This window comes from Macaca thibetana, chromosome 11, assembly GCF_024542745.1.
Source record: "Macaca thibetana thibetana isolate TM-01 chromosome 11, ASM2454274v1, whole genome shotgun sequence".
NCBI classification, from domain to species: Eukaryota; Metazoa; Chordata; class Mammalia; order Primates; family Cercopithecidae; genus Macaca; species Macaca thibetana.
This window is the reverse complement of record NC_065588.1, coordinates 36,161,418-36,405,210: the sequence shown is the minus strand read 5'-3', so window position 1 is coordinate 36,405,210 and position 243,793 is coordinate 36,161,418. Positions and strand designations below refer to the sequence as shown.

The following is a 243,793-nucleotide window of genomic DNA, read 5'->3' as shown; positions in this document are numbered from 1 at the left end:
AAATAGTTCACACATAATCGATAGAGTGAATTAGAGTCAGAGAGGCGCCCTTTTTTGAATTCAAAATTTTCCCAAAAGAATATTTTCTGTTATGATAATGTTTGTATTTTGATCATAATTAGCAGGTTATTTTAGGCTTCTAATCAGAAAACACTTGAAGTGACTGTGCCTATTTTTTGTATATATCATTTGCTCTAAAGTCTTATATTTTGTTTCAGTACTCAAGAGCAAACAAATTTACTCACAAAAAATTTTTAAGAGAACTTGAAAATAGAATGTTTCATACCCATCAGACTTTGTCCTGGGATCCTGGCAACCATACGTATTATAGAAAAGTAAATTTAAATATTCTGTAAGTTCTCAGGAAAAAACTTTAGTTGCACTTTCTTATCGTGGAATGTTCCATATACAAATTAATATACAAAGTTTCCTTTGAGGTGGATAACAGACCTATATGTGAAAAGCAAAACACTATCACAAAGTTTAAAAATTCATAAACACGCTTTTAAAAATTTTATTATTCCATGTAAATACAGTATTCTATTTTTGTGTTTGTCTTTGGTAAAAAAATTTGCAAATACATACAAAGTGACAATGAAAGAGATAACACTGGAACAAAGAGCTCTACTGTATTTTTTTTTTGTTGTCGTTAATTACGTAGCAAGTTAAAGCATGGGTTCCTTTAAAATACAGAAAATCTTTCATGTTTAAGAATTTGATCACCCTGAATATAAATAAATTTAAAGTTTTCATATAGTCAAATGCCATAAGTTCTGAGAATATTAAATAGACTAGTTGTCCTATCACAGGGAATTGTCTGAAATAATGAATACTGGTCAGGGCCAAAGAATTTACCAAAAGTACTTTTCCTAAAGCAGAAATGACCTCAAATTGTTACATAGGTATTTGGCCCTGATACTCCTACTGTGGTAAGCTATGTAAACAATTTAAGTATAATTTGGAAGCCTAGGGTGGCAGATATTTTTATCCATCATAACTAAAGCTCTTTTCTCCTTCAGCAACTGAAAAGTGTTAGATATTTGTCCTCATGGTCTTGGTAGGAGCTGTGGAATTCTATAATTCTGAAAAAAAAAAAAGTTTCTATCTGAATGATGTAGGATCGGCAGCATCACAAATTTAGGGAAAAGATGAATATAAGCATTAGGGTGAAGCAGATTAGAAAACAAGTAGCTAATGGTATGAATAAAAAAATAAAAATATCACTTGAAGGACTGAACACTGTATTTACACTAATTATACAAAATTCAGGGTATCCATACTCAAAGATAGAGTTGAAAAGATAGAGACAACTCTATCATGTCTAGGAAAGACACAGAAAGACACAGAAACTCTCCTCATATCCTAGATATGAGGACTTTGACAGTATGTCATGTTTTTTCATTAGTACTTTTAATGGAGTTTTCTTTTGGATTGAGTGAAGTTGTGTAAGATGCACTGTCTGCAACAGCAACAAAGAGAATTCACATACCAACAAAGGAATTTATTAGTGCAAATTCATTTGAATATTTGCAAGCATATATGATAGTGCATTTCAAAGCAATCTAAGAGGGAATACATTACACGGGAAACTGTCTTAATATTTTCATTCTACCTTGCAGATTTCTAGAAAAATCAACAAGCAATAGTCTTGTCTTAAGCATAGAATTTAAAATAAAGTTTATCTTCATTACAGACAAGAAAACAAAAAATTATCGGCCTTATAAATTTTAGTATGAGTACTTAAATTAGGTATTTCACAGATTTATTTTCATTAATTAATGCACAAAAGTAACTGGTATTCATAAGAAATACAACATTGTGTTTTAAATAGTTCTTTAAAATATATGTTTACTGGTAAGTATTTTTACATATATTTAAATTAAAAATATAACATTCCTTCATATACACATGAGCTATTTCAAAAAATGTGAGTACCCTTTTCATGTGAACATTTTTAAATAAATATTTACAAGAGAATAATTTTCCTATCCAAAGACAATTCCTGTTTCTCTCTTATTCAATAGATGTTCCTCTCATTTTTTCAGCTAATTCTTTTCTCACTTCAATGTGTTTTTCTAAATTTTGCACTTCATGTGGAAGATTGATGTCCCAAACAGTCAAGCAAGATTGTATCTCTAGAAAAAGAAAAAAATGAAATCAAGTTTCAAAGATCCACCATAAAACATTCTTATTTTATTTCAGTTTGGCTTATGTATTTTTAGTTGACTTAGATAAATGTATATATAAACACAGCTATAACTAATGCACTAAATAATTATTTATAAAAAACTGTACTTGGACAATTTTTATAATACATTAGAGAAACTACTAAATTTCAAGAAGAGTGTGGACATTTAATAAATTAACATTTCATAATCTAAAAGAAATAAAGCTTTTCAAACACTGTTGAAAATTAAACATTATGTAGATACAGGTAAGTTGTAAAAAAATTCACATTTAGTTTAAGGTTGAGCTAGTGATTGACACCTCTACTTCATCTGAAAATATAAATATTTAACACTTCATATCACTTGTAATTTTGAAAGTTTATGCCTAAGTTCTTTATACTATAAACTACCAATTAAAATTCCTGATTATACCATATGTAATATTTTCTACAAATTTATAAAACACATAATATGTTACTATCATTCATGTCATTGCACTGTTTGGAATACAGTATCCTTTTAAATGTTACCTTTCTGCTGTTGTGTACCTTCAGTACTTTTCCGGTTATAGCCCAATACCAGCATGACATTTTTAAGGCTCCCTTTACAAAAACAAAATATGGAAGTTTTCCGTTAAAACTATATATTAAGCTGGTCTGAAAAAAATTAAAGTTGTTCATAGTCTAAGACACAAATACCTTGGAACTGAATTCACAGTTCTATTTTCTAGGTGACCCTTAAATTATATTGAATAAAGGCCAGCATTAAAAAAAAGTAACAGAATCTGTGATCCACTCCTTGCTGCAACTCTTAATTATGTGAGTCTGAGAAAACAGCTTAACCTTTCTATAAAATAGGCTTAGTATTTATACATTACCCTCCCCAAAGTTACAATGTTAAATGAGGTAATGTGTGTGAAAAGTTCTTTGGATATGGTAAGGTACAAATATGAGTATTTAGATGGACACTTAGATGGATGGATATACTGATGTCAAAATATCATATTTTCTTCTCAAATCATTCACTAATTTATTCAACAAATTTGCATCAAAAGTCTTCTATGTAAGTCCTAGGCTAGATCCTGGGAATAAAGGGGTAAACCAAAACACACTAACCCAACCTGCTTGGTGTTTATATTCTAGTGAAGAGACTAGTATTAATGAAAAAAAATATATATGACTATGATCACAACTATGCAAGAAAGCTGTTATGGGAACCCAAAGTGGGAACTTTGACCTAATCAGTGTTTGCTTCTCAGAGGTTTTGACACAGGAGCTAACATTTCAAAGCGTATGAGTTAACTAAGCATAAAAAAACTACTTTAAGCAAAGAAATAAACAGCATGTGCAAATCCCTGAGGCAAAATATAGCACAGTAATTAAGAAGAACTGGATGTTCATCTAGACGAGGAAGATCTGGTAGGAATGTGGTAGATGATGGAGGCAGGAGAGGTACAGTGAAGCCAGCTCACGCAGCACCTTGTAGGCTATGTTCAAATTGATCTTTATTTTAAAATCAAACTGTAACCCATTGAAATTCCACTATAACTTCAGTTATAAGCAAGCTATTTGGGTCCCAAAGGACATACAATTCAACTAGTGAATGCAACAACTTTGGTAGAATAAGACTACGGAGACAACCCATTGAGATACCTACTGTTCTGCTTGTGTGGACATGTATCTTAATAGTTCACAGTCATTAAGAGCATCTAATTCTAACTCCTTCTGTGCAACTCTAACGTCTATAAATGAAAAATAGGTGAAGGTGCTAGAGAAACACATGTTCCTCTTTCACACATACTTGTAATGAATCTATTTTCTTCACCACGTTCAAAACATTCATTAATTATTTGCTAAAGTTACATAAATTCTAGTTTTTTTCGGAATTAAACCCCATAGTGTTGTTTTTGTAAACTTTTGTATATGTGCTTTTATTGTTATTTTCTAAATCAAATTATTATCAAAGGAAGACACAAATATATTTATGCAGAAAATATATTTTATGTGCTATCACGATTTCATCATATTTAAATAGAAAAATAGAAGCAAAAAAGACAAAGTTTCAGTAAAACATGATTTGTCAATATATGTAGGTTGTGTGGTTCAGCATGTATTGCTGCAAGAATAAAGATTTGTTATAGAATGAAAAACTAAATGAGATTCTTTAACAAGCGTGGGAGGCTAGACTATGATTAAAATAAACATTTTCTTTATTTTCTTTGCTCAAAAAGTGAAATATATTCAACACTATGTATTTCCCATTTTTGCCTTAGGTAAAAAGGAAAAAAGCAAGTAAGACCCAAACTGAGTGTTCAGCTGCAGTAATCTGCTTCTCTTATGGGACTGAGAGCATTTACTCCCACCATTTCTGTAATGACCCTATTCACAATTTACACCAGTCTTATGTTTCATTGTGTGAACCTCCAAGACCATCCAAATGACACTGGAAAGTGCAGAGAAAAAGTAAATGTAAAATAAAGGCATATTTTATAAGACTTAGAGAATATGAAAAATATCTAAAGGAAAGAAACTTGCCTAGCTGTGCTGTCATCATGACTCTGACCGAATCACAAAAGTTGTAAATTATACGTATAACTCGACGAGTTGAAAGATCCAGGAGTAAAATATGGCCTCCTCCAGTTCCTATCCAAAGAGCAGTGTTCTTCTGAAGGCAGAGAGCTTTCACTCTCCCAGAATAAGACATTTTGTGTTTTGATTCCTTGTTTACTTTTACCATTACCTCCCTAGAACCATAAAGTATACATTAATAATTTTACCACCAGCTAAGACATAAATGCTATTTATATATGAAAACATAAATAACATTTTAAATTATGAAAACATGACACCACACATTATGCATCATTAAAATTATACAAAGCAAATTTTGCTAAACACAGAATGCCAAAGAGCCACATTTCTTTACTTGAAGCATAAATTATCAAAGACAACAATAGCCCTTCATTTTCAGGAAATTATGAATAAGAGGGATACAATTTTTATAAATACCAAAGCTATCTAATTCAGTAAAAATAGCATGCATGTGCCCAGGATAAAGAAAAAAAAGTTAGACTCAAAAGCTTTACATGATGTCTCAGTGTTACAAAGGAACATAAAATTATAGTCATTCACATGTAAGAGATATCCATACAAACCACTGGATTTTTTCCCAGAACCAGTGAATAGTCTAATTCACGACCAAAATGAAGTGTCCAGAAATAAAAGAATCCTAATCGTTTTGGTACTCCAGGAAGTAAGGAATCCTTTATCAAGGAGACCTGTTGGTTCTTCTGAACATAAACTGTGAGCCCTTCTCACAATCGAGAGAAAAACTGTCAGATGAATCTAAGAAAGGAAACTTTGAAGTCTCCTTTTACAGATACAGTGTGTAATCTCAAATGTTCTTAAGAGTATCATAGATCTATAAGGTAAAACCAAAATAAAATAAAAATATAAAGTGGCTAGCAAATAAGCTTGAAAATGGTCCTGTTTCTTAGCACCAGTACAGAAAGAATGTGCTTGCTATGGATTTGTCACTCACTGGCTGCATCAGACTAAGCACTATGCTCTCATTCTGGGGTCTTGATCCCAACTCCTTAGTTAGTGCCTTGCTGAGTCCATTGTGTTTCCCCCCATATTCGTCTATTATTTTGTGACTCTTTTTCTTTGAGCAGATAATCCTGGGGCCCATAATTTAATTATAAATAGTATATTTGACACTGTGACACAACTACATCAAAGCTAGCAGAGACTCCAGTATGCTCATTTTCAATAATATACTATTTTCATTCGAGAGCATTCTTTATAATACCGTGAAAAAACTATGCATATTATGCTCCTATTTTTTTATTTTCCCAAGACAAAATGTTCCTGATTTGAAGAGCTGGTGCTGAGAAGCATTACAAATTTTTTTCTGCATTTTTAAAAAATTCTCTATTCAGAGGCAGAAAGGAAGACAAATCCTTCCTCTGCGACACATGAAGTGCAAAGATAATTCTTTTGGAAATAAACTTAAAAGCCAATGAATTAACCTTAAAAAGTGCACACAGTCTATTAGTTCGCAGAGTTTTTCAGTTTTCTTATCCCACACTTCCACAACAGGGCTATTTTTCTTAGCAATATAGAGAACAGTGTCTACCACCACTGTTACGATGTTGGAATCACTGAAAGCTGCGTAAGAAAACCTACAGAGAAAAAAAAATAGAAAGTCATCACTATTTGTTTTCTTCTTAAAATTTCTACGTGTAATACAACCTTAGTTCTTAATGCATGTAAAAACACTATTTTGAAAACTAAACAAGCTAGACTATTGCAATTATTTCATATTCTTCCCTAACAATTCTGAATTGAATATATAACATGCTTTGGTATTTTACATACTTTTGGTTACTTTATACTAATTTCTCTTGATAATAAAATAAAGATTATGTCCAATGTTGACTTTGGTCTTACTTTTAGTTTCAATTTATGTAGCTCTTTGTAGAATTTTATACTATATCTAAATTTCTGAAGGAAATATTATAGTATCTGTAACTTTTGAATGTCGTTGCAAAACTTTGTTTCATGAATGCTCAGAAAACTAAGCATTAGCCTTTTATATCTAGAGTTATAAAATATAAAATGTTGAAAAAAAATTTAGTTGCAGTGTCTTCAAATTTTAAAGCAAGGTGTATCTTTGCAGTTGAGCCAGTCAAATTATAGGAAACAAAAATCCACATCATTCAAACATAAACAGAAAGTAAAATATTTGCCATTTTCCCCTTTTAAACATAAAGAAAAATTACAAACACCTTAAAATATTTCCCTTTCAACCTAAGGCATCTGACATTGTACATATTTCACAAACAGATTGGCTACCATGGGCCACATCAACACGGCAAACTCCTACTTGGCCTTTGAGGATTAACTTAAATGTCAGCTCCTCTGGATTTCTTCCCTGACCTATCAAAATAAACTAACCAGTCCCTTTTCCCCACTGGTGTCACTGTCATATTATAGACCTTATTAAATATAAAATTGTCTTTATTAGGGCATCCCTCACACTAGATTATGAGTGTAATTTCGTAAGGATGAGGACGATGTATTTTCTACATAACCCTCGTCCAGTAAAGAGTTGCACAGATAAGCACCTCTGATATACCAAGCAGTCTGTGAAGTGGGGGATAGACGGCACTCCAGTATGAATGAACAACCAGGAATAAGTAAAAATAGTCAAAATTGCATTTAAATCAGATAGATAACATGAAAATACCATAATGATTCAACAATCATTAGTACATCCTAGAGCAGGAAGATTTTTTTTTCTCCCCCTTTTTTTTCTATTCTGGAAAAGGAGATAAAAATATGATGTGTTGTCAGAGAGCCACTATGTTTTAGGTAATGCCTTCCTGGATGTTTGCTGTATTTAATAGAAAATAGTTCCAATTAGGATAAAGTTTTGCAGGGAATTTTCGTATTTTATAAAATACTTTTGTGTGTTATCTTGTTTGACCCTTAATTAAAAAAACATAAAATATGACAAATCTCAATGTTTTTAATTGTAGAAAGAAACATGTACAAATGCTAAATAATTTGCTCAGGGTTCCATGACTACTGACGTCATGCTTGCTGACCTAGGACTAAAAACATGTTGCAGACCTAGAACTCCAAAAGTTGTGCAGTCTTCTGGCTTCAAAGGCAGTCATCTTTCATTACTCAATATGCCTCTCAGTCGGTGTGTATTGATGATGATGAGGGTACTGATAATGAGGCAACCTCTGATTCGTGATGTGATGTCTGTTGCGTGGGGTAGAGATCAAGGCCACAGGAGATACTTGTTCAGAAGAGAGCAAATATTTCTCTCTAAGTGTTTATGCAACTAAGTCCCAATCTCTTTTGGGAGATGAACATCTTTGAGAGCTTGATCTTTATGGATGCTCTCTAGTAAAGCATCTGTGCTCCAAATCTTATATGGAACTTTAAGGACTTAATTGATATCCATGAGCCCATAAAATGTCTTATGAAATAAAAAAATAAACTGGAGGCCCTTTCTTTTTAAAGGTTTTCAGGCTTGTATAATTAGGTTAAAAGTGGAAATTACAGGAAGGGGAAAAAGGATGAAAAACTACCTATCGAGTACTATGCTCACTTGCTGGGTTGTGAGTTGAGTTGTATTCCAAACTTCAGCATCACTCACTATACCTTTGTTAACAAACCTGCACATGTACCCTTGGAGTCTAAAATAAAATTTGAAAGATAAAAATAATAAAATACATTTTTACGTTCATTTTTTAAAAAGTGGGTGTTACAGAATGAAAATGAGTTGATCTAAATGTTAACCACATACTAGTAAACAAATATGTACACACAGAAATAAAAATCCTCATTCATGGGAACTTACAATACATTGCAGTCTGCAGTATATCTTAACCTCGAATATACTTTAGAATCACTTGAGAACCTGAAAAAAAAAACAAGTCTGATCCCCATCCCAGGCTTAACTGATCTAATTTAATTGGTCTGAGGTAGGGCCCAGGTATCATTATTTTCAGCTACCTAGTGGTTTCTAATTGCACAGCCAATGTTGAAAACTAGTAGATTTAGTGGTATTAAGAAACTACTTTAAAAAATACAATTATAAAAATAAAATGGCTATTGTGATGGAAAACAATAGATGCAATGGAAGCACAAAGTTACCTAACCTGCCACTCAGAGCAACTGGCATTTGGACCGAAATAGGCAGGGTGCATAATAGTTATCCAGGTAAAGAGAATACTACATTCAAAGGCTGGGGGTGAAAGGTAACAGGTTATCTTAGAGATCTGAGTCAATTTCAGTTTGGGTAAAGCACAGATGACAAGAAGGTTGCAAAATATGAATCTAGACAGCTAAGCAAGCACTGAATTATGAAGGGCCCAGTAGGCTATCTTAAGGAATCTGGACTTCATATAAAGGACAATGGGATGCCACCGAAGGGTTTTAAGCAGGAGAATTGCATCAGATTGATGTACATTGTAGAAAGGTCCCTCTGTCTGCAATGCTGAAAATAGGTGGAAGAGAGTGTAATCAGAGGATGAGAACTGGATGCTCTTGTTAATGTGGCCACAGATGATGGATGGCAGTCTGGCCTATGGTAGCAGCACTGAGAACAGTGAGAAGTACAAAGATTCGAATGACAATTAGGAGGGTCAAGTGGATAAAGGGAGCAAAAACAAAGGAGTCAAAGATTACTCCCAAGTGCCAATCTTGGGCAATTAGATGGATATTCGGAAACTAGGATATTCTCTAAAGTAGGGATTTGTGACTCAAAGCTAATAATAATAATAACAACAATAGCTAATGTTTATTGACAGCTTACCAGGTGCTGGTCGTTAACGTTAATTAAGTTCCATATATTAATGTTCTTATTTACTCCTCCAAATATCCCTTTGAGATAGAGAATATTACAATCCTCAGGTAAGAGATGACTGAAGATGTGAAAGGTTATTGCCCAAGTTCACAAAACCAATAGATGGCAAAGCAATACGTGAACTATGGTTTATGCTCTTATCCACAATCCTACACTGCTTATCACTGAGGAATGTGATAAATAAGGACCAATGGCAAAGATTTGATTAAAATACAACTGAAAAAAACAAACTTGAAAGAGGTTTATATTAATATTTTATTTTACTCTTGTTTGAAACTGGTATCACTAACTTGGTTGTTAGTAGACATCTGTATAATTATCAAATCTAGAAACAACTTGAGACAAGCAAGAATACTTGCTGTCTATCTTTCCTACAATCAATACTTAATGGAAATTACCCAAATTGCATATGTAAAGTCTATGAATTTGCTAAAATACAGAGTTGATTGTCTTCCAATTTCATGTCTAATTTGAAACACAGATAATAAAAATTGTTTAAAAATTTAGATTGATAAATACTACTAAGATTACAATGGGTTTACATATTTTATCCCTAAAAGTATGTTTAGGCTATATATTAGGCTATATATTACTATATATTAGGCTGAGTGACTTTTTAAAAATACCCTTCTGCTTTTTGAAATTTTTAAAATTTTTTATAATGAATGTTTAATTTTATGATAGAAATAAATTATGCACTTTAAAAGATCTTCCTTATGAATTATCAACAGTATTATTAATGATTATAAGGAATAAACATAAAGATAATGACAAATTACTTGTACAGATAAAAAATAACTTACAGTTGGCTTGTTCTTGTCTCAATGAGTTTCTGAATGGTGAAATCATTAGAAAAGGAGAAAATCTTTGTGCCACATCCTCCCCACATTACATTTCTTTCTGTTGAATTTGTGGATTCACTCAAACACATCAATGGAGTACTGACATTTCCTATATTTAGTATCTTCAAAGGAGCAGCTCCTTCAAGCTTTGCCAAAAAAAAAGAAAACACACTCAGCAAATTGAGTATCCACAGAATAAAACACTAAAAATCTGTGCTTTCAAAAAATGACTTTCCATCTTAAATGATTAGAGATATTAAAATTAAAACTCAAAAACCTAAAGATTCCATCAAAAAAAAAACCCTTAGTTCTGATAAATAAGGACAATAAAGGATTCAAAACCAACATACAGAAATTAGTAGCATATCTACACAAGAACAAAGTAGCTGAAAAATCAAGAAAGCAATCCCATTTAAAGTAGCTACAAAAAATTAATAAAACACCTAGGAATAAATTTAACCAAGATGATGAACAATCTCTATAAGGAAACCTGAAAAACATGAAAGAAATTGAAGAGGACACAAACACATGGAAAGATATTCATGCTCACAGACTGGAAGAATTAATATTGTTAAAATGACCATACTACCCAAAGCAATCTACAGACTCAATGAAATTCCCATGAAAGCTCCAAAGATATTCTCACAGAAATAGAAAAAAAAATTATAAAACCAAAAAAGAGCCAAAATAGCCAAAACAATCCTGAGCAAAAAGAACAAAGCTGGAGGCATCACACTACCTGACTTGAAAATATATTACAAGGCTAGAGTAACCAAAACAGCACAGTGTTGGCAAAAACACAGATACATAGACCAATGTAGAGGACCCAGAAATAAACCCACATATTTAGAGCCAACTGATTTTCAACAAAGGCACCAAAAGCATACATGAGAGAAAGAAAACTACCTTCAAAAAATTGTGCTGGAAAAGCTGGATATCAGTCTGCAGAAGGATGAAACTAGACCCCACTCTCTCACCATTTACAAAAATCAACTCAAGATGGATTAAAGACTTAAATGTAAGACCAGAAGCTATGAAACTGTTAGAAGGAAACAGGGGAAACATTTCAGAACGTTGATCTAGACAAAGAGTTTATGGTTAAGATCCCAAAAGCACAGGCAACAAAAACAAAAATAGACAAATGGGACAATAATAAACTAAAAAGCTTTGCACAGCAAAGGAAACTATCAACAATATAGAGACGATCTGTTGAATGGGAGGAAATATTTGCAAACTATTCATCCAGGATACACAAGAAACTTGAAAAAGCAACTCAACAGAAAAAAAAAAAAAAAAAAAAAAAAAGAACCCCATTGAAAAGTAGACAAAGGGCAGGGTGCGGTGGCTCATGCCTGTAATCCCAGCACTTTGAGAAGATGAAGCAGGAGGATTGCTTGAGCCCAGGAGTTTGAGATCAGTCTGGACAACATAGTGGGGTCCCATCTCCACAAAAAATAAAAATAAATAGCCAGGTATGGTGGCACATGCCTGTAGTGCCAGCTACTCGTGAAGCTGATGTTAGAGGATCACTTGAGTGCAGAAGGTCAAGGCTGCAGTGAGCTATGATCATGCCACTGTGCTCCAGCCTGGATGAGAGAGCGAGACCCTGTCTTAAAACAAAACAAAACGTTTGCAAAGGATCTAAATAAACATTTCCAAAAGAAGACATAGTAATGGCCAATGGATATATGAAAAAAAATGCTCAACATTAACTAATCATCAGTAAAAATGCAAATGAAAACCACACTGAGATCTTCTTCACCCGGTTAGAATGACTATTGTAAAAAAGACAAAAAATAACATGCTGGCAAGGATGTGGAAAAAACGGAATGCCCATATGCTGTTGGTGGGTATGTAAATTACTATAGCCACTACGGAAAACAGAACGGTGATTTCTCCAAAAAACTACAAATAGAACTACCATACAATCCAACAATGTCACTACTGATACTAATCTAAAGGAAAGGGAACCAGTATATCAAAGAGATTCCTATATACCCATGTTTATTGCAGCACTATTCACAATAGCTAAAAAATGGAATCAACCTAAGTGCCCATGAATGAATGAATGCATAAAGAAAATGTGTGTGTTTACATAATGGAATACCATTTGACCATAAAAAGGAAAGAAATCATGTCATATACAGCAACATGGATGGAACTGGAGGTCATTATGTTAAGTGAAATAAGCCAAGCACAGAAAGACAAATATCACGTGTACTCACTCATATGTGGGAGCTAAAAAAGTTGATCTCATGGAGGTAGAGAGTAGAATGATAGTTATCAGAGGCTTGGAAGGATATGGGTGTGTGGGAGAAGGGGAGGATGAAGAGAGGCTGGTTAATGGGTACAAACACAGAGTTAGATAGGAGGAATAAGTTCTAATGTTCAATAGTACAATAAAGTGACTACAGTTAAAAACATTTCAAAATAACTAGAAGAGAAGACTTGAAATGTTCTCAACACATAGAAATAAATGCTCATGGTGATGGATATCCTAAACACCCTGAGTTGACCATTAGACATTCTATGCATGTAACAGCATATCACATGTACCCCATAAATATGTACAAATACTATATATTAAAAAATTTAAGTCATATTCAAAATATTATTGTTACATTCAATCTATTCTTTTTCCCCATGTAAAAATTACATAAGAAATAACCTAAGGGTTATTATACTCTACTTCCATGTCTCTCCTCAGATAATAAGCTTTTTGGTAATAGGAGAATGAACGGGTAGGAAGTAGAGTGAATAGATGGAACCAAAGATGAATAGATGGATAGAGGAATAAATGCTTTAATGACTAAATAAGAATCTGAAGAACACAAAATTAAATGATTTCTTCAATGCTTAAGAAAAAGTTAATGGCAAGTCATATTTAAAACTTAAGTATCTTTTTGGGTTTTTTTTCCCACAATATATTTATAAGGAATTATCTTATCTGCCTCAGATACAAATCTGTACAAATTGAATTATTTCCATTCCTAACATTATCAATCAGATGTCATTTATCATCTTATTCTTAGTTCATTCATATAAAATATACAGTCAATCAGCAAGTATTTTCAGAGGATCTACTGTGTGCAAGACTTTATGAAGCAATACAAATATAAGCATAATTTATGATTCTTGCTCTCAGGGAGTTTATAATCCCATAAGAGGGCGGTGAGATATATATAAAACAAAAGACTTAAAATAAATTTAGATGTAGAATGCATTCAACATTTACCTTAACAGTTTTATCTTCAAAAATTGCTAAATTGCCATCAGCGGTTCCAACCAAAAGAAAATTTTTTTGTTTGCTAAAAGGAAAAATGTTGAAATTGTTACAAAAAGAACATGTACATTGGCTAAAATGGCCTTAATGTTCTCCTCCGCTTTATTAAACTTTAGATAGACTTCTCAACTATAAACTCCTAACCTCCCTTTTCTTAGAGTATTTACTTTAGAAGACTTGCAATTATAAATTCTTTCTCTGCCCCTTTTCCCAGACTCTTTCCAGTTTTATACCCCAGGAATGTCTTTTCCAAGGACTTGGGAGCCATTCCTTTGAAATGTAATTATCAAGAAAGAGGCCTGGTGCGGTGGCTCACACCTGTAATCCCAGCACTTTGGGAGGCCGAGGTGGGCAGATCCCCTGAGGTCAGGAGTTTGAGACCAGTCTGGCTGACACGGTGAAACCCCATTTCTACTAAAAACACAAAAAATTTGCTGGGTTTGGTGTTGCATGCCTGTAATCCCATCTACTCGGGAGGCTGAGGCTACAGAATCGCTTGAACTCAGGAGGTGGAAGTTGCAGTGAGCCGAGATCCTGCCATTGCACTACAACTTGGGCAACAAGAGCAAAACTCATTCAAAAAAAAAGGAAGGAAGGAAAGAAGGAAGGAAGGAAAGAAGGAAGGAAGGAAGGAAGGAAGGAAGGAAGGAAGGAAGGAAGGAAGGAAGGAAGGAAGGAAGGAAGGAAGGACACTATTCTCTAGTGTCTGTAGGAGAATAGGAGCCTACCTTCAAGAAGGGACAATTAGCAAGCACAGATGGCCTAATCACATTGACAACTGCTCCCACTTTCCCACAACACATCCTCAGGTACTTTTCCATTAGCTCACCCCTGCACTTAAAACTCTCCCACCTTTTATTTCAGTGGAGTTTAGTTCAATCAGATCTCTCTCCCCTGTTGTGATAGGCTTGAATAAAGTCTTCCTGGCCCAATCCCATCCATTGAAATTTTTCTTTGACCATATTCAAATAATTTCAACTCCAAAACTGCCAGTGGAGCTGATATTTCAGGTTCCAAAAACAGGCTTCACATTTTTCTAATACTTTTTTTCCAATACTAACTTAAACCAGAGAAATATATGGGGTATATAATCTTAATGCCTCCTGGAAATCATCCTGCCCCATTACAGACACCAACCTACAACTCACACCTGAAATTTTGCTATGTAGATATATTTCTTTGGGACAAGAACCCTGCAACTGATAAAAGCTAAGTCATTTTCACCAATTCAGAATTTATTAATTCATTTATTTAATTTTTTTCTTAATTTCATAGATAGTTGGTATGTTTAAGCCTGGCACACAATGGGCTTTTTTATACACACACACACACACACACACACACACACACATATTCAAAGAATGAATGAATGAGAATTTATCCTTGAAAAGGCCCTACAAAGATGCATTGATCTGAGGAGAAGTAAAGAGAGAGAGCCACAGTTGAGGTAATACCAGGAGCAGGGCTGGTAGGCCTGAAGAAATGGTTGACTTACTTTATAACTGTCTCAGCTAGGTCTGTATTCAGAAAAATAACAAATATCTCTGTGACCTTCCACAATTCCCTTTAATATATGCAAACCAATGCAAATGGGTTAAAAATGAACAATCTTTACTGATGCAATAACAATTCTGCACACAATTAAGTCATTTAAAAGGTCTGTAATTTCCCCCAATGATCAAATTCACTACCATACCTTTGCTTGGAAAAGGAATTGCAATACAAACAAGTGATGGAATCAGTCATCTTTTCTAGGGTATGTCTCTTTTTCCCATCTTCGGTATTGATGACCAGGAGAGTACCAGACTGTGTCCCGGACACAATCCAGCTTTCTTTTTGAACAGGAAGATGCACCAAGGCTAAGCACAATATTCTACTATCAGCAACCTCCTGTTAAGAAAAGAAAATATTCTTACAAGGCTTTGATTTAAGCTTAAGCAACTAGAACTTGTACAAAATAAAGGATTCTGTTATCAACATACTTAACTCTTTTTGCTTTCTTGCATTTACTTTTAAAAACAATGCCAATTTTATTTAATTTTCAATAACAATTGAGTTAATTGGCAAACAAGTTTTGTCTATCAAGATAACATCTGAAAGTAAAATTAAAAATTATTGTTCAGTGTGAATTCTCATTCCTTCAAACCATATAAGAATATTATTTAACTTCAGAACTAATGTCAAGGCACAATATTTATTTCCAGGCAGCAGTCAAAATATTAGGTTGTCTTTTAAGTCTAGAAATTTATCTTATATTTGCCAGTACAATGTATTGATCCACTTGTAGAGCCATGCCCGGATCTCCTTTATTAATCAGGTACGCCACCCCTGGCTACCATGAGTGTTGGCTACTATAGTTCAGAGCTGTGCTCTTTACCCCAGAATGCCCTCAGATGACAAGAGGCAGCTTTCCCAGAAATGCCTTGTAAGTTACACTACCCCCACCTCCCAGCAGATTGCAGCCAATGAGTGACCAGTATGTGAGAATAAAAGACTAGCCCCCTTGCCTGGCGGTGGGAAAATTCTGTGCTACTGTTCATACTCCAGAGCTCCTTGTGGGCAGAGACTGAGGCTAGACCTCCTGAGAAACCACATTTCTGCTGAGCTTCTTCCTCTGCCCTTTCTGGCTTCCTTTACTTCCCTCTAAGATTCTCTTTCTTTAAATCACTTGTACAACATCTCAGGGTGTTTCTGGGGACGCTGAACTAAGACATATACTGTTATCCTAAAGCAAAACACACTAGCTCTTGAATACTCTTCTTCTTTTTTTTATTATTATTATACTTTAAGTTCTAGGGTACATGTGCATAACGTGCAGGTTTGTTACATATGTATACTTGTGCCATGTTGGTGTGCTGCACCCATCAACTCGTCAGCACCCATCAACTCATCATTTACATCAGGTATAACTCCCAGTGCAATCCCTCCCCCGTCCCCCCTCAACATTGATAGGCCCCGGTGTTTGATGTTCCCCTTCCCGAGTCCAAGTGATCTCATTGTTCAGTTCCCACGTATGAGTGAGAACATGCGGTGTTTGGTTTTCTGTTCTTGCGATAGTTTGCTGAGAATGATGGTTTCCAGCTGCATCCATGTCCCTACAAAGGACACAAACTCATCTTTTTTTATGGCTGCATAGTATTCCATGGTGTATATGTGCCACATTTTCTTAATCCAGTCTGTCACTGATTGACATTTGGGTTGATTCCAAGTCTTTGCTATTGTGAATAGTGCCGCAATAAACATATGTGTGCATGTGTCTTTATAGCAGCATGATTTATAATCCTTTAGGCATATACCCAGTAATGGGAGGGCCGGGTCAAATGGTATTTTTAGTTCTAGATCCTTGAGGAATCGCCATACTGTTTTCCACAATGGTTGACCTAGTTTACAATCCCACCAACAGTGTAAAAGTGTTCCTATTTCTCCACATCCTCTCCAGCACCTGTTGTTTCCTGACTTTTTAATGATTGCCATTCTAACTGGTGTAAGATGGTATCTCATTGTGGTTTTGATTTGCATTTCTCTGATGGCCAGTGATGATGAGCATTTTTTCATGTGTCTGTTGGCTGTATGAATGTCTTCTTTGGAAAAATGTCTGTTCATATCCTTTGCCCACTTTTTGATGGGGTTGTTTGTTTTCTTCTTGTAAATTTGTTTGAGTTCTTTGTAGGTTCTGGATATTAGCCCTTTGTCAGATGAGTAGATTGCAAAAATTTTCTCCCATTCTGTAGGTTGCCTGTTCACTCTGATGGTAGTTTCTTTTGCTGTGCAGAAGCTCTTTAGTTTAATTAGATCCCATTTGTCAATTTTGGCTTTTGTTGCTGTTGCTTTTGGTGTTTTAGACATGAAGTCCTTGCCCATGCCTATGTCCTGAATGGTATTACCTAGGTTTTCTTCCAGGGTTTTTATGGTATTAGGTCTAATATTTAAGTCTCTAATCCATCTTGAATTAATTTTTGTATAAGGAGTAAGGAAAGGATCCAGTTTCAGCTTTCTACTTATGGCTACCCAATTTTCCCAGCACCATTTATTCAATAGGGAATCCTTTCCCCATTTCTTGTTTTTCTCAGGTTTGTCAAAGATCAGATGGCTGTAGATGTGTGGTATTATTTCTGAGGGCTCTGTTCTGTTCCATTGGTCTATATCTCTGTTTTGGTACCAGTACCATGCTGTTTTGGTTACTGTAGCCTTGTAGTATAGTTTGAAGTCAGGTAGCATGATGCCTCCAGCTTTGTTCCTTTGACTTAGGATTGTCTTGGAGATGCGGGCTCTTTTTTGGTTCCATATGAACTTTAAAGCAGTTTTTTCCAATTCTGTGAAGAGACTCATTGGTAGCTTGATGGGGATGGCATTGAATCTATAAATTACCTTGGGCACTATGGCCATTTTCACGATATTGGTTCTTTCTATCCACGAGCATGGTATGTTCTTCCATTTGTTTGTGTCCTGTTTTATTTCACTGAGCAGTGGTTTGTAGTTCTCCTTGAAGAGGTCCTTTACATCCCTAGTAAGTTGGATTCCTAGGTATTTCATTCTCTTTGAAGCAATTGTGAATGGAAGTTCGTTCATGATTTGGCTTTCTGTTTGTCTTTTACTGGTGTATAAGAATGCTTGTGATTTTTGCACATTAATTTTGTATCCTGAGACTTTGCTAAAGTTTCTTATCATCTTAAGGAGATTTTGGGCTGAGACAATGGGGCTTTCTAAATATACAATCATGTCATCTGCAAACAGGGACAATTTGACTTCTTCTTTTCCTAACTGAATACCCTTTATTTCTTTCTCTTGCCTGATTGCCCTAGCCAGAACTTCTAACACTACGTTGAATAGGGGTGGTGAGAGAGGCCATCCTTGTCCTGTGCCAGTTTTCAAAGGGAATTTTTTCAGTTTTTGCCCATTCAGTATGATATTGGCTGTGGGTTTGTCATAAATAGCTCTTATTATTTTGAGATAGGTCCCATCAATACCGAATTTATTGAGCGTTTTTAGCATGAAGGGCTGTTGAATTTTGTCAAAAGCCTTTTCTGCATCTATTGAGATAATCATGTGGTTTTTGTCTTTGGTTCTGTTTATATGCTGGATTACGTTTATTGATTTGCGTATGTTGAAGCAGCCTTGCATCCCAGGGGTGAAGCCCACTTGATCATGGTGGAAAAGCTTTTTGATGTGCTGCTGGATCCGGTTTGCCAGTATTTTATTGAAGATTTTTGCATCAATGTTCATCAAGGATATTGGTCTAAAATTCTCTTTTTTTGTTGTGTCTCTGCCAGCCTTTGGTATCAGGATGATGTTGGCCTCATAAAATGAGTTAGGGAGGATTCCCTCTTTTTCTATTGATTGGAATCGTTTCAGAAGGAATGGTACCAGCTCCTCCTTGTACCTTGTACCTCTGGTAGAATTCAGCTGTGAATCCATCTGGTCCTGGACTTTTTTTGGTTGGTAGGCTATTAATTATTGCAATTTCAGAGCCTGTTTGGTCATTCAAGGATTCATTCTTCCTGGTTTAGTCTAAGAGTGTAAGTTCTTATCTTTTTTAGGTTTTCCAGTTTATTTGTGTTGTGTCTCTGCCAGGCTTTGGTATCAGGCGTCTATGATGTTGGCCAATCATAAAATGAGTTTTTTGCAGGGAGGATTCCCTCTTTTTCTATTGTTATTGGAATAGTTTTGCAGAAGTGAATGGTACCAGGTCTTTCCAGCTTTCTCCTATAAATTTCCCTCTATACCTCTGGTAGAATTCAGAACATCTGTGAATCCATCTGGTCCTGGACTTTTTTTTCTTAGTCCTGTTGGTAGGCTGAAAGACAGTTTGTTATTAATTATTGCCTCAATTTCAGAGCCTGATGGGTCTTGATACTTTATCCAATTTGCCAGTCTGTGTCTTTTAATTGGAGCATTTAGTCCATTTACATTTAAGTTAATATGGTTATATGTGAACTTGATCCTGCCATTATGATATTAACCGGTTACTTTGCTCGTTAGTTGATGCATTTTGTTGAGATGGGTCCCTAGCCTTGATGGTCTTTACACTTTGGAATGTTTTTTTACATTTAAGCAATGGCTGGTACCTGCGGTTGTTCCTTTCCATGTTTTTAGTGCTTCCTTCGGGGCTTCCTTCAGGGTCTCTTGTAAGGCAGGCCTGGTGGTGACAAAATCTCTAAACATTTGCTTGTCTGTAAAGGATTTTATTTCTCCTTCACTTATGAAACTTAGTTTGGCTGGATATGAAATTCTGGGTTGAAAATTCTTTTCTTTAAGAATGTTGAATATTGGCCCCCACTCTCTTCTGGCTTGTAGAGTTTCTGCTGAGAGATCTGCTGTTAGTTTGATGGGCTTTCCTTTGTGGTTAACCCGACCTTTCTCTCTGGTTGCCCTTAAGATTTTTTCCTTCATTTCAACTTTGGTGAATCTGGCAATTATGTGTCTTGGAGTTGCTCTTCTTGAGGAGTATCTTTGTGGCGTTCTCTGTATTTCCTGAATTTGAATGTTGGCCTGCCCTACTAGGTTGGGGAAGTTCTCCGGGTTGATATCCTGCAGAGTGTTTTCCAACTTGGTTCCATTTTCCCCCTCACTTTCAGGCACCCCAATCAGACGTAGATTTGGTCTTTTTACATAATCCCATACTTCTTGCAGGCTTTGTTCATTTCTTTTTCTTCTTTTTTCTTTAGATTTCTCTTCTCACTTCATTTCATTCATTTGATCCTCAATCGCTGATACTCTTTCTTCCAGTTGGTTGAATTGGTTACTGAAGCTTGTGCATTTGTCATGTATTTCTCGTGTCATGGTTTTCATCTCTGTCAGTTTGTTTATGGCCTTCTCTGCATTAATCATTCTAGTTATCAATTCTTCCACTCCTTTTTTCAAGATTTTTAGTTTCTTTGCGCTGGGTACGTAGTTCTTCCTTTAGCTCTGAGAAGTTTGATCGACTGAAGCCTTCTTCTCTCAACTCGTCAAAGTTATTCTCCATCCAGCTTTGATCTGTTGCTGGTGATGAGCTGCGTTCCTTTGCCGGGGGAGATGCGCTCTTATTTTTTGAATTTCCAGCTTTTCTGCCCTGCTTTTTCCCCATCCATGTGGTTTTATCTGCCTCTGGTCTTTGATGATGGTGACGTACTGATTGGGTTTTGGTGTAGGTGTCCTTCCTGTTTGTTAGTTTTCCTTCTAACAGTCAGGACCCTTAGCTGTAGGTCTGCTGGAGATTGCTTGAGGTCCACTCCAGACCCTGTTTGCCTGGGTATCAGCAGCAGAGGCTGCAGAAGATAGAATATTGCTGAACAGTGTGTGTACCCGTCTGATTCTTGCTTTGGAAGCTTCCTCTCAGGGGTGTACTCCACCGTGTGAGGTGTAGGGTGTCGGTCTGCCCCTAGTGGGGATGTCTCCCAGTTAGGCTACTCAGGGGTCAGGGACCCACTTGAGCAGGCAGTCTGTCCGTTCTCAGATCTCAACCTCCGTATTGGGAGATCCACTGCTCTCTTCAAAGCTGTCAGACAGAGTCGTTTGTGTCTGCAGAGGTTTCTGCTGCTTTGTTGTTGTTGTTGTTGTTGTTTAGCTGTACCCTGTCCCCAGAGGTGGAGTCTACAGAGACAGGCAGGCCTCCCTGAGCTGCTGTGAGCTCTACCCAGTTCGAGCTTCCCAGCGGCTTTGTTTACGTACTTAAGCCTCAGCAATGGCAGGTGCCCCTCCCCCAGCCTCACTGCTGCCTTGCCGTTAGATTGCAGACTGCTGTGCTAGCAATGAGGGAGGCTCCGTGGGCATGGGACCCTCCCGTCCAGGTGTGGGATATAATCTCCTGGTGTGCCCGTTTGCTAAGACCCTTGGTAAAGCGCAGTATTGGGGTGGGAGTTACCCGATTTTCCAGGTGTTGTGTGTCTCAGTTCCCCTGACTAGGAAAAGGGATTCCCTTCCCCCTTGAGCTTCCCAGGTGAGGCGATGCCTCGCCCTGCTTCAGCACTCACTGGTCGGGCTGCAGCAGCTGACCAGCACCGATTGTCCGGCACTCCCTAGTGAGATGAACCCAGTACCTCAGTTGAAAATGCAGAAATCACCGGTCTTCTGTGTCGCTCGCGCTGGGAAGCTGGACACTGGAACTTTTCCTATTCGGCCATCTTGCTCCGTCCCCCTGAATACTCTTGTTCTAACAGAAGGCTAATTGAATAATATTCCTACATTGGCTCTTATTTTCTTTGTAAAAAATTTATACTTTTGTTTTTACTTTGTAAAAGTAAAATTTGTAAATTTTTACTTTGTACAAAATAAATTTTAAAAATTATCCCTAAGTACAAAATAAATTTTAAAAATTATCCCTAAGTAAATTTATACCTGATGTAAATGACGAGTTGATGGGTGCAGCACACCAACATGGCACAAGTATACATATGTAACAAACCTTCACGTTATGCACATGTACCCTACAACTTAAAGTATAATAATAATAAATAAATAAAAAAAAAAAATTATCCCTAAGTAACTTTCTAACTGGTATATGCTTTAAATTACAAAAGATTTAAAGAGCATTGGATTTACCTCAGAAGTGTATCCTTCAGTATTTAAGTCAAGAAATGAGAGCTGTCCTCTGTTGGTGTGCCCACAGCCCAGCCAAATGCTTGCATTCCTGCTGTTGTGATGTGTAGCAACCATGCAGTCAACAATTACGTTTTTAGGTAATAAAATGTGTCTCGTCAGACAGACTAATTCAGCTGAATTCAAAATGTCAAAGACCTGAGAAAGTTCAAAGACAACAAAACAGTACTTATCAAGTTAACTCATTTCCCTTGAAAAATCAAACATAGACTTAAATGTTATAGCTCTGTCAAGCAAAACCGAAAACTGTTAAACTGGAACCCAACTAGCTCATCACGATTAGTGTCTAAACTACAGATACAATTACATGAAAAGGCAGATCTGTATTTTTAAACTGTACTTGATACTTTTTGGTATGTGTAGTATTTTTTTTTCACTTGAAAATCTCAAGGGTCAATTAAATAGGATTTTAGCAGAGTCAGGAGGTACTCTTCATGCAATTCTACATTGCAGAGCCATCGTAAGTGAGAGAAAAACCCTTGGGACAACAATTTAGTTGAGCTTCTAGTAGTTGAAAGGAACAGGAATTTCAGTCTTTGGTAACAAAATTTAGAAGTCACCTCTAGATTATGTTTTTATGTTTGTCCTTCAAACACTAATGATCTGGAAAGACAGTGTGAAGGCACTGTAAGAAAACAGAACCATAAGTCAGGAAACTGGGATTAGAGGTGTGACATGGCCACTTACCCACCACTCAGGAGACACCAAGAAAGCCCATTACTCTCTCTGTGCCTCATCCCATAAAAGTGATGAGTTTTCCTGTCTTGCCTAGTATATGTTATATTTTAAAGATAAAATAAGTATGTCTAAGCTTTTTAATATTGTCATATATATATATATATATATATACTTGTTATATATTCTGTTAAGTATAAGTGAAATACAGTTGAAAATGAAAAAAGAAAATAGTAAAACAACAAGTTATGAAAAATGTTTACTGTGGACATAAATATAAAAGTTCATGTGACTAACATTGGTGGTAACCTAAATTTAAAAACAAGTAAGCCATGTAGAAAAGAAAGCATGTAATGTTTGATAAAGTCAACATAGTTGTACTTGACTATTTTTGATCAGAAAATTTAAAGTTAAAACTTTTCCAATTAATTATAACACAAAATCAAGAGCTCCCAACCTAAAGATAATCCACATTTATTAAAATGTGTGTAAGTATAAAACATCACAAGAGTTCTCTTTCAGATAATATGGTGGATGAGGTTACTTGGGCAAATCTTCCAACTAAAAACAATTTAAAATGCTAAATGATTTTTTTTAAAAAAAATGTATTAAAAACATTGAAGATCTGACACCATAAGGCATTATCAGGCCAAAATCACAGTGAGAGACAGAAACCAGAGGGGTCAGTTGACCCTAAAGCCAGACTTGCCCTGAAGACATTTGTCTGCCAAGACAAAGTGAGACAAAATAAATGTATACTCTTGGATGCTTTGTGGGGCCCATGGGAAAGAAGTTAGAGTCTACGGCCTTCCCAAGATAAGACAGTCTTAGTAAAGGGACTGTACCCAAAAAGCTGGGACCCTAAGGGACTGCATATTCAGCATAAACAAGAAGCAGAAATCAACCTGTCCACATTTCCACCTTCACTGGTATATAAGGAAAGTTGCTTTGGGACTGTGCAGGGAAAGGGGGAGAGGGAGCAAAAGGTTGCTGAAAAATTGCTATTCACAAGCTTGTTGTCAGTACAATTCATAGACCAGATTTACATCAACTAGGCAGTTAAAAAACAAATCTCAAGCCATGAATTGCATTTGAGCAATTTGCAGCAAGAAAATCCAGCCAAAGATATGCAAGACCTATACGTAGCATTACAAAACTTTATTGAAAGACACTTGAGAAGACCTAAGTAAACAGAGAGAATTTATGCCATTCCAGAATAGGAAGACTTGGCCAGGTACAAGTGGCTCATGCCTATAATCCCGGCACTTTGGGAGGCCTAGGCTGGAGGATTGCTTGAGGCCAGGAGTTCAAGACCAGCCTAGGCAACATAGTGAGACTCATTCTCTACAAAAAAAAATTAAAGGAAAAGTTAACCAGGCCTGGTGGCACACAATTGGCTGATGGAGACTGAGGTGACAGGATAGCTTGAGCCCAGGAAGTCAAAGCTGCATTGAGCTGTGACCCTGCCACTGCACTCCAGCCTAGGTAACAGAGCGAGACCCTCTCTCTCAAAAAAAAAAAAAAAAAAGGATTCCAAAGACTTAATACCATAAGGATATCCTCTCCAGATTGTTTCCATATTAATCTAAGACCAATCCAAAGGACAATAGGGTTTTTCATAAGATTTGACAGCATGCATCTAAATTTTATGTAGAAAAGCTAAGCCTAAGACTGGTTAAAATATTCCTGGATGAGAAAAGTAAATAGGGAGAGAGCATTATAAAGCTACAGGAATTAAGACAGGTTAGTACTGGAGGAAAAATAAGCGAGTTGATCAGTGGAAGACAGTGTACATGTGGATATGTGCATTATCTTTAATAAATTACAAAAGGGACACATCAGATCAATGGGACAAAAGGGGAGAAACCATTTAGTAAATCAAGCTGAAAAAACTAGTTTTCCACATTAAAAAAAGGAGTTGGATACAGATAAAAATGTCAATTCCAATGGATTAAAAAATTGTCAAAACCAAACTTTTAAAACGCTTGAAGAAATCATAGGTAAATATTTTTGTGGCTCTAAAAGAAAGACGGACTCTACAACAGGACCGAACAGGAATAACTAGAAAAAGAAGGAAAAAGAAGAATTGTTAAATTTATATATATTAAAATTAAGAAATTATGTTCATTAGTGGGCACCCTACAGCAAATTTAAAAATCAAGCCACGAACTCGAAAAAGAAATTTGCAACATATAAAACCAACAAAGGATTAGTAGGTTATATATGAAAATTTTTTTCTCGTTTGATTTGTAGGCAAAAGAGTCAACAGAAAAATGGGCAAAATAATGGGCAGGCATTTCGAAGAAGAGGAGAGGAGACAGGCATATGGGAGCACATGGAGTTTTGGCAATGTCCTTTTTCTGTGCCTCGGATGGTGAAAATTATAGGAGGTTTGCCTTATAAGTATTTTTAATTCTGTCTGTGTGTGTTTATGTGTTTAAGTATATATATATATTTGAAGATTTTATATATATATGCATATATGCACATGATGTTCTGTACAAAATATTAACAAAATTTTATTATAAGAATACCTGGGCAGAAGTAGGCCTTTCTTGAGGATTTTCTTTCAAACACTTTGTAATTAATTTCTCAACCATAGGCCATGGGGCACAACCATATTCTTTAACTGGATCTAAAACATTAAAACACATCATGCTAGCATACTAAATAAGTAAGAACACTTATATTTCCCCTCAATGTTTATAAAAGGTCCAGATATTGCAAAGAAAAATATTATCTCCATAATCCTATATTTATGTAAATTTACTTATCACAAAATAAAAGCTAATTTTGTTAAATTGATCTCCACTAAGAGCTGTGGAAAAAGACGTTTTTTTATGGAATCAAAAGAGACCCAAATAACAATTTAATAAAATAATAGATTTTCATTCTCTACCTGCATTTCAAATAGACTTTGGAAACACTTTTACTCATATAATAATTAAGCTTCTACTTTTAATTTTAATACTCAAAGTAGGCAAGCATTTAATCCTTATGTCCTCACAGATGGTTTGTGCACATTTGTTTTTTATAAGATGTTGCTTATTCTTCCGGTTGATGCAGAATGCAGAACTGATTTTTTTTTTTTTTTTTTTTTTTTTTTTTTTTTTTTAAGATAGAGTCTCACTGTTGCTTAGGGTGGAGTGCAGTGGTGCGATCTTGGCTCACTGCAACCTCCACCTCCCAGGTTCAAGCTATTCTCATGCCTCAGCCTCCTTGGTAGCTGGGACTACAGGCACGTACCACCACGCCCAGCTAATTTTTGTATTTTTAGTAGAGACAGGGTTTCACCATGTTGGCCCGGCTGGTCTCCAGCTCCTGGCCTCAAGTGATGCGCCTGCCTGGGCCTCCCAAAGTGCTGGGATTACAGGTGTGAGCCACTGTACCCAGCAGAGACCTGAATATTTTCACTAGAAAACTAGTAAGATAAAGGAAATACCTAGATTATATCTAAGGTTTATCCAATTAATAATAAGTTGTGTTTTGCCACAATCTTGAAGTTACACTCAAAAAAGATAAAGTTCTATTTCCTGTACGTGGCACGTCGTGTACACTCAAAAGTATTTTTTAAATGAAAGGGAAAGCAGAAAATATGAGAAGAGCTAAACAAATTTAAAAGGGTATTTTGGGGTGAGAACCAAAGTAACGGCTAAGGAATGAATTACAAAGTCCTCTAATTTCTTGAAAGCCTGAGACAACCATTCCAAATGAGCTTTGATAACATTAAATATGCATTTACCGATTCTTACTAAAAATTATTATTATAGATCATTCAGTCTTCCATTCCTGCATGTAAATTATTTCACTCCAAGAAAATGAAAACATTCCAGGATAATGAGTACATAGTAATTATTTATGAAAATTAAAAATCACCAAATGTGGAGTTCTAACAGCAATTTCCTTTTCTGAGTATATTTCTAAATATAATACTAAATACACCAATATTAATTTAGAATTCTTTTAAAAAGCCTAAAATTGCTACCTTTTTCAGGTGATTTTTATTAATATGCCATAGGATTTAAGAATATTTATGCTTTAAACAAAAAATGATCATCTGTTTAAGGAATTAAGCATACAATTACAATTACATAAAAATAAGGCTGCTGATATTAAGAAAAAATAATCTTCATTGTAGAGGAAACAGAGCTTACCAGGTAATTTTCCTTGTATTGCTAATTCATCAAACTCATTTGGAAACTTCAAACCCTCTACTATTCTACCTCCAGTTGTCAAAATGTCATAGAGTAGCAAACCAAATGAATAAACATCAGCTTGTTGATTATAAATGACATTTCCTCTGGCAACTTCAGGTGCACGAAACCCTGAAAGCAAGCAGATAAAATAAATATGCCCAACATCAGGGCTCATACATCCAAGGAGGCATACACTTAGGCTCTATGCCAAACAAGAGAGTCAGGAAGAGACGTTCTAAACCAGGCTGTGTTATTTTTATAACCAGGTACTTTGATCAAGTCAATTAATTGTCCTGTCTCATAACATCTCACCCCCCGAGATTGACCTCAAAGGACAATAAAATCCTTTCAATCTTTATTATAAGTATCTTCAATCTTCAATAAAATTACCTTGAAGGATAATAAGGATAAACATTCAATGGTAAGTTATTAAGTAGTATTTCATAATTAAGAAATAAAGCTTACTAGGAAAACCTATATCATTTTTCTCATTCCTAATATTAACTATTTCCAGGACAGTGTTTTAAAAACAGGAGAGATGAGCAGAAAGATTTCTAAACTTCACTCCAACTCACTTTAACCTGACCAAAATTCTAACACTCTCATTATTTCCTGAACTTGTCACTTTGCTCCTTCTACCCAAAAAAAAAAAATAAAAATAAAAACAACAACTAAAACAAAAAATGCCTTCTCTGTTGGGTTCATGCCTGAAATTCTTTTAAGGGGAAATAAATCTTTTATTCCACAAGAGAGATAAATTACTTTTAAATTCTTCAGAAAAAAAGAGTGATTTCAACATTTGTGATAATAATAAAAATATAAACAACCTAAAGAAATCCAATCACAAAGGGAAATGGTTAAACAATTAAACAATGTATACCATGCAGTAACTTAAGGATCACTTTCTAAGATGATATGCTATGACATAAATTAAAAGAAAATGTAGGATAGAATCCTGGATAGACAGAGTGTTATCAAATATGTGGAAAAAATCAACTGAATTATTTTCTTAGCTGTGATAATGGTATTATGATCATGTAAGTAAACATCCTTATTCTTTTTTTTTTATTATTATTATACTTTAAGTTCTAGGGTACATGTGGATAATGTGCAGGTTTGTTACATATGTATACCTGTGCCATGTTGGCGTGCTGCACCCATCAACTCGTCAGCACCCATCAATTCGTCATTTACATCAGGTATAACTCTCAATGCTATCCCTCCCTCCTCCCCACTCCCCGTGATAGGCCCCGGTGTGTGATGTTCCCCTTCCCGAGTCCAAGTGATCTCATTGTTCAGTTCCCACCTATGAGTGAGAACATGCAGTGTTTGGTTTTCTGTTCTTGCGATAGTTTGCTGAGAATGATGGTTTCCAGCTGCATCCATGTCCCTACAAAGGACACAAACTCATCCCCTTTTATGGCTGCATAGTATTCCATGGTGTATGGGTATATACACAAAGGATTATAAATCATGCTGCTATAAAGACATATGCACACGTATGTTTATTGCGGCACTATTCACAATAGCAAAGACTTGGAATCAACCCAAATGTCCATCAGTGACAGACTGGATTAAACATCCTTATTCTAAAGAAATACACACACACTGTTCAGAGATTACATGGCATGATGTCTACAACTTAATTTCAGCGATTCATTCATATGCAAACAGAGCAAGAAAGAACAAGTAGGGCAAAAAGTAAATAATCAATGAATTTATGTGTAGGGTATATGAGTGTATACTGCACTATTCTTTCTTTTTTTTTTTTTTTTTTTTGAGATGGAGATCTCATTCTCTTGCCCAGGCTGGAGTGCAGTGGTGTGATCTCGGCTCTCTGCAACCTCCGCCTCCTGGTTTCAAGCGATTCACCTGCCTCAGCCTCCCGAGTAGCAGGGATTACAGGTGCCCACCACCATGCCCAGCTAATTTTTGTATTTTTAGTAGACACGGGGTTTCACCATGTTGGCCAGGCTGGTCTTGAACTCCCGACCTCAAGTGATCCACCCACCTCAGCCTCCCAAAGTGCTGGGATTACAGGCAGGAGCCACTGCACTTGGCCTGTACTGTTCTTTCAACTGTTCTGTAGGCTTAAACATTTTCAAAATAAAAAGTTGATGGGAATGTACATAATTAAAATCTAAGAAGAAAACATCCCAATATAATTATTATTTCATTTGCTAAAATTATCTGTACATTTTATCTTCCTTTTTATTTCGAAAATTTTTACAATGAACTTATATGATTGTAAGAGTAATTTAAATATGCAGCCAGAAAAATATAACAAAGTATGAATTCATAGCCTTCAAGGATTAAATGACTGAATTTGGAAACAGTTCTATTTGACAGAGAGACTACCAGCAAAAGATGGAGCTCAGCAGTCCTCACTATGCTAGAAAAGCATGAAGAGTTGGAAGGGTGGAGATATCGAATTTGAGCATGATAACTCCTACTACAATAACCGAGGATAACATTCCCCCACATACATGCATGTAAATAGATTGTATACATAGTAACATAGTAATATAATTACATATAATTATCATGTAAATTAGCATAATTTATATACTATATTAAGTTACAGATACAATGTTTCAGACATAAATATACATTTCCTTAGAATAAGGGTATTTTCCTATATAACCATAATATCATTCTCACAATCTAAGTTAAAGAATTACGTAATTAAGACAGCTCTAAAACATATCCCTAATAAAGTGCACCTGTGACATAATGTAAACGAATCACAATAGCTCCTAATTCATCTCTCTCTACTATTTTACAGATGCCTTATTGAATATTTCTTTTGATATGCACAAGAATCATCTGTGGTAGACAGATAAGGACTTTCTATTTTACAAATGACATAATCCTTTCAGAAATATATGTATTTTCCTAAGGCCACACAGATAATGAACAGCAAAGTCAAGAGTACTTAAAAATAATGAGCTACCCACACAGTCACTAGTTCATTAACAACCTTTATGCTTCCCTTCTTAGAATGTGAAAGAGATTTGGGAGGTTTATTTAAATCTTAATCAGTTATTTATTATTCATTGAGCACATTTATTAGGTATCTATTTTATTCAGGTACTATTCAAAAACTACTAAAATGTTCAGCATATTTTTTTCTTGATAAATGCACTGTTAGAATTTGGAATCACAGGCTCTTAAAGCAGGAAAAGACTCTAGGGGTCATTTCATCTAATTCTAAATTCTCATCCAGTGCACACCTCCTTTTAGAATAGATTTTACCCCTCTAGGCAACAATCTGAAGATCGTAGAGCTGTGCAGAAGGTTGGAATTTTTTTTCACAATGAGTCAGAGAACTCTGAGAAGATAACTGTGAAGATATGGAAATGAATATTTACTTCAATATGGAAATGCTTTTAAACTTCTCATCTTCCCCTTTTCAAAGTAAATATCTTCATTGGCACGATCTCTAGCATGAAAACATAGTATTATTTATAGATTCATCGAGTGCCTCAATTCTAATATAATATCCTTCTAAAAGCTTATTTAAATTCTCCCAGTGAATCTCTAGTGTTCTTGATTGCACTAACAATTTCCTGATGAACGTCATGCCACTATTAAGTGGTAGAGCCAGTTTGGTGCTTGGTAAATGTTCAATATATTGTTGCCAAATGAATGAATAAATGAATAAAAAATAAGTATAATTTCCCCTTGGAGAATTATCATAATGATTATAATGTTAAAATACTTGAGAAAATATGATTGTCTAAAAACTATTTTTAGAAATAATTTTTCAGAGAAGCTTGTATTTTAACAAATGCAATAAGTAAATAAATAAAGGATCCATAGATGAAGAATAAGAGAAATTTATGAATTAAGTCTGAGTATATATCACATTGTGTACTGAAACATATACTTTATTTTTTACTTTCAGAGAAGTATGAGTAGAGTATGTTCCATAATCTCCATCAGATATTCGTGTATGTCCAGCCAGTAACATTTTATTTACCCAAAGACTGTAGTATTTATGTGGGTGTGTTAAATAATATCACATTAGTTAAATGTTAAAGCCATCAGTCAGCATTCATCTCAGTCAAAAGTGCAATTGCCACAGGACCCAGAATTAACTGTCACTCCCAACCAGATATGATATAAATATATCCATTTGACTGAGTTAATGTTGAAACTCTCCAAGTTATTTAAAGGTGAAAATATCCATACCATAATTATTTTCAAAATATGGACAGACATGGCACCACGGCCCTTGTCAATAATTGCATTGTTTCTGTTTCTGCGTCCCCAGCTATCACAGTGCTGGACAGGAGCTCTGCTCTCAAGCTGCTTGGGTATGCATTTTGTCTTACAGTTTTGTCCTATAGGACCTTGTAAATGTTTTTGATACTCTCTAAACTTTAGTCTCTGCATCTATAGACTAGAAATAGTAATAGCACATATATCAGAGGGTCCTAAGGATTGAGATGCTCAACTCATGGACAGAGCTAAGCACAAGCCCAGCACATCGCTCATGCTCTGGAAGGTTCTGCTCCTATTACAGCTGTAATGGACCCACACTCATAATGCACACACTTCGGTAAGAGTTCGTATAAAACTGCACCCAAAAAGTTTAACAAATCCATCGTCTTTTGTTTCTCTAGAAGTTTCCATGTTAAAAGATGTAACATTAACAGGAAGATTCATGAAACAGAAAAGACAAGAAGATAACTGAAATTGTATGAGAGGGAACTGTTTTCTTCCCAAACAGAACTGCTTTGGGGAAGAAAAAGTTTGGTGACAGTAGTACTAGTAGCAGTATTAGTAGGAGTGAGAATTATTGTTATTTAAAATTGGAGGCAGAGTTTAGGGCTAAGATAATTAGAAGTGCTCTAACAATAATAGAGTAATGATAAAGGGAAAATCTAGGTTACAGCCAGAAAAAAAAAAAAAAAAAAAAAAAAGCTTCCAAAGTATTAAGAAGCCTGTGAGAAGAGTGGGCACAAAAGATTAGGCCCTGGGTTTCTGTCATGATCTGTCTCCATATTTATGTTACCACCATTCAATATTGGAGATTAAAAGGGATCAGGAGCAATTGTGTCGCTTGGTATGAAGAATCAGATGGGTATTACATTTTAGACAGGTATTGAGCAAAACCAGAAATCAGATACTGAAAATGAAAGGCCATGAGTCTGAACCAAGGTGAACTGAGTGGCTGCTAGCTGACCCAGACCACAGAGCAGAGAAGCAGAGCCCAAGTACAAGAACACAGCCCATAGAGACCCGAGAGTTCCACTGTCCAATTAAGTAGACAAGGCTTCAACAACAGATTTTCACCCCATGAACAGAAAGACTGGGTTGGGAGATGCAGAAAGAAGAAACTGAGTGGTCCAGTCCACCTTCATGTCCCATGACAAAAATGAGCAGATCTTCCAAAAGAAAATCATTGTCCTGTGCCCACTTTTTTCAGGTAGGAATATATGAGGTCTATGGAATTTCATCTTTTAAGATTGTTTTTCCAAACCTCTCATTGACAATATTTGCTATTCATGGCTCTGTTGTTTTGTTTTGACTTTTTTAATAGGGAAAATTAAATAAGCTTCTTCATGTTAGAGTCACATATGGTTTAGAAGAGACTATAGAATTTAAAGCCAAATATCTCTGGATCTGGTTCTCATTCAGACCGAATTCTTATCTCGGCCAATTACTGAGTGATATTCTGCAAGTTATATAATCTCCCTGAGCCTCAGTTTTCTCATTTGGCAAATGAGAAAATAGCAGCTAACTTTCAGCCCTGGCATGAGGATAAGAGATCTTGTTTCTAATATACCTGGCACTGGGCCTGACGCACAGCACGGTACTGAAAAAAATTATAATTAATTTCATTGAACTACACAAAGACACTCTCAGCCAGAACATACACTTTGAAGTGTTTATGAGAATACACAGTCTACTTCTAAAATGTACCTATGCAAAACAAAAGAGTATATATGTATTTGGAGCAAAAATAAAACCAGGCATTGGAATCTGGAGCCATTTGTTTATCTAAATACAAAAGTTGAGTGGGCAAGAATTGAACTGGAACCTTTTCCCTAGTGAGATATCCTCTAGCATATTTTCTTCTGTGTCAGGCATGGTGATTTAATTGAGTTGCAATCATCAAGATGACGTATAGCCACCTGTAATTTTACTTACAAATAACTAACTATATAAAGTTTCCCTAAAGATAGAGTGATCCCCCCCTCCAAACAAATGCCAACCCCTAAATGTTGTATTTCCTGCTCAAACTGATGTCTGAGACAACATGTCTGTACAGATCACTGGCCCCATAACTGCTTTTTAGGAATCTGAGCTTGAAATTCTGATGAATTTGAGTTGAAGAAGTGGAGTGGGAACTGAGAAAGGGAGGGAATATTCCATGGGGTAGTTAGTGATGTGCACAGAAACCCTTTGAAGGGTCAGGGCCGGCGCCCTGTACTCAAACATGTATATATTTCTGCAGCAAAATGTACGCATATTCACACTGGGCATGAGAAATAAAGACTGTAATAAGCATCAAGTCAGTTTGCTTAGGTTTTGACACCAAATTAGTTATTAAAAAAAAAAAAAACTTGGGGTTTTCAGAGTTATGAAAAAGAATTTGTGGATTTCAGAGTTATGAAAAAGAATCTGTGGACCTGAATTTGATTTGCCTCACAAGTGTCAACAGTACCTAGACTGAAGTTTTTGCTGTTACTTTTTACAACCTCTAGAGTATCTAAAGAATCTAAAAATCTAACTTATAAAAATATAACTTGATATCAAATGTTCTCTTCTTTTTTATTCAGTTTTTGCCCTGAAAAATTACATCAATTGTCTTTTTTCCTACAAAATACAATGATAAAAATCACAATGTAATGCTTGCAATTTTTCACACAGTAAACCTCTGTTCCCAATGTGATAGACTCTGGTTTCCTTTTGACTCTTCTGAACTCACATCTGAGGTCAGTGGTTATCCATCCTGAAGACAGAATTATGAGACAAACCTGATCACCTACCTGGTGTGCCCTCTGACGTTTTTATCCCCATTCTACAGCAGTACTGAGCAATGCCGTAGTCAGCAATCTTTGCAATGATGGCAGCATTGGGATACAGTGTGAAAAGCAGCACATTGTGGGGCTTCAAGTCTCGGTATATAATCATGGCTGAATGGAGGTATCTGCCAGAAAATGCACAGGAAATCTTATTCAAATGTGATTACATTATAATAATTTCTCTCCTAATTTCCTTAAATATACATGTCCATTATGCCAAGCATCAAAAATTCTGTGCTCACTTTGACCCTTAAAGTTAAGTGGTATTATAGAAGAAAATCAAAACATACAAGTCTAATATTACAAAGTAAAGTTACACTTTAAAAAACGGTCAAATCTGATAAGCGAATGATTTCAATTTTAAGACAAATCTATCTCAGGCAAAGACCGAATTTTTGGAGACTTTTCTTTAGTATATATGAACAATTACTTAAAGGCAATTCTGAATACCCTCAATGATCATGTGAATATTTTAGCTGTTTCAAATAAGTTAAATAAGAATTGATGGGATTTTGTTGTACTTGCCATTTATTTAATAGTTTTGATTTTCTTAAAACCATATAGAGGTTTAGCTCAGATTTAAAATTTTTCTCTATCCTATTTACCATTGATATTTATTTTTCTGACTAAAATGTTTCCCAATGTTTGGAAAATATTTTCTACTTTTTGGATGAAAACAAATGAAAATATAAGACTTTTGCTTGCTATTAGTCTCTTCTTCTGTTTGAGTATATAATTTACCATAAACCTAATCATGTTAGATATTAAGGTTAAAAAAGAGTATTTTGGGCTGAGTTAGAATGAATAAAACATTGTCTTGGAAAAGATGATAGGTAACATTAAATTCCATCCTTTTGGAGACTAACCCACGCAATCATGAGCAACTAGAGTTGAACATTTCAGGCAAAGAGTAAAAGCTAGTTAATATAAAAAAAACAACATAAAGTTTTCGTCTCAACCAGGTCTTATCCATTCTGGAAACATGGTCAGTGAGCTTACCGTGTCTCAGCTACTAATGCTATTATCACATTATATGTCTATAAAATTCTGATTTCCAACTCTGTCTTCTCTGCCCCATGATGTCAAATTGACTACAGCATTTCATGTGATGTCACAGCTATGTGACAACCTAGGTTGAAAATAATTTTTCACAAGACTTAATGGAGTTAAATTTAAATTCTTTGCTTATTCGTGACTGTTAGTTTTGGCTCACATTATATCAATTAATAGTTACTCCATTACCTAGTACCAATCGCTTCTGGAAGGATTAGAAGAGAACGGCAATGATACCCTGAACTTTGAATTGTATGATGGCCTGGAGAGTACATATTATTTAATTGCATCAACTAATACAGCAGAAGATTCTCTCTCTTCCAGGATGTAGTTGGGACATTTGACATTAGGCCCATTCATTTCAATATACCTATTTTGGGCTGAAAAAAATAAGATAAATACACTAATGAAGTTGACCTTCACAGTAAGTAATGGGCTTGAAAGAAAAATTTACTAAGGGCTTACTGAAAGGCCATTAGGTACTCTTGCCATGCTGAAGAGAAAAGCTGAGAGATTAAGAATAGAAAAACTAAAGCCAAGTCATACATCACTGAACAGTATCCAAATCCTTTATAAGACATGCCTCTCTAAGTATATTTATAGAACACAGACTCAGAATACTTTCCAAAGGCTAAAAAGGAATAGTTAAGCTTAATTTGAAATAATGTCAGTGGGAAAGAGATAATATCTTGGTTAGTTAAAATGTTCAATTATAGAATTTAATCTTAAGAAGTGCAGTTTTAATAGCTTTTAATAGACTAGCAAAATAGCTTTTGAAATAATAAGTAAAGATCTTTCCTTCCTGACAATAATTTAGTCATAATTTATGCATTGTGTAACCATGACTATTGTCAAATATTTTATTAAAACAAACTGGTTTATATTAAGTTAAACAGTCATTCTTTGTGATTATTTTAAGAGTTGCTAAGAAACTTCTTTCTTCATAGCTTAAAGTAAACTTTATCTCATTCTGAATAGAATTATTCCAAAAATAGAATGCATTCATTCATTTGACAAATATGTACTAGGTATCTATGAGGGCCAGTCATTTAGTATACAAAGCCATCTTTGTATATCTGCTCTCTTGAGGGTGTCACAATCCAGAAGGATTGTGCTCAAACAGTCCTCAAACAGGTGTTCAAACAAGGTTCCAGAAATATGTAACTACCACATGCTAGGGAAGCACAGAGGAAGAAAAACATTGAGGTAAAGACAGCAAAGTTGAGTCTCCCACTAGACTGTAAGCTTTCAACCTCAAGAACAATATAATATCTAGCTTTCTCTCTTTAGCACCTAAGACAATGTCTTGCACAGAGCGTGTGCAAGAAACACAAGTTGGAGAAGCTAACACTTCATGACACATTTGAGCTTCACAGTAGAGATGATATGTGAGGAAATTCTTAAGAAAAATTAGTTTTCTAGTAAGACAACTTGGTGGAAAGAGAGGAATAACAAATACAATGACGGAGAGACATGAGCATAACTGAAAATTCAAGACTGTCATCATGGCTAGAATGCAGTGTGGGCAGTAGGGTGGCAGGGGCTGTAAAGGGAAGCAAGAGGCATACAGAAAGAGCTTTGATGCTATGCCAAGAGTTTGGATGCACTTTGCAGATAATTGAGAACTGCCACGGAATTGCAAGCATAAATTGATTTTTATTTTAGAAAAGAAATTCTGATAATTCCCTGGACATGCTGAACCAAGGCAGCAGTAAGCAGCATAAAAGTAAATGAATTGAATAAAAAGATAATGTAAAATAGAGTCAAGGACCTGGTGGACAAATGCATAGTTGCTTTTTGGGAATGGTGTTTGGCCTGGATGGGGCAACAAGTATCCTGGCCTGGCAAGTGTGGGATATAGCAGAAATAATAGATTTATAGTGGGTGATGTACCAAGGCAGTACATTCCATTTTGAAGATACTGAAACACAGAAACATATAGAAAATGCAGGTGATTATATTTTCATAAGTTTTATAGAATTATGATAAAGCGTTCAAAGGAAGTGGATTGGATTGGAGAGGTAAGCTAACAGGTAAAAGCAAGATGGAGGGAGAGCATGTAACGTGAAGAAAGTTCTTGTATGTCACTCTAAACAGCTCCAGCGTTCAAGGGACTCCAAAGGAGCATGATTTTATTTTCTGTGCTAAAACATACTTGGGAAAATAAACCTTAATGCTGAGTTTTAAAAATTACTTAGTGCTGGTAGAAGATTGATAGATACTGAAATCTACTAGCCTTTTGTGATACAAAATCCAGAAATCTTTTCTGGCATTAAGCTAAGAACAAATTAGGCAAATTATTTTAAATATGCTGACATTTCATTTACTTCATCAGAAACTGCTGGATTTGTTGTTTAAAGTAAGGTTTCACAGAACTAGAATAAGTCATTTTAGAGACAAGGTGTTTCGAACAGTGTTAAGCAAAAAAAAAAAAAATAGCAATTCTTCACTTTATAAATAAACACTTTGCGGATTTGTGGAAGAATTAGGGAAAAACTGAACCTAGAGTTAGTTAAATGAAGGAAAGAGGGCATTGAAATACAGGAGACTAAGCTGCACTTTACCTACATTAATTTAACCCAAGGTTCCCCCTGGTGTTCAAAAGCAGAAATATCAACTCAAATGCAAATCCCTGCACCCTGTTTCATTTCATAATCTGGACAGTTTTCAGTAGTTTCTGGACCCTTTCAGGAAGGGACATTTCTGGATACTACCTAAAAGGCATATTCATAGCATTTCAGAAGAGAAGGAAAGTTACATACACTGCTTTGCTACTATGCACCAGGCACTGTTTTCCTTCTTTCCTCCTTTCTCCCTCTTCCCCTACTGTCAACACAGTAATTCTGAAGGCTTACTATTTTAGGAGCTAGAGATACAATGGTGAATAGGATGAAAAGTCCCTCCTTTAATGGTACTTAGATTCTGATGGCAAGACAGACAATAAATAAATTTTTAAAAAATGAAAACCTAAAAAATCCTAGGCAGGAATACTCCTATAGAGGCTGGAGAGACAAAGGGTCGTCGGGGACATCCTCTGTGCTGAGAGTCCTGAATGAAAGGATTCAAATAATCCTTTATAATAAGTAGAGAACATATCTGGGAGTCAGACACTCCTGAGTGAAATCAATAGCCAATATAAAGCCTCTGGTATCTGCAAGGAACCTCAGGGATAGGAGTGGCTGAGCACCCTGCCCAAGAAATAAGGCAGGGGAGGGTTGATAACAGGAACAAGGCCTGATCCAACTTTCATGTTAGAAAAATCACCCCAGTAGCTGTGTGAAGAACGGGATGTATCATGAGACAGAGATAGAAGCAGGGGACCGAAAGGCAATGAGGGATGATACTGGCTCAGACATTAGTGAGAGAAATTGTTAGAAGCATTAAGATATATTTTGCTGGCAGAGCTGAAAGATTTGCTAAAGGATTAGCTATGAGATGAGAGAGAAAGAAAAGAATGAAAGGTGACTCTCAGGTGTAAAGAGGTGACTGGGGTTGGGGAGCAATGGCAGAGCGGACATCAAGAGTTTCATCTGGAATGTCTTCCATTATTACAGAGGTCATCACAATTTTATGCATTAAATATAAGTCATGGTTCACACACTATTTAAAAAATGGGAATCAGAGATATAAAATCACAGTTACTAAGTGTGTGGAACAGTGATTAATCCCAGGCGTTTTGCCTTCAAAGACAACAGGCTTTCCACTCCAGTGTGCTCCCTCTCCAAAGCTTGCTCTGGCTGCGTGGATAGGTGTACCTCTGAGACATGTGAGATGGTCATACCGAAGAATCCAACGTGAATCACTCTAGTCCCCTTGAGAAGTATGGACTCATCTTTCCTCACTGGAATCATGTAATTGACACTCAATTTGATACTGTGAAGCCTAACTTATACATTTGTACAGAAGGCAGATCAGTACAGGGTTAAAATTATGGGTTCCACAGCTGAACTTGTGGGTTCAAAGTCTATTACTACTTGCTATGAGGTTCTACATGGTTTTCATACTCTTATTTTCTGAAATTAACCAAATTTGATCAGGGAAATGGTAGTTTTCATCCAAATTGTTTGTAAATTGTTACTGGGGCACGGTGTTACTGGGAAGTGTTCTCGGAACCTGAGAGTAAGTCTGGGGTCACACTTGTCATGCACTGAATATTAAACAACAAGACCTACTTACCTCAAACCATCAGCCACATGGAGTGCAATCCTGTGCTGTAGGGTTCTAGTGAGGCTGGCTTTGTCCTGCTGAAGCAGGCGATCCAAGGAACCCTTGGAGGCTAACTCCATCACCAACATCCGGGGACGAATACCAGCTGCCAGCAAAGATATCAAACTGGGGTGGTGGAGGTGGCAAAGCACCACCAGCTCCTGCAAAAGTCCAAAATCATATAAGAGTAATTCACCATCAGGTCTTACCCACGTATCTCCCTCTTTAAAGTGCATCAACAGGGTGACCATGGATTTCTCTGGATGACTGGATCATAGCAAACTTTCCATTTCTTCTCTGAGTTTTTTTAACATATTTTCCGAAATAAAAAGCTGGTTTTGAAACTACAGTTGACCCTTGGACAACATAGGTTTGAAGTGCCTGAGTCCACATATACATACATTTTCTTCCACCTCTGCCACTTTTGAGACACCAAGATCCACCTTTTCTCTATCTCCCCCTCCTCAGCCCACTCAATGTGAAGATGATGAGGATGAAGACCTTTATAATAACACACTTCTACTTAATGAAGAGTAAATATATTTCTCTTCCTTATGATTTTTTAAATAAAATATTCTTTTCTCTAGCTTGCTTTATGGTAAGAATGGAGTATATAATACAGATAACATCCAAAACATGTGTTAATCAAGTGTTTGTGTTATCAGCAAAGCTTCCAGTCAACAGCGGGCTATCAGTGGTTCAGATTTTGGGGAGGTCAAAAGTTATATGCAAATTTTTGACTGCACAAGGGGTCAGCACCCCAACCTTTATGTATTTCAAGGGTCAACTGTATTGTCAGAATTAAATTGTTAAGTTCTATTTTTCCTTTGGCTCTGCTTTTGTCAGACATTTAATGCAGAAACAGTGCACACAGTACAGTCATACTAATGGGCCATGTCAAACTCGTCTACTGAATTCTGGTTAGCCACAGAATCCTTCTCAGCCCAGTATTCTCTATAGCCACTACTAATCAGCTGCAACTGGCATATGAGGGAAAATCTGTCTATAATCTCTGGTTTAATGACTACAAAATTTACCGAGGATAACGCTCAACTTCAAAGAAATATATATCATCCCCTCCTGAAAACTCTCTGAAGACTTCTTATTTTTCTTAGATGAAAATCCCATCTACTTCCATGGCCTCACCGCCTGATCTGATCATGCCCAGGCCTCCCAGACCTTCTTCTTTTCCCCTCCCCTTCATTCACCACCCTTCAGCCACAATGGCATTCATTCAATCCCAAGCTGTGCTCAGCTTCTTCCCGTCAGAGGGTCTTCGCCTGTGCTGACCCCTCTCCCCAGAAATCCCTCCACCCTTCACATGGCTGAAGTCTTCTTGGCATTCAGATCTTAGCTCAAATATTACTACATCTTCGGAGTGGCCCACCATGGGCCACCCTTACTAATGCAATCCCTGGCTGCAACAATCTCTCTGCAATTCAAAAAAAGTCTGAGATATCATTTTGGCTTGAACAGAGGGATTGGCTTAGTAAGGGTGGCCCCTGGCGGGCCACTCCAAGGATGTGGTAGTATTTGAGCTAAGATCTGAATGGCAACAATCCTCTCTGTGGCCCACATCATGTGAGACTTCACAGCCTCTTTTATGACATTGTTGGGCTTGAATTCCAGATTCACTTTATACTGTATATTGCACTTTACTCTGAAACTGTAACTCCGTTGAAATTTATAGCTTATGTGATGTTAAATTGATTCATGCTTTAAACTGTGATCGCTGTAGAAGTGCTGCTTCTTAACAACCAGCTTCAAAGATGTGGAGTAGCAGCACCCACTGATTTATCAGGAAACTGAAACGTGGAGAATTCTGCAAACTGAAGAAGAAAGGCTGAACACCCTGAGAGGGGATTTTCCAAGAACAAAGTTTCAGACTGTGATCATATTTGCTTAGTAGATAAAATCTTTTTTTAATGCCCATGTCTGATTAGCTCAGTTGGTTAAAACTGATGAGAACAAGTTAAGTTAGCTCTACTTATTTTCACAGGCACAGACAGAGGCCTAATCCAAATTTTCTATCCTGGAAAAGCAACTCACTGATTGCAAAGAAAAAAGAGCATAATAGTACAGTGTAACATAGATCTGCCCCATGACTACTGGCAGAATGACCATCAAATGTCATTTTTATTTCTTTATGTTGTTGTCTTTTTTTTTTTTTTTACGAGAAGTAGTACATTATGCACATCGGTTATTTTTTTTTTTTCCAATTTCTTCCACCATTCCCTTAGTTTGCCTCCCTGCCTATACACTAATTGGCCCTGTAGACATTTTTAATGCACTGACTTCCATCAGAGTTCCCCAAACACATTGTGTAAAATTTGAAATGCATGCTGACAACTAACAAACAAAGCTAAAAAATCAATTTATATAACAAATTACCTACACATTAAAAGAGATTGTGCCAGATTTGTTTCACAGATAAGCTTCTATATGCAAAATGTTTAATTTGGTTCTAGAACTACACTGTGACTGTATTTACTAATAATTAAAATGCCCCCAGGATATTTTGTACACACATGAAATTTTCTATTACTCAGAGTAACTGAAGTAGTGTAACTATGTATTTTTTAAAGGTTACAAAATTTTTAGTGTAGCCACTAAGAATTTTTTTGTAATAAATCAAAGGAAAAGTAAGGATACATAGATTCCAGAAATACAGTTGAGTTCTGGTATAAGATGGAAAAATTAGCATTGATTTTACTTCCTCTCTCACCCTATTTCTATCTCTCATTCCTAACGTCAATAAAGACTCAGAAAAAGAAATAAATACCCAGTAGTATCCAAACAAGAGAGAGTACAGGAGTAACCACTGTTAACTAACAGTGTATATTCCCCTTCCTTTCCATGATATTTGCTGAGGTACTCAACCTTTACCCATGCAGCCCATGGACTTTAGTTCAGGTGGAACTGACCCCAACATCAGCCTCTCAGAAAAGGTGAGAATATTCTAAGTAACAGCACCCTCAGGGCCACAGTGATCAGTTCGGTAACAGAGACCTAAAGCCAATTAACACAGAGCATTGCCCTGAACATAGTGCTTGTTGAGAAAAGCACAAGTGACTCAACTGGGGCTGAGAGACATTTATTTATTTAATGGGTTATTATGTAGGCCATTTGATTCCTTTGAAATGCAAGTCCTCAAAAGAGGTGCCCTCTTTTCTCCTGTACTTGGAATAAGTAATTGTGAAGCCTAGAACCAGTTTACCACAATGGGAAAAGTCATTCTGAAGAAATTAAACCAATATAACAAGGTTAAAGGAATTTTAAAGAAAATTGGCCAGAGTCACTGGAATAAACCAATCCTATAGTGAGTACCTCCCATGACTTTTTTTATGGATGAAAAGAAGATAATTTCTCTGATAAGCTCATTGCAGCAAGTTATTGATCTATGAAGAGATGTAGAACAGAGTCTGAAGTATCTAGAACAAGCTTGTCCAACTTGTGGCCCGCAGGCCACATGTGGCCCAGGATGCCTTTGAATGTGGCCCAACACAAATTCATAAACTTTCTTAAAACATTATGAGATTTTTTGTTTACTTTTTTTTTTTTTTTTTTTTTTTTAGCTCATCAACTATCGTTAGCCTGCCTTCCTTTGCTAGGTATGGTCTCAGCAGTCCTGGTGATCCCTGCCCATGTAACCTAAAAACAGAGTATCCCTAAGCAGTACACAGCCCTTAAAAGTCTATGGTCTACCTTCTTGTTCAGAAAGTGGTAACTTGAACAAGCAAACCTACATAAATGTGAAGAATGCCCATTCTAGTTATCTTTGATAATCAATATAGTACTCACTTCATAGATATGAAGTCATCCAAAACTACTCAATTTGGAAAACCAACAATATAAAAGAGAAAAATCAAGGTGAACCCATAGAGCAAATGACCTCAGAGAAAACAGCAATAATGCAAGTAATACAAAAAATTAAATTCCAATTGATGTGAACAGAAACACTTGAGGGTATTTCATCCAAAAATATGGCTACAAAAGAACAAGGAGAGGCGATGGAAAGAATTGCTGGAAGTGAAAAATATGATTATCAAAACAAAATTCAGCAGAAAACTAAATAATAGATGAGGCAATTCTGAAAAACAAACTAGAAACCTGCAAGAGATAGTCAAGTAAGTAACACAAATTATAGATAACACTTGAAGAGGGAACTCAAACATGGATGAGATAGACCCAGAAGGCTTGTCATCTAATATATACTCTTGGAGCAATGGCAAGCAATAATGAATCATAAGTAACTAGATATAGGCTCCAGAGAAGGAGAGGCTTGACTGGGTTTAGCTTAGTACTATATGTATATTATGTATCCTATCACCTAACCTGGTACATAGTAGCTGTCAATAAAAATGATTAATAAAGGTTAGGGAGGAAATAATAAATAATAGAAGAGAATACACAGAAGATAATTTTTCACAAAAAAATGAATTAGATGGAATGAAAAACAACCTACACACAAACATATACTTGTGAAGGTTCAGAACAATGAAAACAAATGAAATTCAAAAGATCAAATTTTCAGTTTTTAAAATGAAATTAAAGGTAGCTTAGATAGGAGCAAACATGACTGACTGCAGACTTCTCATTAGCAACAGTGGGCACTAAAAATCAGTGGAATTTTCTTCAAATTTTGAAGAAAAATTATTTCAAACCTAGATTCCTAAAATATAAAGTGTGATAACATATCCACCACATGGGAGGCAAAATTAAGATATTTTTAACATGTAAGGACTGAAAACATTTACCTTACAAACACCTTTTCTTAAAAAAAATTATTCAAAGATATTCTTCAACAAAAACTAAGGACAATTCAACCAAGAGAAGGCATGGAATCCAAGAAACATTGAGAATAATCAAAGAGGGCAAGGAAACTAACTCATAGATTAATCAGTGCGCAAGCAGCCTAGAAATCCATCTCTCCTGTTTAGAGCAGTAAGTCATGTGCTGAATGATGAATGTCTTCAAGAAGAAAGTAGATTCTGTTATACAAACTGTATGATTAAGAACTTAGAAACACTTGAAGGCATGATGAAAATATCTTTTCCTGAAGTTTTTTTTTTATAATATATATATATATATAATCAGAAAACCTCAAAAAGCTACATAAAATAAATCACCACTGGTACTCAGAAGGTTAAGGTGGGAGGATCACTTGAGGCCAGGAGTTCCAGACCAGCCTGGTCAACCTAGTGAGACTGCGTCTCTAAAAACAATTTTTTTAAAATCAGGGTAAAAATGTGGCCTGAATTAAAATATGCCCTTATTTTTATAGACTGATGATAAATACATAACAACAGAGGATCCGTTTGACTTTGTTATTTGGACTGTTACTATTCTATTAGGAAAAGAAGTTAGTGACAGAAGGTTGCATTTCTTTGTCTAAAAGTAGAAATATTTTGGTTCTGTACAAATAAAAATATATATAAATGGCATTTATTGGTTTTGTCCTCAGAACCAAACTATAGACAAAATGTGAACAATTTAATTATGAGCACAGAACAGAATATAGACGTTATAAACTTTCACTACATAAAAATAATAGAACAAATTAGGGAACGTGAGAAGGTGATGGGAAGAGGAGAAAGAATGGCAGTAATTTTCCTCATCTCACATAGCAAGGAGTCAGTCCATGCTGTCTAGAATTGGTGTACTAAAAAATCAAAAGTTTTGTAAATCATTCCAAGTTATAATTGTTATATATGAGGAAAACTAATTTAACCAATTTTAAATTTTAGGAAGTGGGCAGGGACAGGAAGTAGGAAATAGGATAAGCGTGCTGACTTTTCCATCTTTGTAGCATGTAATCAATAGCGGTTCTTTTTTTTTTTTTTTTTTCTGAGACGGAGTCTCGCTTTGTTGCCCAGGCTGGAGTGCAGTGGCCGGATCTCAGCTCACTGCAAGCTCCGCCTCCCGGGTTTACGCCATTCTCCTGCCTCAGCCTCCCGAGTAGCTGGGACTACAGGCGCCCACCACCTCACCCGGCTAGTTTTTTGTATTTTTAGTAGAGACGGGGTTTCACCATATTAGCCAGGATGGTCTCGATCTCCTGACCTCGTGATCCGCCCGTCTCGGCCTCCCAAAGTGCTGGGATTACAGGCTTGAGCCACCGCGCCCGGCCTAGCGGTTCTTATTGAAGTGGATAAATCCAGAAAAGAAAGGTGCAAGCTTATCAGTGAGAGTTTTGGTTTAAGATTTCTCACCTTCAATCAAATTAGCAATGTGAGGTCATGCATTAAACTTCTTCTTTCACTCTGAACACACGGAAGTCATGTTCAATAAAAATAAAAATCATACTCTCCCTAGACCAGAAATGTAAAAGATAAACACTCTGAAGAAAATAGAAGGTGAAGTCAGGAGCTTGCTAGGCTTCAAGGTCTGGAAGCAAGTGGAGGCAGCTAGGAGTCTGACTACTGTGGAGCACCGGGGACAAAAACATGGCGCTGAAAAATCCCAAGTTTCTACATTTCTAACAATCTCCTGGATAATGCCTGGCTACTTATCCATGGAACACATTTTGAACAGTAAGGTTCTAAAGTAAAAAGAGGAGGGTATGTGAGTCTTACAAAAGTTTTTACAACATACTATGCATCACAATTATAAGGATTCTCAGAATATAGTGCTTTGTTTCTCAACAGGAGAAATAACACAAAACTTTCTATTCTACAAAGAAAAGACAAACTAGAATTGCATAATTAAACTCAAGTAGAAATGTGGTCATTATTTTGCATTTTCACAACTGTATGCAAAATAAGAATTCCAGCAGATTAATAATGTGTAATTTAATATAATTATATTACTGAATTTCTTACTTGTCTTAACAGCCTAAGTGATGTGTGTTTATTAAAAATCTTCACAGCCACTTCTTCTCCTTCATAGGCTGCTCGATAAACTGATCCAAAACTGCCATCACCTGTTGAAAATAAAATACAAAGCACTTAAATTAATCTGTCCAAGCAAAAAAAAAAAAAAAAAAACTAAATAAATTATATCTGTTTTAATTATATCTGTTGTATATTTGAATAGAAATCTGATCTACTTGTTTCATTGAATCAAATCTCCTTTAACATTTCCTCTTCCTTCTACTCCGAGAAAGATACATCTAAAGATTTTGTCCTCAACCTTCCCATCTTTCCTCTACATATAACCTGCTCAATTATGTCATCCACTTCTGTGACTTCATCTATCCCTCTAACGTAGATAATTTTCACATTTTCACTTATAGCCACCTCCTAAGTGCTCTTCTACACTTCTAACTTTGTGTTGGATATTTCACTGGTATGCCCTTCCAACTCAATCACAGCCTATCAAAAGCCACATTTATTATCTTTTCTCCTAACAAGTTTTTATTCTACCTTCCATATAGCTGATGATAACAAGACAAAAGCTCTTTTTGAGGTCTTTCTGGAGTTAAAACTGACGAACCATTTTAAGTCTTGCTCCGGTCTAACCCCACGGCTAACACTGGCAGTTCACTGTGCAGCCTCATTCACATTCTCTTCCTCTCCATTTCCACTACCACCACACCCATTTGGTGGCCTCAGAGCCTTCTGCTGAGTCCCAAGAGGCCTCCTGAGTTCCTTACTTCCAACTCATTCTCTCTCTCTCGTAAAATTACTTTTCCTATCATTCCACTTTGATTGTGTCATTCTCCTGCTCACACACAAATTATTCCATGTTGCCTACGAAACCAAATCTAAATTCAGCTCCATAGTCATATTGTGGCCCCTAAATCCTTTTAAAGTTCTCTTCTTGTTCTTCTCATTCTCAAGGCTTGATGAGTTCAGTAGCTTTCCCTGCCCCAGTCCTGGCTGAACAATACATCTGAGGAGCTTTTTAAAACACTAATGTCTGGGTTCAAAGATTTTGATCTAATTAGTCCCAGGAGAAAATAGTTATCAGATTTTTTCTTCTTTTAATTCTATATTTAGTAGAATTAGTAACGAGCAGGTAAGGTTGAGAACAAGTGCTCTAGACAAACCGGAATAGCCAAAATTTCCTGAGCATGCTTTGTACCTTCAAGCCTCCATACCCTTGATGAGCTCTGCTACTCCATCATCTCCACCTCCAGGGAGTTTATCAAGCCTACAGGGACCAATACATACCCAGAAATAGAGGCCTGCCTCAGAAACTGATCACAATCAGCCCCATGGACTGTTACTCTCCAATGACATTCAGCAAATCCTGTTTGTACAATATTTATGGTTCTCATGTAGTGCCTTGAAATGTAATCACTTGATGGATATAAGTGAATACACGCAAAACAGTCTATAACAACTTGTAATTTCCAAGTGGTGAAATTACACATCTATGGAAAGCTTCTACCTATTTGTTTATTTTTTATACATCTATAATGAGCATATATAATTATATTTTATGCTCAGAGACAGAGTATATTAAAATAATTAACTCATTTGAGCATGTCTTTCTACTAGATTGTAAATATGTTAAAAGTATTATTTGCATCTTATCAGTCTTGGTATTCTCTCATTCTATCCCTCCAGTACTTAATAAGTATTTGACTTTTAAAAACCATTAGTTAGGATTGTTGGTATTGAGAGAGTTTCAGGGGAAACTGTTATATATTGGAATCAGAAATAGAATCGGGTAAACAGAAGAGGGAAAAGAGAAAGAAAGCAAGTAGAGGGGAAAGGGAGAGAATGGGTCGGAGAGATGGAAACATATAATAGATGCATCTTGCTCTGCTTCCCCTCAATCTGGACAGCTATCAACAATAAAGAGAAATTGTAATGGAGCATAGAGAAGTAACATACTCTAGGGAGATACATCAAAATTTCAAGATGGAGTAGGGATTTCTAATTTTTAAAGCCCTTCTCTATTTGAGAATCACTGCTGCATTAATATAGAGTATGGATTGTCATGTCTTTCAGGTGACTGAGAACAAAAATAAAGTTGAGGACTACTATTGTGTATTTGTGATATCCAGGTTGGAAGGAAAATTGAAGGCAAGGAAATTTTCCTAACCCCTCAAATTACACCACAGAAGTAGAAGTACCTGTCTTGGCTCTCCAGAAAAATAAATAGCTCCACCAAGAGGAAATGTACCTTGTAGCTTCTTAGATGCATGAACAAAATCCCATACATTTATATTTTAAAATATATTCACAAAACAAGTCTATTCATATCTATTAAGGTGGGTCGTATTAGTCACTGCATAATAGTTACTGCTATCTGGGAAAAAGAGTTTTCAAAAAGCCTGAATGCACTGCTGCCCTACAATAAAAATGGGAAGAGGGAAAACGGAGAGAGGCAAGACCTTCTCCAGATTACCCTAATATAAAGATGCTGGAGTCTCTACCTGTAAAATGTTTTTAGAAGGATACACCTAATTTGTTAAATCACGGATACTCAACCCCGCCCCTTATCTTTGGCAACATCCGGAGACATTTTGATTGTCACACCTGAGGGAAGAAGGGGAGATACTACTGACATCTAGTGGGTAGAGGCCAGAGATGCTGCCAAACATCCTACGATGCACCTCGATAACAGTCATCCCAGCCAAAATGGCAACAGCTCAAAGACTGAGAAACTCCTATCTAGACTGCTTTCTGTAAGTGAACATGGGATTTATGGATTTATGGGACATAGGTCTAGAGAAGGGAGAGTAATCACAAACATTTTCTTATCTGTGTAACTAAACAGACTTTGTTTATTTGTTTCTGTTTTGTTTTTGTTTTTGTTTTTTGAGACGGAGTCTCACTCTGTCGCCTAGGCTGGAGTGCAGTGGCACAATCTCGGCTCACCGCAACCTTCACCTCCCAGGTTCAAGCAATTATCTGCCTCAGCCTCCCAAGTAGCTGAGAGTACAGGCACCCGCCACCACACCCGCCTAATTTTTTTTGTATTTTTAGTAGAGACGAGGTTTCACCATCTTGGTCAGGTTGGTCTTGAACTCCTGACTTCGTGATCCACCTGCCTTGGTCTCCCAAAGTGCTGGGATTACAGGAGTAAGCTACTACGCCCGGCCAACTAAACAGACTTTGTAAATGACGTTTCCACATACACTACTCAAAACGTGTCCATTCATCTGAAACACATTTTAATGCAGGACAAAGAAATATTTTAGGAATCTGTGTCTGACAGTTTGGGATTTCTTCAGAGGAAGGATGCAGTATGTCTGGTACTTTCCTGTATACCTTGAAGTTTGGGGTTGATTAAAATGTAGGATTCAGCATTGACGATTCAGCATTTTGTGTTAATCCTCTATTACTAATACATTAACTTCCTCAGTTCCAAAGCATTTAAATTCATCCTAAACTTCCCAATGAATGCCAATATGAAAAGTATAAAGGTGTTTATTTAGCTTTAAATATCATGTCCCAAATTTTGGACAGTTTTTTGCTAAGAATATTATGTCCTGACTGACAGATTTTAGGCATTATCTCTGGGGTAATTTGATTAAAATTAAACTAAACAACAACAAAAACTAAACAAAGTAAGGTCAAAATTGTCTTTAAATGCTTTACATTAAATCAGTCTAATGCATTTCGTAGTTGCCTCAATGACTCTCTGGAATGTTTAAAACTTGAGTACATCAGCCTACTGTTAATAATAACATACTGTATACTTGTAAATTGCTATTAGAGTAGATTTTAAAACTTCTCACCACAAAAATATGTATTTGAGATAATGTATATGTTAAATAGCTAAACTTCTCCATTCCACAACATATACATATATCAAAACATCATGTTGTACACCATAAATATATACAATTTTTACTTGTCAATTAAAAATATAAATTTGTATAAAATATATTAAAAAAAAACAAACAAACAATAACCGAGGAGTCAGATAGATCATGGCATCACAGGCCTTGTAAAGACATTAGCTTTTATTCTGAGAGACATGAGAAGCCACACATGTAATCTACTGAATGACATACAGTGACATATCTTATGTTGACTGCTTCTTTCCCAAAGTAGTTATAATGCATACATTTTTCATCTTCTGAAGTGTATGAGCATTTTTTAAAAACATCTTTTAGGCCTAAAAATCCATGTACAATGATAGGACAGGTCCAGGAAGTCAAGATACAAATGAGAATATTGGAACATGGTTACCATGACTTCACCTTTTCTCAATGAACACCTAAACATGCTACATGAATTCAATGATTTCCATCATCCTCTATTGAAAATAACTGATTGAATTCATGGAACCAATAAATGTAAATTGTTCAGCATACCAAAAAAAAAAAAAAAGAATTTGAGTATATCACCATGTGACACTTCTGACTTCTTAATTTCAAGGCTTTTTATGAATATTTCTATGAGAATTCAGCATTGTCACACTCAGTCATAAAACCCCTGCTATGACTACACTGAGGTGTGCTTCCTTTACCTATTCTGTCATTTTAAATATAAAATATGGCTGCTTCACTTAACTCACCTGAAAACCTTCTTATTTGCCTCCCACATCCCTGGCAATTAAGGCAAATACAAAGATATATTTCATAAATATTTGTGCTTCCATGATAATCTCATCCTCATCTTGATCCTAGTCTACATGATTATATGCAAAGCAAATTCCAGATGTGTAACATGATATTCCTTTAAAATATATCATTCAAAATAAAAAACATTATAACAAATATATGAAGACAGTAAAAATCTGTGACAATATAATTATGAGATCTATTTTCTAAATTATAAGGAGAAAAATACATCCTAATTTTTATTCTCAAATTAACAAAAAGAATTACCTAGGAGAAACTCTGGAGCTTGTTCAAATTCCAGCTCATCATTATTCAACATAATATTTCTAGGCAGGTCAGCCAAAATCAAGTCAGGGGCAATCTGAGATATTGGAATGGTGAGCCTTGGTTGATCTGGATTTACTAAGAGATCTCCTGAAAAGTAATAAAACATTTTTTAAATAAAAACAACATTTAAGGAGATACATAAATCTGTGGTTTTGATATGAAAAAATAATGGAATATTTTCTATAATTTCTAACCCCTCCCTTTCTAACCAATCCTAGATTTCTCTAGAAAATTTGAGAACATTTTAAAGATTCACTTAATATCTATCTACTTGGAATTTCAAAAATTTATTCCTACGTTCACTTGTAGAATTCTGAACTGCTGCAGACTACCAGACATCTGACTAGAAAGTTATTTATTCTCTGCTTTTGCCACATTCATGAAGCTGAAGCTGTTATTATATGGCAGACCTGTTAGTAAATTACATCCATGTATTGTCCATTTGAATCTTTATAACAATTCTATGAGATAGATGTGGTTGGTATTCCTGTTTCACAGATGAGGATATGTTGTTCAATGAGCCAGCATTCAAACCCTCAAAAACATTTTCTGAATCTAGAATACAAGATTTTATTGATAATAAATATAATCCAGTTTTCTGAACAGTCCCTATAATTGAATATACTATTTTTCAACTCATCCGTTATGAATAAGAATATTTACATTTAATAAAAGTCATTTTGTAAGTATTGAAGGATCACTTAAACGCATTTGTAAGTTGTTTCAAAACATACCTTCCTCTGCTTTCTTCATCAAGTCATCAAGTAAGATTTTTTGATGCTCTTCACCATCATTAAAACTATATAATGCCCATTTCTTCAACAGAGTTTCTCCTTCACCACAAATATCAATCTCCAGCAACCCAGGAAACCATTCCTCCATGAGAGAATCAATGTGGTCCACAACTTGGCCCAAAAGAATACAGCCTACATGATTGAAAACACAGCTCAACGTCTTGTCTAAACCTCATACTGTCACAAAGCTTTAAAGTAAAGGTTTTTTGTTTATATACATATATGTTTTTCAGTTTAGATTTCTTTAGTGTTACAATTGAAGCATTTAAATTGATTTCCTTACCTTTTCTACAAGAAGGAACTGTAATTTTTAAGAAACTCTCTGGGTGATTGTCTAAGACTTCAGATCCTACCAGACAATAAGCTTCAGGAGACCAATTTAAGTAGATGCCTTGTCGCCAATACATTCTGTTTGGGCGAAGTGCTCGTTCTAAAAGAAATTTAAATGGATCCAAATGGAGCTGTTTATTAACTGCTTCCTAAATTAAAGGGAAAAAATCTACTGCACACACCACAAGTGATTGTAATACAGATCTACTCATTTTGAAAGAAAGTATTGGGTTGTTAATGATATGAGTCCTCATCCATATCTATTAAATATTTTATCCATAACTTTACAATAAAACCAGTTAAATCCCCTGTAGATTAAGATCCATTTCAGGTTGATGCTGTTAAGCAGTTTAATAGGCTCAACCGATGACGAAAGAGAATCACAAATCAATCCTCATAATTTTCAAAAAGAAATTGATTGTGCTAAACCCAAAACTTTCTGAACTTTTTAATGCAATGTAACTACCTATATGTTGATTAATTCCAATCAAGATAAGGTTTATTTTGGAAACCTGTAACACCTGTGTAAAGCTAATTTTAATCCCCAAAATGGTATTTTCCCTTTGCAGTACCAAAATGTCTCTATTTATTTTAGAAGAAAGAGTTAGCATTATAAACACCGGATTTGCTCTTTTCTTTGTAAATGGCTTAGTGGCTGTGCAACAGAAAAGAGATAATCACACTCCCTACAATGTAATCACGGCCAAGAGCTGAGTGAGCACCTAAGGAGTTTTCTTCCTGACAAATTGGATGAGGTTATATGTGCTTGTGTATCTTTACATTGCCTACTCCAAGGTTTTATGAGCTTATTTTCTAATTCTTCAGCTGCCTTCCAAACAAGTAAACTCTGAGAAAATGGCATATTACTTTTCATATGCCATCTCCCTAATTTCTCTAAATATTAAGTCTTCATTAAACACTCACCTCTCCCTGAAAGCATGTAAGGTGAAATCTCAAGTAATCGATTGATTAACCTCGACCAAAATCCCATTGGAAAATAAGGCATTTCATATAGTCGGATGATAATTTCAGAGTTCTCACAATGGGGAAGCTCTATCACAGGCCTGTGGTCAGACAAACTAAAGGCAAAAGGACACTATGGTTATACAGCCTCACAGCATACCCAAAAATGTTGAGCAAATGATTTTACTGCTTAAAATCAATGAAGGTAACCACTCCAAGCAACTGTAGTCTTTTTGTAACATTGTTTCACATGTTTTTCCTACCCCAAAAATTCAGAGGTCATTAATCAATTCAAATGCATGCTCAGATGTAGATGCATGAAATATTTTTGGTAATCCCTGTGCACTAATACATAAATTATTATAATTAGTTATGAATAGACAAATGTAATCTTACATAAATCCTGAAAAATACATGTCCTAGAAAAAAAGTGTATATTTATTTTTACAATTGGCTGCATCCATCAATGTAATTTGCACATTTCAACATCATATTACTTTATAACATTTCCCACTTGCTTATAAAGCAGTAGGACAGCCAAAGTATAGGCTAAAACTTAGGCATCCACTATGATGCCATAAATGCTTTTAAAATTCTGTTGAAAACTCACTATCTTCTCAGAACTTGCTTAATAAACTCTCTCAGTGTTGTTTAAGAACACACACGTACATAAACAGGGACGCACACACCCACACATACACACACACACACTTATCTCTAATATTTACCTTTCTTAAATAATTTAAACAGTGATAAGTCAACTAGTAACTATATATATAAAATAAGTTTTACTATATCTTTAAAGTGTCAGATGCAATGTTTCATTCCAAAATAAATATGTCAGCAGGAAGTTTACACTGGAAGCAAAATATATTTATTTATTTATTTAATACATCTATTATAGACTACAGTTACTTTGACAATTAAAAGAATAGATAGTGAATTTCCATGTAGTAATTATTTTTTAAGGTTTTTTTTACCTGCTTGGAACCAGCAAATATTCTTCTCCTATTGGCAAAGCAATCTGGAATTTTTCTAGGAGCTTAAAATACTGTGACATGTAGTTCTTTGGAAATCTCCTTTTCTTCGAAAGAAATTTTTCCACATCTCTACGTGAGATAATTCCCTTAGGGTGTTTTGGACAACCTTCCACTTTCACTGTCAAAATCTGAAAGATTGAGTCATAAATAATCACTAGAATTTATTTTCTGAAAGGTTGCAAATTTAAAGCATTTTAGGTCTCTTTGCTCAGTGAAAGTAGTCAGAAAGATTTTAATGTTTTCAAGTACAACAAAGTACCTAATTTCTCTAGCAACTATGTGGCCTAGAAGCCCAGAGGGACATTCACTCTCAAAAAAAAAAAAAAAAAAAAAAAAAAAAAAAATTGTTAAATTAAAGGAGTTAATTCAGATTGGAAATCATTGAACTTCTCTGGAACCAATGAACATCAATATTTCCCTAGCTTCAGTGAAAAGATCAATCCAATACCTTACTTCTGTTTTGCAGTCTCATCAATAATATATTCCCAGGAAAATGATCTTCCAGAGAATTATCAATACAGGTTTGAAATAGAAATATTCTTCACATTTATATACTAGGAGAGGGTTTCCATGAATAGGAAGACAGACGGTGTAGTAGAGTTTCATGATTCTCAAAGTAACTACTGCATTTTGATGGATTCTACTTGCAGTGCCTGGGTCAGTAGGTCTGGGATGAGGTTTGAGAATCGGCTTTTTTAGCGAGCAACCCTGATAATTCTAACACAGAGATCATACTTTGAGCTTTGATCATTGTCATGGCAGTTAAAAATCAGAACCCAGATTCAAATCCAGGCTCTGCTACTAGCTGTGTGACCCTGGGAAAGGTATTTGATTTCTTTAATGCACAGCTTTCTTCTCTGTAAAATGAGACAGTAAAAGTAATCGTCTTAGATTGCCCTGAGAATGAAATAACACATGCAAAGCCCACAAAGTACATATGACAAATTTTAGCATATTTATCTATATATTCCAATTTATTTTGCTTTTCAAATTCACTTTAAAAAGAGGTTTGTATTTAATTTTCTTTGGTAGATCTATAATGTTCAAGGAATACTTAAACAGAAGCAAACATTATTTATGCTATCATGTAGTTGGGTGAAATACCAGGTTATAAAGTCCTTAGGCCCAAGGACTTGTCTTACCCATCTCTGTATTTCTAGTTTGTTTGCACAGTATTTATTAAATCAATGAATGCATGATTGATTGTACATACTGGTATTTAATGACAGCGTGCAATGGGCCTATAAATAATAAAAACTGTTGTTTAAGACTTCTCCCATGTTGTGTACTTTATAGCAATTCCAGATTGCTGTTACAATTCAGGTGGTAAAGAGAATTGTTTGCTCTTTCAGTGTTTTTTAAGTGCTAAGACCTTTTTTTGACAACTCATCTCCAACTACACTTCATATTTTCTTCGTAGCACCCACTCAACATATTATATGTTTATTTATTACTTCTTTTCTCTCATTTGAATATTAGCCCTCTGAACGTAACTCATAGGCCCTGGAGTCAAACGACTTGGTTTGAAATTCTAACTCTACCTCTTCCTGAATGTGTACCATTGGGTAAATTATTCAACCTCTCTGTCAATCAGTTTCTTCATCTGTATCACAGGGGTTAATAAAATACCATTTGGAAGTGTTGCTGTGAGAATTACATGAGATAATCTTTGAAAAGCACATATTAACCTCATGTGTGTTAGCCATTATTATCTAGTTATTCTAATTTATTTTACTAAGATACATTTATTTTTTGAAGAGTTTGTGCTTGATTTTCCTAGTGGATCTATAGCATGCTACCACTACTTGCAGCAGAAGTTTCCAAAGATGGACACATCATTTCTATCGCTATACACAGGTGCTATTCATATGGAGTCTATTTCCCTTCCCCTTTATTCTGAGGTAGGTTTGTGGTTACTCTGGTTACTAGAATGTAGCAGAATTAATACTTTTGCCAGTCCTCGGCCTAGCCTTTAAGAGGACAGAAAAATTCTGCTTCATTTCTCTTGGTAACCAGCCACCATGAAAGATGTCCAATTACTCTGTAATCACCACGCCACGAGGAAGCCCAACCTAGCCATACGATAGGCCACATGGAGAAGCACCAATACTCTAAAAACGTGCACGTACCTTTCTTGCACTTTCCAGCTCAGTTTACTGAATGAAGCCAAGTGAATGACCCTTGCCAATACCATGTGGAGCAGAACCATGCAGCTGAGCCCAGTCAAGCCACAGAACAATGAGAAATGATAAATTGTTCACATTTTAAGCCTCCAAGTTTTGAGGGGTTTGTTACGTAAGAATAAAATCTGCAACATTATCTTGACTTTATCACCTTTAAAAGAGCTCCTAACATTCCTTCAACCTAATAACCTGAATAGCTAACTGATGCCTTATTCAAGGAAAGAGAATTTTCCAAATTCCTTTTTATTTCTCCCATGTATTTTTATCAAGGTTAAATTGCCATATAAGCTTTTTAATGTTCCACCTGATTAATTCAATAGGTCCCTTTCATATCTCTTTTATCATACAGTTAAATGAGTCTTGTAAGCTTCTACCTGCCTTAATGGTACCTTTTTAAAATTAGTTTAGTGACCTTACAGCTCGGGGCACATAGAGTGGGTGGGCTCATTAGAGCTTCTGCACCATGAAATTATTCGTGCCCTTGCCTTGATTCATGAAGGTGAATACTCTTATTTATTTTTGCTAATAGCTGTCAGACAAGTTGCTCTTGGTTTCACTTGATTATTTAGAGCTTTCATTTCCTTTAAACCTTAGTGAGAAAATGACATTATATTTCAATTTATTGGCATAAATAAAAATGATGGTACTTCTTTTTTAGGTTAACAAGAAATTTAAATTATCATTTTATTGACATTTTAAATCTGTCTTTCAAAGTAACTTTGAGTGGCTCAAATTAACTTAATTTTTACTTAAGTTATCATATTTATAACTATGTTAATGAGAAGAACTTTCATGGATTTTCAACTTAATTACTCCACAAAATCTTTAGGAATTTTATTGCAGTCATAGTGAAAATCTGCATTTTTTTAAAAGGGGGATTCTGATGCAAACCTCTTCCTTATTCTACTGTACAAGATATGCCCACCCTAATGTTCATATGTGTGCGGTTTCAAGTGTTCCATAGTGACATGGAAACACATCACTTTAGGGAGCAACTATAGCGTTTCCTTGACTATATGGAGTTGAGTTACCTCCTGATAGCTACCATGCGCCAACTAGGACAACAAAATTGCTGGATATATTTAAAACTTCCTTTGCTGTACAGGATGCAGCTACCTACACATCTTTTTTATTTGTGCCCATAAATGACACACTTTCCAAAACTACGTGAGTACCTCTTTATAGTTCTGAATTTTTTAAAATTTCCTAATTAACATTCTTTAAATTGCCAAGTAGATCCAATATAAAATTAGCTAACATTTACCCCTCACTTACACTGAACTAGGGAGGCAATATAGAGGACAACTGTTATTTTCCTTATTTAAAAAATAAGTAAACAAAGGCTTAATGCATTAAGAAATTTCACAGAATAATCAATTACCTCAAGTAAGTGCAGTGGGTCACATTACTGTCTCCATTATCGTTTAATAATTGAGTAAAATCACACGATCCATGACAATATGTGTAGAAGGTTGAAAGTCTAATTTAAAAATACCTCCCAAAATAGCAATAACTAGCATACTGCAAATAATCACTGACTGCAATGTTTCAATATGCTCTCGAGTTCCATGGTACTGGATTTAGCCTCGACTAAGTTCTCTCTTCACAATACCTTCCTTTTTTTTCTTAGATGGAATTTAGGAACAATTATTCAAGACTGTCTGAGTGAATTTAATTACCTTTATGGTTTAATTGGAAGAGATATCTCTAATATAAAAATATATAATAATTTTAAGGACTCGGGCAGCCACATGCAAAACTATAAATTTTACTCATCAACAAATCAGAAGCTTAATGTTTCTCAACTAGGGTCATTTTCACATTCTCCAAGCAATATTTAGCAATGTCTGGATACATTTTTGCTTGTCACAGCTAAAGGATATTACTTACATCTAGAATATAAAGGCCAAAAATGCTGCCAACATGCTACAATGTGCAACAAAGAATTATCTGGCCCAAAATGTCATCATGCTGGGGTTGAAAAGCCCTGAGGTAGTATGCTTTGCTCAAATGGTCTTTTATGTCAAAGCTACAGAGATGGTTTATTGTAACTAATTAAACTCACTGGTAATGGATTATCATTCGGAGAAAAAAACATTTTCCATGTGAAATATAAGAAAAAAACAGCTATAACCAACGCCATCCAAAGTTTTCAAAATCATAAGCATTTAAAGTTCAGATCATTTCACTTAAGTCAAAACTCCCCTCCATGTTATCTAGATAGAGGTTTCACAGGCTCAGCAACCCAATTTTCTTCTATGTGTTTACCCCAAGGATTTCCACAAAGCCTTCGTTCAATTGACTAATTCAGTAACCAAATCGATGACATCATCAGGATCTAGTAAAGCAGCATGGGACAGAGTGTTACAAACATCTGTATGTGGCTGGAAAACCAAGTCATGGAAGTGAACTCAAGACATCTTTCCTTCTTCCATGAAGTTCTTCAAGTAGTCTTCTATGTGAAATGTTCCACAGTCTTCTAAATTCACAAAAGTTTCTGCCTTAACTAAACCCAAACTCTAAAATGCTCAATGCTCTGGGCGCCATCTGTTCTATGCTTTGACCATAACCCCGTGCCACAAAAATAAAAGACACCAACCTGTGCCATGATTTTACAAAGCCACTTGGGTTCCACAAAATACAAGTCACTTAACTGCAGTGCTGGGTCTTGAAAATGAAGAAGGACTCCTGTAGTAAAAATTCATCAAACAGTGAAACATGGAATGTAGAACAAATATCAAGGGGCTTTAGAAAGAATCTAGTCCAACTTCCTCATTTTACAGGTAAAGAAATTTCAGCATACCTAGTGGCAGAGCTGGGACTAGAAGCTGTGCATCCTATGGTCTAAAGTCCCAATATTATAATGGAGTATTTTTAAACTACATAAAACAATCATATATAAACATATTTGAGACACTGACATGCATTACAAAGCATATTTCATGCATACATAGAAATTCATAATTTTCTGTTTTGCTTGCTGAATAAACACTACAAAGACATGTTTTATTTTCAAATACAGATAAGAAACACAGCATATTTCAGCATACCTTAAGAACAATGGGGAAAAGGAACAGATCATAAACCACAGGAAGCTATTTTTCACACAACAGAATCTAGGGATCAAAAGCAGCTTCCCAGTCACTTACTCTAGTACTATCAAACAACTCACACATTTCTGGCAAAGTAATATGATCAAGTACACAATTAGCACTGAAGTTGGTTTGAGAATTTTCATCTTTGAGACCAATATTTGATGAAAGAGAGCTAGATCTTCCACTCAGCAGCTGCATCATCTCAGGGAGCCATTGATTCTCAAAGCGTCCCAGTTAGACCATTCCAACAATAATTCCCCTTTGCAATATAAAAATAAGTTTCACATGCACTAAACTCATTTGACATTATGGAAGGATATGGTTGTGCTTGGGGTTCCACAGCTCCTGAATAGTACAAGTAAGTTCTAGAACCCAAGTATTTTAACTCCCACTCAGGGAATCTTTCCACTACTTTACTCCTAGGTGATTTCTAAATTTGTTTTCTTACAACATGATACATGATTTATCATCCACACACATGATGATCCTCCAAAAAGAAAAAAATCAGTGCCCTATTAAAGAACTGTATGGATATTCTCTCAGCTTTGAATGTAAATTCTATACAAGATTCAGAAACACTTTTATAAGTTATTACAGCTGAGCTTTGAAAGTAAGGAAAGAAACACACAAACCTGATTCATTTAGAAAGTGAACTGCGTGAGGAAGCTCATTTTCATCTAACTGCAACTGATTTTCTCTCACTAGTTGTAATAATCGTTTCTGGTCAATTACAGGAAATTCAATTGGCACATTTTTACGCTCCGATAAAATGATTTTCTCAAGTTCTACATAGCAGTCTGGAATCAGCTGTCCAACAACAGGCTGATCTCGGATCTATGAAATTACAAATGACAAGCCGTAAAAATCTATTTTATTCGTGTATGTGTCAAATGGTTGGCAAATTCAGTGCTAACAGTTTTTACAGAAACAGATATGTTATTCAGAAGTACATTTTAAATAAAATCAAAATATAATAAAAAGCTATTTAGATTGTAAGGAATAAGTACAATGAAATTAAAATAGGAAAACTGTTGATCCAGAGGCAAATTAGGAAATATCAAATAAAATGGTATGGAAATGTTTATCTTGCTACACAGAAATTCCATGGCAAAAATCAAGATAAATCACTAACCATAAGAAAGATTTTTTATATCTTAAGACATTAAACTTAATGTGAAACAGACACGCTAGCATAAGATATCAGTACAAATTACAAGAGCTTTTGGATATTATATTTTAAATATTCAAGGTAAAACATTAAATTTTGTGCTTGTTATTTGTAAAATGTTATATTGATGGGATGCATATATCAACAGTGAAATCTGGAGACATAAGATCCCACTCAAGCTATGTTGTTCATGGAACCTTGAATTTGGGAAAATGAGAAATCATCTAAACACCAGTGATTCTGCTAGGAGAGGATGATCATTGTTCTGTTGCTTTTAGAATCTAATCACTGTCTACAAAATGAGAAATGTATAAAAGAAGATTTTTTAAAGAATGGGCTTAAGAGGATAGTTTCTATAATAAAAGTATCTTCCAAACATTTTTTAAAATATAATTTTAAATAGAAAAGCAACTCTTAATAACATCCGCAATGCCTTTAAGAACCACCAGATGGCAAACTCTCCCTATTTCTGGACCTATGGAAATTACATATTCTTTTCACCTGAAAATAAGAAACAGCATTTCTGCTTAAATTCTTACACTTACTACAAACAGAAATTCAGCACACAGAGACAAAAAATTAACTTGGTCTTTTTCATTTGTGACTAAAACCTTAAGGAGACAACCATAACCATTACTTCTGTATTTACCTGTAAATGGTTACTCAAGAGACTGTTTTCGTGTATCTTTTGACCCAGAGAATTGGAGATAATTTCACTAATCTCCACTTTTCATGTTCCCTCTCAGAGTTGTTCATAAATTAAGATGAAATGGAACTTCAGATTGAGGTTTATGTTTTAATCCAAGGAGGGAAACCTCCATATAAAAGTAAACAAGAGTTCTCAAAGAAAGCAAATCAAGTAGAAACGGGATGAGTTTTAGGGGACTAGGTCTCAAAGCCTAAAGGGATGCCTGCTCTGCTAATGGGCTGAACAAGATTAAAAGGAGTATTGTCGGCATTCAACTCTGTATTGTCCTGCTTCTCCTTTCAGCATGATAATCAGTTCACTGACAGGCTGAGTCAAAAAAATAAAACTTAAAGTGTCTGCACAGACACATGTTAATAAGGTTGAGACAGAAAAAGATTAGAGAAGAGCTAAGATCAAAGGGAAAGATGAAAAATAAATGAGAGGACAAAAAAAGATCTCTAATAGATTAAAAGCTGCTCTTTGAATTCAGGTTGAAGCACCTCAGGGAAGAAAGAATTTTCAAGTTCTGGCAGGCCCACAGGCCCTGGGTCCTCCGAAAGAGTCACTCTTCTACAAAGCAATCAAATGAGTTTTCAAACCATTATGCCAGAATGCTGCATCCATTAGCAATATATACTTTTCTTTCACTAATACTGGTATTTCTCAAAGCATTTGTTTTACTTCCTTGTAAAAAGTTGTCTTCAAAGTTGATTTACAAGTGCCAAAAGGAAATCTGGTCTGATTTATTGGTAATGATATCTATTAGACAAAAGCAGTATTAATACAGCTTAATGAGCCATCTTATCTGTGACTTTGCATCAACTAAATTCAGGCCTTTTCAAAACAAACTCGTCCTCCAACAAGTCTTTTTAAAGATATGATACATTATCTGACAGCAATGACGAAAAGGGAAATTATCAAAATATTCTCAGTAACAACAAAGTTTTTGAAGTATGGGTATAGTCTCAGAAAAAAAAAACCTCGATTAAGAGATTAACTGGATGAATAAATTTTGTGTATTTGTTTTTCTTTAAGTCATATTACTTTCTAATTACATGTCCAACAAGAGAATAGGAAAATCTACAAATAAATAATGTCATTTTTACATGACATTACTGTCTATCATCAATAAAACCTTTTAATAACTATAATAAATGTGTGCTGAAGGACACGAACATACAAATTCTCTCCCCGGACACCGCAAAATCCATCACTTTTACAAATGGCTCATTAGGTTTTGCAGAGAAGCACACATAATCTATATAAATGGATTATGTAAGCTAACTGGCCAACACGGAGTTATAACCAAGGTGACTATATAATTTATCATCCAAATTGGAATGCTTTTGAGAATATAGTGGGACACTATTAATAATTACGCTGGTACTGCCCAGGCGAAATAGGACTCTATTTATCAGCCAGGATCTTGATCATTAGTGCTAATGAGCTAAGCCAAGAGGGACTAAGTGAAATTCATCATTATATTTGTCATATGGAACTATCAAGGGTATTTTTCAGTACAGTTTACACCACACTCCTGTAGATCCCAGTGAATATTTCTTTTTCCTGCAAGTATTAAAAAAAGAGGGTTGTCTCTGATAACTGATTTATTTATGCTTTATAAAGATTTGGCTTACCAGAAGAGAATTTTAAACATTTAAAACATAATTCCTAAAATAAAAAGTCCATTTTGTATGAACTAAGTAATTAGTGAGATACTACCGAAAACCAAGTCAGTGGTCTTCATGACTAAATAAAACAGCTGCCTCACAATACAGAGGGGAAAAAAAATTGGAATGGGAATCACCGTGACAAAATACATGAAGGAGTGGCACAAAGGATCAAGATGTCCATAAAATAGGAATTCCAAATGAAAGGAGCAAATGGAAAAATAACAGTCAAAGAATAATAGAAGAAAGATGATCCCAAGACCTCAGTATTCACCTTTACCCTTGGACTGAACCACCACTACAAGAAGTTGGATGAGAAAAGACATCAAAAACATTTTCTCAGATTCTCTCTCAGAAACATTTTCTCAGTATCCCAGAAATGTTCTCTTAGTTTCTCTCAGGGTCCTCTAATTATTTTTTTATTCCCATTTCTATGAATTAGAAATGAAGTCTGGTATAAATAATTTTAAAATGGAAAAGACTTTAACAATGCTAACAGCATTGGGGAAAGAAACCCCACAATTTTAAGTGAGTTGCTCACTTCTCAAAATTTCTGACATTTCTAGGCAGTTGTATAACATGAGAATTAATAAATTACATTTCTCTACCAGCCTACCATGTTACCTTGAAATTAAGGCTCTCGTTTATGATGGTTTTCCGAAGTTTTGCCAAAGCATCAGATTCCTCGGTGGCATTCACAAAGTGGTAATCTCGTATAGCAGGGAACCCTCGCTTATTCAGGAGTTCCTTGGTGATTTTACCTATGCAGGCTTTGCGCTGCCTCTCATCAGAAACATCCAAATGTGTGCCAACGAGAATCACAGGGGAAGAAGAAGCGCGAGCCTGGAGGGAAAGACACAAAACCCTCTTGTGTTTGCTTTCAAATTGGGCCTGCTCACATTCCTGTTGATATTTGCTTTCCGTGACATTCACTTGAGTGGAAAAGAGAAACTAACAGACTTCAGAAGAAGAAAAGAACAACTGTCCTTTTTTCCTTAAACCTAAGAAAACAACGTAACCTCGACATTTTAAAAAATCATTTTTAGGCTTTCCTTAATCCAATTTTTATCCCTTTTAGGTAGCCTATATAATGGTAGTAGCATAGTTTTCCTTTCTCATCTTCATGCCTTAAGATGAGTTATCCACTCCTAAATAAAACAAGCATTTCATAAACCCACAAATTATATCAAATTAACGTCATATCATGTATATTTTCTCTTCCTTATCTGTGAATTTAATCTTCTAAATTCATTTTAAAGTCATTCAATTTGGAGTCTACAATGAAAGAATAAAAGCCATTCAAGCAAGTATGACTGCCACTGTAATATTTGCTCATGTTGGCTAGCTGTAAAAAAGTTAATAAAAGAAACATTAAAAAACACCCAAATTACAAAACAAGCATGTATGCAGCCAAATGACATGGTTAAATATCCTGACACAAGCCTTTTTAAGGACTTTGCTCACAGAAGAGCTCATTGCAGCATCATGCAAGCAGCATTTTAGTCTCAATTCTTAAAAGCCACAGTGTTTGAAGGCATAGCTGACAACAAGACAACAAAGGAAAAGATACAAAAGCAACAAAAGGGAGATTCCAGACATAACAGCATAATAATCTGGGACCACTTAAAGGATACAATCTGAAGGATTTCACACTAAATGGCCCCTGAGTACGAAGTTGATGATATATATAGATTGCTTTTCTTTAATATAGCTTATTTTAAATTAGAAAAATTTAGATTTCATTTAAGAAATAATATGATTAAAAAAACAGTTGAACATATATATTTTCAAGTTTCACAGCATAAAAGAATTTCGGGTTATCAATAACATTCACCAATATGGAACATACCATTTTCATGTTATGATTTAATTACTCTGAAAGTTTCCCAAGTCAAAACTTTAGTGCTTCTTTTAAGAAAGTATTTAAAGAGACTGAAGCAACTGTTTGCCCAAAATAAATTAACGTGTACACACACACACACACACACACACACACACACACTATTTTCTATTTTCAAAAGATCAGAATAAATCACCTTTATATTGAAGAGCCAAGGCTTCATGGCATCAACTTCAGCCTGTCCTTTGCTAAGGTCATAGACAGCAAGGTACAATGCTCGCTGCGTCATAAAATGAGGATGAGTGCTATAGAATTCCTCACGACCTAAATAAAGATTAGAGACAAATTTTTTAAATCTTTCAAACAACAGGCAAGAACTCTTTTTAAAAAAATATCTGGGGGAATAATACTATTTTTTATTTAGCATACTAATAAGAGAAAAACAACAGATAATGTTTAGAGAACTATTCTGGGTTTTTACAAGGGATTGACCACTTTTAGCATATATGGCACCAACCGATCAAAATACCTAGCACCGTATTGTTACCAACATATCCCTCCATGTTCTCCTCCATTCTGGAGGCAAGGGTAAAATTAGGAGAAGTAAAGGGCTTTGGAATAATTCTATACAGTATACCAGGTTTCTGGATATTAGAACAGAAAGTTCAGTTTTTGAATCCCTGTTCAAAACAAATGGTAAAAGTGAATTTTAAAATTCTATAGAAAGAAATACCTGCAAAATCCCACACATTCAGAACAAGATCTCTCTTTCTTTTGCCTCTTATTTGGATAGGCCAGTCTTTCACATCTATGCCAACTGTGGCACTTTGCATTCCAAGATCTGATTTCTTGGTTTTCATTAATTGCTGCAACAAGGTGGTTTTACCACTCCCAGTATTTCCAACAACCATAAGTTTCATTCGGTTATAGGGCACAGCCTTTTTTAACCGCTGCTGAAGAAACCTAGTATTTGAAATATAAAAATAAAATAATAAACTGTTGAAAAGTACACTTAAGATTTAGGTGAGTTCTTTTGCATGTCACACTAGTCTAAAATATAATATCCAAAAGACTGTATAGCTCATATAACTAATAATGTACATGTCTTTCAGAGTACTGTTAATGCATATATTTTGCTAGAGATTTTAGTGTGGTTGATAATATTTGGTAAAATCACCAAAGAAAAAATGTTACACTATCGCCAGAAATAATCAAAAGGCCAAAATACATTTGCAATACTAATTAGAATACGATATGCAATATATATACATCTAAATATACACACATATACATACATACATGTATACATATTTGAATTTCTTTAAATAGTATGAAAAGCCCTGTAAATTACAGGCCAGGTGTGGTAGCTCATGTCTGTCATCCCAGCACTTTGGGAGGCTGAGGCGGGTGGATCACGAGGTCAGTAGCTCAAGACCAGCCTGGCCAATATAGTGAAACCCCATCTCTATTAAAAATACACAAAATAAGCAGGGCATGGTGACAGGCGCCTATAATTCCAGCAACTTGGGAGACTGAGGCAGGAGAATCGCTTGAAGCCAAGAGGCAGAGGTTGCACTGAGCCGAGATCAGTCCATTGCACTCCAGCCTGGGCAATAACAGTGAAACTCAATCTCAAAAAGAAAAGTAAAGAAGAAAAGAAAAACCCTATAAATTATAAAGTATAAAATTTCACAAAGTCCATATGACATAGAAACAAGGTATACATATATGTATACTGTTATAATAAAGCTTGATAAGGTCATATTAGTTACATTATATATGTGTGTATATATACACATATATGGTATATATGATGTATAGATATGTATTCATATATATCACATATGCATATAATAGTATATATGTATAGTGAGATCACCTTACTTCATAAATAAATAAATATAAACTATTATACTATCAGCAACTGTTAACAAGCTTTCATCCCTAATGATCTTAATGCAAAAACTGAACTAAATAGAAGTGTTTAGGTAGCTTAAAAACTACCTTTAAACTAATAGATTTAAAGTGTTATCAAAAATATAATGGATAAAGATACATTTTGAAATATGTTAAAATGTTGCCACAGTCTCAAATTAGAGAAAAAGACTAAATCATAAGTCACTACATCGGAGTAGTGACCAATTCATTCCTATTACTAATAAGAATCTCACCAACATTCCTGATGATATGACCAAAAAAGATTACTTTTCTTGATTTATTTATTTCTTAAGAATGCACCACTATTCGAAAAATGGCTTTCTTCAAAAAGCAAATGATGCTTACAATTTCTAACTTGCTCCAGGTCTTTCTGTCTTCTCTGAAAATGTTAAACATGTTTAAAAATATTTAGATATATATTTTGATAATACAGTATAATACACTGAAAGCTAGTTCTACTAAATGTTTAGTAAGAATTGAACCAATTTTTATATAACCATCTTTTCCAGTTTCAAGAGAGAAAAATAATTGTGTAGGATGAAGGGTAGTCACAATTAGCACAAAAGTTAACAAATTCTTTCCTTTAAAATGAAATCAAGCTCAGGAGGAGTTCAGAAAACAAAATCCTTCCTCATAAAAAGAGATGAAGTTAAATACAAATTTAAGAGATTTTAGGCAGAAGAGAATGAGTAAGTATAAATCACTGGTAATTAAACAATTACTAATTGTATGCCAGGCACTGTGTTGGGTGCCAAGATTTGAATAGTGACTGAACACAGCTATAGTCTCTGCCTTGGGGGATATTACAGTCAAGTTGAGAGGTGATGACAGAAATGAGGTCTGCAATGTTCATACAGTAACTGTGGAAAAGGGAGCAAAGGATTTTATGAGAAAGTAATAAGACCAATGTGCTGAAAGGGAATAAAAAGGGGGATAAAATCCATTATCAAAGATACTTAAAGTGCTTAGAGTGTAAAGACCAGAAACAGTGATACTTGAGAAGTTTTGGTGCTTTCAAAACTGATCAAGGTGAGTAGATTACTCATCCTAATGGGCAAAATAGAAGTTAGTAATTTCATATGATGTCAGTAATGATAATACTTTAAGATGTAAGAGGCATATGTTACCTAGTTGCTATATGAAATTCAGTGTGAGAAGTTATTAAACTGTGCTATATTTCTTTAGATTGTGTAATCGAGAGACCAAATCACAATACTTATTTTCTTTTAGAGTCTACTCCAGTGAAAAGAAACAGAGGGAGGAGAAGCTGCTCTCAACATTAGCCTGGCTAAGAAGAATGAAAAGTCTCTACAATGGCGCCAGAAACGCATTCATTAAATGAAAGGCAAATGACACAGCATATTAATGCCAAATATTACTATTCATTTTTCCCTAAATTGTAACAATGTACATCCATCAAAGTCACAGAAAGTAGAAAATCTGAAATAAATTTAATAAAAACAAATAGAAAAAAAAAATCTAACCTTATGATGTCTTTGGCTTTACATCCTATATGTTTAAAATCAAAGTTAAGACGCAGTTCATCCAAAGGAAGATCCCATATTTTGCTTAATTTCCCCATTTCATTGGGAAAGGATCTTAGTTCCAAGTTGTAACTGACATCCAGAGATGTCAGATTTTCAAGACAGCCAATCTCAGGAGGAATCTTAATGGAAAAAAAGGGGCAAAAGCTGTCGGTGGGAAGGAAGAAATGTATTCTGCCAAAAAACAAGATGATAAGAAACAAGAAAGGCTCACAGATTCCATCAGCAGCTTGCACAATCTTTCAACAGAGTTCTAAAACTTTCCAAAGGTTTGTCATAAGTTGTCAGTATGTGTTTAAAAACATGAAAACTTACATATAAAAACTTACTCCCAAACAATCTATGTCACTCATCTGTAATCTTAAAAAACCCCATCTCCTTTGGTAACATACTTCATCTCTTCAAGACATTGAAAGTAAGGAAGTTCTTACCACAAAATGGATTTGGTTATCCAAATCCATTATCTGTGGCTTCATTCTGCTCCTTCAGTAAAGGAAAGAAGACCTAGAGTCACTACAAACCTGCACGCAATTTAGTATTCTCAAAGTAAAGCAACATGCTTATATTTTAGGCGGCATCCTAATTGGAGTGATTTCTCTTCTGTTCCAAATTTTTAAGTAATATATACTGTATTTATAATAGAAAACACTCATTTGCTGGCAAAAAATCAGGTAGCAAAATATATGCACAGTTTTTCTGAACCTCACAGTGTCAGACACTTACTTCTTTTGGTTTTGTAGGCAACACGCTAGAACTTGAAAAAAATATATTTTCTGAGACAAATAGATTATCAATTTCAGATTTATAACAGAGAGAATGGAGCAAAACAAAAAAGATTGATCCATTAGGGTGATAGGTAGCATGGTGCAGGAATGCAGAAATTTAAGAATGTACCGAAGAAAGCTGAAAAACAAGTAATATAGTACACAGGCCAGCAACAACTTGAGAAAAATGGAGCATCTAAGAGTCTGTTAACAGATTGGACAGAGATTTAGTGATACAATGACACACAGCATAACATTAATCTATAATTATGTATAATTCATATAATCCTTAAAAAATATAGCACAAAAGTATTTTTTAAGGAAATTACGCTGTGTTACCATATCCATTTACCATAGGGTAGGCTTAGAACTTATTTAAAAACCAAAAAAATTGAATAGTATTGATATTTACAATGCTTATTTTGAATTTATAATTATTAAATGACATCAACTACTATTCCATAGAACACTCTTTATGAGCTAGTACTATAAAGAACTGTGTATTAGTAAAGCATTCTAAGTTTTTTTGTCATAGTTAAGTAACAGTTAAGAGTAACTTGAGTTAATCTATAATATGTTATATGATAACATCACACATAATTTGAAATGAATATTCTAATAATTTTTACTTTGTACAAATGTTGGGTAGACAAATTTATATCTAGCTGTTTAGCTTTCAGATTGAAAGGTTCTGATAAGTATTGTATATTGTTTTATTGTTTAGTGGAAATATTACAGCTACTACTTTTAAATATTTTCAAAAGCAGATTTTTTTAAATTGTCAGTGTGAGAATAGAAATTAAATTAAGTGACACACCATTAGTAGTTGTTCTTATTTTTGAATTTAATGGAAATCTGAATTTATAGTTGACAGGAATTTATAGTTAACAGGAAGCTTCTAGTTTCACGAAATTGGTATTTAGAAGCTAAATATCACTTAAAATGATAATTTGTGATGATGCAAATCATAAAGTATATTTTTTAAGTGGCAATAATTTTAAAAGTGACATCTTACCTCTTTCAGTTTATTGTGAGAAAGATGCAGTTTCTCTACTCTAGACCATAAATACGCTTTTTCACTCAAGTCCAAGATGCTGATCTGATTATGGCTAAATAAGAGTTCCCTTAAGTTCAAAGATTTCCAGTGTGCAGGACCTGGTAGATACTGAATATCATTGCTGCTCATATCTAAAGACCGCAAGCTAAAACAATACAATGGAAAGATGTAAATCATATGAGTATTTCCAAAATACATGAAATAACATCACAAATAATTTTCCTCAGGGTGAGAATAAGGTGTAATGTCAAAACTAGCATTATTGACATATGAGTATGCATGTGATTTGAGAGCCTGAAGTTGAACCACCAGAGTTTAAGAACCATGAGCTGGGCAAGTTACTTCATCTCTTATGAAGTGGAGATAATAACAGTGGCTATTGTAGGGGATTATTAGGAAGATTAAAGAGGCGAACCGCTGTAGAGTAGTTAGACTAGTTCGACACATTCTAAAGCTAGATGTAAGTTAGCTATTATAGGTTTGTGTAACACTCTCTATGGCTAAATTATAATTATTATTTCCCTAAATATGAGCTCACAGAAGAGTTCATTGCAGCATCATGCAAGTAGCATTTTAGTCTTAATTCTAAAAAGCCACAGTGTTTGAAGGAATAGCTGACAGCAAGAAAACAAAGGAAAAGATAGATTTACACATATATTTTATGAATTTGGTTTATCATGTATGATATAATTAGAATAGAATTTAAGATTACAACACAATCAAGATCGAATTAATGCCTCAATTTAAAGTTAACAGGAAACTTCTGGTTTCATGAAATTAACCAAAATACCTCAAAAACCTGGAACTACATAAACTTGCCTAATCTTCACCCAAAATTTCACTCAAACACAACTTAAGCATAATGTCAAAGTTAAGGGTATTCTGGCAACATATCAAGTTCCACTAACATTTTAAAAGTTAAAGTGATAGCCAGTATAATCTCATTTCATTATACTAATACAGCAATTAATTAAACAATCCTAAGTTGTTTTTACACAATGATCCACTAAATTAATATAAAAGTTTCCATTTTAAGTAATGAGTTGGGTCTTTTATCAAGTGAAAATCATTCATACATACAAAAACATTAAGCTAAGTAGGTTTAGAAAGCAATTACCTCCATATGACTGAATCGAAATCATGTTTCTAAAGGTTCTGTTCCAGCTGATGTGCTTTTAAAATTAAAAAAACAATAAACTTACTGTGGAAGATTTAAAATTGCTTCTGGAATACATGTAAATTTGTTTTGAGATAATTTTAGGCTTGTCATGGAAGGAGGCAAGAAAGGCATAGCAGCTAAAAGAAAAAAAATGAGATAAACATTTTAATCATTTTAACCAGATTTCCATTAAATTCAAAAATAAGAACAGCTACCAATGGTGTTTAATTTAATTTCCATTCTCACACTGACAATTTTTAAAAATCCACTTTTAAAAATAAAGTAATAGCCTTAATACTTCCACTAAACACTAAAACAAAATGCCATACTTACCAGAATCTTTTAACCTGGAAGCTAAACAGCTATTTAAATATAAATTTAACTACCCAACATTTGTACAAAGTAAAAATTATTAGAATATTCATTTCAAATTATGTGTGATGTTATTATATATCATATAGATTAACTAAAATTACTCTTAAATAACTATAGCAAAACAACTTTGAACACTTTACTAATATACAGCATATTATAAGGACAAAAATTATTTATAGTACTAGCTCATAAAGAGTGTTCTATGGAATAATAATGGGTGTTATTTAATGAAAGTATTCTTTGACCATATAATCTTAAGAGATTGGGAAACATTCGGTAAAATAAAGTAAAATATCTGAGTTCTCAAAACTCTGGTGTATTTTATGATTTTTTTTTATTTTTTACTTTTTTATTTTTTACATCATTATTATTATTATTATTATTATTATTATTATTTGAGACAGAGTCTCTCTCTGTTGCCCAGGCTGGAGTGCAGTGGCACGATCTCAGCTTAATGCAATCTCTGCCTCCCAGGTTCAAGAGATTCTCCTGCCTCAGCATCCTGAGTAGCTGGGATTACAGGTGCGGGCCACCATGTCCAGCTAATTTTTTGTATTTTTAGTAGAGATGGGTTTTCACCATGTTAGTCAGGATGGTCTTGATCTTCTGACCTCGTGAACCGCCCGCCTCGGCCTCCCAAAGTGCTAGGATTACAGGCGTGAGCCACTGCGCCCGGCCTATTTTGTGAATTCTTAAGAAGGAAATGCAGTATGAGGTACCTCCAAGGAATAAAATTCTGTGAAACACAATTTGGGAAACAGAAAATCACACAGCCTGTTTTCTTATCTGTAAAAGAGTGCAGCTAGATCAGATGAACGCTGAGATACGTGAAATATCTACAAATCTACGGTTCTGTGAAAATGGCTTGAGGAATTAGTTATTAGCATTTTCAAGGTTAAAAAATACGGGTTATGATTTATCTAGACAATCTTCAAGGGTCAAAATGTTCCAGGACACTCCCAGAAGCTGTCTTCCTGAGAAGCAGAATGATACATATTATACCTCACCTATTGGCAAAATAAATGAGTAGAAATGATTCTCCACTTAAGACTTCAGAGTCTTGAGTTTCATATGCTGTATGGAAAACATTCATAAGGCCACAAAACTAAAACTATATTTTACATGGGATTTATTTATTTATTTATTTATCTATTTATTTATTTATTTATTTTTTTTTTTTTTTACAGAGTCTTGCTCTGTCGCCAGGCTGGAGTGCAGTGGCATGATCTCCACTCACTGCAACTTCCGACTCCCTGGTTCAAGCGATTCTCCTGCCTCAGCCTCTCTAGTAGCTGGGATTAGAGTCACATGCCACCACGCTTACTAAAAAAAACTAAAAATTTTTGTGTTTTTAGTAGAGACAAGGTTTCACCATTTACATGGGATTATTTTTTAATGGTTAGTGGTCTTGCTCAGATGTCACCTCCGTGGGGCATCTTCTCAAATGTAAGACCACTTTTCAAACTATTAAGCTTGTGTAGTGCAAAGCAAACAGATTTTGAACTGGGGCCCATTCAAACTTTCACAAGATAATTAATTACATGCACCTGTAAACATCACACAAAAAAATCTCGCTGCTTCAATTTCCTCAACTGGGCAGAGGTCATACCTGTCCTAGGTATGACGACCATTAGGATCATTGTGAGATTCAGCTGAGATGACACACTGACCATACACAAGCTTCAGGGTCATTTTGGATGCTCCTCTTTCCAGACCCAACTTAAATGTCACAGGAACAGAAAGGCTTCCCTGACTCCACAGTCTGAATCAGATTCCCCTGAGGTACCACAGAGCATCCTGAAACTTTTCCACAGAAGGTACCACAATATAAAATTACATTTATCTGTGCCATCATTACTTAATGTTTGTCTGTCCTCTGAACTTAATCACAAGTTCCTTAAGGACAGAGACCAAGTTTGCTTTGCTTACTAGTGAGTGAGTGAATCACTCTATCTCCAGTTTCAGGATCATAGTTAGAATGTGGCCAATATTCATGAGAGTAGGAGGAAGGGAGGGAGGGATAAATGAGGAAAATACTATCCAAATTAAGATGGCTTTGATCATTATTAGTTTCTGAAAGCTCTGACAAATTAAAATACCATTAATAAGCAGTCAAGCCATATTCTGCTATTAAATAGAATTAAAAATTATTTTACTGAGTCAGGTATAGAATAATCACATGGGTGGCAAGAAGTGAGTATTCTCTATGAAGGAAGATAAAATATGGGGAATTCCTGTTTATTATCATAAAAGTATTTTGTTCCTTAATATTAAAATGTTCATTTAGGATACAAATGAACATAATTTCCTCTATTATTTCATAAGCTAAGAGAATGCAGGGGATTCTACAACTTTTAATAAAAGTGATGATAATAATTTGCATTATTGTAATGTCTTGCAAAGCACAAGGGCTGACTGAATATACATTAACTTCACTAAATTGAAAACTATTAAATGATTAATTTTGTTTCTAACAACAGCAATAAGAGTAATCATATTTATCATACAAAAAATTGCTGAAGAAACTTCAGTATGAAAAACAGTATTTCAGTATAAGGATGCCTTACCCAGCTCAGGCAGTCATGTTTAGTTGAAGACTAAAAGGAACCACAGTGCACTACACAGTAGGCCAAGTAACTATCATTTTAACCTCTGACAATAAAAATGTGATAACTTTGTTTAAATTATAGACTATTTTTAGAGCAGCTTTAGATACACAGAAAAATTGAGCAGACAGTCCAAAGACTTTCAATATATCCCTTCTCTCACCACCACTACCCCACATATATTTTCCCCTGTTATTAACAATTTGCATTAGTTTGGCACAGTTGTTCCAATCGATGAGCCAATATTTGACACTTCATTATCACTCAAAGTCCATAGTTTACATCAGGGTTCATTCTTTGTACTGTACATTCTATGGGTTTTGACAAGTGTACAATGGCACGTATCCCCCACTGTAGTATACAAAACAGTTTCACTGCCCTAAAAATCCTCTGTGCTTTACCTATTCATCTCTCCCTCCCCTAACCCCTGACAACCATTGATCTTTTTAATGTCCTCATAATTGTGTCTCTTCCAGAATGTCTTATAGTTGGGAAGGAATAGTATGTAGCCTTTTCAGATTGGCTTCTTTCACTTAGCATATGCATTTACATTTCTTTCATTTATTTTCATAGTTTGATAGCATTTTCTTTTATTGCCAACCTGCTAACTTTATTTTTTAAATCCAGCATAATATTTAAACTGAAATGCCACCTTTCAATCCCCACCTAAAGGGTCCATATGTGACTCATCTTGTACAACTTAGAGGGCCTGGTAAGGAGGAGACCAACACAGAACACTTACCAAGAAAATTCATTCTGGCACTGAAACTCTCCACTTTAGGACAAGCCTCAAGAAAGTTCTCTGATAGGGATGAAATGTGGTTTTTACTAAGGTTTAAAATCTTCAGTTCCTTCAGTCTCAAGGGGGAGCATATCCCTGATATTTTATTTCTAGTCACAAGAGACAAGATAATGATTAAACTGCATAAATTCATATGCTTTAAAGAAAAAATACCAAAAACAATTTGCTTTCGAAGAATAGCATCGAAGAGGACTCATTAATTTAAAAATTAGTTGTGAAAATGTAAGTCATTGATAAAAGTTGTAATATTCATTGTCTCAGTTTTTTATTATATATAATAATACTTATACATTATAATAAATATATATATTATATATATATATATTTTTTTTTTTTGAGACAGAGTCTCGCCTCTGTCACCCAGGCTGGAGTGCAATGGCGCGATCTCGGCTCACTGCGACCTCCGCCTCTTGGGTTCAAGCGATTCTCATGCCTCAGCCTCTGAGTAGGTGGGATTACAGGCGCGCACCACCAACCCCGGATAATTTTTGTATTTTTAGTAGAGATGGAGTTTCACCATGTTGTCAAAACTCATGACTATACAAATGTCAGCGTATTTTGTTAACATCAGCATATTTAGGCAGTCCTTTTATTTTTAATGAGCTCTTTCTTACCCTTCTAAAATGAGCTGCTCCAGTTTCTCTATCACATCAGCAAGGTTCTCAGGAACAGAAGACAGCTGGTTATATGACAGGTTAAACTGTTTCAGAGTTGGACATTTCACTGCAGGATCTAAAACCACTGAGGGTCCAATGTCATTTCGAGAGACATCAAGGTTAGCAACACAACTCATTTTCAACAAGTAAGAAGGAAATGATGTAAATTTATTACTGTGCAAGTCCAAATGTGTCAAACTCTTCAGAGTCTGAAAAGACAAGAGTTTAAAATTCTAAAGTGAACCATCTGAGGAACTTAAGTCTAGCTAATATTTCTGCCTTACACACCTCTGGTAACTAGAACCATCAAGAATTTTCAAAAAGTTGAAAACACAATCCACAACAGAATTTCAGTATACTGATTAGCCCAATCACCTCTGCTTATAGCATGGGTAAAACCAGCAAAATTACAACGGTAGACTGTAAAAAGCAGGTTCATGAAAATAGAGTTGAAAGCTTCCTTCAGCTTTTTTGTAAATTATTTCCAGAAAGAGCAAAATGGAAGCAGAATAGGCCTCAGCAAATATTTGAATTAATGATTTAAGAAAAAGCACAACATAATCCTGGGAATATGTTTTAAATGCTGTCAGAAATTGTTACATATTTTGATATATATAAGATTTAACCATAAAAATAGTTACATACAATATGTGTTTCATTTTAGAACCTCCTCTTTTTTATGAAACTTTTTGTTTCAAATTTCTACTTTCCATTTTTAAGCAGTTTGTAATTTTACAATGATAACAGCAAACCCCTACTTACATATTACGTCGACTTTTTACAACTTTGTTATGTAATACTCTTAAAGAGCTCAAATGCCAAAAACAATCACTTCTCTATGTTCTTCTTTATATATCAGTATATTTATCCACACAAGAAATTCTAGACTTTGATATGATTATAGAGGCTTATTAATGACTCTTTGCCTCAGAAGTTGTTTCAAAATTCCTGCCTTTGTTTCAGACCCTTATTAACTTATTCCAAAGTAAAAATTTTAAAATTATTCCCAGGGTTTAATCAGAAAATTTTCTTATAAAAAGGAACATAGTTGAGACTCTTTGACAATAACAAACAAACAAACAAAGTACCATCTAATGGTGTCATTTTGAAATTTCCCTAAGAGAAGGTTCTGAGCTTGTCCAGTCATTGAATGCCAGCATGTCTCACCTTATCACCATCTCTTCCAATTCTCTTTTTTTTTTTTTTTTTTTTTTTTTTTTGAGACGGAGTCTCGCTCTGTCGCCCAGGCTGGAGTGCAGTGGCGCGATCTCGGCTCACTGCAAGCTCTGCCTCCCGGGTTCACGCCATTCTCCTGCCTCAGCCTCCCGAGTTGCTGGGACTACAGGCGCCCACCACCTCGCCCGGCTAGTTTTTTCTATTTTTTAGTAGAGACGGGGTTTCACCATGTTAGCCAGGATGGTCTCGATCTCCTGACCTTGTGATCCACCCGTCTCGGCCTCCCAAAGTGCTGGGATTACAGGCTTGAGCCACCGTGCCCAGCCTTCCAATTCTCTTTGTTTTAACTAGACTAAATCTCAGAATTATTTCACTTGCTCATTTAACAAATATTAATTGAAGTATTACCAAGTTTCAGGCATTAATGCCTCCACAAATCAATTCAGTAAGTATCTACTAAACTTCTACCATATGTCAGGTCTCACTAGGCACTGGGAATAGACAGAAACAAGCCTGAAACAAGTCCTGTCCTCAAGGAGTTCACAGTTTAGTGAGGGCAAAGGTACTTTAAATCAAATTGGATGACTGAATGAGAATTAGAGGGAAAGCATCATGTGTTATGGAAATGGAGGTTAGGTGGCCAGGTTGGCTGGAGGGTAGAAGGAAAAAGGAAGAGAAGCAGAGAGTGATGAAGTGACATTTAAATTGAGCCCTGGGTGACTTGAAGTATTTAGCAAGGCAAAGAGGTGAAGAGAGAAAGACACATTTTAGACATTACAGCATGGCTGGAGGAGTGGGTCACCTTTCTTTCTTCTCTCTGTCTCCAGATATAAAAACTTTACAGAGAAAAACACCCCTTAAATATACTTAAAATTTATGTAATATTGCCTTTAAAACATCTCAAAATTATGATAATTTTTTAGACTTAAAAAGGGGGAAATGCATTTGCAACAAGACTTTTTTTGTTTTTTTTTTTTTTTTTTTTGAGATAGGGTCTCACTCTGTTGCCCAGGCTGGAGTACAGTGGTGCAATCTTGGCTCACTGCAACCTCTGCCTCCCAGGATCAGGCAATTCTCCTACCTCAGCACCCAGTAGCTGGGACCACAGGTGCACCCCACCACACATGGCTAATTTTTTGTATTTTTGGTAGAGACAAGATTTGCTGTTGTTTACGCTGGTCTTGAACTCTTGAACTCAGACAAATCCGCCTGCCTCAGCCTCCAAAGTGCTGGGATTATAGGCATGAGTCACCATGCCCAGCCTTGAGAATTTAATTTAACAATTTAAACATTTGCATTAAAATAATTTTAATTTTCATATCTTCTTTGGCTTTCAAAACTATTTTGATCTGTAGTACATACAAATGTTGAGCAAAGTCAATTTTCAGAGAGCTATCCTATCAACAAACTATATTATAGTTTAATTCTTATAAGACAGGAACTTTGACCAAAAATGAAAATCTTTTAAGTTACACATTATTTTAAACTGGAAAAAAAAATAAGCCACAATAATCATTTAGTTGAATCTCTATTTTACAGATGAGAAAATGAAAGATTAGAGCAGGAGGAGTGACATGTTCGTATTGTCACACAGTTGTAGCTGAGTCAGAGCCAGTACTACCAAACCAGGTCTAATTCTAGTTTACCTAATCTAATTTAAATAGTTGACGTTGTCTTACTTGAATTAAATGATTAAAGTTTAATCAATATACACTTGATAGACTTTAACATGTACTCTGTACAAAACCTAGAATTTCTTTCTAATCAGATCTGTTTCCACGGCCTGCCCTCAAAGATGCTCCTGAACATCACACAGACTAAGATATGTGTGCAAAAACCAGAAGAACGGGGGACTTATTGCCCAGTGACACAAAAGCAGAATGTTCTTTTAAAAGACTTAATCAGGCAAACTAGATATAAATACAAAAGCTCTTCAAACGTCTTAAAAGTTACAAGGATAAATTAAATTTACTTCACATAGCTGTTGTGGAAAGCTCGTGAGTGCATTCTGGTGAAGCTCCAGCTTTTCAAGATGCTCCAAATGACCACTTATACAGGATTTCTGGCTTAGGGCATCAATATCTCTTAGTTCATTTGCTGAAAGGTCTAGTGATGTAATATATTCTCTCTCAGAAGCCAGAGAAGAAATGCTGTCTGAATGCCTCATATGGGATTGAAGTTTTGATGACCCTTTTGTCAAAAACAGACAGACAATGGAAATATAAGCAAATAATTTAAATTCATGTAGTGAAAGTTTACTGAGCACCTCCTAGCAATCAGGCTTTCTTCAGGGCACTGAAGACTCAGTAGAAAACCAAACTATGGAGTTTACATTCCAGTGGCAGAGATGAACAGTAGATAAAAAGCGTTTAATCAGGTGGTATAAATGGTGTGGGAAAAAGAAAAAGAAAACTGGAAGAGAGGATGAAGAGTGGCACTGGTGGGAGGTGTTATTTACATTTCAGAAAACTTGTAAAAATAAAGACTAACGTGTTCTATAATATTCAAGAAAGGTAAATTTTAAATGTATACTTCATTTTTCTATAGCTTATGGGAAATTATGTAAGATGAAACTGGCCCCAAGAATATTTGAATAATTGGAGGAAATTCAACCAAACACTGTATTCTGCCCAAAGTATCTATTTACTTATGATTACATCCAAATACTTACTGAGTGAATCATCTGAAGATAATATTTTTCTTTTTCTTCTCAGTAAATCTTCATGATCAAAAATGGGCCCCTATTAAAAAAAATGATATTTATAATAAAATTGCTGTCATTTGTTGGACAAGAGGACATTTTTATAAGGAAAGAACCATGAAATTTTAATAGGGTTAAATGGTATTTATAATTATGGGAAAAAATAGGCAAGTAAAAACTAAGAACCCAATTATGAAGATAAAAGAAAACAATTCAGTTTTGTGCTCAAATGGCCTTAGTATCTACTCTTTCTCTTTTGTTTTAAATATAAGGAAACTGAAAAACAGAAAGGTTGAGTCAAAAAGCTATATCTATACAATTTCTCTCATTAACCAAACTACTTTTTATAACTAAATTTATATATAAATTCGAAAGAGCATATATAAAGCTGAGAGCTAATTTAACCGATTCAACTATAGTCATTCATTTCACCCATCTTAAGGTCTAGAATTAACATATAAAAACACTGATATTTTTAGTACTCAGCTATAATCAAAATTAGAGCATAGGTTAGAATAGATCCTTCAAAGTGAACCTGAGAATAAGGTGGCTCCCAATTTCCTCAACTAGAATGATCAAACTCCTCATGCAAATATGCAATAGTCCTTCTATAGTTCCAAAACAGACAGGAGGTTGAAATAATAATAATGGTGTCTAAAAAATTAAATAACTTTCAATACACCTATAGATATAGATATAGATATAGATATAGATATAGACATAGACAAAGATAAGCAATGAATTATATTATGCTACTCCATCTTGTTCAGTGTCCTTCAGACTTCTGTCTGGTTTCTTAGAAATCACTATAAGATTTCTAGCTAAAGTGTTCATGGGACCATGAGGTACAGGTCTAGCCTGGGCTCTTTTCAGACATGAAGTTCTGAAAAGAAAGAAGAAGAAAACCATCTTGAAGTGTACTGCAAGTATACATATATATGCCCCAAACAAATTCATACCCTGCATACTCAAAAGACTACAAATGTGAATTTAGCATAATTTACATCTACTGTGTTTTCATATATATACATATAGAAAACATCTCAAAATTATAGTTTTCATACATCAGGGAAATCCCTACCAATTGTTCCTAGCTTTGGCATAAATTTTAGTTATCAAGAGAATGTCAGTAGCAAAACACAACATAATCACAATTCAACTTACCAAGGAACTGGAATGCCTTTGCAAATTTGGTGAGCAACGTTGTAATACGGCATCTCGGTAAAATTCTCCTACACTAATTGAATTTGATTTCTTTTTCACAAGAAATGAGCCTTCACTTCCTATTTTGAAAATGATAAAGTAACATGAAAGTGAGTATGAAAAGCTTACTCAATCATAAGATCCTTGTTCAGTCATGGAAGATTAAACCTATTTTTATTAATGGAAATTTCACAGCCCATTTCCTTTGTAAAATCTTTAAAATAGAAATGATAAGCCATGTTGGTTTTTCACTTTAAAAATTCAACAACATTTTTCTTCACCCATAAATATTTATGGAATGGCTGTTACAGACTAGACACTGGGTAAGCACTGGATAATGATATGCAGGAAAAAAATAAATCTATCCCTCAGAGGAGCTCATAGTCCAGCAGAAAAAAGCAAAATCAATCAATGGTTACATAAGCTATAACAAATACGTGTGTGTGCAGAAAGTTTGTATGCAATCTGATCAATGTTACTGCTTTCTGTTTCTCTGAATTTTTTTTATAGAGACCACTGGAATAGGATCTAGCAGCAAAGGAAAGAGAGTGGATTAACTCCCTGAATTTTTCTTATAAATTTTTCAAATCTTGCTTTAAATGTTGTAATCACACAAATTATTTAACAGCAATTTTTAATATATTCCTATCTGAATTTCATGTTTCATGGTTTCTTTTATGGAATGGTATTAAAATAAACACAATAAATTTGGCTGGCAATAATTATTTTATAAAATAAGGAAAAGGCAGTACTTTCAAAATAATAAATTTATAAAAAAGATCAATAAATAAATCATATTAAAGATAAATAATGTGAATGCATTTGTGAAAATTATGATTTTAAATTCCCCTACTCTTTATCTTACAAAAACAAAGAATTCATTTTACTTCAAAACCAAATTATAAAATCTGTATATCCAAATATCCCCTTTATAATATTCAGTATAAATCCTGATATAAACAGTTCCTACCTGGTTCATTACTGAAGTTCAATTAATTCTATAATTTAAATTATTTTAATGCTTAAGAATTTTAATAAAATAGAATTTATAATTTAGTAACAATTACATAATTATAAAGATTATTAAATTATCATAATTATTCCCACTTTATATGTTTGTGAAATGTCTATTAGCACATTATTTGTACAAGCAGCATAGTGCATTTTATAATTATTTTATGTTAAAATTTCTAATGTTTTCTTTAAAAATACCTGAAGAGAGTTCTTTCAGGCATGATAGAGCAACAAATGTGAATGAACTTAACCTACTTAGATAAACAACAAGAAAACTGGACAAATACATTAAATGACTGGATATAGACACTGGGCGACAGACAGCACAGGACTATGTAATACCTGAAAGAAGGGTAACAAATTATGTGAGCCCTATGATCACTCTGGTCTTCTGCTTGGAGACAAATTAAGGGGCATACACATAAGAAGAAATTTAAACAGTCTCACGGCTTTCCTGAGATGAGGAGATAGACATCAACATTTATGGAGACTACAATAGCTGGGAGTTCTGGGGCAGTTACAGAAAAATAGCTCCAGTAATCTGCACATGGGTTTCTGGAAGATCTGCACTAGAAATGTAAAAGGGAATTCTTCCAGAAGAAGAAAATGATACTAACTGCAAACTTAGATTAACATAAAGTGGTTACTTCACTTAAAAAATTATTTTTTATATATAATCCTTAACGTTTGCACAACAAACAGCATAGCTTCAAAATATACAAAGCATAAACAGATAAAACTGAAAAGACGACCAACAAATCCTCAATTACAACTTCAATAGTTCTCTTTCAAATACAATAAATAGAAAGAAAAATCAGTAAAGTCACAGAAAACTTGAGAAATTTTACCAAACAATTTGGCCTATTGATTTGACCCAATAACAGATGAATATACTTTCTTTTCAGTTGCACATGGCACACCACCAAGACAGATCATATAATAATCCATAAAGCATGTTTCAATAAATATAAAAGGATAGAAATCATCAGAGTAGGTTGTCTGACCACAACAAAATTAAATTGAAACCAATAACCAAAAAGTTATCCAGAAAAATCTCCAAATATTTGGAAAATAAACGACAGCCTTCTAAATAACTCATGAATCAAAGAAGTCACAAAGGAAATTAAAATTTTTTTAAATGAATGGAAAGATGACACATCAAAATACTGGGATGCAGTGAAAGTGATATTTATAAGGACATATATAGCCTTAAATAAATGTTTCTGTTACAAAATAAGAAGGTTGTAAAAACCAGAGTTCTAAGCTTCCAAATTAAGAATCTATTAAAAAAAAGTCAATTAAAATGAAAATAAGTAAGGAAAGGGAACAATAAAGATAAGAACAAAAGTCAGTGAGAAAGTAACACAAACAATAGAGAAAATCAATAAAACAAATATCTGATTCTTTGAAGAGATTATTAATAGGATAATTAAATCACTAACAGGATAATTAAATAATTACTATAAGTAACATTAAACAAATAAATTTGGCAACTTATATGAAATGGACATATTCCTTGAAAGTTACAAATTACTAAAACTGACTTAAGAAGTAAAAGAAAATTAAAATAATCATACATCTATCAAAGTTATTAAATTCATAAGTTTAAATCTCCTCCCCACAAAAATTGAAAACCTAGATGGCCTTTGCTGGTGAAGTCTATCATACATTTAAGAAGAAAACACCTTTACACAAACTCTTCTAGAAAATTGTGGAATGGGAAACACTTCCCAATTCATTTCAAGAGGCCAGCATTACTCCCATAATTACAAGGAAGTATAAAACTACAGACTAATATCTCTCACAGATGCAAAATTCCTTTTTTTTTTTTTTTCTTGAGACGGAGTCTCGCACTGTGGCCCAGGCTGGAGTGCAGTAGCATGACCTCGGCTCACTGCAAGCTCCACCTCCGGGTTCACGCCATTCCCCTGACTCAGCCTCCAGAGTAGCTGCGTCTACAGGCGCCCGCCACCATGCCCAGCTAATTTTTTGTATTTTTAGTAGAGATGGGGTTTCACAGTTAGCCAGGATGGTCTTGATCTCCTGACCTCATGATCTGCCTGCCTCGGCCGCCCAAAGTGCTGGGATTACAGACGTGAGTCACTGTGCCCAGCCAGATGCAAAAATCTTAACAAAATTTTAGAAAATAAAATTTAATACTATATAAAAAGGATAATGTACCATAACCAAGTGAGATTTACTCCAGGAATGCAAATTGGTTTAACATTAGAAAATCAGTCGGTGTATTTGACTATATTAACAAAATATAGGTGAAAAATATGAATACCTCAGCAGATGCTGAACAGCATTTTTCAACACCTATTAATGATTAAAAAAAAAAAAGGCTCTCCAAAAATGACTAGGAAGAAGCTCCTTCAATTTGATGAAGGGCATCTATGAAAAATAACAAATAATGTCATAATTAGTGATTAGAGACTGAATGTTTTTCCTCTAAGTTTGGAAACCAGGGAATGGTGCCAGTCTGACCGATTCTATTCAACATAGTACTGGAGGTCCTAGCCAGTGCAATATGACAAGAAAAAAAAAAGGAGCCATAAATATTAGAAAAGAAAAAGCAAATCTGTCTTTATTACTAAATGGTATAATTACGAACAAAGAAAATCCTGTGGAATCTATAATAAGGTACTGGAAAACTCATAAGTGAGCTTAGCAAGTTTACAGGATAAAAAATTCATGTACTAATAAATGAATTGTATTTCTATGTATCAGCAGTGAACTCCTGGAAATTAGAATTCAAATACAATACCATCTATAACAGCATCAGAAAACATCCAATACAACACACTGTTAGAAATTTTAAAAGACTAATTGAACTACATATCACATTAATATGTCAAAAGACTCATTATTAATGTATTAGTTCCCTCAAATTGATTTACAGATATAATCTATAGAAATTATTTATGTATTAATTATATGGTATAGATTATATTAACATTACAGGTAATATGATTTAATTTATAAATTAATTCAATATAAAATCCAAATATGGACTTAATTACAATAAAAATCCCAGCATAAAGTTAGTTGATTCAAAATTTATATGGAAATGCAAATAATCTAGATTAATAAGAACAATTTTTTTAAAAGAACACCAGAGGACTTGGACTACCTGATTTCAAGACCTGCTAGTAAGCCAGAGTAATCAAGACAGTGTGGTTTTGGCATAAGAATAAGGTATAAATCAGTGGCACAGAATAAATAATGCTAAAGTAGAACCATACCTAAATAGTCAATTAAAGAGAACAAAGCTTCCATTAATTCAATGAGGAATTATATAGTATTTTCAACAAGTAATGTTGGAACAACTGGATATCCACACAGAAAGAAATAAGTGTCAACCCTTCATTGACACATCACATGCAAAAATCAGCTTAAAATGTTTTAGACCTAAATGTTAAAGCTGAGATTTTAACACTTCTAAGAGAAAATATAGGAGAAAATATTCACAAATTTAGGCTAAGAAAAGGTTTCTTAAGTGGGGTAGAAAAAGGACAAACCATAAAAGAAAAAAACTGGAAAACTGCATTTCACCAAAATTTAAAACTTCTGTTTTTTAAAAATAATAGAATTAGTAAAATGAGAAGACAAGCTATGACTGGGAAAAAAATATATGCAATATATACACCTGTCACAACTTCTATCTAGAATATACAAAGAACTTTTATGTAATTGTAGGACAACCCAATTAAAAGCAAAATACTTCAACACTTCACACAAAAATAAGAATGGCCAATAAGAACATGAAAATGTCCTCTATGTAATTAGTCATTAGGGAAATGAAAATTACATCCAAATGAATTAAATCTCCACTAGAAGAGCTAAAATTAACTTGAAAATACCAAGTACTGACAAGGATGTAGAGGAACCAGAATGCTCATGTATCGCTGGTGGAGGTAGAACATAGTACAACCACTTTGGAAAATAGACACAAAAGAGTACTTACTGTATGATTCTATGTACATAAAACTAGAGAAAACATTAATCTACAGTGTCAGGAAGCAAATGATTGCTAAGGGGCAGGGGCAGGGGAAGGGGACGGTTCCAGTGAAGAGGCATGAAGAAACTTTTTTGGATGATGAAAATATTGCATAACTTAATAGCGATGATGACTACATGAATATGTTAATTTTCAAAGCACATGAAAATATACACTTAAAGTGAATGCATTTTATTTTATATAAATTATATATGTATATAAATCACTACACTTGATTTTTAAAAATGGTTTGACTTGAGACACAATATCTTGGAACAACTCTCATTTTTTGCCCTCTCAAATATCCTTATTCTATCACCCAATGTTTTCAATCATACTATATTAACTAAAAAGTCCCTCACTCCATTTTTACCAAACATCTTATTAACATTACTACCTTTAACAAAGTTAAGGAGCTTACACAAGCCACAAAAGGATTTAGTCAGTGTCAGAGTGTGGAATCTCGTTCCAGTCTAGTCAGAGTTTATTTCCTGGAATATTAACCATTAACCAATTAGTCAGAATAACATTTAGAAGCACAGAGACACACTTCCTTGAAACATCACTTTGACCAAAATTAGTAAACCTAACCGTTTGTGATAATAAACACATTTCTACTTAAGTTTTTCCAAATGATTTAAGTCAGGTTTTTGTCTCGGGTCCTATTGTTCAATGTCAGTGTGTAAATATAAAACATAAAGGGATTTCTTTTTATAATAAATACCTTCACTATCTAGATCATCACTTTGAGCAAAGACACTGTCCATAGAAGAGTCAGGAATAAAGGTCCATTCATCAAATTTAGACAGCACATCTTCAGAAAAATTTCCATCACTGCCTGAGGCTGCTCCTTCTTCCATGGCACTTTTCATCTGATATCTGATCACCATTCTTGCTAGTGTAGATGCTATATCTGAAAATAAAGAGATGCACCAGGAACTTAGAAATCAACAATTATGCAAAAATAAACATATATAGGACCAAAATTCTTATGTATTCCTATGCTTCTAGAGAAAATTTCTATTTTTCCTTCCAAAGTCACCTTACATTAGTGATCCTAAATAACTAGCAGGTGGCAGATCATATTTTTTAAAAAAAAACATAACCATGTATACAATGCTTTGGTGTAGATAGCAAAATTGAATCTCTATGGAACTTTATTCAGGAAAAGGCCTAGGCTTTGAAGCCAGACAGGCCTGTGTTCAAGTCATAGAAATGCCATTTGTGAGTTATATAAGCTCCATGGGTGTCAGTGTCCTCACCTGGAAAATGAAGATGATAACATACACAGCATATGGTAATGGAAAAGAGTAAATGAAACCATGTATATAAAATGTTTAGCACAATGCATAGAACACATAAAATACTAAATAAAGGATGTTGTTATTTTTATAAAGTTTGCTGAGTGATTCATTATGACTATTGGGAAATTTGATGGAATTTCAAAATTAACATTCTTCTCACAACTTCATTACATTATATATCAGCTCTACTATGAAGAATAAGTTGACAGAGTCCTCATTGTTCTACATACAGCCAGGAAGATTTCTTCAAATATTACTACTGTAATTACTTCAAATATTACTACATGATACAGTGGTAATTTTCAAAGCACATGAAAATATACACTTAATTTTATATAAATTATATATAAAATTTATATATATGCATTTTATTTTATATAAATTATATATGTATATAAGTCACTACACTTGATTTTTAAAAATGGTTTGACTTGAGACACAATATCTTGGAACAACTCTCATTTTTTGCCCTCTCAAATATCCTTATTCTATCAACCAATGTTTTCAATCATACTATATTAACAAAAAAGTCCCTCACTCCATTTTTACCAAACATCTTATTAACATTACTACCTTTAACAAAGTTAAGGATACCACTGTATCATGTAGTACAATATCCAGTGATGAGTTGGTTAATGCAATGCTGGTTAGGCCTCCTACTGTAAAAAGGAAAATAAACCCTGGGGCTCAGAGCGTGGTGGGGGATCATTTGATATTACCGCCGTGAAGTGTAGCTCATCAGCTAAAAGACATTGACGCCAGTAGGAATAGCAATCATTATAGTAGCAGAGGTGAAGTATGCTCATGTATCTACATCTATTCCTACTGTAAATATGTGGTGAGCCCATATGATAAACCCCAAGAAGACATTTGATACTGTGGCTTACACTATACCCATATACCAAATAGTTCTTTTTTTCCAGAGTAATATGTTACAATATGGGAAATTATCCCGAAGCCCAGCAGGATGAGTTCACACACATATATGTCACTCAGGCAAATACTACCTGAAAAATGTTTGAAAGCTATGACCCAAAGTGTTCTTTACTCAGACCAGCTGCCAATGAAATCATGGTTATACCCTCCAATTAATCAAATGACATTACTGTGCTCTTTTAATTGGGTAAGATGTGTCAATGGTAAAAACTTCATACACAGCAAAGGGAATATAGTGAATGATAAATCTCCTCCATCCTTCTCCAATGGGCCCACAATTCCTCTCTATCAGACAGCGAAGATTAAAGTAAGCAGATTTTTGGCATGAGACTAGTTTAAGTAATGAAACATGGGATCTAACCATGTCTCAGTAATTTCCAAAGACCCCAGAGACAATCAGGGACCCCATTTCTGGAGGGTTTTATTTCATATTCAAACTTTTGTAACTATCATATTCCAATTGCATTTCCATCAACATTAGCACAGTAAAAACACTGTCCTGTGCCTGTTTTTTGCCATGGAGTAATGTAATCTTTATCAAGGCATTAAATTTGCTATATGTTTTTTTTTTCCTCAATGATTGCAAAGCATTCCACTACATGAATGTACCATTATTTATTTGAATAGTTCCTTTTGGGGAATACTTAGGTTTTTCCCTACTCTTTTGCTATTATAAACAATGTTTTAATGTGCATTTTTGTACATAATTTTTTGTGCACATTGAGAATGTCTGTATCATAGATTCCTAACAGTACACTGCTAGGTCAAAAAAGTATGTTTGTATATTAAAAAATATTAGTGGATATTGCCAAATTGTCCTCAAAAGAGGACAATTTAAATTCATATCAATGTATGAAGCATGTTTCCACATATGCTTAGCAACATAATGTATTACATAATTTTATTTTTGCCAATATTAAATGTTTAATTCTAAATGATAATCTACTATGTGCAAAGCACTCGTATCAATGGTAAGGTTACAACCATGAACAAAACTGACATTGACTTCATGGTACTAACAATCTACCAAAAAGTAGATAATAAAAATGAAAAATTAAATTATATAATGTGGTGAATGGTAGTATAGGTGAGAAATAAGGTGCTATAGGGTCATGTAAGAGGACCTTCCAGACTGATGATGGTGCTGAGACAGGAAGAATGAAGAGACAGCCAGGTGAAGAGAGAATTTAGAGTTAGGTAGAGAGAGTAACAATGGAAAAAGACTGGAAGTAAGGGTACATGAAGTGTTTGAGAAACCGAGGAAAATTCAGCCTGACTGGAACTTTTGGAGCCTACTGAAAGGTTGGAAACCTTGATGTATAAAGGCACCAAATTGCATGGACGGGTACTTTTCTCTAGCAGCACTCAGTTATCTTGGTGAAAGTGAGGGAAAAAGTAGACTGGTAGACTGACCAAAACTGGTGTTTTGCTATTGAGTGCATCATAAAAATGAGAGAAGCAAACATGCTATTTGCAAGAAGGTCTTAAAGGTGTTGAGTCATGGAGTATCATGACCATGGGGAAGGAGATGGGCATGAGACTAAATTAACATAGGAAAAGCTGGGAGCTCACACGCTAAAAACACATTTAGTGTGAACAAATGAAAGAGCTCAAAAGACAAAAACAGTGTCAGAGGATGGCAACTTACCATCAATACACATAATATGTACAAAATACATATGAGCTTGAATGTATAAAGAAAATGCATTATCAATTGAAATATATATATGCTAAGTTAAAAATGCCAAGTGAATATGTGTGTATGCTTTTACATACATTTGAATGCATAGGTACATGTAAGCATACAAAAAGTTAGGAAAAATATCTGTTTTAATTACTTAAAAGGGAAAAAATAAGTTATTTTTATTTTCTTTTTTATAATTTTATATTTTTTTAAAAAAACAAGGATGCTTTACTTTAAAAATAAAAAAGGACTATATTAAAAAGTAGCTCTTCAAAAAGCTTCCGCTATTTTGCTCTAATTTTATAAGTACCTATTTGCTATCTCATAAAGAACTTAAATACATCATTTTGAAGTATTTCATAGCCAAAAAAATCCAAACCTTTGCAATATTTTTGGCTTAAGGTCCTTCAAACTGGCATGAATAACCACTAAAAGACTAGTGACTTAAAAAAATACTATTAAAAATAAGAACTGTCAAAAATATTCTCCTTGTTACTTACTTGTTTGTTTCCTTAAATTAGAAGTCTTATCTGGAAATAAAGGACCAAGCCAAGAAGGTTCAACTTTTCCTATACAAAACCCTCCAAGGCAAATGCTATTGTTGGCCATGTCCAGGGCCAGCCTCCTTAAGAGCAAGCTGATGATCTGGCTGTCGCCTTTCCCAATGCTTATTGTCAGCGCTTTTCGTACATCTTGTTCACGAGATCCACTATTCAATAAGAGTTCCACCAATTTGGGACTGCTCTCTTTCTCACATACCTGTTAAAGAAAAAAAAAATTAAGTATATTAAAAATCTATAGTTTTCTTCTTTTTAGGAGACTGGCAAATCAAACGTCATGTGATTTTTCTCTACATCTCCAATTTGGAATTAAACAAAATAAAATAAGACAAAACTGATCCTTGAATAGATTGGGAAAATAAGATGATATTAAAGCCATAACTGTCAGAATAGCGTGAATAATCTGCCACATGGCAGTCAGTTATCCATGAAAGAGACAATATTATATGGAGACAAAGTTCCATAGGCTTGGCATCAAGATCTCTGTTTACATCCAGACTCCAACAAGTATGCACATTGCTTATACTTTCTGAGCTTCTGTCTTCTCACTGTAAGATATCTGGGAAACCAGTACCTTAACACAGTAAATACTACTGTCCTGTCTTTATCTGTGACATAGAATCACTAAATGAGGACTTAGCTATTGTAAAATTTATTAATGCCACACGCAAACGACAATCATTACTCGTGTCTGGTTTTCCTCATCTCCTCAGTACAAGCATCTGAATTTCCTCAAAGATATACCTTGTCTCTCAGTCCTCAACCTTCCTCTGAATGTTATGTTTTCAGAGCATGTGCTCAGGGTGGGTTAGCACGCAAGGTGCTACAAAAACTAGAACAACTCAGCAAGCCAGGAGAAGCCTTAGCAACCTGCAGCACTACACACTGGCCCTACTCAGGAAGAGCTTTGGAAAGGAGCTAGACGTTAGCAAGGAGCTATCAACTAGAAGACAAAAATAACAGGTAATAGAAATAATATCCATCAGTTACTGTGCTAAATTCTGTACACATGTGATTTCTAATCTTTAAAAAAAAAAAAAAATCTTATGCCATAGCAATTATTTCTCCCACCTAATAGATGAGTATTTAGAAAAGATATATAATTTGTCCCGTAAAGCTGGCAAGCAACTGAAACTTGGATTTGAAGCCAAATCTGCTGGCTTCAAAACCTGTGCGACTTTCATTACCCAAAATTAAACATTAAAAAAGGAAAGAAAAGAAGACCCTAAGATCCAGGGTACCAACTCAGAGGAAAAAGATGTTGGGGACAATTCTTGAATTTTCTAGGATCAAAGTGCTTCCAAGGGATTTAAGGGGACATTCATTCATACGGTTGGAAGGCACCAATTAAATGCCCACCAGTCTCCAAGTACACTCACCTTCAACCCATACTCAAAGCACTACAGAGCTCTGATCAAGTCACTGTCCTCTTTAAAAACCTAAAATGCCACTGCTCCGGACATTCTTCCAAACACAGCATGTAATTTTTCAAACCTCATTATCTTTTGTGCTATTTCTATTACCCCAAATGCCTTCCTCTACTCTTCACCCAGCAAAAAGGTGTTCATTCTTGAAGAATTGGGTTCAAAATTTCTTGTGGAGAAGTCCTTGCTACTAACCTCTCAGGCCAAACACACTATTTCCCCTCCTGGCTCCCATCCATTTCATTTAATGTAGCACTGAGCAAACAAACATACACACCCATCTGTTTTCTTGCTAGAATGCAAAGGCCTGTACATTACTGCAATTCAACTTGTATTCCTGAAGCCTAGCACAACACCTAGGACGTATATTTAATTTAAGTAGTAAATTACTAAAATCCTCCTTAAGGGCTCACAGGAAAATTAAAAGGAAGGGAGGTGAAAGATGAAGGAGGGAAGGAAGGAGGGAGGGAGGGAGGGAGGGAGGGAGGGAGGGAGGGAAGGAAGGAAGGAAGGAAGGAAGGAAGGAAGGAAGGAAGGAAGGAAGGAAGGAAGGAAGGAAGGAAGGAAGGAAGGAAGGAAGGAAGGAAGGAAGGAAGGAAGGAAGGAAGGAAGGAAGGAAGGAAGGAAAGAAGGAAGGAAGGAAGGAAAGAAGGAAGGAGGGTGGGGAGGGGAGGGAAGGGAAAAACTCACAAATGCCTTCTCCTGTAGCCCAGTAACTTTTTTTCTCTAGGATAAGCCACTCACTCCTTACTTTGTACTAAGGTGATTTATGTTTTATTCTCTTGTCAATGTCCCAACACATACAGACCTATAAACTTCTTGAAACAGGAAACCCCTTATATATTCTCTATTAATTATCTAGCACTGTGCTCTGCACATGTTTGTGGAAGGAATTTTCCTTGGAGGATCCAAACTATCCAAGCTGACTTTAGGCATATGGGTGCCATGAAGAGAGAGATATATAAGAAAGGGAATCTGAGAAAAGAAATAAATGTCAGCAAAAATAAGAATTAATTTCTTTAAATCCTACAGAGTCATTCTCTTTAGAATATTCACACATATTTATGAAAGTAATTTCAACTTCATGACAGGAAAATACTACTGCTTACAGATATTTATTTTCACATTTAAATAATGAAGAAAATTCAGAATATAATAACTAAAGATTATCAAAAGCATAATTTCTTATCCCTGCAATCTTTCTCTGATCATCTAATTTATAATAAATGCAGCACATTATCAAAATCAAATTATTTAAACTGTTATTTTAGAGTAAATGAACACCACTACCACCACTACCATGAATCTGCTGTGTAGCCAAGAAATCAAAGCAGGCACTGTGGAGGCAGATTTTGCACTATTTACCAGGAGCTTGTTCTTAGGCAAGTTATTTAATCCCTCAGTGCCTCAACTTCTCACTTGTACAATGGGAATAACATTAGAACCTACTGGACCTATTCATAGGTTGTCGTTAGGATTAAATTGTGTAAAGTATTTGGAGCAGTGCCCAGCTGGTAATGCATATGATGGAGGTGTTTGGTTTTATTGTTTTTTTGTTTGTTGGTTAGTTGGTTGCTTTTGTCATCAAGGTTGGAGTACAGCGGTGCAATCATAGCTCACTGCAGCCTTGACCTCCTAGGCTCAAGTGATCCTCCCGCCTCAGCATTCTTATGTTATGTTATGTTATGTTATGTTATGTTACGTTATGTTATGTTGAGACAGGGTCTGACTCTGTTGCCTAGGCTGGAGTGCAGTGGTGCAATCTCAGCTAACTGTAACCTCAACCTCCCAGGCTCAAGTCATCCTCCCACCTCAGACTCCCAAGTAGCTGGGACAATAGGCAGGTACCACCATACCCAGATAATTTTTTGACTTTTTGTAGACATGGGAGTGTAACTATGTTGCCCAGGCTGGTCTTAAACTCCTGGGCTCAAATGATCCTCCCACCTTGACTTCCCAAAGCACTGGGATTACAGGCATGAGCCACTCTGCATGAAGCTAGGACTACATGTGTGTGCCATCATACATGGGTTTTTGCTTGTTGTTTTGTTTTGTAGAAATGGAGTCTCACTATGTTTCCCAAGCTGGTCTCTAACTCCTGGCTCAAGTGATCCTCCCACCTCAACATCCCAAAGTGTTGGGATTACAGATGTGAGCCACCATGCCCAGCCTCTTATTATTTTTATTCAGACTTCACTATACTTTTTCCACTGTGATTTGATGAGTTTTACCTTGAGGTTTTTATCCATGCATTTGCATATCCAGTATTAACCTTTCATATTATTCTCCACCAGTCATGTACATTCCATTATTAAATTTTCTGCAGAAAGCCTAACACAACTCCACCCGTGCACTAGATACTCCTTCTACATGCAACCTCTTGTTAAATGAATAGTCTTCATTACCTTATTTTGCTCTGGCACAAATAAGGTACATACAATAAATTCATCCACAAGATTTAATCAGCAGTTATTATTTGCTAGGTATAAATAACTTCTGACAACTGGGATAAATTCTTTAAGTCTAATACATAATCCTTGGATTTAAGATTTTGTTTTGAAAAGAAAAGATAAAAATAAGCATATGAAGGCCAAAAGAATATGGAAAGAGAAATAAAGTAAAAATCCTGTTGTATAGGAAGATTTGGATAAATGGAAAGAAGAGCAGAAATGATTTCCTGTGGGGAATGCAGTAAAGTTGTATCAGGAGCTTTTAGGTATGTTGTTTCCTTAATGTGGACTTAGAAGGGGAAGTTTCTTTTTAGTTCTTTGGTATTTTCAATTAACATTAATGCAATAATCTGCATGCAAAAGATGCACCATAAAAATGTATTAAATTATTGATGGAAAAATTTAATTATCTTTAATAAAGTAGAACTACTATTTTAATTTTTGCTTGCTTAAAAGAAATTTGACTAAATTTAAATAATTAGATTGTTTATGTGATTTTAATGCATAAACATAATGGTGCATGAAAATGGGTTCCACGTTCTGTTTCTTTTTATGTTGATTACTAATTAGTATTAACTTAATCTTAACAGTCAACAAATTGACTTCAATTCATAGGCAAGTGGGATATTAAATACAGTAAAGCTTAAAAAGTAAATTATTGGCAAACGTAGTACTTTACTGATTATTTACTGATAATAATACTGATTATTAAATACTGAAATTTAATATTTGTTAGAAATGTTAAATTTCTAGAAAATAGACATAGTGCTACCTGAATGCTAGTATAAACTCTAACACTTATACAAATAATACAAATCTGAAATACAAGCAATGAACTTAGTATTTATTAGAATACACACTATATGTAAAGCAATGAGCTAGATATTCTGAATCATACAAAGACGAACACTATACATGGTTATTTTCACACAACTCACCAAGTACACAAGAGATATGTATATATTTTCATGAACTGACAGAAGAAGCAAATCTTAATTTTGTTTGGAGGTATGGGGAGGGCTTTATTAAAGAAAGGCAATTTGAATTATATTTTGAAGGAAGAGCAAAACAATCAGACAGATATATGTTTGCATGGTTCAGGAGGGAAGAGAGAAGGAAAGAAAGACCACACTACTACACAACTTTGGCCAATAGCAACTCATGTCAGTGTGAATGGCACCCACAAAAGTGTGACATTCACAGCCTGCATAGCCATGTGTGGTAGCCCTCAGAGGAGAACTTTGTAGGCAAAGAAACTAAAACCATGGAAAAAAAATGGTTAAAAAATTATCAAAATATTAGAACTATGTGTTATGTGGAGTGTATCTGGAGAACAAGTTGTAGAGATGCCTACTAAGGGACACATTTGAAAAGTTATTTATCAACTTAACAAGATAAGCCAACAGATGAAATGAAAGATTAGACTGGATAACACCTAAAGGACCCTATTACTTCTGGAATTCTATAAATCTAAATCCCTACTACAAGATACAAGCAATTACAATAAACTGGTAAATTTCCGTAGTGAAGAATAATATGATGTAAGTAAGAGATACTCAGCGGCAGGGCTCTTACATTTGATAAGAATAATGAGCAAAGAAACAAGTGAGGCCTTTAATATTTACCTGACAAATTAAAGAAGTTCCCTCCTTTGCTTGATTGGCATCTGCTCCTAATAGAAGCAAGCATTCAACCATGATGCTGTTATTCTGATCACACGCTCTCTCTAGCATCATATTTTTTAAGTCATCATCCATAGCTACTTTTGCAAAACACTTGCAACAGAGGTTTAGAAACTAAAAAGAGTGGAAATGAGAATTAGAGTCAGATAAATACATAACATTTAGGATGCAAGTGGAAAACACTGTACCTGTTGATCCTTTTGTTCCATGATACTGGAAGACATTTGATGGAATATTACTAAGTCAAACGAATGATGCACCAGCAGCTTAGAAAAAGATGCTGACAATTTGAGGATTGCTAAGATTGTCTGAAATCCCTAAAAGTATAAGAAAAAAATAATAAACTAAGCAATTATAGGCAAAAAGAATAAACAGTATAAAGCAGAGAGTTTGTATATGAAACAATACCTAGGATGTTCATTTAACTATAGATATACTGGGTTGGTGCTTGAAAGTATTTATCCTGTAAATAAATACTCCCTCTCTCTCTCATGACTAAGAAATATAGCAGGTACAAAGAATAAAATGCTAGTTAACCATCCAGTAGCAAAGCAGAAAAAAGAACTAATCCCCTCAAATTTGGTTTTCAAAGATGCTTGTCTAAAGCCATAGTTGTAGGATGAAACCCAGATATTAAACAGGATTAAAACAGTTGGATCAGCAGAGCTACACATCCAAATAGGAAAATAGAGTAAAAATTTTTATTATAATATGAATAGTAGGTTCTCTAGAGAGCCTAGCATATCCCCCAACTTTCTGTGCTGTCTTCTGAAATGTTTACCTCAAAAAGGCTAGCGTGGACTCTTAGGTTTCATTTATGTTGAGTGTAATAGAGAAGCACTGAGGGCACTCTGAGGATTACATTATAATAATAAGTTATTTATAAAGATCACCATTACTTTTTTAGAACCACCTTAAGCACATCCCCAGAGTCTGTCCTCTTCACCCATGTGATGTTTTAATGAAAGACTGGGATTTGACTTTAGTATTATTTAGCTTGGGTAAACCCAAAGATCATCTTAACTTTTTAACATTTTATTACCTCTAAAATTACATATTAATAAAATTGGCCAGGCACCGTGGCTAACACCTATAATCCCAGCGCTCTGGGATTGCTTGAGCCCAGGAATTTGAGACCAGCCTGCACAACATGGCAAAATCTTGTCTCTATGAAAAATATTTAAAAATTAGCCGTGCGTGCACCTGTAGTCCCAGCTACTCAGGAGAATGAGATGGATCACTTGAGCCCACCCAGGAGGGTGGGCCCAGGAGGCAGAGGTTGCAGTGAACCGAGATTGTGCCACTACACTCTAGCCTGGGCCACAGAGACCCCATCTCAAAAAAAATTTAAATTAAGTTAAATCATCTAAATATTAAAATTATTACTTCAAACTCTTATGATACTGAGTTTCTACAAATACTAATATTTGATAAGCAAAGTAGCCTTAATTTATGTATGTCTGAGGGACAGGTGGTCTACCTGCCTCTAGAGCCAGAGGTCCCTGAAAACTAGTGAATGCTGCAGCAGAGCAGGTCATGCAAATGTGCAGAAAGTACATCAATCGAATTAAAAACTTTTAAACACTGAACTGAAGGCTGGGTGCAGTGGCTCATGCCTGTAATCCCAACACTTTGGGAGGCCGAGGTGGGCGAACCACTTGAGGTCAGGAGTTTGAGACCAGCCTGGTCAGCACGGCAAAACCCCTCTCAGCTAAAAATACAAGCATCAGCCGAGCATGTTGGTGCATACTTGTAGTCCTAGCTACTAGAGAGGCTGAGGCAGGAGAATTGCTTGAACCCAGGAGGCGGATGGCGCTGTGCACTGAGATTGTACCACTGCACTACAGCCTGGGCAACAGAGTGAGACCCTGTCTCAAAAAATAAAATAAAACACTGAACTGGACAAATAAAATATGTTGGCAGGACAGATTTAGTTCATAACCTCTACTGTAGAGATTCTAAAATTAATGCCTAGATGAATTACTCCAGAGTGACTGAGAGTTCCATACCCGCATAAAATCCTTTCCTTTCCTTAAGATTACTTTTAATCAATCCTATCTTGCTCTAATCAGCCTATCCTGAGGCACATTATGAAAAGCAGTTATAAAACACATTGTTGTTATTAATGTAAGAATTTTGTATGTTCTTAACTTCATAATTTTTTAAAACACTTTACACACATTCTCTCATTTACTGATGGTGTCTGTGCAAAGATTAGAGACCAAGTATTTTTATTCCTGGTCAATGCTGCCAGTTACAAAAAATATTTCCTGAGTCGGCTAGGCACCTTGGCTCACACCTATAATCCCAGCACTTTGGGAGGCTGAGCAGGACAGATTGCTTGAGACTGGGGAGTTTGAGACCAGCCTGGGAAATATGGTGAAACCCCATCTCTACAAAAAATACAAAAGTTAGCCAGGAATGGGAGTGCATGCCTGTAGTCCAAGCTACTCAGGAGGCTGAAGCACAAGAATCACTTGAGCTCAGGAGGCAGAGGTTGTAGTGAGCTGAAATCTGCCACTGCACTCCAGCCTGGGTGACAGAGTGAGATCCTGTCTCCAAAAAAAAAAAAAAAAAAAAAAAAAAAAAAAAATTCCTTAGTGTAGTTTATGAAAGTTGCAAACTCCACAACTAAGACAGAAACTCTTGAAGAAAAGCTATTTGTTTTGCTACAATTAAAAAAAAATTATTTCTTAATCTCCCCTGAACTCACTCTAGGCCAATATCTTGAATTCCTTATAAAGATAGTTATTATATATCATGTTTTAAATTTTGCTTGATGAAAAATGTTAAAAACATTTTTTTCACTGCAAGGAAAAAAATTAACAAGTCAAATTATTAGAGGTAAGCAACCTACAATAAAACCCAGAGAGTGACAAACTTTGGAATATTTATAAATTCTATTTATCTAAAATCTAAGTGAATAAATTCAGCTCTAGCTGAGATTTCTAAGCACAGTCTCTGAACTTTTATGGGCAAGATAAATGGTGAATAAACATGCTGACTTTAGAGATTTAATAATGAAACACTGGATCTTTAGAGATTCAATCCAATTTTCTTTGCTTGTATAATTAAAATAACTACAAAATGATAAATGGTTTTCCATTAACTAGAATACCCCATTCATGCAAAGTGGGAATTACACGAACTGCTCCAAAAGTGAAATTTGCACAAGTTCCCAAGTTCTTTCCAAGATAATGCACATACTTCAGTCTGTACTTCAGCAACATCCTTAAATCGGTATAAGCTGGAAGCCAGAATTTTTGCCAGCAGATGTCCAGTTCCTATGCATAAATTCTTCTTTGTAATCAAGCATCCTATAAGACTTAAACCCAGACACTGAATTTCTAGAAGAAAAAAAAAAAAAAGAATTGTTTTAAATCTCAAAACTGAAGAAAAATATTTACAGACATCCAGTCGCCAGCTAATGGCCTACAAAAATCTATTCTAAATCCAGAATTCAAATTGTACTGACCTTGGTCATCTGGATACATCTGCAGTGTGTGAAGCACTGAATCCACAGCACCTTCCAGGGATAACACCCCTAATGCATCAGTAAAATGTGCAATAAAAGAAATTACTTTTAATCCACATTTCTGAATCCCAGGATTTCCAATGAACTGAAATCAAAAGAATACTTGCTCTTAAAAATGAGATCTTAATACTTACCTTAGTTAAGACCAGTTATAGACTGACGAAATATAAATCAATTAATCCAAACACAAATTAGTATCCTTGATTTTGTTTTCTATAATATTAATTATGTTTATGCATTATGAAGAATAAGAGTTAGCATTTTTACAATTAATGAGAGCTTGCTCTGTGCCAGGCATTGTAATAAATACTTTGTAGGCATTTTCTTTTCATAATCTCATGAAATCCATACTGATATCATTCCCATTAGAAGAAGAATTCACTGAGGGTTAGAATGGTTGAGAACTATTCTCAAAGTCCACACTAACTTAATAGTTAGTAAAATGTAATGACCAGTAAAACGCAATGCTGCCTCTCAACAAAGAAAATATTGATAATTACTCTTCACTGCAAGTTCTTTGCATGCCTTATTTCATTTATCTCCTCGACAGCTTCATGTAATAGGTTTGCCAAACTTTGAAGATGCAGAAGTAAGAGCTCAAGTCACAGAACTAATACGCACTGGGCCTGGGACTTGAATATAAATGTTTCCACCTTAAAAGCCCAGGATCTTAATTACAACATCATCCAACCTCTTTAATCTGAATTTCCTCCAGATGCTTTGACATTATAAAGGTATTTTAATACAGGTCACTTCTTTGTCCAGACCATCCTACTCATCAACCAAGAAGAAAATGCAACATACATCTAACTCTTATTCTGGTCATCTCTGCCTTTTCACACACAAGCAATACGCTCCAAACATCTACCTTGGTGTGAATGCTCAACTCATAGCTTTTCTTTCAAAAATTATAATGCCATCCTTCCCAGGAATTTTGCTTTCATTTAGATGATGTTTTGCAGACACTCGTTTCATGGTACCTCCACTCCAAAGACGTGATGGCCTCCACCACAGATAATCCAAAGAGCTGAAATAGCTTCAAGCCGGATGTCTTTGACCGAAATCTTCTGCCTTCCAACCTCATTTCTGTACTCTCAGTGAACAGATTTCTATCCCTTTCTCAGTCTAGTCCCCTAATGCCTCTCAATTATCTTTACTCATTATCTTCTTTACAGAGGCTGAGAAGTATCAGTTTCTCACCCTGTGTCCTTCTACTTCACACTTTAATTGCTCAGCTTGGACATCATTTCATGTATCATCTTAATAAGACATTGTCTCCCGTGACGTTTTTGTTTCCTGTCACTGTTTCCATAAGCACATCAGCTTGGAGGCCAATTAAATTTGGGTTTAAATTCTGTGAATCTGAGAACCATTAAATAAATCTGAGAACCATTAAATGAATGAAGTAACAATTACTCAGACAATGACTACTAAGAAGTGGTAAGTAAAAAGTGAAACTTCTATTCAAGAAATATAAAGAAATTCAGAGTCGTGCGAAGTGAAATTGGAAGGCTGGTTTGCTGTGTCTCAGCTCCCTCATCCTTAAAACAATTCTCCTAATGCAGGCTGTGATGGGGAGGAGATGAGATGGCTCTGTCCATGGAACAGACCTGGAGAGAGCAATCATCACAGGTCAGGCCTGGGGCTAAGCGCTGTCCTCAGAGATGAAAAACTTCAGAGTTAATGAGAGACTTTCCCTTAATTGGTCCTCTCTTTCCTCAAGTTACCACTTTTTCTTTATTTCTAAACTTATCAATAGAAAAGTCGACTCCCACTACCTCCACATTCGCCTTACCCTTTAATTTCCTATAATCAGACTTCTTTCCTAGCCATTCTGAACATAAACCAAAGAAAAAAGTCTAATAACAACTTAATTGGTGCTTTTCACCCCTTAATTTCCATGACACAGTACCCCCCTAATTATTCTCAATCTTTAAAACCATTCCTTTACCCATCTTCTTTACGATCTCTTCTTTCACCTCCAAACCTTGCCCAAAGTTCTTTCTATTTTCTATTCATATGTGGGATTTCATACACTAAGATGACTTCAGGTCGTAATAACAATAGCAATGACCACAATAACAATGCCAAAACCTATGTAGCACTCGCTCTGTGCCAGACATTCTTTTAAGTACTTCATATGTATTCACCTTCTTAATCCTCCCAAAACCTTTGTGATGTAGACACACTATTGTTGTCCTGATGTACGGATGAAAAAAATTGTGACACAGAGACATGTGAGCACACAAGTCAAAGCACAAGTTTAAACTCTCTAAAGTTCTAAGCCCAAATTTATTTTTGCTTGATACCAGTATCTTAACTCAAATATTCAAGGCCAAAACTTAGTATCTTCTACAAAACAAAGTCAGATTGTCATTCTGAACTTTCTGTTCGATTAATAGGACCAACATTCCTGTTTGACAGGCAAGGCCAGCTTCACAGGTGTGTATTTGTACAATCATATACGGCTTCATGCTCAGAGAGCACTTGCTTCAATGCTCTGTCATCACCCTTGTAAAATCCTCAATAATTTTCAAACAAGGAGAGTGCATTTCCATTTTATTACACAATTACATATCCACTTCTGCTCCCAAGCTCAAAGTGTATCATAAGCTTCTTTTTATGTTAAAATTATATCAAATTGATATTTATAAAGCACCTACCTTTGTCCTTAATAGCTCTACATCTAACGAGTTTCTACTCATTTACTGGTCCTTTTACCTGGAACTCCCCTAGGCTCTAACCATTTCAGTCCAGGTCAATGATGACTAATGACTTGTAACAGATAATCTCTGATTTGTCTATGCAAAAAGAGAATTCAGAGTATAAACTCATAATTTTAAATATGAGCATTTGATTTTTAATAGCTAAGTAAATGTTTAAAAATTAATATTTATATATACATATATGTATTATATAGGTATGACTATCGTGATATTTACAAACCCACAAAAGAATTTCCTTCAGTTATCTAATGCTCCATCTTGCAATAGTAACGTATTGCACTGGTGCTCAAATAGGGATTAAAATCAATTTACTAGTGTCTACTTAGGAGGTGTTTTTCAAGTGAAACTCTGGAGATGCCAACAGAAGGATGGCAGCATCCTACCACCTATGCTTTACTACTCTCCGAGTTTTTTTCAGAGAATCCATAAATATTGAAATGGTTTCTCTAATGAGTGAGCTTGCCAGCTCAATGGAAAAATACTCACGCTGGCCTCTTTCCTAGCTACTAGGTAAGTAGATTAGCCAAAGAAAGGAAAACAGACTCACGTTCCCAGATAATTTGTGTTTTGTTTTCTCCCTTTATCCTTTTTTTCTTATAAATCCCATCTCTGATTTTGATAAATAAGCTAAATGTTTGGAATCATCTCCCTTGTCTACAAGTAAGTGGCATGGTGATAGTGTCGCTGGATTAGTCTTTGAAAAATTAAAAGATTAAGGCAAAAGAGATCCAACATCATATGACTGATAGCCTCAAAGAAGAGAGCTAAAATAATGAAAGAGAAAAATACAGATATTTAGGCTGGTCACGGTGGCTCACACTTGTAATCTCAGCACTTTGGGAGGTCGAGGCAGGATTGCTTGAGTCAAGGAGTTTGAGACCAGCCTGGGCAACATAGTGAGACCCTGTCTCCACTTTTGTATTAAAAATAATAATAAGTAAGTATATCCAGTTCTACTTCCAAACTCAAAATGCACCACAGGCTTATTTTCACGCCAAAATTATATCGAATTGATATTTATAAAGCATCTATCTTTATCCTTAATATCTTTACCATGTATATGTATATGTATATGTAATATACATGTATATAAAGATGCAATTCAATAAAACTTTCCAGGAAAAAAAGTTGAATGTATAGCTAGAATGAGAATACCATATCCCAGGACTAACATTGAGATATATCCTACTAAAGTGGATAGATTTCAAGAGAAAAAATTCTTTCAGCGCCAGGCAAAGAATCCAAGCACTTAACAGTAAGAAACAAATGAAGCTGGTCTCAGACTTCTCCACTAAAACATTCAGTACTAGAACACAGTGAAATGCCTACAAACACTTCAGGGAAAAAAAAACACAATATTTTACAACCAACATAACTTTTTTTAAGAGTGCAAAATTTATAAAGGCAAAAACAGCAACAATGAAATATAAACATTAGATATTCAAGGAATTAAACTTTTCTAAAGAAATTCAGACAACTAAAAGATGAATGGAAAAACAATAACAAAAGGACTTGAGATGAAGACTGCTTCCAAATAACTGTAGGAATAAGGTAAACACAAACTTAGAAAGCATAATTAGAAAGCTGAATATAAATATTATCTACTCTGCCAATGTGGAGTTAGTTTATTGAAAAAAAGTAGGTGGGAAAACAGGAGATATCAGAAGTGCAAATACTCTCATCTTATATAGCCAGGAGTCAAAAGATACTTTTAAATCTAATAGCAATAACATTAACATTTATTGAGTGCGTACTATGTGCCAATCATTATACTGACACTTCTGCATGAATTATCTTATAAAATCTTCAACAACTCTAACTGAAAAATCAGTTATTATCTCCATTTTATACATAATAAAACCAAGACATTAAGTACTTGTCCAGGGTGCAGAGTCTGTAGGTAGTGGTGTCAGACTTAAATTCAGATATCTTAATTCCAGAAACCACAAACTTAGCTATTAGAAAATTTTACATAGCTAAAGCTATAAAAGCGAACATATAATTTGCTACAATTGGGTGATAAAAGCGAGGGAGAGGACATAAAGCAGTGGAAATATATTAATTTCAGCCAAAAGTGTGCATAAGGTGTCAACACACAGGAAGGAAAAAACGAATACCTGGGGAATACATTCATACACATAGAAAATTGAAGATTTTTCCAAAGCAGCACATTAGGAATCTCACCTCATTGTTTTTTAATATTTACGTAGGATGATATAATTTGGAAATGGTATAATTTATCTGATTAGTCTCTATTGATGGGTACTGCATTGTCAGGAAAGATTAAATTAAGCTGCAGTAACAATTCTCAAAATTTTATGGGGTGCAAAAATAATAAGCTCCATTATTGCTCATGCTACATATGTGTTGCAGGTCAGGAGGGGACTCTGCTTGTTGTAGTCCCTCAGGGACCTCCACTGACAGAGCAACTACTATCTTAAACACTGCAGGTCAACATACCTGAGACAGTGCTCCCTCCATTTACAACTCCCTGACCAAACTTAGTCACATGCTTCAACCTAACTACTAAATCCTATGCCAGAATCACCAGAAGGTGGAGAACTAAAAATATTTGGCGAACAGCATGAATGATTACCATGTAAGCTTTTAGTTTGTTGCCACATTTTTAATTACAAATCATGCCACAGTGAACATTCATGTCTAATAATATTTCTGTACATGAGCAAGTATATCTACATTAAAAATTCTTAGAATGAAATTGCTGATCAGAAAATATGGCATTTTAATTTTGATAAATATTACCAAATTTCTCTCCAACAAGCTATTTCGTTATCATTTACGTTAATAACAATTATAGTTGAAACTTTTAATGTGTACATATACCAACTTCATTATAGACCATAATCTCATCCATCTGTAATTTGTTTTGGCAAAAGGAGTAAGATATTCAGCTTCCTTTGCTTTTCCCAAATGGCTGAAGAGTTAGTTGTTCCAACACAAGTAACTGAGTAATCTATTTTCCTCCCAGCAGTCGAGGAATATCATAACATTACAAATTTTTATTTAAGTCTATTTCCTGAGCCACCCTTATGTGGCACTGATCTGTCTCCTCTAGTGCCAGTATCACACCATTATAGTTACTAAAATTGTATAATACATTTGATTATCTTTTGGAGTTAGGCCATATGAATTAACACTCTTGTTTAAAATTCTCCTGATTGCTCATATGTATTAATTTTTTCATGCAAATTTTACACTAGCTTACTTAGTTCCAGAAAATACTATTGTTATTTTTACTAAGGGTTCATAAACATAGATCAATTTTCATTTTTAAAAATTTAGTCCTTTTATCAAAATAGAAGATGTATCTTTTCATATATTCAGCTACTCCTCTCTACCCCTAAGCTTCGTAGTTTTCTGTATATCCATCCTGTAAACCTTTTATAAATTTTACTTATATGCAATTTGTTGTTATTGTTATTGGTGTTGCTTTTGCAGATAAGCTCTTTTTTTGACTACTGAAATAAATATATTCAATATTTAAGCTGAGTATATTTTGCTTCAAGGTTTTTGTGAAGCTCACAAGTTCTCTGATTTGTGCCCATTTCATCTGAAGATTTGTTTTACTTTACTGGATTTCCTCACTGAAGAACACAGGAATGTCACCACATATAAAACACAGATGCAGCCAAAATGTGTAGAGTCTATTTTCTGCTTTGCTCTCTGGAAACAATAATGGACAAATATATCTCTCTGGAACAGGTGACAAAGTCTTCATCTGTGGAAAAGCTAAAAGGATCAGGCATAAATGGAACATCGCTGTTCTAGACAGAGATTTTAACTTCAGCTTGAATTTTATTGCATTTTTATGTATCCAAACATGGATTCACTTTCATAAATACTCTTCTTAGTCTGCTTTATAAATCAGAGTTGAATCTCAAGTTCTACCTTATTTGGAACTCTGCTCTCCAAGTTTAGATGTATTAAAATGTAATTCATTTTATCGTGTCTGCAATATTTGGACCTAAAACCTCTGATGCTTTGTAATTACTATTCAGAGTAAGACATGCAATCACAGAATTTTGGAGCTACAGTAATCACTCTCATCTCTTAGAGCCATTTTTCTCAACCATGGTGAAGGATTAGGGGAATTACACTGGAGAGGTCTTTGAAATAAAATATTGTTACTTGTGTTTCTCCATGACCTTAACTCGCCACCTCTAACGATAATCAGTGCTGAGTGAAAGGCTGTGCGTCATTACTGAAGTACTGGCATGGGGGGAAAAGCAGTGTTCAACCATTTCTTCTCAGATGGAACAAAGCGATTTTCTCCACATCACAGCACTTACCTGCTCTCTTGGCTCCCGACTGCTGAGGTTACATCTCACTTAGGCTTCTCTAATAACTTTAGAGAATATTGGCTAACTGGAACCAGTTATATATATGGCTTTTTTGGTACCTCTTCCACTTTTCACCAACACTCACCATGAATAAAATTAACTGTTCCCTCCTCTATGTACTTAGACTATGTTCACAATGCTGGTATCCCTCCTAAGTGCTCGTGTAGAACAACTGATTTTATGCACAGTTGTTATTCCTCTAACAATGAGGCAGGATAGGTATTAAAAGGAAGTAACCATGTCTTCAGGACGCGGCAACTGTGGCAATCTTACTGTCAACATAATAAGTTTCAGCATTCGCATTGTAGTCCAGCTCATTCAAGCAAAGCTATCTCCAGTAGGGAATTGCCCCTGTAGGGAGCATGCACATTTTGATTTTCCTGTCCTCAGACTGACCCTTTGCTCATTATAATAGTAAAACACACACCGCTGGGTGGAGATTTCAGAGAGTTATGAGACATGGGATATATGAACAAACATGTACAGCTACTGCACATGTGCACCCAGAGGACAACCTAGAATATGCTTACTAGTAACACGTCTTCCCACCTGCTTATGAAAAGTCATGTATGACTCCCACAAATGGAGTCTTCCTAGTGCCAGTCTATGCAGTCTCCTCCTTACTAGCAAGCCCGCCCTGAATTCTGTCAGGGTAAGTGTCTATTCCTCACTTAACCTGCAAAATATTCTTTCTTTTGCAATAAATTACTCGATGCTGCATCTCCTCTGCTGTGTGTCTCTTGTTTACAGAAAAGAACCAAGGTTTCACAACAGACATCAATAACCAGATTATGAGATTCAGGAGAGAAGGGTACAAAGCATTTTTATTTATCTTCTAAATGCCTAACCGCTTCCTTCCATATACTTATTTTCAACAAATATTTCTCAAGTTAAATTTAACCCATTACAACATAAATTCTTGCCATACTCAAGGACTGTATTAAAGTTTGAGTATAAATGACTCAAACATATTATAGGCAGTGAGTGACATTATAAAGTTCACTTTAAAATGAATTTTTAAGGGAGATCTCTTTGGAAGCTACTTTAATTAATTTATGACATTTATCAAAGTATATCAAACACATGGAATCATTTCCATTAATTACTTTAAATTGGCTCCTCCTTTTATAAAAACGTTCACACTAATCATGTCTTTATTCTTAACATCTTTAATAAAGAACCAATGCATTTTATGCAAAATTTCCAAAACTTAATTCCACCAAAACTTTTTGCATTACACAATTTAAATTTAATTCCCTTTTTCTCTTTTTCATATTCAGTATGATTTATTGATACTTTAATTATAACGTAGGAACATAGATATATAAATGCTAATAAATGGAAACAATGTATACCAAATCATTTCAGAGGTTATCTCTTAGGAGAGCAATGAAAAGGAGCACAGGGAATCAAAGAAGACTTTACTGTTTTTGTTTGTTTGTTTTTGTTTCTGTTTTTGTTTTGGTTTTGAGACAAAGTCTCACTCTGTCGCCCAAGCTGGAGTGCAGTGGCACCATCTCAGCTCACAGCAACCTCTGCCTCCTGGGTTCAAGCGATTCTCCTGCTTCAGCCTCCCGAGTAGCTGGGATTACAGGCGTGCATCACCATGCCCAGTTAATTTCTGTATTTTTAGTAGAGACAGGGTTTCACCATGTTGGCCAGGTAGGTCTCGAACTCCTGACCTCGTGATCCACCCGCCTCAGCCTCGCCATAGTGCTAGCATTACAGACCTGAGCCACCGTGCCCAGCGAAGACTTTACTTTTAACCCTGGTATGTCTTCATGGGCTAAATCATATACCATGAGACCAGAAAAGAAAGATAAGTAGCCGGAGAGGACAGACAGAGAAAACAGCAGCCATAGCACCCAGCATGACTCATAAGGTCTAGCTGCATATCTGGCTCTTTGGTTCTCTTTTTGGTTGAGCAAACTAGAGTGGATTTATATTACTGGCAATCAAAAGAATCTTGCCTACATTTGCAATTGATAATACACTTAGCTGGACTTAGCTTAGTACGTATCTTTTCACTTCCCACATCTTATGTCTCTAACCACATGACTTCCTGCTATCATAGTAAATGGAGAATAGAAAACTTCGACTGAAAAAGCCCCCTAGTTCTCCAAATTTAATACTTTAGTTAACAGTGTAAAGACAGAAAACTCATATTCAACATACCCTGTTCAAAGCTGCTAGGACCAGTTTGTGAATATCATTCTTGAAACACTGTTTTTTAACCATATTTAGCTTACGATGAGATTCTGCATCCTCTCTGGATTCTTCTGGCATGCCTAAATGCACAGATAAATAAATAAAGAAAGACTTTTCTTATAAACATTTGAGTTGAACAGACTGTTACTTTCTAGAAATTGTCATAATTAATCTTACAATATATGTGTCGTACTTTTTTCTACTACATATTTCCTTATCAAAGAAATAACCCGAAATTTTAAGGAATCTATAAAGATAGTTCATCACTGAATATAAAATAAATATAATGTGTAAGAATGCTTACTGAATTTGAAGTAGCAAAAAATTATGATGGTGAAGCAATTTTCTGCGGCAAGCAATCACTTTTTTGTGTGAGTAGGCTGTGCTTTAAGATGCTGGAAGATTTGTATGCAACAATGGACAACTTGAGAAAAGTTCAAAGTTATTTGGACTACAACATAAAAAGGTCAGAAATGAAAAGTAGTCAAAAAAGAGTAGCTGGAATAATCGTGGCAAAAAATAAGATTTGAGTTTCAGTATTAAAGTGGTAGAGAACATGTCGTTTTTTAGAAGTCCTGTAAAGGCTATAGAATAGCATTGTTATTTTTAAAAAATCATATTCCTTATTAAGCTACACTATAGTTGAACTATGCTAAAAACACTACAAGTCAAAAATGTAATATAACATGTAAGTAAAAATATTATGAATGAATAATGTTTTCCAAACCTAAGATTATAGACATAATTGTTAACAAACAATCATTTAAAATCTTCCACTTTAATAATCTACATTAATACAAACTATAAGCTGGCTACAGCAGGTTTTTCATTTATTTAAGAAGAATTTGAATTCCAATTACATGCCAAGGATTTTGTTAAATGCTGGGAATACTATGGTAAAGAAGGCAGCCTTGATAACCACCCTACTCCAACTTTCAGTCCTTATTTTAAAATGTATTCAAAGAGGTTCTGACATTCACTGCAGTCGTGTGGTCTGGGGCAAGTCCCTTAAACTCTCTGTGTATCATTTCCAGTGACCAAGACCACACTAACTTCTGAGGCTGCCTATTATGCCTTAAGAAAATGTGACCACTAAAACTGGCCTGTTTGAGTAGTAAAAACATCATGCTACATGTAATGGGTCTTACTAAACATCTTCCTTATATTAAGACCAAATGAACATTCCTGTAAATTTCTTCTCCAGTCTTTGTTCTATCACTTGAGGTCCTACTATTCAAATGGATATAATCTCCTTTCTACATAACAGTCCTTTAAGTTGTGCAGATGGTACATTTTTTTGAGAGCAGTGTCCATAACCTCATCATCTCCCCAGACCTTAAGGATTCTAGACATAGTGCTTTAAATACAACAGTTGTTCAGGACAAATTTGTTGCACAAACATTTATTTTAAAATGCCTACTCTGGAGTCAGCCTGCATATGCTGAAAATCTGGTGCTGTTATATCAGGCCTGACCTTAAAAATCTCTACAATTCTATGCCTCAGTTTTGTTGTCCATACAATACCAAAATAATAATAATAATAATAATATCTGCCTCATGGAGTATTGTGAGAATTGAAAGAGTTAATATACTTAAAACACTTCAAACAATGACTAATACTTTTTAAGTTCTCCATGTTCGTTTAGTATTATTACTGTTACTGGTTGTAAGTGAGTAGATTTTAACAGAGTTTCATATCCCCTTGAGTCATCTCTTCTTCAAATAAAACAATCTCAGTTCCTTTTATCGCTCTTTTTGATGTGCTTTTATCTCCCTAATCACTCTCCTCTGTATACTTCCCTATTCGCCTATATCCCTTCTTAAAGAACTTCACATTATTTCCTCTAAAACTAGCAGTAACTCAAGAAACAACAAGTCAAATGATATTTTATTGAAGTAACTGGGTCTTTATTATTATTTTCTTAAAGCAACCAGTTCAACATCTTCAACAAGTTGTTACAAAGTAAAAGAGAAAATGTACAGTAATAAATTGGAAGAAACTTAAGATACATACACTAGATGCAATATGCTATCCTTAATTGGACACTAAATTATACACATTTGCCATAACGTACATCTTTGCCACTAAAAAACCTGAATATAATCTAGTTAATAAATGAATACATGTACACCTAGGTATCTTATAAGAACCTCAACTTAGCATGTTCAAAACAGAATCATATTCAACCTAGAAACTACCGGAGTATTGCTACCATAGTTCCTTGTTGATACCTAGAATGATATGGTACTGCACGGCATGGTACATGATGGTAGGGTACAATACAGTATGGTGTAATGTGGTAGTATAATATGTTAGCATAGAGTAAATGATTAAGCCTTTACCTACCAGAAGAATGTACTTACATACTGATATGTTTATAAAATGTATTTTTTTACATGAAGTACAGTCCTCAAGTGATTATTTTCAAGGGCACCCATAATACATCTGATTGATTGCTGACTAACAATTTTGCTTCAGGGTCAGTTTAAGAACAATAAAAGAAAAGAAACACTGTATTCCAAACTTACTTTTGGACTAAAAGAATATTATTTCATTAACAGATACGGTTTTTGAGTGTCCTCTGGTTATCTTTAAAACTCAAAACCTCTCTCAAAAGAATAAGGCTGTCAACTTTAAGGATAATCAAAAGGCATTTTTATTGTTTTTAATTACAATCTAAAAATAAAATTCAATAAAACCTGCAATAATATTTGCAAGCAAAATTACATCTGTTAAATTATGTCTCAAAATTAAGCTGAAACTATGAATAGGACACCATGACTCAATTTTTAAAACACTGATTGAATAGCTACCAGAGGACTGGAAAAACATGACTGAAGAAAGCTCTGTCCTTAAAAAACTTGTATATCGAATAATACTCTTATACAGAGAAACATAAAATGTCTATATAACTAGAGAAAATGATAGATTTAGGAAGATTTCATTTTAAAAGAACAAAGCAAAAATGACTGCAAAAGATTGGGAACTTCACAGAACAAAGCATCATCCCTCATACTTAGGGATCACGATGTCACATCAAACAGATCTCCCAATCATCTGTCCAATCTGCCCTCTCATCTGTGTTTCCACTGCAGGGTTCCTTCACCGGGTCTCACTTGACTACCACAGACCTCCAACCCAATCTCCTTTTATATAGTCTCTCTCCCTGTCTATCATCCTCTACACCACAATGCTATTGTCTTTAGTTGCAAAATTCGGTGTGACACTACAATCTGTAAACACTTTTCATAAACTTGGATTAACTTCCATTGTTACAAGGCATAGATTTTTCAACACTGCATTCAAGCCCCTTTTCTTTGGGCCTCAGCCTGTCCTTCCACACTCATCCCCATGCACTACTCTCCTCATCCTCTATGCCTCACTCACCCCTGACCATGTGCATGTTCTTGTGCTTGAAATGTCCTCCTTCGTCTTTCTGCCAGGCCAGCTCTATTTACCCTTCCACCTTAATATTTCTGTAGGACAGAAATATTATAATCACCTTAATATTTCTTAATATTCCACCTATAATATTTCTGTAGGACAGAAATATTATAATCTCTGTCCTACTCCTCTGAAGAAATTATTTGTGCCTCAATCAATATTCTCAAAGCCTTTTATACATGCATCTATCATGGCCCCTCTCACACTGCCTGTTAATTAACTATTTACACGTCCATCTACCTCTAAGCTCCTATAATAGTACAGTTGTGCTTTTTTTCCAATTCATCTTTCAAAGCTTAACAGCATCACAGTGCTTAGACCATAAGAAGCACCTAATAAATGTGCTGAATGAATAGAGACATGGGTATTTTAAAGGGGCTTTTGAGAACAAATAAGGTGATAACAGATGTAAGTAGGAATTAAAGGTGGGTGGAGGGTGGAAGCCATTGAGGTAAATGAGTACACGCCATATTGGAGAAAGATTAATTCAATCACAGAGTAAGAAAAGGATGGAAATGAAGGAAGAGAATAGGTATGAAAATTAGCTAATAGTACAATTCAAACAAGTGAAAAAAAGCTTGAACTCAGGTCACAGCAACAAAAATAGAAAACAATTATCAGAGATGAACACTCTCCTTAAAAATAAAATCTCCACATCTTACATTGTAGTTATTTAAAATAAATAAATTACTGAATTTCATATTTTTTATAAAAATTAATCTAAATGCCAATTCTGCATCATATTTAACCCCTATTTTTGTTTTTGGTGTAACAGAAAGATTTACATTTAGTCAACAGAAACTAGTCTTTTAATATTTGCCTAGAAAATTGCTATTTCATGAAAAGTCAAAAATCCCTTTAAATTGTTATCTCTTCTCACAATCAACTATGTAACTTACCTGGCACTATAAAATGTAAAATAGCTCGAAGCGCCTCCAGCTGCACTGGTAATGATGTCTCATGACTTTTCATAACTGTTATTATTTTGGGGAGCACTGCTGCCATTGTATCCAGGGAAGTGTTGCTGGGGATATAAAATTGGCATGTTTATTGGAAGACCGATCTGATTCAATGGTATAAACACCAAATTGAAGTAAGTACAGGAGGACAGAACCAATATATTTTATCAGGAAAGACTATATGAAAATGCATTTGAAATCAGCAGTATAAGCATACATAATTTTAATTGTCTAAACTTTGAACTCATAAGATAGAATTCATAGTAACCTGGGAATTATTTCATTTCATAAAACTAACAACATCCTTCTGACCTAGGATGGGTCAATGACAACAATCCCAGGAGGTAGGTGTTATTATCCCCATTTTCTACATGAAGAACTTAGGCAGATAGAGGTTAAATATTCAGGTTTTGTCACTAGAAAGTGACAGAGACAAGGCTGGTACCCAAACTTGTCTGACCCCAAGATAAGGCCTCTTTACAGCACATGAACCTTCCTCTTCCAGATTAACATCACTGGACTTCTTATATAGTATCCTTAATTATTTTTAATTTGTTTTACAGTCTTGTTTTCTCTAAGGTATTTAAGCTATTCTTTCTTTTACATATGAGCAAATGTCACTTGACTAGAATGCGGTAGGTACTATGAACTTTACTACAGTCAATCCTTGCTTTACTTGCTAACTGAAACTTGTGCATATCAGAACCATGTTCTCACTTTGCATGGTTCTGTGGACACTGAGATACACTCCTTCTTTTCCAACTTAAAGTCCCAGTTTAAACACATCCCTCTGTTGGAGCCTGCCCTCCTTAGGTAACCCCAGCTGGGTCCACTCTACTCTTACCATTGTGTATTTTACACACTACTGTTACTGCATTCTGAGACTGTATTATAATAACCTGTTTACATATCAGTCTCTCAACTAACATGAGTTCTCTAGGGGCAGACACATTGCCAGAGCCAATGTGGAATCTCCAGGACTGCAACTGTACACATTTTACTTAAGAGCATGCAGCCAGAAACATCAAATCGCTTGCCCAGAATCTACAGAATCCTAGACTGGAGTTTATTCCACTGTTTTTGTGCCTCATTTATAAAGGTTTGCACACTTTCGGCGCCATTAAAATCAACATTTAAGATAAACTTTTCATCTCAGTGTTCAAAAACAACATTTAAATAAGAGAAATACAACTTAAAGAGATATATAAACATAGATTAGCTAGACTGATGTTAAAAACAGTGTAACCCTACTTCTTACAAGTCTGCAGTTATGTTACATTTCATGCTACATGCACTTCATCTATTCACACTTAATAACAGTATAACAATAGATATAATTTGTTGAGTGCTTAAAATGTAGCAGGCATTATCCTAATCCCTTTGTAAAAATTAATTTATTTAATCCTTACATTCTAAGCTTACAACTTTCAAAGTTGTTATTACCATTCTTCTTTACCAATGAGGAACATGAAGTTTTAGAGATGAAACAGTTGGCTCAAATTAGTGGCAAAGCCAGGAACAAAATTAGTTTTTACTGCAACTTCTGTGCCAATTATTTTGTCTACACATGAGAGTTTTCTATATAGCCTCTTTTTGTTTGAAATTTACTCAGACAATGCCAAATTTACATCATATTTTTTGGCTTAACAAAATGCAAAAAGGCACTGAGCCTATTCTACAGTAGGTACCTTCTGCATATTATTCATTTTTCGTCTTTTAAACAGGTTTTTTTTTTTTTAAGCCACAAGTTCTGCCCACACCTACCACCCCTCACCCCCACCTCATCCCACTCTATCCCACCACCATCCATACATAGATCAAAGGATCTGGTCTCTGTTGTGCCACTAACCAGCAGCTGTATAATCTTAACATCTCTGCACTTGGACTAGATGTAGTTAAAATTTTCCCTAACTAAAGATTGAGAGCAGGAAGAGAAGCCAAAGTTCATTCAAATGAAGGAATAATATATTCGTTGTGAAAGAACAACAATTAGGAAGCTATATCCTGATTTTATCTTTTATAACTTTCACACACACAATATTAGAAAAACTGCTGTATGCTATGTGCTATACAATTACCACTTTTCAAAATATAGTCAACATCAAGCATCAGGTTCAAAACCAAACCTTCAACATGTTTCCACAATCTTGCCATTCCTTTCAGTGTTCAGATAAAGTAAGTCTATGGTACTAGTGACACGAGATTACATTGCAAAATGCTTCAATTTTCAAGTGTCTTACGTTTTTCTTTTTCATTGTTAGAAATATGCTTGAAATATTGATATTCTACCTGGCCCAATATGATATATTCTGTACAAGTTAATGAATCTATATTACCTTCCTTCAAAAAGATGATTTAGCATTTTACAGCCACTTTCAGCCACTTCAGGAGAATGTATATGCTTCTGCATTAACTCCAAAACATTCAGGTATATTCCTTTTGATAACAGGATTTTTCTGAAATTAACTGAGATTTTTTAAAGTGTCACTTATGGATATGAAAGCATATTTTCATAATTTTACCATAAGATTTAGAATATAGTCCATCATATACAAAGGAATGGAAAGCATTTAATATAAGCATTTAATATAAGAATATAAGTAATTATGGTTATTTTCACAAAGTAATGCCAAACTCTAGGAAACATAGAGATATGCTTTACAACTGGTATTTCATTTATTTGTGAAAAGTAACTATATTCCAGCAATAATGATTAAGGAATAATTTTCCTCTTTTTTTGCTGTTGTTGCTTTTTGTAACAGCATCTCTCGCTGTTGCCAAGGCTGGGGTGCAGTAGCAAGATCATAGCTTACTGCAGCCTTAACTTCCTGGCCTCAAGTGATCCTCCTGTCTCAGCTTCCAAGTAGCAGGAACTACAAGTGTGCCACCATGCCTGGCTAATTTTTGTTAATATTTTGTAGAGAGGGGATCTCACTATGTTGCCCAGCCTGGTCTTGAACTCCTGAGCTCAGGCAATCCTCCTGCCTTGGCCTCCCAAAGTGCTGGGATTACAGGCATGAGCCATCACAACAGGCCAATTTTCCTCTTTGCAATAAACTTCCTTCACTAAACATAAATCTGTTGTCTTCAAGTTTCCACATAAACATCAATTGTCTTGAAGCCTCTATAAAAATATCAATTCCAACATTACACACTGTGATTCAACACTTTGAAAGTGGCAGAAAAAGAAACATAAAAAGTTTTAACTTAAGTACTGCTTTTAAAATAAGTATATGACCCAGCCATCCCATTACTGGGTATATACCCAAAGGATTATAAATCATGCTGCTATAAAGACACATACACACGTATGTTTATTGCGGCACTATTCACAATAGCAAAGACTTGGAATCAACCCAAATGTCCATCAGTGACAGACTGGATTAAGAAAATGTGGCACATATACACCATGGAATACTATGCAGCCATAAAAAAGGATGAGTTTGTGTCCTTTGTAGGGACATGGATGCAGCTGGAAATCATCATTCTCAGCAAACTATCGCGAGAACAGAAAACCAAACACCGCATGTTCTCACTCATAGGTGGGAACTGAACAATGAGATCACTTGGACTCGGGAAGGGGAACATCATACACCAGGGCCTATCATGGGGAGGGGGGAGGAGGGATGGGGGAGGGATTGCATTGGGAGTTATACCTGATGTAAATGACGAGTTGATGGGTGCTGACGAGTTGATGGGTGCAGCACGCCAAGATGGCACAAGTATACATATGTAACAAACCTGCACATTATGCACATGTACCCCAGAACTTAAAGTATAATAATAAAAAAAAAACAATAAATAAATAAAAAATAAATAAAATAAGTAGTCTATCTCAAGAAGATAGGACAAAACATGGAAACAAACAGAAATCACATACACATTCTACAATACTGCCAGAACCTGAAAAACTCGTATCTTTTAAACACATTCAGAATAGCACACGTTAATATACAATAAACAGTTGGTTACTTTGCTCGATCACATCAGAAGTTGTAACAACCTTTCCCAAAGTGGCTAGCTTCTAGCCAAGACGACGCTTTAAAAGACAAAAACAACACTAGATCAGTGGTTCTCAAACTGTAGCGTGCATCAGAATCACCTAGAGAGCTTGTTAAAACATGGATTGCTGGGTCTCAACTCCAGGGTTTATGATTCAGAAGGTCTGTATGGGGCCCTTGAATTTACATTGTTTATCAAGTTTCCCCAGCAAATGCTGCTGGTCCAGGAACCACACTTTAAGAATCACTATCCTAGACAGTAACCCAATGTGTGACTTGAAAATTGCAAGCAATAAACCTAGGAGAAGAAATTTCATCATAAAGTCACGTCAGACTTTATAGAACATTTTACATGCTATCGCATCTACCAGCTATCTACATAATACTCCTGATCTCATCCACTCCATTTTAACAGGAAATTAACTGCTTTAAGAGGCAAAAAACAATATGCAACGCCCTGCAGGTCTTACTCAATAGACACCTTCTTTCCTGGCTGCCTATTCACAACTTCATCTCCTCTGATTTCTAACGTATCATATTCTCCTTCCTTGCTTCATTTTTTATTCTTAACTGCCTCAAATATTACATATTTTAGTTAGTCTTATTATCTTCCCTACTACAGTTTAAATTCCATGAGCCTGGGATTTTTACTTAATGAATGTATCCCAAGTGCCTACAGACACTAGACACTTGGGAGCTCAATGAATATTAGTTAATTAATTGAATGGAAAATGTCACACAAGATGTGTGCAACTTTGGGACCTCCATGGTTCCAAGGACCCAGTTCTTCTGCCTGCCAGTGTAGCCATTTTTCTAAAAAAGCCATGCCCAGCTCTGTACACCCAAAGGTTCTCAAGTGTCTTTCAATGAGAAATTGCCCAAGAAAGGTGATGAATGAGCTACTCAAGTTCTTCATGCTTTATTAAGGCAGAACTCCAAAGACAATACAAAAGGATCTGAGGACATTTTACCTGACAGGTGGTCAGGAACGAAGAAGTAGGGAACTAGAAAGAGCAGAGAACTGAACGAAGACATCAGGGTGTACTCTGAATGTAACCAGTCCTCAGACATCATAATAGGAAGCAGTCGAAATTTCACAAAGTTTTGGTTGTTTAATTTGCATATCAAAGGAGATTTCCAGGTGGTTATGAATGACGTCACCAACGCAATGTTGTCTGTACATAGTAAAAGTCTACCTCCACTCTAAGGTGCCTCAAGAGAAGCCACAAAGTCCAGTCCTCATTTTTGGGAGTGAAATCCCTGTCCAGACCTCTTTAACTGCACAGTAGAATATGAGAGATTCGAGAACAGTGATTTCCTCTCCTTCCGCTGTTACTCGGACTCATTATCCTTGAGAGCAGCCCCTGTCTGTCTGTCAGTGCCCTTGCCACTCCAAGCGTTTTATTAAAGTGCCATCAGAGAGGTGAGATGAAAAAGGAGGAAGAGGAAGAAGAAATGATTTTCCTCTTTATTTAGCTTCAATAATGATATAAAGAAACATGCATGAGGTGGTGGCTTTATTTTTTTTTTCCCACCCTACCCAGGTTCTCTATTAAAAGCTGGTGCTTACACTGGTCTCTGTCTCTGGCTTTCAGTGCTTTTCTCTATTTTTCGCCCTATAAAAATATCCTACAAAAGCTGCCAAGTCCCAATGCCTTTATGATGAGTTTTCACCTAAGGATTTCTGTCAGTATTCCTGTTTACGGGGGAAGAAATTTGAGCAGCCTGAACCATAAGCTTAAAACTCATGTCTTTCTGAAGGTATACAAGCCATTTTCTCTTCTTAATTATACAAAGCTATAAGACTTATAAGAATTATATGTAAAGAACCATTTTTTTAAAAAGTATAGTGTGAAAATTTATAATAGACAATTTTACCAGATTTTAAAATGGTGAATAGCTTTCTGCCCAGTTGCATTTCTATGAAATTTTCCCAAGAAAATAATAGGAACCATGTATAAAGGAAAACAGAGGAGGAAAGTGATCATTGGTATGTATTATGGGTTTCAGAAACATCCCACTAGACACAAACTAAAACTTCATTAATAAGAAATTGGTTCATAAAATAGAATACAGGCATGCAATGAAAAACTACATAGCTTTTAAAAATGATAATTTGGGCTGGGCACAGTGGCTCATGCCTGTAATCCCAGCACTTGGGAGGCCAAGGCAGATCGATTGCTTGAGCCCAGGAATTCGAGACCAGCCTGGGCAACATGGCAAAACACCATCTCTGCAAAAAATTAGCCAGGCATGGCAGTGCACACCTGTAGTCCCAGCTACTCAAGAGGCTGAGGTGGGAGGATCACCTGAGTCCAAAAGTTTGAGGTTGTAGTGAGCCATGATCATGCCACTGCACTCCAGCCTAGGTGACAGAGTGAGACCATATCTAAAAACAAAAATTAATTTTAAAAATTAAAAATAAAAAATGATAATGTGAGAATACACATGTATCAACATAAAAAAGAAAATAAAATTTGGTTATGAAAGAGTATAATATTTCTACAAAATATGTAAAATTTTGTATATGTCATGTGTGAGTTTACACATAGAAGTCCAGAAAAATATACAATAAATGTTTATTTTATTCTTCATCCTTGTACCTATATGTTCATAATCCACATGCCAATATATCTCTACACACAGAGAGATCTTTCACAATATATAGCTTTATAAATTATGTAAGTTTCTCACAATATATAGCTTTTATAATTAAAACTACCACAAAAATGTGTTTCCCTTTATTTGAAAATATGGCACACTGCTTACCATTTTGTTCTAAAAGAGTTGACAATGCATTAGCAGATGCCTGGAAAACTTCCTTTGATGATGAATGCATCAGCATGGACAGCATCACTTCCCTATGAGCTGGGAAACTTTCAAAAATTCAACGAAAATGTTAGTAGTAATCTTTTAAATAATTATCTCAAATTCTCACTTACCATTATCAAATATCTCTAACAACAATTAAGAGCATGTAAACAATATTTTATGCCACCTCCCCTTACAAGAGTTAATTATAGTTCATTTTTAAGACTCAAATTAATTAAATACTAATAAATTAGTATTTTTATGCTTTTTCAAAAACCAATAAGCAGCAGAGAGAAATAAAGAAGCTTAGCAGATATGTAAAGAGATGCTGAGGAAAAACATAAAGTGAGGAAAAGAAGATAATGGTAAAAAGAAAAGAACAATAAAAAACTGTCAAGAAGCAAGATAAGTTTTAAAGATGCACAACATAAATTTATTTTCTTTGTTTTAATAATATATTTATTTTAAAGTTCTCTTACGGATATTGAGAAACAGGTATCCTATGAACTAAAATTTATAAACTGCAACATGAATCTCCCTTACCCTAATCTCCAAAAGCCTTGCTCAACATGAGATTATTAAGATGCCAATTTAGCATAGTTTTCAAAAGAACTACTGTTTCTTGTCAAAATGAAAATGTTTAATTAAGTAGCATCTGTGTTATTAATTCCCCTCTTATCAGCAATAGATAATTAAACAAATAGACTGTCAAGATTTCAGATGTAGAATACTACTATTTGTTTCCAAAATAAGTCATTCACAATTTAAAACCCAGAGGATATCCATTGCAAATAGCACAAGCATAATCAGTTGCCATAAAACACAAAGGCTCACGGATATGAAACAAACCTGATATGCACAAAACTCCTTGCTACAGTTTGTATCTTTGGGAGAGAGTGCCAGTCTTATGATGTTTGAATGGCACTCCTAGTGAAAGAGTTATCTGGAGATGACAGCTTCAAATAACCCTCTCAAAAGAAGACAGGTCAACTCTGTCACATCAGATGGGAACTCATCATAGGGAGCTCTCTAACCAAATCTAATTCCTGATATTGACAACCTGCTGGCTAGTCACCACAGAAGAAAAGATCACAGATGGCTCTGCAATTTCTATCACCCAAGATGAATTAATATGGCATTTTAAAACGATCAGCCAGGAAACAGATTCTTTCTCCATGATTTGTGAATTACCAAATGACTCTTGATTCCAAATCTCTCAATAATAACTCTCAAACATGCTACCTTTTCTAACTCCTGGAGGTAATGAGATCAAAATGCTACATACATACTACTATTTGGCAGCAACATCTAAAACTAAAAGGCTGTATCAAAAATATTTCTAACAATAAAAGTTATGGTTAAAGTATTTTGTAGGTATTGATTTAAAATATAACTGAAATTTTCTATCATATAAAATCAAAACTACTGACTGGCCATCTTCATCTCCAATCTTCTCATGTAAACTGTTTTGGTACATAAGGAGATTATTTAGTGCCCAGCATGCAGCCTCCTGGATTAGGGGAGAAAAAAGAAATCTGTCAAAATATAAATGATTAGAAAACACAATTTTGAGTAACTCTAATATTTATGAGAGTCCAACCTGCACGTGCTTGTTCTTTCTATGCCACGTTAACGCTTTGTAACAGGCTTCCAGCCAAAACAATTTAACTTCTTCCCCCTCATCATCATTCTCTTGATTCTCATTCTTTTCCTCTAAATCTTGATTTAAGAAAATGGTCTCAGCTTGAAAAAAATTAAAAAATAAATAAAAGCATTATATATATGATTTACTTAACAGTTTGACCAACTCTAATTCAATATTTTGAAATATTACCAACAGAATGAGGTGTGCTTTAGTAGAAGCCTTGGTCAATTATAAAGATAATTTTTGATATATTACACACCTCATAATACTACCATCCTATACAGATAAATAATAAAATCAGGAAGAGGGTACCAAAAAAAAAAAAAAAAAAAACCTAATAGACTAGAGAAGGATTATTTGAAAAGATTAGTTCATCACAGCACTATTCACAATAGCAAAGACATGGAATCAACCCAAATGCCCATCAGTCATAGACTGGATAAAGAAAATGTGGTACATATACACCATGAAATACTATGCAGCCATAGAAAGCAATGATATCATGTCCTTTGCAGGGACACAGATGGAGCTGGAAACCATTATCCTCAAATAAACTAACACATGAAGAGAAAACCAAACACCGCATGTTCTCACTTATAAGTGGGAGCTGAACAATGAGAACACATGAACACAGGGAGAGGAACAATACATACTGGGGCCCATTGGGGGATGGGACTGGGGGAGGGAGAGCATTAGGAAAAATAGCTAAACCATGCTGGGCTTAATACCTAGGTGATGGGTTAATAGGTATAGCAAACCACCAAGGCACACGTTTACCTATGTAAAAAATCTGCACATCCTGCACGTGTACACCAGAATTTAAAATAAAAAAAATTTTTTTTTTTTGAGACTGAGTTTCATTCTTGTTGCCCAGGCTGGAGTGCAGTGGCACGATCTCAGCTCACTGCAACCTCTACCCTCTGGTTTCAAGCGGTTCTCCTGCCTCAGCCTCCCAAGTAGCTGGGATTACAGGCGCCCGCCACCACGCCTGGCTAATTTTTATATTTTTAGTAGAGACGAGGTTTCACCATGTTGGCCAGGCTGGTCTCGAACTCCTGACCTTGTGATCTACCCGCCTTGGCCTCCCAAAGTGCTGAGATTACAAGCGTGAGCCACCATGCCCGGCCACAAGTAAAAATTCTTTAAAAAAAGATTAGCTGCTTAATGACAAAGCTAAATCAAGAATGATGTAAAGCAAAACTCTACATGGAGATGTGTATACTTGTCATAACTGTTAGTTTCCTTGAAAGTATTCTCTACTAGAAAATGAGCTACACAGGACAGAACTCCCATCTGTACATATGATTCTCTTGTTACAATGTTCATATTTGATGTCAAATGCCTCTGGAAGAATCTCCTTTTTAGTGAAGTTACTTACTGAGGAGGGCCAAACAGCTGAGCGCTGAGATCTGTAATGCTGCGTTCTCTGGGTACCGCTGCACAGCTTTCACCACAAATTCATGGACTTCGTTTAATACCAGGATATTAAAAAAATTACCTAAAAGTTAAGTGAAACATTAGCTGAATTCTCATCCATGGAAGTTAAATTACCTTTAACATATAACACTATTTACATCAGTAATTTTGGATGGTGATGAATATTTAATGGCATTAAAACATTTACTGTAATTAAAATAGCTTAATATGATTGAGTAGTTTTGAAATTTTATTTTATGCTGTCATTTATTTATCTTACTTAGACAATGGAAGTGACTGAGCAAAAATAATGATACTAGTTTGGGTTGTATTAACTGCATGTTCTCTGATTCCCTCTCATGTCACGTCTGTTACACATGGCACGGCAATATTCATTGTATAAAATAACTTAATTTTTCTGACTTTTAAAGATGAAACTCTTAAATCTGTCTTTTAGAAGATCCAATATTAAATAGTTTTGCTGAAACCCTCTTCTTTCACTTAAAGGAATAGTGTTCAGAAAATTCATTGGCATGCTTACCATTACTTGATCTTGTCTATGATGATCTCAGAAAAAAAAATAAAAACTAAAATAAATGAGATATTTCACCACCTCCAACCCACCCTGGGAAGAAGTTCCATATCTTTTTATACCCATTCTTCTGAGAATTAATATGACACCCAAGAGTCTAAATCCTTATGAGGAAAAACTTTACGTGATATTCCAGAAATATGTACCTTTTTCCATTTGGCTTATTTGTAACTCACTAACAATTGCCAAGCTTCTTTCTAAAACAAAGAATTAAAACTCCTGTTCATCTATAAGCGTAACTAAGTGATCTCTGAGATACAAAGCCAGAAATGGAAAAGATCCTGTATCATAAAAAACCTAAAGCCCAAATATTCATCAACGGCCTCACAATCAAAAGGCAGTTTAAGCAACTATGGAGCTCCTTTACCAACACCTTCCCATGCTGTTGCCTCTTTCACATTCACCCACCAAGCAAACATTCTCCACAGCCCTTAAAGATCACTAGTGTTTTCAAAAAGATTTTCTTCTACTTTTACCAGCTTGTCTAAACTTGGGTGGTCCCCATCACTCTCTTTTCCCTATTATACCCACACCACTGCCTACAGCTGTTCCGTCACTGACTCACTGTGTGACTCAGAAAACGGCAGGAAGACTAGACCTATGTTCAGACAACTTGTGTGAAAATACATAGCAAACTGTACAGAGTCCTTAAATGCATTAAGCCCATAATTAGATTACATAATTTGGCAAAACGTTAAATATTTACTTACTTGAGGTTTTAATTTTAACTATGAAGAAAAAGTTAAGCATTTTATTCAGCTACTTTTGAAACAATAACAGCAACAATAAATTATCTACCCATTAAATGGAACTAATAATCATTCACTAAGAGATAAACAAGAGAAAAAAGCATCTTTACCTGAAGATCAGTTTGATCTCTTTTTATTTTTAAAAAATCTTACAGAATAATACAAAAGTTGCATACGACATGACAGTTGCCATGGTTTATTTAATTTTAACAGTATAAAATCAAGCACCTTTAATGTGCTCTTCTAGACCAATTTGGCAGTCAAGTAGCATTTCCCTCATCACAAAAACAAAATCACTTCTTCCTCTGGCTCATTTCAAGAAATGAAGGCGAACTCACATTTTAATGTAACATGTGCAAGTTGTAACTTGACTGTGTAAAACATGAAACAGAGAGTTGTACAGTAGTGTGCTACTCTAACACCTGGATTTAAGAAATCAACTTTGAATTAGATTAAAACATTATCAGATATCAGCCAGTTTGTACAACTACAACCTTCTCACGAAAAATAATGAATAAAGGGTAACCTGATAGAGATAAACTAGTAAATGGCTACCAAATTTTAGAAGAAATACTTTGTTTAGGGATGAAGAAATCTGGGTTCTCAGCCTGATTTCACCCCTTACTGCTTACATAATCTTGAATAAAACACAAAGATTGGTGAACCACAGGACCTCATCTGTAAATGTACAAATAATAACAATATCCCATCTCCCAAGATTGTTGCATGGATCAAAAAATACTGTGTGTGTGTGTGTGTGTGTGTGTGTGTGTGTGTATACACATTTATATATACAAATATATACTGTGTGCATATATATATGCACAGTATTTATATTTGTATATATAAATGTATTTATATTTATAGACATTTGTATATTTGTATATAAATATATGTATATACATTTGTATATTTCTATACATGTATATATATTTATATACATTTATATACAATGTTATTATATTTATATATACAGTACATAAGTAGATTCATACATATCAAATATATAAGTGTATATATACACTTTGGAAACTATGAAAGAAATGTGAAAATATTAAACATGATCATCTTACAGTCTTAGTCATATAACAACATTCAATAAATGCTTATCAAGGAAAGAAATAACAAACTAAAGTTGTGCATTTAAAATAGAATTCAACTTACAAAAAATTCATTTTAACTGAAACTAGGAACTTTCCTAATGCTAAAATCAATTTCCAAATTATACAGGGGATATAATCATGATACTAGAAGTGAAAATACGAGTTGCTACAATGGAGATGTGTCAATTAGTTTTTTCAAATGATTAATGATTTTCCCAAAAATTTGTAATGATGAAAAACTAAATGCCTATTATAATAATCCTAATTTTGCACAAAATATTCCTGGTTATCCTTTTGGGAAAGTGTCATCAGAATCAATTTCCAACAGTTAGCCATCATTCCTTATTAGTCACCAACCACTCCCTTTTACACGCATTGTTGTCCTCACAAAAATATCAAGGAAGTTTCCAAGGTGTGTGTTGAGGGGCACAGGGAGTTCAAAAAGAAGCTGAAACAAGAGCTGTGAGTTGAACGCCAGAGTAGTCTCGAGGGAAAGCATGAATTTCGGCGCTGCATTCAACAATCGAGTTTCAGACTCTCTGCAAGGTAAGGTAATTCAACCAGAGTCTCCCATATTAAGCCTAGATCTTAAGATCCTAAACTGCTCCCACGTCAGTCCTGTGCTCTGACTTCTGGCAAACACCTCTGAAAGAGCATCTTTAATTTAAGTCCTCAGGATGTTCAAATATTAAACTCAATCAAAGAGAAACTCACAAGCATACAAGAAAACAAGGCTACTGATGGGCAGTCAGCCTAGAAGCAGTTGGTTTAGACTCCCCAGAACTTTACATATAGTTATCAGATACAAAACACAAAATAGCCATGTATTAATCATTAAAGAAATAGAAGGATTTTTTTAAAAAAAAGAAAGGGTAAAAAAGAAAAAAACAAGAGGCTGCCAAAACTCACCTGGTATATGCGAAAATAAACAGACAAGATTTTTTTATAAGTGTTTTTAAAAATCTAATAAATGACCAAGTTAAATTTATCAGGAAGTGCAAAGTAGCTTAGTATTAGAAAACCTGTAGATGTATTTCTTCATATTAACAAAATGAAAAGAAAAAAAAAGACTTACATTTTAAGTATATTTGATAAAATTAAATATTCACCCGTGATTTTTTAAAGCCCACATTGTAAAAATAAAAGCAAAGAAGAAATAAAATAAAATTTCTTAAAATTTTTTTAAAAATGTAGAACCTTGTAAGATGCATTATTTTGGATGGGAGAATATTAAAAATATTCTGTTTAAAATCAGGAAAAAGAGCAAGACAAGGATGTCTACTATCACTGATTCTATTTAACACTGTATTAATAATTCTGGGTCATGTAAAAAGACAAGGAAATGAAATAAAGAATATAAGAAGCAGAAAGGAAGAACTCAGACTGTCATTATTTACAAATTATATAATTGCTATGTAGAGAACTTAAGAGCATTTGGAAACAAATTGTCAGAATTAATAGAAGAGTTTAGAAAGGTAGGTTAGCTCAATATACAAAAAAATCATTTGCATTTCTTTATGAAAACACAGTTCAAAAATACGATGTAAAAAGAAATACCATTTACAATAATAATAAAAATAAGATATGTAGCAATAACTAACAAAGATGTGCAAGACACGTATAGAAGAAATTATAATGTAAAGACATCAGTTCTTCTTAAAATGATCACATATTTTGTGCAATTCCAGTCAAAATCTCAACAGTGTTTTCCAAGGAACTGGACAAGTTAATTCTAAAATAAGTATGGAATAGTAAAGGCCCAAGAAAAAAGGCAAGCTGTGCCTAAAAAAGAATGTATAGTGACTTGACCTACTAGCTTTTCAGATATCAGGACTTGCAGAACTATTAATTTAAATAGCGTTAAATTGATTCAGACAAATCAGATTAATGCAACAGAACAGCAGGGACAGAAACATAAATATATATAGTCGGTGTACCACACAACTGGGAAACAGGTGAACCTCTAATAAATTGTGCTATGATGGTAACTAGCTCTCCACACTGAAAAAAAGAGGGAGAATCGGGTTCTTTACAAAAACAAACTGCAACAGTTTAATAAATGAGAAAGATTTGGAATAAAATATACAATATATTTATTATCTCGGAAAGGAAAGATTTCTTAAACAAGATACATAGAGTAAATCACAAAGGAACTGATTATTAAATTTAACTATATCACAAAAGCCACTATAAAGATGGTGAAAAGACGTGCTACAAGTCAAGGGAAGGTATTTTCAATACATATAACCTACCATCAAAATATTATTGTCCAGAATCTATGAATCAGTTTTAAAAAGACAGACTATCCTATGAAAAATATTGATAAATGACAGATTGTGTATTTCACAAAGAAGGACCTACCAATGGCAAGTAAATATTTTTAAAAATATTAACCCTTATTTATATTTTCCTAACAACACAGATAGTAGTAGCATAAAACAAGAAAGAACCCAAATGTCCATTGATAGAAAAATGGAAAAATAAATTGTGGTATTTCCAAATAATAGACTACTACTAGCAACCACATGCAAAAATATTTCTGATTCTTATAATCATATTGATATTTGAAAATTGCAGAAGACAACATACAATATAATTACATTGTGATGAAGCAAAAGGAGGCAAGTGTTAACAATTTACTTAAAGAAACATGAAAATGTAGTAAATCATATTTATAAAGCAAAAGATTTGTAAACACAAAATTCTGGATAGTGTTAACCTCTATAGAGAAAGCAAGGGCAAGAAGCAGCCCAGGGTAGCTTCCCCCACTGGGAATATACAATATTTAAGTTGGATGGTGAGTTCTTTGCATTATGCTTTACATTGTATATGTTATGCATATTTTTTGTATATATCAATTCTTACATAATTACATTTTAAATATAGCCTCAACAATAAAAAAACTCATCTATAGAACTATCTCTATAAAAATAAGATTAAGATAATACTTCTTTCACATTCTACACACCTATTTTTGACACTCCTTTTAAAAGTCCATCTAAACATAGCAAAACGGTTTGGTAATTTACAGTATTTTCTTTTTTTTAATTTATTTTTTTCTGGGACTTTACAATATTTTCATTCAAAGTATGTCAATATGCTACTTATCCATCATTATGCAACATATATATTATATATATGTATATCATACAGATTGTGATGATATATTAACTAAGAAACTCACCTAATGTAAGCCTATGGAGCAAACAGCAACTCACTTCTTGAATTTTTTCACTGATAGGGAATGCTTTCATAGCTTCCACCACAATATTATAACACCTGACATTGCCACTCATGAGGACTTCCACATTATTGCCTGAATTTAAAGAGATCATAATTATCAATAAGGTAACCATTTTCCCCTTTCAAATATGCATACAAAGATGTCTTATATAGATTGTAAATAGATGGCAGCATAATGACTGCATTTCCAAATTTAAACATCATGTTCCGTTAAGCAGCTGTAAAAAATTCTAGGCTGTTCATTGATAACATAATGGAATGTAGGACTCATCTTTAGCATTAAGAAAAATTTACTTCTTTCCTGTTTCTTGGCTTAAAGCCTTAAGATCAAAAAAAAGGAAAAATTCAGAGTACTTTTAGTACTGAAAACGAAATGAAAAGTACTGAAAATGAAAGTCTAGAAATGTAATGTATTGGTCTAAGTTTTCAAAAAATAAATTGGAGGGTCTCTTTCTTAACGAGGCTCAACCTCACTGGATAATAACTTTTGCATTTTTTTTTCCCCAACCAAAAGAAAGAAAATCAAGAATATGTCACCAGATAGAAGAGTTAAAATCAGTTATGACCTGTTTCCTCCTCCATTCCAGGAGAGCAACCAGTGTACAAGGCAGCAAAATAAAGCTTCCTGAAGGCTCCAAAATAGGTGGAAGAAAAGATGGGAGAAGGAAAAAGGGGAGGCACAATATTAAAATATAAGTCTAAGGGACAAACACAGGTGAAACAGAAAGGAAGGAAAGACTCTACCAGAAAAAGCAATGAATCAATAAAGGGAGTGAAGTGCGAACCTACATGGAGAAAATATGTCTATTTCTGCATCAAATGTTAACTGTTCTTTTATTTTTTTTTTTTTTTAAAGGGCTGTTTGCAAAACATTTTAGTATCTGTTTTGGCACAGCCAAAACTAATCAACTGTTTTCACAAGTGTCTTATAATGCTTAAACATAGAAAAAAAGTTAATAATGTATGGAAATGGTCTGTTAAAGGAGTTACCTGCTTTGATTCAAAACAATAGACTTAAAGACTGAAAAGCAAATGTTTTTCAGTTAGAATCAGTGCTTTAAAAACTCTTGATTCTTAATTTTTAGCTGCCACTTTCTTTGACTTTTGTATTATGAATCAACACATTTTTACTGGAGTTATGTCAGATGTGGGTGGAAAACAATGGATTCCAAAAACTGCCAGCCCAAAATAAATAAATAAATGAATAAATATAGCCAAGGAAAAGTATAATGAAAAATATATTCAGTTTGTTGGCAATGATGACTCAGAGAAATGTAAAAGCATGGCCTTTCTCTATTATTGTTCAGCCCCACCCACTTTCTAGTGTTTAATTTCCTGTGGATAAGAAAACGTTGTGATTTTATAAACATCACCAAAAAAAAGGCATTCTTTCACAAGGGCATTGGGTTTTTACTCTGCCTACACTGAAGGCTCACACCTTCAGACTGACACAGTGATTTCCATATCTGAAACCATAAATGCAATTACATATAGTATACAACATACATATAAAATACATATTGTGTAATAATCCTGTCAGTGATTTTAGAACACTTATTACATGCCAGGTACTACTCTACATTTTTAACTCGTTGAATCCTCAAAACTTCACATGTGTGAGGATGAAAATATCACTAGATAAATGCATATGTATATCCTGTAGAAACCTACACAAGTAATACATGAAATACAAAGTGTTAATGGGCATTTACAAAACAAAACAGAATATGAGCCATTATTTTAGCTTATTAGTAATCATTGGTAACATACACATCAAATTAATTTCTTCTGATTAATATTTTTTGGTGAAAAAGGTGGCTAAATTTCAAAGCATCATTAAAATGCTAATCAAGAATCACAATAAAATTCAAACTCCTTCATGCAGCTTTTTAGGCCCTTCATGCTCTCCACTCCATGTCTCTGGCCTCACCCACTGCCTCTTATCAAGGTCTCCCTTGCCTCTGTCAATGAAACACAAACGGACAGGATATTTGGGGATGCGCATGCACAGTGGCACACACGCATGCACGCATGCACACTCATAACCCCACACCTTTACTGAGCTACTTTTGTCTTCTTGAAGGCAGTCTGCTCTCTCTTGCTACAGCATCTTTACACTAACCATTCCCACTGCCTGGGCCACTTTGCCTGCACTCTCACTTCAGCTCACACCTCTGTGCACAGGAAGCTCTACTTATTCAATCTTGGCTAAGAGACATTGCCTCACTTCCTATTTGTTCTCCTAACTCTGGGTACTTCTGCCATCACTTCTGCCATTGTAATCACCTCTATACTTATCTGTGTCCCCCATTGTACTACAAGCTCTGAAAAGGTAAGGAACACATTTGTATTTTCCACTATTGTTTCTCCAGCACCAAGCCCACAGCCAACTTCAGTATAGTGTCAATTAATGTAAATTAATTAAATGGATAAATGAATGAATGGGTTTAGCATCCACAAGTTTCTAAATAATAAAAATATTGTTAAAATATACTCAGAAAGAGATATATTGTGATTTTTCAGATACAAAAAAGAAATCACATATAAATGCTACTTACAAGGAATTGCTAGGGAATGTAAACAATGCAGTACATGAAGCACAATTTCCTCTTCATCTTTAAAATTTGTTAACGCACTTAACAATATCATATAATCTTTGTTCTCAACAAATTCAGTTAGTTGCTCCTCTGAGACTAAAAAATGAAAGACAAAATACTGAATAAGCCTAAAGATGATACAGAAGTTTAATTATTCAAAAATTACAACATTCATGATAGTTGTGTAAAAAAATGTAATCTCCTTAAATAAAAAATATATTTCTGTGAAAACAGCCCTTCCTAAGAATGTTATAATGGGAAAGCAAGCTACAGAGATTAAAATAATTTTGTTTCAGTCTATGTTCGGTACTCAATGTTTTGAAATGTAAAAGTGCTAGTCATTCTCAGAAAAACAAAATTATTTACAATTTCATTTGGGAAATTCTAGAGAAAACTGACAGTGACTAATAAAGATGGTCAACTGGAATTGGACATATTACAATATTTGAAAGGGAGGCATTAATGGTAGGCTGCTGAAGGGTAGCTCGGCTAAATGTTTCAGTTCAAGAGTTGTCAACTTGAGCAAATGGCAAGTAATCAGACTTTGAAATACTCTGTCTTAGTGATTTTCCATCAGACAGCAAAAATATAGATCATTAATTTTCACAATTAAAGTCATTTGATCAAGCCAGTAAGTTCCATTTGGAGTCACTGTTATTGGGCAACAACCTCAAAAACATGTATAAAATTCTAGTTTATCTAGCTTGAGAATGGTGCCAGAAATATGTTAGAAAATACGGCACTCTAAGTGATCAACATTAATTTTTTTTTAATTTTATGCCAGTGTCCCTATAATATAATGCGAAATCAGTTAAGTTTTTCTAACAAGTGAAGAACATCATGAAACTGTCTCAGTTATTAGGTGATCTATCCCATTCTGGGAACTGCGAGAAATTAGACTGGTAAACTGATAACTGACACAGGGCCCGCAAAAATCATTCTTATCTAAACCCCTAGCACGGTTGGCTCCCATAATGATACAAAAGGGGCTCTCAAAATAATTGCTAATTGAACTGTACTGTCACAAGCTCTGTGCCCTGAGGCAGGATGCTCACTTCACTGCTGTGACCCATTTCCTCCTCAGGTCAATGGAAAGACTAAACAAGGACTCCAACCAACTCTAAAATTACATGACAATCTCAGTTACCAATCTCAGGGCCAGGCTATGAAATGCATATTAGTCTTTTTCCTGAGGGACACTTTGTAAACCTCCTGGCTCTTTATGCAGAGCCTTTATCAATTTCTAAGACTTCTGATGATGACTCAACATCATAATCCCGATGTAACCTATGCTTGGCTTCAGTTGTATTTTTTCTTTCGTAACACCCACACATCCAGTTTTCAAAGTAAACCTTACGCCTTGTTATGCAACTGAAGAAAGTCTACTCCAGTGGCATGATTTACAACCCATGAATGCAATTCACTCCACCAAAACAAGCAATACTGCTGAATTAACCCCATTCCTCACCCTTGACAGACAACTCCCCCTTCTTAATAGTAGGATTTTAGAAACCTTCTTCTTCTTATAATTGTGTTCTACTTTTCCCAGTAAGAGCCTTTTTTTCTTATATATACTTTAAGGAATTTGACATTTTAAAATACCTCTTTCAAACAGCACATGTAAAGCTTTGCATCCAAGTTTCTGGATTTCATCATTGGCTGGAAATGAGTGCATGGCATCAAAAATTAACATGAAAATATCACTTTCTTCATCCAATATCAGTAAGGTGATTTTACCTATTTTGAAGAGAATAATATGCTCTGAGTAAAGATCTGCTTTAACATTTAATGTGTTAATTTTTACATGAAGACTGTGAATGGTTTGTAGACTCACGATTTTTTTGTTTGTTTATTGACAAACCACTTAACTGCCCTAGATGTTAGACTTATCAAGCTCTAGATCTTTATAAATGAGATAAATTCTCAGTTCACTTTATTACAATTTCATGAGTCCCAATCAGTACTTCTACCCTAGATAACTTGCCCCAAACACCTGAAATACATTCTTATGCCTCTTAGACAACATCTGAATATTCTACAGGTACCCCAAACCTGGTCTACTCCTGTTCCCTGTCTTCATCAATGATACCATAATCCAATAGCTACCCAAGAGAAACTCCTGAGTCATCTTCTTTTTCCACCATCCTTTCTCTTCTCATTCTCTATCCAAACAACAAATCAATTCGTTACCAAGTCCTTTAAGTATATCTCCTACACATCTTGAAGATTCCTTCTGAACAAAATGCCTTTTGAACAAGGCACCTTCATTCCTATTGTGTTTTGCATTCTCATCTAGAATGCAAAAACAGATGCTTAATTGCTCTACAGGCCCCAATTTCTACCCAACTAGTTTATTGCCTGCATTATATTTCTAAAACACAATTGTGGTCTTGCAAATCCCTTGCTGGAATCTTCTAAGATCTTCTCATACTCCTTAGTATGAAAAAACAAGACCCATCACACAACTGACTATAGTACATGTATCTCATCAGCCCCTTATCCCTCTGCACATTGTCTTCACTCCAAATATGCTAAACACTGTTCCTCACTAAATATTTTGTTACCTCTTTGTACTTGGACTAACTGCTTGTCATACTCTTGCCTTTTACTATATCAAACATCTCCTATCATAATCCAAAACATAACACAAACAGCATCTATTCTGTCAATAAAAATAATAATACTGGAATAGGAATGGTAGTACTGTATGAGGCTAACTTTAATATATTCCAGTGTGGAGAGATTTTTCAGATTAATAAACCCTCATCTTCCTGTCCATTGCCAAATGAAGAATGAATACCCCTCAAAAAAAAAAAATACCTCCCAAGTATGAGGTTAAATTAAATCATGGTTAAGACTGTTAGTGCATTCCATACAATATGGTCATAAAAAGCGGTGGTGAAATGCTGAGTACTTTCTTGTTTTTCCCTCATACTCTCATCTTCCTCTTTCTCCAGCAAGGTCTTCATCTCTTAGCAGGACTGATGGGGACTGATGAGGACATTTCAAACCTTCCCAATCACATGTCCAGCCTCTCTTATGCTATTCTCCCAGGCCTGTGCACCCATACTTCTCTCAACCTAAAAAGCCCTCCCCTACATGGAAGGAAACTCCTCCCAGCCCTACAAGATTAGCTCCCTGTGAGCAGCCTTTCTTCTAAGAACCTTATATAATAGCCAGTGTCCAGCACAGCAATGCCCACAACTGTTGCATCATTTCAAGATTTTTTGTTTTCAGGTCCGTTATTTTCCAGGCCAAAGTTTTCTCAGGGAAGGAACCTGACATGGAGAATCAGACCCTGTTTCTACCACTTAGTGGCCGAAGCAACTTCTCTGCATTTCAGTGTTTCTCACTTAGAAAACTGAGATAAAATCCCTATCACGAGGGGTGTTTTCAGGTTTAGGTGTTTAAAAGAATGTGAAGCATTTTACTTGTGAAGCCTGGCATCTAGCAAATACTCAAGAAGTAATGTTATGTATTTTCAAAATGTAACTATTATGGCATACTCCAGAACATACATTATAGAAAATATATTCAAGATATATATGGAGAAAGAAGTAATAATGCAAGGGCATGAATGACCACTAACCTAGGGAGAATATGAGATGTGGGTCCAGATTTTGGGAGCAAACATCAGGCTACAAACAGAGATTTGGGGACAATATATAAGGTAATGTTTAAAACCAAGGTATTGAATGAGATTTTTTGAGAGGCAACGTATAGAGAAAAGAGATAAGGAGAAAAGATGGAAACAAAGAATTTTGGAAATAACTGATATTTAGATTACATTGTGGCTGTCACATCACAAGGTCTAAAAAAAGATGCAATTTTAGGACATTTAAATCAAGCTACCCTAATCCTGATCTTTAAAAAAAAAAAAAAAAAATTTAAGTTAATGGCATCAATTTTTTTTAAATTGAATCAACACGAAAAACATATACATGTATTACCTGAAGTTAGGAGGAGATCTAAGGTCTTCAGTCCAATCATTGACAAGTTTACACTGGCATTATGAACTGTTAGCATTTTAAGAATCAATCTGGAGTTAAAAACAGAAATCAAGATAAGAATGAAATATCATACTCAGAAATTTGCTTATTTAGATTTTTTTGCTCACCTATTTTTTATTACTCTCATTGTATTTAATTCCCTATAGTGAAGCTCATGTGTTTTTGTTGTCTGTTGTCTGCTTTTAGAGACAAGGTCTTGCTGTGTCACCCAGGCTGGAAAGCAATGGTGCAATCAATCACAGCTCACTGAAACCTCAAACTCCCGGGCTCAAGTAAGCAATACTCCTGCCTCAGCCTCCTGAGTTGCTAGGGATACAGGAACACACCACCACACCAGGCTAATTTTTTCATTCTTTTTTGGACAGACAGAGTTCATTATGTTGCCTAGGCTGGTCTAAACCTCTGGGCTCAAGTGATCCTCCTGTCTCGGCCTCCCAAAGTCTGGGATTATAGGTATGAGCCACCGTGCCTGGCCATGTGTGTTTGTTTCTTTCTACAAACCTGAATCAGGCTTATAAAAACTAACAGGGAATGCTAATTAGCTTGATTGTGGTAATATTTCACAATATACACATATATCAAATCAACTATATACCTTAAATATAAACAATTTCTAATTGTCAACTCTACTTTAATAAAGTTAAAAAAACAAACAAAAAATCAACAGGGAACTATTATGTGTCTCATTTAAAAAGGTAAAAGCGCTACTTATTTTCCAATAAATATTCAAATTCAAAAATTCAGATTCACTATTTTCACCCAACTCCATGTTCAAAATATCATGAAGTCTTATATACATCGAGAGCAAACCCATTTTTACATGTGATATAAATTTATAATTTATCTTAGACATGTTGATATATTAAAATATAGAGAGATATAAAGATGTTAGTTTGTGTATATAAATTAAGAATTCATTTCAATATTTAAATTATTGATTGCTACTGTTTTTAAAAGAGAAATTAATAATATATTAAAAAGTGGGCCGGTAGCACTGGCTCACACCTGTAATCTCAGCACTTTGGGAGGCCAAGGCGGGGGGATCATGAGGTCAATAGATCGAGACCATCCTGGCCAACATGATGAAGCCCTGTCTCTACTAAAAATACAAAAATTAGCTGGGTATGGTGGTGCACTCCTGTAGTCCCAGCTACTCGGGAGACTGAGGCAGGAGAATCACTTGAACCTGGGAGGCAGAGGTTACAGTAAGCCGAGATCAGGCCACTGCATTCCAGCCTGGCAATAGAGCAAGACTCTGTCTCAAAAAAAAAAAAAAAAAAAAAAGTGAACTTAACATATCAATAATGTTTAGTTCAAATTCATGAGATTTTAATCCCTATATTATTAATCCCAAAATATAATCTCTAGTCTATTCCTGCACAGCATTGTTTGGCGAATTGTTGGGAAAAGACTGAGCTGACCACATCTAGAGCTTTGTACGTATTCAAGAAACGTTGCATAATCTCCATTTGGCAGTTGGAGGAACTGAATGAAGCCAGTCTTCAATTCTCTGCCAGTCTTCCTCCTAATCACCCTGCCCCTACCTCTCCCTGTACCATTCCCACTCTTCCTGACTTTACCACCACAGAAGAAATTTTTCTTCAGAACTGGTAAGTCTTTGGAGAGAAAAGGCCTTGAAAAAACAGAAATCTGTTTTGCAATCAATTTTTGCCGGGAGTGACCTAATACACTCCACTGGAGAGAGCAGTGTGTCTATCTTCTTCACAACTGCATTGTTTCTGGCCTAGAGGAGGGGCTTAAAAAACATTTGATGAATGGAAGATGAATGACTGGATGAACAAAGTGAGTGAATGAGTAAGTGAGTGAGTGAACAAATTTCCTATATAAATATTTATGTAATTTAATTTGAACAGCTGGTTTGAACAGGAATATGACTAGATGAGTTTCCCAAACACTCCCTGAGGTTATAGACTGGCTCATCTTTGGACATCTTGGAAATTCTCAACCAAACCAAGGGACACTTAAAAGTTACAATTGCTAATTACTGGTATATTCTGAGTAATTCCTCATCAAAAGCTGTATACTTTAGAACTGAAACATAGAATTACAAAGATTAGATTGAAGATGAGAACTCCAATTAATTGTAAATATGCTCTTTCCAAACACACCCTTTATGTACTGAAAACAAGAAGAGCAACACATTTGTCAAAGAGGGGAAAATGTATAAGCACAGATATGTTCACTTATGGCCAAACATATAGCTCTAATTTGTCTAAATTTGTAGCACTACTTGATACTGATCACCAATATAAACACCTAAAAATTTTTCATAAATTAAATTTTCATAAACTGTATACCATTGTAAGCCAGATATATTCACAATTTCCTTTTCTGTGGTAAAGAAAAGTCACATTACGTATAAAAAAGATTTAAAGTTAATGACAGAAGGTTTGTTTGTTTGTTTGTTTGTTTGTTTGTTTTTGAGATAGAGTCTCACTCTGTCACCCAGGCTGGACAGCAGTGCTGCAATCTCGGCTCACTGCAACCTCCGCCTCCCAGGTTCAAGTGATTCTCCTGCCTCAGCCTCCCGAGTAGCTGAGAAGATATTTTTTAACTGTCAAGAAATAATGTATTTTCCTGAAAACACATTCTTCTTCAGAAAAGGTTTTCTTAATTAATTGTGGCTAAGGAAGTAGTCTCATTTAAGAAGTCATTATGCTGCAAACTGCAAAAACATAGCTGGTAAAATTGTCATCAAGATTTGGCTGCAGATGTGCTGAAAGGTAATTTCCTCTTTCTTACTCTTTTTGAAAGCCGTAGTTTAAACTTACTGTGTATATATATGAATATATATACATGTACCATTTAAAGACAGAACATCAACTTTCAAATTACTACGTACAGAACTAACTTTTCTCAGTTCCCATTTTTTTAGGAACTAGTGGTTTGTATCAGTTCTATTATTAAAGGGCAAAATATCTTCATGGTTTGAATGCAAAAGTACTCATCAAAAATCTACAAGTTAACCAGTTTTATAATTATATGATTATATTATTAAAATAACTCCTGACATGTTACCTTAAATGTTTGCTTTCTAAATCAAACTTCTGAGTTTAAAGCTCTCTATAAATGTAAATCATTGACTCAAGGAAAAATATCTGTATTTCAAAGAATTTCACAAGAGTAGCCTTGGATTGCAAATTCAGTGTATCAAGGGAAGGTTTTTATGTGTATAGATAAATACTCAAGGCAGTTTGTTTTTACATATCTATCATACTTACTGGTGAACACCAAGGACTTCCCAATCATTTCCAACATCCTGGGGTCCCATTAAGCTTTGCATTGTACCCGGGCAGATTTCTATTAATTTGCACAGAAGTGACCAACCCACCTGAAAACAAGAAAGACATATATTCACGTGTTTTAAAGAATGTTAATAGAACATACTGAGTCAAACATGAATCTCTTCAGTCTTAGTGGAATATATGCTTATCTCACTTGTAAATAATTGTTATAAAACAAAATGATACCCTAAAATGCTTACCAAGAAACAAAAGCAAGCCATATCCTTAGGATACACCTTTCTCCAAAAATCAGACCAGAAAGACATACAAAAAATATAACATTTCGGCTGGGCATAGTGGCTCACGCCCGTAATCCCAGCACTTTGAGAGGCGGAGGCGGGTGGATCACGAGGTCAGTAGTTAGAGACCAGCATGGCAGAGGGTGAAATCCCGTCTCTACTAAAAACACAAAAATTAGCCAGGCATGGTGGTAAGGTTACAGGCATCTGTAACCTCAGCTACTCGGGAGGCTGAGGCAGGAGAATCACTTGAACCCAGGAGGCAGAGGTTGCAGTGAGCCGAGATTGCGCCACTGCACTCTACCCTGGAGGACAGAGCAAGACTCCATTTCCAAAAAAAAAAAATATATATATATATATACATACACACACACACATAAATATATATAATTTCTAAATTTTGAAGAACATAGACATGCCTATTGTCTAAGGCAAAATAAAATAAACTACAAAAAATAGTTTTAGAGGTTGTACCAAGATTATTAAGTGCAAGAACGGCTATACTGGATCCTTAGTACGTTTCTTTTCTTTTTTTTTTTTTTTTTTTTGGTTTTGATTTGTTTTTGAGATAGGGTCTCACTCTGTCACCCAGGCTGGAGTGCAACGGCGCAATCACCGATCACTGCAGCCTAGAACTCACGGCATCAGGTGATCCACCCACTTCAGCCTCCCAAGTAGCTGGGACTACAGGTATGTGCCACCACACCCAGCTAATTTTTAAAACATTTTTGTGAAGACAGGTCTCTCTCTATATTGCTCAGGCTGGTCTCAAGCTCCTTGGCTCAAGCCTTCTGACGTGGCCTCTCAAAGTGCTGGGATTACAGGCGTGAGCCTCCGCACCTGGCCCTTAGTAGGTTTTAAGTAATAGCTACCTGACAGAATTTCCTCCACATATTTAAATTTTTAATTATAGGAAAAAATGAAGTGGCTTAAAATGAAGGATTAGGGCAAGTTGAAAATTTTAGTAGCAAAATGTAAGTTATCAGAATGGCTGCTCCCCAATTAATGAAGCTAGAATAATAGAGGCAAGAAACGTGGCATTTTTAGCAATTGACTCTACATCTGATAGGAGAAAAAAAGAAAGGGCTCTATAACATAGACAGGAGGTAGAACTCCTCAATGGCTCCCTCTAGATTTCTCTAGAATGAATTGATAAGGTCTAGAGATACAGACACCCCTAGTAGGCTCTTTCACATTTCGAAATAAAATATGAAATTATGGATGCATTTTAAGTATATCTTCACTCAGTCTGTTTACAAGATGCCAACTTGCCTAAGTTGCTCTTTACCTCTGAAAAAAAAATTGAAAGTCCTGATTTCAAACCACAGATTAAAATTAACCTACTCCTCCTATTGTAGACTCCTCTCTAAATGTAAAGGATCTCCAATTCTATTATACTATAGAACTATACTTGACATGGTCAAAAAAAAAAAAAAGAAAGTGCATTTATATATACACACACACACACACACACACACACACACACCCTCTAGAGACTTATGGAAAAGTACCTAAGTGTGATGTGTAATAAATACCAATACAATAGAAATACTGAAAGTAAGATTCAGTGTGAGTTGAAATTACTCAGAGAATATAATATGAAGAGGGAGAGCTTGAGTCAGATTGTATAAGAACTGTTGAGTGGTGAGGAGAGTAGGCTGCTACATAATAAGGAAGCCGCTACAGGAAAGAGGCTATTTTGGGATAAGGCTGGATGCATAAGTAAAGTTGAACATTGCAAGGAGTTGAATGACAAGGTGAGAAATCTATATGCATCCAATAAGGAATAATGGCACAAGTTTCTTACCTGTTTGCAGGAGTAAACAAGGGTTATTTTAGGAAGATAAAAATGATTACTCAAGATCTCTTTACAATATTACTTTTGGATCTTTTCCAGATTAAACAGAAATTGCTTTATTTCGTCATTACTTCCTTTTACATAATTTCAAATTGCTTTCAAAGGCAGCAATTTCTGACAGCTATTTCTACCTATACTACTTAAGTAGGACATCCTCCTCCACGTAAGCTGAACAGACATTGACAATCCAGCTGTCATAGAAACCAACTATTTTTGTGCTTTCATAAAATACATCAAGACTTTTTTCCGAAGTATTTAAGAAAATAACATTCTGAACAGCTTCTGGTGGTGAAAAAAATCACATAGGATGCCAAACTCATCCCTATACCTACAAAGCTGACTCAAGGAAAAAACCTGTTTTGTTTTGGTTGGTGAAGCAACAGCATAAGTAAGTGCTTTGCAAAATGATTCAGGCAACTGAGCTCTCCAGTACTACATGGAACTTCTGTGATGAAACAGAATCTCTGGCAGCAAAGCAGAGGTAACAATTGATCCATTAATCTATTCAATTAAAAGCTTATCTTTCAAAGAGAGAAATTTCCCATCCTGCACGGTTACAATACAATTAAATTGGTAGTTTTACTTTATTATAATTATTCTAAAAACTCAAGCATGTAATTAAGGCACAACAGGAAAGAGTCTAGGGGTTAAAGAAAAATTTTTAGCCACTTTCATTTATTTTGCTCCCCTTCTTCAAGGTTGAAACCGTGAGAATAAAGAGATGTAAAATTTAGGAGCACAGTGAAACGATGGGCAGGAAAAGAAAAATATAAAGCAGCTTAACTACCAATTTTCTAAAGACTGTCATTTATGAAGAAGCATTAATAAAATATGAAATAAACTTCGAAAATAAAACTGACAGCCCGGAATATCATGTTAAATGGCATCTAGAAACAAACCTTAATCTTTATTTTAAATAGTAATTAAGAATTACAATTAAATTAAATGAAGGAGTAATTTACCTTAATACCTTAAATTCATCATTAAGAGTTTTTAATTTGGCACTTCCAGCTAACTCAACATATAAAACATTAAAGGATACTTACAGTAATTATACTAATTATATAAAGAAATCTGAAGGAAAAACACTACTTTCAAGTGAGTATTAAAATGTCAGTAGGAGACCCCTTTCTACATCCCCTTGGTAAGACCAATGCTAATTTAAATTGATGTCATTGTACCTAGCATGGCCAAAGCAAAAACCAAACCATTTTGCTTTTTATGAGCTTGCACAAAAAGCTTGTGAATTCAGCAGCTAGTAGATTGTATGATGGAAAGAGATTTTGAAGGTGTGAGAAGACTTGGGTCTCAGGTTTGTCACAAGCTCTTTGATCCTCAGTTAGTAGCTTACTCTCACTGAGCTATGAGAGTAAACCATCCGGTAAGATTTCTGAGAGGGCAGTGAGATTTCAGTAAGAATCAAATCATGTAATATGCAATGCCCTTTATAGACTTATACACATATGGTACTGAAATTAATAATTCTATTGCATTAAATTACCAAATCAAAAGACTATTCCTCACACAGATCAATAGAACAGAATAGAGAACCTAGATAAAAATCCATGCATTTATAGGCAACCTATTTCCAAAGGTGCCAAAGACCTACAATGGAGAAAGGACAGTTTCTTTAATAAATAGTGCTGGGAAAACTGGATATTGGCTATGCCAGAGAAGGAAACTAGATGCACAGCTTTCACCATATACACAAATCAACTCAAAATGGATTAAAGACTTACATCTCAGACCTGAAACTGTGCAACTACTAGAAGAAAACATTGGGGAAATACTACAGGACATTGGTCTGTGCAATGACTTTTGGGGTAGGACCTCAAAAGCACAGGCAACAACAAAAAAAAATAGACAAATGGGACTGTATCAAGCTAAAAGCTTCTGCACAACAAAGAAAATAATCAACAAAGTGAAAAGACAACATAAAGAACGGGAGAAAATATTTGCAAAATAACCACTCAACAAAAGATTAACAACCAGAATACATAAGGAACTCAAAAATCTCAATTAGTGGAAAAAAAAAATCTTATTTTTAAATGGACAAAAGATCCAAATAGACATTTCTCAAAAGACAGACAAATGGCTAACAGACACATGAAAAAAAAAAATCCTAAGTATCACTAATCTTTAGGGAAAGGCAAATCAAAACCACAATGAGATATTATCTCACCACAGACAGAATGGCTATATTATCAAACAAAGAAAAAATAACAAATGCCGGTGAGGATGTAGAAAAAGGGGAATGGTGGTACACTGTTGATGGGAACATAAAGTAGTACAGCCATTATGAAAAACAATATGGAGGTCCCTTAAAAAACTAAAAATAGAACTTTCATATGATCCAGCAATCTCATTGCTGGGTATATATCCAAAAGAAAGAACATCAGTATATCAAACACATGTCTCAACTCCCATGTTTATTGCAGCACTGTTCACAATAGTTAAGATACAGAATCACCTTATATGTCTATCAACAGATTAATAAAGAAAATATGGAGGCCAAGGCAGGAAGATTGCTTGAGGTCAGGAGTTTGAAACTAACCTGGGCAACATAGCAAGACTCCATCTCTACAAAAAGTAAAAAAAGAAAAAAAAAAATTAGCTGAGCATGGTGGCACATGCTTATACTCCTGGCTACCTGGGAAGCTGAGGAAAGAAGACTACTTGAGCCCAAGATTTCAGGCCTGCAGTGAGATTTGATCACACCACTGTTCTCCAGCCTGGGCAACAGAGTGAGACCCTGTCTCTAAATTAATTACTTAACTAAAAATAAAAGAAAATGTGGCATACATACACAATGGAATATTATTCAGTCATAAAAAATGAAATCCTGTCATTTGCAACAGCCTGGGTGGAAATAGAGGTCATTATGTTAAATTTAATAAGCCAGGCACAGAAATAAAATATTGCATATTCTCACTTATACGTAGGAGCCAAAAGGTGGATCTCATGGAGGGAGAGAGTAGAATGGTGGTTACCAGAGACTGGGAATGAACGGATGGGGAGGGATAAAGAGAAGGTAGTTAATGGGTACAAAAATATAATTAGATAGAAGCAATTAAGTTCGTATTTAATAGTACAGTAGGGAAATTATGAATTTATTGCATATTTCAAAATAACTAGAAGAAAGGAATTGTAATGTTGCCAACACAAAGAAAAATGTTCAAGGTGATGGATAGTCCAGTTACCCTGATTTGAACATTACACATTGTATACATGTATCAAATATCACATGTACCCCAAAAACATATACAACTATGATACATCCAAAAAAGTAATTAATTACTTATAAAAAGACTCTTCCTTATTTTCCAGCATACTTTGCCTCCAGTATCCTCTGGGCAGAAATACTGAGTGACACACTCATAACTACTCCAGACAAGTATGCTCAGGCTTGAGCAATTTCTAAAATTAAGAATTAGGTGGTATGTTCCAGAGTCCCTTGGGTTCTCAAGTCTAGCACTCCCTTATCTAGACCTTGCAGACCAAAGCCTACCTAGGGTCTGACTGTCCTGAGCGGTATCAAGCAGAAGTGACTCTATGAAGTACAGAGTCTAGGGAATGAAAGTGGCCAGAACCAGGCACTTCTGAACACCAAAGCAGAGGCAAGAAGGGATGACGTGGGTGCAGAGCAGGAAGCACAATAGGCCATTGCCCAAAGAGTGACTCATATTCCACAGGCAAAATTCCGACTTTGAGTCTTAAAAGAACAGCATCTTTATTATGCCTCCATCTTTTCTTGGTTTGGTTTGATAGTGGTGTGAAAATCTGTAACAGTCAGATGGAAAATATTTCACAGTTGAAAACAAATTAAAATATTTCTTCCAGATATAAATGTCCTCATATGAAAGAAGCTAGATGGTTCACCCAGACAGATAGAGCTAGATACAGAGATAAGCATAAAGATAAAGATAGACCCACACCAATTTAAAGATTGAGATGCCTTACCTCTGTCAAGCCTCTCAAGTATTAAGAAACATTGGCTTTCTGACTGCACCTCCATGGAGTTCAAAGTCCAGTTCTCTTTCTTTGCATGAGTTAACATGCAGATGACAAAACTGATTTCAGTTCCCCAAATCTCTAAGTACTCCAAAGGAAGTTATCACTTTGGCCTATAATTTTGTTTTGACTGTAAATCATTCTTAATTACCATTTTAAAGCCCCCCTTAAAAAAAAATATATCCAAGGTATTTAGCAAATTTCTGGGTTTCCTGTGGTACAGATTGTAAAAGTTTCAGTTTTACATGCATTTTATATGACAACAGTTGTAAATTATGAGGGTCTCAAAAGACATGACTTTCTTTAGATACTACAAGGTATACTAAAACTAAAGGCTAGAAATCTGTCTTTTAAGAAATGCTGAACTCTACAAGAGTTTGCCAGTGACAAAGTGGCATTTTATCACTATTAGTTATTCCCCTTTTCCAAACTACTCATAATCCTCTCATCTAGGACATGTTCTACATTGGGAAGATTCCTGGAATAGTCAGGTCTAAACAGTAATTAATTCATCTTGCCAATAACGGGACTAAACCCGAACCCATTTTTATCCCCCTTCTACCACCACCCATACTGTTGGTTTTATAAAGTTACTACTTAAAGACACTCAGGGAACACATACTGGGGCCCTTCATCCCTTTTTACATGATCAAAATATTTAACAATGTCCCCATCTGAAAATCACAGTCGGAGGTTCCTCAAGCCAAATTTCCAGAATAACCAAGAACTCCCGGCTATATAACACTGCCAGTAAAACGTCTCCTTCCAAACAGAAGGGCGAATGAGTTGAAGTGAAAACAATGCCTTTACCTGCTGCACACTCGCGACTCTCATATACGAGTCCAAGACGATCAACAGAGGCACATGGATATTTTTGCCTTGAAATAACTTGGAGGCTGGAAAACAAGTGGGTGGGGAAAAGAAGCAAAGTCACAATCCACAGCACCCCCTTTCCTTTTAAGTCTGAAAAGGGGAGAAAAGTCAAAAAGGTGAAGACCTTCCTGGAATTCTCAGCTCCTTTCCGCCCTAAGGAAAGGAGATGGGAGTTTACGGCTCTTTAAGAGTCCGGGTTTGAGCAGCGTCAGCGGAGGAGGACAAAGTTTGCAAATGTGAGGAGGGGGCGAAAGTTTGCAAAAACAAAAGCACAGTTTCTTCGCAAGTGATTACCGTGCTCGGAGTACGTGAACACCAGCAGATCCTCCAGGATTTGGACCAGCGTTTCTATCTGTTTACCTTCCTGGACATTGTTCAGCCTGACTATCAACTTCTTCAGAGTTTCCTCGTCCTCCTCGCACCCCTGACAGCTGCCACTAGCCATGGTGGCCCCTGCTTCCAACCCGCCGCCCTCCCAGCACGAACGTCCGCTGCTCAGGGAAGCGGCAGGGGCGCCGGCCACAGCTCCCCGGGATCTAGCTCAGCTCACCGCCCTCAGCCAGGGCTCCCCGGGGGCCCCGTCGGCGCCCACGCCCGCCTGTTTATGAGGAAGGCGGTGGCTCCCCGCCCCGCGTTGCCCTCCCTCTCCAGAGCCCTCCTGCTCGGCTTCCTCCTCCCCCAGCCAGGCCCCAAAAAACCAGCTCAGGGGCCTGCCAGAGGCTCCGCCGGGGCGACGGGCCGCGCAGAACTTCGGCGGCGGCCGTGGGGCTGCTGGAGCCGGGCCTGGCCGGGATGACCGTGCCCGTGGCCCCCACGCACGCCTAGACTGGACCCGGGCGGACGCCGCCTCCTGGGACCAGATTCCACCACGGCGGCGGCGCGGCGGGGAGTCGCGCAGGAAGAAACTGACTCAGCGGACTCCGCCGAGTCCCAAGGCCCGGAGCCCCGCGGCGGAGGCGCGCAGTGCGCAGCCCGGCCGGCCACCCTCCGCGACCCGCCAGCCGGGGATCCTGCGGCCCCAGGGAAGGTCTGGGAACTGGCAGCAGGAAAAATGAAAGCCGCCTATCTCCAGATCTAAGAATAGAAATCAGGGCGCTGGGAAAAAGAGGACACCGCCCAGATGGCCCCTTTAGGAAAACATTCTCTTTATAGAGTTCTCCCCTTAAAGGATGGAGAGAGAGGTTAGCCATCAAAACTTGCCCCGCTACTGTCTTTTTTATTATTGTTGTGACTGTTAGTGGGAGAGGAAATAAACATTGTTTCCCTGTGAGTTATCTGAAGCTCTGGTCACCAAAAGGCCACTAAATTAACTTTTGGAATTGAGTTGCACTAGGCAGGATCCTGATACGTGGGACACCCGAAAAGTAATCAGCTCTCAGAGCTATTAGAACTGAGACAAAGGACAGGGTACATGAAATGAAAGGTGAAAAGGTGAGAGAAGCAAACCGAAATACTCTTCACTTGGCATTCAGAATTACTTATGAGTATGGGTGTCTATAACCCCAAAGTTTTTTGGTTTCGTTTTTTGATTGTTTGTTCTGTTAAGTACCTAAGTAATGTGTTTTTAGGAAGAGAAACCTAGCAAGAACATTGTAAACAAGGCTAGGCAAAGATGATCTATCCTTCAGTTGTGTGTTCTATCCTTCAGATCTATCCATGTGTCTGTCCTCAAGGTTATTTACAAAGAAGAGGATTGGACTGGAAGTTACTACTTCACAATTTTAGATTTGTTTTCACATCTGTTACTTCAATCCTGATGACAAGTCTGAAATGGATAAAACTACTACTATGTATCCTTCTTTCACTAATGAGGAAATTGAGATTTGGAGTTGAGAAGTGAAGAGCTTTGCTGGAGTCACACAGGTGGGAAGTTGAGAGCCAGGACTTCAACTCAGGCAAATCTCCTAACACCCGGTAGATGGTTCTTCATGCTCTACCACTTTAATAAAAATGCTCTAGACTTTGTTTTTTCATCAGATTAGTAAGATAGCAAATTCCTACTTAACCTGGATATTAGGTCTATGTCTTGTTGTTGTAGAGTCTTCAGTTTTTACAGAGACATGCTGAAATATTTACAGTTGAAATGGTAGCAGGGTTAGGATGTGTTTCAAAGTCATCCAGTGGTGGAGGAAAAGATGAAATGTGTGGAGGCAGAGATAACAATAACAACTTTTGAACTGGTAATTGTTGAAGATAATAAGAGATGGGTTCATGTGGTCTGTTCTACTATTCTGTCTGTATAACATTTTCCATAATTTAAAAAAAAAAATCCTAATCTTAACAATATTTATCAGACCTACAGTGTATTCTTTTCTAAGTTGTTTCTAAACTTGTTTCCATTTCTGATGACTTAATCAATGTCTCAAATATTTCTAGGCATTCTCGATCTCATGCATTCCTTCTGTTCCTCTGCATTAGTTTCTCCCTTCCTATTCTACTGAATTACAACCTTGCAAGAAATTAAAACCTACCTCCCTTCCAAAGCAAAATAAATCTAAATTAAAAGATGTCTCCGGCCGGGCGCGGTGGCTCAAGCCTGTAATCCCAGCACTTTGGGAGGCCGAGACGGGCGGATCACCAGGTCAGGAGATCGAGACCATCCTGGCTAACACGGTGAAACCCCGTCTCTACTAAAAAATACAAAAAACTAGCCGGGCGCGGTGGCGGGCGCCTGTAGTCCTAACTACTCGGGAGGCTGAGGCAGGAGAATGGCGTGAACCCGGGAGGCGGAGCTTGCAGTGAGCTGAGATCCGGCCACTGCACTCCAGCCTGGGCGGCAGAGCGAGACTCCGTCTCAAAAAAAAAAAAAAAAAAAAAAAAAAAAAAAGATGTCTCCAATTTCCACAATTCATTCATCCATCTATTGCCTATTTATTATCTACTCTATATTGGCCAGACTGTGAGTAGGCAGTATGAAAATATGAATTATCTGTTGGGAGCATTCTCCCATGAACTACTGCAGTGTTAAGGTAAAGTATTCTCTTAGGTTTCAAAAATGTTTAATTGACTGACTAAAATTCCAAGATTTATCAACTCTTCAGGTAGTTAACAAGACTGAAAATGAAGATTACAGGCACAAATTTATGATGGAAGCAGTGCTCAGTGGAGAATAAAATGGTGCTAGAACATTTGGCTAACTTCCTGAAAAGAAAAAAATAATACTGGCATTTCTAATTACAGCAAACATCAAAACAAACTCCAGATAGATTAAAAAGTTAAATAAAAATAACTTCAAAAATAAAATATAAATTAATAGTTATATAATCTTGAATAAGAAAACATAAAAACAAGAAAGAAATCACATAAGGTTGGTGTATGTGACTCCATCAAATTTAAATTCTCTGCAGTCAAAGAAAAAATACCCATTAATGAAACTAGAAGTCAAATGGCAAACTGGAAGAAAAAAGTTGTAATACATATGATGAAACACAATTTGCCTTTAACTTTCAAAAGTTCTTACAAATCACTGGGAGGAGGGCATTATGCCACAGATAGACCAGGAAAAAAATAGTAATAAACTAAGGTTTTGAAAAGGAAATTCACTTTGAATGACCACTGAGTATTTTTTAATGTCATCATTAAAAAAAAAATTGTGTTCATAAACCTGAGTGACACACAATTATAAAGTGTAATTGTGTGTGTGTATCATGACAATGAGAGAAACCTTGAAAATAAATCTAACAAATACTTACAAAACCTTTATGAATAAATTATTGAACTATGTTAAAAGGCATTAAAAAGGCACGAATACATGGATAGTACATATTAATTAATGGGAAAATTCAAAAATATATCAATTCTCGACAAAGTAATAAAAAACAATGCAAGATTAGTGAAATTCTCAACAAGATTTATATAGATTTCAGCAAGATCAAAAGACCTAGTATAGACTAGACACTTTTGAAGAAGGACAAGATGGGAGAATTGCCATCTTGTCCTTTTGGATGTCCAATTGACATCCATTCAGAGTATATAGTAGGCTTTCTCTATCAATTTCCCAAGAAGGAAAAAGTGCCCCTAGGATGAAAGTGGGGAGCCCTGAAAGCACATAGTTTACCCAGCAGGCAGTCTTTCTATGAATTAGAAAAAGCTGCCCCTCCTTCCAGGTAGACACAGCCTTATGTCTGGGAGTATCAAGCAGGATTTGGATTTCAGTCTCTACCCATTTCTTCACCCTGGTGTTCTTATGGAGGACACAACTTGTACAATATAGGAAGCATTATATTTTTTGAAGCTATAGAAATTAATTGACATGTTATTGACACAGCTGTACAAAATGACCAATGAAAAAGTATAGAAAACCCAGAAATACATCTTTCCTGATATATGAGACATGTTGCATTATGTATCAGTGGGAAAAAAAAGGGCAATTTGATAAATGAATCTGAGACCACTACTTGTGGAAAAAGCATCAAATGATTATGTCTACCTCACACCATATTCAAAAATAAATTCCACATGGATTGAACATTTTTGCCTAAAAAATGAAAATAGGCCAGGTGCAGTGGCTCACGACTGTAATCCCAGCACTTTGGGAGGCCGAAGTGGGACGACCTCTTGAGCTTAGGAGTTCGCATCTCTACTAAAAATACAAAAATTAGCCAGGCATGATGGCATGTGCCTGTAATCCCAGCCACTGGGGATACTGAGGCAGGAGAATTGCTTGAACCCGGGAGGTAGAGGTTGCAGTGAGCCAATCACACCATTGCACTCCAGCCTGGGAGAAGAAGGGAGATTCCATCTCAAAAAAAAAAAAGGAAAGAAAAGAAAACATTTGAAAAAATAGAAAAGTATCTGACATTAAAAGGGGAAAAAAAAATTACTGTTCAGGCCAGGCATGGTGGCTCACACCTGTAATCCAAGCACTTTGGGAAGCCGAAGTGGGAGGCTTACTTGAGACCAAGAGTTAAGACCATCCTGGGCAATATAGAGAAACCTTGTCTCTACAAAATATTTAGAAATTAACCAGGTATGGTAGTGTGTGCCAGTAGTCCTAACTTCCCAGGAAGCTGAGGCAAGGGGATCACTTGATCCCAGGAGTTACAGGTTACAGTGAGCTACAATTGTCACACTGCACTCCAGCCTGAGGGACAGAGCAAGGTCCTCTCTTTAAACTAAAAAAAAATAAAATAAAATCACAGTTCATAAAGGAAAAAAATATTAAACTTACAGACATTAAAATTAACACCATACAAAAGACTCCATCAACAAAGTTAAAAGATGACCATAGGCTGGAAGGTTTTTGGAAAGCTTATAACAAGTAAAAATTAATAAGAAGAATATACAAAAAGAACTATCACAAATTATAAAGGAAAAGATAAGTAGCCTGGTTTTTATATAAGTTTTAAAAATATGGCCAGGCACTGTGACTTGTACCTTAATCCCAGCACTTTAGGATGCCAAGGTGGGTGGGTCACTTGAGGCCAGGACTTCAAGACCAGCTTGGTCAACATGGTGAAACCCTGTATCTACTAAAAATACAAAAATTAGCCAGTTGTGGTAGTGCATGCCTGTAATCACAGCTACTTGGGAGGTTGAGGCAGGAAAATTGCTTGAACCCAGGAGGAACAGGTTGCAGTGAGCCAAGATTGCACCATTGCACTCCAACCTGGGCAACAGGATGAGAATTTGCCTATATATATATATATGGCAATATGTAGAAGAGGAAAAGCCAATAAACTTAATAAACCTATCCAAAGATGCTCAATTACACAAGTAATCAAGGAAATAAAAATTAAAGCCATAATGAGATACTATTTCACGACCATCCGATTACCAATAACTACTGGCTGGGATGAGGAGCAACTAGAATACTTTTTGTGGTATTGGTAAGAGTATAAATCAGAGCAAGCTCCTTGGAGAGCAAATGGCAAAATCTAGGAAAGCTGATATGTCTATCCTATGATCTGACATTTTCACTCTAAGGCTGTTTCTTAGAGAAATTCTCAAATGTCCATAAAGACATTTATGTAAGAATTTTCAGTGCATCATTTTTTGCTTACAATGAAAATGTAGACCATATGAATACCTTTCAACACTTAAAGTGAATATATTCATATAATGAACTTTTACAAATCTGTGAAAATTATTAAACTAGAGCTCCATAGCAAAATAGCAAAATGGCTAAATAGCAAAAAATTTTAATACTGGGCTTTTTATAAGTTGCAGAGGATACTTATAGCATGATATCAGTGCTCCAATGATATAAAATATGCAAGGTTTCATATACTTTAGGGATATTTATGTATGTATAAAAGTATAAAAATTATACTTGGGAATAATATTTACCAAATTCTAGCTAGTGGTTATCTCTGGGGAGAAGAAAGTAGAAATGCATCCAGGAAGGATATTTTATAGGCTACAAGTGTATCTGTAACTTTTTCTTTAAGCTTGTCGTTGGGTACATGGGAATTCATTATATTATTACCCATATTCTGTTTCTAACTTATTTCATAATAATAATAATTAAACATATTTTCAACTTCACTGATGCTCAAAGTAATAAATCAACAAATTAACCCTTTTCATTCACCAAATTATGAAAGAAGTCTTTGAAATGTGTGTGGGAGTTTCATAATAATAAATTGTTCACAATATATGAGAAAACAATGTCATAAAATTTCAGAATTTTGATCCAAATTTTCCAAAAACACCCAAAAAAGTATATGCCTAATAAAACTACTGAAAGTAGATAAGAAACACATGTAACAATGCTTCATGTTAGGTGGTCACATAAACAGTCAATTAACATAGTTTTGTATATGTGTTATATACTGTATTCTTAAAATAAAATAAACTAGAGAAAAAATGCTATTAAGAAAATTATAAGGAAGAAAAAATATATTTATTGTTTATTAAGTGAAAGGGGATCATCATAAGGACTTCATCATCATCATCTTCACGTTGAGTTAGCTGAGAAGGAGGAGGAGGAGAAGGACTTGGTCTTGCCCTTTCAGGGTTGACAGAGGTGGAAGAAAAGGTAGAGAAAGTGGAAGAGGAGGCACACTAGTGAAGGCATCTAAGGTTTATATGTGGAGGTACACAATTCAATCTCATATTTTTCAAGGGTCAACTGTACTTCATTGATAACTGAAAATTCCATAGGACATCCTGGATTTTGTTCTCTACCAACTCTTCAAAACAGTTCTTGGCACAGAGGAGCCATTAGAGGAATAGTTGATACTTAGATGAATAACTGAATGAATGGAAATGGAAGACCAGCAGAATAAAATGACCTTCTCAAAGGCATTACTAAGAGGCAGAACTGTACTGTGTAATGCCAGCTTCCCAATCCAAACTTTTTCCATCACTTTATTGTTCTTAGATGAGTTTCATTAAACCAGAGATAAGCTATCTAATCGCTGAAACTTCACTTATCCTTTATCATCTGTGCCTTATATATACTGAAAAAAAAATCTTTTTTTTGGTTTCTGAACTAGAGATAAAAATGACAACTGTGCTATGGTATGATATTCTCATATTAGTTGAAATAATCGCTCATTAAAGTCAAATCCGAGTCACTCTGAGATTAGAACAGCAGAGTATCCAGTCTTCACGCTTGGTTCTCTCAGAAAAAGCAGTCTTCCAAAACAATATGGCAATATTGTATTCTAGTTTAAAAGTTTTAAAAGTGCATGTATATATTAAGTGTATCAGAGAGAACTAGTATGGTGCTGAAACCAAGTCACTGTCTGTTTCACCCAAAACAGATCATTGCCTTTAGGTTGTTGGCTATATTATAGGTAAAGAAATATTGATTGGATTAAACTAAATTATTAGTCATGATATTTAATCTCTGCATGGTATTTAATCTCTATTATATTAAGAACAAGAATAAGATGATGAATCTTTTTATCACACTTCTTTATAGGAAAAAGTAACTTGAAATTTCTTTTTGCAGAAACATTGTTTTTTCAAGTCAATAACTTTAAAATATCTTTAGAACATAGTTTTATGACCTTACCAAGGTAATTATAAAATAAAGACATTTTCCAAATGAAAAAAAAAATGTTTGGATTATATCCTTCACCACTGGTAATAGAGTTTCTGAAACATCCAGATTTTTTTTTTTTACTGTCATATGGATGATTTTAATTAAACCTGCTACTAGGAGCACACATCTTTCTAGAGTGTATTCAATGTGATTGTTTACTTTGTTTAGAGTACTTTCTGAAATAAGAAGGCAAATTCTGACAAGAATTTATATAGAAAGAAGTATATTTATAGATAGGAACAAGTATCTCCCAGAGTATTTATTTATTAAATCAACAACTGTTGTGTACCTATTGTTTGTGGACTCTGCTCTGTGTGTTGGGAATGCAAAAGACCCAATCTCTACCCTGAAGCAGCTGACAATCTAGTGAGACAAATTCTCAAACAATTAAGAAACAATACAACACTGTTACATTCTATCATACAATAGTAGTTGTTATAAGGGGAAAAAGGGAAAGTTTCCTAAGACTGCCTAGAAAATCCTGAGTTTGATGTACTCACCATGCTTAGAAGGGAAGAAAGAGAGGGGACTCAGGAATGTGAGAAGTGAAAGAGTAAGAGGAGGCTCAGGAGGTACAGGGACGGGCTGAGAGGAGAAAAAAAAGGAGAGAGTGGAGGCAGGTACTTACAAGGAGAAGTGTTTACCAGTGAGGTTAAAAGCAGGAAGAACTGAAAAGTGCCCTTGAGATTAGGTAACAGTGACGACCTTACTGAGAACAATTCTGCACAGTGGTGAGCTCTGAAATCCAACTGTAGCATGCTCTCTGGGCTGTGAATGGGAATGGATGACTGTTTTACAGGTGAAGTTAATCTTCAGGTGTATATATATATATATGAGGTGGCTTTTTTCCCATTGTAACTATCTTTAAGAAGAGTATTTCTGAATCTACTTCTTGTCTCTTTTTATTATCTCTACATTACCATTGTCACCTTTTCCATAAAATTAGTGTTTCTCTCCAAGTAAAAGCAATAACCCTGCTAAAACACAATTTAAGTTGCTATAAAGAATTGCAAACATACTTGTTTTACTATACACCAGAAAAGGAATATTAAACCAATAAGAATGTTGACACTGTCCCCTCCACCACAGGGCTATGTCGTAATTAGCAGCCAGAACATGGGGACTATAGAGAGAAACTCCTCATCCCCATAAGATCTTGGGGAAAAATTGAAGGATAAAATCAACAAAAGCAGATCAGATTAAAACTAGTACATTAAAATCACTTTGAAGAAAGACAACTGTACCCAGGCAGGCAACAGTATATTTAACGGATTACATGTATTAACATATCTAAAGAACAAGTGTATTAAATATCTGAAAGGGATTGAGCATGAAAACACAGAAAACCAAGCAGCAACCTTGAGTAATTGCCATCTAGAAAAAGTCCCTATTAACATAAATTTTGGTGGAAAAGGAGACTGAACTGTTGGAGAGCATGTCTTCACTACTGGATTTTGGACACTTGGTGAAGCTACCCTATTACCAAAATTAATGAACAAATGATTCATCAATTGTTTACTGACAATCTGTTATTCACCAGGCATAAACATAGAGTTTATGATCTCGGGATGTTATAGTGCTGAGTAGTACATGTGTTGCAATGAGGGAATGAGAATACATTAAAATGAGGGTACTATGAGAATACATTTAAATGGCAACCTTTTTAGAATAAGATATAAAATGAGAGAAGGCTTTCTTCAAGCCTGTGTTCCTGGCACAAACCTGAAGACAAAAGAGAGCAAGACAGGCATTCTAGAAACTCAATGATATTCAGTATGGCTACAGCCAGGAATGCAAACCAGAGAGTTGTTATAAGTTGTTTTCCCCTGGAAGCAGATTCTCAGAGACAGAGATTAGTATGCAGAAGGTTTATCTTTACCAGGTAGTATGGGGAAGAAGGGAAGGAAATTAGATTGAGAGGAGAGAAAAGTCGGGCTGTGATAGTCTTAACAGAAGCGTCAGCCAACCTCACTAGGAGCTCTGAAGCTGAGATGGCCCTTCAGAGCTGTCCTGAGTTGAAATGACAGGACCAGCTCTCTACAATAACTTCATGTATATCAGCCATTTGATATATGCAGTTCCGAAAAGGGATGACTGCTGAGGGCTGACTACCAACAGCAGTGCCAGTAGCTGTCAGAATAAACCTTTCAGTCTTGAAGGCAGATCTGATAGCTAGATGACAGCATGATTATAAGTGAGAGGGGAGATAAAGCTGAGAAAGAAGCCAAGGCCACATCATGAAGGTCTTGTAAGTCAGGTTAGGGGCTTTGGACTTTACCTAAACAAAACAAGGTGGCCACTGCAAAGTTTTCCTCAAGATAGTGAGGTGTAAATATTTGTACTTTTAAGTGATCACTATGCCCATGTTTATTCTTTTAGGGTGGGAAAAGAGACAAAAATGACAAGATTGGAGGAAGAGGAAAAGAAGGAATGTTAGGAGGCTATTGAAGGGATCTAGGAAAGAGAGGATGGCAGCCTGAATGGGGCCATGGCAATAGAATTGGAAAACAGTTGATGAATTGAGACAAATTTCAGTCACAGAATGGGTTAAATTGGTTTCCTGATTTTATGTGAGGGTGCAAAGGAAGGAATATGAATGCTTACAAAATAAGTGATAGTGGTGGTATTCACCAAGCCAAGTACCACCAGAGATGGAACAAGGCTTAGTTGGGGAGGGGCAGGGATAGGAGTAACTAGTTCAATTTTGGAATCCTGGATGTTACATGTGAATAGCATATCCAAGTGGTATGTGGCTATACTTGCAGGTCAGGAGTTATGAGAAAAAAAATGTAGCTTCTAGTAGGTTTGCCTCCAATTTAAAAATAATAAATTATTCTTAGGAAAAACTTAAATATCTCAGAGAAAGCTATAGAGTAGGAAAAGAACACCTAGGACAGAAAACTAAAAAATACTGTCTTTGTCTGTTTGGGCTGCTGTAACAAATTATATTAGAATTGGTAATTTATAAACAACAGAATTTATTGCTCACGGTTCTGGAGGCTGGGAAGTCCACTATTAAGGCACCATCAGATCTGTTGTCTGGTCAAGACCTGTTCCTCCAGATGGTGCCTTCTTGCTGCATTCACACATGGCAAAAGGGGTGAATGTTGTGTCTTCACACGGTAGAAGGGAAAAATGCTATGTCCTCACATGGCAGAAGGGGTATAAGAAACTAGTGCTTTTCTTTCAATCTCATTTATAATGGCACTAAAAACATTCATGAAGACTCTACCCTCCTGAATCACTTCCCCAAAACCCCACTTATTAGTAGTGTATCACAGTGGGTAGCAAGTTCCAACATATGAATTTAGGGGGCACCAACATTCAGGCCATAGTAAATACCAACACTTAAGGAATGGACAGAAAAGGACATTTGTAAGGACAAATAAGCTCAAGGAGCTAATGTGCCACCATGTCTCTTAGTATTAGTGGCAGAGACGTAATGATTTTGTTGCCAAGAACTATTATAAAAGGGTGGTGTGTGCTGAAGCCAGCCCACAGGGTTCATGAGTCAGTGAGTAGAAAGTCAGAGCCTATGCTATGGTTTGAATGTATGTGTCTCCCCAAAATTCATACATTGGACTCTAAGACCCAATGTGACAGTATTAACAGATGGGGCCTTTAAGAGGTGATTAAGTCATGAGGATTCTGTCCTCATGAATGGGATTAGTAAGCTTATAAAAGGGCTCAAGGGAGCTAACAAGACCCTTCTTGCCCTTCCACCTTCTACCATTTGAGAACAGAGCAACAAAGTACATTGATCTAGGGCTTCCCAGCCTCTAGAATATGAGAAATAAATTTCTTTTGTCAATAAATTACCCAGTCTAAGGAATTTTGATATAGCAGCCAAAATGGCCTAAGACAGTCAGGTCCTGATGATGTGTGCCCAAGGTGGTCAGAGCACAGCTTCGTTTTATACAGTTTAGGGAAACATGAGACATAATCAACATATGTAAAATGAACATTGATTTGGACCAGAAAGGCAGAACAACTTGAAGTAAAGGAGAAACAACTTTAAGCAGGGAGAGGGCTTCCAGGTCACAGAGAGGTGAGAGACAAATGTAGGCCACATTACTCTGAAGTCCATACATTGATAGGCAGGTATGAAAGTGGCTTATTTATGTAAATAGATTGCTGTTATTTTCTTCTGAAGTTTAAGTTGTTTAGCTTCAGTTTGCAGGGCTTTATGAAAGCACATCTTAGTTTTTAGTAATTTCAAATAAGGAAAAATGGAAAAAAGAAGAAAAAAATTGAAAACATTATTTTGAAGACTTATAGCTAAGAAAACTTAGAATCCTGTCCAATCTGTAGAAAATAATAAAAATTGAAAAACGTTAGGCAAGGCTAGAATGTACTGTAGTTTTTGAAACATAATTTTTCTCTCTCCAGTTTCCAATTTTTACTAAAGATGAATCATGGTAGGGCTGGTTTGCTTTGTTATATTTGGCTTAATTATTTGCATACAGTGTTGCAAAACTAATTGTTTTTTACATATGCTTTTAAATTGGCTTTGAGGGAACTGCATTCCTTAGGAAGACTCTCAGATAAGACTTTTTTAAAGCCCAGCCGACCCATGGATTTGTGCATTAAATACCTATGAGATGGATGACTCTCTCCTTTTGAAGTTCCACGGTAAACCAGGGCTCCAGGGCCTGATACAAATTGACATTCTTTACAGGTCAGAAACCCTGTACAGCAACTGTGTAGAAAAAGGTATGAGGCTAGTTTTTCCAAGGGGCTTTTATTGGCTCTATAAGTTAAGTTTGATTCCTTAAAGGAAATCACACCATTTCAGTTAAAGCCTTGGTAAAATGACCAGTTTCTTTAATTGTGTCCTGTTACAAATGAAAACAGATTTTTATTGCACTTATACAAATAACTGTGTTGTTGTAAGTTAAGAACACTCACAATTAGTTTCCAAATTCTGGAGAAATCAGGTAGAGAAAAACAAATACACTTCAAATTTTGTTTATAGGAGTATACTTTACTTAATTGTTAAAAGCTGTAAAGAGCTTAAAAGAAAATTTTTCTTGACTCTGAAAAACAAAACAAAGGATCAGCAACATTTTAACCAAAAAGTTAAAAAGATTACTTTAGTCTTCTATTAGTTCAGTTCACACAGTTTACGCCTGTTCTGCTTGATATTCATGAACATTTTGGCTCTCCATGAGAGTCCTGAAAGGTTTTTCCTCTATTCTAATGTCACAATCTCCCAAGTTAACAGAAATCTGCGATTAAGAATACCTGTTAGAGTTCTATAGCTGATTATAAAGTCACCTTTTAAGGAAGACCAAAATAAGACAACAATTGCCCATGGATGACCAACGGTTTTAGGGCAGTCATAGTTAAAGACATAATTGACAAAAAAATTTGTTACCTCTGTGCCACACAACAATTTAACATAACAATGATAATTATTACTGATAATGTACATCAAGTCATATCAGAATTATAGGAGTTTCCCATGATTTGAGGATTCATACCAATAACACATTTATATAAATATAGCCTAAAGAAATCAAACACCAGTCGGGTACGGTGGCTCACACCTGTAATCCCAGCACTTTGGGGGGCTGAGGCGGGTGGATCACAAGGTCAGGAGACTGAGACCAGCCTGGCCAACATGGTGAAACTCCATCTCTGCCAAAAATACAAAAATCAGCTGGGCATGGTGGCTCACGCCTGTAGTCCCAACTACTCAGGAGGCTGAAGCAGGAGAATCGTTTGAACGCAGGAGGCAGAGGCTGCAATGAGCCACAATCATGCCACTGCACTCCAGCCTGGGCAGCAGGCCAGGCTCTGTCTCAAAACAACAACAACAACAACAACAACAAACCATTCATATTTGACAATGTTTCCTGTACAATTTTTATACCAAATAAGCCAAATTATGTCATTATTGGACTTTAGGGTACCTAATATCTTAAAGGATTAATTAGATCAGAAAAAGACATAATTTATAATTTGATTTTGGACAGTTTGTCAAATATCAAAGGGTTAAAACACTTGATATCACAGGTCATCGTAAAATAAGTCATTCATTTGACAAAAGTAATAACTCAAAAATTTCAAAAAAAGAGACAAAAACTTTCATTCTTTGAGAGGAGACTGAATTTTCCAAACAATAAGCCCTAATAAAAACAGCATGAAGCCAATTAAATTTGTTTCTCAAAATTTTATAAACAATCTATAAAATTTTAATCTTGACCATGAGATATAACTTTCATAAACCTTTTATAAACTTTATTTAAGAGTTGGCTACTGCTTCAAGAAAACCTTGTTAATCTGATATGGGTCCATATGCTGGTCTTGCATCAGTGTGCCTTTGACATTAATGATTAATTTATAGAGAAACTGAACTCATTTTATCTCTTAAAATTGGCCCTTACATTCTCACACACCCACCTTTTCCACGACAGTTCCTGGGCCTTGAGGAGTTGAATAGCTTTAATTTCTGGCTGTGTGTTTCAGGAATGCAGTTTATTTTGATTGGCATCTTGTACTGGGCCCGAAGATGGGGCTTCAATTGCTGTTAGTGTTTAAAATTTAGCAGTACTTGGTGTCCCTTTAAGGACCTGGGAGTCAAAGCCCTGTAACTCAATGTCATAAGTACTTTGAAAGTGCATACAAAGAGATACACAGATGTAATAATCTGAATTTAAAATTTTTTTTAATTTTTATTTTTTTCCTAAGCAACTGGAAGCAGGAAGGGGCTTCCAGGTCACAGGTGGGTGAGAGACAAAAATGGTTGCATTCTTTTGAGTTTCTGATTAGCCTTTCCAAAGCTTTCCAAAGGAGGCAATCAGTTATGCATTTATCTCAGTAAGCAAAGGGAAAACTTTGAATAGAATGGGAGGCAGGTTTGCCCTAAGCAGTTCCTAGCTTGAATTTTCCCCTTAGCTTAGTGATTTTGAGGGCACAAGATATTTTCCTTTCACATTGTATAACATACAATATCATGCAATACACAAATTGTATCTAATATCATTAACATATTATATATTATAATATATAAATATAATGTATACTTTAATATATAATAAACAAATACAAAATAAATATAATGTGTTATACTATATACTTATATATAACATGTATTATATATGTATGCATGTATATATATATTATATGCAAGCTTATCACACATACACATATGATTGATATACATGTGTATACATATAAATATGAAAGAGAAAAAGGAAAAATAAACTTTAAATAAAACAGTGTGTTTTAGATGCTAATTTCCAAATGCTTCTGGAAGCTGGTACCCATTTTATCTTGTGCCTGAGGGAAGTGGTTCTGATCTTTGCCCATCTGCAGTTATCTCCAATCCTGTATCTAACATTATTAATATCTTGGGCCATCTGGCCAAATCTTTACGTAAGGAAATCAAGAAGTAGCAGGATTTTGTAGTTGTCTTCTCTGTTGGAAAATTATTTTGGATATTTGTTCTCTGTATGTTTCCTTCCACTTCCTATTTGTAACTGATTATTCATGCCTTTTATGTTTCTTGCCCAAGATTTATGGGGCTTGAGAACAAGATGCTTTCCCGGCATTTGTTATTCTAAGACCTGTCCTATTTTGAAAGGTTAAGTGCCAATGAAAGGGGGAAAGTGTATTCAGGGGAGAAATGAGAAGGAAGTGGAGGAGGTAAAATTTTTCTAAGATCAAAAAAAAAAAAGGTCAGAATTGATGGAGGTGGGGTGAACTGGAGAAGGCGAGGCAGTGACCAGGCTTCAGAGCAAATTCCTTGCAGGAATAACTAGGAAGGTGGGGCTCTGGGCCAGGGCTTCCCAGAAGCAGCTCAGATTCTTGAAACCCTGTGTAGCTTAGGAGCAGAGATAGACAGGGCTTCTTTCCTCATGCGTGGACTAGGAGCAGGACCAGAAAGACAGTGGAAACCTTTCAGCCATTTCATGGATTTCATATAAACCTCCCTGATTCTGTGAGATCCCAGGGAAGGATCCAGCCCCTAAATGACTGAGATTAAATTTCTTGACATCCAAGTGAAATGGTAGTTTGGAATTAAAATTCAGTTTATTTAAAGAATATAAATACAGGAATCATGTGCACAATTGAGTGTACTATATGACTGAGATCTGATCCTGCTACTAAGATTTTTCTTAATGTAAAAACATGCAAAAATTCTTTAGTGTTTCTGCAATGAACTCCATTCAAAAAGTATTTATTGAAGGCTTTCTAAGTGCCAGGCATTCAGGATACAATGGTGAACAGGACAGATATGCCAGAGCTTATAGCGTAGAAGCAGGATAAGCCAGTAAATAGGGCATTAAATAAGTGTGCTAAGAATAATGACAGGGTAAAATAAGTTTGTCAGAGGAGACATAGGAGACCACTTAACTCAGACTTAGGAAGTCAGACAAGAGAATGTTCCTCCAGGAAAAGGCTTGGAGAGAAGAGAGTATTCACTAAGTACTGGAAGAAATAAGAGTTAAACATGAAGTTCAAGGTGGGGAGTGGAGAAATGGGTCCAAGGAAGTCACCAACATCCAGGACACTGATGACCTTAAAAGCAATGTTAAGGGACTAGGGCTTTTATGTGATTGCTCAAACTTTCATATCTAGTATAAATTTTCTTCAGGCTTTTAAAGAGGTCTTCATTCTTCCATCGCATTTTACATATATATTTGCTACAGCTATTGGTTCAGCAGGAAAAGCATTGTGATTTGTAAATTTGCTGGTTTGTATCTCAGAGCTGTGCTATTCAGTAAGCAGTGAGAAGGTTTTATGGGTCACAAATGTTTTTAACCAGAAAAGAGCAGTTTCTAGTTTCTGGCCACTACCTGAAAATGCCTCCTCATTGCACAGGATTCATTTAGCTCTGTTTTGCTTCCTTTGTTGCAATATCAAACATCCCCATGATTGCAGCAGCTCCAGCCCACTTCTGTGTAAAATAAGGAAGGAGAAATTTCTTCTAGTTTCAATTTTGGTTTATATCATCAGCTCTTACTATTTCAGTTTTGAAAACAAGCCGGCATTTAAAAACTAACCATATTGAATGATTTACTAGGCTAGACAAAAGAATTAAAACCCACCCAGTGTTACACAGGCCCAGGCAACTTGGGGCTTAGCAATGCCAGATGGTTTGCTCAAGGATAGGATAAATCAAGCCCCCCTAAAGACAAGATCTGATATAGTCATATTATTAACACTTTCAACTATGCCATTAGCATTTGGAAAATTAAGATAGCTTAAGCATTAACATCGTGTTCACTACTTGAAATGCAAAGAGCGTTGCCTTAACCAATAGGTAAAAATTTCCATTGCCAAGGGCTTGGAAAGATTCCAGTGAATGTCTACCTGTTCACAGAAGTTGGATGAACAAGCTATTATAATTCAGCTGACTTTATATTCACAGTGTGCAACAGAATTTTGGCTTAAAATTGAAAGAAGTTTATAAATATTTGGGAACAAATAATGGATTCAAAAAGATATTTCAAACATTTTTTATATTCCTGAGTGGCACAAAGCTAATTGAAAAAAAAAAAAAAAGTCCATCTACATAGTAATCTTACAGCTGTGTATAGAATAAAATTAGTTTAGAAGGCAATATGCTTTGGGATTCATTTAGCTTGATAACTGATCTAATCCTTTGTTATATTTGAACTTTTTCAATTTAGGTGAATTGAATTTGGGCTCCCTAAAATAGGGATTGCTGAAGAGTTTATACATACTATATTTTCCTTGTTCTGTAATGTGAAGGAGTGCTGACCACTAGGTCCTCATGACAAAATTCATATACACAATGATTTCTTACACCAACTACCACATGGTACAGTCTTCTGTGAGGGAACTAGGCAGTCAGTGTGAAGGGCATGCACAGTCAAAGATGTTTTGTGTGTTTCAATCCATAGTCCTCCAAGGCCAGTAAATTCACAGTTTTGCTGGAGTTGCTGGTATAACTTGGCAAGTCTTTGATTTCAATTATATCAGTCAAGTCGGAGCCATCACACCCTCTGGCCCTCTGCCAGGAAAAGAGACAAGACTCAACATTTCAGGATGCAGCATTGTTATATGACACAGAAGCAAAGTTTTAAGCCATAATTACTCATTCCTTCACTGTAACTCTCCCAAGCTAAAATCCAGTTAAAGCCAAGAGACTGAGGAAAGTACGTCATCATGGCCTCCTACCTTAATAAGCAAGGGAAAAGAGTAACAATCTTTCATTCTGGCAGTCATAGGTCTTAGAGTCTCTAGGTAAAACAGCTGGAAGCTAGAGGTATACTGAAAAGTGAGAAAAGAGATTGTGAAGTTAGACTTACTAGAGATTAATGCTATATGCAAATAAATAACAATATTAGAACATTATTTGTATCTGAGTTTTGTTGAAAACATGCATTATTTATGTAGCTGAATTAAAATGCAGCATTTCAGATTTAAAGCAAACGCAACAAAAATCCTATTGGACACTAAGGATGTAACAAAAAAGATCACAAAATAATACACTAGTCACAATTCTATACCACAGTTGTCTAAAAGAAATAGATTTGGAGATCATCATTTACCTGGGAATTTTTTTTTTTTTTTTTGAGATGGGGTCTCACTATGTTGCCCAGGCTGGTCATTAACTCTTTGCAATCTTTTCATCTCGGCCTACCAAAGTGATGAGGATTACAGGCATGAGCCACCATGACAGGCCACCTGGAAAACTATGATTCCTTTGAAGGCAGTTATACAAAAGTGGGTCTAATGGTAACATTTAAAAAATACTTTTAAAATCTCAAAACTTCTTATCACAGTCCTTTGATGAAATTAACAACAATAACAAAAAGTAACATAGGTAAAATATCTAGTACAATGTCTAAAAAATATGCTTAAAATGTTTTTTTCTAATTTATTATGTCTGGCATAATTCCAAGAAAAACTAATGTTTATATACCTGTGTCACTTGACTAAGCTATATAATTCTTTACCTCCATGTTACTATAGATACTTTCAAAGACTGAATACATCACGAACACAGCACTCAGTAGGTTTGCATTTATTGGCATAACTTCTTACTGTAAAGCATATCCATTAAAAAGAACATACAGAGTATCTATGTTTAGTGAGAATAATCCTCTAGAAACATGTAACAAATCAGTATCAGTAATTCCCACTCTTGTAATTAGGTAGCATTAATTAAAATACAAACTCATAAATTTGTGAATAAGAAGATACACCCTTAACATGGATAATAACTAATGGGAAAACCTTAGAGACATTTCTATTCACTTGAACCAGCTTATTGATGAGATACACTTTTATCATGCACCTCCTTTATTCTAGGCATTGCGACAGGTGCTGAAGATTCAGAAATGGAGAAAGCACGAGCGCTGGTCTCAAGGAACTCAGATACTCATATAATTTGTCATTAGCAACATGCTCTAGTGTCTAATGAGGCAAACAGAGATTGTTACCTAGCTTTCCTTTGGAAATTCTGGTAAGGGCATAAGATTAACAGAAACAGAGCAGTAATTATTTGAAAGAGCTTCATTATTTGCAACGGGTATTTTTATGAGTCTAGATAACCTAACAGAGTGATTACAAAAATTTTAGAATTAGTAACAGAGCTTAATAAAGTGGTAGAATAGAAACTTTATATTAAAATATTTGCAGCATAACAACAGTGTGTAAATAAATAGGGAAAAGTGATTTATACAAATAGCAACAAAATAATAAATGCAAAACAATGCCGAGCATGATGGCTCACACCTGTAATCCTAGTACTTTGGGAGGCCAAGGCAGATAGATCACTTGAGCCCAGGAGTTCAAGACCAGCCTGGGCAACATGGCGAAACCCCATCTCTACAAAAAGTACAAAAATTAGCCAGGCATGGTGGCATGCACTTGTAGTCCCAGATACTCAGGAGGCTGAGGCAGGAGGATCCCTTGAGCCTGGGAGGTTGAGGCTGCAGTGAGCCGTGATCGTGCCACTGCACGCCAACCTGGAGTGAGAACCTGTCTAAAAATGGAAAATTACAAAGCAAAACAATACAAAAATCTCTAGAAATTGCCCTAACAAGAAACATGTCAGCGTCTAATAAACACATACATACACATCCACACACACAGAAAACATCGTAAAACTATTCGAATACATGGTGAGGTTTAAATAGATGGCTATTCCACATTTCTAAATCAAAAAAATTCATATGATAAAGACCTATAAAATTTATCCCAGATTTACCATGATTCCAATGAAGGTGGCCCTGGGTATATTATCATTATCGAAATTAAACATGATGTTTTGGAAATTCAAAAGCAAGTTTGTGAGAAAAGCTAAGGAAATTTTGAAACAAAAATTATAGGAGATTTTCTTTATAAGATATTAAGGTATATTATATCACAAAAATAATAGAATAGGCAATTTTTGCAAATATTGTTAGGCAATGAAACAGAATTGATAGATCTAAAACAGAGTTTAGCATACATGAGAACTTAGTAAACATCATGAACAATGGGGAACAAATTGATTATTATGTAAATAGCTCTGAAGAAACTCACAAATTATTGAAAAAGGATATCAAGTTTACTTACATATTAAAATAAACATCATCTTTTTAAATTCCAGATGGATATGAGACTTTGTAAAAAAAAAAAAAAGTGGAAGTGCTTTCTGAGCACATATGTCTTAAAAGTCCACCAGAAAGATTATTACATTTAATTGAATTTTTAAAAATTAAATTCCAGGAGCCTCTCTGAACCTGTTCTGGTTTGGAGGCTGCCTGATTCATGAAAGAAAAATTAATTAAAGTCAGTACATAAAAATATATTAAAATTTATTTGGCAAAGGACAGAGGGAATATGTTTGAAAAACAGATGATGAGTAAAAAGTTATCTTTTCATTTTTCCTTTTCTCCGTCTTTCTTTTCTTCAACAGACGTGTATTAAGTTTTGGCCAACACTGTGTAGGAATTAAAGATTCAATGGCAAACATAGATTTAGTTTCCAGGACTGCTGCTGTCCACAGGGTACCTCTGAGGGAGCTGGAGAAAAAAGTGCCCCTGTTGACTGCAGATTGTGGAATTAAGAAGGACTGGATTTCAGGCTCCACTAGCTAGCCTCAGTTTTTACCCCTGGGCAATAAACTTGCACGGCCCTATTTGGGTACATTCCAGTTCTGCTCACAACCTAATAGGCAAAAATGTCAATTAAACAATTACTATATAAAGATGCAAAGCAATACAGAGTAGGGGCTCTTAACCAGAACTGAGGAGGGCAGGGACGGGTAGTTGGCAGGAGCGGCAATTAAGTTAAGAAGTGAAGACTGAGCAAGATTTGCACATGGAGACAGGGCAGCATGTGTACCAAGGTGAGATCTTCATTCGATAATGAGCTTTGCAACCAATTAAAAAAAAATGGCATCACAAAATAAAGTGGGGCAAAATATACCAAAATTAACAGAATATTAACTTAAAAACATGAAAAAATTTATCTTCTCAAGTGATCAAAAAATACAAATTGAACCAGTAATGGCAATACTATTTTTTCTATAAAATTGATAATATTTGATAATATGTGTTAAAAGCCTTGAAAGAACTCATGCCCTTTGTTCAAGTAATTCTTTTTAAAACTCTAATATCAAATAAAAACAATAATAGAAATGCATTTTGATTTTAGGCATTCATGATCAAACATTATGGATGCCATCACTGAAGAATGAATCAACGAAATGTTGTATATTTATACACTGGAATATTATTCAGCGATAAAAAGTAATGAGGCTGGGCACAGTGGTTCACAGATTGCCTGTAACAACAGCCCTTTGGGAGGTCAAGATGGGAGGATCACTAGAGCCCAGAAGTTTGAGGTTAAAGTGAGCTGTGATGGGCACCTGTAGTAGTCCATTCTCACATTGCTCTGAAGAAATACCCAAGACTGGGTAATTTATAAGGAAATAGGTTTGATTGACTCACAGTTCTGCATTGCTGGGGAGGCTTAAGGAAACTTACAATCACGGCAGAAGGCAAAGAAGTAGGCTTCTTCTTCATGGGCAGCAGGACGGAGTGAGTGCCAAGCGCAGGGGGAAGCCCCTGAAACCATCAGACCCCAGCCAGGTGCAGTGGCTTACGCCTGTAATCCCAGCACTTTGGGAGTCCAAGGCGGGTGGATTACGAAGTCAGGAGTTTGAGACCAGACTGGCCAACATTGTGAAACCCCGTCTCTACTAAAAACACAAAAAGTAGCCGGGCGTGGTGGTGGGTGCCTGTAATCCCAGCTACTCGGGAGGCTGCGGCAGGAGAATGCTTAAACCCAGAAGGCGGAGGCTGTGGTGAGCCGAGATCGCGCCACTGTACTTCAGCCTGGGCTAAAGAGCAAAACTCGAAGGAAGGAAGGAAGGAAAGGAAGGAAGGAAGGAAGGAAGGAAGGAAGGAAGGAAGGAAGGAAGGAAGGAAGGAAGGAAGGAAGGAAGGAGGGAGGGGGGGAGGGAGGGAGGGAGGGAGGGAGGGAGGGAGGAAGGAAGGAAGGAAGGAAGGAAGGAAGGAAGGAAGGAAGGAAGGAAGGAAGGAAGGAACGGACCGAGGGAGGGAGGGAGGGAGGGCAGGCCCATCAGATCCCGTGAGAACAAACTCACTATCATGAGAACTGCATGGGGGAAACCACTTCCATGACTCAATTATCTCCACCTCTTCTCTCCCTTGACACGTGGGGATTATGGAGATACAATTCAAGGTGAGATTTTGGCTGGCGACACAGCCAAACCATTATCAGCACCACTGAACTTCAGCCTGGGCAACAGAGTGATAATCAGTCTTTAAAAAGGAATGACGTTTTGACACATGCTACATCATGGACAATTCTTGAAAACATTGTGCCAAATGAAAGAAGACCATAGAGAAGTGGTGGCTTGGGGTTGAGGGACAGGGAGAAACTAGGATGGGTGGATAGGGGGATGATAACCAAAGGGTACAGGGTTTCTTTTGGGGATGATGAAAATGTTCATTAGTTGATTGTGGTGGTGGTTGCACAGGTTTATATATATGATAAAAAAACACATAAAAGTACACTTAGAATGAGTGAATTGTACAGTATGTGACTTATGTCTCAATAAAGCTGTCTAAAAACAATGTGTATGATAGCAAAAAATAAAGAAAAATCCTAATATCCGAAAAATATACAAATGGTTTGACAATATCATTATACAAGTATAAATTAGAATAATATGTATAAAACACTGCATAATATGATGTTAAAGTATGGAAACAGACTATTATTTATATCTATATATCACATTGACATAGATTAGTTATTTCTGGATGCTGGCATTTGTGGGTGATTTTTATCTCTTCCTTATTTTTTTGCTCATTAAACCTATTTCGTAGCATAGGCATCTATTTTTACAATTAAAGGAAATGGCACATTAGAAAAAAGATTGAAACAAATTTGAAAAAGAATTAAGAATGCCGGAAACTAAACTTCTAGGAGAAGAATATAGATGCTGGAAGATAAAATATTAAAATGTAGTACTTCATTGGGTTTCTTTTTTGTTTGTTCCCCTTTTTTAAAAAAAAAAAAAAAAAGTTACTATATTTTGCAGAATTAACTTTATACCCTACACTTCTTGTGGTGAGCCACGGCTATTTAAAACTTTTTTTTTCTCACATTAGTCATTCAGAAGAAATAGCAAGCTGTTCACCAATGATATACAGCTCTAAAAATCCTGCTTTCTTCTTGTGATTTGAACATATAAAGAAAAAAACATAGCTGAGTGATTTAATGGGTACTTCATAATAAGTGTCAGAGGGAGATTTCTAAGGTGCTGATACAGTTAGAACTGAAAAACAATGTAAAGAACTACTAATGGAATTCTTGAAACGATAATACAACATTTAGAATTATTTAAGTGGATCTTCCTCCCTATGTGTAGAGTTTAAGCAGCTTTAGAGGCTATCTTTTCTAAAATCATCTTCATCTTGTCCAAATGGAAAGAACATACTGTGGTTATGTACAGAAATACCTATAGCTTTAGGAATTCATATGTAGGGGTGGAATAACATGTCTATTATTTGCTTTAAATGCTTCAGTGGAAGGAAAGAAAGGGAAAAAATGGATGAAGCATACGGGATAAAATTCTGATAATTTTTCTGGGTTATTGATATGCTTGGGTTTATTATATGTTTTGCAAGTTTGTATAACATAATATTTTTTTATTATTTATTTATTTATTTATTTATTATTTTTATTTTGAGATGGAGTCTCACTCTGTCCCCAGGCTGGAGTGCAGTGGCTCGATCTTGGCTCACTGCAAGCTCCACCTCCTTGGTTCACACCATTCTCCTGCCTCAGCCTCCCGAGTAGCAGGAACCACAGGCACCCGCCACCACGACTGGCTAATTTATATATATATATATAGTAGAGACAGGGTTTCACTGTGTTAGCCAGGATGGTCTCGATCTCCTGACCTCGTGATCTGCCCGCCTCAGCCTCCCAAAGTGCTGGGATTACAGGCATGAACCACTGTGCCCGGCAACGTAGTATCTTTTAAGTGGAAGGGACATTTTGAATTTATTTAAAAGGGTATAAATATAATTTAAAGAAAAAGTTTAATAAATTACATGAGGCATAGATAAAGCCTTATGAATCTTAGTTAATATAAGTATACTAAAGATGCTTAAATTTTATGTTGTGACTTCAAACATCAGTACGCCATGTGAAAAAAAAAATTTTACTTGCAAGCTGGAAGAGGCCCTAAAATTGTCCTAAAACAACATAAATAATTTTCCTTGTCTTGTTTCTGATCTTAAAGGAAAAACTCTCAACTTTTCATCATTGAGTAGGATGTTAGCTGTGGGTTTGTATTGTATGGCCTTTATTATATTGAGGAACATCGTTTCTATACCTAATTTGTTCAAACTTTTCATTATGAAATGATAATGAATTTTTTCAAGTACTTTTCTGCATCTATTGAGATCATCATACGATATTTATCCTTCATTCTGTTAATGTCATATATCATATTTATTGATTTGTGTATGTTGAGCAACCCTTTAATCCCAGTGATTAATCCCACTTGATCATGGTGTATGATCCTTTTAATGTGCTGTTTGCTAGAAATTGATGAGGATTTTTGCATGTATGTTCGTCAGGGATATTGGCCTGTAATTTTCTTTCCTTACAGGGTACTTGTCTGGCTTTGGTATCAGCATAATCTTGGCCTCATAAAATGAGTTTGAATGTATTTCCTCCTCTTAAATATTTTGAAAAAGTTTGGGAAAAACTGACAATTCTTCTTTACATGTTTGATAGAATTCACCAGTATAGCCATCAGGTCCTGGGTTTTTCTTTGATGAGAGATTTTTGATTACTAATTAAATCTCCTTACTTATTATAAATCTGTCCATATTTTCCATTTCTTCATGATTTGGTATTGGAAGATTATATATTTGTAAGAATTTAGTCCTTTCTTCTAGGTTATCCAGTTTGTTGGCATATATATTGTTCATAGTAGTCTCTAATGATTCTTTGTATTTCTCTGGTATTTCTTGTACTGTCTTCTCTGATTTCTGATTTCATGTATTTGAGACTTCTTTCTTTCTTAGTCTAGTTAAAAGTTTGTGAATTTTGTTTGTTTTTTCAGAAACCCATCTTTACTGTCATTATTTTCTGTTGTTGGTCTCTATTTTATTTATTTCTGCTCTGATCTTTATTATTTCCTTTCTTCTATTAACTTTGAGCTCAGTTTGTTCCCCCTCTGAGCTAAGTATTGCCTCCTTCTGAGGCGATCTTCCTACCACAGCCTCTCAAGTGCTAGGATTATAGGCATGAGCTACCACACCTACCCCTCTCTCTCTCTCTTTTTTTTTTTTTTTTTTTTTTTAACATCAGGCAGTTTATGGAACCTTTCTTTAAGTTCTTCCATCTAAAATTTCAGTAACAAATGCTAATATTTGATGAGCAATGTATATATGAAACAAGATGAACACTCAATGAATATTTATTTTTTATAGTAATAAAGATGTTACCTCCTCTATTTTAGAAATTTCTATAATTCCAATAAAAAGTTGCTAAATGATACTGGTTATTTTAAAATTTAATTTCCCAAAATATTTTGTTTTTATTTCTTATTGTATTTTGTTTTGAGACAGGGTCTTGCTCTGTCCCCCAGGTTGAAGTACAATGACATGATCATAGCTCACTGCAGCCTCAAACTCCAGGGCTCAAGCAATCCTCCCACCTCAGCCTCCCAAGTAGCTAGGACTACAGGCTCTTGCTAAAACGCCTGACTAATTTGTTTTCTTATCTTTTGTAGAGATAGGGTCTTGTTGTTTTGCTAAGGCTGGTCTTGAACTCCTGGACTCAAACAATCCTTTGCCTCAGCCTGAAGTGCTGGGCAAGTGCAAGCCACCATGCCTGGCCAGTATTTCTTTTGAAACTACCATATTTTATGCTTGAGACTTACTTTGAGAATATAACACTTTCTGCAGAGAGCATTTACTGGGATTTACTTTGGTCCTTGGCGAGTTGGCAACCCTTTGGATTTTGCTGGCTGGAACCCACCCTGAGCTCATCCACTGATGGGCTGCCTGTGTCTCAAATGCTGACCATTATTCTCCCTACAGCATCAGCATCCCATTGCCAGGACACCCTTCCAGATGCATAAAAATTGCTGGGGTGTTGATGTCTTATTTTAATATCTTTGGAAGAAAAGAATTGTAAAGTATGAGCATTGCAACATTTTAAAATAGGCTTTTATGATTCAGCAGCATCTAAGGAAAAAACTATGTCGTTGATTCCTGATTGTTCTTCAACAACAGTTTAAAATTTACTGCTTTGTTGTCAAAGAAATATTTTCAAATAACATCTGTATATTTCTTTTTATATCTCTGGAACTGAAGCAAGGAACCCAAAACCAAAAGCACTTTGAGCCAGTTTTAAATATGAAACATGAAATTTGGCATTAGCATCTAGTATGACATTTTCCCTATAGTAAATGCTCGAAAAGCATACATAAAATATAATTGAAAAATTATCCAAAATAGTGGCCCTAGAGTTTAGCAGTATTAAAGATGTATTTGGAAAGATAAAAAGAGGAAACTTAAACCTATATTGAGTGCAGTTGACCCTTGAATAATATTTTTGTTTGGTTTATTTGATGAGTTTGAATTGCTAAATGATATTGAGTTAGTTTAAAATTTAATTTCCCAAAATATTTCCTTTTTGTTTCTTTGTTGTGTTTTGTTTTGAGACAGGGTCTTGCTTTTTCACCCAGGTTGGAGGGGTTAGTGGCACTGACCTCCCTATGCAGTCAGAAATCGGCATATAACTTTTGACTGCCCAAAAATTTAACTGTTAATAGCCTACTGTCGACAGCAACTGTTTATGTTACTGATAACATAAACAGTTGTCTGGGCATGGTGACTCATGCCTGTAATCCCAGCACTTTGGGAGGCTGAGTCAGGAGGATCCCTTGAAGCCAGGAATTTGAGATCAGCCTGGGTAACATAGTGAGACCCTGTCTCTACAAAAAAATTAAAAATTAGCTAGGCATGGTGGCACTCACCTGTAGCCTTAGCTACTCAGGAGGCTGAGGTAAAAGGATCACTTGAGCCCAGGCATCCAAGTCTGTAGTGAGCTAGGATAGTGCCACTGCATTCTCCATTCCAGCCTGGGTGACACAGCAAGACCCTGTCTCAAAAAAAAAAAAAAAAAAATTAGCAGCTGACTAATTGTAGTTATATGTATTATATACTGAATTCTTACAATAAAGTAGGCTAAAGAAAAGAAAAGGTAAAGAAAATCATAAGGAAGAAAAACTAGATTTACTGTTCCCTACACGGAAGTGGATCATCATAAACGTCTTTATCCTTACTCTCTCCACATTAAGTAGGCAAAGGAGAAGGAGAAAGAGGTGGAGTAGGACTTACTGTCTCAGGGGCGGCAGCAGTGGAAGAAACTTTGCATGGAAGTGAACCTGTGCAGCTCAAACCTGTATTGTCAACTGCAGTTATTTCTAAGTCTGGGAACAACAACAAAAAATGTTATCATGTACATAAAAGCTCTTAAGTATCCTACAGAATATTATGTCTCTGGATACTAATTCAGTGTTAAAGTAAAAGACAAGGTGAATGTAGTATTTATTGCAGTAAGCTACGATCATGTCACTGTACTCCAACCTGTGTGACAAAGCGAGACCCTGTCTTCAAACAAAACACAATAAAGAAACAAACAGTAAATATGTTTGAAAATTAAATTTTAAAATAACTCAATATCATTTAGTAACTCAAAGATTAAATAACACATGGCTGATGAGCAACCTGGGATTCCAGCAGATGCAGTATGGATGAAGAACATGTGATCTAAGTCACTGTACGAAACCGCATCATATAAACAAAACAAAACACAGGGTGAACTCATTTCCCCTCTCGGGTTCCATCTCTCTCATGTTTGTCAGTTAAACTTCAGGTGTCCTCACAGCCTATCCGCTCTTAAATTTTATTAACTGTGTCAACTCAAAACTTTCTGGCTTCTGTGCCTAATAATCTACCAAAACCACTCCCACCAAGACCACCAATGACTTCACAGAACAGTGTGGCAATAGGACAGGCTCTGGAATCCTCCAGGCCTGAATTTATATCCCAGCAAGTTATTTAACATCTCTAATCTTCAGTTTTACCTCATGCAATTGTTGAGAGATCAAATGAGATAACAGATGTGAAACAACTGGCACATTTTCATTTGAAATCAGAATAATAGTAATGATATTATTGACCATTAAGCAACATTTGTTATTAACTATTCTCCCTTTCTTGAAACCATCTGCACCTTTGGCTTTTAGGAATCCACTTTGCTCTGGCATTCTCCTAATTTTCTAGAAAGTTATTGATCTATTTCATAATTTTATCTTCATTTGCTTAAATCCCAAATATTGATATTCCCCAAAGGCTTATTTTTGACGCTTTTCCCTTCTTGCTTGAGATCAATGATTCTTAATTCATGTGTGTAGGGAAAGAGGGCAGAGGGGAATTGAGGGATCCTTTCAGAATTACTAGCAGAGTTTTTTCAGACTATGTATCTTCCATCCCTGACCCACAGACGATTCTGATATATCCCCTTTAGGGTATAATATAGTATATTTTAACTTGTTGTGATAATTCGTCTTTCTAAATTTATAAAGCCTTAGTGTTTCTTTGATTTTTTTCTTTTTTTTTTTTTTTTTGCACACATAAATGCACATCTAAAAATCCTCGGTGATAAATGTGGAGGAAGTTGTTCTCTTCATCTCTTCACATTTCTTTCTAGGGTCATAAAATAGGTACTCCCAGCAAATCTTGCCTTTCAAGAAGTACTAGTGACCTCCCTTCAATACTTACCCTTCCTTGGGGAAGTTCTGGGGAAAAAGCTGCCACGATTCTCTCCACCCTTTTACTTCCCAAAAGAAGAGAGATTTATTTAATAGGAAAATTGGGGAGAAGTTGATACCTATTGTCCCAAGTTTCTTTACTGGACAAGCTAATGTATTAAAGATCATTGCCCATGACGGATCTTATTTCTTGGAGTTAATTGTTCCCTTCTCTCTCCCTCCCTTCTCTCTCTCTCTCTGTTCTAGGCTCTTGTGCACCTGTGCATGCTTACACACACACACACACACACACACGCATTGAGAGAAAGAGAGAGAGAGAGAGAGAGGGTATGTGTGGAGAGAGAGAGACCAGATGTGTGCATGCACAGAGGAAAAACCACGTGAGGACACAGTGAGAAGGCAGCCACTTGCAAGACAAGCAGAGAGGCTAACTAACCTGCCAGCATCTTTTCCTTTGACTTTCAGTGTCCACGACTGTGATAAAATAAATTTCTGTTGTTTACCCAATCTGTGGTGTTTTGTTATGGCAACCCCAGCAAACTGATATAAGACTGTTATGAAGATTAAAAGTTAATATATATAAAGTGCCTGGCAATATGCATTTCTTATTGTTATTGCTTCCCTCAAAATTCAGTTTTTGTATATCTTTAATTCTTAGAGCTCACTTCCTTCTTCTATGTAATTAGATTTACCAGTTTACTATTTTTCTTTTCTGGTAGTTTGTAAGCCTCCAAAAGAATGAGGTACCATGTTGGCCTGTTCAAATATAAAAGTGATTGGAACATATTAAGGACTAAATAAATATTTATTAAATTAATGAAGGCCTCATGACCAACATAGGTGCTCTGCCAAATTATTTTTGCTAAACATGGGCCAATTGATTTGAGCATTTCTTCTTTCCCACTTGTCACTGAATTCATGTTCCATTTACTTAAAAAAACAAATTATATTTAAGGATACAATATAGATTACAGAACTGAATCTTATCTTTCTACTGACCTTACAGAAATATGTTAAATATGAAGGAAATAGTTACAAAGAATATGATGACAGAATGTTTGGGTAAAGATAGAAAACACATCTAAGTGGCTTCAATAACAAACAGCCTCACAGGAAGGAAAGCACATTGGCTCTAGGTATTATCCTTCCTACTCTCTAGTGGGGATAGTTTTTACCTTGAGGACAGTGGCACATTTAGCATAAGAATAGGGGTCATCTTGTAAATTTGTTTGAGTTCTTTGTAGGTTCTGGATATTAGGCCTTTGTCAGATGAGTAGATTGCAAAAATTTTCTCCCATTCTGTAGGTTGCCTGTTCACTCTGATGGTAGTTTCTTTTGCTGTGCAGAAGCTCTTTAGTTTAATTAGATCCCATTTGTCAATTTTGGCTTTTGTTGCCATTGCTTTTGGTGTTTTAGACATGAAGTCCTTGCCCATGCCTATGTCCTGAATGGTATTACCTAGGTTTTCTTCTAGGGTTTTTATGGTATTAGGTCTAACATTTAAGTCTCTAATCCGTCTTGAATTAATTTTCGTATAAGGAGTAAGGAAAGGGAAAAAAACAAACAACCCCATCAAAAAGTGGGCAAAGGATATGAACAGACATTTCTCAAGAGAAGACATTCATACAGCCAACAGACACATGAAAAAATGCTCATCATCACTGGCCATCAGAGAAATGCAAATCAAAACCACAATGAGATACCATCTCACACCAGTTAGAATGGCAATCATTAAAAAGTCAGGAAACAACAGGTGCTGGAGAGGATGTGGAGAAATAGGAACACTTTTACACTGTTGGTGGGATTGTAAACTAGTTCAACCATTATGGAAAACAGTATGGTCATTCCTCAAGGATCTAGAACTAGAAGTACCGTATGACCCAGCCATCCCATTACTGGGTATATACCCAAAGGATTATAAATCATGCTGCTATAAAGACACATACACACGTATGTTTATTGCGGCACTATTCACAATAGCAAAGACTTGGAATCAACCCAAATGTCCATCAGTGACAGACTGGATTAAGAAAATGTGGCACATATACACCATGGAATACTATGCAGCCATAAAAAACGATGAGTTTGTGTCCTTTGTAGGGACATGGACGCAGTTGGAAAAAACCGTCATTCTCAGCAAACTATCACAAGAACAGAAAACCAAACACCGCTGTTCTCACTCATAGGTGGGAACTGAACAATGAGATCACTTGGACTCGGGAAGGGGAACATCACACACTGGGGCCTATCATGGGGAGGGGGAAGGAGAGGGATTGCACTGGGAGTTATACCTGATGTAAATGACGAGTTGATGAGTGCTGACGAGTTGATGGGTGCAGCACACCAACATGGCACAAGTATACATATGTAACAAACCTGCACATTATGCACATGTACCCTAGAACTTAAAGTATAATAATAAAGAAAAAAAAAGAATAGGGGTCATCTATGAATCATGAGTTTGATGTACTGGGGCCAAAGCCACCTGGAAAACATCCCCAATCTGGTCGTAGAGCCATAGGCTCCATTTACTAACCTTGTACATATCAATAGTTAAGCCCTAGAGCTTACATTATGGGATAGGCCCTCTAGAGATCCCACTGAGATTTATGTTCCTGAGCATGAAGTAGGAAGAAGATGAAAAGCATGATTTACTTTGATGGAAGCAGTGTGTTCTGTTCCTCCTGTTTTATATTGTATGTGCTTGAGTATGTGCTGGTGCACATACTCTGTTCCTCCTGTTTTATAGTGTACACTTGAGTATGTGCTGGTGCCCAAGAGGTAGCAAGAATAGTATCTGCAGATTGGGCAATGCAGCCAGGCCTTCAAGTAACAAATAAGGTTCAATTGGGAAAAAAAGCAACATAACCTATTGAGGGAAAAATAATCCATACGCTATTAATAAGACAAAGACTGTAACTAGCAAAGACAGGAGCATAATTAGGCCTTCAAAACATCAGTATAGGGTATTATTTGGTCAAAAGAATCGATAAAACACCAGTCATTTCTCAGGAAGGAAGGAAATTATGAAACAGGCAGATTGTCTAGCTTAGTTTCTTTAGTATCCACCTTGTCTCTAAGGCATTCAAAAGAAGTCCTGGGATAAGAAACTTTAAAGATGACTTAACAAATCTGGAGAGGATCAAAGGAGAATACTAAAGTAACATAGGAGATAAAGTTGCTTCTATAGGAGCAAATACTTACAGCTGTTTAGTCTGAACAGATGAAATAAGGTAAAATCAAAGAGCATAATATGATGATGGATGCAGATAGGACACTTGTAAACTTCTTCACCAGACCACCAAGTTTTAGAATAGGAAGGGACAGCCTCATGGAACATTATTACTGTGAAAGGAAAATATCTTGGGCCCCCAAAATCACTAAGCTAAAGGGAAAATTCAAGCTGAGAACTGCTTAGGGCAAACCTACCTCCCATTCTATTCAAAGTCATCCCTCTGCTCACTGAGATAAATGCATATCTGATTGCCTCCTTTGGAAAGGCTAATCAGAAACTCAAAAGAATGTAACTGTTCGTCTCCCGGCTACCTGTGCCCTGAAGCCCATCCCCACTTTGAGTTGTCCAGCTTTTGCTTCAAGTTGTCCCGCCTTTCCGGACCAAATCAATGTTCATTTTACATGTGTCGATTGATGCCTCCTGTCTCCCTAAAATGTATAAAACCAAGCTATGCTCTGACCATCTCAGGCACATGTTGTCAGGACTGCCAGGGGCTGTATCACAGGTGCACGTCCTCAACCTTGGCAAAATAAACTTTCTAAATTAACTGAGACCTGTCTCAGATTTTCAGGATTTACATCTGACAAATCTCCTAGCAGTGCTTCATGCCAACACGAGCTAACTTTATGACTCAAAACAATAGGACAATTTGCTGAGGTCTGGGAGCATCGCCTTCAGAGAATCCCTTCTCTCCCCAAATTTGGTCGAGATCTAAAGTATATTTTGCTGTACAACTCCTTTTTTTTGAAGTTTTACTTGCTTCCAACCAGGAAGACAAGATTTCCTGTTTCCATGACGATGACCACGGAAGGCAGATAACTCCTTTATAGAGTTTGAGCTCGCTCCCAGCAGGGAAGATGAGTTTGAGTTTTTTCCTGCTTCTAAAATGGCAGAAAGCATTCTTCAGCCTGAGAGCCATCCCTATGTAAGCAGCTGAATGGGGGTTTTTGTCTTGGCTAAAGTTTAACAACCAGCTGATTTTAATTTCTCCTTACCATTACAGCACTCAGTGATCATATTGTTGGAGTTTTGTTGTTGTTGTTGTTGTTGTTTGTTCTGGTTTTTCTCCCATCAGGTTTGATCAACTCTACCTGACTTGATCAAATAAGAGTAAGAATTCAAAATTATAGGTAACAAGGTTTCTCTAATCTGGCCAAAATTCCTTACAGCTGCAAAAGAAAAAAAAACAGAAAACAAAAAAAGCACACATTCGGTTTTTATGTTTGCTTCCTGCAATACCAAAAAAATCTAGAGAAGGCTTCTAATGACTTGAACCCCTTTAAAGAATTCAGAACAAAGGTGCCACTCACCCCTTTTGGGGTGTTCTATTTTCTTTATGGAGTTTTAAGAGCCATGGGCAGATTCTTCTTTGATCTAAAGCTCCGTTCTCCTGTATTGCATGACCTGACCTCCATGGTTTTGAGAATACCAGAGATAACCTTGCACTGTGACCGGATTTGACCTTGGTGTGTATAATGTCAAATGAGAGCTACAAATTTACAAGTGGCTGAATACACTTTACAGGACAGTCTTGGCTGTCGTTTTTTCTTTTTCTCCTACGAAGTTGTTTGTTTAAGATCCTAATTCTAGTTCGGCGATGCATTCTAAAAGGTTTTCTTTATTGCTTTTTTCCCAAAATAATCTCAATTCGGTTTGTCTGTGTGCATTTGCATGAGGAACTGAACTGTTGTTTTCTTAGGTAAATGAGAGACAAAGTTTTCTCAGCTCTGAAGAGAAAGGGCCTCCCAACCGAAAGGCACCCATGGGTGACGGGGGCCCTCGTGAGAGTGTCTGAAGGGTTGACCCCTATGACGACGTGCAGTGGCCCTGCAGGAAAATCCCCAACAAAAATTAATTTTAAAAATAGCTCATCCAGGAAACACATATAGGGCTGATTACCCGGCATTTTGAGCCCTCTCAGAGGTGTGAAAAGAGAGAGAAACTGAGACACATAAGCGGGTGGAAACAATTCAGAGGTGACACACTATGGAGTCCTGCCTACAAGCCGCATGCATCAATCCACCACACAAAAACCCCAGGTCACAGCTCAGTTCCTCCTTTTAAGACCAAAAAAAAAAGAACAAAAAAAAAAAAACCAAAAAAAAGAGGCAGGAAACAGATAATCTAAGAATTAGGAGAAAACAAGGAGAATGACCTGCTTTCAAGCACTCTGTAGGTTTTATAGCACTTCTACTTGCCAGAGTAAAATGGAAGTAATATGGTCTTTGTGTACATTTACATTAATGAAAAAGTGCCCTGAGGTCAACCTGTAAACTATAGAGTTCCTAGGTTCCCTTTATCTCTATTTTCATTTCGGCCTGTTTTAAATCTGCTGTTACATTTCTACTGAGATAAAAACAACTGTTTGGATCTAACAGGTATTTTAAAAAATGTTTTTATTTTTGCAAGCTGGCTAATGTGTATGTATCAAAAGGCTAGAGTACTGAAGTAAAAGCTATAGAATCTTTGTGTGTGTATGTGTATATGTATGTGTGTATGTGTATATATTTGAGGGCCTTTATAATAGACTTCTATAATTTTATGTTTAATTGGCCATTAAATTCATTTTAATTTTCCTATAGCTCACCAGACTTTCTCTTCATACCTTATGATGTAAATTTTATTATCTGATTTTCACCAGAGTTGTTTCCTTTAATATGCAAATTTAAGTCTATTTAGCTGACAATGGCCTAGGGTAAGGTTTTTTTTCAAAAGAAAAAAAAAGAAGTCTTTCTGAATCTATAAGATGTACTTCTACTGGCATGCCTAATACTTCTATGTATGTGCTGTGTACACAATATTTCACTACTAAAAATATATAAAAGAGCTCTAATTAATTGGCTTAAAAAATAAAAGCATTAAAATCAGATACTAAAAAAAGACTAGTAAAATGCTTTTTCAAGTTCACATGACTTAAGTAAAATCTTTAATAAATAAGCTGGCTTTAAAATTATTGGTAAAATAATACTAGAAATGTCTTAAGAATTTGGCAGTATACATTTTTGTTAGCATTTATTAGTCAAGCAATTTTATACTTATCCCTGACAAGTACTCTAAGGTGTCAAAATTTGTCATAGAGATTATAAAACTATAAATCCAGGTCAAAACAGAATGATCTTTGCTTGTATAATCTTTAATTAAATAAGACAATAATGTTGGTTTATTAAAAATAGCTACATCTTGAATTTAATAAGATTATCATAACTTTTAATCTTGTGGCTTTAAGTGGTCTAGTCCACAGGCGGTAAAGTTTGCTATAGTCTGTTTTTAAAGCTAAACGATAAATTCCTCCCAAAGTTAGTTCAGTCTACACCAAGGAATGAACAAGGATAGCTTGAAGGTTAAAAGCAAGATGGAGTCAGCTAAGTCAAATTTTCTTCACTGTCTCAGTTATAATTTTGCAATGAAGGATCCATAACTTAAATGATAACTATCACAGTTTTCATAAACACTCTAGGTAAACATTTAAATGAAATAATTAAGTAAATGTAATAGGATAAATATTTGTATACAAACTTGTTATAATTTAGAATCTAAAGTTATATTAAATAAAAGATATGTTATTTGGGTATTTTCCAATAAAAACATATTTGTAGGAAAACATTCTTAAAAAAAGATGTGTCCTTTAAAAAAAAGGGGAACAATTTTTATCTAATTCAAAGCTTATTTAAAAGTCATGTATAAAACAGGGTAAAAGGAACCACGAAATAAAAGAGATGTAAAGAAAGTTATAAAAATAAGTAGGTTTTTCTTGGTAAGAAAGCTTAACGAGAAATAATTTCATATACAAAAGAATCTCGTATGGTAAATTTAGTCATAGAGTAAAATGATTGCTTATTTAAGAAAGAGGATGTTCAGAACAAACCAGACAGTTCAAGCATGTCATGAATGGTATGTGTAAGTTACAGTAAGAGGATTTATTTTTTAAAAACCCCAAAGTTTTAAATAATCAAGTTGTCATATTATTATTAATATGGTTTGATTTTCTTAGGAAAAAAACTGAAATTAATCTTTTTTTTTAGTTAAAGTTATTACATCTATGTATCTCTCTGTATGTGCTTTTAAAGTACTTGTAAAATTGAGTTACAGGGCTTTGACTCCTGTCTAAAAAGAGCACAAAGTCCTGCTAAATTTTAAACACTGATGGTAATTAAGGTCCCATTTTCAGGTCTGGTAGAAGACGCCAATCAAAATAAACTGCTTTCCTGAAACACAGACAGAAATTAAAGCTATTCAAGTCCTCAAGTCCCAGAGACTATCAAGGAAGAGGTGGGAGTGTGACATTGGAAGGGCCGATATTGAGAGATAAAGTAAGTTCAGTTTCTCTACGAATAAATAATTAATGTCAAAGGCATACTTATGCAATACCAGCATATAGGCCCATTTCAGATTAACAAGGTTTTCTTGAAGCATTTACCACCTCCTAAATAAAAGTTATGAAAGGCTTATGGAAGTTATATCTTATGGTTAAGATTCAAATTTTACAGATTGTTTATAAAATTTGGGAAAATAAATCTAATTGGCTTTATATTGTTTTTATTAGGGCTTTATTGTTTGGAAAATTCAGTCTCCTCTCTCAAAGAATGAAGGTTTTTTCTTTTTTTTGGACCTTAGGGAACCTAATATCTTTTTTTTGAAATTCTTGAGTTATCATTTTGGTCAAATGAATGATTTATTGTACAATTATCTGTGACATCAAGTTTTTAAACCTTTGATATTTGACAAACTTTCCAAAATCAAATTATAACTTATGTCTTTTTCTGACGTTTAGGTTCCCTAAAGTCCAAAAATGATATAATTTGGCTTATTTGGTATACAAATTACACAGGAAACATTGTCAAATATGAAATGGCGTTTGTTTTTGTTTAGGCTGTATTTGTGTAAATATGTTACTGCTATATGTTCCAAAATCATGGGAAACTTCCGTATTTCTGATATGACTGTACATTATCAGTAATAATTATAATAGTGTACATTATCAGTGATAATTTTAATTGTTATGTTAAATTATTGTGTGCCACAGAAGTAACAAATTTCCTTGTCAATTGTGTCTTTGACTATGACTGCCATAAAACCTTTCGTCATCCATGGACAATTGTTGTCTTGTTTTGTTCCTCCTTAGAAGGTGGTTTTATAATCAGCTATAAAACTCTAACAGGTGTCCTTAAAAGCAGGTTTCTGATAACTTTGGAGATTGTGACATTACAATAGAGGAAAAAACTTTCAATATTCTCATGCAGGGCTGACATATTCATGAATATCAAGGAGAAGAGGATTAAACTGCATGAACTGAACAAGTAATCTTTTTAACTTTTTGGTTAAAATATTGCTGATTCTTTGTTTCTCAGAGTCAAAACTTTTAGGCTGTTTACAGCTTTTAATAATTGAGCAAGTTATACTCCTGTGAACAAAATGTAGAGCATATTTCTTTCTCTCTACCTGATTTCTTCAAAATTTGGAACCTATTTGTGAGTATTCTTAACTTATGACAATATAGTTATTTGTGTAAGTGTAATAAGAATCTCTTTTCATTTGTAACAGGACACAATTCGAGAAACTGGTTATTTTACCAAGGCTTTTACTGAAATGGTGTGCTTTCCTTTAAGGAATGAAACTTAACTTATGGAACAAATAAAAGACCCTTGGGAAAACTGGCCTCATACCTTTGTCTATATAGTCCCTGTACATGTTTTCTGACCTGTGGCAAGAGAGGAATGTCACTTGCTAACAGGCCCAGGAGCCCTAAGTTTATCTTGGAACCTCAGGAAGAGAGGATCATTGAACTCATAGGTATTTAATGGCACAAATCCATGGCCTGGCTCAGCTTTAGAAAGTTTCATCTGGGACTCCTTCTACAGAACACAGTTCCATCAAATCCAATTTAAAAGCCTACGTAAGGCCAGCTACAGTGGCTTACCCCTGTAATCCCAGCATTTTAGGAGGCTGAGACAGGTGGATTACTGGAGGTCAGGAGTTTGAGACCAGCCTGGTCAACATAGTGAAACCCTGCCTCTACCAAAAATACAAAAATTAACCAGGTGTGGTGGTGTACAACTGTAAGCCCGGCTACTCAGGAGGCTGAGGCATGAGAATAGTTTGAACCTGGGAGGCAGAGGTTACAGTGAGCCAGGATCACCCCACTGCACTCCAGTCTGGGTGACAGAGGGAGACTCCATCTCAAATAAATAAATAAAATAAAAGCCTATGTAAAAAAATAATTATTCTTGCTGCACTGTATACAAATAATTAGACCCAGTATAATAAAACAAACCAGTCCTACCATGATTTGTCTTTAGTAAAAATGGGAAACTGGAGAGAGAAAACTTACATTTCAAAAACTATAGTACACCTGTTGTTAGATTCTAATCTTCCCTAATGTTTTTCCATTTTTATTATTTTCTACCATTTGGACCGAATTCTAATTTTTCTTGGCTACAACTCTTCAATATAGCATTTTTCATTTTTTCCCCTGCTTTTTTCCCCCATTTTTCCTAATTTGCAGTCACTGAAAACTAAACTGTGCTTTTGAAAAGCCCTGTGAACTGAAGCTAGACAGCTTAAACTTCAGAAGAAAAAAACAGCAACCTATTTACTTACATAAACCACTTTCATACCTACCTACTAATGTATAGACTTCAGAGTAATGTGGCCTATATCAATTATCCAGGATTGTTCTTTTGTTTGTTGTTTTTTTTCTCCCTTCCTCTCTGTATTTTCTCTTCATAGAACATGAGACTTCACAACCTTCTAAAAATGACCTTTCCTAATAACTCAGGACTTATGTGTCTAGGAATAAGCCACCTAGCCATGAGAGATCAGACAAAACTTGGAACCGGAGGCTCATTTTCTTCTAAAATGCTTTCTCCAAAAGATTTTTAGAAAGAAAAGGGGGGAAATGTGAAAGGAAAATATCTTAGGCCCCCAAAAGCCCTAAGCTATAGGGAAAATTCAAGCTGGGAACTGCTTAGGGTCAACCTGCTTCATTTCTGTTCAAAGTCATCCTTCTGCTCACTGAGATAAATGCATATCTGATTGGCCCCTTTGAAAAAGCTAATCAGCAACTCAAAAGAATGAAACCGTTTGTCTCTCACCAACCTGTGCCCTGAAGCCTGTCCCCACTTTGAGTTATCCCACCTTTGCTTCCAGTTGTCCCGCCTTTCTGGACCAAATTAATGTTCATTTTACATATGTCGATTGATGTCTTATGTCTCCCTAAAATGTACAAAACCAAGCTATGCTCTGACCATCTCGGGCACATGTTGTTGGGACTTCCTGAGGCTGTGTCACGTGTGTGTGTCCTCAACCTTGGCAAAATAAAGTTTCTAAATTAGCTGAGACCTGTCTCAGATCTTTGGGGTTCACATTACTGTGCAGGAACTGAGAGATCATTCTAATCTAATACCCTTTTTTAAAATTAGGAAATTGAGACCCAGAGAAGGGAGGTGACTTTCACAAGGATGCCCTGTTGATTATAGCAAAGCTGAGATTAGGCTTTTGTGTCTCTATCCATCCATCTATCCCAACTCTATTCAGAGGCCTCATATGGCACTCTGGCTGATAAGTGATGGTTAATATATAATCCCTTTCACTCTTGTTCCATTCATTCTCCAGACAACAGATGAAGTAACTTATTCTAGGGTGAAAAGAGCAATAACTATATACGCCTTACCACATCCACAGTGTTTGGATTTCCACTGATCAGTCCTGGAAAGGACAAGTCCCAAATTAAAGAATCAAATGTCTACATCACTGCTGTTGGATATGGCAGATAATGAGAGCCAGGGACATTTTCCTGGACTTTCTAAAATTGTATGACCTAGATACCAACGAGTTCTCCAATATCTGATCATAAGTGACCCATCCATATATTTTTAATGATTAGTGATGACCTCAATAGTACATCAATTATCAAGCAGAAAATTGCCAACATGTTTTAACTATAAGCATATCAAAGGATCCTTTTGATTCTGAAAATCACCTATAAGTGATCCTTTGCCTTCTCAACATAACTATTTTTTTAAAACACTAATATCTATGAAACAAAACTTAATACCTTGATGTAATTTGGTTTCTCAGCTGAAAATTGTATCCTTAATTAAGGCTGCCTAGAGATTTAGGCCACTAGGTCATTGAAAAGGGTAAGCTTCATAACTAAAAATGAAGGAAGAGCCTGGAAATGTGGTCAATGACATGACTCAAGAGAAATAATCTATTTCTTAATTTTTTCTCAATTTCTGAGACTCTTCTTACTGCTGGCAAAGCCACTGTAGCCCTAGAAGCAAAAGCTGTTGTTGCTCTGTCTTTCCTGGAATCAATGCTTGCCTTTAATTCCCCTTTACAGATTCACCTCTAAGAATGCTCTCTGAATGCTCCTGGGATGGATGAAATGGAGGGAGGGAAGAAGATTGGTACTACTTCTAAAGCAGAGTTTACAATTCAAGCTCTAAATGAGAAAAAATAAATAAACTTAAGTAAATGCAAACACAAGTTGAGGCACATCCAGTAGTGAACTCTAACTTTGCATTTAAAGGGAGAAAGATCTGCAGATAAATGAGCTCAAAAATCTCTGGAGCTGATGGTAAAGAGAATCTTGGCAGCATCTCACTTCATCAAGCAGGGCTTGAGAAAATTATCCATTACAGATAAGCTTCTTTACCTCAATGACAGTCATATAGCCAAGCTTAATGAGCAAAACTTCAAGAAAATACATTTTTTTCCCAATAATGTAAAAATAAAACAGGAATGCCTACACTCACTACTACTCATCATATATCTAAGCACACAATGTTAGAGGTGATTCCAAGGGATCATCTCTCGTCTGTCCTCTCTACTGAAATCGTCCCAAAGTCGAGAAGATCCTTTACTTGTTTGTTTGTTTGTTTATTATTTTTTGAGACAGGGTCTCATTCTGTCACCCAGGCTGGAGTGCAGTGGCACAAACACAGACCACTGCAAAGACCTCCCCTGGCTCAAGTGATCCTTCCACCTCAGCCTCTCGAGTAGCTGGTACTACAGGTGAGTGCCACCAGGCCTGGTTAATTTTTGTAAAGACAGGTTTTCGCCTTATTACCCAGGCTGGTCTTGAACTCCAGGGCTCAGGTGATACACTCTCCTCGGCCTCCCGAAGTGCTGGGATTATAGGATCCTTTCCTTTAAAATATCCTGGGGCTTTATCAATAACTCTGAAAAACTTTATGAATTTTCTTGAACTGTGGACTTAAACATTCTTGTTTAATTTGGAGTTTATGAGTAAATACATTAAAAAATAGTTCACCAGAAAACTATCCTATGAAAGCTTTGCTACTGCCAGAAAACTTTAAAATCATGAAGGGGAAGAAAATCGTGTAATGTTACTATCTTTAATGGGAACAAAATGTAGTTAAGATTGCAACAGAATGTTCCATAAAATGCACACATGGTGTGATAAGCACTTATTAAGTGCTTGATAAATATTTGTTGAATGAATGATTAATGCTTTGCTTTATGGGAAGAAAGTGCCACTTAATGATAACAATATGCATGTTTGAAAGTAGAAAATTAGAAGAAACAACCAAATATCAATATATGTTGAAATAGTACTATTAAACATGCAGTTGGTATATTACCTCTTGCTTATGATAATTAATACAATTAAATAAGGCATGGAACCTTCATAAGAAGGTTTTAGAGAGATCTTCAGATTTGGATAACTTTGTTGTTAAGACTTTGAGATACAGATAAAAGCAGCAGAACTAGTTTTCCTGCTCATTTGGCATAAAACAATAAGGTTTAATAGATTTTAATTGGCCTAAAGGGCTCTCCTCCAAAGGACCACCTACCCACCAACTTACAAATGAAGTTCCTTATCATGAGGAGCAGGTGATGTAATGAGAAGAGCTCAGAGTTTGTATTCCAACACACTTAGGCACAAATCATGGCACTAACGTTTATAGTTGCAAGTGACCAAGGGCAAATAAATGTGTTGTCTTTCCTGAAAAACTGAGACAATAATACATACCTTTCAGAACTCTTGTGAGGATTAGTGGTAATATATGTAAAATTCCTAATAAATAAGTATTAAATAAATAATAGCTATTATCAAAATTTTTAAAAATAATTTTAAAATGAGAAAATGTTTAAAAATAAGACAAAATTATGGAATAATCATTGGCTTAAAATAATAACACTCAGGACTACAATTCTTAATATAAAACATAATCTAGAATCTGAAAGAATCTTTTCTACTTATTATACTGTAAATGAAAAGAGTCAAACTCTGTAAAATATTGGATGAGATTTATTTTGAGCCAAATGTGAGTGACCGGTGGCCCATGACATAGCCCCAGGAGATCCTGAGAACATGTGCCCAAGGTAGTTGGGCTATAGCTAGGTTTTATATTTTAGGGAGACATCTAAGATGTACATTGGTTTGGCCCAGAAAGGCAGGACAATCGGAAGATGGGGTGGGGGACTTTTAGGTCATAGGTGGATTCAAAGATTTTCTGATTGGCAATGGGTTGGTTGAAAGAGTTATTATCTGAAGGCCTGGGATGAATAAAAATAAATGCCTGGGTTAAGATAAGGGGTTGTGGAAACACAGGTTTTATCATGCAGATGCAGCCTCCTTGTAGCAGACTTGAGAGCTCTTATCAAGCCTAAAAAGATGCCAGACTCTTAGTTAAGTCTCTCTTGGATGAGAGGAAAGACTTGGAGAGGAAGGGGGATTCTCTACAGGATGAAGCCTTTGCCTACAAGAGACAGCTTTGCAAAACCATTTCCAGTTGTGTCCAATAAATATATTTTGGGGTAAAATACCTTTATTTCTTTTTGGGCCTGCTCTCTGTCATGTGACGCTTATACTTGATGTCTTATTGCTACAAAAAGCCTGTCTTGTCAGTCTTACGATCTCTGTTTTAGTGTTAATGCTGGTCAGTTGTGCCTGGATTCCAAAGAGAAGAGGGTATAATGAGGCATATCTCATCCTCACCCCTTCCCATCGTGGCCTGAACTAGATTTTCAGGTTTACTTCGGAATCCATTGGCCAAGAGGGGGTTCCATCAGTTGGTTGTGGAGCTTAGAACTTTATTTTTGGTTTATAACACTGTTTTATCTTTTTCCACTTGTATTAAAAATTCAAGCTTACAAAAATATTGAAAGTAGTACAATGAATACCTGTATATCCTTCACCTAGATTCAGGAATTGACATTTTACCACATTTAGAGTCTCTCTCTCTCTCTCTCTCTCTCTATACACACACACACACACACACACACATACACACACACACACATATATATATATATACACACCTCTGGAAATAAGTTGAAAATATTACAATAACAACTCACTCCTAAATACTTCAGCATGCCTTTCCTAAGAATAAAGACATTCAATGAACTCATTTATTTAAGACACCAACCAGGAAAATAAATATAAACAAGTTGTTAATCGTCATACACTAAACTCATTTTCTTGAGTTGGAAATCTCTGCAGTTTTCTTACTACCAATCCGCAATTGGTGGACCATGGACTCTAATAAAGGCCTACTGAAGGCTTATAAAGTAAAATGTTCTGTGCAATAAGTAGTTTGAAAATGACCTATTTTATATAAGTTAGAGTTTTATCATCAGCAATAGCATTCATGAAAAGTGCTTTACTATAGCAATATAACTGTGAAAAGACATAGATGACTGTGAAGATGCATTGAAGACCTGAAGCCTGGCTTTCTGAACATCTTATGCACTGCTGACCTTCCCCTAGTCTTTGCTCTGTATGGTCTCTACAGAATACTGCTGTGCTGGAATAGCACCACCACACAATATCCCTCACCCCAGATAACACCTTACAGAGAGGCACTTTCACAACATTGTTCTTTCCTGTCTGCCTTGTCTCTGTATTCAAACTTTTCTTCTACTTTTATTTTATTTTATTTTATTTATTTTAGAGACAGGGTCTTGCTCTGTCTTCCAGGCTGGAGTTCATTAGCGTAATCATTGTTCACTGCAGCCTTGACCTTCCAAGCTCAAGCAATCCTCCCAGCTCAGCCTCTGAAGTAGCTGGGACTACAGGTGCACATCACCACACCTGGCTAATTGTTTTTATTTTTTGTAGGGACAAGGTTTCCCTATGTTTCCCAGGCTCGTCTTGAACTTCTAGGCCCAAGTGATACTCCCACTTCAACCTCCCAAAGTGCTAGGACTACAGGCATGAGCCACTGCAACCAGTTTCTTCTACCTTTATTGCTGCACATTTCAGTCAATTCTACCCGAGGCAACTTTTAAACATGTAAACTCACTTTGATTAATAATTTCCTCTCCTTTGAATTTACTCACTTCCAGCTTTTGTTCAACTATCACAAAAAGATCTCACTGCTTCTTGGTATCCTAGCTTCCTCTTTTGCTTCTCTTTTTTTTATTGTGAAACGAAACAACCCCAGTCACTACTAATGAACTAGTTAACCTTGAGCAAATTGCTTGAAGCCTCCTGGACCTCAATTTTCCCTCCTGGTGACCTGGGATAATTGAGTTCCATTTCCAAAGGCAGCATTGAGAGTCAGGTCAGCTCGTATAAGGATAAGTAGGTGGATTCTGGCCTCAACCTGCCTGAGTGGATATTTCTGCTTCTTAATTACTAGTTTGATGGCTGTAAGTTACTTAGCTTATCATGCTTCAGTTTCCTCATTTGTAAAGCAGATGTGTTAATAAGAGTACCTGCCACATAATGCTGAGTTAATATTTATACCCAGTAACCCTGCCTGTGACTGAAAAAAAATATAACTTTTTAAATTGATGTGAAAATACACCCACATCAAGGAACAAACACCAGAAACTCTGAGATAAGAGTGAACAATAAAGAACCAATGGGATGAAATGTCTAAAAGTATTGAGCATGTTTAAAATGTTTTATCAGAATAGATGACTATAAATGCCTCCCACTACCTACTGAGAAATAAAAATAAAATCCTAAGCTCCTTCCCCACCACACACCCACTGACTGAACAGACTCCCTCTTGGCTAAGGGGACACTGGAGAAATCTTCAAAGTGCATTCCTGGCCATGATGCAGAGGGTAGTAGAATAGCCCCCCTCCCTTGCTAACCGCCGTTAGGCTTTCTTCTATAGGGCTAAACAGAAACCGGTTCTCTCTAAAGACTCGCTGCATGGCTGTTTTCAACCAACTACCTGACGCTGCCTTTCCCTTTTGAGATTTCAACAAAGCAATCCACCAGCCTTCACTAGCGCTAGGAGACCACTGACCACAGAGTGGCTCTAGCCAGTCTATGGAGGCTGCATACTGAGACTTTCTGTGTTCTGTGCTTCACCTTTTGATACCAGAGGCCCAAAATCTCCACCCATGGATCATGCTAATGCTGCCATTTTTTGTGCATGCTACTCATGACTGGATGAAGCTCAATTGGACATGTGCATGTTTTGCCTATCATAAATATTAATGAATCCTCCTAGAGTTTCATAAATATGGCTATTCAGCTACCGTGCTCAGCACAAATTCCTATCCTTTTTGCTTCTCCTGTGAAGTGCAGTTTCTGGCTTCTGGCCAGAGGCTACTCTTCCCAGCCTATCAGAATGGCCACTCTGCAGACTGCAGCCCTTTATGAAAAATAAAGTTCTTCTTTCCAAATTTGTGAACCTTGTCATGTTCCAGTTGACACTGCTTTCTTCTCATCCTCTAATCAAACCTGTCATCAAAAAGTTCATTAATCCGGGCAGGGTGGTATGACCACCCAAGGGCTTCACCTTGCCCACTGCTTCCAGCCAATTCATGAAGACAGGGGAATTGCAATAGAGAAAGAGTAATTCATGCAGAGCTGGCTTTGTGGGAGGCCAGAGTTTTATTATTAGCCAAATCAGTCTTTCTGAGCATTTGGGGAGCAGAGTTTTTAAGGACAATTTGGTGGGTGGGAGAAACCAGTGAGCCAGGAATGCTGATTGGTCAGGGATGAAATAATAGGGAGTAGAAGCTGCTTCTTGTATTGAGTCAGTCCCTGAATGGGGGCCACAAGGTCAGATGATCCAGTTAATCAATCTGGGTAGTGCCAGATGATCCATCAAGTGCAGGGTCTGCAAAATTTCTCAAGGACTGATCTTAGTAGCAGTTTATGGAGGGTCAGATTCTTGCTCCAGCTGCATGACTCCTAAACCATAATTTCTAATCTTGTGGCTAATGTTAGTCCTACAAAGGCAATCTAGTCCCCAGGCAAGAAGGTTGGCTTCGGGAAAGTGCTGTTATCATCTTTGTTTTAAACTATAAGTTTCTCTAAAAGTTACTTCAGTGTGTGCCCAGGAATGAACAAGGACAGCTTGGAGGTTAGAAGCAAGATGGAGTCAATTAAGATAGATCTCTTTCATGGTCTCAGTCACAATTTTTCAAAGGCAGTTTCAGTGGTTCACACCTGTAATCCCAGTATTTTGGGAGGTGGAGGTGGGAGGTGCCCAGGAGTTTGAGATCAGCCTGGGCAACATAGAGAGACCCTATCTCTATCAGAAAATAGTAAATAAATAAATAAATAAGCAAACCAAGCATGGTGTCACATGCCTGTAGTCCCAGCTACTCAGGAGACTGAGCTGAGGTGAGACTTCCTGAGCCCAGGAAGTCAAGGCTATGATCGTGCTACTGCATTCCAGCCTGATGACAGAGCAAGACTCTGTCCCCAAAAAGAAACAAGGAAAAAAATGTTTATTAAAATAAAATTCTCAATGTATTTTTTAAAATTACTGTCATTGTAATAGTCTAATTTTTAAAAATGTCATTATGTGTTATACCAGGTGCATCTGGGAGGAAATTCACTTGGGGCAGACATGGTTGGGGCTTTACCACAGTATCTATTATTTCTAGGTTCTCATTTTGTGAAAGTATGCATTTCCAAAATTAACAACAAGACCCTCATACAAATATTAGTGAGCATACATCAAAGATGTATGCTTAATGAGGGAAATAGAAGAATGGTAAAGTTGGTTCAAAAGAAGAAAGGAGACACTAGTATATACAAGTCAATGAAAGAAAGAATGCTGAAAAAAGATTGCTAAATCAGATTTTTAAAATACTGATTAATACCCGTCAGGGCAATAAAACCATAACTTTTGGACTTTATCTCTTCTACTGGAAAGATAATATTTGTTTCTGTACAAGACAAAAATAATATACAAACCAACAGTCTTTGAGAAAGCAATGTCTAACTTTACAGTCTGAGCTCCTGTTAACAGTAAAGAGTAAATCTGGCCAGGCACAGTGGTTCATGCCTGTGATCCCAGCACTTTGGAGGGCTGAAGCAGGGAGATCACTTGAGGTCAGGTATTCAAGACTACCCTGGCCAACATGGTGAAACCCTATCTCTACTTAAAAAATACAAAAAATTAGCCAGGCTTGGTGGCACACATATGTAGTCCCAGCTATTCGAGAGGCTGAGGCATGAGAATCCCTTGAACACAGGAGGTGGAAGCTGCAGTGAGCTGAGCTCACGCCACTGCACTCCAGCCTGGGCAACACAGTGAGCCTCCAACTCTCCAACTCAAAAAAAAAAAAAAAAAAAAAAAAAAAAAGAAAGAAAGAAATTAACAAAAGTTGCAACCTCTAAATGCTCTCATGCAGGCTGATTAGTATGTCAGTGTAAGCACATTCAGTGACATTTTTGGCTTATCTTTAAGTCATGGCTAATTTATCTCAGATTTTTGAACAATTTACAAATACCTCTTCATAAGAGAATCCATCCAAAAATTGAGAGTCTTCTATACAAATGAAGTAGGTAAGCATGGCTAATGACTTTGAGTTTTGTATTTGGGAAGACAGTGTATACACATATACAACGCCCAATGATGTTTGCAAACGTATGTTTTTAAAAGTTTAGTTTGATGTATGAATAAGTAGTTGGAATCAGTTCTAACTTAGTGCAAGTAATCAGAAAAACTATAAACATGATTTCTATACTTAAAACATTAAACATCAACTTTTTAAAGAAAGTACATAGCTTCAGAGTGCATACCATGTACTATACATTTTAAACTACGTATTTAGTTTTATTAAATTCAGAGTTAATTCCAAAAATTATCTCAGTTTAAATTCAGTGCTTATGCAAAGTCACTAATTTTGAAGTATCCTCTTCTGCCTCCTCCATACATATAGAATAGAAGCACCAGAAAAGCATGACTTTTTCTTTGAAGAGAGAAAATTCATATGCAAGCATAGTGTATGAAAAGATATGTATTCCACAGGAATTCTTTTTTTTTTTAGTTTTACCAAAAGCAATAGTTTTGCAATTATACATTCCAATATTATAATACCATGCAAGTGAAATGAGCAATTCTAGTTTTGGAGAAACTTTCTTTCAAATTCCTTTAAAACATGGCCATGTCTTTTTTCTTTTCTTTTTTTTTTTTTTATCTGTACTTAAATAAAAACAAAATCTGAAATGTTTGCAAAAGACTGCCACACACAGTTTACCTTACTACACTGTAGGAAATGTAGCCTTGAGTTAAACCTTTTGAAGAAAAGATTTCATACATATCAATGAGGAAACACAAAGACAACAATGGTGAAAAGGCTAAGGGCGTGAGCAGAAAACTAAAAAGAAGAGCTACTGCTCAGAGGACTTAAGGACTTAAGGACTCCAAGTCACTGGCACTCAAGAAAAGCAAATTAAAACAAATATTATTATTCATCTTAATTAGCATGTTGGGTGTTTTTTGTTGTTGTTGTTGTTGCTTTTTTGTTTTATACAGAGTCTCACTCTGTTGCCCAGGCTGGAGTGCAGCAGGGTAATCTCGGCTCACTGCAACCTCCACCTCCCAGATTCAAGCAATTCTCCTGCCTCAGTCTCCCCAGTAGCTGGGACTATGGGCACACACCACCATGCCTGGCCCATTTTTGTATTTTTAGTAGAGACGGGGTTTCACCATGTTGGCCAGGCTGGAAGCTAGAAACCTCTCATCAATGTGTCTGCCGGGACATGCTCCCTCTAAAGGTACTAGGACAAGATCCTCTTTTGTTTCTTTCTGCATCTGGTGTTTACTGGCAATCTTTGCCTTAAATTTAGCCTAAAGCTGCCTCTTTACATATTTTAAGTTTAAAAATACCTTTGCAAAGATTATGGCAGTAAAAGAAGTCTGACACAGGCCAGGCATGGTGGCTAATGCCTGTAATCCCAGCACTTTGGGAGGCCGAGGCAGGCAGATCACGAGGTCAGGAGATCGAGACCATCCTGGCTAACACGGTGAAACCCCGTCTCTACTAAAAATACAAGAAATTAGCTGGGCGTGGTGGTGGGCACCTGTAGTCCCAGCTACTCGGGAGGCTGAGGCAGGAGAATGGCATGAACCCAGGAGGCGGAGCTTGCAGTGAGCCAATATTGCGCCACTGCACTCCAGCCTGGGTGACAGAGCCAGACGCCACCTCAGAAAAAAAAAAAAGAAGTCTGACATGGCTGACTCCATCTTGCTTCTAACTTCTAAGTGGTCTTTGCTTATTCCTGGATGTAGGCCAAGCTAACTGTGGGAGGAATTTAGTTTATAGTTTAACTTTGAAATGAGGATGACAATAGGCCTTCTCTAAAAGTGGCCCCCTCCTTGATCCAGGACTGAAACCACCTTTCTAAGACTAATGAAAGGCCACAAGATTAAGATTATGGGAGGGGCCTGAGTTCTGCTAAAATGTAGGCAAAGTTTCTATAATTTGTTACTGCTCCGGAGTCATGTGGCCAGAGGTCACAAGATTTGTGATTTTCCCAATTGCTGCTATAGACAACATTATTATTGTAGAACCTAAGGTTGCTTTTTTGGGATGTTTTGCAGGCTGACTCTGCCTGAACCCATGACTTGCAACTCAACCGGTCTTGTGGCCCCCACCCAGAGGTGGACTCAACACAAGGACTGCTTTCTGCACCTCTATGAGTTCATCTCCAACCAATCAGTAGCACCCATTCCCTATCCCCCACCCACCAGATTGTCCATAAAAACCCTAGCCTCTGAGTTCTTAGACTGATTTGAATGATAACTCTAGTTCTCCCATATGCCTGGGCTTGTGTCAATCAAACTCTGTCTTTACTGCAATGGCCATGGTCTCAGTGAATTGGTTTTTGAGTGTATAGCAGTGTAGCAAGCAGGAAGAACTCATTAGGTGACTGCAAGTTCAGCCTAAAGGTTTCTCCATACATAGTGAACTGTGGCTAACTGTATGTGTAAACAGACTGTAACTTACTCTTGCAACAGTCACAGAGATTTAGCACATCACTGGTAGCCAACTGTTCAAACCCTGTTTAAATAGACAAATGCCAAGTTATAGCCAATCCAGCTGTTTCTGTACCTCACTTCCAGTTTCTGTAGGTCACTTTCCTTTTTCTGTCCATAAATCCTCTCCAACCACATGGTAGTGTGGTGCTGGAGTGTCTCTGAGCTTGTTCTGGTTGAAGGGGTGGGACTGCCTAATTCACAAATCATTATTTGCCCAAACAAACCATATTACATTTAATTTGTCTAAAGTTTTTCTTTCAACACTTAGCATTTTTTGGCTTGCAGCGGCATCACTCCAATTCCTGCCTCCATCTTCATACAGTGTTCTTTCGTCTGTGCATGTGTGTCTCTGTGTCCACATTTCCCTCTTCTTACAAGTCCACCAGTCATTGAATTAGAGACCACCCTAATTGAGTATGACTTCAGTGTAACTTGATTGCATCTACAAAGGTCCTATTTCTAAGTAAGGTCATATTCTGAAGTTCCAGGGAGACACAACTTTGTGCTATTCAACCTATATAATTAACAAGAATTTTTACTTAATGATCTGTCCACTGTTTGGAATCTAACAGCGTTCATCTGTCACACTACATCCAATCAGCAGTAGCCTGACATTTTCGCCTTCTGAATCTGACTTTTCCTCACCATCACCTCTCTGTCTGTCTCTACTTTCTCTCCTCCACACCACACCAGGACGACCCTTCGAAACCTCAATCATGGAATGTCACCCCTTTGCTCAAAATCTCTCTAGAGCTTCCCATCACACTTAGAATGAAGTACAAAGATTTTGCCAGGTCTTACAAGGCCTTACATACTCCAGGCCCTGGGTCCTTCTGTGACCTCATTTCTAACCCACTTCACTTTGTTCACTCTTCTCAGGTAACTCTGACTTTTACGTAGATTCTCTGTGTTACCACCTCTCATCATTTTCACTTGCTGTTTCATGTCTGGAATTTTCTCCCTCAACACCTTATCATGGCTGGCTAATTCACTGTGTCCAGACCTCTGCTCAAATACCACTTCTTCCATAAGTTCTTCCTTTTAGTGAGTTATAGGTATGCAGTACTGGAACATATGCAGGAGTACAACCTAAATAGGAAACGAAGCACTACCTGATTAAACCAGACCAACAGGCTTTAACCCCTCCAAATTTGGTGTTTCTAGTAAACTGTATTGGAGAATGCAGTTTAGATCTGAAGCAGAAGTGAGACTTCCTAGTCTCCTTCCTCTGAACTGAAGGCAGCTGATTCCATAGCCTGGGCCCAATATGAATTGATCACCCAGTTGCAGGAAGTTGTATCCGAGTCAGAGAACAGTGGTTCTCTCTTCTATGTGGGTAGGCCCGCCAGGTATAAATACCACTCAGCCATACTATACACAATAGAGCCACTTGTGCCTGGATGCAGAAAGTAAACTAAGTGTGGCATATCCTCAAGCTTGAACTATAAAGCATTAAAAGCCTACCCAACATTCAATATGCATCAGTGATTGTCAAGTTCTAAGTTACCAGAATTACCATCTCCTCTGTGAGAGAGTATTATAGGTTGAATTGTGCCCCACCAAAAAATATGTTTAAGTACTAAACCCGAGTACCTACGGATGTGATCTTATTTGGAAATAAGGTCTTTGCAGATGTAATCAATGTAAGATGAGATTGGCCTAGCGCACTGACTCACGCCTGCAATCCCAGCACTTTGGGAGGCTGAGGCAGGTGGATCATGAGGTCGAGATCGAGACCATCCTGGCCAACATGGTGAAACCCAATCGCTAATAAAAATACAAAAAATCAGCTGGGCGTGGTGGCATGCACCTGTAGTCCCAGCTACTCGGGAGGCTGAGGCAGGAGGATTGCTTGAACCCGGGAGGCAGAGGTTGTAATGAGCTGAGATCACGCCACTGCACTCTAGCCTGGCGACAGAGCAAGACTCCATCTCAAAAAACAAAGAAAAAAACAATGTAAGATGAAATCATACTGGATTAGTGTGTACCCTAGTGCAATGACTTGTGTGCTTATAAGAAGAGACTCATTAGGACACAGAAACACACAAGTGGGCAAAAGACCATGTGAAGACGGAGGCAGAGATTGGTATGATGCAGCTGCAAAGCCAGGAAAGAATGCCAACTGCCGGCACCCACCAGAAGCTAGGAAGAGGCAATGAAGGATTCTTTCCTAGAGTCTTCAGAAGAAAGCATGGCGCTACCACACCTTGATTACAGAATACTAGCCTCAAGAACTATGAAATAATAATTATCAAATAATAAGGCACCCAGTATGTAGTACTTTGTTATGGCAGTCCTAAGAAACTAATGCAGGGTTGAAAAAGGCATGGATTGGAGAGAAAATATGTAAGTGTTCCTTCCCTTCCAACTCTCTCCCAAGTGGGGAAAAGATGTTTTTGTAGAAGTTTTATTAAATCTATTGGTAGAAGCAGAAATGCAGGAGAAAAACAGAGAAGTTCTCACTCTCCAATATTTTATTTCTTCTTATCCCATTGGGTGAAATAGCCAAGCCTATGTTTGGGCATATATTTCTCTTGGGGAGACCAGCTGAGCATGTGGGCCAGCCTGCCCCACCTTCATGAGCCTGCTTATGTCTGTTCCCCTGTGTCTTCCTTACTCAGTGAACTGGGGAGTTTAGCACTGGACTCCAGTGATCTTTGAAATAGGTCAGAAAGAGATAGAAATTAGCTGATTCTATAGACATGGTACAACCTAAACCAAAAAATCGTTTTCTATTTCCTATTTCAAAATATACCCAGCCATTAGTCTTAAAATACTCACCAGAGATTGGTTATGAAATAACATCCTCAGCCCAACTTTGAAGTGAACGTTTCACTTCCATTATTAAATCCCAGAAAGAAATTAAAGTCCAAAAGTAAAGTTTCTCTCCGTTTTTTAAGTTTAAAGAAATTGAAACTCAATTTTGTTTCCTCTCTAATTCTGTTTTCACCTCAGTCTCAGCATCGGGATCTACCTGGTGCCTATGGCCAGGACTACCTTCTCCTGGAATGGCTTAGTTCCTCAGTCATTTTAAGAGTTGATTTAATTCAACATAGTCTCATGTGTCCTACTGGTGAGAGAACAACTCAGGAGGTTTTGGATCTGGGTTCCTCCAGGGAAGTCATTCTAGTTTGTTTCTTGTGATCTTGTCTCTTTTATTATTAGCAGTAGTTGTATTGTTAAAATTAATAATAATATTACCATTATTGTAATTCATATAATAGTTTACTTACTCTATGCTTAGGCACTAGTCTAAGACTTTTAGACATTTTATCTCATTTAATCTTTTCAACAATCTTGGGAGATCCAATTCTTACTATTCCTGTTTTATAGATGAGGAAACAATGGCACAGAGACTTAACCAATAACAACAATAGCTGAGGTCCAAATCCTGGCAATGTGGCTCCAGAGGTCACAGTCTTAACGATTACATGACATTGCTTTTACAAACCATGTTTGATTTGGGGGGGATCCAGTCATAAATTTTGATCAAGACACAGATAAATTTGACCTCCTTTTCTGGGCAACATGTTTCAAAACAGTTGGATGGGCGTATCTCATTAACTTATTTTTTTCTTTTCCAGCTTGACATGTAAGTTCTCAATGTTTTTCCTAATTGCCTGTGCTTCTTTTAGTTCCATCAACAAGACTTCCTTCATTGGTGCTTTGGAGTGTTGCCACTCTTCCTAGAACAACTAGTTTTCTTTCATATCTGACTTGTCTTTAACATTTTCCATGAGATGTACAAATACATATATATCTATGTAAAGTCATTATTTAAAGTATCTAAAGAAATAATTATCAGGTACAAAGTTCACTATTTTTTTTTTTTTTTTTTGAGATGGAGTCTCTCTCTGTTGCCCAGGCTGGAGTGCAGTGGTGCGATATCGGCTCACTGCAACCTCTGCCTCCCGGGTTCAAGTGATTCTCCTGCCTCAGCCTCCCAAGTAGCTGGGATTACCGGCACCCACCATCATCTCCAGCTAATTTTTGTATTTTTGTAGAGACAGGGTTTCACCATTTTGGCCAGACTGGTCTTGAACTCGTGACCTTAGGTGATCCACCTGCCTCAGCCTCCCAAAGTGCTGGGATTACAGGCATGAGCCACTGTGCCCAGCTGAAAGTTCACTATTGTTAAGCAACATTGCTTTGTGGTTTTTTAGATGCAGGTAGTTCAACCAATTCTTTTTATTTCATATTCTTCATATGATGGATTTTTTAATAAAGTACCAAAAGCTTTTTCAGAGAATTTTATTTCTTTGAGGGAATCCCAAGTATGAAAGGTAGTCAATTGAAAATACAACAAATAAAAACCTACATGGGTATATGCCATTTCTGAGATAAAGAATTTCTTTAATCCACTCTCTTTTACAAATGTTTTTTAAAAGAAAAATCTATGTGCTTTATTATGACACCAACCATGGTCATTGCCCAAGTCCTTTAAAAAAAAATCACAAGTTCTGGCAGTTGTCCATATTCTGTCTGATATTTCCTTATTCACCCAGTTCCAATAGTTTTTTTCTTAGTTGAAAGAGGATGAGTTAGGAAAAGTCTGATTTCGGAGTCAAGCTTCTACTTATACCTCCAGAGTTATTTTCAAAAAAACTTACACAATTCTAAATCATGCAAACAATTATATTTCATAGTATATATATTGTACAAATAGCAAATAAGTCTATCCATTGTACAAGAAGTTAAAATGTTTTATGGCAGTTCTCTTCTGAAATTCCTTTAGTTGGCAGTTTAATAATCTTTTAAAAGAAGAAAATAATATAAACTCACAAAAAAGTTGTGGGTAGGTATTCAGATTATACAATCTATTTTTATCTAAGACCTACAGCAAAGCTGTACCTTCCCTTTTAAACGAAAACTATATTTCTCTTTCGCTAACCGTTGAGTTGGGTTTTTCCATAGCAATTTTGCCCAGGAAAAAAAAAGAAGCAATTATGTTATGATGTAAAAACTAACTAGTATCATAAGCTTTTAGAATTTACTGACTACTAGAATTTGACTTTTATTCATCTCCTTCAACTTCTAATTTAATAAAGTTCAATTTGTATGCAGCTGTTCATCACAGTATAACAAATTACCCCAAAACTTAAGCGACTTTAAAACAATAGGCATTGATTATTCTCACAGTTTCTGTGGGTCAAAACATTTAGGAACACATTAGTTAGGCAATTCCGGCTTTGGGTCTGTCATGAGGTTGCAGTCAGGAAAGTGAGTGCCGGTCATCTGAAGGCTGGACTGGGCTGGAGGTTGCACTTCAGAGGTGGCTCACTCGCATGATTGCCATGTTGTTGCTGGATTTTGGCAGGAGGCCTCCCTTTCTCCCGATGTGAGTCTCTCCATGAGCTGCTTGAGTGTCCTCATGACATCGCAGATGGCTGACTCTCCCCAGGGCAAACAATACAAGAGAGAGGAACATGGCATCAGCAATGTCATCTATGACCTAGTCTCAGAAGTTGGATGCTATCACTTCTGCCACATTCTTATTGGAAGCTAGTCACTAATTCTAGATTATTTTCAAGAGAAGGGAAATTAGGCTCCAATCATTGAATGGAAGGATGCCAAAAACATGTGGACATATTGTTAAACCACTAGAGTATTACTTACTTTATCCCTTACTTATTTTAAAGAAAATTTAACATAAACCTAAAATTCTAGTAATAGGTAATTTATCTCATTATCAAAATACTTCCCCAAACTTTTTCAACAAACTTAACAACCCTATATATCCTGAAAAATCGGTCTCATAATTTTATTACTTTTCAGTGTAGAGGCCTATTTCTGTTTGCACCACGAATACAATAGTTGTTAAGCATGCTAATGTTTTGACATACTAGATTGTGAAATTCTTTACTAGGATTTGAGACCTGAGATTTGTTATGGCTGTTGTTGACCATTTACCTCTACAGCGTCAGAGTCTTCATTGTGTCTGTCATTTGGTCAGCACTCAATAAATGTTGAATAAATACATGAAGCATCTATATTCCTTTGTTTTGTTCATTATTCCTGGATCTAGCATTTCCCATCATATTCATAAAAGAAAATAAGGGATTTTATGAAAATATTACAATGTGTGCCCTAGAAAGTTATGGAGATACATAATGATAATTTTTATATATGTGATAATTATACAAATATGAATATTAGTAAATTATGAAAATTAATAGAGATAAGATTATGGAGTAGAAGATACTGATATATGATATATCAATTTCTTTTGCCTCTCTCTTCCTCTTTCTCACTCTTTTATAAGATTTGAGAAGAGATATAAAAGAAGGTTTTAAAATAATGAAATTCACATACACAGTGGCTCATACCTGTAGTACCACCAATTTGGGAGGCCAAAGTGGGCAGATCACTTGAGCTTGGGCATTTGAGACCAGCCTAAGCAAAATGGTGAAACCTCGTCTCCACAAAAAATACAAAAGTTTACTGGGGGTGGTGGCGTGCACCTGTAGTCCCAGCTACTCAAGAGGCTATGATGGGAGGATTGCTTGAGCCCAGTGGGTGGAAGTTGCAGTGGGCCAAGATCATGCCACTGCACTTCAGCCTGGGTGACAGAGCAAGACTCCAACTAAAAAAGAAAACAAAAAAGAAAAGAAAATGCAATAATGCTGAAAAATAGGGAGTAAATGTCATCAACACAGTACAGCATACAAAGGAATTTGAAAGTTTATAAACAGAAACAGAAGAAAACTGGATAGTGGAAGAGTGGAGGGGAATTACCCAGTGAAATGCAGCAGACTGCTGGGCCACATAAAGGCCCTTGGAATTAATGACAATGAATGTAAAGTGAGAAAAATCAGAATAATTTTTCTCCAGCTACATTTAGCTGCTTGGGGACAGGCATGGAATAGAGAGTCCAGTTTGAACCATTTTGGAGGTTCTGCCAGAAGGAGCTAGAAAAAAAGCAAGGCAGGGAAGTAAACAGCAGATGCAGAGAGGAGATGATGAGTCTAATAGGCCATGAAATCTAAAGTGGGTAATAAGAAGTGAGGACATGATGGAAATGATAAACAATCAAACTGTGGTGGGATTATTGGAGCGCAGGTCCACTGAGGTTAAAGGATTGTTGGTGGCAATTTTAGGTGGAAAGATGGTGGTGATGGTGATTTTAGCTGGAAAGACGGGAGAATGGAATATTTGAGAATATGATTATGGGAGGGTTGGTCATGGCAATGTCTAAGACCTTAGAAGCGAGAAGTTGGCATGAGGTGGAGGACAAGATCATTGAAGGAGAAATAAAATAACTGAGAGGCCAGATTTCTCATAAGTATACGGTAAGACAGACTCCAAGAAAACCATCTATACCTAGAATTCTCTATTCATCCAAATAATTAATCAGATATGAGCAAAAATCAAAGATTTGTTAGCATGCAAGAACTTAGAGAACAAACTACCCATATACCATAAATAAAAGTAGACTAGGCTAGACTACAGAAAAATAAAATATATAACCCCAAACAAAACAAAGTGTTGTCCCCAAAATGCCAGCACCTGAGTATGACTCAAAAGAAGTAAAGCAAGCTAGAAAAATATTAAAAGAAAATTACTATATTCAGGCACTTGTGAAATTTTCCTTCAAGTGGCAAAGTTTAAATGATATGATATCACATTTTCTCTTTTTTTTTGACATCAATCACATGACACCATGAATTCTACAGTGGATTAATCCTTCCATGCTTTGTACATAAGTTGATTATACAAATTGAAGTCAAATACTCAATACTTAAAATTTGAGAATATGAAAAATAATTAGTTTCAGCAAAAATGTAAGAATTATAATTATTGACAGTGTAAAACAGTTATATAACTAAAAGACACCCAAGAAGAGAGATGGAAAGAAGTCCAAAGTAAGCGCATTAATTTCTTCATCTTTCAGGGTAGAAGATAGCAGCTATTTCAATATAAATAGGGAGTTCAAATGTATCATTCAAGGAGAACTAATATTGAGGCTATAAACAATAATTTGGAAAGTAGAAGTGCAAGTAAACTAAATTTCTCATACTTCATAGCAGGTAAATTCAGCAACAAAGCAAGGTAAAAGATTACCATATTTAGTTATAACCATAACCACAAAAAGAGCAAAAACAAACCGGTGAAAGTAGATGCCTTTGGGAAATGAAACCAAGCATGGGGCTTAAGAAGAATGATTAGTATATATTTTCTGCTCTTTCAATTCCTTAAATTAAAAAAAAAAAAAAAACTTTGAAAAATATGTTTTTTCCATCCTTTTGAAAAGTGAACTACAAAGAATCTGGAGAGTGGGGGAGTATTTGGGGTTGGAAGAAAGCCACATGATTAATCTCAAACATACTTCCTTGAGTGTCCTTTTAGGACATAAACAATTGCAAGTTTACTTAGATTTATATGGACTTAAATAATTTTATCCTATTGTGGCAATAATGAATAAATATCACTGTTTGTTTGTTTGTTTTCTTTTGAGGCAGAGACTCAGTTGGTCGCCCAGGCTGGAGTGCAGTGGCATGATCTCTGCTCACTGCAACCTCCGCCCCCCGGGTTGAAGTGATTTTCCCTCCTTAGCCTCCTGAGTAGCTGGGACTACAGGCATGTGCCACCACACCAGGCTAATTTTTGTATTTTTAGTAGAAACAGTGTTCACCATGTTCACCAGGCTGGTCTCAAATTCCTGACCTCATGTGATCTGCCTGCCTTGGCCTCCCAAAGTGCTGGGATTATAGGTGTGAGGCACCATGCCCTGCCTAAATATAACTAACCTTTAACTTTAAAAATTACCTGCTAATCTCACTTTTTCTTCTCTTTTTTATCATTATTGGTAATGTCAAAATGTCCTTTTTCAAAAATAAGTAAGAGAGAGGAGAAAGTCAGAAACTCAGAGATCAAATCGAAGTTTGAAAAAAGAATATCTGAGAGTTCATCATACAGAATAGAAACAAGATGAGACATAAACAACATCTATTGCCATAATGATAAAGCTTGTATTTTAAAGTAATTTTGCTATCAATATGGTTTTTTACATATCTCAGTGGGACATTCATAAACAGATTTATCAAATACTGTCAAATAAGTTTTGTATATTAGATGATTCTTGACATTGCCTTTGGTAATAAATTATGAATAATTATATAAATGTAACAAATTAATTATAACTAACAATTGTGCAAATAAATGATTACTGATACAATTAATTGTTCAAATGAAAGAGTACTGATATGTTCAATTATAAATATGTTGACAAAATATATTAGTTCTAGTGGGTCACAGTTCTGATTTGGAGCACTCTATTCTGCTCATTTGAATTAAGACTAATTAGGGAAAAAAATAAGAAACAAATTTTCCTTTATTCTTCATTCTGTACCTGATCATTTCTATCCCTCTCTCTTTTTGTTAGTTCTTTCAACTGTATTATCAGTTCAAGATCAGGGAGGTGTCCTTTAGAGTAAAATAACAAACATGAAGAAGCTTTGATATAGTTGAACTAGAGATCTTTTTCCTATTTATTTGTTCATTCCTTTTCTTATACATGTGAAAGCTTTTTTTCAAGATCCTTTTTGTTTGCTAAGATAACTTTCCTTCTCACCAAAATGAGATGATTCTTCTTAAAAAGCATGCTTTTTTAAAAAGAGGAGTGGTTTTACATGTCTAAGTATATATTTCGATAATTTGTCTTATATTACAACTTTGGCCTTTTATTTTCTATTTTTAAAGTAAAAGTATTCGTTTCCTTAAAGAAACCTTAGTTCTTAATACTCTGGCCATTTTTTTCAAGTTTCACTTATCCATTTTTTCCTTATAAATCCAAAGAGAATGATTAACTGCTTCCCAATGTTTATCTCCATGTGGAAAATTACAAAATCATAGGTTGAAATCAACTCAGGATATGGAGTTGTGATCATGTCATCAGATGTTAGCTTTAGGTAAGCTGTATTGAAAGAGACAATCAATGTGTTAAATTGTTGTCCTAAAGTAAATTAATGTAAATATAAATGCGTTTTTTTAAAATACAATTTTGTATTTTTTTAATGAGTGAGAAGTTTCTAATACTTCAAATTTTATCTCAATATTAATGTTTGCTTGTTTGCCTTTATTGACACAAAATTTAATCAATTTACCTTAAATTTTATAGGCGATGTAGGGGAGATTAATATAAAGTAAAATTTTCAATTTGGAAGTAAAAGTGTGATGCACAGTAAAAATGGCAATTTGTTTTGAAATAAAATGGATAGTCGTCAAGGATTTTAAAGCAAGTATCTTAAGCCAATTGGCAGACAATTTTTAATTTTGCAAAGAAAAGCTTGACCTTTTCCTTGGGTGAAATTTAAGAAATAAAGTAAAAGGGATTGGAATTAAGAAGAATTAATTAATTACTCCAAGGAAGCTTCATTCTTATTTCCCTTTAAACTGCCAATGAAACACAGAAAAGCAGAGGAAAACTCACAACAGTGAAACCTAAGACTCTTGGACTACTTTGTGCCCTAATCTTGAAGTAAATTCTGCCAGTCATAAGGATGGTAGCAAATGATTAGGAGAAAATAATTCAAGGTTTGCCACACATATAAGTTTCATTTTGTTAAAAGAGATGGAGAACTTAAAAAAAAAAAAAAAAGGCTAAAAGGAGCTTTTATAACTGCCCCTCTGTGCATAAAATCAGCAGCCAAACCAACTTCACAGTCCTACTCTATGACATGGCAGAGAACAGCCACCCAAACCTTTCCATATTTGTTTCCAACATGTTCACAAAGACTCCCAATATGTAGGGGCAACTGGTGGTAGCACTTTGACTTAAATAATGTACTGTTAGGACTGGGTACAGGGGCTCACATCTGTAATCTCAGCATTTTGGGAGGCCAAAGTGTGAGGATTGTCTGAGTCTAGTAGTTTGAGATGAGTCTGGGCAACATGGCAAGACCCCTTCTCTATAAAAATAAAATACAATGAAATAAAATAAAATAAAATAGTGTTAACAAAAGTAAAAAATTATGGTTACAGATGGGGGAAAAAGCCTGGAGATAAAAATTCTTCCTGGGTCCCACTAGTTTAAAATAGCAGAGAACCAGTGGGTTTAGGGAAGAAAACTATCTCACAAAACAATAGAAACATTGGGTGAACATCAACAAAACCCTAGAAATGACGTTGATTTGAGCATAACAGTCTGCATTTCTGTTAGAAATTTCAAAAGTTTACCAAGAGTAGGAACTCAGCCATTGATTCTCTAGTCTGTTAACAGACACTGAGACTTAGGACTGAATCTTTTGTATGGGAATTTGTAACACACGCAGAAAATGTGGACCTCCAGGAGGAACATTTTGCTAATAAGAGAGTAGTAACTATTAGGTTGGTGCAAAAGTAATTGTGGTTTTTGCCACTAAAAGTAATGAAATGATTAGAAGGAATATATTTCTAATAATACAAGATCAGGAGGAAAGTTTTAATAAGTTAGTATTATCATCAAAAGAGTCATGACTTCTATGAAGAGAAAGTCACAGAAAAATAATAGAGAAACCAAAAGGTGATGCTATGCAATGAAAGAGTAATAAAATAGAAGAAAAGAGGAGAGTAAACACAACATAATGGAAAGGAAAATGCTAAGATTAGAAAGTTTCTGCAAGGAAACTCAAAATATAATGATTAACTTAAATTCTGCACTAACAGCCAGAAACAGCAAAATTTATATTGCAGAAAATGTGATCAGTCTTGTAGAACAGTGTTTCCCCCACAGGTTAGTGTGCATGGAAATCACCCAAGGTTCTTATTAAAATACAGATTCCAATGCATTAGGTCTGTCTGGGCCCAAGATTGTGCATTTCTAACAAGCTCTCACAACTACTGGTCTAAGCACTATGTATTGTGTAACAAAGCTGTAAAGAATAAATTTACAGAGTAACAGACATAAAATAATTAAAGAGAAGACGATAGCAATGAATGGCAATGAGCATGTGGATGTTTGTGTTTCCTGAAGAAGAGATCAGAAAAGATGGAACAGTAGCAGTAATTAAATGTACAGTTAAAGAAAAATTTCCTGAGATTGACAGAGAACTGAGAATGCAGAAAAAAGGTATCACCATTTTCTGTGCCAAATTCAGTGAAGGGATTACAAATCTATAAACCCAGAACAAGACAGAATGATCTTTGCTTGTGCAATCTTTAATAAATAAGACATTGATATTGGTTTAATAAAAATAGCTATGTCTCAAATTTAGTAAGATGACCATAACTTCTAATGTTGTGGCTTTAGGCAGTCTACTCCACTGGCAGTAAGGTTTGTTATTGCCTTTGTTTCAAAGCTAAACTATAAACTAAGTTCCTCCCAAAGTTAGTTTGGCCCACACCCAGGAATGAACAAGGACAGTTCGGAGGCTAAAAGCAAGATGAAGTTAGTTAGGTCAAATCTTTTTTACTCTTTCAGTTATAATTTTGCAATATCAGTTCCATAACTTAAATGATGATTTTCACAGTTTTCATAAATAACCTAGGTAAGAAAATAAAATAAAATAATTAGGTAAATGTAATAGGATAAATTCTTGTAGACAAATTCATCATAAGTTAGAATCTAAAATTATATTAAATTAAATAATAGATATTTCATTATTTGGGTATTTTCCAAATAAAATATATTTGTAGGAAAACATTCTTTCTAAAAAAAAAAAAGTGTGTCCTTTCTAAAAAGGTGAACAATTTTTGTCTAATTCAAAGCTCATTTAAAGGTCATGTATAGGACAAGGTAAAAGGAACCAGGAAACAGAAGAGATGTAAAGAAAGTTATAAAAATAAAAAGGGTTTTTCAGGTTTTTTTGGGGGAAAGAAAGCTTAAAGAGAAACAGTTTCACATGAGAAAGAATCTCTTATGGTACATTTAGTCCTAGAGTAACATGACTGGTTGTTTAAGAAGGAGGGATGTTCAGGACAAACCAGAAAGTCCAAGAATGTCATGAACGATCTGTGTAAGTTAAAAAAAGAGGATTTTTTTTTTTAAATATACCTTTATATGGTCAAATAGTCACATTATTATTAAGTTTTGGGTGGCTTAGAAAAAACCCTGAGATTTAAATACTTTTTAAAATTAAGATTATTACATTCAAGTATCGCTCTGTATGCACTTTTAAAGTACTTGTGACATTGAATTACAGGGCTTTGACTCCTGAGTCTAAAAAGGACACCAAGTCCTGCTAAATTTTAAACACTAACAGCAATTGAAACCCCATCATCAGGCCCACTAGAAGATGCCAATCAAAATAAACTGCATTCCTGAAACACAGGGCCAGAAATTAAAGCTATTCAAGTCCTTAAGGCCCAGGGACTATTGAGGAAGAGGTGGGCATGTGAGATTGTAAGGGTCAATTTTGAGACATAACATAAGTTCACTTTCTCTATAAATTAATCATTAATATCTAAGGCACACTAATGCAAGGCCAGCATATGGACCTGTTTTCTTGAAGCATTTAGTCAACTCGTACATAAAGGTTATAAAGGTTAAGAAAGGCTTATGGAAGTTATATCTCATGGTCAAGATTAAAATTTTATAGATGATTGTTTATAAAATTTTGAAAAACAAATTTAATCAGCTTGATACTGTTTTCATTAGGGCTTAGTGTTAGAAAATTAAGTCTCCTCTCTCAAAGAATGAAGATTTTTGCTGGGTTTTTTTTTTTTAATCCTTGAGGTATCACTTTTGTCAAATGAGTGACTTAGTTTACAATGACCTGTGATATCAAGTGTTTTACAGCTTTGATATTTGACAAGCTTTCCAAAATCAAATGACAAATTATGGCTTTTTCTGATCTAACTAATGCTTTAAAATATTGGGTTCCTTAACATCCAAAAATAACATAATTTGGCTTACTTGGTATAAAAATTATACAGGAAATATTGTCAAATATGAAATGGTGTTTATTTTTCTTTAGGCTGGATTTGTATGAATATATCATTGCTATGTCTTCCAAAATCATGGGAAACTTCTATAAGTCTAATATGACTTAGTGTACATTATCAGTAATAACTATAATTGTTATGTTAAATTGTTGTGTGCCACAGAAGTAACAAATTTCCTTGTCAATTGTGTCTTTGACTATGGCTGCTCTGAAACATTTTGTCATCCACAGACAATTGTTGTCTTGCTTTGGTCCTCCTTAGAAGGTGGTTTTGTAATCATCTATAGAACTCTAACAAGTGTCCTTAAAAGTAGGTTTCTGATAACTCTGGAGATTGTGACATTACAATAGAGGAAGAAACTTTCAAGACTCTCATGGAGAGCTGAAATGTTCATGAATATCAAGCAGAAAAGGAGTAAAATGTGTGAACCAAATTAATAGAAAACAAAGTAATGTTTTTAACTTTTTGGCTGAAACGTTGCTGATTCTTTGTTTTGTTTCTCAGAGTCAAGAAAATTTTTAAGCTATTTACAGCTTTTAACAATTGAGTATGTTCCTACAAACAAAATTTGGAGCATGTTTGCTTCTCTCTACTGATTTCTCCAGAATTTGGAAACTATTTTTGAGTATTCTTAACTTACGACAATACAGTTATCTGCATAAGTGCGATAAAAATCCGTTGGTTGGGTGTGGAGGCTTACACTAGTAATCCTGGTCCTTTGGAAGGCTGAGGTGGGAGGGTCATTTGAGCTCAGGAGTTTGAGAACAGTCTGGGCAACATAATGAGATCTCATCTCTTAAAAAAAAAATCTGTTTTTATTTGTAACAGGACACAATTAGAGAAACTGGTTATTTTACCAAGGCTTTGATTGGAATGATGTCCTTTTCTTTAAGGAATCAAGCTTGATTTATAGAAACAATAAAAGCCCCTTGGAAAAATTGGCCTCATACCTTTGTCTACATAGGCTCTGATCTGTGGTAGGAATGTCACTTTCTGACAGGCTCAGGAGCCCCAGGTTTATCTTGGAAACTCAAGAGGAGAAGATCACCCAACTTATAGGTATTTAATGACACAAATTCATGGCTGGGCTTGACTTTAAAAAAAAGTATTATTTGAGATTCCTTCTATGGAATACAGTTCCATCAAAACCAATGTAAAAGCTTATGCAAAAAAAAAAAATTATTCTTGCTGCACTGTATACAAATAATCAGGCCAAATATAATAAAACAAACCAGTTCTACCAGGATTTGTCTTTAGTAAAAATGAGAAACTGGAGAGAGAAAAACTACGTTTCAAAAACTATAGTATACATGTCGTTAGATTCTAGTCTCACCCAATGTTTTTCAATTTTTATTATTTTCTAGTTTGAACCAAATTCTAATTTTTCTTAGCTACAAGTCCTCAAAATAAGGTTTTCAATTTTCTGCTCTTTTCCTCCATTTTTCCTAATTTGGAGTCACTGAGAACTAAACTGCTTTTGTAAAGCCCTTTGAACTGAAGCTAGACAAGTTAAACTTCACAAGAAAATAACAGTAACCTATTTACATACGTAAGCCACTTTCATACCTGCCTACTGATGGCTTCAGAGTAATGGCCTATATCAATTTTCTAGGATTATTCTTTTGTTTGCTGCTGTTTTTCTCCCTTCCTCTGCCTATTTTCTCTTCATAGGACATGAGACTTCCCAACCTTACAGAAATGAGCTTTCCTAATAACTTGGGATGTACCTGTCTAGGAGTAAACCATTACAGCCATGAGAGATCAAACGAAACCTGGGTCCAGAGACTCATTTTCTTCTAAAATACTTTCTCCAAAGGATTTAAATAGAGAAAAGGGTAGAAATATGAGAGGAAAATATCTTGGGTCTCCAAAACCACTAAGCTAAAGGGAAAATTCAATCTGGGAACTGCTTAGGGCAAACCTGCTTCCCCTTCTATTCAAAGTCATTCTTCTGCTTACTGAGATAAATGCATATCTGATTGCCTCCTTTGGAAGGGCTAATCAGAAACTCAAAAGAATGCAACTGGCCGGGCGCAATGGCTCACGCCTGTAATCCCAGCACTTTGGGAGGCCGAGGCGGGCAGATCACGAGGTCAGGAGATCGAGACCATCCTGGCTAACACGGTGAAACCCCATCTCTACTAAAAATACAAAAAATTAGCTGGGTGTGATGGCAGGTGCCTGTAGTCCCAGCTACTTGGGAGGCTGAGGCAGGAGAATGGTGTGAACCCGGGAGACGGGGCTTGCAGTGAGCAGAGATCCCGCCACTGCACTCCGGCCTGGGCGATAATGTGAGACTCCGTCTCAAAAAAAAAAAAAAAAAAAAAGAATGCACCAGTTTTTTCTGACCTATGTCTCATGTCTTTCTAAAGTGTATAAAAGCAAGCTGTGCATTCTGACCACCTTGGGCACATGTTGTCTGGACCTCCTGGGGCTCTGTCACGGGTGTGTCCTCAACCTTGGCAAAATAAACTTTCTAAATTGACTGAGACCTGTCTCAAATGTTTGGGATTCACAATACATAGAACAAAATTGGAAGGATATGTTCCTGCTCCCTGATGTGGAATTCTGCGAGATTATTTTTATTTATTTATTTATTTATTTAGAAGACACTGGGGTCATACTATGTCTCCCAGTCTGGTCTTGTACTCCTGGCCTCCAGATATCCTCCTGCCTTGGCCACCCAAAATGCTGGGATTACATGCATGGGCTACTGCAACCAGTCTAGGATATTGTTCATTTTCTTTTCTTCCTGTTTTTTTTCCTAAATTTTCTACAGTAAAGGTAAAATGGACCTATTTTTAAAAGTCTAAAAAATAGAAGTCACTAGTAGTGCCTATCACTTGGCATATAAAGATGTCCACTGTCTTATTTCATATTTTACAACAAAAATCTAAAGAGTTTTCAAAATTAAATAGACTCTAATGATGCTCAGGATACCTTAATAACTACAGGGCAACCGGGGACACCATTGCTATAACTTGATCTCTCCTGTTAGAGTAAATTATTTTGTTGTCCTATTTCTGATTTTTCTAGCATTACAAAACTTCCAAAACCTTTTAAAAAGAATAAATAAATTATATTGGATTTGGTTTTATTCTCTGATCTTTAAATTTTTTTTCAAATCAAAATTCACTTCAATAAAATTAAGGATAGAAAATATTCTGAATTCTATTATTTATATAAATGCCATGACTAGTATAGCTATTTTACTTAGCAACAGATTTTTAAAGCACAAAAAATGAAGAAAAATCGATGCTGGAACTGATGTAATTTTTTATGTACAAGTAATGATAGGAACCTTTTTTTCTAGTGACAAGAAAAGGGACACATATCTTTTTTTCTGAAGAGGAAAATCGTGTTTTAGAAGTTTTAAAAATATTTTTTCCTAAATGTACTTTAATTTTGCTTTCTGTGGACATTTTGTAAATCTAACTGGATATTTGGAACCACAAATTATATGTATTTTCCCACAGATATCCAATCTGCAATTTCAACATTCTGTCAAAAAGTTTAGTAAACTTAATGGAACATAATTTATATTCATTCTCATATCAAATTCTCAACTGACATTTTAGAAAACAACAATAACAAAAACAAAGGAAAAGAAAGTAAAAGAAGACAAAAAAACCCCACTCATCTCTTCTGGTATTTTAGATATTAGAAACAAACATATTGCATTTGAGTTACTTTTTAAGTCCAGAAAAGTCCTTTAGGCATTTTCCAAAATGGAAACAAAACAGTTTATCTCATCTGTATTACATTTCAGATCACCTGTGAACAATTGCTTTTTGGAAACTATAAACTTGAGTTATTTAGCTGATAGCTGCCTTCCTAAAATATTTCTCACTGTTTCTCAGTATGTGGTAGATTTTTCAAAATGGCAGGAACACGGTCCCCTCAATATCTTTAGATACTTGTTATCTTCCTAAATTTATCCTTCACTCCATAGCCTTTTCCATATGAATTTGAAGTGCTCTTTTATTCTGATGCTGGGGTCTGCCAGCATTCTGGCAATGGGAGATTAGGTGATGGGATATGGCAGATCTTGAAAAGCACCCATGTGAGTGTGCATGCCTGTGCTTGCCCTCTTCCTCTGCCATGAGAACATGCACCAGCTAGCCTGCTAGAAGACAAGAGACATGGAAAGCACAGCTGAGCCTCCCTAGTTGCCACAATGGTGTTACTAAATCAGATGATAGTCAGCTCACTTCTAGACGTGACAGCAAGTCCAAAAGAGATCAGCAAAGCCACAAAACTGACCACCCAAAACACACAAGGAAAAAGCGTATATTATTGTGTGCTAATAAGGTTTTGTGGTTGCTGGCTACACGTCATTATTGTGGCAATATAGAGCTGATTCAGCTGATACATCAGCATTGTGTTGGCACTGTTTTATAATAAAGTGAATTGAAGAGCTTTGGAACATCCTGTGGAGAAAGCAATGAAGAGAGAGTGTCAGAAGTGATTATGAAAAGAATATTGAGCAAGAAGAGGAACTTCTTGAGTAAGAAGTGGAACTGAGAGGTGCTCATCATGACATTTAAATATTTCCTGAGAATTCTCAGAAATATTAGGGGTGAGGAGAGAGCTAAATTTCCTATAGCCAAATGTAGCTTGGTGACACAAAATATTGTATTTGGTTACTTAAAAGAAGAGGGGGAGGTAAAACCTGAGAAGGCCAGAGCACCTGGGACCTTGTTTTACTAAAGTTTATCATGGTGAGTTTCTTGAATCCTTAATGAAACAAGGAACAAAGAATAGAAAGTAAAGAATGTGCTTCTTTTTCCCATAATTAATAAGCCACCAAGGAGCAGAGACAATATATTATTTATTTATTTTATCTCCCACAGTATCTAATACTGTGATTTATGCATAAATTAGCACTCAGTATGTGGTTTGTTGAATTCAATTGGACTATTATGAAATAATTACATTGTAATTCCCTTGAGTTCTACATTAGAATTCTCATCCAAGATTTTTCTGAAAGCCACATTCAAGTGTTCAAAATTGACACAGAAGCCCGTGTTTATTTGCATATAGTTCAATTTTAAAATCTAACCAACCTAATCTAATTTCACGTAATTACAAATTTAGTTTCAGTGGCCCTGGTTCCCCATGACAAAAGAAAAAAAGAGTACCTGCAAGAAGTAAGTTGAAGATAAGGAGTGAGGAGAAGGAAGGTTAGTGGTAAGGCCACCAGTGATTGTAACAGCAAAGGGACAAGAAAAAAGACTGGAACTTTATTTAGAGCATAAAGCTGATGCCTGGCTTGCCCTCTTGCTCAGATGGGACCTCAGGTAAGTCACTTAATGTCTCTAAGATTCCTTTCCTTTAATTACTTCAATTTTCTGTAAAATGAAGTGAATAAATATGCCCTATTTACTTCATTGATCATCATGAGAATGAGCGGATATGGGATATGTGAAAACCATACAGACATTACACAATGTGATAAACCATCATCCTAACACATAAACCTAATCTTTATTGAGACTCAAGATTAGGGAACACAATGTTCTACATAGCATCATGCTGATCTAACTCTAGCTTATGATGTTAACTAACCTTTTCTAAATCCTGAGTGCATAATACCACCCCTTCTAAAAGAAATGTCCACTTGCTGTTTGCCCGAGCTATAAACAGACGCACCGAGAAACTTCCTCAGTGAGGCTGTCGTCTTGGCATTCGATCCATGATTCAGAGATTTGGACTGGCTAAATTGTAAAGACAACTTTAAATAACTTGCAATTGTCTTGTTTCTTAGACTATGCAAATTTTCTCCGTTTAAGTTAGTGTTAAAATGATATATGTAATAAATTGCATATTTGAGTAAATGACATATGCAATAAATTACAACATATGCAATAAAATCAATTAGGTAGCCTTTTCTGAAATTCATTAAACCCACCAGGAAGGGTCAGAGATAAATCCTTGATATCTAGCAAAAATGAATAAAAATAAGATTTTCAACAGAATCAGTGGATTTTATAAAAGATAGAACTTATAATAGGAAAGAAACACTAAGGGTACATGATCATCTGTGAAGCATAATGCAATGAGAACAATACTGGACTTGAACTAAAAGTTTTGTGTTCATAGCCCAGATTTACTCCCAACTATAATATGATGTTGAGCAAATTACTGAGTGTCACTTAAGCCTACATTTTTGCATTTATCTAAAGAGAATAGTACCACCTACCTTACAACTTTACTGAAAAAGATTCAACTGGGCCAGGCTAATTAAATAATAATAAAGTATACCATACTCTTAGTTTCCTTTTTTAAAAAATCTTCCCTGAATTTTGGTTAGAGTAAGTCCTGATTCAAAGGACAGATGAGTGTGTCTTCCTTCCTTGAAACTAAGGCTGTTTCTGGTGAGCTTTTGCTCATCCAACTCTAATAGAAACTCCATACTCTTGCTATAAATAAAGGCCTTTGTAATTTGTGACATTTACTTCTTACCTAAATATTCTGCAACTCCAGATCTCAGACTCTGGCTCTGTCACATGGAAAAAGTCTTCTGCGTGCTCAGTGCGTCAGCATACTCTACCACCCTTTCTGTATCACCTCGTATGGTAGGAGCTTACATAATTGTAAAGTGGTTGCATAGCAACCAAATTATCAAACATCTCCATCCCACTTCTGTCTTAAACCCCCAAACAACTAGTGGAGCATTTTCAGTTAACAACAGTCTTTAACCAGAGGAGAGAAAATTCCAGGTTGCTGATTCAGTTATTTCTTTTTATTTACCTCAATTTTTATATTCACCCGGCTTGTGTGAAAAACAAAAACTGAAGTGCTCACAGATGAGGCAGTGATTAGCATCTAAGCACGCCATACGCCAAGGGATAGATGTTGTTGTTGCAGCTATCCAAAGTTAGCCAGATTATCACTGAAAAATAGCTTCCCCCAGAACATAAGCAAGCCACGGCCGACTGCTCCTTTTTGGCTGGTGGAGTGAAACAGACTTTACAGTACACTGGATCAGCTAAACTGTGAATTACAGGTGAGCCAAAGCCATTCTGTCAGTCATTCAAGGAAAAATGACTTCACTCAGCTAGAGGACACTCCCTTGACAAAAAAAAGAAAAAAAAAAAAAGGAAAAAGGACTTGAGAAATCATTGAATCAAGACTTTCCTTGCCTTCCTTGTTTAGTTCCATTGATTTGCCTAAAGTCATAAAAACAGTAACCTAGTTGCAAAGATGGAATAAGGAAAAATCTTCCTGCTTAAATTAAAGATTCCTCCAAGGAGGCAGCATGATACTGTTTTAAGAGCACAGGGCATTAAGCATAACCACCTTGGTTTACATTCTAGTTCTCAATTACAAGCTACCACCAGGTTAACTTATAGGGGTTTCAGTTTCCACAATGCTACCTGACAGGATCATTTGGAAAGCTACATAAGACAATCCACATGATATTCATGTTACTGCACCTTGTGCAAGTTATGTTAGCAATTATTAGTATCATTATTATTATTATTCGGTGGTCTAGGAAATCCAAATTTGTCTGGTCCAGAAACAAAAATAGTTGTCCTATGTCTTCAAAAGAATGGAGCGTCCTACATTCAATGGAACTGTAAAGTCAAATAAGCTTTAAAAATTTAAAACTATATCTAAATCACTGACTATTTGGTTTCTTTAAAATTCTCTCCCCCCGGTTCTTGCATGACTATTCTAAGTGATCAATGAATTTGACCAGCTCAAAACAGTAACCACATTTAATGTGGAATTAAGAAATAAGAGTTTGTATTTCTACCAGAAACTCTCATTTGACCCTTTAAACCAGATTCTAGTTTTGTTTGTTTGTTTGTTTGTTTCGGTGGGAGGAAAGAGGAAGAAAATGAACAATACAAAAATATATGCAGTATAAGAAACCTGGCCTAATTTGAGCCTTGAGCCATGACGTAAACATTCTTTTAAAGAGAAGCTTCAATGATTAATTACCACAGTTTTTTCCCCCCTCTAGGAAATCAACAATCAACTAGATGTAACACATAGGAGAGTTTATTTTTGGCTAGTCTAGTAATTATAGCCAGAACAGAGCAGGGCAGGTAGATAGGAAATATTTTAGAAACTGTTTTATCAAAGCATCAAGATTTTCAAAACAAACAAGGCAGGGGTTCCCTCCCACACTTAAAATAACAATGAAAAACATGGCTGCGGTTAGATCCTTTAAGAAAAAGAATCAGTTTGATTCTGACTCTTGGGCCTGGCCACGCTTATCTTCTATAATAGTATAATGCTCTCTTCTATAATAGTCTTCTCTTTGTCTAGTGAGGAGTAAGACTCATTCTTTCTCCAACCTCAAAGAATCAATCAATATGAACATAAATATTCAAGAGATCTCAAGTTGTCCTTTTGCCTACCTCTGTGATACCAGGAATATTTTCTCAGATGACTTCCAAGTGTTGTTTTGCCATGTCTGTAAAAACAGACTATCAGAAGTGTCTGGATCAAGCAATGGGAGCACTTAAATAGAGCTTTCAGACCTTTCATCTTTCTTCTGGAATAATTTCTCTGACTCTCATGCATACAGCACACACTAGCAGATGCTAGTGTTTTGGTATTATTTGTGACCTTCTATAAAAGTTGCTACTAGAATGGACACGGCGGCTCACACCTGTAGCCCCAACTACTCTAAACGGCTATGGTATTCTCAGGCCAAACTCATTACAGTGTAATAATCTGCTATTCCAAAAATATTTCTTTTATTTTCTTGATAGCGCAGTAGACCCTGAAAGACACTGTAAGTCTTTTTGTTTGATTAATTTCTTGTTCACTTTGTTTTCAAACATCATCAATGTAGAAGAGGAAGATGATATTAACAAAGACCATGTAGTGCTTAAAGTATGTGAAGCTGGTTAAAATATTCCCAGTTGATACTTTTTTCCCTGGCCATATGAAGAAATTTACAGGCCAGTCATGGTGGCTCACATCTGTAATCCCAGCATTTCGGGAGGCCAAGGCAGGAGGATACCTTGAGCCCAGGAGTTCGAAACTAGCCTGGGCAAAATAGAGAGACCCCATCTCTACAAAAATAAAAATTAAAAGGAAATTTACAGTTTTTGGCTAAGAGGATATAGTATCAGGTGAGAGAACTTTAAAGCAAACTTAATCCAGGCAGTGCCACTACCCTCTGCCCCCACCCACCTTCATTAGTACTGGATCAGGAAGCACTTTATACTCAATTATTTTTGCTTTTCGGTGCTGTGATCTTGTATAAAAGTTGCTGCCAGGCTGGGCATGGTGGCTCATGTCTGTAGTCTCAACTACTCAGGAGGCTGAGATGAAAGAATCATCGCTTGAGCCTGTGAGGTGGAGGCTGCAGTGAGCTGAGATGGTGCCACTGCACTCCAGCCTGAGCAACAGAGGGAGACCTTGTCTTAAATAAATAAATAAATAAATAAGTAAATAGAGATGCTACTATGTTCAACTGCAAATGTTAGATGAACAGTCATTTAAATGAGAATTGAAGCCTATGGTAAGAAAGACATGAATTTTTGTGATGAATTTAGTAAAAAAGGTGGTTGGTAGAATTTGACTCACAAAACAATGGTGAGTCAGTTAGGAAGTTGAGCAATGTGGACAAATGAGGAAGAAAAGACCATAAAGAGCAGGTACAAATATGGAAGTGCCAATAATATCAGCCTCATTTAGCCTAGTTTTTCCTAAAACTTTGGGTACTTAGTAAAATTGTAGAAAAGTTCATTTGAGAACCATCTGGAACAACAGGGATGAACTTTGAAAAATTATGTTAATTGAAACTTTACAATTCCACTTATATGAAGTACCTAGAGTCAAATTCATAGACACAGAAAGTAGAATGGTTGTTGCTGGGGGTTGCGGGAGGGGAAAATCGGGAGTTATTTTTTAATGGGTGTAGAGTTTCAGTTTGGGAAAATGAAAAAGTTCTGGAGCTGGATGGTGATGACGGTTACAAAAGAATGTCAATGTACTTAACGCCACTGAACTGTACACTTCAAAACAGTAAATTTTACATTATGTATATTTTACCACAATAAAAAAGAATCACCTGAAGAAAGATAGCAAAGGAAGAAACTGACTAGGATGATACAATTGAAAGAACCATGAGAGACAAATATATATAGACCAAATTCCTTTTATCATAGTCTGTTTTTAACCTTAAAATGTATAGAAAAGTTCAGCAAAAGAGTGCCCCCTTGTGGACCTCTGCGAGCTGGCAACATGCACAATTAATCCTGAATGTCCCTGTACAATTACAAGGCTCTTTTGAATTATACATGCTTGCATTCCTTGATGACAGGGGCATCAAAAACCTCCCAAAAGTTAACTCAAGATCAGAGACTGAAGAAAAAGATGCTGACATATTTTGAAGAGCTTTCTCTTAATTTCTAAGTTGGCAGAGTCAAAAGACGATTCATTTCTTGAAGGTTTTTAAAAGTTGAAGTTGAACGGTTGCTATGGAATTGCAACTTAGGATGTTTATGTTCATGTTGGATTTCTGGAGGAAGTCTCTCTACAAGAAAAAATATTTAGAGTATTTTCTTAGGGGATATCTTTGAAGATTAACCTTCATTCATCACTTCAATTTGTTCTGTTTCTCAGCAAGAATGACTTTTTTGTTACTTCTATTCAACTTTGCTCTTAATAAATAGAAAACTAGAGAAAATAAATATCTGTATGACTTCCACAAAGTGGTATAATGTCCTTCCACAATATGTATGTTAACACTTTTTCATTTCAAGTAGCTTTTTGATGATTATATAATTGTTCCTTTTTTTTTTTTTTTAATCTAGAGAATTTCTTCAACCTCATATAGTAGCCAAGGAACATATTAAATAAGTTTTTCAAGGTCGTTGAAAGAATGAGTGGGAAAGCAATATTAAAATTTTGATTTCTCACAGTGATGTTAGCTGGTTGCCAACACTGTTGCTCTAAAAATGTAGTTCTTAAGTAGAAACACTTTTTTAGTTGGGATTTCTCAAGGTAATTCTATGATTTTGTGAGGAAAAATGACATAGTATTGACCAAAATTTCTTTTGCAGGCATAGATAGGTTCCTAACTGTGAATATCCTGATTTTGAAGAAAGCAATAGATTAACTGCAACTGCTGGCAGCTTTCACTTGACCTTGCAAAGGTTACAATTATCCAGAAATCTCATACGAAGCACCATTTAGTGAAAAGTTCAAATTAAATATCGCTTTACACATGGGCTTCTGTTTCCTTAGGATCTGGAGTTTGAACCAGACTAGTATTGATGTAACCGTACCTAGCTTAAGCAGTTTGTATTGATCCACTCTGAGATGCTTTGGAGACCATTAGATATAAGTTCACACTGTTATTGTAAAACTATATGAACCGGCTATTATCCCTTCCAGTTTTAACTATGTGGAAGTTTTTTTTTTTATTTATTTTTATTTTTTATTATTATTATACTTTAAGTTCTAGGGTACATGTGCATAACGTGCAGGTTTGTTACATATGTATACTTGTGCCATGTTACTGTGCTGCACCCATCAACTCGTCAGCACCCATCAACTCATGGTACTGGTATCAAAACAGAGATATAGACCAATGGAACAGAACAGAGTCCTCAGAAATCATACCACACATCTACAGCCATCTGATCTTTGACAAACCTGAGAGAAACAAGAAATGGGGAAAGGATTCCCTATTTAATAAATGGTGCTGGGAAAATTGGCTAGCCATAAGTAGAAAGCTGAAACTGGATCCTTTCCTTACTCCTTATACGAAAATTAATTCAAGATGGATTAGAGACTTAAATGTTAGACCTAATACCATAAAAACCCTAGAGGAAAACTTAGGTAGTACCATTCAGGACATAGGCATGGGCAAGGACTTCATGTCTAAAACACCAAAAGCAACGGCAGCAAAAGCCAAAATTGACAAATGGGATCTCATTAAACTAAAGAGCTTCTGCACAGCAAAAGAAACTACCATCAGAGTGAACAGGCAACCTACAGAATAGGAGAAAATTTTTGCATTCTACTCATCTGACAAAGGGCTAATATCCAGAACCTATAAAGAACTCAAACAAATTTACAAGAAAAAAACAAACAACCCCATCAAAAAGTGGGCAAAGGATATGAACAGACTATGTGGAAGTTTAAAAAAAAAAAAAAACTTTTAATTTTGGAACAATTTGAGACTTAGAGAAAAGTTGCAAAGATAGTATAATTTTTATATACTTTTAATCAGTGTCTCCTCATGTTAAGATCTTACATTATTCTGCTACGTTTGGCAAAACTAACAAACTTATACTGGTACATCCCTATTAACTAAACTCCAAATTTTATGTAGATTTCACTAGTTTCTCCACTGATGTTCTTCTTTCATCCCAGATTCCCATGCAGAATATCATACTGCATTTAGCCATCATGTCTCCCTAGTCTTCTCTTCTCTGTGAAAGTTTCTCAATATTTTTCTATTTCTCATGACCTTCACAGTTTTAAGGCATATCTATTTTGTAGAATGTTCCCAAATTCAATTTAAACCAAGAAGATAAAAGTTATACACTAAGAATTTTTTCTCATGATTAGACTGGAGTTATGGGTTTTCATATCAGGCAGGCGTATATGGTATCAACATAACTTATCACTGGTGATGAGAACCTTGACCACTTGGTTAAAGTCGTGCTTTTCCACCAGAAAGTTGCTATTTTTCCTTTCACTGTTCTTTGGGAGAGCATCACTAAGTTCAGCCCACACTCCTCAAGATGGAAGGGAGAGGAGAGAATATCTGCATATGTTATTTGAAATTTTCTGGAAGGAAAATTTGTCTCTTGTCTCCCCTTTATTTGTTTGTTCAGTGATTTCTTTGTACCAGTACAGACTCATATGCTATTTTAAACTTTGGGTTATAATTCAATACCACATTATTTATTTTACTGCCCAAATTATTCCAGCTTTGGCCGTTGTGGTTTCTTTCAGGTTTGTTACTGTGACCTTTTGATATGCCTTCATTCTTTGGGGAGTGGGGGTTGTTCGTTGTTTGTTTGTTTGTTTGTTTGCTTGCTTGCTTTTGAGCACTTCTGGCACTAAAAGATGATCCAGGTTCATCTAGTATTTACTCAACCCCAGCCCTACAATCAGTAATTCCTTCAAGGAGCTCTAATTGATTGTTTCTATTGGTGACTGGTATTTGAAAGCAAGATCTGGGCACTTAGTGTGTTCATTGCTATAGGATGTCATTACTTCTAGGCTCTCCCAGCAAACTGAAGTAGGAAACACATGTATGTATGCTAATAATACATATATATGTATATAAGCACATCTATAATTATTTCTCTGTCTCTCAATTTATATATAGATGATTAAGTGGTTAGATAGATGATTAGTAGATATTAATAGATAATAGGGATTCATACTGAAGTTTCTGACACTAATCTAGTACTACAGAGTTTGAGTCTTCTGTTGAGACTTACTAAAAATCTTGAACTTCACTTCCTTTTATTAACTGCATCTTTTTGGTATTACGTTTTATATTAGTAAAGGATGTTTCCCTATTAAGCTGATGCTGGTGTATACTTTGGTAGCATAATGGTGTTGCAGTATCATTCTCTATAAATCAAGCAGAAATGTCTTGACCCATGTGGCAGACACTGCTGATTATCTGCCTAATATTTCATCTTTTCTTCATTCCACAAATTTTAAGGACAGCAATGTGTCCAGTTAAAAATTCTCCTCCATAAACTCTCTTTAAGGTAGAATTTCCCCTTGTAATCTAGACTTACAAGATGCAGGAGGAAACTTCCTGTAGGAAGCTTGTGGGAATGTTATTGTTTTCGCAATAAAATTCACCTTTGCCCCTCATCCTGCTCTCTTCCTCCCATATGAGACATACAAACGACATCTGGAGGTGAGGCAGCCATCCTATAACCAAGAGGATAAAAGACACTAAGAATGGCAGAGAAGGAAGGTAGAAGGAGCCTGGTCTGATGAATTCTCTTAGCACCATCTCTGCACCATCTCTAATTCACCATCTTTAGTCTGCGTACCCCCAGACTTCTTGTACATGGGGAAAATGAGCTCATATTTGGCTAAGCTACTTCTGTCTGTTATGCAACATTCAACACAGTAATCTAACCCCTTTGGAGAAATAGAAGGACATATTTTTTTCTTTCTAAATTGGATGGTCTATTATTGTAATTACATGTGGCATAAAATACCAGCCAGTGCTTGTTCATTATCTTATGTTTAGGTGTTGAAGAGCGTATTTCAGTTTCAAGAGTTAGTATGCAAAGAGATTAATGGCATTTGGACTATTCATTCTAAACCAGCATGTTTCAGGATTAGCCAAAAGCTCATCCATATATAGTATTTAAAGAAACAAACTTTGGAAAAACAAGGAAATTGTGTATGGGTCCTAAGGTCATCGATTAGTATCATAAGAGATTGATTTTCAGAACGTGATTCAGTATCTTACATATACAGTCTAATAATTCTTGGGGGGCCAAGAGGGGATATGGGGTAGAAAGGGAGAGTAGGGGAGTTCATGTCAGAGTTCATGGGAGAATACACGGTTTGAAAAAATTAAAATTATAATGATTTTTGATCAATGTACTTAATTTTCTTTGAAAGTTAATAATGATAATAGTAATAGACATATATGATATTCTGGGCAATATAATAGGCATGTAAAATAATTATAACATTAACTTGTCACAATAATACTTTGCAGTAGCTATTCTTAGTATCTGCATTTAAACTCAAATGCAGAAGTGTAAGATCACATATCTAGTAAGTGCTCATAATTCAAACCCAAGTATGTCTTATTCCAGGATCTAGGTTCCTACCCATTTCACTGAAGTGTTTTTTGCTAAATAACTAAAGGAAGGTGTAGCACTTGCATTTTATCAAAAGTCACTTTACAAAAGGGATTTTTAAAAACTTGAGTAATACTGTCGTATTCCTAACGAAAAATGAAAAGGTATATTCCTACCCACCAATAGGAGTAAATCACATTGCTAAGTGACATAATTTTGTAAATACATGTAACAGTTTAGACTGACATTTAATTTGCTTGAGTCCATGACCTCAGGCCATTCAATATCACTAAGGCACGCTTTCTCAATCAAACCATAAAAAATGAAATATATTTGTTTCACATAAACTATTTGCAAAAGGAGTATGTATAGTTCTGCTACATTGCTCATAATTTATTTTTATATGAGGTATTTTGATACCATGCCACAAAGGGTGGGGGCCTTCACTCTCATTTTGATTTAGGAAATGCCAGATACCTGTGAGCTCAATTGATATGCATAAATTATGAAAGGCTTTAGAATGATTTTGTCATTTTTTTCTCCTTCTATTCAATGTATATGGTTTTATTCTTGAAAATTATTGGTTACTTAATAAATTGAAAAGTAGAAATTTCTACCAAACAATAATTTTTCCAATATTTATGGTGTACTCTTTTTGGTAGACAAAGGTTCTTTTTTTTTTTTTTTTTTTTTTTTTTACTGTATATAAAATGCCACAGTACCTATAGGAGCTGACACATTTGCAGGGACTCCCCTATCTATTGCCTTGTGAACGTAAAAATTTGCATGAAGAGTTTTTGGCATACCTTATACAACTGTGCACAGGACTGAATAAATTGTCTCAAATAGCAATGTCCCAGTACAGTCTTAGCAGCAAAATCTCATATCTGGAAGTAGCATCCATAATAATTCTATTATAATATCAACATATTATTGCATAAATCCTTGTTGATTAAAGAAAATAAATATACTTTAAAAAGTCTTCAGCACATAAATGAATATATATTCATAAACAGACACAGCTAAAAATCAATATAATTACAGAAGTACCCTCTGGTAAGGAAAGCTGCCCATATGTCATATGGGATCTCCAGATCCATTAATACTTGATTAAATTTTCTCCCTCCATGCCTATGTCAGTAAAACATTCTTCTCAAGTTTTCTAGGTCTTATATTGTCTTGGTTCTTCTGGCTTGTTTGCCCTTTGAACTAGCTTAGCTAATGGATAATCTTTCCACCTGGAAATATCCTTTCTATTTCATGCCGTGTTAACCCAAATGTGAAGTTCAGTCATTTATTGTTCTCCCTCAAAAGAGAAAATTGAATAAAGCCTATATATATGTAATATAATTTACCAAATTTAGGGGGAGGAAAGGGATAGGAGGGACTTTACCTTGAAGCAGCATGATTATTTTAAATTGAGTAATAAACATCCTAGTTACTAAGAACGCTTCAGTCATCCCACACACTGCCAGGTATTTCTCACTGCTGCCTCACTGCAGATTGACCCCGGCCTATTACTGTCTCTTTGGTTCTTTATTTATCTTCCCACTTCTATTTCGCAACTTCCTTGTCCTCCCCTCCATGAGTTGTCTTCTAAGAACTCCAAATTCAGCAGAGAAATTCACTTTGTCTTCCTCTAAGTACCCTAAAAGACAGAGCCTAACCAAAACTTCTGCAGTGCTGTTTTATCAGGAAGTGAAATCCCGGGGAAGCAAGAATAAGGTAAAGAGCAAAGTGAAGCAGGGAAGGAAGAAAAGAAAATAGGAGATGGTGCATTACTGACCTGGTCATAGTTTCACAAGAAAAGATATCTCAGTATCACAGGACAGGGGGAAGTTTTTGCATCTCCAAGCAGCTGGGGAAGAAAGGCAGGAAATACATCTGCAGGACCCTTTCCATCTCCGGTCTCTCATCAGTCAGTTTCCTTCCAATAGGACATTAACTCCTCTGTACTTGTGGTTTTAAACACTTGTATTTCTCATCAAATAAATATGTAATAACACTATTTGATTCCTGGATATACTCAAATGATACATTCTCCTGCTGAATTTTTTGTGTTTTTAGAGACGGAATCTCACTCTGTCACCCAGGCTGGAGTGCAGTTATGGCTCACTGCAACCTTAAGGGAGCCTCCAGAATAGCTGGTACTACAGGCGTGCGCCACCACGCATGTCTCTCTAGGATTTTAATCAGCAAACTCACTGGCGGCTATCATCTGCCATTTCAAAAAAACCTCTTGCTAGTGTCCTGCTGGAGGGAAAAAAAAAAAAAAATATATATATATATATATATATATACACACACACACACACACACACACACACACACACACACACACACACAAAACTGGGAATTCTGTCCATAAATTCACCAACCTTAGATAGGCTTTGAACACTGCCCAACCGTGCTGCTTTTCCTTCCCCAGCTTGCTCTCCTGCTCTATACACAATTTTTAATCTTCGCTCTCCTTAAACCTAAAGCCCCAAGCTTTCCCCTCACTCCCAGGAGATGACTTTACCACCTACTTCACAAGGAACATGAGAGCCATTAAATAAGACATTCCATCATATTCCTATCGCCCAATTTTCTTTTTTTTTCTTCTTCTTCTTTTTTTTTTTGAGACGGAGTCTCGCTCTGTCGCCCAGGCTGGAGTGCAGTGGCGCGATCTCGGCTCACTGCAAGCTCCACCTCCCGGGTTCACGCCATTCTCCTGCCTCGGTCTCCCCAGTAGCTGGGACTACAGGCGCCCGCCACCTCGCCCGGCTAATTTTAGTAGAGACGGGGTTTCACTGTGTTAGCCAGGATGGTCTCGATCTGCTGACCTCGTGGATCCGCCCACCTCGGCCTCCCAAAGTGCTGGGATTACAGGCGTGAGCCATCGCACCCTATTTTCAAATCTACTTGCATCCTTAGTAGCAACGACAGGGCCTGGCATGGAGGGGATATATAGTAAATATTTACTGAATAAATGCATATCCATCCTTACCTCCTCCATCACGTGTAATGAAGAAATCCTTTCCTTTGTCTCCATATTCTTTTTCATTTGCCTTTCATGAATCTCACACTACTCATTTTTTAATTCTCTCCTAGAGTCTTTATCCTCCCCCTCTTTACGGGTTACTTCTCATGGGCATTTAAGTATGTTATAATGTCTCTAAGTTAAAAAAAAAAATTCCTGCAGACTTACTCCCACCCTTCCATAGCTGTATGATATTCCATTGTATCCTACAATTTGTCCATTCTTTTGTTGGTTGTTTGAGTTATTTTCTGGTTTTTGTTAATACAGTGTTTCTACAGACATATGTAGTATTTTCTCCAGAAGAGAAATTGCTTGATAATTAGATGTGCACAAACTCAACTATGGTACATAATGCCAAATTGCGATTCAAAACGGTTGGATCGTTTACACTCATGCTGGCCATGTGGAAGGTTTTCCATTTTTCCATGTCATCATACTTTGATAGTCTCAGAATTCTTTTTTTAATTAATTACTTTTTAAATTTTTTTCTCTTTTTCTTTTTGTTTTGTTTTGTTTCACATTTTTTAGGTTTTGCACATCTAATGGGTGTGTAACGGTATCACAGTTTGGCTTTACTTTGAATTTCCCTGGTTACTAATGAAATTGTCCATCTTTTAATTATAGACCATTCCTCTTTCTTCTGTCAGGAACTTAGAGTTTTGGCTCATTTTTCTCTTGTATCATTTATCTCTTTAGTGTTGGTCTGCATTTCTTTCTATAGTCTTGATATTAATAATTTTAAATCATATTTGCTACAAATATGATATTTGTGATTTGGTTCTTTCTTTATGCTCTTTTCTTGTTAAACAGATGGACTTATTCTTAATATGGTTGAATTAAATAGTCTTTTTCTTTGTAATTTGAGTATTTTGCTTCTTCTTTGGGAAATCTTTGCTCTGAAATCATAAAGATTTTCTCATAGATTGTCTTATAAAGTGTTATAGAATTCTCTAATCTACCTATAATTAATTATGTGATAACCAGCTTACAAAATGGCACCAATAATCCCTGCCCCTGATATTCATACCCTTGTCTGTGGTATTCCCACTCACTGAAGAAGGCTGACCTGTATAATAAACAGGATATGCAAAGATGATGGTGTTAGATCTCTGAGCCTAGATAATAAAAGGCATTGCAATTTCCACCTGTCCTCTCTATTTCTAGCTATGAGGGAAACCAACTTCTGTGTCATGAGGACATTCAGGCAGCGCTATGGAGCCGTCCATGTGGCTAGGAGCTGAAACTGAGCCAAGAAGCAGTGAGGAACTCGCTGGTAACAGCCATGTGGATAAGCCATCTGAGAAGTGTGTGCTCTAGTCTCAGTCAAGCCTTCAGAAGACTGTGGCACCTGACATCTCAACTGCAACCTCATTAGAAACTCAAGACAGAACAGCCAGAGAAGCTGTTCCTGAATTTCTGACCCACAGAAACTGTGTCTAATAGATATTTATTATTGTTTTGAGCCCTAAGTTTTCGGAGTGACTTGTTGCTCCAAATATGTTAGATAATATATTATATATGAGGATTTCAGTTTGATCTTTTCACAAGCATGATCAGTTATTTCAGCACTATTTAAGAATTTCTTTCTATCTTCTGTTATCAGCAAGATCAGCTGTGTCATAAATTAAGTTTCCAGTTATATGTAGATTTGATTCTGGACTCATTATTCTGTTTCACAGGTCACTTTGCTTATCCTTGAGTGAATACCTCATTATTTAATTATTATATATATGTTTGATAAGGCATATGGTTTGCTATAGTCTTACCTATTTTTAACCCTTTTGTCTTTTATATCTTTAGAATCACCTTGACATTCTTTACAAGAAATTCCGTTGGGTTTTGAGTGGAATTACATTGAGTATAAGTACCAGTTGGGGGAAAATTGACATCTTCAGTATGTCGAATCTTTTAATCCATTTGTAATCCATGCTGTGTCACTGTTTTTATTTGGAGTTGTCTTTCAAAATGTTTTACAGTTTTCTTTGCAAAGGTCACATACATCTTTTGTTAGTTCTATTACTAGGTATTTCATTTTTATATACAAGAATGAAATATTAATAGATCTTTAAAGAAAATAAAATTTAAAATAGCATAAGATATATCAAATTGCTCAAGTCAGAAACTGGCACATAGTAAATACATGATAAATATCCTAAAGCAGATATATGAATGAATAAATAAATGGATGAATGGATGAATATGAGACCCAGTATGCATATCTATAACCGATTATTTCAGATACCATTCTGCTTAGGTATTCAGTATTCTCGAGGGATTTTCTTTCCACAATAAGAAACCTTGATGTTTCCAGTTCTTACCTCAGTATGCCACTGATAAAATAAAACAGATCTAAAGGAATAGTTTCAAAGAGATGTAAAATGACATCTTGTCAACTTGTCTTTTCCTTTTTCATGACTCCTTTTTCTTCTTTCTAACTTTTGGCATCTATAATTGAGATTTCCTTCCAAGCATATTTAGCTCAACTTAAATATACTTCATTAAGGCTTTGGCAAACCTTTTCGCGTATAAGGATAATACAGAATTATCTATTTTTCTATAGTTTGTTTTACTGCTGCTGTTATTGTTGTTTTATTTTGTTTGCTATAAAGTTAAGCCTCTTGTTCAATGGAAAATATGATCAAAAATAATTTTCCAAAATTATTTAAGGCCCCATCATTACAGCAATCAGTAGTCCTACTGTGTATGAAATTTCTAAGTATTTCTAAATGCTCAACCCTAGACATTCCCTTCACTGATATTTTTAAAGTGCTTCTAGTACCTTGGCCATTTAATAACTTATGTTCTTTTTTCAAAACCTTAGGAAGAAATTGCGTTTTGGAATTGGGCCAACAGTATGTGTTTCTCCGGTAGATAAGCAAAATTTCATAAGAACAAAGATGATTCAAGCAGATGTCTATCATGAAACTGTGAGAAAAAGCACCCAAAGTCACAAAGATAAACATCAAATCCAGTCTTTGGAAATTTCCCCCACCATACCCGAGCATCTTTTGAAGCAGATATTCAATTATTTTGAAGCATTTTTAAAGAATTTCCTAGATTTTATCTAAAAGACACTTTTGAAATCTTGGTTAAAATTCATGGAAATATATCCTAGATGAATTTGGATGACTGTCAGCAAGTAGGTGTGAACCTTTATTTTATCCCTCAGTGACTCACTCAGTTGTGAATGGCTCTCTGTGATCTGGCCACAGCTTATTTCTTGCCACATCCTATTTTCAATCCTCTTCCAATCATGTGGAACTTCCAGCATCTCCTTACACATGCCATGTTATTTTACACTTTTGTGACTTTGCTCATATTGTTCTCTCTCCCTGGAAAGCTCCCCGACAAACTCCACTGCCGTTACCCACTAGGCAAGTACATCCTGTTTTCAGAATCAGCCCAATATCACCTTTCCTACCTAAGGAATCTTGTCAGACTGCCCTTCATTACCAACAGACAAAATAACTACCTTATCTTTGGTACTCTCTCTCTTCACTCTAGACCTATGTAGCATGCTACCTGTAACACTGTATTTGTTTGTTTGCATTTGTGTTTTCCACTGAGCAATGATAAATTATGTATAGACAAAAATTGTATTGCTCACCTTTGGATTACTAGTAGTGTTCTGATTCAGAGTATGTACTCAATAAATTCATCTTGAAAAGTGAATGAATGAATAAATGAACTCCTGTATCTCCATCATTGATTTACTATTTAATCAGTGAAGTTTTTAAATTTTATTCTCCCATATCTTGAGATTTAGTCTTGTGTTAAATCAGTTGCACACATTAGACATTACTTTGTCCTTTTCACTTCTTCTTAGCATATATGGGATATATAATCTTTATAAAGGTTAAATAAATATATTGTAATATATTATAATACAATAAAGGTACATCTGAAACAACATAGTGCAGACACTGTTTCCAATGTTCGACATTGTGCTGGAGTAAAACTTAAAGGATCTTGGAAAGAAGAAATACTTAAATACTGTCACCAGTGTAATGTGCCACATTGTAATGGTGTTATGCGTATTACATATGTTATCTAGTAATGCACAAAAAGCCTAAAAGATTTGTTCATATTTTCCTCATGTGCAAATGAAAACACTGAGTCTCAGAGAGATTAAATAAATTGCCAAGTGTTGTGTCAAGCAATTTTGATCCTGGTCTTTCTAATATAAAAGTCCATGTTTTAAATTATTAACTGTTTGACATATAACAATAATAGATCATTACATGGTAATATAAATATATAAGTGAACACGAATTATATTTTTACTTCGGCATTCAATCAAGTGCAATATGTCGTTTTGGTTGATAGATACAGAAAAAAACTCAACATCTTAGGTTGAAAAAGAGGACATTTTTATATCCGTTTCAGATAAACATATATATTTTTCTTTGATACTACACCAAAATTTGACAAGTGACTGTTTCTTAAAGGGTAGTTGCAGCATGAAATCCAAAATAACATCAATAAACTTTTCGTTCTCTATTACACTAAAATTCATTGGTTTTATCTTACACAAGGTGCGGATGATTTTGTAACATCATGTATTGGTCATTTAGAAAACATTATTCCACTGGATTATGCAGATTTTCTAAATGCTGACACATTTCATTTTACAATTTCAAAAATGAACATTTATTAATGTCACCAATCTCATCAAAATATTTGAACTATTGGGATGCATCAAGTTCATTCTGGTAGACACACATTTTTCAACATGTAACTCTCCCTTGAAAACTCAAATTTTATCTTTGGCAACAAATGCAGTCCGTTGTTTTCCTTGAATTAACAAACTCACTTTGCTCATTTTTGAGAAAATATTTGCCAATTATCCAAGTCTGAATAGACACGGTTTCTTTGTCAATGTTCGTTCTTTTAATGGTGTTTTCTGAAGAAAAGTGTCGTTCATTTGCAACTCACTGGCACAAATGCTTTTCTTCCGGACACCCATCATACTTGAGTAAGCAGCAGAAGCGCCTAATGCATACTTTCCATTTCATCATGCAGAATATGAGCAGGACATTTTCTCAAGGATTGAGATTTAATAACATAAATAATTATAACTACTTAATCAATGATATACTTAAGTGAAACAGGCATGCAATAAAATGTTTTTGAATAAATGAATAAGCTGCCTTGTATTAGGCCCACCAAGGTGAATTTGAAGGTATATATTTGACTCATGGAAACAGAACTAACACAGTGTTTCATGAATGAAAGTTCACAGATAGATCACATTAATTGAACTCAGAATACTTTCTTGAAGTGAACTGAGGCCCCATTCCCAAATAATCAGATTTGGTCCATCTAGGGTGAAAAGAGAGACAATGTATATTAAAGTACTCTCCAGATAATTTTGAAGAACTGTCAGTTTTGGGGACTGCCTGCTAATGGGACTGTAGTTACCAAGTTTCTTTGGGCGATGATGAAAATTCTCTCAAATTTTATCAAAGGCTAAAAAATGACTGGCTAACATTACTAATTAGAATTCTACTATAATCCCATAGTACAAGTTTATAGTTTTTAAATCTCAAGTGTGTCAAATGTATATTCTTGCCAACTGTGCTACCCTCCAAGATAACAAGGAGAGACCGCTTCCAAGGACAGGTATCAAATGAGTCTCTGGGTTAATTCCTGTCCTTCCTTTCATATTCCCCTTGATTGACTTACAAAATAATTACATTCTTTTAAAGTGTGAACTCATTAATTACAGGTTCTTTGGCATAATTTAAAGGAATTATTTTCTTAAGGTATGCCAACAGAGGGTAATAGAGGTGGGCTGGGACATTTATTCTTCTCTGATCTTTCTCTGATGCACCCAAAGGCTATTTAATGCACAACTGCCCTCTTATTGCAACATCAAAGTATGTAATTCACTATTTATATTTTACTTCCACAATAGAGAAATTGTCCAGACTAAGCATGTTAAATCGTGTCACAAATGACTTTTTTGTGTGGTAAAATATAACATAAATTTACAATTTAAAAGATTTGAAAATCTTTAGTATACAGTGCAATGGCATTAAGTACATTTATATCGTTGTGTAACTATCATAGCAAATGACTTTTATATAAAAGTAATTCAATGGAAAACTCAAGTATATCAGATCTACAAAGTATCTTCAATTATTAAAGTAAAACCATAGTTTTAATAAAGAACATTATCACAAGACTCCATATAAACTAATAATCCTATTGATAAATTCCTGACATTGTTATTTATAGGACTGTCTTTTAAAGTATATTTACATTTGAATTTTTTTATAATCCAAAGATTTTCATCCAGATTTCATATTAAAAATAAAATCATTGATCCATCATGATACGGATTGTATATAAGTATATTAAATGTCAGACTTTTTATCCTAGTTTCATTTTAAAAACAAACTTTCCTATCAGTCATGGGCAGATGTTGATAAGGTAATAGTAGCTGTGGCAGATAATGCATTTTTATTAAGGAAAAATGACAATGTATGTCTTTAATAGGTAAGATTATTAACAGCTCTTTGCAAGTATCAGAACTTGTTACAAAATATTTTAAGCAAAAGCTTTAATAACCAATAATCCATTCACAGTGTTTCTTATTGGGGTACCATCTGCTACTGTTCCTTTTCTCTTCACAAGACTTCAAATTCCAAGGTTGTGTGTACCTGACAATACCGGACAGGTCAAAACATAGCCACCGACTTGACTAAGAGAATTAACCATCTAAGCCTAAATATCCCCAGGTTTTCCCCTTTCCACATCCTTCCTTCTTTATGCCCTCTTAAGCATTGCTGTTTCCCATGTATCCAACTTCCTACTAAACACATATAATTGGACAACACATCTCAAACACAGTTACAAAACCCAACTCATTATTTCCTCCCTAACCTTCCTCACAATGGGTGGGTGTTTTTGATCTCACTGAAGGTCACCACCCCTGACCAGTCTCTCTCTCCCCATGTGGTGCCTCAGCTCCAGAACTAGTTTACTGCAACAGACTCTAATGAGTTGTCCTGTCACTCAATTCTATTCTCTACACTACTAAAGTTATCTTTCTAGTATTTGAATCTAATTATGTTTCTCCTTTACTTAAAAATCCATCAGTAAGAAAACAAGGAGCAGAAACTTTAAACATTCCTAAATACCCTCATACTACTTGCTTCACACTTTCCACTACGCCCTCCATTCCCATTGTTCCCAATAATATCCTTCTCTCCAGTCAAATGGAATTGACTGAATTCTCCTGTGGATAAAGCACTTTTCTTTTTCTTATAACATTGTTTCTTCTTCCATTAAAAGTAAGCTGAAACATCACTTCCCCCATAAAGTGTCCTAGAACTAAGCACAGTATTGGCTGAGGTAGCAAGCAATAAAAGTTTGTTGAATGGATGAATAGTTGAATGAATTTAATCAACTAAAATGTTTAGATTTAAATATATAGCCAACCATACTACAACATGAGAATCCAGAATTATTGTCCCGCTATTCAAAATACTCTTGTATAAATCCAATCTACTAAATGTTTATGTTTCATTTTGGTTAATTCTTAGACAAGAGGGCTTAGTGCACTACAAAAGCCATCACATTAGATTTTCATATAGTTTTATTTTTCCTCATTTATGCAATGTATTACACATATATGTATACTCTAGTGAAAATTTTTTTGATCTTGACTTACACATTCAGTTGTTAGACATTCGTGTGGGCATGAATGTAAACATGTCTAGTCACCAGAATATCCTGATTCAAATAGGGAAGCGAAAGGCGAGGCACTCTCAGACAGGAAGCAACTGACAGCATCCTTTAAAAAGAAACCATAGGCTGTGGCTCATTTATTTATTTGCTTATTTGTGACTTGTCCCCAGTGCTTGATGATGCTTAGCACAAAGAACTGAGTAAAATTATCTTTTATATTTTCTATTTATATAGCAATTTACATTTAAAAGCACTTTCAAGTTAATTCTCTCCTTTGAAACATTTGTTGATATGTCAATTTTAGTTAATATTCCTGAATATTTGATGATTTTTAAAAGAAACCAAGTTATAGATTCATTTTACTATATCTAAAAATTAAAATTCTATTTTGGCTGAATTTTGTAAAAATATCTCCATTATGTTTCAACTTTGTGTTGAATTTTTAAAATGGTCTGTCATTCCAGTAATCCCACTGCTGGGTATACACCCAAAAGAAAGAAAATCAGTATACTGAAGAGATATCTGCACATCTATGTTTCCTGCAGGACTGTTTACAATAGCTAAGTGTCCCTCAACAGATCAATGGGTAAAAAAAAAAATGGAACATACACACAATGGAACACTACTCAGCCATAAAAAAGAATGAGGTCCAGTCATCTGCAACGTGAATGGAACTGGAGATCATTATGTGAAGCAAAATAAGCCAGGCACAAAAAGACAAACCCTGCATGTTCTCACTTATTTGTGGGATCTAAAAATCAAAACAAATGAACTTATGGGCATAAGGGTGGTTACCAGAATATGGGAAGGGTAGTGGGGGTGGGGTGGCGGGGAAGGTAGGGAGGGTTAATGAGTACAAAAAAAAAAAACGAAGAATGAATAAGACCTACTATTTGATAGCACAATAAGGTGACTATAGTCAATAGTAACTTAGTTTTACACTTTTAAAAAACTTAAAGAGTGTAATTGGATTGTTTGTAACTAACAGGATAAATGCTTGAGGGGATGGATCCCCCATTCTCCACAATGTGCTTATTTCATATTGCATGCCTGTATCAAATCATCACTTGTATCCCATAAATACGTATACCTTCTCTGTACCCACGAAAATTAAAGATAATGAAAAAGGTCTGTCATGTGCTTTATAATACTTTTAAGTGAACTTTAAGTTATTTGTTTTCTTCATCTTTTTTCTTTTTTCTCATTATTCCTTTCTTTTTTTTTTTTTTCCAGAGACAGAGTCGTCTTATGTTGCCCAGGCTGGCCTCAGTCATTTGTTTTGTTTTGTATAAAGTAGACAGGAATCACTCAATAAAAAAACTAGTTTTATGGGGTGGTGGGGGATAGGTGTTTGTTCATTTGTTTGTTTGTTTGAGACAGGATATCACCCTGTCACCCAGGCTGGAATGCAGTGGCACCATCTCAGCTCACCGCAATCTCCATCTCCCAGGCTCAAGTGATCCTCCCACTTCAGCTTACCAAGTAGCTGGGACTACAGGTGCGCACCACTAGGCCTGGCTAATTTTTTGTATTCTTTTGTAGAGATGGGGCTTCACCATGTTGCCCAGGCTGGTCTCGAACTCCTGAACTCAAGGGATCCACCTGCCTCGGCCTCCTAAAGTGCTGATATACAGGCATGAGCCAGCGCGCCTTGCCTAGAAAATATATAGTTCTAATCCAAAGTATTCTAATCACTTCTGTGGATTGATGTTCTGCTCCAAATTACTTCCATGAATATAATCTGAAGATTTCAGTGTTCTTTGTTTATCACGTTTTTCCCAATTACTAAGGTGAAATATCAAGTCACCACTTCATTTTGAAGTTGCTCCTCCTCATTCTCGTGCCATTGCAGTGCTCTTATAAATATTATCTTTTATTTTGCTGATGGAAAGTAATAATTGTTATTTCTAGATGAAAAGATTGTGTTTCACTTTTTCTCCTGTCTTCCTCTTCAACCTAAACCTTTGAAACCTGCTGAACTTATTCCTATATGCTAGCTACAATCAATGTCTTAATATTTAATTCCCAGAAGGACTTACACCAAGACTGAATACATAATAGAATTTATGTTTTAAATTGTCTATAAAGTTCATGTAGCTTCAGTCATAATTACTAGGAATCAATCCGGTAACAGATGGAGAGGTGTAATTGGACATAAATAGTTAAATAGTAGTTAACAACTAATGATTGACTCCTCCTATGGGCCAGGCACTGTTGTAAGCCGCAGGACACAGTAATGAACTGACCCTGCTTCCATAGAAATGTTACAATCAACCAGAATGATCAACAGTGTTTTATATGAAGCCTCTTCGTGTCTATCATTCTGCTTGGAGTGACAGCTGAAGTTTTATATTTATTTTTCCTACCTTAATGTTCTTTTTGCCCAGTACCTTAATGTATTATTTAAAATTTTTTTATTTGTATGCACATTTTTATAACACCTCAAATTATTATTGAAGTCCATTTTTAGCATACATCCAATAAATGTCACTCTTTTCTCCAAAAAGTGAATAGGAAATGGGCTTTCCTTTGTCTCAGCACATTCAAGAATGCAAAGCCCTCCTGTTGGAAATCAGAAAGTCAATACTAAGGATGCAAAGACAGAAACCATTCTGAGTAATTAGCAACACACATTTTGCGGGGCAAACTTTTGAGAGAATGGTGCTTACATATTTTTTTTAAAAGGTTAATAATTAAAGTGAACCTTGAGGAAACAATCAGCCAAACTCAGAATGTGGAAAATTCAACAGGACAAATAATCCAATTTCATCAATAAGTAAATGACAAAAGAAAGAAAGACAATTTTGTTAACATCATAGCTCATTCTGTAATGAGTCGAGATATAGAAATGTGCATAGAAACCATGAATTTTAAAATAGTATATTTAAAAAGTAAAGGTGAAAAGAACAGTAAGGTATGAAAAATAAATAGCAGAAAGAGAAAGAGAAAGAACTGCTATGGATTGGGAGAATTATAACAGACAAATGTACCAAATACAATGTACAACCTTGTTACAATCCTGATCCCAACAAACTAGCTATAAAAAGACAATCAGGGAAAACTAAACACATACTAGGCACTAGATAACAAGAAAATATTGTTAATTTTGAGGACATGATAATGGAATTGTAGTTGTATTTTTAAAGTGCTTATATATTAAAGATATGTATTGATATATTTATTGATAAAATGCCAATGTCAGATATTTGCCTTCAAATATTTCAGATACATTTATTTGCGTAGTTTAAAAGTAAGTAAAAGATAAATAAATATAGCAAATCTTGAATCACAGTATGTTTCCAATAGGGTTTATTTTTATTTGTTTTTTATTATTATTATTTTTTGAGATGGAGTCTCACTCCGCCACCCAGGCTAGAGTGCAGTGGCACAATCTCAGCTAACTGCAACCTCCACCTCCCGGATTCAAGTGATTCTCTTGCCTCAGTCTCCCCAGCAGCTGGGATTACAGGCACCTGACACCACTCCCAGGTAATTTTTGTACTTTTAATAGAGACAGGTTTTCACCATGTTGGCCAGTCTGGTATTGAACTCCTCACCTCAAGTGACCAGTGTCCCTCAGCCTCCCAAGTGCTGGGATTACATGGGTGAGCCACTGCACCAGGCCTCTAACAGGGTTTAAATGAATACAAATAATATTCTCATTTTACAAAAACACCAACTGAGGGAAAATTTTATTTGAGAGTGATTTATTTGGGACTGTGGTTCTAGGAATCAGAAGGAGAATGGGAAGGAGAGAAAAGTAACAGAGGAATGCATATTGGTTTGGCTACCACTTTTGTATGACAGGGCGATCAATCTCGAAAGAACATCTGAAAGCCTAGTGAAATGCTCCTCAGAATCATCCACTGGGGAAAGAAAAGGGAAAGCATTTGTCAATCAAGTCCCTTCCCCATTAGTCAAGAGCTAGGTCACAGGGCATTACCACCTCTACACAAGCACGAATGCTAAGAGTTCCTGTGAATATCTAATGACTAGGCATACTTCTAGCAGGAAGTAAGAGGTACCCAATGTCTGCCTAAGGCAATGTGTTGCCAGGTTGCACCTCAGTGAATTTGGTTGAATCCTTCGTGGGAACTAGTCTTCAAAACTAAGGCCAGAATAAGAGGATTAGAAGTGGCACACAGGAATTGTTGCAATACAATCCATTTTTTGTGCCTACCACTCATATCTCTTTTTGCTTTGCATTAAATCCAGTCAGTTACAGAATCCCCTACAATATGGTGGCCAGCTGGAATCTCTATAAAGACTGAATGCAGGAAAGTTAGTGAAACGAGCCGCAGTCCCCAGTGCAACACCAGATTCCAAGGCCATAATTGACATAATTCATCTCCTTCCTGCACTAACAATTTCAGAATTCTCTGACCCTGGGCCTACTCCTTGGTTGGTCTATGTTGTTTGCTTTCTGGAATGACCTAGACTTTCTTCCATAAGGGGTTTATACCCCTGATTTCTTTGTTTTTGGCAAACTGTGGTTGCTACAATTTTCCATTCACAATTATCACTGGGCCTGTGACACCAAGAGACTCCCAGTGAACAGTTCCTAGACATCCTGTAGGTCCTAGATATACACCTCCATGTCATTATTTTGTACCAATAACCCTAGGTCCTAAAGATAAAAACCGAGAATAATTACCACTACCAGTACAACTATTCTTTGCCTGCTGTTTGATTTCAGGATTGTAAGTGTTCAAATGTGACAATATACAGATAACCAATAAGATACTCAGAATGTAGGCCAGTCACGGTGGCTCACATCTGTAATCCCAGCACTTTGGGAGGCTGAGGTGGGCGGATCACTAGGTCAGGAGATCGAGACCGTCCCGGCTAACACGGTGAAACCCCGTCTCTACTAAAAATACAAAAAATTAGCCAGGCGTGGTGGCGGGCGCCTGTAGTCCCAGCTACTCGGGAAGCTGAGGCAGGAGAATGACGTGAACCTGGGAGGCGGAGCTTGCAGTGAGCCGAGATGGCGCCACTGCACTCCAGCCTGGGCGACAGAGGGAGACTGTCTCAAAAAATAAAATAAAAAAAATAATACTCGGAATGTAGTATTGAACGTGGTAAATAGAACAATTAGAATGTGGTAAAAGAACAGGTCATACATGGTGTTATTAGCAGCAGCAGGTGACACTATACTTTTGTAAACTTGACCTCAAACTATCAATCACCTTTAATTACATACAAAACAAAACAAAAAACCAGGTGGGTAAAGGTCTCAAAATACAAGGGTTAGATGAGATCTTCTTCTCATAAATCATTTTCAAAAACTCTAATACCTGTGTTAGTTTTTTTTCTATTTAAAATAATTTATACTTTTTTCTCACTCAATAAGGATTTGAAGGAAATGTGTTAAACTAATAATTTGTTAGCAAATGTGAACAGGACAAAGCTTTTTCAACAGAAGATTGGGCTCTTATCTACTTCAGCAGTTATATTTAATCCAGGTGCATTTGTTTACTCAGTAATGCCTCCATTTATTTGTGCATATCTGTAATAGCCTCTTATATGAATTGGCCTTAATCCCTAAAATAATCTTATGAGGTAAATAACTGTGGAGGTGTGGGAAGTAGTTTACCCAAGGTTAAACAGTTACTAAACACCTAAGCCAGAATTTCAACTCAGACCTGTTGCCTTCAGAACCATCATCTGGAATAGTAAAAAGGTATTGTTCAATTTATAATTATAAATATTTGTAGGAAGTCTCTCTAGGTTTGGATTCTTTGGATTGTCATGTTGTGATTCCAAACTAAGAACAAAGGTGTAATTAAGAATAGACAAGAAATTCACAGGCAGGTGCTTTCAAATTGCCGGCTTATATACTATTCCATCATTGCCTGTTCTATCATAGGCAGAAATAAAACACATATCTAATTTTTGTAGGTTGTAAATCAAGGTACCTTCATCTACTATGGCCAAAGAATTGTTATTTGAGTTAAATCAGAACAATAACATGCTCTCCTGGGATTTTGATATGTGAGTAAAGTGATACAAGGATGGAAAAACAGGTAGAGCATAATTATTCCAGGGCCAGCATTCTTATAACACAATCAAGCAGTTCAGGCAGCCATGATCTCCTTCCAATAAACTTCTCTTTTTTTTCCCCATACATTAGACCATCAGTTTCTGTTGCTAGCAATTAAAGAATCTCAAACAATACATAATTACAACCCACCAAGGTCACTTCTTTCTCCAAACCTCTATTATATTGACAACCCACACGGTACAATCCAGCATCAATGTTCTCTAATTCTACCCAGAAATGTTGCCATCTGAGCTTAAGTGGAAACTGCTTGGGCATTTCTATTATTATTCTTTGGGGTTGCCTGACATGACCTAGCACAGGGCTAAGTGTTAAATTGATGGACAGACTTTCAAAACATATTAAGATAGAAAAGATGGCAAGGGGGATAATATGGGTAAGGAGGGGAAAGGAGATGAACATAACGATCAGGGAGAACCAAAGCAGAAATCCAAAGCCTTCTCCATATTCCCTGCTTCAATTTACTCATACTGTTGCGAAGACATTGCTTCCCACGGGACAGCTGTTCAGACTAATAGTAAGTACATAAAAACCATTCATGTTGGTCACGTCAGTTTATGTAAACATAATACATCATGATCACATTTTCTTTGTGCAAATATAAAAAAGTTACATAGAATAGTATTATCTTCTTTCTCTGCCACTAATGGTTATAAAAAATATTAAGAAACTTGGCATAAAGAAAATAATAATCTCTTATTAGATGCCATGAATATAATATTTTTTAAGAGTTTTAAACATTTTAGTTGGGTGGCATATTTTCCTCATCTTGCAGAGCATAAACAATTCATTCCACAAAACATTCAATACAAAAGGGTGATTACTTATAGTATATTAAATTGTTGAAGGAGAGCCTGTACTGCTGAAGTCATTCTGAAACATGAATTAAGAGAATTTGTGATTTATAAGGCATGGTTTTTTTCAACTTGAATACTGAGAAAACAGAAAGAAAGGGTAGCCCTTTGAAAAAAAATGCTTAGATTTTTAGAAAATAGTAACTCTACTGGTTAAATTATGTAATGTCTACCATTTCCTTTTTGCTTTTATCCACATTAATGCATGGCTTCTAACAAATACAAGGGCTGACTCCATCTCAGAATGGCCTCATTTACCTTGGGATAAATTAAACATCACCTCACAATGCCTACCATGCTTTCTTTAATTCTCATAATTTTACCTGAAACTTTTCCTAAAGACGTGTTATTATGGTAAAATACATAGGGATAACTAAATTAAACATACCTTTGAATGTTTTGCATAAAGAACATTTTCTGAAAGTAGCAATTGTCTATGAAGTCATTCCATTTTGAAGGACATTCATGAACTTAACCTCTTACAAAACTAAATAAAAATTGTTTGAGAAATTAATTCAGGAAATGTATAAAGAAATTAAAAAAGAAAAACAGAGGATACAAGAAACAAGGCCTGCTACGTCTGATCCAAAAGAAGTGGGGAAGAAAGTCTAAAACAAAATTAAGAGTATCATAAATCCAAGATGCTTGGACAATTCTCCTTAGAGTAGCAAAATTCAAAGATACAAGGTTGCATTTACATTTTTATTCATCCAACTACATTACTTGATTCAATGGAAAATATTTATATATAGTATGTATATTCAAAGTATGTATGTTTACACATATACAATAGTATATATGTCAAACACATATACAAAACACTATTGTATATGTGTAAACATACTTGGCTTTGTGAACCCAAAGGTATCTGAGACAAGTTTCAATCAATTTAGAAAGTTCATTTTGCCAAGGTTAAGGACACGCCCATGACCCAGCTCCAGGAGGTCCTGATGACATGTGCCCAAAATAGTCAGGGTACAACTTGGTTTTACACATTTTATGGAGACACGAGACATCAATCAACATGTGTAAGATGTACATTGGTTCAGTCCAGAAAGACCAGAAAA

The 243,793-nt window shown here is 35.7% G+C and overlaps 1 protein-coding gene across 2 annotated transcripts; it reads right to left on the bottom strand.

The window, feature by feature from the left end:
* Positions 1–503: 503 nt before the first annotated feature.
* On the bottom strand, positions 504–146,312 carry LRRK2 (leucine rich repeat kinase 2). Of its 2 annotated transcripts, XM_050750114.1 has the most exons (52): positions 146,005–146,312; positions 145,648–145,733; positions 138,667–138,776; positions 135,365–135,453; positions 133,017–133,151; positions 131,376–131,510; positions 128,759–128,890; positions 123,093–123,212; positions 121,670–121,812; positions 121,500–121,579; positions 120,028–120,134; positions 115,594–115,723; positions 113,198–113,322; positions 108,821–108,933; positions 99,499–99,643; positions 99,231–99,370; positions 96,212–96,340; positions 95,967–96,137; positions 90,408–90,666; positions 86,708–86,896; positions 80,931–81,049; positions 79,737–79,806; positions 79,038–79,255; positions 75,848–76,098; positions 75,174–75,322; positions 71,494–71,587; positions 70,250–70,436; positions 68,411–68,592; positions 65,722–65,951; positions 65,185–65,312; positions 63,773–63,991; positions 60,255–60,456; positions 59,127–59,215; positions 54,285–54,472; positions 53,266–53,420; positions 52,295–52,441; positions 51,952–52,143; positions 51,158–51,304; positions 46,245–46,345; positions 39,394–39,584; positions 34,129–34,289; positions 27,086–27,256; positions 25,466–25,566; positions 22,200–22,394; positions 15,376–15,569; positions 13,632–13,704; positions 10,358–10,542; positions 8,547–8,606; positions 6,199–6,351; positions 4,699–4,911; positions 2,699–2,766; positions 504–2,135 (listed from the first exon to the last, which is right to left on the bottom strand). In XM_050750114.1, exons 1-52 carry the CDS (start codon positions 146,153–146,155, stop codon positions 2,014–2,016), a joined length of 7,644 nt encoding a protein of 2,547 aa, XP_050606071.1. In that variant the 5' UTR covers positions 146,156–146,312; the 3' UTR covers positions 504–2,013. The 2 variants fall into 2 exon arrangements, with proteins under 2 accessions (XP_050606071.1, XP_050606072.1); XM_050750115.1 differs by lacking the exon at positions 8,547–8,606.
* Positions 146,313–243,793: the final 97,481 nt, after the last annotated feature.

What these genes read in the sequence shown, in the direction of transcription:
- LRRK2 (XM_050750114.1), bottom strand. Translation starts at nt 146,155, where the DNA reads ATGGCTAGTGGCAGCTGTCAGGGGTGCGAGGAGGACGAGGAAACTCTG. An exon ending in TAATTTAAGGAAACAAACAA is followed by an intron (nt 86,897 to 90,407) that starts GTAAGTAACAAG and finishes CTTTATTTTCAG; the next exon opens with ATATAGCATCTACACTAGCA. An exon ending in GCAATTTTAAATCTTCCACA is followed by an intron (nt 70,437 to 71,493) that starts GTAAGTTTATTG and finishes GTATTGTTTTAG; the next exon opens with CTTGCGGTCTTTAGATATGA.